The 227550-nt window shown below is 42.2% G+C and overlaps 2 protein-coding genes across 2 annotated transcripts; both read left to right on the forward strand.

The window, feature by feature from the left end:
- Positions 1-30095: 30095 nt before the first annotated feature.
- Positions 30096-194694, forward strand: GRIK4 (glutamate ionotropic receptor kainate type subunit 4; the record flags this gene model as incomplete). Its single annotated transcript, XM_081333607.1, has 19 exons — positions 30096-30210; positions 100712-100876; positions 109588-109685; positions 110586-110751; positions 120048-120226; positions 128039-128092; positions 136122-136283; positions 146764-146916; positions 149530-149634; positions 159366-159473; positions 160702-160905; positions 179358-179471; positions 183967-184076; positions 185731-185904; positions 187355-187520; positions 187672-187897; positions 189097-189225; positions 193463-193581; positions 194323-194694. Exons 1-19 carry the CDS (start codon positions 30138-30140, stop codon positions 194692-194694), a joined length of 2877 nt encoding a protein of 958 aa, XP_081189733.1. The 5' UTR covers positions 30096-30137.
- Positions 194695-202565: 7871 nt separating this feature from the next.
- TBCEL (tubulin folding cofactor E like) lies at positions 202566-225148 on the forward strand. Its single transcript, XM_081333826.1, has 10 exons — positions 202566-202673; positions 206735-206870; positions 207963-208151; positions 209327-209466; positions 210889-211070; positions 212546-212802; positions 213519-213645; positions 215417-215533; positions 219474-220159; positions 225055-225148. The coding sequence occupies exons 3-9, from the start codon at positions 208019-208021 to the stop codon at positions 219790-219792; spliced, it is 1275 nt and encodes a 424-aa protein (XP_081189952.1). The 5' UTR covers positions 202566-202673; positions 206735-206870; positions 207963-208018; the 3' UTR covers positions 219793-220159; positions 225055-225148.
- Positions 225149-227550: the final 2402 nt, after the last annotated feature.

Here is a 227550-nt window from a genome sequence, read left to right on the forward strand (position 1 = left end):
AGAGAGGTGATTAATATATTGTATGCTGTATCTTCGCACCTTATTTTTATTTATTTATTTTTGCTCTTTTGTGGCATCGTGGAGGCAAAATGTATGCTGTGTAATTGGGTTGTTTACCTTCCCTCTCTGGGGCCCTGTTGCCTCATTTTTCCTCCTTTTATTTAGAAAATATGGGATGGGTATACAAGCCTTTCCAATGGGTAGTAGAACACTGTCTCCTGCAGATGGGGGAGAGGTGTCAATGAAGTCAAAATGGCGGCACCAACCCTAACATTGAAGCTCCCCCCTTTTTTAGGATTGTGATCTCCATCCTAATGTCCTTGACCCCCTCCGTGGACACCCCTGTTTGCCCATAGCTAGGAAATTCGGGGGGGGGGCATAGAACATCTGTAAAGATGCATCTCTTTTCCCAGCTTTCAGCTGATAATTAATTTTAGTTATTTTACACTGGATATAGAGATAATCCTTGACTAATGGGCACTTATTTAGTGACCATTTGACATTCCAATGGTGCTGGGGGGAAAATGGACCTGCATCCAGTCTTTTCATTTATGACCATCTCAGCATCTCCACGGTTACATGATGGAAATCAAGGCTCTGCAACCTTTCTAGCCATTTTTTGACAAGCAAAGACTGTGGGGGAAGCTGGATTCGCTTCATGACCACTGGATCCATTTAACAACTGCAACGATTTCACGATTTGCTCAACAACGGTGGCAAAAAAGCTTGCAAAAGTGGGCATGTCTCACTTAACAATCAACTGGCTTAGCAACAGAAATTCTGGTCCCAGTTATGGTTATAAGTCAAAGGAGTCAAAGAAGAGCAACAAAGATGATCAGAGGGCTGGAAGCTAAAACATATAAAGAACGGTTGCAGGAACTGGGTATGTCTAGTTTAATGAAAAGACGGACCAGGGGTGACATGATAGCAGTGTTCCAATATCTCAGGGGTTGACAGAAAGAAGAGGGAGTCAAGCTATTCTCCAAAGCGCCTGAAGGCAGGACAAGAAGCAATGGATGGAAACTAATCAAGGAGAGAAGCAACCTGGAATTAAGGAGGAACTTCCTAACAATGAGGACAATTAACCAGTGGAACGACTTGCCATAAGAAGTTCTGGGTGCTCCAACATTGGAAGATTTTAAGAAGAGATTGGACAGCCATTTGTCTGAAATGGTGTAGAGTCTCCTGCTTGGGTTGGACTAGAAGACCTCCAAGGCCCCTTCCAACTCTCTTATTCTGTTATAGTTCCTTCTGAAATTTCCGCACCCAAACTATCTTGGAGAGCGGGAGATGCCAGGTTGAGGAAAGCTGGTTTACAACCAATCACTGGCCAAAAATATTGCCTCAAATAGTTAGGAGCGAGGTGAATCACACCTTTGTCAAAACATTGAAAGATTCTTTTATAGGTTGTCTCCATGGAAATGCTCAGCCAGACCGCTGAATGGCATCCTGGCCATCTTTCAACAGGATATGTGGCTCCATTGATTTGGTCGGCTTCGTGGAAGCTTGGCTTCTGTGTTTGGTTAGTTGATGAATTTGTGTGTTGTGCAAATATCTATGCACAAGTGGAGATAATTCTTTGGACCCCACAAGGTTGATCATTTCAACAATCCTGTTTCACACTCAGCTTCCCCCCCCCTTGTGCACAAAGTTTTTCTCTGATCTGAAAAAATATTAATGTCTGCCACTGCAAGCAGGTTACTTCTGGGGGAAAAACAAGCTGTTTTATTAGCATTTTTATCTGCTTTTTTATTATGCTGCTCCATCCTTAAGGTGGGTTGTATTTATAATCTCTGTTTATGAACCCACCTTGTTTAGTTGCTTTTCTTTGGCTTTAATCCCTGATCTTTTGGATTCTGCGTAAAACCTTTTCCAGATTGGCAACCAGGTCCGTCCACTGCCAGCATTCCTTTGATATACATCAATACACATAAATTGTATTTACACGACAGGAAAATCCTGAATTTAAGTTCATCTCCCCCCAAGAAAGAGTAGAGAAAGAGAAATTATGTGCAATGCCCGGCGTCTCCAGCCTTCCTTGCCAAAGTTGCTAGCTGAAATTATCCTGAATATCCCCCTCACGAACAAATGTCCCTGAGGCACACATGGAAATATATTTATGCATTGGGAATATATATATATATTTCTTTCAAACTCGCAAGATTCTGTTAACATAACCTTACAAGAAAGTCTCGCTTACTTTGCCCATGTCATGCGGGGGAATTCATTGGAGAAAGCAATTATATTTAGAAGAGTGAGCAGTAAAAGGAAACCAAGGAGAGCGAGATCAGAAGAAGTGGAGAGACCTTGCCCGTAGAATCGCCAAGTGTCTGGCTCAATTGAATGAATAACATCATCATTGTCATTGTCATCATCATAGTTCCGACAGATGAAACTCTCCAAAGAACTTTGAGACATTGTTTACCTTAAAGAATCTTTATTTGAGTAGCATAGCATCGGCACTTACATAGTCAAAGCCAAAATCTGAATTCCCCTCCCCTGAGCACATAGTGTCAAAGGACAATTCCCTCCTCTAATTAACAGTCATAAATTACATTCTCCAATTAGTTTGAAATGCAGGCTTTCCCTCCAGTTCTCCAACCCGCCATTTCTTATCATATCTTATTTCAATAACCTTGGTTCTCACACTAGGTACAGTATTGTTATGTCTAGCTAAACCCTCATACACATCTCTCCTCCTCCCTTCAGCAACATCTAACTCTAACTCTAATTCTAAGAGTAAAACATAAGAAGAAAAATGGTTGCATCTCCAAATGTTGTCAAAGCAAAAACATCCGCTGTTAGCAGTGTTGACAGCAGAGCCAGTTCTTCTGTTGTACTTCTTCTCTGGTCTACCTTGCAAGGCCAACATCCATTTTATATGTCTGAAAGCCCATGTCTTCCCCATCGCCTTTTGCAACCCAAGAAATTAGGGAGGGTCTCAGCTGAGATATTTGCCATGCCCATATTCTTGCTATGGGTCCAGCTGTCTGTTATCCATCCGTTGTCTTTGGCCACAGCTCTTCTTCCTATCTCCCAAGGTCATTCTTACATAACATTGTAGTGTTTCACTCAAGCTCAGTCTTCCTAACCTGGATCCCCTCTGGAGAAGTGGATTTCAATTCCCACAATTCCCCTAAAGCATGAAGAGAAGTCTACAAATTCCAATTCCTCCACATTCCTCCATCTTTCTGTCTCCCAGGGTCATTCTCACACACCACTGTAACATTTCACTCTGGTGGGCCAACTTTAGTCTTCCCAACCTGGATCCCCTCTGGAGAAATGGACTTCAGTTCCCACAATTCCCCTAAAGCATGAAGAGAAGTCTGGAAGTTCACATTCCTCCATCTGAGGACGAGAGGCCCACAGCTTTAAACATCCTCAGTGTTTGCAACAATTATGCTTCGGGAGCACTTTCTGACCCATTCTACCTTCGCAGCAAGAGCTTCCTAATCAACGGCGCCTACTGATTCCAATCAAAATGTGCTCTGCAACCATTCTTTTTCTAGTGAGGAAAAAGGGGGGGTGCGAAACAGTGAGAAAATGCAGGAGAGATGCACTCTAGCCTCCGGACGTCTGTAAAATGATAATAAAAGTAGGAGGACAGCATGATTAAAAATATACTCATCTAGTAGCCACCAGCCCTATTAAATTTTATCTCTGCAACACTTGGAAATCTTTTCTCCATGCAGAAGCATGCAACTTTGCCAGCCTCAGCTCTCTGAGGATGGGATTTATTTCTCCATTAGCCCAAATATACCAACAGTGCAAAGGTTTTTATACCCTTCCTGCTCAACGGAGACGTACTACCTGTGTTTTTAAACTTGGCAACTTTAAGATGTGTGGACTTCGACTCTCAGGATTCCCCACCATTGAGAAATGCTGCACGGCATAAAGAATAGATATTTTGGTGTAAAAGTGTGTGGATATTATATCCAGCACTGAAGATCTTCCAGACACTTAAAATATGTTGAGAGACAACTAGCGCTCTCATTCAGAAGGCCTCTGACCAGCTTTTTCCCAATCTGGTCTCCTAAGCAAATTCAGGAAGGTTTTTCAAAAATTTTATCACCTTTTGTTGGGAAACTGCCAGCTTGGCCGGAAGGAGGGGTCAAGTGAGGGCCTAGCTTGGAGTCCTTATGCAAGTGACATAAGCTTGACCTCCCCCAAGATCCATGAAGCCTTGGTTGTTCCTAGGTAAGACAAGCAGTCTGGGGAGATTCTTGTAACATAGGTGGTAGAAAATAAGTTACGTTTGTTATTCATGAGTGACTCTGCTTGCTTGCGTCTGATACTTTTCTTGGGATCTTGGGATGCTCTTATAAAAATAAATCTTGAAAGGGGTTCTGGGTACTGGATATATGCTCCGTTTTCCCCCACAAGGTTCACTAATTCTGTTGACGGACTGCTAGTCCTCTTTGAGAACTGCAGCGGAGGTGTCATCATCATCATGACCACAAGAGGGCGTCAAAACAGTCAAATATTCTCAGGTGAGGAAGTAGAATCATGTGAAGTTTTTTTTAGCAAACAGTCACGTCGATTGTCACTTTGTGCTTTTTCATTTCTTTTCTCTGAGCTTGATTGCGTTCCTGATTCCCTAATGTATTTCATTATGCTCAACACAATTTCACTTTATTCCACTTTGTTTCTGTCGGGAACCAAATCACCGAGTGGACGTGATCTTTAAATTTGCTGCCACTCCTGGAAAAGATGTGCTAAAGTGAAGTTATATTACCTGCATTCACAGAAGATAAGTACATAAGTTTAGCCGAACAATCTGAGCCCGGTCAGTGTACTAATTGTGGAGCTTTTGATGCTCTCTGAGCTTGGTTGTTTGCATGCAGATGTTTCATTACCCAACTAGGTAATGTCATCAGTATGAGAGAGTATGGAATTTGCTCTCTGTCTATATGCATGGGACTTGCCCTGGCACTTTTGGTGAGGGCATGAGGGTTTTTTTTCCTCCTTGATAGTTCCTTGATGAGGTTATTGTTTTCTGCCTGATTGTTTGTCTGGGGTTAATCCTTGCTTCTTTGGGGGTTGGCTGTTGGAAAGGATGTGTTCTGGGATTTTTTGTTTCCTCCTTAGTTTTTTTATTGTGTCCTTTGAATGGTGTGTAAATATAGTTTGTCTCTATGTGTCTGTTGATTGCATCTTAACTCTGTTAAGGATGCCGGAGAAAAAGAATAAGAGTAAAGGGAAAAGTCCAACTCTGTGACCCACCTGGGTTGTTAGTGTTCCAACAGAAAAAAATATTTGTAGCTCAGGGCTGAAACGTGGGGTCCTTGGTGCTCTCTGGCCTTGGCTGTTGTCTTGTAGATGATTCATTATGGAATGTTATCCATTCAGTCTTGTCCCATGTGAGGATTTTATGGGCCAGGTGTCTCCACATCTTCTGATCTTATACTACTTCTTTGAGTTGTTCTCTGGCTGGTGTCAGCTTTGATGGTGTGGCTATTGGTAAAGGGAGAGAATGCTCGTGCCATTGGCAGGCAAAGCGTGGGAGTGAACTGGGCAATGGGAGGGGAGGGGATGTTGTCAAAGGTGCTGGGTGGCAATACACACACACAAACACACATACTGTGGGAGGAGAACAGCTTTTAGGAGCAATGTGTTTGGGCATCAGGAAGGCTTGTTTGGAGAGACAGGCAGGGGGAGACAATGGAAGAGGAGCTAGAGAAATAGCAGGTGAAGTATGTTTGTGATGTTTGTGCACAACAGCTTACTAGAAACCAAGGAGAAGATGTAATCCAAGTCAAATATTTCTCAACTCTAACAGCTTTTAAGTTGCGTGGACTTCAACTCCCCAAATGCTGGCTGGGGAATTCTGCAAGATGACATCCACACATCTTAAAGTTGCTGAGGCTGACAAACATTGCTGCAATCCAATACCACACGATAGATTGCAAAGCACCGAGGGATAAGTCAGAGTCTTGGTCAGGAATACACCGAGGTCAAAACAAAGCAGAAGTCAAAAGCAGCAGTGCACAAAGCCTGAAGCCAGATGCCAAAGTCGCTTCTAGCAATGGAAGGCAGCCCCTGGGTAGTTTAAGTCCTCTTGGGCACAGCTGAGGCTGCCTCCCCTTTGCAGCTGCTAATCACGAGGCAACGGCTTTCTTGCGTGCAGAATCAGCTTCTGGGCGCTTGCCCTGTGAGGTGCTTACTTGGATGGGTTCTCCAGCTGGGTGCTTCATCCTGCTTCCTGGGGCAAAGGTGTTGGCTAAAGAAGGATCAGTGATGGCTGAAGAGGACCTGAGGAGGTATTTTTGTCTGTCTGCCCATTCATTTCCTGCCTGTATTGTTTTTACAAATAACTCAAGGCGGCAAACATATCCAATGTATCTTCCTCCTCCTATTTCCCCCAAACAACCCTGTGAGGTGGATTGGGCTGAAAGAGAGTGACTGGCCCAAAGTCACCCAGTTGGATTTTATGATTAAGGCAGAACTAGAATTCACTGTCTCGCGCTGATTGTCCCAAAGTCACCCAGCCGGCTCCCATGCCTAAGGCAGGACTAGAACTCCCAGCCTCCTTCTGATTGTCCCAACCAGCTGGCTTTATGCCTAAGGCGGGACTAGAATTCACCGTCTCCTCCTGATTGTCCAAAAGTCACCCAGCCTGCTTTCGTGCCTAAAGCGGGACTAGAACTCACAATCTCCCACTTTCTAGCCTGGATCTGGTTTGACTGAACTAAGCCTAAGCCTGTTGTCCATTTTTCATTCAGCATTTCTGTCTAAAATTCAGCACACTGCCCATTTTCCTTTTGAACTGTTTCTTTTCAGGGAAAAATAAAAGGAAAGGACTCTTTTCCCCCCCGCCCCCCAGGGGTAACTTTTTATCTGATGCTCCTGCCAGCCGGCTCAAATGAGTAGAAAACGGGGTGTGTGTGGTTTGAATCTGAATTCCATTGTTGTGGGTTCCGTTTGTTGTGAAGTCTGTTCGCCACAAATTTCTCATCAGCGCATTCCACTCCACCCCCAGGTTTTGTGTAAGTAGCCTATTTTTCATCCAGCACTTAAAAAACAGGGTGTGGGTGATGGAGGTAAAAGCTAATGTGCGCCAGTCAATAGATTTTAGCATTTATTGAACATTTTAAATGCTGATGAATAGAGGGGCACTTTTTATTAAAAGACCTCCAATCTCTCCCAGTTAGAACAATGATGCATTTTATTCCAGCTTGGTGAGGAGGATCGGTTCTTTCCACCCTGGGCGAGTGGGTTTTGCCTGCAGCCCAGGCACACTCAATTCTCCCTCTCTATTCCTCTTTTGCCTACAGTGCTTCCAAATTAAATCTCCAGAGGAGCTTCAGCAATCAGGCACATGCTATCGGATTTCTGCTCAGTGGCTGCTGGGTTGATTTGAGGAAACGGAGCTGAGAGTTATCTGAAGCAGGGGGTTGGGGGGGCGGTGTGAGGAGTCTACCAGCTGTATATCCATCCCCTGCCCCTCCCTTTGTATGGGTCTGTGTCCTCCCCCAACTAGATTAACATGACAGAATAACAGAGTTGAAAGGGACCTTGGAGGCCTTCTAGTCCAACCCCCTGCTGAAGGAGGAAGCCCTGTGGCATTTCAGACAAATAATTGTCCAGTCTCTTCTTAAAAACCTCCAAGAAGGAAGGAAGGAAGGAAGGAAGGAAGGAAGGAAGGAAGGAAGGAAGGAAGGAAGGAAGGAAGGAAGGAAGGAAGGCAGAATAACAGAGTTTGAAGGTACCTTGTGAAGGTCTTCTACTCCAACCCCCTGATCAGGTGGGAAACCCTATGCCATTTCAGACAAACGGTTGTCCAGTCTCTTCTTAAAAGCCTCCAATGTTGGAGGACCCACAACTTCTGGAGGCAAGCCATTCCACCAATTAATTTTTCCCACTGTCAGGAAATTTCTAGGTTGCTTCTCTCCTTGATTAGTTTCCACGTGTTGCTTCTTGTCCTGTCTTCTGGTCATTTGGAGAATACATTTGCACACAAACACATACACACACACACACCTCTTCTTCATGGCAGCCCCAGCCATGCAGAATCTTGCCACTGAAACTCGGTGGCAACCATCAAATAACAGCCAGGCCTGCCTCTGCCTGCCAATTTTTAGCTGTGGAATGCCATAAAAATAGGTATATTAAGGCTCCTCTCAGTTCAACGTGCTCATAAAACATTTAATGACCTCTCACCAGAAGAGAAAATCAAGACTGAAAACTCCGTCTCCTTCCATGAGTCGGTTCTCAGCGGGCAAAAGTAAGCCAAGCAATAGTTGTTGTCTTGCTAGCATTTTAAGCCAAGTGGAGAAATCTTGTGGGTTTCAGACACAGAAACGGAAGCTTCTGCATGGAAACCAAAACCCTGGGAGAGAAGGGAAGGTTGCATTTTGGCAAAATATTATTTGGAAAGAAGTTATTTTCAGCAGAAGGCAAGCATAAGTAATCCTTGACTGACAAGCGTTTGTTTAGTGGGGTTCAAAGTTGCCACGGCACTGAAAAAAGTGACTTATGATCGTTTTTCACACTTACGACCGTTGCAGCCTCCCCAGGGTCCCATGATCAAAATTCAGGTGCTTGGCAACTGGTTCACATTGATGACTGTTGTAGTGTCAGTTGCGGTGTCCCAGGATCACGTGATCACTTTTTTTTTTTGCAACCTTCTTGCCAGCATCAAATTCCTGGGTGTGCAGCTAACGAGTAGGCTGGCTTGGTCGCTCAACGACGAGACACTGGTGAAGCGGGCACAGGAGCGCCTGCATTTTCTGCATTGCATGAGAAAAGCACATCTTCCTTCCTCTGTCCTGACCACTTTCTACAGGGGGACGATCGAGAGCATCCTGTCATACGGCATCACAGTCTGGTTTGGAAGCGTCACTGCTTCAGACAGGAAGGCGGGGCAGAGAGTGGTGAGGATGGCCGAAAAGATCATTGGCAGTTTCCTCCCTTCCATCCAGGACGTAGTACATAAGTGTTGCTTGAGCAGGGTCCGCAAGATTGTCTGGGATGCTACACATCCTCTTCACGACCTGTTTTCCTTGTTACCTTCTGGAAGGAGGCTTTGTGGTACCCGTAGCAGAACATCCAGAGTCAGCCATAGTTCCATTCCACACAGCATTAACCTTGTGAACTCTGAAGCTTCCTCCTTCCGTTATGTGCTCAAGATGGACAGTGTTTAGTATTTATTTGTTATGTATATGTAGGGGTGTGGGTCTATACATATGTTGTACATAGTATGGTTAGGTGTGTGTCATGTATGTGTTTCACTTTGAGAGCGGGCAACTAAATTTCATTTTTTGGATGTGTGCCGTTGTGCCCACAGTAAAAAACTGACAATAAAGGTTTATCTTATCTTATCTTATCTTATCTTATCTTATCTTATCTTATCTTATCTTATCTTATCTTATCTTATCTTATCTTATCTTATCTTATCTATCTTATCTTATCTTATCTTATCTTATCTTATCTTATCTTATCCTATCCTATCCTATCCTATCCTATCCTATCCTATCTTATCTTATCTTATCTTATGTTATCTTATCTTGTCCTGTCCTGTCCTATCCTATCCTATCCTATCCTATCCTATCCTATCCTATCCTATCCTATCCTATCCTATCCTATCCTATCCTATCCTATCCTATCCTATCCTATCTTATCTTATCTTATCTTATCTTATCTTATCCTATCTTATCTTATCTTATCTTATCTTATCCTATCTTACCTTACCTTACCTTACCTTACCTTCTGACCAGCCAAGACAATGGGGAAGCCAGTTAGTAATGTTCATGTTACTAACTTAACAAATGCAGTGATTCACTTAGTGAGTGTGGCAAGAAAAAACGTAAAATGGGGCAAAAGTCAGTTAGCAATAACAATAGCACTTAAGAGTTATATACTGTCCCATAGTGCTTTACAGCACATTCTGGGTGGTTTACAAAGTCAGCATTATTTGCCTCCCAACAATCTGAGTCCTCATTTTACCAACCCCGGAAGGATGGAAGGCTGAGGCAACCTGGAGCTGGTCAGAATTGAACTCCAGGCTATGCACAGAGTTTGCCTGCAATAGTGCCTTCTAACCACCACGCCACCAGAACTATAAATACTGCCTCACTTAGCCCAAAAGATATTTGGGGTTTAACAATGGTCGTAAGTCAAGGACTACCCATAGGGAGCTCTTTCTTTGCAGAATGAAAGCTGAAAGGTTTTCTCCTTCAACTCTTACGTTTTCAACCTCCGGTTGAGTCACTTTGAGGTCTTCCACTTTCCTTCCCTGAGCTATCACTGGAGGATCATCTCCTTCCCAATCGCACGTTCATCTTAGGCATAAATCAAACATCTTATCTGGAACGTCTTCTGTCAGATCACTTGTCTCTTGCCCTTGTTCACCAGCAAGGGCACCTAACTGGACTTTGTGGGACAAAATGATTCCAATATTTCTTCCTCTGACAGATGTGGAATGAGGACCTTGTTTCCTCATCCGAAGAACAGGGCAGCCTGGTTTTGAAGCATCCCCTTCAAGTTTGGTTTGGAAGAAGGTAATTAACTGGCTAATAACTTACCTGAGTGACTGTCCACTGTGACAGCTATACGATGGTTTCTCCAAGGGCAAAAAAAAAAGAAAAAGCCTGAACATGTCCACAATAGTAGTAAATAACACCTTACACTAGCCACACACCGTTAGCAATGAAAGTATCAGTTTGTGGGATGTTGAAGCATGCATAAGTGAAAAACCAGCAGTAAATTTTGGGGTACCAGTCTTGGGTTCAGCCATTCACTTTTGAATCTTTGGGGTAAGTAGTAAAGGCAGTCTCCCAGTTGTTCCTCCTGAGCTCTCTGCTCATTCTGCTCTCTTGGAAGAGATATGGTAAGTTGCACAACCTTAGACGTTAAAGTAATAGAGTTGGAAGGGACTTTGGAGACCTTCTAGTCCAACCCTCTTCTTGAGTAGGAGATCCTATACCATTCTGGACAAATGGTCGTCCAACTTCTTCTTGAAAACCACCAGTGATGGAGTGCCCACAACTTCTGGAGGAAGTTGTTCGTTCTGTTGAGTAATTGTTCTCACTGTCAGTAAATAGGCTGGATCTCTCTCTGATAGGCTTCCATTGTTACTTCTTGTCCTGCCTTTTGGTGCTTTGGAGAACAGATCGACCCTCTCTTTTCTGTGACAGCCCTTCAAATATTGGAAGATGCTATGTTATCTCTAGTCCTTATCTTCATTAGAGAAAGCATTCCTAGTTCTCTTAGCTGTTCATTGTATGGTTTAGCCTCCAGTCCCCTAATCTTCTTTGTTGCTCTTCTCTGTGCTCTTTCTAGAGTCTTGTGTCTTGCCTTCATCAATTGCTCCTCACCAATGGCAGACTGTCCTATTGTTTCGCTTAGTGAAGTAAGGTTCAGGTTACGGCTTATGGGTTGAATGGAAGAATGCCGTTTTGACTAGAAGGTCAAGGTCAGCCATCATGGTTTAGGAAAGCCAATGCTACAAGGCTGTCTTCTGTGTTCCTATATGAACTGGCTTGAAACATTTATACAATTCTATAAATGTATTCATGAATCCTTCCAGAACTCAGTACTCCATAAAGCCTTTGTTGTGCATATGGCACACTCGTGATAGAGGCTTAATTGTTTTTGAACTAGTATCTGTGGCCGAACATAATTCTTCTCCAGCTTGGATGAAGGTTCACTGGCTCTCCATGCCCAGGAGAGACTGGTCATTGGGTTTCTTCTCTGAAGAAGAGGGCTCCTCCTTTATCTTCAGCATCATTAGAGATGCCCTTTGGGGAAGTGTGCTTAATATGTGCATCACAACTAGACACAGATGGTCTGAGCAGGTTGGGGAGCGGACTTGCTCTCCATTTGTGTGATGCAAAATTGTCTTTTAAGTGACTACGGTGCAGTTGCAATAATGACAAAAGACATCCAGATGTCTTTTTGAAGCATCAAATTGGGGGTGGTAGTGGGGGACAGAGGAGGAAATGGAAACACCAGCTTTTGTTGCATTGCTAAGCAGGGGTAGCACTGGGTAGGTGCGAGGGAATGCAGTGAATGTTTCCCCCTTTCCCCATTGTCCACCAACCTTCCTCTCAAGTTTAAATTTGTGTTACTCTTGGAGGAACCTGATGTTTCTTTCTTTTCCCACAGTCTAATGGATTTCGCTATTCGTGGTAGCATTAAGCTAGCCACCAAAGGGAATCCCCAGTTGTATCTCACTTTTTTGGACTCATCAAGCAGAGAGCCACCTTTGAGGAGAAGGATTTAAGGGGTGGGAAAGGTGGAAAGGAAGAGAGGAGGACCACCTGAGACAAGAAGGACAAGCTCAGTTACGGTGATGCACTGTTGGAAAGCCTGAAGGAGCAGGCGAGGGATGGTTCCTTCTGGAGGAAATCTACCTGTGTGCCCTCTCAAAGGTGCTATTCAAAAGGCAACTGGACTTTCTTGGGTTGAAAACATTTCACTTCTCATCCAAGAAGCTTCTTCAGTTCTGAACTTCTGGACGAGAAGTGAAACATTTCAAGGAAAAAACAAACGAGAGAGTCCAGTTGCCTTTTGGATGACTGAGAAGCTTCATAGACACCTGTGCAGTCGTGATGACATGACGGCACTTCATCCATCCATCTTTTTCCAATTGGCCTTGATTCCCGTTCAGCTCATGGAGTTCTCTTGTCGATAGCGTGAAAGTGCTTGCCATTTCCTTCTGTCAGTATCACTATTAACTTCTCAGATTTGCTCAGTGGGTTAGGACGCTGAGCTTGTTGATGATCAGAAGGGCGGCAGTTTGGCAGGTCGAATCCCGAGTGCCGTGTAGCAGAGTGAGCGCCTGTTACTCGTCCCAGCTTCTGCCAACCTAGCAGTTTGAAAGCACATAAAAAAATGCAAGTAGAAAAATAGGGACCACTACGGTGGGAAGGTAACAGTGTTCCATGCGCCTTTGGCATCCAGTCATGCTGGCCACATGACCACGGAGACATCCTTGGACAAGCGCTGGCTCTTCGGCTTTGAAATAGAGATGAGCTCTGGCCCCTAGAGTTGGAAACGACTAGCACGCATGTGTGGGGGAACCTTTACCTTTACCACATAAAAGGTTGCAAATTCTAGTTGAGTTTGAAGACCAAGGTAGCCAGTTATCAGCCAGGTGAATGAGATAATGCTAGGCTCCATGGACAATTGTCTGGCCCAACTATCAGGCATCTCCCAGTCCTTTTGCAGGTCAGAATTAATAAGTCTTTCCATCTCACTTCCTTCAAGAGCAATCTTTCTGCCAAAGTTACAAGTTCTGAGGTTCACTCAAGTAGGCAGCAATATATTGCAATCACTTAAACGCCCGGCTAAAAGGAGTTACATTTTCCAGCGGGTGAAAATGGGGGTTTCATCCAGCTGCCTCTTGGGCTTTCTGAACATTTTGTTGAGGCTATCAAGCTGTCAGGAACCTGTCAACCAAGATGGACAAATTGGCAAATGATGGCCGGCTCCCCTTTGTCTCATATTCTGATTGAATGTTGTGGTTTGCATACAAACAGGTTGTGAAGTGAAAACTTTCTGGTATGTTCAGTCCAGGATCTCCCCCTTTGTAGGCCAAGCAGCTTGGCCTTCTTAAATATTCATCTCCATCCTTCTTAAACAGTCCCCAGTGTGTAGAGAATCAGCTCTGCAAATTCATCGGTGATGTGGTGGTTTTTTTTTCCTTTTAATATTGTGTAGAAGTTCCCCAAGTCTTAAAGTTGCCAAGTTTGGAGATCCCTGGCATAAACGGTACACAACACAATGCAATTTGCCCTGATATATAATTCGGGTCATTTGTGCAATGACATCATGAAGCCCAAGGCATCCTTTGCCACCCCATGCCATCCCACAAGTGCCCACACTTAGCTACAGCCGTGCCCCATTTTCTCCATGTTTGTGAATTTTGCAGTTTCTTTGAAGCTCAGCATCGGTATATGACACTTCCCAAAGGCCCTTACCTCCTTCAGAGCTTAATTATAAGTTTTTGTAATTTTAATCACAGCAATCCAATTTACCATTTTGTTCCAAAGTGTGGCAGTGGAATGCCTGAGGGCTTGAGTGGAAGAAAAAAAAAGAGGGGGGGGGGGGTAATATTGCCACCAGCTCTGAATTGCCCACCCCGGAGTTATTGTATCATATAATTGTACATGACTATTCTGCATACATTTAAGCTCTCTTGTCAACTGAGATGGTCCTTAAGCTCTGTAATCTCCACCCCTCCTTTAATAGTTATGATGATCTTGTTGCATTCTCTTTGCTTTCAAAATGGGTGTCCTGAGTCCACTGCCGATCCAAAGGAGCATGCAAGCAGAATTTCACTTTGAGGCTTTTTTGGGGGAAAAAAGAAGAAGAAAAAAAGAAAAGAAAAATCTTCAGTACTTCTAATGCTCTTTTTATTTTTACTTTTTTCCCCCCAGGCACTTTGAGTTAATTAAAGTCTTCCATCAATTTATACTGAAGCTTCTTCTCTCCCCCCTCTCCGTTCCCAAAAAAAAATCCCTTAATTTCCATCCGTTTAGCATAACTTTACCCCAAGGATGATCTTTGGAGGCTGTCGTTTTCTAAAAATATTGCACCATTGAGCTGTAATTTGGTGCATCTGGATTTTATTTATTTATTTATTTATGCACGCACGCACGCATGTATGCATGCATGGCTTGTCAGACGTCTAGGTTCCACCAGCAGGCTGCAGATATACGAGCCATTGCAAACCCTCAGTCTGCTGCCCTAAATTCCGTGGGAATGGTACTTCAGGAATGAGGCAGAAAGATCTGAGTCCACCTCAGACATCTCCCTCTTAGTTTCTTAGTAAAGCAAACAACAGGGTCTCCCCACCCCCAAATCTCTTCCTCTCTAAACTAAGATGGGGTGGTGGGATCCATGTTATCTGCAAGTGTCAGAAAGTAGTGATAGACGTGTTATAGGTGACAGGAAGGATGATCTTTCCGCTATGTATTCAAAATGGGCAGTGATCAGGGCTTTTTTTCTCATAGAACGCTCAGAGCGGAGTTCCGGCAACTTTTTTGGATGGAACCTTGTAGGGTAGGCAAGGCATGTGAGTTCCGGCACCTTTTTCTTTTACAAAAAAAGCACTGGCAGTGATTAATATTTCCATGTATATGTATGTACGAGGTAGGTATATATGGGTATGGGTAGATATATACTTTCTTTTGAGATAATAAAGGTTATCTTATTTTACTTCACCTCCTCGCCTCGCCTCACCTCACCTCACCTCACCTCACCTCACCTCATCTCATCTCATCTCATCTTATCTGATACTCACCAAAGCCTGAACTTCAACTGTGTCTTCTACTGCCACAGTTCAATATTTCTACTATTGTTGACTTCAACTTCAAGCTTAGGGGGATCATAAATCAAATCTACGGTAGAGAGATGTTCCCTGAGAATGGGCTTCAACATGAATCCAAAAGCTTGGAAGACTAAATCTCTGGTCCCGGTGACCGACCCAGATTGGATCCTGCAAATCTTTCTACTCATACAGTGCCAACATCTGCTAGAAGTTCCTCAGAAGTTCTTTCTTTCAATTCCCCTCCCCCTTCCTCTCTCTCTCTCTCACACACACACACACACTTTTGTTCTCAACATTTTCCCTCTCCAAGGGTTGATACATGTTGTGAGCAGAATCTGAGATATGCTGGTAAAATCCAGGTATTCTTAAAAAAAAACAACTAGGGAGAAAAATTGGGACGATCATGAGGGAAAAGCACAAAATCTTTAATGAATGCTTTTCTGTTCCAGGATGAGGCTTCAAAATCCCAAACGCTTATAAAACGTGGTCTTTGCTTTGATTTATTTGGAAAGCAGGCTAAACCTGAACAACTTGTCTGGGTTTACGAAAGGCACAGTTTAGAAATTAACCCTTCCCAGACTGTGTAATTGACTCTTCCCATGAAGGATGTGACCCTCTGAATTTTCTTTTAAAAATGTCTCTTTATTTTGCTTTAATGATTGTGTAATGAGTGGTTTTATCATGGCTATGACACCTCATCAATATAGTGCTGTTGTTAATGGCTAAGAATATAGATGTTGCTAATTTGGTGAATATGTTTGATGTTAGGATCGGATGGCAAACATGCTTTTTTTCTGTGTTGTTTTTTTTTGCAACAAGGAGTATCAGTCAGAATAGAGCTGGAAGGGACTTCAAGGTCTTCTAGTCCAGCAGGAGACCCTATACCATTTCACACAAGTTGCTATCCAGTCTTTTCTTGAAAACCTCCAGTGATGGAGCACCCACAAATTCTGGAGGCAAGCCGTCCCACTGGTTAATTGTCCTCACTATCAGGAAGTTTCTCCTTAATTCCAGGTTGCTTCTCTGCTTGATTAATTTCCATCCATTGTTTCTTCTCATGCCCTCTAGTGCTTTGGGGAATAATTTGACCTTCTCTTCTTGGTGGCAGCCCCTCAAATACTGGAAGACAGCTATCATTTCCCCCCCCCTCCCGCCCGTCAGTCCTTTTTGTCTCTAGATTAGCCATTACCCAAATCCTGCAACCATTCTTCATATCTTTTAGTCTCCAGGCCTTTAATCATCTTAGTTGCTCTTTCCGGCACTCTTTGTGCAGAGAAGGTTGTTGGTGGCAGTTGGGTTTTGAGCTCTCTGCCTTGTTGCTGCTGCTACTTTTTTGTGCGGGCCTGTTTCCCTCTAGAGAAGTTGCGTTGTGCAGTTCACCTCATGATCGTCCCAATTTTTCTTTCTAGTTGTTTTTTTTTAAGAATACCTGGATTTTACCAGCATATCTCAGATTCTGCTCACAACATGTATCAACCCTTGGAGAGGGAAAATGTTGAGAACGACTTGCCTTCAGAAGTTGTTGGTGCTCCATCAACTGGAGGCTTTCAAGAAGAGATTGGACAGCAATTTGTCTGGAATGGTATAGGGTTTCCTGCCTGAGCAGGGGGTTGGGCTAGATGACCCCCAAACACCCTTCTAATTCTGATGTTCTATGTTCTAAATTTTTTCTGGAGAATTTTTTTTTTAAAATGGCATATTCTGAAAGAAAGATTGTGTAAGATAAATTCATGATAAAGTATTTTTCCCATTCTTGCGGAACTTGAATACACAATAATAAGCTGGTATATTCAGAATTCAGTGGATCAGCTCAGCTTTCTTTCCCATTCAGCCAACGCCTCAATATTTTCGGAAGCAGTCAAAAGAGTACACGGGATGGTTTATTCTACCCTACCCATTTCCTGCTGGGGGTTTTTTTCCTTTCTTTTCTTGTCAAGCCTATGGTTTATTAACCAGGTGCCACCTGGAGTTAACATGTTAATCACGTGTATGAGTTTTGAAATCTTTTCCTCTCAGCTCAAAACCTCCCGCAGCACAAATCATGCTTTCCAACTGACATAGCCAGAAGGGATGGAAGTATTTCTATTTAGGAAAAAAAAATCTCCCTATCCCAGGAGATCTATTACTATTACCCGTAATTATGATGATGGTTATAAATCACTGCTAATAGATTCCTTTTTGAGTTGATGCAGATGCATGCATGCAACCGTAAGCTTGCATATTGAGTCCTAAAAAAAAATAAACCTTGCCCTCGAGAGCGTTCATGGACACATCTGTGCCATATTTTATTTCTTCGTATTTGCACATCGCCCCAATTCGCACTGATTCTAGGCAACAGTATGGAAGATCAGAGTCACCGGGGAATCGAGAATCCTCTAAATTCGTTAAATAAATGAATACATTTTGCCATTTTTTTCCTATGGGAAGTTTTCAACTTCTTATTTTAATCTACACCTCTCAAAGTTCCTGGATGTGTCCCATTCATATAATTTTGCTTATGGTTTCCAATTTTAGTACTGAATTCTGAATATACCAGCCTATTCCTGTGTATTCAAGTTCCGCAAGAATGGGAAAAATACTTTATCATGAATTTATCTTACACAATCTTTCTTTCAGAATATGCCATTTTTTTAAAAAAAATTCTCCAGAAAAAATTTAGAACATAGAACATCAGAATTAGAAGGGTGTTTGGGGGTCTTCTAGTCCAAACCCCTGCACAAGCAGGAAACCCTATACCATTCCACACAAATTGCTGTCCAATCTCTTCTTGAAAGCCTCCAGTTGATGGAGCATCAACAACTTCTGAAGGCAAGTCGTTCCACCGATTAATTGTCCTCACTGTCAGGAAGTTTCTCCTTAGTTCTGGGTTGCTTCTCTCCTTGATGAGTGTCCATCCCTTGCTTCTTGTCCTGCCCTCAGGCGCTTTGGAGAATAGCTTGACTCCCTCTTCTTTGGGGCAGCCCCTGAGATATTGGAATGCTGCTATCAAGTCATCCCTGGTCCTTCTTTTCTCTAGACTAGACATAGCCACTTGAGCCTGTGCAGCACCATATGTCTGTCTGAATGTAATTAATTAATCAACCATACCTGAAGATTGGTTAAATACAGCTTTTCTTTTGTTGGTGAGTTTCAAAGGAGGTAACCACCGCACACAAACAAACAATCCAAAATGTTCTCAAGGCCAAAAATAAATAAATAAATCCATCTGTTTGTTTTACTTATTTCTTTTTGGCAGGCTGAAACAAAACCCTTTTGGCTATAAATCATCTTTCTTTGATCTGCCTCCCCCCCAAAAAAATTTTTACCCATCATTTCTTCTTCCCATCTTTTTCAGAGATGCAAGGGAAATGAATAGATTCATTTTTCCTCTCTCTTGACTGTACGATGGCCAGAGAATATTTATGATGCCATTCAAGCCCATCTGTACCCGTGCTCACATGAAGATCCCTTTGTCCTTTCTCACGGAAACCTTTTAATATGAAGTGATGTTCCGAGGTCCAAAGATTTCTAAAACTTTTATTGAGGGAAGAACATTTTTTTTGCAAGGACTGTATGCCAAGCCTAAGGAGACATACAAAGGAAAATGGGCTGGATGGACTGAATTATTGCTCTCCTGATATGATGTTTATTTTCTCAGCTATATTTAGTTCCTAGAAATGTTGCCTCAAAGGCTTGGTTTGCGGTCATTAGCCCAATAGAAACAGATTGCATGAAGCTATTGTGGAATTCTTGGTGCTCCCTGCGGTCGGTTGTTTGCTTGTAGATGTTATTCAACTAGATAAAATCATTGGTGTGACCTTTCCTACATTGTCTCAATGCATCTCCTGAGGGAATGATCACTTGTCCTGGTTCTTACTTGTTAAAGACTCAGAGAGGACTTGATTTATATGCAGGACTTCCATATTTGATTTCTGGGATCTCCTCTCAATTCTGGGAAAGATTTCTGTCTGAAGTCCAAAAGAGCCACTGTTGGTCATGTCAACCTTGTTCAGGGAATTATGTGGGAAGAGTGGAGGACGTCTTCCATGTTTCTTCCACCATCTTTTCTTCTCACCCTCCTCACAAGTAACAGTTCCTCAGGGAGGAAAAGGCCCAAATGGCAGCATGATGTCATTAGATCACCAGTTGCTACACGTCAGTCAACTGGAAGTCTCTTAGATGCCTTCAAAAGATAGTCAAGAAGCTGGATGTTGAGCACAGTTTTCAGCGCCAGCTGATTCTACCTGTTCAGTGTTGCTATGATCGTTCAGCCTGGAAGTATCTGCCTGTTTTGTGTTGGAACTCTATTTGGATTTTGTGATGTATTTGATTTGTTGTTTTTCTTCATAATATAAGGTCACCTTAAAGGGCAACAGAACTTGCTTTATATAAGTAAAACAATAGTTTAACAACATGGCTGCAGTTTTTCAAAAACGATGGAGACAAAGTGTTTTGGACCTTATGAGGCCACAACACCTTTCTGTTAATCATTTAAAATAGATCTCATTTTTCCCCCTCCAAACATGAGTATGGAAAAATATGTCGCTGCTTTAAGAAAACCACACATTAATATAAACAGAACTCCTAAAGCAGTGGCACATACAGTGGTACCTTGGCACTCAACTACTCTGGAACGCATCAAATTACTCAACGCATTTTGACACGAAAATTTTGTCCCAGTACTCATCGTTTGTTTGGTACTCAACACACAAGCTAGAACTTGTCGGTGGCGACTGCTTTGTGACTCACCACATTATTCCTTATGAGGGAAATTTGTTTTTGGTTTTCATTGTGCCTTTCCAGAACCAATTAACAATGAGTACTGAAATATAAAGCAAATTCTGTTTCCCTTGAAAATGATCTGAGATGATGAATAAAAGCAACTGTATTTTTTTTCAAGTTTGTACAGAAGCAATTGAGATGTCTTTATAAATACCAGAGAAGTACTATGTTGTTACCGGCCATATCTGCACAGGTCTGAAACATTCCTTTTGATAGATCATAGGTTGTCCCACATTCATAAGAGATAAAGATACCCAGGTTCACCCCTGTACATAAAAAGGAGATGCGGTACAAAATAATTGGAAAACTATCCTGCAAAGAGAAGCATTTTATTTGGTGCAAAAGTTCTGTTCTCCATTCAGAGAAGTCTGGAACAATAAGCAAGAGAATAGTATTTGTCTGGGGGGGGTTCTCTTGTTTGAGCAGGGTCCCTCCCATCGCTGTTATTCTGTGATTCTAAAGGCCAAATGCTTTGACGTCAGAGACAAACCCCTTGGATTTAGATGGGGTTTTTTAGAACCAAGGTTTTGATTCTACAGTAGGTCTGTGGTATCTCATGATGAGCTAACCGACTAGAATCTTGTTTTATTCCTGTATTTTTACTTCTCTATATATATAATTACATTTTGCCCCCTGTGGATGGTCTTGGTGGCTTCAAACAGGAATGGAATTGATCGCTGAGTCGCCTTTTTGATTGCATCTCTGCAGTTTTGGGGGTGGGGGGGTGAGTCAGCAGCACTGTCTCATCATTTCCGCCACGGGGGCTTCCTTGAAGCCAGGGCCAGCACAGTGTCACAAGGCTCTCTATTAGCAGAAAGTGCCAAAGGTCTTATTAAGAGGCCAACAGGAGACTTGATCTGCTGGAGCAACCTGGAGTAATGTATGTGGAAGTCTCTTTGTTTGGCCTTGGGGAGGGGGGGATTTTTAAAAAAAAAAATGGAAAGAAAGCAGAGGAAGATAAGTTTAGGGGACTAGTAGAGGGGGCATGCAATATATAATGAAGGGCAGCTTTTTAAAATAGCATCAGACAAGATTTATTTATGGGGCCCTACCATCATTCTGGCAATTATCATTACCGGCATATTTATAGCAGTTAAATATTCAGCACAGGGTTGAGCTTTCTTAGCTCTGTTAAGAGAGGAGCACACAGAAAGCATTGCCTCCTGATCTGGTTTAGTCTTTGGATGCTTCCTTACATCCTTGGAAACCAGTAATCAATCAATCAGAATAGAGCTGGAGAGGACCTCGGAGGTCTTCTAGTCCAACCCCCTGGTCAAGCAGGAGACCCTATCCCGTGTGTGTGTGTGTGTGTGTGTGTGTGTGTGTATGCATGTATATATATATATACCTTCAATTCTACGTGGGGAAAAACCCGAATGACCAAAGATATACATATACATACATACATACATATATATATATACATATATGTATATATATGTATGTATGTATGTATATGTATATATATATATATATGTATATGTATATATATATGTGTGTGTGTGTGTGTGTGTGTGTGTAATGGGAACAAGAGAAATCAATGGATGACATTCATATTATTGTAACTTTCCCCACCACATTTTGAGTGTGGCCTCTGATTTACCATTTCCAAATGCACAGAGTTAAGTGTATCCTCCTCAAGTCCAACGTGATACTTCCAGCAGTGGTTTTTGGGAAAAAGAAAATGGCCCTTGAAAGTCCCAGACAAAGAGAGGCAGCTGTGAGAAGCTCTGAAGACCAACGGAGGCCACGGTGATGTTTGCCTTCCTCCCTCACATTCAGCAGCTTTCTTCCTCAAACCCTGTAAGATTCCAAGAGTCAGGGGTGAGAAGACAATCAGCAGCGCAAGGGGGATCAGAAGAAATAATCTCGTTCAAGCCAAGAAATTTTATCACTCTTCTCACCTGTTTTGAGAGTGCTAAGCAAATCACCCTGTGTTGCTCTTGTGGCTTTTCCGTTCTCTGATGAAATAGCGACAGTAAAGAAGTGTTTTCATTCCTAGGAACTCCTGGAGAAATGAGGTGGTGAAAACTTTGCTCTCACCTCAGGTGAGTTCATTTCGGGCAAAGGATGATTGGAAAGAAAGAAAGAGCCAAAGTTTATTATTTTCCCCCCACTATGCCAGTTAGCAGCAATGCCCAAGTTAGATTTAACCTAGGAATGTCTACATTTTATCTAGTGACTCTTTGAAGTCACAACGGCACAGGGAAAAGGGACTTCTGACCACTTTTCATGCTTACAACAGTTGCAGCATCCCCACGGTCAAAATTCAGACGCTTGGGAAGTGGTTCCCATTTATGACGGTCACAGCGTCCTGAGGTCCCGTGATCCCCCTTTTGCGACCTTCTGACAAGCAAAGTCAATGGGGGGGAGCCAGATTCACTTAACAACCGTGGGACTAACTTAAGAACTATTTTCCAAAACAACTGAGGGCAGGACAAGACACAACAGACGGAAGCTTATCAGAAATCCAGAAGAGATTGGATAACCATTGGTTTGAAATGGTATAGGGCAGAGGTAGGCAACCTTGGCTCTTTTGTGACTCGTGGACTTCAACTCCCAGAATTCCTGAGCCAGCCATGCTGAGGGGAAAGGGAGAGGTTTCCAAGCTGAGTCATGCTGGCTCAGGAATTCTGGGAGTTGAAGTCCACGAGTCATCAAAGAGCCAAGGTTGCCTACCCCTGGTCTAGGGTCTCCTGCCTGAACAGAGGGTTGGGCTAGAAGACCTCCAAGGTCCCTTCCAACTCTGTTATTCTGTTAAATAACAGTGGTCTTCCAGGAGAGCCTGGTTGATTGTGGTCCTCTCTTTGAGATGACGTCATTTGCTTTTAGCTCTTTCTTCAAGGCAAGGTTGGGAAGCTGTTTTTCCAGCCTGGAACAGGATGTGTTTAGCTTCTCCTACACTCCACGTTGCACGCTCCACACATTGCGCTTAATCATTAGCCTGAAGTTTCTCCGCATGAGGTTGATGCTCCATCATGTTTTGCATTACCCTCAAATTGATTTGGCAGCTCTTCGGGATTAGCATTTCTCTCTCTCCCCCCCCCCTCCTCTTACATTCCCAAACATCTCTGTATCCTCCCCCTTAATCCCCACTGCTGATGCCTTCTAAGTAGCATCAAGGCCTCTCTGCAAAATCAGTGGCTCTAATTCTGACTGAAATAGCTCTTCTTCTTGCTGATTCAATCAGCCTTGTATGTAATAACCCACCCCTGTCAGATTATACTCTGCAGAATGAGATCAAACGGTTTTGCATTTTTCCTGCCTGAAGAGACGATCTTTCTTGTAAGGCCAAGTGGCTTCTGCTGGTGAGATTTCTCCAAAAATTAACAGAAGGTTTCCCATCACGGTATTTTATTTCATTTATTTATTTATTTTGCTTTGACATCCAGGCAGCAACCTTTGGAATTAGGGGCCAAGTTGTGGATGCTCCAACTCTGGAAGTTTTTAAGAAGAGACTGGACAGCCCCTTATTTGAAATAGCATAGCTTCTCCTGCTTGAGCAGTGGGCTGGGCTAGAAGACCTCCAAGGTCCCGTCCGATTTTGTTATTCTGTTATTTGCTAAAGCCCACTCTAATAACCCAAAGTTTCCTGCACTTTGGTTCCCCCTATGTTGACTTACTGTTTTGCGTGTCACGGTTCCAACAGATCCGGAGGGTAGGAAATCTTTAATTTATGTTTGTATTTTTACCCCACTTTTATTAGTTTTATAAATAACTCAAGGCGGTGAACCTACCTAACACTCCTCCTCCTCCTATGAAAATCTTCCCTTGTTAAACCAGGCTTGGGGATCACCAAATTCAATTTCCTTTCCTGTTCTTCCACAGCTAGATGTCGTGTGTCTTGTATACGCTACAGGACATGTAGAAGAGAAAAAACAGCGGCAACCTTTCCGTTAGATAAGATCCGTGGATGCGAGTCAGAAGCAAAATCCCTGAAATGGTACTAGGTTCTTGTTTTTCCTGCAGCTATGAACTGTTCTGAAGTAATGCCTTTTTTCTTCTTCTTCCCCCCCCCCCACTTTTGCAGAAGCCTGCAAAATGTCTCCGGCTAACAAAATCAAAGCAACACAATTTATTCTCATTTTCACCTCCTCTTGCGCTTCAACTCGTTGGCCCTAATATCCAGGCCTGAAGATTTATTGAATGTTGGAAAGTTCCCCTTATGAATCAGCCCCCCAAAAGGCATACATTTACATCTCTTCTTTGCAGCACGGGCCCCAAAGTTAACTCCATATCCCACTCACCCCTTTTTCCGTCACCAAGAAGGCTTAATTAAGGGGTGGACAAATTCTTAAATACAGAGTGGAATATGCTGTGTTTTAGGAGAGACCGTTCTGTTAATTTGCATGCCTTAATTACATGTAATTAATGTAATATGCATCTCGTTTTCAGGATCCTGGTGAATGCCAAGCCACACAGCTGGTTATCTTTCAAAATTTATTCTTAAAGCGATGAATCTTAAAGCGCAGCTTCTTTGTAATTTCACCAGGGGATTGACCCCGACGTATTTGAACTCTTGCCAAATTATAGACAGGTAAAAAGACCGTGGACTAAATGAGATTTTGTGCTTGTGAGAGAGGGGCATGTTCCTCGTATGCCACCATATCATAAAAACACTCCTATATTTCCAAAGCATTCCGATGTTTTGTTTCCATGCGCAGATAACCTGCGCCCTTTGCATTTATGTTTTATCAGCTGATACACTTTGACTTCATCGATCCGCAATTTTACCCTCCTGGTCAATGGATTCATTCTTCCCAAACCGATAACACACACCCTTTAGTCCTCTCGTTTACAACTGGTCCCCGACTCAGCGACCTTTCAAAGTTACATGTTATGGAGACAGAGAGGGGAACGTCTTCATTTTTTTCTTCTTCCTTTTCTCTCCTTCATTTCTATTATTATTATTATTATTATTATTATTATTATTATTATTATTATTATTATTATTATTATTATTATTATTATTATTATTATTATTATTATTATTATTATTATTATTCTGCATAAGTAGTCCTCTACTTACCACCGCAGCTGAGCCCAAAATTCCTGTTGCTAAAGGAGACGGTGGTTAAGTGAATTTCGCTCCATTTCATGACCTCTCCTGCCAGTGTTGTTAAGTGAGTCACTGCGGTTGTTAAACTAGTCTATTCTGCTATTCTGCTATTTTTTCCCTTCTTTCCTTCCTTCCTCCCTCCCTCCCTCTCTGGCTTCTCCATTACTGGAAGTTTTTAAGAAGAGGCTGGACAGTCCCTTGTCTGAGATGGTCTAGGATCTCCTGCTTGAGCCGGGGGCTGGACTAGAAGACCTCCGAGGTCCCTTCCAGCTCTATTCTAATCCTCAAGCCTCTAGTGAACGTTGCAAGAAAACTATGTACCAGGCATATCATCCCGTAATATTCTTAGTATGATCTTGTTAATGACCACTTGAATATTCAGGGGTGTAATTTTTACATTATACAGAGAGTCCTCGACTACACATCAGCCTGTTTAGCGATGGTTCAAAGTTACAACGGCATCAAAAAAAGTAACGGTCGTTTTTCACCCTTACCACCGTCGCAGCATCCCCCCAGTCACATGATCAAAATTCCGCCGCTGGGCAACTGACTCAGACTTAGGACGGTCGAAGTGTCCCGGAGGGTCACGTGATCCCCTTTTGCGACCTTCTGACCAGTATAAATCCAAAGGGGAAGCCGGATTTGCTTAACAGCCATGTCGCTAACTTTTAACAACTGCGCTTCGCAACGCTGGCAGGAAAAACAATCAAGCAATGGAGCAAAATTCACATGGCCACCGTCTCCTTTAGCGACAGAAATTTTGGGCTCACTTATGGTCGTAAGTTGAGGACTACGAATTTCCAAATGATTAAAGTTCAACTTTTGGGACAGCCTTTGCCTTCAGGTTGGCCTAAACGGGCCCTTATCCGCTTTCCCGTGGAAAAAGGTACCGTGTTACTTCAAAGAACCAGCTGTGCTCATTAAAGAAGCTCCTGGTTCCTGAGAATATCACCCAGAGGCATTCCCTTCTCCTGCTCCCATCACTGCATCCCCGCACCCTGCAGTTGCCCAGTGGTACTCTGGTGGCTTGGCTGTAATTACTGACACTTTCCAGGATGGTGTGTGGTGTTTTTCCCCTCCTTTCCCTCTGCCTCATTTATCAACCGTTGCCTCAGGACTGCGTGAGGCCGATTGGAAAGTTTTGTAGCTAAAGGGAACAGCTCAGGTTTTTTCGACTGTCAGCTCGCTCCCTGTTTTTCCTAGGCAGAGACACTCCTTCCTTCTCCTCCGAGCCATCCATCATGGTCTTCTCCAGCCTTAATTCAGTCTCCCATCCGGCTCTCTCTGACCGTTGTGCGTTTCGCCTCCATTTGTAAAACTCGGAAAGAATTGCAACTGGAGGCACTTTTTAGAGAATCCCATTTGTCTTCCAGACGTCAGCGATGAAATGCCTGTTTGGTTAGCGCAAATTATTACATGAAGTGCAGGGGGCTAAAGTTAGAAAATGCAGGTACTTCCAGCCTTTGAAAACTCCAAGCCATGCAAGGAGGCCTTTAAAAGAAAAAGAATATTCAACGCAATGTAGAATATTTGAATTAGCCGTTAGATGTTTTCTGTGAGTTAAGGGAGTAGAGAAGAGATGGTAAATTTGTGAACCATGCAGGGCAGGTTTGGAAGGGAGGATAATATAGGAACATAACTAATCATGGTGTTCTTTGAGCTTGGTTGTTTGCATGCAGGTGTTTTGTTACCCAAGTAGGAAACATCATCCGTACACGCAAGTGTGTGGTTTGCTCTGTGTTTGTAGAGTAACTTGCCCTGCCCGTGTTGCTGGAGGTGTTGTTTTCTCCTTGGAAGTTCCTTGATGAGGATATTGTTTTCTGCTTAATTGTTAGTCTGGTTTTAATCCCTGCTTCTCTGGGTTTTGCCTGTTGGAGAGGATGCGTGGAATCCTTGGTGGCCCTTGTGACTTGCAGATGTTTCACTATCCAATTAGGTAACATAACCAGGGTGTGTGAGCTATGGAATTTGCTCCCTGTTTGTATAGATGATGATGATGATGATGATGATGATGATGATGATGGTGGTGGTGATGATGATGATGATGATGATGATGATAATAATAATAATAATAATAATAATAATAATAATAATAATAGTAATAGTAATAATAATAGAGTTGGAAGTGACCTTGGAGATCTTCTAGTCCAACCCCCTGCTCAAGCAGGAGAACCTATTACCATTTCAGACAAACGGCTGTCCAGTCTCTCCTTAAAAACTTCCAGTGTTGGAGCATTCACCACTTCTGGAGACAGGTTGTTCCACTGGTTAATTGTTCTAACTGTCAGGAAGTTTCTCCTTAGTTCTAGGTTGCTTCTCTGACTAGTTTCCATCCGTTGCTTCTTGTCCTGCTTTCAGGTGCTTTGGAGAATAGCTTGGCTCCCTCTTCTTTGTGGCAGCCCCTGAGATATTGGAAGACTGCTATCATGTCCCCCTAGTCTGTCTCTTCATTGAACTAGACATACTCAATTCCAGCAACCATTCCTTATATGTTTTCGCCTCCAGTCCTCTAATCATCTTTGTTGCTCTTCTCTGTACTCTTTCTAGAGTCTCAACATCTTTTTTACATTGTGGTGACCAGATATGACTCGTCCTAGCAGTTTTGGTCAACGTTTCCTTTGGTAGTTATTTAACTGGAGGTATTGCAGATGACACCACTCTAATGGCAGAAAGTGAAGAAGAACTAAAGAGGCTCTTGTTGCGGGTGAAGAAGGAGAGTGCAAAAGTTGGGTTGAAACTTAACATTAAGAAAACCAAGATCATGGCATCCGGCCCTCTCAATTAGATAAGGGAAATAGATGGGGAAGAAATGGAGGTAGTGACAGATTTTATTTTCCTGGGCTCCAAGACCACTGCAGACGGGGACTGCAGCCAAGAAATTAAAAGACGCTTGCTCCTGGGGAGGAAAGCCATGGCAAATCTAGACAGCACACTAAAAAGCAGAGACATCACCCTGTCAACAAAAGTGCGTATAATCAAGGCTATGGTCTTCCCAATTGCAATGTATGGCAATGAAAGTTGGACCATAAGAAAGGCTGAGCACCAAAGAATTTAGGCCTTTGAACTCTGGTGCTGGAGAAGACTCCTGCGAGTCCCTTGGACTGCAAGGTGATCAAACCGGTCAGTCCTAGAGGAGATCAATCCTGACTGCTCTTTAGAAGGCCAGATCCTGAAGCTAAAACTCAAATACTTTGGCCACCTAATGAGAAGGAAGGACTCACTGGAGAAGAGCCTAATGCTGGGAAAGATTGAGGGCAATAGAAGAAGGGGACGACAGAGAATGAGGTGGCTGGATGGAGTCACTGAAGCAGTAGGCATGAGCTTAAAGGGACTCCAGAAGATGGTAGAGGACAGGAAGGCCTGTAGGAACATTGTCCATGGGGTCACGATGGGTCGGACACGACTTTGCAGCTAACAACAACATTGTTTTCTGCTTGATTGTTTGTCTGGTGTTAATCCCTGCTTATCTGGATGTTGGCTTCTGGAGCAGACGTTCTGATCTGATCGTCTCTTCTCATCTCTTCTGTTGGGAGATATCTCACTTTTATCATTTGCTGCCATGTTTTGAATATTTTTTCTCCCTCCTCCCTGGATTTTCACCCATTCTCTTTCACTCTATTTGCCAATCAGCTGTAAAGAAATGGAAGGAAATCACTTTGAAGTAATTATATAAGCAGCAATCCTTGTTCTTATTAGCCTGACATAGCTGATACCCTGGGAAAGATAATGAGGGCATCGCCCGCTTTTCCTCTTCATAAACAGGGTGGGTTGACTTGACTGAATTTTTGCTCTTTGGCAAAAGTTGGCAGTTCAGGTTTTCAAAGGACGTTTTCAAGAGAGCAGGTTGATGATCATCAACGATCAAATGCATGCACGAATATGCCCCGTACAAACAGGTGATCTTTGAACTATTCCTTTGTGATGGATCTTTACGGGGGCGGGACGGGGGGGGGCAGAGATGCTAATGATTGTGCAGACATTGTAAAGGATTGATCTTCTCCCAGCAGGCCAAGATTCAAAGGTGGTCCTGTAGGGAGAGGTGAATGGGGGCAGACTTCAAAAGGGTCAGGCTACACAAAACCACAAAACCAATTGCTAAGCACATTGATTTGTGCTTAGATTGTAAGCCGCCCTGAGTCTTCGGAGAAGGGTGGGATATAAATGGGATTAAAATAAATAATAAATAAATAAAGCTGTGGATCGATTAGAGAGAGGAGCTGATCAAACTGTGGCACAGTTTGGAATAGACAAGTGGAAAAGACCGTGGAGATATCATTATATTGAAACACACAGACACACGTAGGGGATTGGAGTCTAAAACATTTGAAGAATGTTTGTAGGAATTGGGTATGTTTAGTTTAATGAAAAGAGGGACTGGGGTGACATGATAGCAGTGTCCCAATATTTGAGGGGCTGCCACAAAGAAGAGGGGGTTAACCTCTTCTCCAAAGCACCTAAAGGCAGGACAAGAAGCAACGGATGGAAACTAATCAAGGAGAGAAGCAACCTGGGACTAAGGAGAAATCTAACACTGAGAACAATCAACTAGTGGAGTGACATGCCTTCAGAAGTTGTGGGTGCTCCATCACTGGAGGTTTTTAAAAAGAGATTGGACAATCATTTGTCTGAAATGGTATATGGTTTCCTGCTTGAGCAGGGGGTTGAATTAGAAGATTCCCACAGGGCCCTTCCAACTCTGTTATTCTGTTACATTCTATTTATTCCTCTAAGCCGCTCCATCTTTGCTTGGCCACAAGAGTTTTCAATGTTTGATGGAAGCCTATTGCCCTGTGGGGGATTAGCTGACTGTATCCAGGTGAGAACTGCAACCTAGAGGGCGTTCTTGGTCACCTGAGCTTATCCACTGAACTCCCTAGACCTGGAAGAATCCAAAGATGGATTCGCCCACTTTGTGTCATAAGCTGGGCCTCTTCAATTTTGTCCTAGCTTGAAGCCATGTTCATCATTTGGGGGTTTTTCTCTCTCTTTCCAGAGTTATGTCATGCCCAGACCACTGCAGGGCTCCATGAGGATTTATAGAAGATGTCCTGGATCTTGGTGCCTTTGGTGGTATGGTTAATGAAGATAGCTGCCAGCCCCCATTCGCTGAGGATTGGTAAGTAAGGAGGATAAGTAACCTTGCTGTGAATCCCGTGTTTCATCTTAGCTATTTCAATGCCTGGGAAAGCAATGGTGCGGATCAAAATTGCAATAATTGGAACAGGTTTGGATCAAAAGAGCCTTGGTGGAGCAGTGGGCTAATGCCTCCTTAAGTAACACCAGCTGCCTGTAATTAGTGCAGGTTCGCATCCCACCAGGCTCAAGGTTGACTCAGCCTTCCATCCTTCCGAGGTAGGTAAAATGAGGACCCAGATTGTTGGGGGCAATAAGCTGACTTTGTAATAATGCCGCTTGGGGGGGCCCAAAAGCCCTAATAAGCAGGCATATACATAGAATGAAGGCTATTGCTAAGCACATTGATTGTGCTTAGATTGTAAGCCGCCCTGAGTCTTTGGAGAAGGGCGAGATATAAATGGGATAAAAAAAATGTCTATAATTGGAACCACACTTAAGTTGAGCTGCCCATCCAGCTGGTCTCCCAGATTCGAAGAACGCAATGTGGTAACTTCTCTTTATGAAAAACCATCCTTCTGGGCTGGCATTGCGTGACCCAGGTGGTTTGGATGCAGTATATAAAATCTTATTGCTCTTGAATGAAATTAATGAGAATTTAATGGAAGACAAAGTATATTTTTCATTGACAGGATTGTCCCAAGAATATGGAATTTGTTCGGTTAGATGTGTGTTGATTATAAGCAATAATGGATGAGTGGTGTCACAATTAATTAGAGGCCGGCTTCAAATGTGCATTTATTTTAACAAGCAAATGGGGAAGTAAACAAACAACCCCTATTTGCTTATTCTGGGTTACAGGCATTAATTAATAGGAATTTGAATGTTCATGCACCGGTTCACGTTGTTTTTTAACTGCTTTGTAGCAAAGTGTTGCTTGGTCTTAAAGATTTTACACCAAACCACGCTGATATTCACGGAAAAGTTGTTGGGGGGAAAAGGAAAAAAGACAGTAGAGGCAGTTTCATTTAGCTAGCCGGGCCCAATTTTATTGTATTTTATTTTTCTTGTAACCTTGCCTGGTAAATGCAAGCTCTTTATCCTTTCTGGAATTCAGCAGGTCAAAGTAGCAGGATGCATCTGAATGTTAGCCAATTTTCTTCCAAGTTTGCAAGCAGCAAGAGGTTTTCCGAGTGTCTGTTTAAAATAAAAGGGAGAATATAATGAGTACATTTTCATGAAGAGAATGTAGCATTCTTTATTCTGTGAGGAGGTAGCCCAGAAGTATATGTAAAGGTCTCGTTTTCATTGTATAATCTTCTCTCCATGCTTTTGTGGTTTCTGCTGTCATTTAGGTAAGGAAATCATGTCTTGTATTTTAGTAGTTCTTTATTACTATTATCACTATTCCCACTCAAGGAGAATTCAGTCCTTGAGAAACTCAGAAGAATTATTCCCTCAGGTACCTCTGCCCCTTCCCCCTACTTTGGAAGGAGAATTTGAAAAAGATGATGGTGCCTAACATTAAAGGCTTCATTGGTGTGGTGGAATGTAGCCTGAATTCCCAGGAGGGAGGGGTTGCATTCCAGAGGACCAAGAGACAGCAAAGTTTAGATACTTTGGTTGGGAGGAAGAGAGTTAAGACGGCTCTTCCCTAGAAGTTCTCGGAGTATCTCTTTAACTATGCAAGTAGTTGCTTTAGTTTGGCAAGCATCTGTCCGTAAGTGAGAGACAATAAAGGAAATTGCTTGGGAGAAACTCAGCATGATTTTTTGGGTTTTGGGGGCCTGACAGTTGAGTTCCAATCAGCAAAAATGAAAGACATTTAAAACTACAGAAACAAACAACCCATCCTGAAAGCAAAGAACGTAACAAGAACAGACACTTTTACATGGTAGTGACTTAGGAGAGCTGAATATTCAAATATTCTTCACACAAAGGCCCCATTCCATTCCTTTGTAATCAGGAAAAGGCAGATATCCACCCAGTGCTTCTGTTTCTCCATAGAATGTACTCTTGCATGAAGCGATGGTGGGGATCTCCCCTCCACAATTTTCTGCATCCCTGCTAAGATTCTTTTTATGAAGGCCATGGTGCTATTTCAAAGAGAGACACCCCGGCCCGCTGCCGAGAGAAGCAATTATAACCCTGCAAAATATTCTCGCTTGCGGCAGGCACATCTTTCATTTCTAAAGTGTAAATCAAAAGTGAGTGGCTGCTTTTTGTTAAATCCACATCAGGATTATGCTTCCGTGGGCAGGCTATGCTTAGTCACAAAGTCAGCCAGAAGTTCAGACTAGACTGGGCACTTTTATGTACCTCTCCAGTCCTTCCCAAGAACCTGGCATGCGCAGAGGTTCATATTTGATGGTGCGAAAGGCCTCGTGGCAGGGGGGATGGAAGCTGTTCCCAGGAAAACTTGCTTTTTGCAATTGACCGGTGGTGATTTTGTCGGTGGTGGCCGATGGCGTTCAAGGGGTGCTCCAGTCGTTTGGGGATTGCGCTATTATTATTGTTCATTGCACAATCAGCCAATAAGATTTGGCATTTTTGTCCATCAAAGACTGCTTGACAAGAACCTGGGATGGACAAATACAGAGAGTCTCGAGTTACAATTGAGCCTTCTTTAAGGTGGTGAAGACTAAAGTTTAAAAGTTTGGTTTGAAGGTGCAAGATATCACCTCCCCCCCCCCCCGTTTCATGGCATGGGAGTTTTGCTTCTGTCGAGGGGCGCCATTGTTGAGCTGTGCTTAAGGCATTGGTTGGCCTTAATCCAGTGCTGTTAAATTTGACAGGCTGAGTTGTTTTGTGGCTGTTGCTGCTGTCGCTGAGGTCTTCTTCCTTCCGCGTTTTCGCTGCTCCAGAACAAAGAGAAGTATATTAGCCGTCCAAATTTTCCCCATCACTTCCTATCTGCTATAACTTTGGAGAGTATGCAGCTGTCATCAAGCAATTAAAGATGTAAAGCCCTACTTAGAAGAACACGGGCAAGCTTAATTGGATTAAACAATGAAATAAATGTTTGAAAAGTATCCATGCTGATCAGCTAGGATGAAAAAAATAAATGTATAGACAGCTCAGGAATAATTGCTGCCTTTTGTATTTTCAAAGGGAAAGTCAAACTGCATCGCATCGTTCTCTAGTCATGACTCTTAAGCAAGCTGAACAATGGACTTAATTAGTCCATCAGCAAGGGTTTCTTCCCTTCTCACTGGAAAAAACCCGAGCTGTCTGATGCTTCATCTGGATTCATTTAGCAGAGTTTGGGAATGATATTGGGTTCATAACTTAAGATGAATCAAACTCCATGCTTCTCAAAATTATTCCTTCCTTCCTTCCTTTTCTCCTTCCTTCCTTCCTCCCTTCCCTCTCTCCCTGCCTACCTGCTTCCCTCCCTTCCTTTCTGTTCCCCTTCCTTCCTCATGGTTTTCCTTCCTTCCTTCCTTCCTTCCTTCCTTCCTTCCTTCCTTCCTTCCTTCCTTCCTTCCTTCCTTCCTTCCTTCCCTCTCTCCCTGCTTACCTGCTTCCCTCTCTTCCTTTCTGTTCTCCTTCCTTCCTCATGGTTTTCCTTCCTTCCTTCCTTCCTTCCTTCCTTCCTTCCTTCCTTCCTTCCTTCCTTCCTTCCTTCCTTCCTTCCTCCCTCCCTCCCTCCCTCCCTCCCTCCCTCCCTCCCTCCCCCCCTCCCTCCAAGTTTACAGCACATTCCATTGTCAAGAAAATGTAGGCTTTGTGTAAAGTTGCATCCATAATCGATGCATTAGCAAATGGATGGAAATGGATGCAATTCCTGTAAATCCATTTATGAAGGAAAAAATTGTTCCAACATAACTTCATGCGAAAGGTCATGCATTGTTTTAGCAAGATTTCCTTGGGGGGGGGGGAATGCAAATCTGAAGTAAAGTGCACAAGCTTCTCCCTGCTTCCACTGAGTTCCCTGTTTTCTACTCTGATTGACCCTACCTATCTAGCACTTCTCTGTGACCTATGTTCCTTGAATTCAACCAGACTTTATTTCAGGGCTTTCCAAACTTGGCAAGTTTGACTTGTAGACTTCAACTCCCAGAATTCCCCAGCCAGGTGGGGGAGGGGGAGGGGGAGGAGGACTGTGGGGTCCTTGGTGTTCTCTGAGCTTGGTTGTTTTCTTGTAGACGTTTCATGACCCCACTAGGTAACATCATCAGTGTTAGGGGAGGTTGTGGTGTGGAAGAGGAAGAGGACTGTGGATCCTTGGTGCTCTCTGAGCTTGGTTGTGTTCTTGCAGACATTTCGTTACCTGACAAGGTGACATCATCAGAGTGCTCTTATGCTGTGACATCTGAAGGGAGATGAAGAGCAGACCGGGGTGTTTCTGTTAGGAGTGAAGGGCTGGGGGTCTGTTTCCAGGTGCCTTCAAAGAAAAAGAAGAAAGAAGTCCAGGAACAAAACACAAGAAGAGTTTTTCCCTGCTGCTTCCAAGGGTCCTACTAATTAATACATTCCTTGTGGGTTTGCTTTCCTTCTCCCCAGAGCTGCCGGTTGTGTGTGTGTGTGTGTGTGTGGTTTTTTTTTACAAAGCTAAAATGAACTTTATACAGAAATGAGGGCTGAATGTCAGTTCCCTTATCAGGGCCAATTTGCGAAGCAGAAAGTGGTGAAAGAATTAAGACAGTTAAATAGGGAAAAAAATCTACTTGGTGGTGATGAAACAGTGTTTAAATGACTGAAATTATCTCTGGATTACCCTTGTTAGACACTGCTTTATTTAATCAACTCAAGGCTTTATCTGCTGCAAGCATTCCTACTGAAAAGGGACTCCAAGGGAGAAAATTATTGGGGTGTCTTTTTCCTTATATGGAAGCCCTGGGCGTTGTGGTCCAGATTTCTTTGCAATTTCCAGAAAGTTGCTCGCCTCTATCAAGGCCACGGGGAGGAGGGGAAATGTTTTTGAGAGTCAGAAGGGCAAATCTTATTTGCATAATTGGAACACCATGAACATAATTTACACAAAGTAGACCCTCGTGTTGGTTGCTGAGTTCTGCCTTCCTAGCTTCAAAGAACAGCAGCATATGGTGAGGGCGGTGTAGTAAATAGCCGAAATTCAGACAATCAAAGCAATACATCCAGAGATGGGGTAAGCAGAAAGAAAAGTGATCAGCATCTGGGAAAAAAGAAAACATATTAATTCAAGATAGAAGGGGTTGCCCTCCAGAGTTGATGGGCGTTTCTTTATAGACGGTTAAATTTGGTCAAAATGCAGAAGCAGCTTTAGCTGCAGTTATTTATAAATCAGTATGTGACTGTCATGGTCAGCCGAACAAAAGCACAGAATGCAGCAGCGACTATAATTATAATAATTTCAGAGAACACAGCAACACAAAAAAACATCTTTAAATTTAAAAAGAAAACAATGGTTCCCTGATTCAAAACCAAATGTAATTTGTTAAGAGAATAACAGAGCTGGGAGAGACCTTGGAGGTCTTCTAGTCCAACCCCCTGCTCAGACAGGAAACCCGATACCGTTTTAGACAAATGATTATCCAGTCTCTTCTTAAGAGATTTCCAGTGTTGGAGCATTCACAGCTTCTGGAGGCAGGTGGTTCCACTAGTTAATTGTTCTCACTGTCAGGAAGTTTCTCCTTAGTTCCAGGTTGCTTTTCTCCTTGGTTAGTTTCCATAGGTTGCTTCTTCTTCTGCCTTCAGGTTGAGCCCCTCTTCTTTGTGGCAGCCCCTTAAATATTGGAACACTCATAACTTCCTTCTTTTCGTTAAACTAGACTTACCCAATTCCAGCAACCCTTTATATGTTTTAGCCTTCAGTCCCCTGATCGTCTTTGTTGCTCTTCTCTGTACTTTTTCTAGAGCCTCAACATCTTTTTTATAGTGTATCGACCAAAACTGGATGCAGTATTCCAAGTGGTCTTACCAAGGCATCATAAAGTGATACCCTTCTCCTTCTCCATCATCATCATCATCATCATCATCATCATCATCATCACCTCTGCAAACCCCATTCCCTTCTAGCACTGAGGATGTTACCTAGTTGAGTCATGAAAGGTCTGTAAGAAGACAGCCAAGCTCAGGGGACACCACAGTTCAATCCTGAGCTAAGCTACCCATCTTTTCTTCTGTAGCTCTTCCTGTCTTGTGAAGGACACACATATGCAGACATAAAATTAAATGCAAGCATCTAGTCCTAATTTCCAGAGAAGGGAATCATCAAATGTGTCATATAACCTTCATCGCAACATTAGTCCTTGCAATATCCTGTCCCGGTTTTCTGTGACCCCCTTGTTAGACAGGAGGTTGCTACCTTTTGCAAGCCTAATTCCCCAAATAATTCATTAAGTGAAGGAAAGAGAAACACCATCCCGCAAATGGGACATATGCAAATTGATGTGCCTCTTTTTTAGTTTTTTCACTGCATGTAATTTCTCCCCCACCATCTCCTGGGGAAGCGCTCAGAAAGTACATTAAAAGAAAAAAAAAACACCTTCCCAGTCACCTAACAGAGGGATGAAGAAGGACATGCCTGTTCCCCACTTACAAAGTGGAAAATAGTTTGGTTATCACAAGTTGAAACAGGGAAGGAAACACAGCCTCTGATTAAATTTTACCCAAGGAATTTCTCCTGGTTTACTCTGTCTATGCAGTACAGCTCCTTCTTTTTAAGGTGGGGGGGGGGAAAGAAACATGCATTAAGACAAGACATCCGTCAAAGTTAGCCAATGCAACAGCTCCTTTCTATGTCTGCCGAAACAGAGAAAGGACCCCCCTTACAAGAAGATTTGATTTACTGATTTACTCTTTGAAGTTTTTTTTCCACCAACAAGTCAAAGCGACTGACCAATATTGAAATATTGAATAGATAAATAAAACATTTGTGACTTTCCCTGTCCCCTTAGTTATGATTTTGAGAGGCAAAGTCTCCTTCATGCCTCCCTCTGTTTCTGGGGCCTGTCTGCTCAAGGTGCCAGGTTTATGGTCCATCTCTTGAAGAGGATGAGCTGAAGTCGGTAAACGTTCTCCTTTCTCCCTGGTTTGGTCTTAAAAGCATAGCCGCCACCCTTCTGCAGTCTTCTGACAAGCCTTTGCAGACTAATTGATGGCCAGGGCGTGCGGTTGCAAAAACTACACCAAGCAAAAGTTTGCAAAAAATATAGAGAGATATTTCCTTCCTCCCTCCCTCCCAGCTCGCCTTTCCCATCATCTCTGAGGCTCTACAAGAGACAAAAGATGGATTGGACTTAAATCACCATGATTTAAATCAGCTGCTCAAATCATGATGTCCAATCAGCCATCAAAGAAGGCTGGATTTAAATTGTTGATTTTCATCAACGTCTCCCAATTTGGACCTGAGTTATTTTAGGGAAAATAGGACTGCATTCTCACTGAAGGGAGTTGACAGCAATCCGCTGAATTTATCCAGGACTTGGTTCCTGTGGATTGCTTGCATCCTAGGTAACTACGGTTTTGCATCATAGACAGGTGTGTCTACAACAAGCCCCTGCTATCAAATGTTGGGGGGGGAGCCCCACGAGGTAGACCAGACCAAGGAATCAACTCCACAGGAAGGCTGAAACTAGTTGAAATGGGTTAAATTAACAAAATCTTGCAAATTTGATTGTGCTGAACCACCTCCTCCTTGTAGTTCAATGGATCGAGGTGGTCTCTGTCTTCTGTGATACCTTAAGCGAGGTTTGACTTGGTTAGTTCTGGGATGGGAGACCACCTGGAGATACAACCTTGTCTGGGAAAGTGAAGAACCAGCTACAAAGAAAGGAGTAACCAGATACTTTTACATGGTGGCCAAGAAAAAAGACAGGTGAATGTAGTCCTTAGGAGCTGAGCTGGACTTGAGGAGGTCTTGTCTTTGCCTACACCTTTGATCTACACCTTGGAAGAGCTTTAATTAGTTCCATATCGGTACATTTTGCTGATGTTTCTCTGCAGCTGGTTGCTCCCTTTTTTCTGAGCTTTTTCTGTCAAGGTGAGACACTCGCATCATGCTAAATGGCTTATTGTGCGTTTTTAATTATTCACTGGAGAGGGAGAGGAGGGTTTTTATTTTTTATTTTTTTACAGAGAAGAAAATGTAGAGAGAAACATCACGGATGCTGTGGCTGAGTTTTTGCCCTGAGTTGCAAGACAGCAAAAGGGTATCTGTAAAAGCATATTACCTTGCTATCTTTCCTGTCCTGGTGGCCTGTCTACCTCGCCTCGTATGTGGCAGTTCCACCCCAAGGGAATCGATTCAGACTGCTTCAGACCAGGAAACAAGGGGACACCGCGGGAGAGAAATCAATGGAAAGAGAAAACAACACCTGGATGGTGTGTTTGTTTGCCATATGCCAGAACGGGCAAGTGGAATGGATGGCATGCAAGTAAAATGAAAATCAGACTTTTGAACTGCCACCGCTAGACATGTGATCACTACAACGCCAGAAGAACCACAGTCTGACTGAATGCAAGCCACTTTTTGTAGAGAGAGGGGGGGAGGGAGGGAGAGAAAGGGGGGAGGGAGGGAGAGAGAGAGAGAGAGAGAGAGAGAGAGAGAGAGAGAGAGAGAGAGAGAGAGAGAGAGAGAGAGAGAGAGAGAGAGAGAAGGGTTTGAATTCTGCTTCCCTTCCAGAACCTTTATTCTAAAATCTAAACAGGGTGGGACGTTGCATGACTTTTTGCTGCAGATTCTGGTGCCTGGAGGGGTTGATTGGAGAATGAGGAGGGGCTACAGCTGTTCTTCTCTCCTGGCCAGCTTTGGTTGCCATCCAATCTGGAGATGAGCTTCGGGGGAGAAACGTAAATAGCCTCAAAGATTACCTGCCTTCTCACTTTGGTCACCTCCTGGGAGACGGATTTATGCAAAGCGGCTTCTGCAAATTGTCATGGCTGCTTTCCCTTTCATTTTTTTATTTTGCCCTGGGAGAGTCATTGGAAGTTTATTTTATTTTATTCCTGAAACTTTAAAACCACCCCTCTCCCTCACAGGGGGACCTGCGTGTTGTACAAATAAAATATCGAAACATAAAAAGAGCACAGAGCATGTAAACGTTGAAGACGCTATCCCGATTTTTCTCATCCAGAGGTGCCCTCCTCTTTGCAGCTGGCTCTCCTTCTGAAGCTTTGCACCTGAGGCTCCTCCAAAGATTTAAACAGATCAAACAACAACAACCCACAACTTCAACTCCAAACCTCTTTCCCAGTTTTGTTCCTTTTGGATGTGAATTTACTTTGACTTCTGCTGCAGGAACAGAGGCCTGATTCTAAGCAGCTAAGATTTCTGGATTGCCCCCTATTTGAGGAAAGCTTTCTCCAAGTTTCTAGACCTTCCTATTAAGACTCTTCTCTAGATTATGTTCCATTCTTCTCCTGTTCTATCTTGAAGTGTCCCATTTTTTCAGACCGTATTCTCTCGTTCCAGTTTCCGTGACCCATATTTCAGCTTTGCCCCAAATCATAGTTCAGCTATTTTCTCTCCTCTGACAAACCCTTAAGATCTTCTCTTCTGTTTTTCTTCCATATGTCCTTGCACAGAAAAACAACAACAACACAACAACAACCCTCTGCCTTTTTTTAGCTATTCCACTGACACAATGCCCTGAGTTTTCATACAAGGACTTACCCATCTGCCCGATGAACAGGCTGTGCTCTGGCTTCCTTCTCTCTTTTGCCATTCAGATTTGCAAATTTAATAGTGTCTTTCTGGCTACGTTCAAATAACAGATTGTGTCGAGTCACTAAATTAATCGCTTGCAGGATGCACAAAGCCATAAATTAGCTGGTTTCCCCGCAATGCATTGAGTCACGAAAGGCTAACCCTGACCCAGGATACCATGTGGTGTGAATGTATTAGTCGACCTACATCTGAGTAGAAAAAACGACAACAACAAATGAACAAAATAATTATTAAGGGAGGATAGATTTATCATGCATCTTTTCTTTGCGCATCCTGTTTTGTTGGTACCCTGGAATTGGAATATTTGCTTTTGTTGTGGATAAAGTATGCTTTTGACCGTCTTTGCTAGCTAAAGTCCACAGGATATTAAATCGCCAACTTAAATGAAATTAAGCCCTTTTATTTCTCTCTGCCTCTTGCTTCATTTTTATTCCGAGAAAGACTGCCACATCTGGATGGTAAATTTAGCTTATCTCCCACCCTCCCTGACACCCCCCCCCATCTGCCCTGGCTTTTCTGAATGTCTGAATTACCATATGGTTGTCATATTGACCCCATTTATTTTCCTCCTGGGAAATCTTGGCATACAGGACCATTTAGGTGGCTGACAAACTTCCCTGAATCTTGGTGAATTTGCAGAAGGAATGCAGGTTGTGTTTTTTTATGGAAAAGCACACTTTTTTTGCAGTCTTCTCTCTCTGCTTTGCTGAATCTACATTCTCTCCATCCCAGCCAAATTCTGGCTAGCTCAGAAAATATTTAGCTCAGATCACTGCAGTGGGGGTTGCCTCTTTAGAAAAGAGTGTACATCTCTTCCCTTGCCCCAGAAAAAAAAAGAGTTTTTGTCTGATAGTACTGCAGTGATTATGCGAAGATCTACACAAACTCTTTGCTTCCGTTCCTTTCTTCCCTTTGCAACTTATTTTGATTCTAATTTAGCACTGTGGTTTGGTATAGAGCAGGGGTCAGCAACCTGAAACAGTGAAAGAGCCACTCAGAACCGGTTCCCTCACAAAAGGAAAAACTGGGAGCCGCAAAAAAATGTGTGTGCATGTGCGTACATGCGTGCATGCGCAGAACAGGGTTTGACTGAAGAGTGGAGCCAAGGCGAGATATGCACCTACCTCGCATATTTGAATTGATTGGTTGAACTTTTTTAGTCCCACTTTTTTTGGGGGGGACTGTACATGGCAGAGGACTGGGAGCCGCAGGAGACGGCTGAAAGAGCCGCATGTGGCTCCGGAGCCGCGGGTTGCAGACCTGTGGTATAGAGGTATAGTACTCCACTTATGAGCATTCCTTTAATGACCAAGTTATGATGGCTCTGAGGAAAGTGATTTATGGACCGGTCCTCGTGCTTCTGACTGTTGCAAGTTAATAACCCCCTTCTTAAAAAATTCCAGTGATGAAGCATCCACAACGTCTGGAGGCAAATCGTTCCACTGGTTAATTGTTCTGGCTGTCATGAAAATTCTCTTTGGTTCTAGGTTGATTCTCTCCTTGGTTTCCCTCCGTTCCTTCTCATTTTGCCTTCAGGGGATTTGGAGAATAGGTTGACTCCCTCTTCTTTGTGGCAGCTCCTTAGATATTGGAAATCTTAACTATTGTCCTCTCAAAGGAGAGGACAAGAAAACGGGTAGAACTTTCTCCTTGATGTTCTCACCACCTGAGCAGTGATAAGCCAGGTGGACCCCCATAGGATGTGAAAAGAATCAGCCCAGCCAAGAAGCTGTTCTTGCTAGTAGGGTTTGGACAATTGCCTAGAGATGTCCTTCTATGCATACGGATGTGAAAAAATGCAGAAGCTGCTACATCTTGGGCTGGATCAAAGCTTTGCCCACCTCCTTTGCAGAGCAGGAATGGGCCATATTCTCTTCTGTCCAATGTCCCACTTCTCCAACAGGGAATACTAGCTTCAGTTCAGGGATTGAAGTGTGGGGAGGTGCCCAGCTAAAAATGGACACAGTTTAGCAATAAACTCTCCTATTGTTGATCTAAGTTCTCGATGACATGTTTACAGGAAGCAAGCTAAATTATAGTCAAAGGAGTCTAGAGTCACTGACACCAAGGAAGCCATATAGCCCAATTTATCAAGTCAGACAGGAATAAAGCAAGGGAATATCAGAGACGTCGCAGGCAGGCAGCTCCGGGTCAGGAAGGGAATTTGCAAGAATCCACCTTGCCAAGTCCACAAGGAAGCTGGCTCCCCCCTCGTTTGAAGGAGTGAATGGCTGGGAGGCAAAAGGGCTTTTATAGTCAGCTACGAGGTACAGGCTCCCCCCTCCCCCCCTACTGTCAAATTGCCAGTAATCAAAAAAATCTCTGGTTGAAGCAGAGATTTATAACTCTTACCAGTGTTTTCTCTCTAAAGCTCAAGGGAGGCTTTCACAGCTGTTGCCCTTTTGCAGCCACACTTTGGCTTTCTTTGCAGAGCTATAAACCTGCAGAAGGATGGACCCCTCCTCCTCCTCTTCCATCTATCTCCATCTATCTATCTCCTCCTCCTCCTCCTCCTCCTCATGCCATCTTCTCTATCTTCTCCCATTTATCTCCTCCTCCTCCTCCTCCTCCTCCTCCTGCTGTCTTCTCTATCTTCTCCAATTTATCTACTACTCCTCCATCTGTTTCCTCCTCCTCCTCCTCTTCCTCCTCCTCCTCTCCCAGTTAAAGCCCCTGAGTATAATAAGTTGCTATTCTTAAAATCTTCAACAGTGTCTTTGTAAACTTGGAATCCTAGACAAGTCTAGCTTAACCTTCCCATCATGATGTTTCCCAGATAGGAAGGAAGTGACTGGATGTTTGATTGTTTGGTATGATGCTGCGCCACATTGGGAGCTGGTGGCCAGGACTCCTACAGGGGCCTCAGCAAGATGGCCAGTGTCAGCCTGGTGACATAGTCCAGAGAAGAAGCACACCCAACTGCAGTAGCTGTAACTTTGTTGTAAGGTTACATGAACAGAGTCTTACAAGTCCGAAAGTACATCTCTCTCCCACTCCTCACCTTTAGAGTCCCAGAAACTAGGGAGGGTCCATTCTGTTTAACCTACCTCCATTCCTTCTGCAAACTCAGATTCTGTTGATCAGACCATTGTCTCATCTGCAGCTCTTCCTCCTGTCTCCCAAGGCCTTTCCCACACACCATTATACCAGTGAATTTTTTTTAAAAAAAAAAGTTCAGACAGAGGACACACACACACACACACACACACACACACACACACAGAGAGACAACCCCAAATAGCAGTAGCATGTGCTGCAGTTGATCTGTTATCTATCTCTAAATGTTGGTTACTGGCCAAAAATAAACCAGCTTTGCCAGCTGGCTTGTTTTTTTGCAGCCAAACATTAGCACGATGTACTCTTTATGGCATCTGAGCCTATGCTATGGCATTACTGTATAAATTCTGCCTTGCAACAGCATCACAGGCACGTCGCAAAGTGTGTAGGGAGGGCCTTGCCCTATCTTGCCCATTTTGTTGCCTGGGGATTCTCAGAGCTGAATTCCCACACATCTAGGTTTAAGAAGGATTTTTACAGATTAGGGCAGACAACCTCGGAACAGCCATAGTTGCTCACAGTTTTTCAGGATGCGCGCATTGCCGGCAGTTGACAATGCCAGCACTCAGTGTACCGCAGTAGCTGTGACAACGATCCAGCTGTTCTCTGCAAAGCACAATAGGCCTTTCCAGTTCTCAGGTACTTTTCCTGAGTGTGAGACTGTTAGGAAGAAACAGAGGGAGAGGGGAGAACGTGATCAGAATCCCTTTCACAACATGTTCAATTATGCAATGCTGGGAAGGAAAGTCAAGAGAAAAATATCCAGCCTTCAAAAAGGTCAAACATTTCAGCCTGGGTTTTGTTACATCAGGAAAGGCCAGACTCTCACCTTTTGATATCATCCCTGGGGGAGGGAAGTGGAAAAGGCATGGGGGGGAGCAGTATCTCTGCCTTCAGACAAGATCTTTAATCATCTTGGGGTCTTTCTTCCCCAAGACACACACAGGTGCTCTCTTACCTTCCACTTCCTTGCCAGTAGCAACAACAAGGAACTTTTGGCTCACAACTCAAAGAAAGTGGCACCTCAGCAGCTGTGCTTGGCTTGACCATCCATTAATTTAGCTTGACCATCCATTAATTCAGCTGTCCCTAAGAGCTCCTGATGTCCCTCCCTGCTGCCTTTTTCGGCTGCCCTCCTCCCCCTGTGGCTGCTTACTTCCCAGTGGGTCTACATCTTTTTTCTGATTGTGTCATTTGGCTGTTGTTCTATTTGCTTGTCTGTGTTTTATAGACTTTTCCATCCAGGAAGAGAAAGAGGGAGAGCGAGAGAGAGAGGGAGAGAGCAGGGGAGGGTTTCAGAGAGACAGAAGGCACTCTTCACTGGAATGAATTTTAATCAACTTTCCAGGTATGGTCTATCCATCCTAGAGATTGGCAATAGTGGATCAATCCCTTAATCTGCAGTGTGTGTGGTGGAGGGGGTATAGAAACTAATATTTAGTTAGTTGGAATGCTCCACATCCCCTCCATGACTGGTCTTCTTTGCTACCTTCTGGGAGGAGGCTATGCAGTATCCCTGGCTTCAATCATTTCCCTGGCTATTTTTCTCCCTGCTCGGCCAACAATCTCAGTAGCTGCGAAATTGAATGTGTGCCCTTGTTCATCGCAATGTGAGGCTAGCAATGAGCTTGAGTCTCCTTAACTGATCTCTCGCTTGCGTTCTTGCTATTTGGTGGTTAGCTGCCTCCCCTTCTGCCCTTCCTCCTCTAGTCCTAGAACCAAGGGTCACCCAATGATAGGAGATTCAGGAAACTCGTATTTCAATGTATGATATGCCCTAATATTAGATGTGATGATTCTGACAGATGGAGAGGTGATTTCCCAATGCCTAAGAAATGTTTATTTGCAGCTCAATATGTTTGGAGCCCTGTTCCTTCACTGGGAGGATTGCATGCTCTGCTTTTCTTCAGTGTCCTTGATCAAGGACCTGGGGTCCAGAATGTTGAACTATCCAATAAATGCTGCTCAGATTCTTTGAGGATCATCGCTCCATCTGCTTTTGGTTATTTGTCCATCTGTCTTTGATTATTCCTGCCTAGCTTCTCACACTTGGTTGGAATAACTGCCAACTTGTCTAGCGTTAGAAGGCACATGGATGAATTTATGATAAATAAAGCTATCAATAACATTCCACGCTTGTGAAGGCAAAATGCTCACCGTTGGATTATCAGGGAAGCCAAATGAGAGAGGGGTGTTGCATTTCTGTCTGCATGCTACCAGAAGCATCTGGCTAGCCATAGTGAGAAAAGAACTCCGGAGAAGGGTATGATGGCATTGTTGCATGTGGATTCCTTGATGCTTTCGGATCTTGCTTGTTTTGGTACCTGACTAGGTAACATTATCAGTGTTAGAAGGGTGTGAGGTTTCTATACAGTAGCTTTTTCCTGCCAGTTTTGGTGGGAGTGTTGTTTTCTCCTTGGTAGCTCCTTAATTAGACTGTTGTTTACAGCTTGGTTGTCTGTTGGTAGTTCCTTGATTAGGATATTGACTGTTTCATTGTCTGGTGTTAATCCCTGCTTATCTGAATCCTTATTGCTAGGCAGGAGGTGTTCTGATCTATTTGTTTCCTTTTTAGCTTACCAAAACATGGACAGGCTCAACCATAATTTCAGTTGGGAAACTGTTAGCATCCTAGACCCCGGGTGTCAAACTCGCCGCGTCATATGACGTGTCGCGATGTATCATGATTTATTTCGCATTGCTGGAGCTGGGGTGGGCGTGGCCTCCGCATGATGCAACAGGCCCATGGTCTGGCAGTTTGACACCCATGTCCTAGACCAAGTAAAATCCAAAACCAACGGGAATTCTTGGAAACTTAGTATTCAGACGAGCTAACCATCAACAAGCACATAGAGATCAACAACATTTGCACACCATTCCAGGAGACAATCAAAAACGCTAAAAGGGAAACAGACTGAGTATGCCAACTACTTTCAAAACATTTATATTTGTCCATATATCTGGTCTGCTGATTTCTTTTAGGTTTTCTTCCCCAGGCAAGAATGGAAGTACATTCAGCGTAATTCAGGTGCTTGTAAGAAAGGATCCACAGCAGAGCAGACTTCAGTGTTCTCATATTCATACTTGCATTCCACCTGATTGGCAAATGTGTGGCTGTGTCCTTTGAATTGTATTTGACAACCTTCTTAATGAGCAGCGACAGCCAGTCCAGTTGCTTCACATACCCATCTTGGACACCTGTGTCCACATTCTTGACCTGCTTGAAGCTGCACGAGGATGTTTCTTCGCTTGGTGCCAAAAACCCCATGTGAAAGGTATAATTTGCCATTTGGCAACTGCTAATTAATCACAGCTGATGAGATAATTTATAAAAATTAGCAGCAATTTCCTCCATTGTAATGACAACACTGCTTGATGATAAAGTTGCATTTTGCGCCGAGTGACTTGCCACGATGGGTGCCGTGGAAATAAAGAAGCGGTAGTGGCTCTATAAAAATTGCACGGAGATAGTTAACCAAATGCAGACATCCGCGGGCTCCCCCTGGGAAAATGTATCTGAGGTTATTTAATAGTAAAATTAATAATGGGGAAGAGAGCTGAAAGACAGCTGGTGCAAAGCAAGGCCTGCGGTCTGCAATAGAGCCAGTTCAGTGGATTCGAACTCATGGGTGAAGGCAATAAATCAGAACCAAGGGGAATGAAGAACGGGAGAGTTTGATCCTCAGAGTAGGAAGTTTTATTCCTTCCTTACAAAATGATCTAATTATCAGCTGGAATAATTGGAGGTCATTTGGGTCCTGAAAATATGAAACTGCCCACAAATTTCATCAATTTTGGACATTAATGTGCTTAATAGCTAGCTTCTTCCAACATTATGTAACCTACAGCATTGGGAATATTAGTGGTTTTATTTGTTTAAAAATCCCTTTTTAAAAAAATATAGGCTGACCTGTGTGTATATTCCTGGTATATTGCTGATTTCGCAGCAATATCCCTGGAGTTTCAAACCCATGTGACTAATTGCAGCTGTTCTATTCTGATGTTACACATAACTTTAGATGAAGAGTCAGATTTTATGCCTGTAATATTGATATCCCTAACTTCAATTAATACTGATAGAATATTTCACTTTGTTCTTTTTATCTGCTGTCCTCTAAGCTCTCTAAATAATAGAGTGTCTGTAATTTTTAATTGTATTGCATAAATGCAAAGAAATATGTACGGAAGTGACACAGGTGAGAATATCACTGGGAGTTTGAGGTTGGGACATCCATCACATGTGAATGAGCACATCTTCAGGTTATTAATCCCACCGAAGTGCATCATTCAGTGTTTTTGGAATGGTGAACAAGCCGATAGCACCTGGTATCTTAAAAGATTTCTTTGCTCATTTTTCAACAGTTGGTAAGCACCCAGCTTTTTCTCTCAACTGTTGAGCTAAAAGCCAGCTAAAAAGGTTGGAGAAGCCTGCAGAAAGAGATGGCATTAATTAAAAGTTGGCTGCTAGGAAACCTACTGTGTTTTCTCTCTCTCTCTCTCTCTCTCTCTCTCTCTCTCTCTCTCTCTCTCTCTCTCTCTGTTTTTCTCTCTCCCTCCTTCTCTTTCTCTCTCTCCCTCTCTCTCTCTATCACTCCTTCTCTCCCTCTCATCTATCTATCTATCTATCTATCTATCTATCTATCTATCTATCTATCTATCTATCTATCTATCTATCTATCTATCTATCTATCTATCTATCTTATCTGCCTACCTGCCTGCCTGTCTGTCTGACATATTAAATAAATAAGTATACAAATACACAAATAAAATGGATGGGTGCTGTGACAAGTCTATTCTTGGCCTGGCTGAGATCCTTCTTGATCCAAAGGACTGTGGTGGCCATCCTTTGAGGCTCTGCTTGCAAACAACAATGCAACTAACCCAATCAAATTGGCTGTTAAGCAAAGGTGGTGTCTCTGGAGATGCCTACGTCCAATTAACCTCAACAGCCGGTCTGAACTCTCACTTCCTAGGGAGAGTAAGAGTGTAGTGAGGACTTCCACATATGAAAGTTGAAAGAAGTAATGAGAGCCCTAGCGAGATACAGACGATTTTAGAGTAGCAACAAATTAAGCAATTGTTTGTTTCTCTCTCTCTTTTTCCTTCTTATACACCAGGATGATGACAGGATTAATCAGCTCCTAAGTAAAGTCTGGGCAGATTCAGTTTAGCAAGACTGTTTGGTGTCTTCAAGTTTGAAGGTCTTCCCCTCGCTTGCTCTGCATCGCCGTGAAAGTGTTGTGAGCTAGTTGAGTGCCTCTTGCTGAAATGAGGGGAGGGAAGGGAAGAACAAATGTGTGAAAATCACAGCTTTGTCGCCCTCTGTTTTGTAGACCAGAGAAGGGCTACACCAATTTGGCTGGGATGAAAATTAGTAATCTTCCTAGCATTGATGTAGCTCTCGGTCCATTGATTGAGATGTCTTTGATCATTTGGCCAATATTCCTGTTCCTTTGACATTGACTGTGTTGGGTTTAAAACATCTGGAGAACATCGGGTTGAATCCTCTTGCTCTGTTCAAAGGATCTAAAACAAGGATATGCCACTTTTCAAGTCTGGGGACATACTTTCACGTCATCTTTGGGACACTTCATGTCTGTGCGTCAAAAAGTGGATGATTCAAGAAGAAAATTGGGTCAGGCCAGAGCAAAAAAAAAATACTTACCATGTAAGTGAAAACAATTAAAATGATCTTATACTCCACCTGAAATCTCTCTCCTCCTCACGTTGCAGTTTTTAAAAGATCTTCTAGAGCTGAACAAAAGACCTTTGAGGCCAATTTAACTCCTGAGCCTCAGGCTATGTACCCTTCAAGTAAAACTCTAAATATGCTACGTAATTCTTTTGAAAATAAATAATGGGTTAAAATGATTTAATTCTTCCTCTGTGTCCCCATGTAAATAAATAAAATAAAATATTTTCCCCCATTCTCCCATTAACTTGATGAGAAGTTAATGTTTGCTTTCTGGGGCTCTCCGATGCAGCTTTTGTTCTGAACATTGTCTGTTCTCTATCTCTGCAAATCCTTTTCAGGTATACTGTCTCTGCATGTTGTATGATATGTAATGTCAAGGACCATATAATATTCAGTGTCAATATTTGATATTCCACTTCTCTGTTTGATTTCAGCAGACAGTCCTGGGAGAAACGAGATAGCTTAGATATTAATAGTATTTAACGTTGACCATTTATGAGATTTTGTATTTTTACACATACTAGGATAATGATTAAATGCCAGCAGGGCTCAAATTTTGAACTTAAAGGGTTGCATTGTGGAATACAGAAATTTCATACTCCAAATCTAAATAGTCATCATTTCTCTTCTGGTAGATTTCCTAAGAAAAGACCAAATCTGGTGGCCTTCCTCAAATCCACAAGCAGGTTTACCAGTGAGATTGGGCAGTTTTGAAATAGGGTGGGGCTCTTGTCCCTTTAATTGTAGCATGCAGGAAGAAAGCAGCTATTAAAGGTGCAAGAGACCCACCCACTTTCACTTCCCTTGTTGAAATTCTCCTTATCAACTGATCAATGTGCAGATATTTTTTTGATTCCCTTGTGGTATCTTTCAGCCCCCTTGCTGCCTGTTCTAGATGTTCTCCTAGGAGACACTTTGAACGTGTGTTTTGTGTTTTACTGTGAGAAAGGGGAGGTCGGTATAGTTCGCAGCTCTTAAGCCAGATCTGCCCCCAAGGCTCTTCCTCTTTCCAATCAAGAAAGGAGAGAAGGCAGTGGAGCAAATTGTGTCTATAGTGACAACACAACTGGGAAGGATCGATGTCGTTTTAGGCCCTGGCCTGACACACTACATGTCCATTTGCCATAGCTCAGTGGCTGAGTCTTTTCAAGCATGTGAGGAGATTAAAACCATTTAGGTCTCAAGTGTGGTAAAGCTGTTGTGCTATCTTTGGCTTGCTTGGAGTCTTTGCAAGGAGGGAAAATGTTTTATTGTGTGGCTTTTGTTTGCTGGGGTGTCTCTTGCCTTATCAAAGGAAGGAGGGCTCAATATTGCAAAGGAAGCTGATTTCTTAATCTTTTGCTGGAACAATATCGCAACCTGGAGGGGTTTGAATGTCTTGGCGTGACATTAGAATCTGGAGAAAAAGGACTTCTCCGGAGGGCTGAATCCACCTTTGGGTAATTTTATGGCCACGCAGCCACTCATAATTCATTTCTATTATCTCCTTTCAGGATTAAAATTGGTAATGGGGAGAGCAAGAGACTGAGTCATAAATATTCACTGTATGCTCTGGAAGAGGTATGGCCAGGGCAGTTAGTCTGTCCCTACTTCCCTATATTTATTTTATTTTATTTATTTTATTATATTTTTATTATTTTAATTTTATTAACAGAATAACAGAGTTGGAAAGGACCTTGGAAGTCTGCTAGTCCAATATCAATCGGGAGACCCCATACCATTTCAGACAAATGGTGGTTAGGATGCATAAACATACTGAGCTGTTGCCGTCTCGTGCCTCGCTTGGATGGGTGTTTCCTCATGCGGAATGGGCTTTGTTCCCGTGTTGACTGCCAAGTGTTAAAATCTCATCTGAAAAGTTTTAGCCAGCTGTGGAGGTAATCGATTGGTGCATTATCCTTGTTCTGATTACAGTAGGGGGGACATAAATTTGTAGAGTTAACTGTCTAACATTGATCAATAATTCTAACCCTAACCCATTGGCTGAGAGAAAAAGGAGGAGACAACCAAAATATGTTGATATATCCTAGCATCCTAGACCAAGCATCCAAACCAAGTCCAAAAATGCTAGGAAATCCCTGGAAATATGACACTCAGACAAATCAGCCATCAACAGGCCCATAGAGATAAACAACATCTACACACAATTCAAACTAAACAATTGAAAAGCCAAAAAGGAAGCAGAAATGTTTCCACTGGACCACAGAGGTAGGTCACTTTGATGATTTCTGTCCCATCTTCTTTTTCCCAAAGAATTTAAGATGCTGTAAAGACTTCTCCCAGTCCTTTTTATGCTCCCAACACCAGGGGGTGGATTAAGTAAGAGATGCTGATGGAAACAAGGCTCCCAAATAGTATTGGTGAGAAATAAGATGCTACTCTAAAAAGACCGAGGATTGATGGACTGTTTATTTCTTAGCACTATTGCGTTTGTCTTTCTTTTCAGCTTTGCAACATCTCCTATTGATTTTTACATTGGGATTTTCTATGCCATGTGCAGAGCCTTTTGACTGAAAGTCATTCTAAATAAAAGACAGCCAGAAGCCCACACAAATTGATACAACCAAAGAGTTTTCCCCAGTCTGGCCCCTGCCACAGATGTGTTGGGATTGCAACTCCAGAATAACAGAGTTGGAAGGGACCTTCTAGTCCAACCCCCTGTTCCAGCAGGAAGCCATATACCATTTCAGACTAATGGTTGTCCAATCTCTTCTTAAAAGTCTCCAGTGATGGACCATCCAAAACCTCTAAAGGCAAGGCGTTCCACTGGTTAATTGTTCTCACCGTCAGGAAATTTCTCCTTAGTTCTAGGTTGCTTCTCTGCTTGATTAGTTTCCATCCATTCTATTTTGTCCTGCCTCCTGGTGCTTTGGAGAATAGGTTGACACCCCCCTCTTCTTTGTGGCAGCCCCTCAAATATGGGAACAATGCTCTCATGTCACCCTAGTTCTTCTTTTCATTCAACTAGGCATACTCAATTCCTGCAATCATTCTTTTTATGTTTTAGTCTTGAGCCCCCTAATCATCTTCGTGGTTCTTCTCTGCATTCTTTCTAGAGTCTCAACATCTTTTTTACATTGTGGTGACCAAAACTGAATACAATATTCCAAGTGTGGCCTTACCAAGGCTTTATAAAGTGGTACTAACACTTCACATGATCTTGATTCTATTCCTCTATTAATGCAGCTTAGGACTGCGTTGGGTTTTTTTTTGGCAGCTGAAGAACAGTGTTGGACTTTTTCTTAGAATTCTTAGCCAACGTTGATCATTATATTGGGGAATGGACCATTAGCTAGTGAAGCGGTACTAACAAAGTGATCCAAGACTTCCTAAAACAGGTCAGGTCAGTCATGCTGATTGTGGCATGCTGGAGTGGCTGAAATAGTTGGCTGTCATATCAAGGCATCCTTGTAGGAGGCAACAAAGCCATCCATCTCCTTGGCCAGACTTGAGATATGCACAGCTGGCACACTAGCCATAACTGTGAAAATGTGTTTTTGATCAACCCCGCCCCCACATCTGACTCAGGTGATTCAAACTTGAGTCTGCAAGGGAAGTGCAAAATCTAACATGAGTTGAATTCCTGCCACTCCTTCTGCTCTTCTACAATGCAAGAACATTTTGTGGGTTTGGCCAAATTCCAACTGTTTCTTCTTCCAATCCATTATCAGAACCAGACTCTTCTTTATCATTTCTCTGATTTTGTCTTGGGTTTTGGGGGTTGCAGACTGTGATGTATGGCTGGGCATGTCTGAATATAGGCATTTATTCAATAAACCATGGTTAAACACGTCACACCTTGGTGTGATCTATGAGTGTTGTTTTATAATTGGAACAGCTGGAGAGACAGCTTGATTTGCTAAAAAGCAGTTTTCCATGGAGATCAGAATATCAATAGCCTAATTTGATATAAAATCACTTCCTTTGACCTGTGGAAGGTGGTTTATAATTTATGAGCTAAGGTATAGCTGGAGCTCAGTGGCAGAGCATATGTTGGTATCCAGAATGTTCCTAATTCAATTCTCGCTTTTTTTCCTCCCTCTTTTGGCTTATTTATACATCACATTTTAAAGTTGCATATCAGCAGTAACCCTCTGGCTGTTTACCTACCTTTTCAAATGCAATAAAATACAACTAATAACAATGCCTACAATTTTGTATTGGGATCCTGTTATTCTAATGCAGCAAAAGCAACAAACCATCGGCAAGATCACATTCTGCAGTCATACAACCCAGTAAATGGGTGTCCCCTGGGGAGGAGGCAAAAAAGTCAAGATGGTGGCCATAACCATGCGATCAAACCTTTTTTTACCTTTGTTATCAAGGTGATTTGTGTAAAAAGGGTGAGGTGTCAATCACAAACTTGGAGCCACCATCTTGACTTCCTTGAACCACTTCTGATAGGCAAGACATCGACAATATGTAAAAATTCCTGTGACATGCAGAGGTTTTTTTTAAAAATCCCATAAGCCACTGCTGTTGCCCATTTGCTTGGAGTTAAAGTCTTAAATATCTGGAAGGTACTGATTTGCCTATGCAGCTCTAAACCCACCCACCCACCCGTCCACCAGATTCATCTCCTGTATTCAAATGGGCCTGCATGAATATAAAAGTGAGATTACAGAAATATTTTTGTGTCCAGAAGTAAATTAATAAGTCAAAGAAGAAGGAAGTCTCATTTACAGAAATGTAGAAAATAAGAAAGGTGCCCTTGATGGAGACAGGTGAAATCCATGCCCAAAGCAACAAAGGGAAAACCTATCTTAAGTCCAAAAGAAGCAGAAAATGTGTGGAAAGACACCTCCCTAATTCACATGAATGTAAGAAGGGGATACTGTATGGGTACAGCACCCTGAGACTTGCAAGATTCTATCCTTACAGTCACTCTCCTTAAAAGTAGTTTTAGCCTCCTGTAGAGTCGATTCCTACTCTGGGCTACCTGGTGGGGCCGACAGGAAAAGAATGGCATAAGGAGAGGGGGGGATTAAACCCAGAAGATGTTGAAAAATGCATTGAGTAATCATGCAAACGCAGCTCTTCTTTCCATTTTTCTGTTTCTGGGCACTGCGGTCTGCTGTGTGGGGCAAGAGCTTCTGAATGATTAACGTTGTAATTAATAATAGACTTGGGTCTGAGCCATCCGATTCACATTCATCTCCGATACAGTGGAAATCCCAATGCAACAAATTCCGACGGCCCGTTTTCCTTCCCTCTTAGAAGCGCTCTTACTCTCTGCTGAAGCATCACGCCTAGTTCTGGATTATAACCAAGGTGCTCTTCTTCGCTAGTAGACCTCAGTTATGTCCTCGTACAATAACAGCATATCTACTGCTATGCGTGCTGCTTGTGGCTTTGTTGTGTGTCATTACGTGCTGCTGATTGTAAAGCTACAGTTGTTGTAGATGAAGAAGGAGACAGCCTTTTCTGTTCAGTTGTCCATCAGCTGAGGAGACCACCCTGACATATAGCTTATACCCAAGGTGGGAAGAGTTGTAATTGGGGCCATTTTGAGCAAAGAAGAGCTGGGAAGAAAAGCGATTCGTTCTCTGTTAATCCTCAGCTCAGTCTAAATGCATTAGTGGCTAATTTACATATTTTTCTTTTTTAAAAAAACAACAACAACAAAAACCCTAACGGACTCCTCACCTCAAAATCACCTGCATGAACCCTAAGGAATTGTGGGACTCTCAGATCAAATCACAGCTAAGACTGGAATTCCTAACCAGGTATGGAAATAGGCTGGAATTTCAGGACCTTGGAGAGCTCCCTGCAAGCAACTCGTGGTTTTGATATGCATTTTTATGGCTGATATTTTTTTCATAGCCCCTCACCCCGAATACAGGCACACTTACAGTGTTTCATTTAGTGGCCGTCCCAAGTTACAACGGCATTGGAAAAAGTGACTTACGACCATTTTTCACACTGATGACCGTTGCAGCATCCCCCAGGGTCACGTGATTTACATTTGGATGCTTGACAGCTGACTCACATTTATGATGGTTGCAGGGTCCCGGAGTCACATGATCCCCTTTTCCGACCTTCTGACGAGCAAAGTCAATGGGGGAAAACCAGATTCACTTAATGACCGGGTTACTAATTTAACAACTGCATTGATTCGCTTAACCACTGTGGCGAGAAAAGTTGTAAAATAGGGCAAAAGTCACTTAACCAATGTCTCTCTTAGCAACATAAATTTTGGGCTCAATTGTGCTCGTAAATTGAGGACTACCTGTGGTTTTAGTGTCGTTGACTTTGTGCTCCCCTGTTTGGAATATTCATTTTGAGCAGAGGGAGCATCGTTAAGCAGATTTCCTTAATTAGATTAGATTAGTTAACCTTTATTGTCATTTTTTTTTACTGTGGGCCCAATGGCACCCATTAAACATGAAATTTAGTTGCTTGCTCTCAAAGTGTACACATACATAACACACATTTAAACATACTATATACACCACATGTATAGACCTACACCCTTACATACGAGTAGCATATAAATATTAATCACTGTCCATCTTGAATACATAACGGAAGAAGGAAGGTTAATACCGTATGGAACCAAATGACCCTGTGATTCATTTAACAACTGCAGTGATTTGCTTAACAACCATGGGAGACAGATAATAAAATTAGGCATGACTCATTAACAACTGCCTTGATTAGCAATGGAAATTTTGGCTCCAATTGTGGTTGTAAATCAAGGACTATCTTGTACTGCAGTCTTGGAATAAATGGAACCCCTGTAGGATGGTGAAGAGGTTGGGGTGGGTGTCTTCTCCATTCATGCAAAATACTCTGGTTTTTATCAAGATGGGGACTGCTGCAAAATCCTATCTAGGTTAGGCTGAACTTCCTGAAAGAAAGGAAGGCAAAACTGAATAACTGTATAATAAAATAAAGCATCCCCTTGCAGTTTTTACCTTCCCATTTTTGAAAATGCCAAAGAAAAGGAATTTTTTTCTCTCCTTTGGATTCTTATCCAGTTAATGACTAGTTGAGCTTCCTCCCCCGTTTTAGATATGAAAGCTGCCCTTTCAAATCATTTAAAATCTCCAAAAAGTCCATCACCTGCCTGGGCAAAAGCTGGCTAATCTGTCACTCAGGTGTCCCTTCTGCCCTGTCACCTACCCTACTCGAAAGAGGTAAAATCGGCAGATAACAAATTTGAAACTGTTACAAGAAGGAACGGCCATTTCCAGATAAATAAGCGCTTGGGAAGTAATTGCTCCATTGCACCATTTATAGCTATAATTACATCTCTTCTTCCCTCTCCTATCAGCGGAGTTGAACAGCTTCAGCTTAATCCAGAAATGGGGGGAATGTCTACTGCCAAATCACTTTGTTGCAGCAAGGATGATTGGAGGGTGGAGGATCTACTTACAGATCCAGACACCATATTCCTCTGTCAACCAAAGGCTGCTGGGGATGGTCAGTCTCCTCCATTCCTCTGGTTTCTCTTTAGAGGGTGCTTCTCAACCTTAGCAACTTGAAGATGTGTCGGCTTCAACTCCCAGAATTCTGGGTGTTGATTCTGGGTGTTGAAGCCCACACACCTACAAGTTGCCAAGGTTGCTTTAGTTAGAGCTTATAAATCTTTCACTCTTGTGCTCCTTAACTTTTCCCTGTTTTTGATGCTGCTGCTGTATGATATCCAGTTGATAATTAAAAGGATTAGAGGGGCAGAATTTTTAAGCAGGTGGGTGTGGATGTGTTGGTGGCTGGGTGCATCTTTGTGTGCAGTCTAATGAACGAATGAACCTTTATTGTCAAAGTACAACCATGTATACATTGAGATTGGCTGAGCCTCCCTTCGTGCCCCCCCCCCACAACTCACAGTGACAACAAACCCTCCATCTTATTACACCATGTGAGCTAATTGCACAACACACCGGCCTCGCAAGTCAATCTTACATAAAGTTTATAAAATTATTTCCCGTTCAAGAGCCTAACAGCCCATGGATAAAAGCTGTTCTTCAGCCTGTTGGTATGGCTGGCTATACTCCTATATCTCCTACCCGATGGTAGGAGAGTAAAGAGGTACCGACTAGGGTGTGAGTCCTCCCTGAGAATGTAAACAGAATTTGTGGAGCTGGTGGTTAAGGTGTTCATTTGGGAAGCTAGAAATCCAGCTTCAATCCACCCTCTGCCAGTAAAAAAAAAGAAAAACAAAACACTTTCTCAGTCCAACCTACCTCTTAAGACTTTGGTGAGGAAGAAATAGCAATAAAATAAAATAAAATGCTATGGCAGGTATTGTAGCAGAAGGGCGGGCAGAGCTGGAGAGCAGAGTTAAGTGTGCCATGAGTTTAGAGTCGTCATGTTGCCACAACTGATTTGGATTAATGTTAGGTGCAAAGGATCAGGACAATACGTTAAGTAGCAGTTCAAAAGATTTATTGCTCAAGCCTATACACAAGAATCTAAAGTTCAGTACTAAATTGGCACCAGGTAAGGGTCCACGGAATTCAAGAGGGGTTGGGCTTGGAACATTTCTGGCAACATAACAATTCTACACTGATGACACATTTAACTCCACCCCCAGCTTTGCCTGCTCTTCTCTTATAGATATTTCAAGCTCCTGAATGACAAGTATATTGTAAGGCTAATTAATTAATGCACCTGCTTGAAGTTTATTTGGTCAAAGAGCTTCCCGGGACAGGAGTCTCTGGAGGCAGGAAACAGATGTTGTAAGCCATCCTTGTAGTTTGTCAGGGCTGATTAATTTGACAAGTTAAAACAATGCACCCAGCGACTGTGTGCTTTTTCCTGGCATGAATCAAGGGTCAAAACTCACAGTGTTCACTGCAATAATTCCACTGCAGTACCTCTGAGCTGCAGGCATCTCTGCAGTTGCTCTAATACCAGTCTTAAACATCAGCACAAGATATACAGTCTGGATCTCCCAAATAGGATGTCCCTAATCAAGGTTGACCTATATGTGAAGTGAAGTTCTGGGTTAATACTTTCCTCCTGCTGAGCAGCAATTGTGCTCTGCTATCAACACCTGTCCCAGTGAAGATGATCACCAACCTTAGCAATCACGGCTTAGCAAAGCAATGGTCAATTGCATGCAGTGTCCTAAAAGGTTTTCCCTAGCATTGAAAGAAGTAAAGAATCTTGATGGTCCTATCCATCGTATTCCAGATCTCTACGGTCACCTTCAAGTCTCCAAAACAAAAGCTGTCCTGAAAAGGGGAGTAATATATCCTGTATTTCAGATAAAAGAAGAAGCCAGGAAGAAAAGCTATTTAACCCATGAAGGTGTTCAGTTGCAGCATAGTTACTGCCAAAACATCTCACTATGCTGGATGGGTCTTCTGTTTCCTTGATCTCCTTTCTCTAACCCATCAGTGATGTTGCAGGATCCAATCTGGGTTGGTCTCTGGGACCAGAGATTTAGCCTTCCAAGCTTTGGGACTTGACTTGACTCCCATCCTCAGGAAACCTCTCTCTCGCCAGAAGGTGTGTTTTGGGCTATTCTGTTCCTGGTATTTATATGGTGCCTGTTGTGTGTATGGCTTTTTAGATGTTGATTGGGGTGTTGATGGCTGGCTATTAAGTCAAGGAAAAAGCACATACTCTGCTAGAGAAGCTCCCTAGGATGGGCTCCAGCACAAATCTGAAAGCTTGGAAAACTAAAGTTCTGGACCTGGTGACCTACCCAGATTGGATCCTTCAACATTATCCTGGGACACGTAGATTCGCCTTCATTCCATCAAAGAGGTGCTGATAGAAGTAGCCACAAGAAAAATAAAATAAAAATCTCTCCTCCAAGTCATTTGCCTCAAAATTGCAGGTAGTCCTTGACTTACGACCGCAATTGAGCCCAAAATTTCTGTTGTTAAGTGAGTCATTTGTTAAGTGAGTTTTGCCCCATTTTTATCACCTTTCCTCCCACGGTTGTTAAGTGAATCACTGCAGTTGATAAGTTGGCAAACACGGTTGTTAAGTGAAGCTGCTTGATTTTGCTTGTCGGAAGGTCTCAAAAAAGGGATCATGTGATCTTGGGACGCGGCAACAGTCATAAGTATGAACCAACTGCCAAGCATCTGAATTTTGATCACGTGACCCTGGATGCTGCAAAGGTCGTCAGTGTGAAAAAGGGTCCTAAGTCACTTTTTCCAGTGCCGTTGTAACTTGGAATGGTCAGTAAATGAACTGTCGAGGACCAGCATGTTCCAAGAAACAGAATCCTATTTCTTCTTCTGGGAAGAAATATTTGAAAACCAAATGTATTCAGAAAATTTATTCGGTCGCCCGGTTCACTCCTGGTGACTCCGGAAGGCTTGCGGAAATTCAAGCCCAAATACAAACTCGGATAAACCCTCACCCCCTTTTGCAACCAGGCTCCGGAGGTAAAACAAAACTTCAACCCTCTTCTCCTATTGCTGCAAACCCAATAATTTAACCATTGGGATTCCTCTGCCTCTTTGGGGTTTTTTTCTGCTTTTTTAAAAAGAAAAATCAACATCCTTTGGCACCTGCAAAGCTAGATTTAGCATAGAGCCTGGCTTTCTGTGAGATTGTGCTGCATTTGCTGGATAAACCATGGAGAGGGGGAAAGGTTATGCCCCCCCCAAAATCCCCCACCTTCTCCTATGAATAAACACCCCCAGTGTAAACTCTAACAGAGCCGGCAGTTTAGAGTTCATCGGAGAATTCAGGTGTTCAAACAGAGGCAGCTGGACAATGCGCTAATGGCAGATTTTCTTTACATTTTAAAGTGAGGGAGGGGGGGGGAAAGGACAGTTTAAAATTTGGGCCGGGTCATCCATTGCAGGATATGCGCTGGCGCTTTTAGGAAAATCTCTGAAGGAAGTCAGAATTCACTGGTGGCTGCTGAAAGCAATGGGATCACCAAAGGTTAATTGCATCTGGTTGCTGTTTGGCTGCAAGCTAGCATTAGAGGCCGAAGGGAAGGGAATCTTCTCCTGGTAATCAAATCCCATCTTCTGAACATGGACATAGGGTGGGGGTGGGGGCAGCGCTTCCTTTGCTACCCAGATTCTTGTGCATTGAATGTTAAGCTTGAGGCGCATTGGGTGCCTTCTTTGGACTAGAATTGGTTCCAGCTGGCAGCCAGCAAAATGTTGCTTTCCAACATCTGTCTGTCTGTGGACTGCAAAGACGGTGTCAGTGGAAGCTTGATGGAGATAAATCACCCTCTTCTTGAAAGCTGTAGCACCTGTGTGTTAATGCAGTCTGTGGGCTGGCTGCATTCTAGTGTGGTCTGATGTCACTTTTCATATATATACTTCAATATATACAATAGATATATATGATTTCAGTACATATTCTTTTATCTCTCCATGTGTATCTTTGTATCTGTCTTGTATCTGTCTTGTATCTCTATCAATCTATCCGTCCATCTCTCTCTCTCTCTCTCTCTCTCTCTCTCTCTCTCTCTCTCTCTCTCTCTCTCTCTCTCTCTCTCTCTCTCTCTCTCTCTCTCTCTCTCTCTCTCTCTCTCTCTCTCTCTAAAAAGCAGAGACATCACCCTGTCAACAAAAGTGCGTATAGTCAAGGCTATGGTCTTCCCAGTTGCAATGTATGGCACTGAAAGTTGGACCATAAAAAAGGCTGAGTGCCAAAGAATTGAGGCCTTTGAACTATGGTGCTGGAGAAGACTCCTGCGAGTCCCTTGGACTGCAAGGTGATCAAACCGGTCAGTCCTAGAGGAGATCAACCCTGACTGCTCTTTAGAAGGCCATATCTTGAAGCTAAAACTCAAATACTTTGGCCACTTAATGAGAAGGAAGGACTCACTGGAGAAGAGCCTCATGCTGGGAAAGATGGAGGGCAAGAGAAGAAGGGGACGACAGAGAATGAGGTGGCTGGATGGAGTCACTGAAGCAGGAGGCGTGAGCTTAAATGGACTCCAGAAGATGGTAGAGGACAGTAAGGCCTGGAGGAACGTTGTCCATAGGGTTGCGATGGGTCGGACACGACTTCGCAGCTAACAACAACAACATTCTATCTATCTATCTATCTATCTATCTATCTATCTATCTATCTATCTATCTATCTATCTATCTATCCATCCATCCTAATTTCTCTCTCTGTCTTTGTATCTATCATGTATCTCTATATCCATACCATTCCTCCATATCTATCTATCTATCTATCTATCTATCTATCTATCTATCTATCTATCTATCCATCCATCCATCCTAATTTCTCTCTCTGTCTTTGTATCTATCATGTATCTCTATATCCATACCATTCCTCCATATCTACAGTATCTATCTATCTATCTATCTATCTATCTATCTATCTATCTATCTATCTATCTATCTATCTATCTATCCATCCATCCATCCATCCATCCATCCATCCATCCATCCATCCTAATTTCTCTCTCTGTCTTTGTATCTATCATGTATCTCTATATCCATACCATTCCTCCATATCTATCTATCTATCTATCTATCTATCTATCTATCTATCTATCTATCTAAATCAAAAGGGGTGGGCAGCGAGTCAATAACCTTTTCAAGGGTTTCTAGCACCCAATTGTTTCCCAATCTCCATGGATGGTCAAAGAAAATCTGTCACTTGAAGCCAGGGGAAGGCCTGGTGCTTCTCCCAGGCATTTTTGCCTTTTATGCCATTTTTTAGCAGGGCACCACTTATTGACTGGGGTTCCTCTGTGATGCCTTAGAAAGATGCATAGCATGGCCAGAGGAATTACAAGGTCTTCTGGAGAACTACTTCGCAATGAAATGGATATTCCTGGTCAAGGGACCAGCAGGTGGTGGCTTATTTAAGTAGCCCTCCCTGCTCAAAGCGAATGATAAGGTCACTTATTAGCACCAATTACATGTCTTCTGCTCCAGGAGTTGCACTGCCCAAATGAGGCAAATTTGGGATGTCTTGTACCTGCCAAACATCTCTGAGATGCCTTCAGTACTCATACATGACAAAGTGTTTTTCTCCAAAGGTTACGTCTTTTGTACTAGTAAAAAATTGCAGCCTAACAGCAAAGAATTGCGTGGGAACATAAAGATGGCAATTATTAACTCTTCTGTCTCCCAAACGGCAACAGAGTTAGGTAGCTGAATTCTTCTTGTTGCATCGTTTAAAAATAATGCCCTGGTACATGAATTTCCACTTCTTGCCTCGCCCTTTTGATTTTCTTTTACATTCTCTTTTCCTTCCAGTTCACTCTGGTCTCTTTTGCAGCTAAATCAGAGTTTTTCTTGATGCAGTAGAAACAGGAGAGAGAGGGGGGGGAGGGAGGGAAGGAGGGAGGGAGGGAGGGAGAGAGAGAGAGAGAGAGAGAGAGAGAGAGAGAGAGAGAGAGAGAGAGAGAGAGAGAGAGAGAGAGAGAGAGAGAGAGAGAGAGAGAGAGAGAGATCTTGTTTTTCTTCTCGAATGAAAACATTGGACTTTCCCTGGGATTTAATTCATCAGTCAGCCACAAGTCATTTGGCTCAAACTCTTAATGATGTCATTGCAGAAAATTGAGCGCTAGAATGGAATATGACCTTATTTAACTCATAGCTTGATTGTTTCATGTGGGTCTTTTCAAAGAGGAGAAAAAACTGACCATCAATGCCTTGGTTGACAGGCAGTTACCTATTAGATGTCCCTTATCTCCAGCGGGTGGGCTCATGTCACTGAGTCCTAGGAAGAATTAATCCCTAATGTCATGCACAAGCAAGCAGAACCACTCCTAAACAGCTGGAGTAAAAGTAAGCAGCTTTATTGACTTCTACCTATGTTCCAAGAATCTCCCCAGACTTGCTTGCGTTCCCCTGGGAATGACTAGATAAGGCGTAATGGATTTAATAATCCATAAACTAGCACAATCCTTGGTCGTATAAACAGAGGCATAGAATCAAAATCACATGAAGTATTAGTACCGCTTTATAAATCCTTAGTAAGGCCACACCTGGAATACTGCATCCAGTTTTGGTCACCACATTACAAAAAAGATGTTGAGATTTTGAAAAAAAAAAGTGCAAAGAAGAGCAACTAAGATGATTAAAGGTCTGGAGACAAAACATATGAAGAACGGTTACAGGAATTGGGTATGGCCAGTCTAGAGAAAAGAAGGACCAGGGGTGACATGATAGCAGTGTTCCAATACCTCAGGGGTTTCCACAAAGAAGAGGGAGTCAAGCTATTCTCCAAAGCACCTGAAGGCAGGACAAGAAGCAACAGATGGAAACTAAACAAGGAAAGAAGCAACCTAGAACCAAGGAGAAACTTCCTGATAGAACAATTAATTAATCAGCGGAACAACCTGCCTCCAGAAGCGGTGAATGCTCCAACACTGTAAGTTTTTAAGAAGAGACTGGACAGCCATTTGTCTGAAATGGTATATAGGGTTACCTGCCTGAGGAGGGGGTTGGACTAGGTCCCTTCCAACTCTATTAGTCTATGTTCTATGTTTTGTCTGGAAGCTGGACTCCAGAAAGACTCGCTATGAAATTCCTTTGGGTTCTCAGCTTCTGGTAGGGCACCTGATCAAGACCATCTCGGTAGCCTTGTGGCTGATCCACCATGTCAGCAGGGGAAATAAACCCAGCTTTAGTCTCGAAAAGGTGTTGCACTCAATCTCCTAAGCAGGATTAAGGCTTGTCATTGGCGGATTGTGTTTGTTCCTTGTTTGTACCCCTAGATATGCACAACCTGCTCAGGAGCTGAACTAATAGCCCAGCTGCCAGATCTGTTTGTGCAGCCACCATCAGAGTCCTTTTGAAATCCAAGCTGACAGTCCCGGCTTTGATCTTGACCAATCTGAACAGGCGTCAGGAAACCGAGCTTATAACTCCTGCAGTTGGTCAAACAAACTTAAGGCTCCAAGTTCTGCTGCTCAACATTCGATGGCGGGTTGCTTTGCCACCCAACCTGTCAAGTCGCTGAAGGTATAAATTGGCACAGGGGGATAAGCTGCCTCATTTTATGAACCACAGCAGCCCTGGTTTTTTTTGCTAGAGACCAAGTTTGAATCTTCCAGTGCTGTGAAAGTGTAACTTTGGTGCAGCCTCTCTTTGTCCCAAATATGCTTTCCTTGCAAGTAGGTGTTTCATGTTCCTGATTTACCGATAGGCTGTAAACTCTGCTTTCCTCCGAGGGACGCAAAAAAAAATCCCTGCTCGCACAACGAGCTTAACTGGATTACTGAATTAATTTATGTTCTGGGTTTTCACTGCACAGTGAACCATGAAGGAACCAAACAGGTTGTGTTTGTACAAAAGGCTAAGCCTCACGTACTCACAAAAGTAAACTAAGTGAGGTTCAAACCAATCAGTTTTAACGTGTGTGAATGCCACTTCTGGGCTTTTAATCCACCTAGTGAAACACACTCTGGAAATACAGCCAACGTGATTGTCACCTGATATTTTATCTCAACAATATTTTTCGTAGCCCTTTTGTGAAGAAGAAGTGATGGATAGTCCTCAACTCACAACCGGGAGCAAAATTTCCATTGCTAAGCAAGACAGTGCTCAAGTGAGTTACACCCAATTTTACGACCTTTTTCACCTTTTTCATGTTAAGTGAATCATGTGATCGTTAAGTAAATCCAACTTCCCCCGTTGACTTTGCTTTTTGGAAACTGGTTGGGAAGGTTGCAAATGGCTCTCGCCTTGACCCCGGGACACTGCAACTATCCTCGGTATATATCAGCTGCCAAGCCCCCAAAATTTGATCATGAGACCATGGGGATGCTGCAACAGTCATAAGTGAGAGGACAGGTTAGTAGTCTTTTTTTCCAGTGCCATTGTAACTTTGAATGGCTGCTAAACAAACAGTTGTAAGTTGAGGACTCCCTGTACAGAGACCAGAGAACTCCCTCTTCCTAAATAGTTGAAGGTCTCAGTTAGAAGAAACTTGCAGAGTCCTCCTCAATGTTCTTCTGAAAGCCTTGAAATGTCTACTCTTCGTGGCCAATCTGAGTGGATGAGGTCAGATGACTTTCCAGTCCAGAATCCTTCATCCTAAAAGTGACCGTCAGATACCTCCAGAAATGGCTTTTTCATGATGTTTGTCCCCATCAAACAGAAGGCTTCGCTTCATCTAAACCTGGAGATTCAACGTTCATAGGAAAATGTCCCTCGACCGAATAATCCAAGCTGGTTGCTGTCAAAGCACATTGTGTGTTGTGCAAAAAAAAAAAAAGGTAGCTTCTTGGTTTCTCCTGTATCTACTTTTCCTTCAGTTTGATTGAAGAGGCTAGAAACACACACACACACACACAAACACACACACACACACACACACACACACACACCTTTGCAGTGGCAATGTCCAAAGCCACTTTATTCAGGCCCGGAGGTGGTTCTGTTGCCTGCCAGCTCCTCAAAGATAAATTGTGTTTTTAAATACCATGGATTATTTTGGAATATGGTTTTTTTTAAATTATTTTTTACATCTTAGGAGAAGGACAAGCTGCAACTGCAGTCGCATTCCTGAATTTTCCGATAGCATCAGTCTGCTGGAAACTTCAAATCTTTTCCATCTCCAAACAGGAAGGCTACCTAACAAGACAGAGCAAATTTTTAAAAACACAGTATCCAACAGTTGTTCAGGGAAAGCAGTCTTCAGACAAATATTACTTTGCAAACTCAGGGCCAATCAGAGCAGACTTTTATATTTCTTTCTCCATAAATGATTCTCCAGCAGGGAGGTCCCAGCTATAAATCCAAAGATTTAATGTGTTAATAGAAACAATGCTAATCTTTTTAAGAATAAATCTGTATTCTTACAAGGGAAGTTAAATTAAATGGAGCTTAAAATGGTAAGTTAATATGAAGCCACAGTTAAAATATCATAAAACTGAACCAGCAAGGAGGGGAGTGGAACAGAGCAACACACTTAAAAAAAAAGAGAGAGAGATCAAATGCTCCAATAAAACAGTATCGCATAAAATCAGCAAACATAAAAAAAAAATGCAGGCCATATGAAAACAAAACCTACCTGGACTGGAATTTGTTAGAGGTTTTCAACATGTCACCTTATCAAGCACTGAATCTTTAGAAGCTAGAGGGTTATTTGAAGCAAGTTAACTCTTGTTCATCTTTCGTTCGAATGTTTGTAAACCAATCACAATACAGTCAAGATTAGAAGCTGATCTAAACTGATCGTTGGCTTAGCTATCTCCCGTTTTCTTAGGACACACTTGCTATTTCAGGTATCTCTTAGGATATTTCAGAAATGTCCTACTTCCTTAGAAAGTTCTTCAGCAGTTCCACGGTAACCAGAGCTCTGGAGATGTTGGCCAAGGAACCATATGGTCACCCTAAATTTTACTTAGTCCTTGGCAACTTTGGTGCGTTTCCTAAGACGGATGGCTTTGACGATTTAGGAAGGTTAATGAAATGGTTGCGGCAGAACGATCAAATCTTAGTAAGGGATTTGAGAAATTATGAGGCCGAGGAATAGAAAGAGATCTCAGCTGGAACAAGATGACCCATTTCTTTCATTTGTGGTTCCAGGAGGAATGATCAGAAACCAACATTCATAATATTCAGTCCCTGTTTCCCATAAGATATGGATATTCTCTGCCTACCAGTCAAGATGATGCATGGTTCCATCTGCCCCCAAAGTGAAGTCAGAAACTGTAACAGGCTGGAAAATCCAGTGGGAATAAAAACTAAATCACCTTTCAAAGTTTATACACTTGGACTTTCTGCTCTTTTAGGAGATCTAGGCAATCTTCACGCTGTTCCAGACTTCATAATTCATACTTGGTGTAAGTCCTTCTGATGACACTCTGCTTCAAGCAACGTTTAAGCTTCTAATTAATGTTTAAGGGCAAGTGGCTGAATAAAGTACTAGAGACAGATGTTCTTTTGCTTGCTCCCTGTTTTCACTAAAAGCCAGTCAAGCGGCAGAAGACTTTGTGTTGGTCCAGGTTAATCTTCTTTCTTACGTTCCACACAAGTGGGGAAGATGTCAAAATATTCCTTCTGCTGAGTCTTATCTGTTCGCACATCGCTGGGGAAAAATTGAGATGTGCACTTTTTTTTACAGGCTTATTCCTTCCCTCTATTTTAATGACCGTGCCAGCCAGGATGATTGAATTTTATTTTGTCAGACCAACCTGCAGATATTTCCACCTGAGTTGTGCCTGTTCTACAAGACAGCAGTTGATTAAATTGGGCTTGCTTTGAGATAAGTCAATGTTAGTGCAATCTTAAAGATAAAGCTAGGGTGTTAAGGCATTTGTGTATAAACCAGGCATTTTAGGAACTGGTGGGTGGCTTACAACACCATAAAAACCAGAATCAATAAAACATTGAAACTTCAATAAGGTTAAAAACATTAGCAGGAAATTAGCTAAACTAGGAATGTCCCTAAAGGTGCTTTGTCCAAAAGACAACTGCCTTCTTCTTGTTCTTTTTTTTCCCTTTGAAAATGTTTTGCTTTTCATCCAAGAAGCTTCTTCAGTTCAATTCCTTCAGTTTGAACTGAAGAAGTTTCTTGGATGAGAAGTGAAATGTTTTCAAAGGAAAAAAAAGTTTTATTGTCTTTTGGAAAAGCATCTTTAGGACAAATGAGGGGTCCTTGGTACTCTCTGAGCTTGGTTGGTTTCTTGCAATGATGATGCCACCTAGTTTGGGTCATGAAACATCTGCAAGAAAACAACCAAGCTCAGAGAGCACCAAGGTCCCCTCATGTCAACCCCAAGCTACAAATATTCTCCTTTATTGGTTCCTTTGGGACAATCATAACCTGAATGATTGACAATCTCCATAGACATCTAAACTAGGAACCAGAACATGATGTGAGATGTTCTTCTTAAACCACTAACCAGCTCCAGCATGGAAGACTCTGTCAGGATCTCACACCTATCAGCATAGCCAGGTTTTGAGTTAAACAACAGAAGAAAGGGGTTTATTTTGCCAAACCCAGAAGCTGTTTGGCTTTGTTCCACAGGGCAACTTGGCAGGGGAAGTAGCTTCTTGACTTATTTATGGTCCTTCTGCAATCCACTCAAGGGGTTTCATAACTATACTCTGCAATCCCTGGAGGAAAGAGCATGAAAGCAGACAAAAATGGTGATAGGAAACTCCATAATGTTCCAAGTGGAATGTTTAAAGCCTGGTTGGCACATGGGGAGCATGGAAAGGGGTGGGGAGGAGATCTGAAGGTGGGAGGGGGTGTATGTATGCACCTGAAGGGACAAGAAATTGTAGGTGTGAATGAGTACATTTATGAGCACGAATGAAGCATGTGGTGCTGGAAAATAGATGAAATAGAATAGAATATAGATGATGAACAAGGCATTATATTGTTCCATTCGTCCATCCATCCATCCACTCCCTCTATCCCTGTCTGTCTTGTCTCTCTGTCTTTCTATCTTTCTATCTATCTATTGCTATCATCTCTCTCTCTGTCTCTCTCTCTCTATCTCTGTTTCTCTCTCTCTCTGAACAGCTGGTTGGAGGCATATTTCCATTTTTTAAATTGAATTAATTTATTTTTTAAAACTTATTTTTTAAAATGTTTTTATATGTAGGGGAAGAGATGGCAGAGCTTTTTGGAAGAGTGAAAAGGGGGATCAGCCTAGAATCTTTATGTAGCCACAAACAAAGTCCACCCTCCCTTGAATGCTGTCGACCCTTATCTAACTAGGTGCCAACCTAGTTGAGTGCCCAGTCCTTTAGCAATAAAACAGTTTATTTAAATCTTCATGTTTTCTGGCTTTTGAACTGCAAAATGTGTTTGAAGCCCAACAGGACCTTTGTAGAAATTTATTGACCTGTATTTATGTCATCAATGTTGGTGCAGAATTATCTGTACAGACTTTCCCATGCTGCTCCGAGCAGGTCGGTTATTTTTAGAATTTAGAAAAAGTAGAAGAATTATATCTAGCTTCTTTTATCTAGTAAAATCTACCCACACACAAACACACCCACACACCCACACACAAATGCCCTCAGGACTGTTTCTGAGAGCAAATGATCCATATTCATTGCTAGCAGAATACATTACAAAATTCGTAATGTTGGCTGGAGACCAATTTTGGCTGTGGACTGTTTGGAAAATCGGTGTTCACACAAATGGGATTGCTTAGTAGACAAATTAAGACAGGAAGAATGTGACCTTGCAGCTCACAGTGGCCTGTGGTACTGTTTTATCAGAAATTCCGCACAGCAACCCCGAACCTCAAGATGAAAAAAGTTTCTTGAACTAAGACCATTGTTCTTTGTACACCAGAGTTTCCCAACCTTTCTGGCTTTGTGGACTGGCGAAGGGGGGAGGAAAGAGGGGATGGTTCCGTGCAAACATGCATGTGCAGCTCAATTTGCACACGCGGCCACCCCTCGTGCAAATGGAGCACACCCACTCACCTGCTGCTCATGCAAGCGGGGATGTGTGTGCACATTCTCACCCTCCACTTTTGCAGCCCGGTTCCGAATGGCTCACAGTCCTGTATTGGGCTGCGGTCAGTGGTGGGATTCAGCCAGTTTGCACCAGTTCGGCAGAACCGGTAGCTAATTTTTTGTTGCCCAGGCACAGAATGGAGTTCCGGAAGCGGTATCCATGCAGAGAACCAGTTGTTCACATATTTGAATCCCACCACTGGCTGCAGCCCAGCGGTTGGGAACCCCCGTTGTAGACAAGAGAAGGGTGGGAAATAACTTGAGACCTATTATATTATTACTTATGAATATGCACGTGCGCATCATTTTCTCTTTTCTGAAATATGTAAAGCATCTCTTTGTCCTGCACTTTTCTCTTGCAGGGGACCCTCTCCAAGATGTACTGTCTAATAAACCACTGCAGTGAGCTTTGATTAGTTGCTTTGGGTCCAGCTTTTCGACTCTACATGACAGCGTCATATTAGATCTAACAGAGTCACAAGAATACTTGTCTAGAGTCTCTTTGGCCCTTGGGTTTCTGCTTTAAAGTTTGCACCAAGTAAATCTGCACGTGATAAAGTTCTGGAAACTCACAGATCACTTTAAAAAACATAGTGCTGAATAGCATCTTCTTGCCCACTTTATGCAGACCTTCTAGAAATAGGCTTTTTTATTAGTTGCATCTGATGGTGGGGGAAGAAGCAACAAAATAAGCAAACAAAATAGTGAAATAAAGTAATATATAATTTAAAGTGCTGTTCTGTTGCCCAGAGGTTGGGAAAATGCAACCTGCTTGGAAAGCAGCTGTGAGACACAAGGCAGAAAACGAACAATTTAGAGAAACTTGTATTTGTAGTTTTGTTGAAAATCGTCTATACATTCAGAGTTGCACTTCGTGAACAATTCTGCCTTTTGTATCATCCTCTTTTTTTGACGTCCTCTTTATTTTTTCTTTTCTGATTTTCGCATGCTCCTCAGGGCAGCAAATGGGAGGACTCAATCAGGCGACAAAGCAACTTTTCAAAAATGTTGTCTGGTTGTCCCATTTTCATTATAAGCCATTATAAGCTCATTAGCAGGTGCTGGGCTTGGATTGAAAAGTGCTACATTATTGTTTGTCTTGTTTATCGTAAAATATACAACCTGGCACAGTCTGAAAGGATCATAAGGGTGATAAAGGAGAAAAGAAATTGGAGTGAGCTTTTAAAGCGTTCCAAAAATCCTAATCGACACTTATGATGTACTGTATGAATGATAGCACTTAAGTTTCTGAAATGCAATGCAATGTCATCGTTGGCTCAAACTACTTTAAGTTTTGTGCTATACAAGTTTCCCTTTTTCAGTCCGCATTGTAGAGTTAAACATAAGCAACTATTTGAAGACCATGTAACACAGGGGTGTCCAACCCCGGCAAATTTAAGGCTTCAGGGCTTCAGCTCCCAGAATTCCCCAACCAATATGGAAAATTTAAGAGCCGTGGACTTCAACTCCCAGAATTCCTCAGTCAGCATGGGGCATTTAAGACCCGTGGACTTCAACTCCCAGAATTCCCCAGCCAGCATCTGAGAGATGTTCCTCCACCATTTGTGAAGATGACTCAACAGGTGGCTGAATATTTTTCAACATTCAGAATAGGGACAGGCTAGTTTTGAAGGCTTTAGGACAGGCTGCTGGAAACCATGGGACCCATCCAAGAGGTCATCTCTCTCCCCACAAGTAGAAAAGATGGGGAAAGCAGTCACAGTGTTGAGTGAACAAGAGGAAGGATAGGATCTCACAATAGATACAATCTGACCAATGACTGTATTCTTGGTTAACTGCACAAGAAAATCTCTGGGTCTTCCTTCCTTCTCTAAAGAATAACTTTAGAGTGGGCAAAATTAGTGGTCATTCCACCTCCCCAGATTTCTGCCATCCAGATGTGCTGAGTCAGGGTGCCTGGGATCTATCTGCTGATTGTTGCCCTAGTACATCTGGAATTCAACTCATGGGGAAAACCCATGGAAATCCTCTAAGCCCCATGGGATGTGTTGCTGATCTTTGGGGCAGAGGTTCCATGGGGCAGGTTGGCTTTGGATGCTCAAACATCTTGGAGACAAAAAGCAACTTGTCCACAGAAGTCTGACTGTGGTAAGGAGAATGCTTCAAACTGCCACAGATTGCATGAGATGGACAGTGTCCAGAAGTCAGGAACAAAGAACAAACAGCTAGGAGCACAAAGAAATGCAAGGGATTTGCAAAACCACTTTACAATTGTCCAGAAGTAAACGGAGACTCAAATTGTATGGCTCAGAATCAGCAAAGCAATATTTGCGGTATGGCCAGCAGCCACATTCTGTAATTTAATTTTTGCTTTTAGTTCTTGCAGCAAGACTTTGCAGCTTTAGTGGTGTGTGTGTGTGTGTGTGTGTGTGTACAACAAATAGGTTTGAAGGAGACTGCATGTGCATTACAGCCATATATAAATTAAGCATCTCTCTCTCTCTGCTGCAAATCTATTTATTCACACACACACACACACACACACACACACACACACACACACACACCCCTCTCCCTACATTTGCTTTTTGATTGCACTAATATTTCATCCGGGTTCAAATTTTCTCCTGCGCTTCAGAGAAGCAGGGAAATCTCTAAGACGGCCACGTTATTTGCAGTAAGCAGAACAAGCCACTTTGGAAAATGACTCTGCTTCTGATTAATTAGAGGTCCAGGCTTAATCAATCAAGAGGTTTTAGGGATTGCGAACAGCCAGCTCGGTTTCACGCCTTTAGTCTGGTGATCCAGTGGAAGCTTGTTTTGTACCGAGCATAATGCAGTTGTTTCCAGTTGTTATTTGGGTTCACCCACTATACTAAGCTGGGAACATCCCTTTTAAACATTTGGCTTACAGTGGTGTGTGAATCCAGCCATGGCAGTTGTTAATTAAAGATGATGGCTTAACACTTCATGCAAATTTAACCACTTGGGTTTTATTTATTGAACCCTAGTGAAGTAAAGTGTAATTTTGTGCAAAGCATAAATCAGGTCCTACCCTCCTTGAATAACATTCAAGGTGGATATTTGATAAAGCCAGTTGTCAACTCTACAATGAACGTGGCTGCAGCCTTTTTTCTCTTCTCATTCTGGGTTGCCACATCGAATGGAGGGGGGGGGAACTTGCCCAGGTGCTTCACTAGTCAAGATAATCTTCTGTCCCATGGGAACCAAGGTCATCTATTGGGGCTAGTCTGCTTCATCTTCATTTCTATCACCTTTTCGTCAAAAGTCCCTTTCCCAGCTGCTTTTCTAGGTGCAAATGTTCCTCCGAAATGCACAGCTTCCAACTTCCACCCACCCAAACAAGCAAACCAACAAAGAAAAAAAAAACTAGCTTGAGGGGAAAGACTGGAAAAGAAACAAAAGCCAAGGAATCAAGCCAGCTCTCACGGCATGCTTTTTTGTTTGTGCTGCTGTGACAAAGCCACAGGCTGCTTTTAGGTGGTTTTGTTTCGTTTCAGTGCAAAAGCAGAGTATTACAGCCCTCCCTGTTGATTTGATCCGTCTGATGCAGTCATTAGCAAGAATACCAGCAATCATAATGTGCTACCAACATTAGCCGGTATGTATGTATGTGTGTATGTATGTATGTATGTAAATACACACACACACACACACACACACACACACATATATATCTCATGATCATCTCAGCCTCCCAAAAAATTCTTTATTAGCAATTTGAATAATTTGCACAAATAATGAGCTGTCATAGTTGACTATATCCTGTGGATAAGCCTTGAGACAGGCCAAAGCAGGAATGAAAGAGTTAATTAGCAAGTTGCTTTCAAAAAGCCTTGACAAATACTTAACATATATATATATATGTTTGAGGGGCTGCCACAAAGAAGAGGAAGTCAACTTATTTTCCAAAGCACCAGAAGGTAAGGCAAGAAACAACGGGTGGAAACTAATCAAGTCGAGGAGCAAATTGGAACTAAGGAGAAATTTCCTAATGGTGAGGACAATTAACCAGTGGAATGACTTGGGCGCTCCATCACTGGAGGCTTCTAAAAAGAGATGGGACAGCCACTTGTCTGAAAATAGTATAGGGTCTCCTACTTGAACAGGGGGTTGGACTAGAAGACCTCCAAGATCCCTTCCAACTCTGTTATTCTGTTTGCAGAAAGTTATTCTTTTCTTCATTGGACAGTCTAGAAGGCTTTGCCCTGACATCAGCAGCCTGTGGATTTGTTTACTTATTTATCTGTTGGATTTAGAGACAGCCCATCTCCCTCACAGAGCAACTCTGGGCAGTTTGCAATTAAAAACACACAAACCTAAAAACCTCAGAAAAAGTTATATCTCAGGAAAAGTAGCCAATTCAAACAAGGAGAAAGGGCTGCTCCAGGTCTTGAGCACTAGGGGGGGTCATGGTTGTGTTGCTTGGGAATTCTGGAAATTGAACTCCAATACACTGGGAAGGCATCAGATGGAGTGAGGCAGCCGAACCACTTATCTGCATTAATTTTATGTGATTAAAAAAAATGAAAGTATGGCCTAGAGGTGAAGATGCTCGCCTCACACTCAGGAGGATGAGAGTTCGATTCTAGACAGCGACGGATGTTTTTCTATTTGGGCACAAAGAGAAAAATTCTGCTGTGAACTCCACGTAGGTGTCAGGAAGGGCAGCCAGCCAGTAAACGCTCAGCTCCATTCAGTTGTACCGACTCCACCCTGATAAAAGGGATTGTTGTGGTGGTGGTTGTTAGTTGCGAAGTCATGTCTGACCCCTCGTGACCCCATGGACAACGTTCCTCCAGGCCTTCCTGTCCTCTACCATCTTCTGAAGTCCATTTAAGCTCACACCTACTGCTTCAGTGACTCCATCCAACCACCTCATTCTCTGTCGTCCCCTTCTTCTCTTGCCCTCAATCTTTCCCAGCATTAGGCTCTTCTCCAGTGAGTCCTTCCTTCTCATTAGGTGGCCAAAGTATTTGAGTTTCAGCTTCAAAGGGATTACAGGGTTGTAAAAACATTTAAAAAATGAAAGTATACATTTCTCTCATCCAGTTATCTTCAATATATGTCTTTTATACACGTCATCATGTAGCCTAGGCATTTTTCGTAGAATCTTTTCCCCTAATTCCTTCCTGCAACGTGTATACCTATTCGTATGCAATCTTTGAGCCAAGCATTAAGCTTTGCAAAAATTTGGAGAAACGGGCAACACGAAGGATATCTGTGTTCAGATCTGTCTATTATCCTACAAATTGTAAATTGGATTGGTTTTTCAGACAGGAATCGGAGGAGAGGAACATTGGCCTCATCTTTCATCTATTAGAAGGATACTGTCACTCAGCAAAAGGTTGAGTGAAAAGACTTAACAAGAATCTCAATATAAAAGACAACATCTCGTGGACATTCTCCCCCCCCCCCCACCCAGAAACCTCATTTATAAAACCAGGCTTAGACTGAAATCATGTTATCTGCCTTTGGAGCAGCATGTGATGAAATTCTGAATGAACCTCAAGGCAATATTTTTCTATATTTTTATAGTTTACATATCTGTCTAGACATAGCAATTGCAGCCAGCAGTGAAGAACAGATGCTATTTGTTTTGTTTTTATTTTTTAAATGAGATAATAAAAGACCCTTCAGTTGCTGTTATTCACGCCATAGATTCAACTCCTTTATTGCTAGTGGACCAGGGTACATCACAAATAATGATTTTTGCTTGTGTGTTTGGAATCAACAAGTCTCGGCAACTTCGGCACAGAGTATCAGTTGTGAGGTGTTTTTCCTCTTTGTCTGTTGTCTGCAACTTGTTTGCCAAGTAATTAGGAAAACAAAAACCTTCCAAGCTGGCTGGTTCAGACATAATTGTCAGCTTCCATTTACTTAACTGTGGTTTGTTGAAAAAGTCAACATTGGCTGGGTTCACTCATTAAATCATAAACTGTGACTTAGAAACCACAATGGCTGAGTTCTTGCTAAGAGCCAGTTTGGTCTAGTAGTGGTTAAGGCACCAGGCTAGAAACCAGGACCGTGAATTCAGCTGGGTGACTTTGGGCCAATCATCAGGAGATGGTGAGTTCTAGTCCCACCTTAGCCACAAAAGCTGGTTGGGCAACTTTTGGCCAAATCAGGAGACGGTGAGTTCTAGCCCTGCCCTAACTATGAAACCTGGTTGGGTGACTTTGGGCCAATCACCAGGAGATGGTGAATTCTAGTCCCACTTCAGGCATGAAAGCCGGCTGGGGGACTTTGAGCCAATCACCAGGAAACAGCTCAAGAGACTTGGTCCTTGGAAACTCTGATTTAATTCAAGATGGTTGAAGTTACTTGCCAATGATTCTGGTTTTGTCAGATTTTTGCCAGGCAAGGAAGGCGACTAGGAGTGGATTTGGAATATTTGAAGCCATTATTAGGCCTAAGGGTGCATGCCAGGGTAACTCAGCTCCAAGGGAGAAGAGTAGCAAAATGCAAGCTTAGCTTTCAAGCAGTTGGGTGCTTATCTTTGTAGACCCAATCAAAGCCACTTTCTCCTTAGATGCAAGGCACAAGGGTTTCTCTATAATGGGCCAGGACGCCTTTAAAAGAAGATGGAGGGAGGGGTGTCCATCTACTCTTACAAACCACTGGGATCAAGATCTTTTCAAATAAGCAATATATATTCAGGGCTGTAATTAAATACATGCAGGAAATAAAATTGCCAGCATTATACTTGCCTGGGAGCAGATTATTTCTCTGCAAACAGCCAGAGGCACATGGATCAGTCAGATAACAGCCCTGGCCTTGGGGAATGAATTGCCAGGGGCATCAATATGCAAAATAAAGGTGAACAAGTTAAACAGTTATCACAAATGGGCATCTCCCCATATGGCAGTTCCATTTCCAAAGCATGCAATTGGAATCTTTGCATGAGACTAAAAGCTTTTCCAAGGTACAGGAAAGCCCTCAGTCTGCTTTTAACTACATGTCTTACTGTCTGTCTGTCTGTCTCTCTCTCTCTCTCTCTCTCTCATTCTGTGTGTGTGTTTATTTTCCCTTGAGAGGTGGGCTGGGCTGTGAGAGAATGACTGGCCTAAAGTCACCCAGCTGGCTTTCATTCCTACCGTGGAACTAGAACTCAGAGTTCTACTGGTGAGTGGCCCAGGGTCACCCAACTTGCTTTCATGCCTAAGACAGTGGGAGACTCACAGTCTCCCACTGATTGGTCCAAAGACTCCCAGCCAACTTTCATGCCTAAAGTGGGATTAGAATTCCTAGTCTCCTGATAATTGGCCCAAAGTCACCCAGCTTGCAAAGCTTTCCCCTCCCCCACACACACACTCCATTCATTGCATATATAATCCTACCTTTCTTCTGAGACCTCAAGTCATTTCATGGGGAGGGGGGGAACCTGTTGTCCTGCTACTTTTGTCTCCCTAGGAGGTAAATTGGACTGACAGAGAAAGAGAAGGCAAGACTCACCTGAGAATTCCAGAATCAAGCAGAGATGTCTCCTGTGGTCTCCTCTCTCTCATACCTTCCTCAAAACAGGACTTTCAATATCAGAATGCCTAAACTGGCTTGCTTCTGGTTCATTTCTGTCTCCTTTCCTGCAACTACCTCCCCCCCCACCCCCTTCTCTACTTCTATTTTTTTTCCCAGGAGATCCTGGCTCAACTGAGATAAATCAGTTCTTTATAAGTATCGCTCACTAATTCCTTGTTGGATTTTAATCTTGCTTTTTCTCACGGAGGGATGTACAAACCTGAACACTTCCTGATCAGATTTCAGAAGCTTCTGATCCATGGGGTCAGCTACCTGGTTGGACGTGGGGGGGAGAAGAAGCAGGGCTCCCCAAATCCCCAAAGCTCTGAGCCAGATTTTACCAACCCAGGTTCCTTGGTTTATCTAGTTCAGCAGGGTGATTTTCTATGTGGCAGAACAGATGTTTTAACCCCCGGTTCCTCCCAAGTTATGCAAATCATCGTGCATTGCAAGGAGCGGAGTTAAGTGGTTAATGCTTGTATATTATGCCCTATCATAATAGGTTTTCCTTGGGGTTCCATCAACTTAATGATTGTGGTCTGTCAACTGTGTTTTATGGCACAGATTTGTATGGGAATCCAGCCATCGTGTTTTATTCAACAAACTGCACTGGGAACAAACCATCATGTCATAGATAAATCCTCTCTTGTCATCCAAGGATGAGAAAGCAGTGGTTTGCATGCATGACAGAAAAAAAATGAGATATTTCTGGCTGCCAACCAAAAATGTCTAAATATCAGATGATCTTAAGCAGGGGTTTCCAACCTTGGCAACTTTAAGACTTGTGGACTTCAACTCCCAGAATTCCTCAGCTGGCTGGCTGAGGAATTCTGGGAGTTGAAGTTCACAAGCCTTAAAGTTGCCAAGGTTGGGGACCTCTGATCTTAAGGACAGCTGTAGTGATAGTCCAGGAAGGGTGTTGCAGATAGTCCCCTAGTTCATTTAGTGACCATTCAAAGTTATAACGGCACTGAACAAAGTGAGTTATGACCATTTTTCACACTTACGACCGTTGTAGCATTCCCCAGGATCACATGATCAAAATTCAGATGCTTGGCAACTGACACATATTTGCGACGGTCGCTGTGTGTCCTCGGTTCATGTGATTCCCCCTTTGGCCACCTTCTGACAAGCAAAGTCAATGGGGAAACCAGATTCACTTAACAACTGTGTTACTAACGTAACAACTGCAGCGATCCACAAAAACAGCGGGAAGAAAGTTTGTGAAATGGGGCAAAACCCACTTAGCCACTGTCGCTTCGCATTACCATTGGCTATCTGGATCCTCAAAGCGAGATGCTACTTAGGGAATTTAAGCCGTGATAAATACATTTACCAATTGATTTTAGGCTGCAACAAATTGGGGGAAATTAGAGATTTGATTGAATTTTTACCATGAAGTTTGTTTGTCCTTACAACATGAGCAGCATGAAAAGACAAGTCCTGGGCGAGTCGTTTGACGGGGATTGTTCAACTTAATGTTTTAAAGTTGCCAAAGATCTGGTTTTTCCCTAATGAGTTGTAAACATTCAGTTTCAAGTTCAGAGTTTGGATCTGCACACTGAGTTGGAAGTGTTCAGTTTGAAAGGAAACAATTTTAAACTTGCCAGCTTTTCTGAACTGTTACGATTTTGGCAGATAATCAGATTTGCAAGCTTCTGAAATTGCTGAACACTGTCAAATATTGATATAGTTGCTAGCTGGCTCTCTGTTTATTTATTAACTGCGTTTTCCTCCTAACATTTGGCTCATTGGTACCTTCTGGGAATTTAGAAGCTTACAATGATTTGTTTTAGTAGATTATCAAATAGTTTTGCACGATACTGTAGGGAACCAAAAGTATCCTGAAATTCATTTTTTGAATACAATGCCTTCTTCTGAACTAAACATGTTTTTTGATTCTGGTCAAGCTATGCCAAAGAAAGCCGAGGAAGACACATTTTTTAATCAGTCTGGCCCGATGTTCTTGCAGCAATTCAGTTCCTTCATTAAATAATTTGTCAGCAACACCTGACAGTGTGGCTAAACATTTTGCATGCACGGGTGTCCTTGAGAGAGTGGCTCTTAGCAGAAACACTTTTGAAAGACTAAATCCTTGCCCTAGCAGAGTGGAATTATTCCCACCCATTTTCCCACCCTCTTTTCTGGTCGAGCAGTAGCAGAACAAGGGAATAAGCAGAAGGCAATATTCCAGAGCTGAAATCCAGAAGTTAGACGTACAGTTTATAGAAGATGAAGTTGGAACAAAGAGGTTGGTGAAGTCTTGGCAGACTGTGGCTTCTGTCATTGATTCAGCCCTTTTTAAGCAGCAGGAGAAAAGGAATGGATTGTAAATTGGTGATTAATTCATCTACTAACACCTAAGGTTGTAGAGAGTCCAGCTCCCTGGGGCCATCTATTCTAGAAATAGCGAGTGAGTGGAAGCCAACTTACACTTGGAATAGTTTTGCTCGGAAAAAGGAGAATATTTGTAGCTGAGGGTTGAAACGAGAGGGTCCTTGGTGCTCTCTAGGCTTGGCTGTTCTCTGGCAGAGGTTTCATTACCCAAACTAGGTAACATCATCAGTGCTAGCGTCAATCTAGTTTGAGTAATGAAACATCTGCAAGACGTCAACTAAGCTCAGAAAGCACCAAGGACCCCTCAGTTTTGCTCAGAGCATGGGAAGCTTAGCATCCTGATACGGCTGCAGAAATCGTGATGGGGAAGGGTGTCTTTTGTGGTTTCCAAATCTAACAGAAGCACAAAGGTGCTGATCCCACAGTAAGTTGGGATTAATCGTGATGACTTTAATGGGTTCTTCCAACGCAGCACTTGCATTTGCACAACATATGAGACTAAGCTAAAATAGAGTTGAATATATTTGTGGGTGGAGGGTTTTCAGTGTATTGAGGTAACCTGGTCATTATTTTAGTATGATGTGTGTTTCAGGCCGTATCCGATTAAGCCATAATCCAGTTTATTGGTTCCGCATTCCAGGAGGTATCTTGTAGAAAGGTCTTCAAGAATGATTGGGCAGCAAGGTGGGGGAGTTAAAGACCTGCAGTGACAGACTGAGAGAGTTTGATATCTTTAGTCTTGCAAAGAGAGAACCGAGGTTGGTCTAATAAGCCCCCTCTTCAGATAGCTAAAGAGGAGGAGGCCAGGACCTTCTCTGTCTCATCTTAGAGCGTAAAATATGAAATAATGGTCTTAGTTGCAGCAAGGCAGATTTTAATTGGATCTTCTGAACATTTCATAATGGCAAGAATAACATAACAGTTAGCCAGTTACCCAAGGAGATGGTGAGTTAGCCTTCTCGAGATGTGTTAGAGCAAGAAAGCTGAATAGTTACGGTACCTGGAAGGAATGGTTTAATTTGGACGCCAGCCCTGAGCAGGGAGTTGAACTGAATGGGGAAGGCAGAACCTTGCTAGCTCTTTGATTCCACATTTTTCAATTGCTAAATGCAAATCCTCAAAGACAGGCCCCGTAATCAGCGCAATCAGATCTCAGGGAAGGCATTTCACAAATGCAGGTGGGTTACAGGTCTGCATATAGGAATTAGCTTACATTAGCTTATATGATTAATTCAGTTCTTTCCCTACAAAAAGCAAGACGGGGGAAGACCCACTCAATTCATCTTTTTTTTTAAAAAAAGGGTCTCTCCCCCCCCCCTTCCGCAGCTTGTTAAATGCAGCACATATGAATTTGTTTCACTGTGTGCAGCTGCGTTCTGTTCTCTCTGTGTCTCTACAAGTCAGCAGCTTCAGATTTGGTCTTCTTCCAAAGAGTCATTGATGTGGACCTTATTTGAATCCGTTCAAACTGATTCTGTTTAGTACAGGATGTCAGTGAATCTGAAATGTACCAAAAGTATTATATAGTTTAATGTCCAGAATCTCCTACTGAGAAGTAACCACCTTCCTGACATCTAAGATGCTCAAGCAATTTCCTTCCTTCCTTTCTCCCTCCCACCCTCCCTCCCTCCCTCATTTCCATCTCCTTCCTCTCTTCCTTCTTTCCTTCCTTCCTTCCTTCCTTCCTTCCTTCCATTGCATTTGTCAGAAATGATACAGATGCAATCCATCTACCAAAAAAATCCACTTTATTTTACCTGATTTATTAAAGAAATGCCAAGCCTCTTGTAATTAATTACTTTCCTAGTAATTATTGGCTGTTCCCCCAAAGAGCCATTAATTAGAGTTTTCAAGGATGGCCTTTTATCCATGATGCACAATGTCAGGCTTGATGCCCATGAGCAAAATGTTGAAGGTCTGTATCAAATTTTTCTTGAAAGCCTTACTTTTCAGTCAAATATGGTTTCAAAAGTGGAAGAAGCACAGTTGCTTCCTAGGCTCCACACCTGATATTATAAGAAATTGGCAAATTTGTAGGACAATTATTTACTAAAACGCTTTGTAGCAATCAAGGATGTTGAAGGATACATGTCAGGATTGAATCACTGTATTGCCTTCTAGCCTCCATTGCTAATCAATTTGCCAACAAAAAGGGGGAGGGGTGGAAAGCGAAGGGAGGAAACGGGATGCTAAGAAGTCATTCATGAACCAGGAGAGCCTGCAAAACATCAAGGTCAATACTGCAGGTGCTCGATGAAGAAGTAGACTGTTCCCGTAACAAAAAGAAGTTTTACCTTTAAGAAGTGACTGGACAGTCACTTATCTGAGATGGTATAGGTTCTCCTGCTTGAGCGGGGGGCTGGACTAGAAGACCTCCAAGGTACCTTCCATCTTCTCTTCTCTTCTCTTCTCTTCTCTTCTCTTCTCTTCTCTTCTCTTCTCTTCTCTTCTCTTCTCTTCTCTTCTCTTCTATTCTATTCTATTCTATTCTATTCTATTCTATTCTATTCTATTCTATTCTATTCTATTCTATTCTATTCTATTCTATTCTATTCTATTCTTCTACCATTGGACAGTGTGAACACCTGAAGGGTAGGGACAAGGAAATCTATTGTTTAACTAAGCAAGCTTTTCCACTGGAAAAAACAAAGCTGGTTTAGCTTCTTCAGTTCCGAGATGGCATATCCAATAAAGTTTTACCTTTTGGGACTTAAATTGTCCTGAGCTTTCCTTTTTTGAGATTTGCCAGTTGGACCATTGACAATGCCATCCCTATAAGGCAGGGATGAAAATAGAGGGTGGTAGCTCATGGAAAGAAGCCTAATTTCATCAGATATGAGACTCATAAAGCTTCATATTCATCTGTGCCATCAAAGAAGCTCTTGAGTTCTATGGAATATCATTGTTCCAGCGATCTTGATCACAGGGAAGCAAGCAGCAAGAATAGACTCATCATTTGAATATTACAGTAGAAGGTATTGTTTCCAGACTACGACTCTTTTGCAAAATAGGAAGCCCTAAGGTGTTTCCTCTTGATCTCAAGACCTTCAACCAGAGACCTGAGTTCTGCATCAGGGGCCAGTTTGCCAACCGCATGAAAGAATTTTCACATTTGTAAATGATGGGTGAATAGGAATCAAGACGACCAATGTCACAATAGTGTAATTTTTCAGCGAGGGAGCTCTTTATCTCTCTGCTGTTCTCTAGAAATAAGTGGATCAAAAGGAGTGACATCCTCTCTCGTGTGAGGGGCCTTTCAGCCACAATGCTGCTTAATTTTGCTATCTTTGTTCTGGTTGCAGTGAAACAACTCAAGAAAAAGAGAAAGTGAATAGAATTGAGAAGTGTTTCCAGATATTATCCAGATAAGAACTTAAGTAATGGGTGTATGCAATAATTGCGACTCCTTCATAATTTAATGAAAAGCTTTGAACTCCAAGCCTTGGTAAGCCGCTTGTTGTCCACTTAATTACGATGTTCCCAATTAGTTATACATTCATAACTAAACAACCGGGAGATGCTATTTTTGGATCATATTTATATAGATTGTGCTGCAGGATACTTCAAAGATATTAGAGGGTATTGTTTGTTGTTGTTCTAACCAAATAAATATTCCATCTTCCAGTCATTGTTTCATTGCAAAGGAGCCCGTGTGACATTGAATCAGGTGTCTGCACCTTAAGATCCCAGGATAGCATAGGTGCCCCAAAGGAATTTAAGAAATTGCATCTGACTTTTAATACGACGGAGGGGGAAATTGTACAAGCAATATTCTTGCTAAGTCAATAGAATTAATTTTAATTAGATATAAATGTCAATTCAATTGCATCCCTATTAATTAAATTGGCTTGGACCCCCTCGTATCTTTGTCTTGAGTCAACCTAATTTGGGCAGGTTTCTTCCTGGCATGCCATGTGAAGGGCAAGTGAAGCTCTCGGCTTGAGAAAAGATTTGCCTTTGAGCATTCAAGACTGAGGTCGGAACTGAGGAAGCCACTATGGCATCGTGTCTATGGAGATTCTCAGTCATCCAGGTCCTGGTTAAACCAAAGGTGCCTTTTTTTTCCAGGAGGCAACTGGACTTTCTTGTTTTCCCTTTGAAGACGTTTCGCTTCTCATCCAAGAAGCTTCTTCAGCTCTGACTGGATGGTGGGGAATGGGAGGATTTATACTCCTTGCTGACAGCTGGTCATTTGCCTTCTTTTAGAGAGTCATCATCTTTTTGAATCCTTGGTGTTTTCTGAACTTGGTTGTTTGCTTCCAGACATTTCATTGCCCAACTAGGTAACATTATCAGTGCTAGTGAGCACGGAACAGTAAACTCTGCACTCCTTTGCACTGAGGATGTAACCTAGTTTAGAGAAGCAACTAGAACTAAGGAGAAATTTCCTGACAGTTAGAACAACTAACCAGTGGAACAACCTGCCTCCAGAAGCTGTGAATGCTCCAACACTGGAAGTTTTTAAGAAGAGACTGGACAATCATTTGTCTGAAATGGCATAGGTCAGGATTTCCTTTCTGAACAGGAGGTTGGACTAGAAGACCTCCAAGGTCCCTTCCAACTCTTTTATTCTGTTAGTTTGGTGCTGTATCATCTTCAGGCAGACATGAAACTCAAAAAGCACCAAGGACTTCACAGTTGAACCCTGAGCTACAGATAAATTCTCTTCTAGAGGAGGGTCCTTATCAAGTGTAGGGAGAGATTTAATGGTCCTGGCTGCCTCTTTATTCTGCTAATAAGTGCCAAAGTGGATACACTGACCTTATGGATATTGTTTAATTAAGCTTATCACTACAGTCCCAATCTGGCTCCCCAATGGATAATTGTAACTAATTCAATATCCTCTCTTAAGGATCCTCACAATAAATGCCAGAGGCTGTAATTCACTGCCAAGAATCTCCCCTCCATCTCTGCTATATGAAACAAGGATGTCCTGGAAGGCAGAAGAAGGACCATTGGACTCTCTTCTATTCTGACCATCAGAGTTTCCATACTTTCTTGAATGTAACCAGGTTACATCTGCCTCTCTGCTCTTTACCGGCCCACATTTAATTGGCACACTTCCCTTTCGACTTGTTTTCTGAGACTTTGAATTCTGCTGCTCTTATTATCTGAAGGAGAAGACGAGGCAACGCCTGGGGACAGAGTCTAACAGAAAGCAGAGTTGGAAGGGACCTTGGAGGTCTTCTAGTCCAACCCCGTGCTGAGGCAGGAAGCCCTATACCATTTCAGACAAATGGTTGTCCATTCTGTTCTTAAAAACCTCCACTGTTGGAGCATCCACAACTTCTGGAGGCAGGTTGTTCCACTGGTTAATTGTTTTAACAGTCAGGAAATTTCTCCTTAGTTCTAGGTTGCTTCTCTCCTTGATGGGTTTCCATCCGTTGCTTCTTGTCCTGCCTTCGGGCGCTTTGGAGAATAGCTTGGTTCTTCTTTTGGGCAACCCCTGAGATACTGGGAGACTGCTATCATGACAGCGCTAGTCCTTTTTGTTGTTGTTGTTGTTAGTTGCGAAATTGTGTCTGACCCATCGCGACCCCATGGACAATGTTCCTCCAGTCCTTCCTGTCTTCTACCATCTTCTGGAGTCCATTTAAGCTCATTTGCTGGACTAGACATACCCAATCCCTGCAACCATTATTTGCACGTTTTAGCCTCCAGTCCCCTGATCATCTTTGTTGCTCTTTTCTGCACTCCTTCCAGAATATCAACATCTTTTTTATATCAGGGCGACCAAAACAGGATGCAGTATTCCAAGTGTATCCTTACCAAGGCATAATAAAGTGGTATTAACACTTCGTGTGATCTTGATTCTATCCCTCTGTTACTGCAGCAAATGAAAATATTCATCAATCAATCAATCAATCAGTCTAGGACTTCATGCATTAGATGTTTGGGGTGGAGGTTTAAATAAATCTTAAGAGCCTTTAAAATATTTTTCTGTCAGATTTCTAGGGTTTGCATGCTAAGAAATCTGAGGTGTGCCTGACTCCTATGACTTGGTTTTGTTATTTAAAGTCATTGCATGTGTTGACATAATTTGGGAGGAAAAAATAGAGCAGTCAAAGATGTACATTTGATATTGAATGACACTCTCAAATTGCTGTAAGAAATTTGATGTTTGATGAAAAACAATCAGTTTCTATTGAGCCCGGGGGTCCAGGAAAGAAAGTTATTTTACATAGATAAAAGAAAAGTTAAACAGTTAATTCAAGAAATGTGTTCCCATTGATTTTTGAAATGTCACTATGCTGTAAAAATGAGAAATTGGAGCAAGATATTTTTATATGGATTAGATGTGATAATAAATTGAAGACTCAGTTAGATCTTTATTAATATTCTATAGATCTTTTTTTTCATTCATGCAGCTTTAGTTCACTTCAGCTATTCTGGTTAATTTCCTTTCTGACTGTATAATCACTGCATTATTATTATTATCCTCTACTGTTTATGTTGGAGAAAGAAAAAATGTACAGGTTTGTGCCTTTGACAAACAAAATGAAATCAATTAGCTGTTAAACATCTTCTATCTGGCACCTGTTAATGCTTTCTGACTCATTCCAGACTCTGCTTCCTTTTAACATTTGATAAACTTGGCATTGCTATCCTGAAAATCCAGCCGTCTCAGGCTCCGGCATAGCCATTAATTAATTAATTAATTAATTAATTATGCCACCCATCTCCCCATCAAGCAGCTGCGTTTTGCATGCATACAATAATCTACTAGTTGATTCTGAAAAAAGAAAGAAGTTACATCTATATCTGCACGGAGAAAATAGAAGGGTTCCTCTCCCTCTTGTGCCCCGCAATAACAGTCTTCAACTGTGTGTTTGTGTGTGTGTGTGTGTGTGTGTGTGCTTGCTTAAACTTGCACCAGATTCAAAAAATGCAAGGAGAAAAAGAATCCTTCTCTTTGCCTGTTCTGGTCTTCTCCATCTTCCTTTTTTCTCTTTAATTTGGGAAAGGAATGGGGAAAGAGGAGAGGAGAGGGAGAGGAGAGGTGAGGAAAAATAGAAGGAAGGGTAAGGGAGAGGGAGAGGAAAAATTGAAGAGAAGAGAAAGGGAGAGAAGAAGAGAAATAGAAGGGAGGAGAGGAAAAATGGAAAGGGAAAGGGAAAGGGAAAGGAAAGAGGATGAAAGGAAAGGAAAAGAAAGGAAAGAGGATGAAAGGAAAGGAAAAGAAAGGAAAGGAAAGGAAAGAGGATGAAAGGAAAGGAAAGGAAAGGAAAGGAAAGGAAAGGAAAGGAAAGGAAAGGAAAGGAAAGAGGATGAAAGGAAAGGAAAAGAAAGGAAAGAGGATGAAAGGAAAGGAAAAGAAAGGAAAGAGGATGAAAGGAAAGGAAAAGAAAGGAAAGGAAAGGAAAGAGGATGAAAGGAAAGGAAAGGAAAGGAAAGGAAAGAGGATGAAAGGAAAGGAAAAGAAAGGAAAGAGGATGAAAGGAAAGGAAAGGAAAGGAAAGGAAAGGAAAGGAAAGGAAAGGAAAGGAAAGGAAAGGAAAGGAAATAACCCACGGGCTTTTCAGGGATCTAATACTGGGGGAAAGACTCAGAATTCCTCCTTGAAGAAGTGGGGGGGGGGAGACTTCTGCTTATTTGGCATGGGTGATTTTTCTATTACCCTCCAAATCTCCCTGAAAATAATAACCAATAATAAATAATCAGGGGCAAATTGCTTTGCCCACTTTTGAAGCATGATGCTCAACCCCCAGCAAGTCAATTATACATTCTCAATAAAGACGAAAGAATATGTTCCATCTTTTAGCTTGCTTATCACGCTAGTTGATACAAATGGCTTGATGTTTTTCTTTTATCTGCTAGCAGTTTACTGCAAAAAAATAAAAATAAAATCCGACGACATTCAAAGTACTTTTGTTATGGAGACGGTGCAAGGAAGTTCTCCATTTCAGGACGATGGGATGGGGGGTGGGGGGGTGGGGAAAAGGCTGGTGTCATAGGATGCTCTAACATTCAAGGGCATAGGAAAAAGCAGGCATGTAATTATGTGATTTAATTAAATGATTAAGATTGAAGTGAAATCATTCTTAAGAAGCAAGACTGAGGTTGTTTACTTTGGGAAGAAGGCAGAAGAGAAATGGAAAGGAGGAAGAGAGGGAGATGGTGTTTTTTTTTAAAGGACATTGAAAAAGCTGATCTTGGCTACCTTAGACAAGAAATGAAAGACATCAGTAAAATTGAAAGCTAAGGGAGTTATTTGCTTGCAATTATAGAATTATCAACATTATAACAGCTGAATTCGCACAAGGTATGATCACCTGGTTACTGATTTAAATGGGGAGGGGGAGGGGTGTCCCACAAGCCTTTGAATGATAAACAAGACAAGCAGATTAATGCATTAAAGTACCACAAACTGACCAACGTTAACACTAACTGTGGGATCCCTGACACTCTCTGAGCTTGGCTGTTTTCTTGCAGACGTTTCATTACCAAACTAGGAAATATCATTAGTGCTACAGGGAAGTGGAGTTTGGGAGGAGGAGGAGGAGGAGGAGGAGGAGGAGGAGGAGGAGGAGGAGGAGGAGGAGGAGGAGGAGGAGGCATGGCTTGGTCTCTTTCTCTCTACTTTTCAAATCATGCTCATTTTTTGCTCTCTCAAATTTGGAAGCCCTCCACTTAAAACCTGATTATCTTTTCCCTTTTCCACCCAGGCACTTACTCAGTTTGTCAAGCCTGAATAGATGGGTCCCTCTAAATTCCATGTGTGTTAGGCACGGATGCTTCTGCAAATAAATGCTCCTTGGTTGTCCTGCTCATGGCCATTTCAACATGCCTCTCCCTGTCCGTCAAATCTCTGAATCCAACTCTCTTCCCCCTTCATTGCTACTCCTGAAATCGCAACAGGTGTTCTGTCACCCAGCCTCTCTGAAAGCCACATTTCTACCTATTTCTTACTTCCTTAGCTTTGGTTGACTGGATGTTTCTATTACTTTTCCTCCCCCACTTCATCAGTACTAAAAAAAAAAATCTTCCAGTGAGTCACATGCTAAATGGCTTCTCTTATAAGGTTATTTCTCTCTTAATGGGAGCGTAGGAGATCTGTGCATTTAAAGCAGAATCTGCCAGAGCCAGCTGGGAAAATGGCAGTATGGTTTTGATGAGCAAAATAGCCATGTGGAGAAGAGACACTTGGACAAAGTGTTTGTACAGATTAGGCGAAACCTGGCTCAAAAAAACAGTACCTGCGAGAAGGACTTTGGAGTCCTAGTGGACAATCACTTGAACATGAGCCAGCAGTGTGTGGCAGCAGCCAAAAAAGCTAATACAATCCTTGGTTGTATAAACAGAGGCATAGAATCAAGATCATGCAAAGTATTAGTACCGCTTTATAAACCCTTAGTAAGACCACACCAGGAGGGACGCGGTGGCTCAGTGGGTTAGGACGCTGAACTTGTTGATCAGAAGGTCAGCAGTTTGGCGGGTCGAATCCCGAGTGCCGCGTAACAGAGTGAGTGCCTGTTACTCGTCCCAGCTTCTGCCCACCTAGCAGTTCGAAAGCATGTAAAAATGCAAGTAGAAAAATAGGGACCATGACGGTAGGAAGGTAACAGCATTCCGTGCGCCTTTGGTGTCTAGTCATGCCGGCCACATGACCACGGAGACGTCCTCGGACAAGCGCTGGCTCTTCAGCTTTGAAACGGAGATGAGCACCAGCCCCTAGAGTTGGAAACGACTAGCACGCACGTGCGGGGGAACCTTTACCTTTACCTTTTTAAGACCACACCTGGAATACTGCATCCAGTTTTGGTCATCACATTACAAAAAAGATGTTGAGACTTTGGAAAAAGTGCAGAGAAGAGCAACTAAGATGGTTAAAGGAGACTAGAACAAATGAACGGTTGCAGGAACTGGGTATGGTTAGTCTAGAGAAAAGAAGGACTCGGGGGACATGATAGCAGTATTCCAGCATTTGAGGGGCGGCCACAAAGAAGAGGGGGTCAATGTATTTTCCAAAGCGCCAGAAGGCAAGACATGGAGCAATGGATGGAAACTCATCAAGGAGAGAAGCAGTCTAGAACTAAGGAGAAATATGGAACAGACGTTGCCTTCAGAAGTTGTAGGTGCTTCATCACTGGAGGTTTTTAAGAAAAGATTGGACAGCCAGCTGTCTGAAATGGTATAGGGTCTCCTGCTTGAGCAGGGAATTGGACTAGAAGACCTCCAAGGTCCCTTCCAGCTCTCTTCTGATTGATTGATTGATTGATTGACAATCTGGCTTTTCTTTGTAATCATCAACCAGGCTGATATGGAAGCCAAGCGAAGACAAAACACCTTGTTTGGAAGGCAGTTGGGAGGCCCTCCGAGGATAAATAAAGGCTTACGGAGGCCTCACCCACTCACTTCTCCTCTTGACTGGAGCCAACCCTTCACCAGGTGTTCCTGTGGCAGATTGGAGTCTAAACACTCAGATCTGTTGACACTGTATCTTGTCAGGCCCTGGAACATCCATAATTTTTTGCTGCTTTTGATCAGAGGAAGCCTTGTGACAGGACTGAACTCGCACAATTTCAAGGCTAGCGTGACAAAGATAAAAAGAAAGGGGAAGCTTTCAAAGCTTGTGGACTTGTTGCAACAGATGCACATTACTAGTCATGGATCAAAGCCCGCCGGATGTTAGAAAGACTTCACAGGCCTGGCTTTTGAGCGCCCAAAGCAAGCAAGATACAAGTCGGTTTACTGAAATCCTGGTGGACCATTGCATATGGCTGATGGGTCTCTGTTAAGCCTGATCATGGGTTGTGCAATTCTTCTTTTTTTTACATTGCTTATTTAATTTATTTTGGGGGTCCCTATATCTTGAAATTGCCCAATCAGAAGAAGGGGAACATCTCTTTGGACGTAAGATTTTATACTTGTATAGCAGAAATCTATCTACAAATCTAGCTGATGACTGGCATTAAACTTTTATATCAGAATGTGCTGAAACAAGAAGTTTTGCTCCAGGAAAGAAGGGATGAGTCACTTAATGAACAATGAATAACTTGTACGTGTGAACGCATAATAAGGAACCTAAATCAATAGGTAACCATATTCATTTCATTCTTACCTCTAATCAGAATATTTCTGGAATGGAACTCATTCAATTACAAATCAAGCGGCATGCATGCCATTTGTAATAAATGGGATGGCCATTTTACAATTGTTACCGTTTTGTAGTGCAATTGACTACTGAGTGAGAGTCTCAGAGTAGCATATAATATTCTTGCATTTATTGAGCAATGAGAGGTGTATGGATGTCCTTCCTTTCCTTTCCTAATCCCAACTCCAAACTTTGGTTTCCTTCACTTCCATTGAATCGGAAAGATTTTGTCATGGAACTTTATCACTTAACAATATATTTTTTTTAGTAGTGGTGATGTTGTTTCCCCTTTAAGAGGATGTCCTCCACCTCAGAAACACTTGATGAATTCATCCTGTCCTTGGGAAAATGCACCAAGGTTCTAACATTCCTATTCTTATGACCACAGATTTAGCAGACAATTTGGTAAGGTCATTTGTGCTGAGCCTTAATATTTCCCGTACATCAAGGATGAAGAAGCAATCTTCAGATGGTTATTTTCCCTCTTAATAATTTGTTTTAGATACAATGGTGGAACATTGCTCCAGCTGAAGACCCCTGATGGCTTATGAGGATAAAGTCATGTCTTACTGCTCTACCAGCCTTCAATCTTCCACGGCATCTTTTTGATAATTAGCGGCTGCCAAATTCATATATATATCCTTTATATATATATAAAGTCTGGTGGGCTATTTTATTCTTCCAAAAGAACAGGTCAAGAATCTCTACTTGATGAAGTTTCCATCAGACTCAGGAGAAACAGATGGAGGACACAGTCCTTTTTCTGCTCTTCTATCTGACATAGCTTCAGGACCAGCCACTAAGAACAGAAACGCAGTTCTTCAACCCAGATTAAAATTGGCTTGCAAAAGTAATCGTCTTAATATATGGATATTATAAGCATCCAGAGCTCGTATTGCTGAATCTGAAAGTTACAAGTCACAGTGACCTCACTACTTCTAGTCAACTCAGTCTCACATTTCTTTGTCTGCTCATTGATCACTCCGACCCCCTGCCTTCTCTTGTAGTTTTTAAATATCATTTGTGGGTAACAAACTGTGTATAAATGCCATTTGTTGACTCTTTGCAACATCCTTGCTGTTGCTAAGGGGAGGTTGGGAGGTATTCTGTCTTCTGCCATTTCTTTTTTAACTCTGTCTTTGATTGAAAAGATCAAACTTCCTACTATCCTCATCCCCAACAAAGCCAGCCGGCCACAGAGATTTTATTATAAAGGCATTAACTGCTACCTTATGAGAGATTTGTCATTTTGAGTGACAAACAAATGAATTCAGATGGAAAAGAATTTGGGGGATATGGTGTAAAGAGATCCTACAGGTATCATCATGACAGCCGAAGCGGCCTTCTCTTTCTTTGCAACATCAAAGTCCATTTTTTAAAAAATTGCTTGCTTTGTTCAGTCAATCAGCTGAGGCCAGCTACAACTCACCGGTCCCGTGGCCGCTCTTCTTTGGACTGGCTTCCAGAACTACCATCCTCTATGTGCAAAGTTTAATTGTCCACTTCAAGATGAAGTGACCCCTGAAAGTCATATGGCCATGGCAGGTACTTCTAGGTTGCTGGGAGAAAAAGAGACGCACCTTTACAATCCAGGCCAAAAGAGACTCACAACAGTTGAGAACACAAAAAGCCCAGAAAGGCCGGCTAAGTAAGAACCTAACAACATCATCCTTTGGGCAGAGCAGATGGACCATTTTTACCTGGACCGAAAGATTAGCTTTTGGCAAGCAAATGATATTTTGAGTAGCAACAAGCCCTCACTATAATGCACCAGGTTTTTTTTCTCCCCACTGTATTTCTGGGCATCAATAGGAAGCAGGTCCCCATTGTCTTTCTTCCGAGGCAATTTGAAATGTGTGCGTGTGTGCATGGGTGTATATATGCGTAGCACACAAAACAGTGATTAAGAGAAGGAAATGAATTCTATTATTTACAGAGAACAGAATTGCAAAGCTCCGAACTGTTTATCCCTTTCTCTTTGCACTCCCATCTCATCTGTCTCACCTAATTTCATTCTCTCTTCAGATTTTTATTTTTTAAGAGAGGGGACAGAGAACCCAGATCTGTTTAAATGCTTTTGTCAGGTCCTGTCCTAAAAAAACCCCAATAGACCAAAACACTCAGCCCAACATTATTGAGTCTGTTTGGGCAAGAAAGAAGCTACAATGTTCATAACTGTTTTGCTTTGTTTTTTGTCACCATGATATAAAAAAAATGCTGAGACTCTAGAACAGGGGTCTTCAAACTTGGCCCTTTTATGACTTGTGGACTTCAACTCACAGAATTCCTCAGCCAGCATGCCTGGTGGAGGAATTCTGGGAGTTGAAGTCCACAAGTCATAAAAGGGCCAAGTTTGAAGACCCTTGCTCTAGAAAGAGATCAGAGAAGAGCAACAAAAATGATTAGGGGACTGGAGGTTAAAACATACAAAGAAAGTTTGCAGGTATTGGGTATGTCTAATGAAAAAAAGGACTAAGGGTGACATGAGAGTAGTGTTCCAGTATCTCAGGGGCTGCCACAAAGAAGAGGGGGTCAAGCTGTTCTCCAAAGCACCTGAAGGCAGGACAAGAAGCAGCGGATGGAGACTAATCAAGGAGAGAAGCAACCTAGAACTGGAACTCCTGAGATTTCCTGACAGTGAGAACAATTAATTAGTGGAACGACCTGCCTCCAGAAGTTGTGGGTGCTCCATCACTGGAGGTTTTTAAGAAAAGATTGGACAAGCATTTGTCTGACAAGCATTTGTCTCCTGCTTGAGCGGAGGGTCAGATTAGAAGACCTCCAAGGTCCCATCCAACTCTGTTATTCTGTTCTTCTAAAAAAAGTGTCTCCAGTGCAACTTCCCCTGTTGCGTTGACCATTTCTTGGAGGATTTGTATTTTTAAATCAACAGGCAGCAAGCTCAATTGCATTCCAGAAACAGAAGAAACCTCCTGCTCCTCCACTGGAGTTCCACTTGACAGCCTCATAATGAGGGACTTTTGCAAATTTCTCACCGTTTACTGAATTGACAGCCTGAAGGGCTGAGGCTTTTTTCCGGCGGAGGGGAATTGAACAAAAATAAGCAAACGTGTTAAAAAAACTTATTTAACTCAGCCCGAGTAAAATAGAAATGCATTTCTGTTGGAGAGAGAAAGCCACAAGCATTAAATGCATTTTATGCATTCAAGGTTGAACAGATTTCATCTGGTGGAGTCATCTAGAATTGGGAAGAGAAGCGTAACTGACAATCAAGAGCCAGTTTACTTGAGTGGTTAAGGTGCTGTGCTAGAAACTGGGAGACAGTGAGTTCTAGTCCTGCCTTAGGCACAAAAGCTGGCTGGGTGAAGTTCTGTAGAATACAATCACTATGGAGGAGAGCGTTGCCTGAAAGGTGACAGGATAATCCATTTTTGATGGCCGTAATGTATGTGCCAGCCTTTCTATTCTAAGTGGATGTATGCTCTAATCTAGCTTTTATGCATTTAAGAATATCTATGATTTATCCTTGCATAGAGTAAAACAGACCCAGAGATAGCACAAGCCCAATAAAGCTTATAGGCCAGTACAAGCTTAAACAAAAGACCTAACTCAACAGAGGCAAAAACAGCTGATATAAATAATAATAATGGCTCTGCCAGTGAAAATCCTAAAGAGGCAGCTACTGTAGGAAAGCTAGTCTGATTTTCGGTGGAATTAGCAAGATGGCTAAAGACGGTGCTTCTTAATTTGCAGACAATCACAGAGAGAGTCTCAATTTTTTTCTCTGATCACCCTGGACCTTAATTATCAGGATGCAGAGAAGCAGCTCCACATCCAATTTTAGGATAGAAAAGGGAGGGGATGATTAGATTCCAGGCTTTTGAACAGCCTTACCAAAGCAGTCGCCCTGAATAAATGGCATAAAATGTATCATCTCTGCATAGGTGTGCAGCCAGGATGGAGGGAATTTCAATCTAACAATTTGATCTAATAATTCAGAAGGCCAGAAAATTAAGAAAGTGGGTTTTTGTTGTTGCTGTTGTTTAAATAACTAGGATGAACAGGACTGTGAAGCCATTTTGTGCCTAATGAATTTTAAAGGCATTCTAATAAATCTGAATTGATATAGGTAGGTAACTAAGTAACATCATCAGTGCTAAAAGGGAGGAGGAGGAGGAGGAGGAGGAGGAGGAGGAGGAGGAGGAGGAGGAGGAGGAGGAAGACTATGGGGTCCTTGGTGCCCTCTGAGTTTGGTTGTTTTCTTGAAGACGTTTCATTAACAAACTAGGTTACATCATCTGTGCTAGAAGGGAGTAGGGTTTGCAGAGAGGAGGAGGAGGAGGACTATGGGGTCCTTGGTACCCTCTGAGTTTGGTTGTTTTCTTGCAGATGTTTAGTTACCCAAACTTGGTAACCTCATCAGTGCTGGTCTTGAGTAGCACTGATGATGTTACCTAGTTTGGGTAACTAAACATCTGCAAGAAAACAACCAAGCTCAGAGAGCACCAAGGACCCCACAGTCCACCCCCAAGCTACAAATATTCTTTTATTAAAACCTGAATGGTTTCAAGACTGAAAAAATTCCTTGCATTTTCCTGACAAAACTGAGGGGGGGAGAAAGTGAATTTGAATACTTTAGTTACTTTCTAACTATGCTGCTATTATGCTAGCTTTGACAAAGTATTCCGCAGATGTAAAATATGAAAAAAACAGCTTTTCAAAACATTCCATTACCCTTTTAGTCTGCTGGGGATAAGGATAAATACAGCACAGTTCAATCTCATTAGCCATGCTGATTCTTAGGTTGGGTTAATATAGGGGGAAAGCTTAATACCTCTGCTATGGCGAAGAATCAGCTTGCATTTTGGGGAGGGGGACCAGTAGTATCTGTGGGAGGGTGGGGTTCAGAGGCCAACCCCAGTGAGAAGGTGGATGCAGCATTTTGATGCAAACCTCACCCCTTTAGATGTTCGTTTTGTGCCTATGGAATAAGAAACAAGGAATTTGTAACCAACCCAAAGGCAACAGGACTTTCTTGGGGGTTTTTTCCTTTGAAAATTTTCGCTTCTCATCCAAGAAGCTTCTTCAGTTCTAACTGACTGATGGGGAATGGAAGGAATTGCATTCTTTGCAGTCATCTGGCCGTTAGCTCTCTGAGAGTCCTTGAGGCCACTTGGGTGTCTATCTGTATCCTCAAAGTCACCTGAATCAGAGTGCAAATGGGTGTGGGACCTTTTGGGGACTGTTGAAAGGACCATGTTGTAAACAGGAATCCTTCCATTCCCCACCAGTTAGTTAGAAGTGAAGAAGCTTCTTGGATGAGAAACAAAATGTTTTCAAATGGACACCCCCCCACAAGAAAATCCAGTCGCCTTTTGAAAAAAAGCACCTTTGGGACAACCATGAAGTGGATGATTGAGAATCTCCATAGACAAGGAACTTGTGACCTGTGTTCCTCTCACCCCTGCCTTCCCAGGGAAGATCTAAAAGAGCTTTGTCATATGTTATGGATCCTCAGTTCAAAGGACCTTGCTTGCTGAGTTATTCACCCAAGAACCTTTGGACATCCGATACCATATCATTACAAATCTTTCTGGGCTGTGTTGATGGTATATCTTAGCTGACAGAAGCTAGTCTTCTGTTGGAATCTCATGTAAATTGGGTGGCCTTGACTAAGCTTACTTCATGAAGTTCTTCTGTATAGTACTTGGAGGGAGAGCAGAAGAAGCTTTGAAATTCTCCAAAGCAGATGCCTATGGAGATGAATTACTCCCCTGAAGTCTATGTTGAAGGAAACTCTACTGTTATAAATGGAAGTCCTACGTCTTTAACAAGAAGGAACCAGCAGGCAACTTAGCTTTCCTTTAATTCATCTCTGTGATGAGGAAACAGCACTGATTTACAGTTACAAAGAGTAGCAGGATCCTATTTGGCCTTTGCCTTTTTGCTGTCTCGTCTTTTAAAGCAGAGTAACAAATGTGGTGTGCTAGAAATGGTTGTGTTGTTCAACACCCCATCTTCTGCTGTTGCTTGGGAGAGAAAAGAGCTGCAGGTTTTGCTCCAGGAGAAGCTTCAGCTGTGGGCCTGCCACCCATGCTATCTTCCTGGTGAAATTCTCCAGGCTTTCTCTCCTCTAAAGGGCTATCATTCATTCTACCTCTTCACATCTCTTCCATCTCCTTCCCTGATTTACAAGCCAGTCTCTAAATATAGTGTTATTCAGGGGGTTAGTCTCTTGCCAATTGAAACCACAAGCTTTTCTTGCCCAGGGTTTAATCAAATAATTGATTTACTAGCAAAAGGACATTGTCAATGTCCTCTCTTTGCTTTGGTCATCCCAGGTCCAAATTGCAGCCAGCCCCCCCCCAAAAAAAAAACACTTTCAGAAAGACCTTTAAAGTTGGGGGGAGGTGTGGGGAGCATTGATTGGAAACCTTTCCATCTTAGGCGTTTAGACTCTATCCCTCTCTCTTTGAATGTCAGCTTGCTAAATGCCTGACAAGCTTGTGGCAGCTATTCAAGCTTTTCCCCATCCTTAAATCTGGATAGAAATTGCATTGCACTCATGTCAGAAGCACTGAGGTACTTCCAGGTTGAAAGGATTAGCTGGTGACATCACCATTCCCCATTCCGGGGGTGAGGGATGCCCAGGTGGAAGTTCCTCACATACCCCTGGCAGGAGCTGGAACAAAGGATGGGAACTCAGCCCCGCCCCAGGGCAGCTCTCAAATCTCAAATGCTGGCTTGCTACTTCCACCCCAGCATCCTAACCAGGTGAGCCACTGTGCTCCTTTGTAGATAGAAATGCAAAGAATTGGCCTAAGTCAAGATGAAGCTCTCTAGTGGTTGGAAATTCTAGGTGCCTCAATGCATCCTGGGATCTGCCGTAGGGTGGATGGTGATAAGTGTTGTGATTCAGCATCAGCCTGTGATACTGGCAGCTGAGTCTGATGATTCTGAAGAGGAGGAGGAGGAGGAGGGGTTTGGAGAGCCTTTGGTGTCAAAGGGAGGCTCTGATGCACTGCAGGACTCTCAGCCTGTCCCCTCCCATCATGTTCCTCATCAGACTCAGCCGTGTGAGCGCGAAGTATTGGACATAGATGATTCACAGCTGGATCTATTCAGGGACGCTAGGAGCAGGAGGCAATCCAGCAGAGTAGAACAGAGAAAGACAATGAGGCAATTCCGTGAGAGGAGGAGAAGGCAATGAGAAGCCACGCCTTGGGACTGCTGATAAAAGGGGAAGGTGTGGGAGGTGCTGGTTGCTGAAGGCAACAGTTTGAAGATCTTCTGCTACAATCCTGGTCTGTTATTCCTGTTTAACTCTTGTTAGAACTTTTGGTTTAACTCTTGTTTGAACTTTTGATTTCTTTGTAAATAAATTTGGTTGGGTTTTTTCTAGCCTGTTGACTATAAAAAGGGGTTGTCCCTGACATTCAAACAGGGACGTTCGTAGGCTGTAACAGAACAATAACAAAAGTTCTGGGTGGATGTTGGGAGGTTATATTGGTAGTCTTGTCCATGACACATACTGGCTTATCCAGCTTTTTGGAACGCTAGGAATATCTTTAAAACCTGTCTGAACCAATTAAGTGCAGACATGGCCCTAAACTGCAGTCTAAGTAAGATTCATGGAAACATCTATAATTGGATGAGTTTCCTATCTCAATGAATGTCAGCTTTTCGAGGCAGACCAGACTAGGAAACCAGAGTTATGAATGCTAATAACTACTTTTATTTTACATTCACAGTAGCAGAATCTTGCAGTTCTGAATATGCCTCCCTCTCCCTCCCTTTATCTTTGTGAGAATGGGGGAGGGTCAAGCCTGAGATGCTTTTTCAAATTATATGTGTGCCTTGAACTCAAATTTCTCTCCTCTGACTGTTATCTTAGTTGTGGCTTTTCGGTACAGATTATTAATATTATTTTTTTAAAAAGTCTACATTATCACTAAACTCTTGTGCCTCTTTAATTGTTTGTAACCGTCAATTGGGTGAAATTGTGCATTGTAGGGCAATAATTTTTGAACTATGTACCTCAAATGAGCTAACTTAAAGAATGCATCCCAAAACTGGGACCTATGACTCTCCTGGGATTGACATCCGGCAGAATTATGGCCACTGCAGTGCTGCCCTGCCACCACACTGTGGCAGTCAGCCACAATCATGTGACCATTGTTTCCAGTGCTCCCTGCCAGCTTTCTAGCAGGAAAGTCAGTGGGGAAGCCAGCAGGAAGTTGGAAGTCTCTCCCTCTGTGTTTTTTGTCCCCCTGTCATCATTCTATTTCTCTGTGTAGGCAAGGAAATATCTCTGAAATGATGACTCAACCGATCACAGGCTGCCTAGTACACAATATAAATCCATATTACAATGACATAATAAGCAAGGTAAGATTTCCTAATAATAATACAAGCAATTCAAACCACTAGCTTTCATAAAACTCTACCGAGAATAATAAAAGAGAAGGCTTTGTAAGAAGCATTTGAAGTACCTTCTTAAACATCTAGAAATCAGACTCTGGAGGTAATCCAAGAGAGGTCAGTTTGTAAAGAGTTGGAGCTAAATGGGATGAAGCTTTAAAACATGAGGTGGCAATTTTAGCTTGAAGAAAAACTAATCAAACTTGATCGTACTATCAAACTGAGCACGCACGAGCATGATTTGGCATCGGTGTTTTCAAATAAAGAGGTTATTGGAAGCATTGCCTGGAAATCAGCACCAACAATGTAGACTGATGATGTTCTCAAAGATCTAACACTATAGGAATCGACAAAAAGAGGAAAGGGAATATATGGGAAAGATTTGAGACCAGCTAGATAGATCAATAAATCCTGAGTGGTTTCTTCCTAATCTAACCAAACTGAACCCACAACTTCAGGAAGGCCCAATCATAACCCTAGTTTGAGCTACTTGAGACCACCACTCATTCCTTCAACATGGATTCCATCTCTTCATCCTTCATCTACTCCACTTAAGTGTCCTACCTGTCACTGAGGGAACAAACCTTTTCTCCATTCCATCCTATAATTGGGTCTTCAGCAAACATCTGGAAGAGACCGAAATGACATCTCCAGTTGTTCATTACTGTTCTGACTGTTCTAATAAAAGTTTGGAAAGTCAATTAGCCATGAAATGGAGCTTTTAAGCAACAGTGCTGACATTGTGTGTTGCGGTCCACTGTAAATCTCCACAGCTTGGCTCATGGGGTGTGTGCACATCGTTTAATTTGCCAGCAAGCTGCCAAGGTGTGGACCCTTGGTTTTACTCCACCATTACTCGTATCAAGTCAAGTAACACATTATATGGTTTTTTTTCATTGAATACTGTGGTGTAGAAGGTGACCAGATTTGGCTTGCCAAATTGTGACATTGTGTCACTGTCCCGACCTTTGCAACCAAGATTTGTTATCCTCAATGAAGTAGAAAAGGTGTTTGAAAGAAGAGATTGGAGTTCATTTTCCCCCCTGCTCTTCTGAGCAGGTGCTTCCTCATAATGGTAAACCATAAACTCAAATACTTAAATATAGGTAGTTTCTCAACTCAAGGCTACAATCGGAACCAGAATTTCCATTGCTAAGCAAGGTGGCGGTTGAGTGGATCTTGCCTGATTTTATGACCTTTTTCACCCTGGTTGTTAAGTGAGTCACTGCAGTCATTTTTATCAGTACCACTGTAACTTCAGATGGTCACTAAATGAACGATTAGATGTCGAGAACTACCTGTATGGTGTCTGTGTCTATAAAGTATACGATGTTCAAAAACTCATATTCCCACAACATGCTGAATCTCAAACTACCCAACCTTTTTTTTTATGGTGAGAACAGCCAGTGTGTGGAAAAAAAAGGGAATTAATGGATACGTGGCTGGCTGGCTGGATGAATAAGTTCAAGGGAAACTGTCCTTCAGAATCTGCCTCCTGGTAATAGAGAAGAAATAACCTGGAAAGGGAGAGAGGATGGTTAGCATTGTGATCCTGTGAACCGGTCCCACATTCTTCAGAGATATGCAGTGTGAGGTTTGGAAAAGCCAGCCATACCATTGCTTTTGGAGGAATTCCTAGAGACTTAGAGAAAAATGTGAGTTTTTATCTTAGCCTGCAGAAGAAGTCTTGCTCTCTGGAGCTTGAAGTACCTGCTTTGTAAGCAGATGGTACCAATCTCAGTTCACTGCATTTTAAGGCAGGGTCAGGAAAGAAATTTGTCTTGGACCTAGATTGTTCATGAAGTTTGTGATGCACCATCAAATTTCAGGAGCAGTGTACGATTTCAGACAAACACTATCTTTTTAAAAGAGCACCCATCCACCCCAAAACAAAAATCAAACGCAGAAATGGCAGTCAGTGGCTGGTGCAAAATTATTTCCTTTTGCACACCAGTGGCAGCTGCTAAAGCTTTTGTTTGCCCTATGTCTTCAGGAAAGAAGGGTGGATCAACCGTCATCATGGCTACTAGAATGAAAGGGGAGGAGAAAAGGTCCTGAGTAAACATGGAATATAAAAAGAATAATTCATGTACGGATGATTCATGTACCTTTTCTGACCATCTTCTCTAGTTAAACCTGAATAGACAGGCAAGAACCACATATTTTATTCACAAGGCTTGGGTAATGATACTGCAGAAGTTTCTAACTCACTGCTGAATAGTGAGATTAATGTTAAATTTCATTCTGACAAACATTCTAAAACCCAGCAAAAATATGCCGTATTTCTTCCTAGTTTGCTGCAATGAGAATGTAGAACATAATTCTTCGGTGCCACCTGTCTCTAAAATGGTCTTTTAGATTGTGCAATGAAAATGACTAACTTTCCTCTACTGGAGTCTTGAGTTATATGATTTGACACTGTGTGCCTCAGTTTTGAATCTGCATGAGCACCATTCTTTGACCGGCTAAATGTTCTGTCTGGTTTTGCAGCTGCCATTTTGGACGACCCCATGGAATGCAGCAGAGGGGAGCGACTCTCCATCACGCTGGCCAAGAACCGGATCAATCGAGCCCCTGAAAGGGCAGGGAAAGCCAAAGTGGAAGTGGACATTTTTGAGTTGCTGAGAGATAGTGAATATGAAACAGCCGAGACTAGTACGTACGTCTCCAGGGTTGGGGTTTGCTTGCTTGCTTAATTGATTGGTGATATTGATGTTGAATCTTACTGAGCATATATCTTCTTGATCATCTGTCCCTTACAAACCTTTAGGTCTTCCTTTTTTAAAAAAAATTCTATCCATGTGGGCTTCATGGTTACAATACAAGGGTTTCTCATTGCGTTCTCTTGCACAGTGTGAATGGATGACTTTGCCATTGTCACAAAAATGATCATCCATCTCTAGTATATTCCTATATCACTGCTGCCCAGTAGAATTTGCAGTTGGCTTTAACATCTTGGGTGAGCCTGTTGTGAATGTACACTCTTGGCATACACTGAGTTCTTTGCTTATCCCTCCCAAGAACGTCCCAACAATGAGACAACTTAACAAACCTGGGGGAGCCTTGTGATTGTGGGCAGTGCTTAATTTCTAATGCTGTTTATGAGTGGATAGAGCTTGTGATTAGTAAACATGGCATTTCCTGAACTAAATGCCCTTTCTGTTATCTCTTATGTATTAATATTCTCTAGTTCTGCAGGAATGTCCTATTATTCTTATTCTTTCTATTATTTCATAATTTTGGCCTGCGGTTCCACCAGGAAGCACAAGGTATTATCCATAATTCTGCTGTTCTTTTATTTTTATCCTTGCAACCTTACAAGACTTATAATCTTAGATGTAAGGCTAGGCCCATTTAGGGACTTCATTGTGGATGTCTATTGGAAGAGAAACAGGAGCAGATTACATCAACTATGCTATGATGTCATCATGCAAAGACATTAGGTAATGATGCCATGAAAAATATAATGTTGTTATGACTTGTAACAGATGTCTATGGTTTTGGTCTAGACACTTCTTCGATTACCAAATTAATCTCTTTTCTGGGTCCAAACAGAACATGGATTGATGCCCTATAAAAAAACAAAACAAAGAAGTATAGTGTCAATGTAATTGTTTAAATTAAATCCATTGTATGATTCTAACGAGTGAGTTCCTGAGCCCTTGGAGGCTTAGTGTTGCATAAGTTATGCACCATCCTGGTTTTCTGTTTTTAAACTAAGTCAATGCTTAGAGAAGGAATCAAATTTGGAACACCCAACTCAGCTTATGTTGGACAGAATGACCATGCCAGCCAAGAATTTGAGGTGTTGTAGTCTAGCCTCCTGCAGCCTCATTTCTCACCATCCTTAGGCAAAGACTTGATCTTTCTACTAGATCTTTTCTTGTTATGAATTTCATCGAGGTCTATTTTAATTAATTTTTTTCTATCTGTTGTTACTATTAGCTACCCTTATCTTCCCCTAGAGTGACAGAGTATATAAATTAAATATCCAAGTTACTCTATCTGCAAGTGCATCTGAAGGGTATCAGGATGAAAAATTACACAGGGAATGGAGAACCGTGTTGCCCACCAACTTTAACCTGTTTGGTTCTTGAAATGATAGTTTGGGGATATCTTTGCTGGACATAGACATACTGCTCCTGAAGCTTGAGGGACAAAGAGGCAATGAGAAATATGGGGGGAAAGAGCACCCCTGTTTTCTCCTGCCTTTGGAAATCAGTCGTTCAGTGCCTAGATTGCTCAAACAGGAACAAAAGATGAAAAATCTGTGTGTAAACAAGATTGAACATGGCCCCTCTGCTGTGGAAATGTGGATTATGTATCTCTTGAGAGTGCACATTCAAAAAGCAGGATTGTTTTTCTTGTGTTGGGAGGTCAGTTTGATTTTTTTTAAAAAAAATGTTTCTCTTGTGCATTCAGGAAGAGCTTTATTTAGTCACGTTAGATGGTTGCCTGCTCAACAGAACATCTCAATGGGTTAAAAACATCTAATAGAAAGGAAAATGATAAAACAATAGCATAAAACATACTGCATGAAAAGACAGATACACAATTTTTTTGTTTGTAAACAAGCTTATGTACTATCCTGAAGCAGCACTAAGAGGAAACTTTAGTCTTTAGAGCAGTATTTCTCTACCTTAAGAGCCTGAAGATGTGTGGACTTCAACTCCCAATGTTCCCCAGCCAGCCATGATGTGTGGGCATGGAGCTGAAGTCCACACATCTTCAAGCTTTCAAGATTGAGAAGGAAAAAGGTGGACCCTGAAAGGTGACAATTGATGGGATCAAGGTCTTATAAGCCAGATAACTGGAGGCAGATGGTTCTACAAATATCCAGGACTTGGGTGATGAAGGGCTTTTTAGACACAAACACATCTTGGCTTTCATTCAGAAGTCCACTAGTAATCAACAAAAGTTATGGACTAGTAGTATTGTGCCCATAATTTCTTGAACTGCTTCATACTGGACCAACTTATGAGTGGCTTTCAAGGACACTCATAAGTTATGGACTAGTAGTAAGTTATGGACTAGTAGTATTGTGCCCATAATTTCTTGAACTGCTTCATACTGGACCAACTTATGAGTGGCCTTCAAGGACAGCCCCAGATAGAGCACATCACAGTAGTCCAACAAACGTAGACTCAGTCTTAGCAAGACTGAGGGTTTGGAGGGCATCCAGAGATCTTTCATTATTAGATGGGGTTGTACTAGGGATGCATAATTTGGAGTTTTTCCTAGACTCGTAAACTTCTACTTGGAAAGTAGGTGACAACAATGATTAGGAGGCAATATGCTGACTCTATAAACCGCTTAGAGAGGGCTGTAAAGCACTATGAAGCAGTATATAAGTCTAAGTGCTTTTCATCCATGCCTACATCTTCTTATCAATAGCAATTCAACTAGAACCAATAGGATAACACACAACAATAAGTATTAGTACCGCTTTATAAAACCCTAGTAAGACCACGCCTGGAATACTGCAGCCAATTTTGGTCACCATATCACAAAAAAGATGTTGAGAGTTTGGAAAAAAAAAATTCAGAGAAGAGCAACTAAGATGATCAAAGGCCTGGAGACCAAAACATATGAAGAATGGCTGTGGGACGTGGGTTTGGCTAGTCTAAAGAAAAGAAGAAATAGGGGAGACATGATAGCCGTGTTCCAGTATCTGAGGGGCTGCCACAAGGCAGAGGGGATCAGGTTGTTCACCAAAGCACCAGATGGAAGGACGAGAAACAATGGGTGGAAACTGACCAAAGAGAAAAGCAACCTGGAATTAAGGAGAAACCTCTGGACAGTGAGGACAATCAACCAGTGGAACATCTTACCCCCAGAAATCGTGGGTGCTCCATCACTGGAGGTTTTTAAGAAGAGACTAGACATTCACCTGTCTGAGATGGTATAGGTTCTCCTGCTTGAGCAGGGGGCTGGACTAGAAGACCTCCAAGGTCCCTTCCAGCTCCTATTCTATTCTATTCTATTCTATTCTATTCTATTCTATTCTATTCTATTCTATTCTATTCTATTCTATTCTATTCTATTCTATTCTATTCTATTCTATTCTATTCTATTCTATTCTATTCTATTCTACAGTATTCTATTCTATTCTATTCTATTCTATTTATTCTATTCTATTCTATTCTAACTTCAGCCTTGATTGTATGCGTTAAGAAGAGCAGAACCCACTATAGTAACATTAAATACTTCTGCAGTTGTGACAGGACTCTGTGGTGGTTGCCAAACAATGTAATACAGTCTGATCGTGGGCCTGCATGCCATTCTGCTACTAAAATTGGATTCTCCTTCTAATTTATGTTGCGTATCCTAGTGAAGATCTTACGATTTCCATCATATTGTGATTGCACACTGCATACCATCACAACATCAATTGTATGGGGAGAATGGCGATAAGAAGCATTTCTCAATTAACATGCCATAAACACAACATGCCACCTGTTAAGACAGCAACTTTTTTTCCTTTCAGGAATAACTGGCTTTCTTTCTTTTCATTCCCTCCCCCCACCCCCCGTAGCATTTAAAAGCTCTTAATGCACAAAAACCCTAACAATTTCAGCATTCCTATTGCTTTTGAAATGATACCTTCAGGATTGGGAGGGGTGGAGGGGAAATACATTAGCTGGTATACAGCCAAAATGCCAGGAATTAAGCAGATCCGCAGGAGAAAGATCTGTCAAGAGCAATCACCTTTAACAGCTAAATGCTACAGAGCCATGTGAAACATTTCTGAAAATAGAATAGAATAGAATAGAATAGAATAGAATAGAATAGAATAGAATAGAATAGAATAGAATAGAATAGAATAGAATAGAATAGAATAGAATAGAATAGAATAGAATAGAATAACAATTCAAGAGACAATTCACTTGAATTCTCTTCATCACTCCCCACTCATTGAAGAAATAAGCTTCAGGACTTTAACAATTTACTAGTTGTCTGGATTCTTACCATGACTGCTTGTTTATGATGTACGATAAAGCCATGTTGTGTTTTAACTAATGGCCATCAGGCTTTCAGATCTCTTATTTAACGCCACGGTCACATTTTAGTAAGGATGATGGAGGTCCTCACTGGCCCACTCTCTCCTGTTTTTCTTCACCCATTTTCTTTGTCCTCTCTTCTTCTCCCTCCCCCCCATCATTTTAAATTGTGAAAGATGATTCAAAGAGAGAGAGAGAGAGAGAGAGAGAGAGAGAGAATGCTCAAAAGCCCTCTTTGATTGAAAGATGGGGAGAGAGAGAAGCATGAAATTATCTATTCCAAAATGCTGGGGATGTCATACTTAGTCAAAGCACAGTTTTCAAAGTCTTTGAAAGCCACATGTTCATCCTGCCTTTGCCACAAGATTCCAGACTCCCTTTTTGAACCCTTTTCTGGGTTGAAATACTGATGAGCTCACAATCCAGGTAACGTAGGTGTTTTGTGCAGTGGAGAAGGCACGGGGCTAGAAACCTGGAGACTGTGGATTCTAGTCCCACCTTAGGCGTGAAAACTGACTGAGTGACTTTGAGCCAATCAGCTAGAGATGAATTCTAGTTCTACCACAGGTATGAAAGCTGGCTGGGAGAGCTTGAACCAGTCACTGGGAGACAGTGAGTTCTAGTTCCCTCATAGTCATGAAAGCTGTCTAGGAGGCATTGAACCAATCACCAGGAGACCGTAAATTCTAGTCCCACCTTAGGCGTGAAAGCCAGCTGGGTGACATTGGGCCCAACCTTTCTCTCTCAGTCCTAGGAAGGAAGCAATAGCAAACCGCTGGTGGAAAAACTTTGCCAAGAAAACTATGCAGCTTTGTCCTGGCAGTGTCAAAAACTGACCCAAAGGGACCAAAATCTATGTCAAATAACTATGAATGTAGGTCACCTCAGAGTCATTGATCCAAGGATTCACAGGCTGCACTAAGTGTTGATGTGGTTTAAGTACAATTCCCTGAGTTAGGTAAATAAGAAAGAACACTAAACCATAAACCAGTATCCTGGCTGGGATACCACATCTTAGTGTCTCCAAGCAACCTTTGCACATAGCACGTTAGTGTGAAAGTGTGACTTTGGAGGAAAAGCTTGTTTTGAAGAGTGATACAACCCACTGTAAATCCTCTGCAAGGGAAGAAGGTTTGGAAATCTTTCTGGAAGACCTCAGAATCTTAACATTTTTGCAATTAACATAAATCTTTTTCTTGCCTCTTTGTGATTGCACTAATAAATGAATGCTTAAAGAGTTGGAATTGTGTTTGACGGGCTAATTGGACAGTTTTAGAAAAACACACACATACAACTAAATGCCTATAAAATCAGAAGAGCAAATGCAGCTGCTGCAAATTTCCAATTTGGAATTATAATTGACTTGGCTATAAATATATAGTGCCCAAGCTTTTATTTATTTTTTTATTTTATTCTTCTGCAATAAAAGCAAGCTTTCATTAATATGTATTTTTAAGAGAGTTTGGACTCTGCTTGTCTTCCTAAATTGGCTCAACGTCTTATTTCCAAACCTAAAAAAGGCAATTATATTTCTTTCTTTTTTTTAAAGCATTTGAAAATTAATCTGAAAAAAATCCAACAAATATTTTTTTTTGAGAAATAAAATACCAAAGGGGATGGCCTGAGCAAATATAGGCAAAGCTTGCCTTCTTGGTAGGCCCGACTTCCTAAATCCCTTTATGGAAGATACTCTTGACTATGTAGTTGCAGCCTTCTCTAACAGCCCCGTTTCCTCATGAGGTCCAGAGTTATTGAGCCCTCCCACTCGTCATTAAACTGTCTCCTGTGGATTCCGCCATCATGAATCTTTTTCAACCGAGTTTCTCTCTGTTCTAAGAAACTGGAGGCATTTCATTTGACAAAATGAATGGGAAGATCTCTGGCACTCGTTGGCAAGGACCACCAAACATTTCAAGAGTTAGCGAGACTTCCCAGGTTATTGAGACCTAACAGGATGGGCAGGATGGTGGCTATATTGGTGCTCTGAGATCTCACCATGCTCAGGAAGGACAGTGTTGGCCTCCGTTTGCTTCTTGGGAGAGTCCCGGGAACAAAATTAGGTGTGCAAGTTAATATCCTGTCCATGACTGAGAATCGCACAGAAGAAGGGAAAGCTCATTTGATCTCAAAACCTCTTTAATCCCTGAGGAAAGAAGAAAGTAGGGAAGGAATTCCACACAAATGAATTAATTTCTACCTCCAATTCTCTCAAGACTCAGAGGTGTAGCAAGAGGAGAGGAAAAGGGAAGAAGGAATAACCTTGAGGAACAAGGGAAAGAGCCAAAATTAAAATAATAGATAAAAGGAATCTAAGCCCCGATCAGAACTGTAATCTGAGAAAGCGTGTCAGACAGGATCGTCTCCAGTTCTCGTGAAGGAGGGAGAGAGGAAACATATTCAGATGTGCAAGATTCTGTAGTTATAACTGTATAATAAAAGCATTAGTAGCATGTATGACTTTGATTTCCCAGGATGGTCTACCTTGGAGGTCTGAGAAGAGTTTGTTGTAAGTTTTGTTCTGGGCGCTTTGCTGAAAGATGAATCCAAAGCAAACATAGCTGAGTTAATAGAAGAAATTGGAACCTCCTCGGCTTCCATCAGGATTAAATGTGATACAAATAAACCATCTCTCCACTTTTGTTGTGTCCAAAAGATCTGGGGACATCTGACTAGGGTGAGAATGTGGATTTCCAGAAAGGTTGGATTTGAGGAGATCATTGTTATTAGCACTTGTGTCCAGCACAAACAGGAGATGAGTCCAAGAATCCTACCATTAGGATAAGTGGGGAATGTCCCTCTGATCCTAAACGCAGAGACGAGCTTCTCTCTGAGTCCGTATGTGGAGAATTCAAGCAAAAATGAAACCATTAGTGATGAATCGGAATTCGAAGGTTCAACCCCAAGACTTGATAACGTCATCCATTTTTATTTCATCTTGGCATGCCCCGCAATTGGCTTTGTGCTTCACTGCCTATTTTGTAAGACAGTTCTCTTGACCCTTGGGAAACCTCTCTTTAAATCTGCAAGCAGATAGGAGGAAGAAAACAAGGGTGGGGGGGAAACATAGGCATGATTTCCTAAAGAATCATCGCCTCACAGGTTGAATATCTTTGTTTTTCCTAATAGGAGAGATGTGGCAGATGTTGCTGTAGTTCCCATCATCCCTCCATTCGACCGAGGTTATTCTCCCCGTTACAGGCAGGATGACTTAACAGGCAGAGCGAAGAGCAAAGAGATAGTCTCTGTATCCTCACAGTGTTCGTTACATTATACATTCAGGGTTCAAGGAGGAGAAGGGAGCGGAAAGTTACCATTATGTTAAGTCCTAACCTCTTGACAGCACGGACACCACTTTTTCTTCTGTGGCTTTTCCATAATGGATGTCAGAGTTGCAGCAACTTTTCAAAGGAGAATGGAATCACAGGGAGACCTGCAATTCTGAAGAAAGTTTTGCCAGCCTGGATTTCTTCTTTTTCTTTACTGATTAGTTGTTCCTAAGGTTGGCATGCTAAGCACGCTACGGTTTCCTTCAACTCAAGGCGGGCTAGCTGTTCTGTGCAACCATAAATAACACGGAGGGAGAAAGCAAGTTAGACTTGATTTGCCACAGGTGTATTCTCTGTATTCACTTACCAATTGTCCCAAAGGTGCTGTCTTTCAAAAGGCAACTGGACTTTCTTGTTTGGCTTGAAGACGTTTTTCTTCTCATCCAAGGAGCTTCTTCAGTCCTGGCTGAGTGGTGGAGAACGGAAGGATTGATACGGAAGGATTGATATGCCTTGCAGCCATCTGGTCATTAGTTCTCTTTCTGAGAGTCATTGAGGCCACTTGGAGGTTGATCTGTGCTCTCAGGGTCACCTCCAAGTGGCCTCAATGACTCTCAGAAAGAGTCTAGTGACCAGAACTGAAGAAGCTCCTTGGATGAGAAGAAAAACTATTTTTTTTATTGAAAAGTTTTACAATATATTTTTTAAAAAGACAAAACCCCTCCCAACCCCCTCCCCTCTCCCCAACCCTCCCCAACACCTCCCTCCCCTCCCCCTCCCCCCTCCCTGACTTCCCAGAGCTCAATACAGGGTATAAATATACAAACAATCATAGTCTACTTTATGCAAACAACAATAAAATACTAAATCTATCGCACTTTAACTCTTATAAACTAACTACAAGCAATTTAAATATCACATCAATACTTATTCAAATGCTAAATGAAACTTTTTAGTCCCATAAAAAGAAAAACTATTGAGTCATAATTTCAGTCCTGCAAGGCGGTGTTGATATTCTTGCTTATAAGTTCATGAGAATACCAGTCATCTTTTTTTCCTCTTCTGCTTGCTGGCTGACTCTCTCCATGGGGATCACCAGTGTGTCAGATCCTTCCCAAAGGCGTGGTTGGTGTCCTGGGTCCATCATCAAGTCCCGCTTCCAGCTCTATCATCAGCAACATCTGTGGGGAAAAAGAGGTGAGTGGCATAAATTTGGCTCCCAGTGGAAAATTGGAGCTTGTGCTATTAAAATGCTGAGCGGTAAAAACAGGACTTGCTTTCTACTTAAAAACTCTCAGGACTGATATCTTTTTTTCCCTAGATGTTCCCAACATCATCCATCCATCCATCCATGTTATCCATCCATCCATCCACCCACCCACCCATCTCTTCATCCATCCATCTATTCCTCCATCCGTCCATCCATCCATGTATTCTTCCACCCACCCACACATACATCTATTCCTCCACCCACCCATCCATGTTATCCATCCACCCACCCATCTCTTCACCCACCCACCCACCCACCCATCCATTCATCCATCAATCCATCCTGTCTATATCACAATGGGCAGGACTGTAGCCCCTTTCTTCTTTACATTTTAAAATACTTTTTATGTATTTAAACATAAACCCATACACAAACCCATCTCCCTTTTAGCACTGATGTTATGTAGTTGGGTAATGAAATGTCTGCAAGAAAACAACTAAGCTCAGAGAGCATCAAGGACCCCACAGTCCTCCTCCTCCTCCTCTCTTCAAATCCCACTCCCTTCTAGCACTGACGAAGTTATCTAGTTGGGTAATGAGATGTCTGCAAGAAAACAACTAAACTCAGAGAGCATCAAGGACCCCACAGTCCTCCTCCTCCTCCTCCTAGATGTTATCTAGTTGGGTAATGAGATGCCTGCAAGAAAACAACTAATCCCAGAGAGCATCAAGGACCCCACAGTCCTCCTCCTCCTCCTCCTAGATGTTATCTAGTTGGGTAATGAGATGTCTGCAAGAAAACAACTAATCCCAGAGAGCATCAAGAACCCCCAGCATTTCTTGTCTGTTCTGAGAAACCAATAACCTGTTTCTCTCTTTCCCTTTCAGGTTCCTCATTTCAAGGTTGCTCCAGAAGAGTTCCTCAAGCTCCAGTTCCAGAGATTCACAACTTTGAACCTCCATCCTAGCAACACTGACATCAGTGTCGCTGTAGCTGGGATCTTGAATTTCTTCAACTGCACCACTGCTTGCCTCATCTGTGCCAAAGCTGAATGTAAGAACCATCATCTAAGCTACCCATCACAAAACATTTAGCTTTTGATTTCCTGAGTATTTGGGGTCCCTTCTCATGAGAATACACACTGCATCTTCCCTGATGGAAGGCCAAGTGGTTGCAGAACAAGGGAGACAACCAATTGACCGTCCATTCTGACCACGGACACGCGCAACTTGTGTTCACACAACAAGCCAATTAAAGGTCTAGGGGCTTCATTCCCATGGCAAGCTAAGCTAAGCTAAACCGTCTTCTTTGCTTGTAATGCATTGGTGTGTTATGTGAACCCAACTGTTGACGTTTCAAGATAGATCATATTAAAAAAAAACAGGCTGGGCGTGTGTTGTTATTACTGTCTGTTCAAACTTTCTCCAAGGTGATTCTTTGACTCTTTACACCAGGGGTCTTCAAACTTGGCCCTTTTGTGACTTGTGGACTTCAACTCCCAGAATTCCTCAGCCAGGCATGCTGCCTGAGGAATTCTGGGAGTTGGAGTCCACAAGTCATAAAAGGGCCAAGTTTGAAGACCCCTGCTTTACACCATCCCGCTTTTCCCTCGTATGATTCAGTGAATTTCACACACGAGGCCATAAAAATGGATTAAGTCAGTGACCAAGTATATTATATGAACTCGGACAACCTGTGACTGGCCCAGACTTGCCTAGTGGATGTAAAACTGGGTTTCTAACTTTTGCTACCGTCTGGATCTTTTTATTATAACCCTGGATGGCTACGATTGTGTATTTTTATCCCAGATTTATCTAATGGGAAGCAGCCTGGTTTTCTTCTCAAACTCTACCTCTTTTTCCTTGACCTCCAGTTCACCACTCATCTTGTGAGCTTTGAGAACCATCTGGCTATTTCTTCATTACTAATGGCAGAACAGAATCGATGACATTTAACAGGACAATTGGAAGGAAGGGATCAAGTCTCTTCCTTGTTTCATTGACCTTGTGTTAAGGTTCCTGCTACCCAGTAGCCTTTAACAAGAAGGAAAACACACTCTTCCTTGTTCTTGATCTATATTCTCTCTGCCCGAAAGCCCTCATGGCAATTCGGCATCAATAACATGCTTTCTTACACTTTGTCTTAAACATGGAGTAGCGAGGAACAAAATCAGGAAGGCCAAGTCATCCGTATCGATGGAGATTGTCAGTCATCCAGCTGACAGTCGTCCCAAAGCTGCTTCTTCAAAAGGCAACTGGACTTCCTTTATTTTTGCTTGAAGATGTTTCGCTTCTCACCCCAGAAGCTTTCTTTTGTTTTGACTTCAGAACTTCAGAACTGTCAGAAGTGAAGAAGCTTCTTGAATGAGAAGCGAAACATCTTTGAGCAAAAACAAAGGAAGTCCACAAGCAATTCCATCAAGCGACCCATTGACCCATAACCAGCCTATGAACCCCTCAAAATCCAAATCAACTGCACAGCCAATCAGAGACAGTGCCGACCCTCAACCAACCCACGCAAGCCCTCTCTCCCACCAGCAGTTCACCTCCCAATGACGCTGATCTGAATAACCTTCCCATCACAAGACTCTCACTGATGATTCACACCTGACCCACCACAAGACCCTCACTCGACACACCCACACCTGAAGCCCTTATAAACAGAAGAACACTGACAGTGACGTCCCCTAAACCCAGCTGAAGACGTTACCTAGTAACGAAACATCTGGAAACCAACCCAGAAGCTCGGAGAAACTCAAAGTCCAGTTGCCTTTTGGAAAAGCACCTTTGGGCCAAGTCATCAAGCAATTGGTGAGTGTGTCAACCTCCCCTATGCCTCAACAGCCGTGAAGCCTTCAGTCAGCGTCCCTACATGTACCATACGCACATACCTTAACCCACTTGTGTTATCCTTGTGTAAATCCAAGAGACACTAGAGCAGTGGAACATACTCGCTGGGGAGCAATATAGGTGCTTTGTGTTTAATTTCTTCTCTGCTTCATTTGTTCTTTCGTTTAACTGGATAGAACAGCTCAGAAACCAGATTGTTTTTAAAATAGCATGGCACCCACTATTAATTGCGTCAGGTTGATTGCTTTTAATCACGTGTGACTGAATGAGCTGGCTGCCAGCTGAGTGCAGCGGGGAAGAGGACTTGAGGATAAACTGTGACATTAAACTACAAGCCTGAATTATGGGACAGCCTTGGTGATATCCCAGTTTATCACAGGACAAGGAAGGGGGAGGAACTTCTTCCCATTCCTTTTCATGTCTTATCCCCTTGAATTCTTTCTCGAATCAAGATGCATCTCTGTAGAATGAGCACTGTGAATATTTTTTCTTTTTCCCTTGTGGTTTAAATCCTCTGTGTCTAACCTGGATAAGATTGAACAGATAGAAAACCCGTTGTGCTATTGTTTAAAAGGCTGGCACTGAAAAGTGCCTTTTTATATATAAAAAAAACTTTTGCTTTTTTATCTTTTTACTTAAAACAAAACTACTTCCGTATTGATTGAGATTACTTAGGAGGGGAAAGAAAAACACTTTTCCACATGCATTTGTCTTACGAATCTTCCTAGTCCTTAATGAAGTTCGGCAGCTGCTTTGCTATTTTCCAAAACAGTGCAACTAGATTTTAGGGATGGCAGCGAGACTGACTGAGTAACCTTTGCTAGAGATCTTGAGTGGGTCAGTACAATTCAAGAATCCACCATCACTTTTACTGATAATTGACTAAAGGGCCAATCGGTATTATGAGAAAATCTCAATGGAAAACAATCCACCCCAAATCAGTCCATGAAGTGACATCCACACATCTTAAAGGACTGAGAAAAAGTGAAAGGGGCACTTACAATGCTTCCCCATCTCCCTAGTACTATGTATTTATTCATTTTTTATTTATTTTAACTCCATTTATATCCCGCCCTTCAGGGCGGCTTACAAGCTTAGCAGTAGCCTTCATTCTATGTATAGGCCTGCTTGTTAGGGCTTTCACACACACCCCAAGCGGCATTATTACAAAGTCAGCTTATTGCCCCCAACAATCTGGGTCCTCATTTTACCTACCTCGGAAGGATGGAAGGCTGAGTCAACCTTGAGCCTGGTGGGACTCGAACCTGCACTAATTGCAGGCAGCTGGTGTTACTTAAGGAGGCATTAGCCCACTGCTCCACCAAGGCTCTATGTATGCAAAGAATAGGGTCTAATTTCATTTGGAGTGGGAGTGGGATGGAAAATAGAAATCAAATTAGCAAAAGGCCAAAGGGGGGACTTTCCAACCTTCCATTGCTGCCCATCGCCATAAAAACCGTGGTCTCTCCCCCTCCATTTACTCCTGCATGCGCGAACATGCCGCTGATCCAGCAAGCTGCTAATTACTGCCAACTAAACTAAGGGCCATGAACAAGGTCAGGAGACAAATCTGAATAGAGGCGATGGAAAAGAAACAGGTTTGAGTAGCCGGAGTCTGAGAAAAAAGGAGAGAAGCTTTCCTCCCTCTCAAAATTGAGCAGTTTTCAGTCTTTTAGGAAGGAGAGGACTTCGGCTAATTTATCGGGGAAGTCAGAGTTTTGTTTTGTTTCATTTTTCAAACCTCCGTTTGGCCCTTTGAAAGAGAGAAAATCAAAGCCAAATGGCATCTCACGCAGCTCCTCTTAATCGTCTTTCCGGCAATACATGCCTCGCACCTCCAACAGTGGGGATCACAAAAGGTATCCCTAAAATAAACATTACTTTATATCAGAGGCTAAAAGGGGAGCGATGGGAACAGTGGTGGTGGGGCCTTTAAACCTACCCAGTGGAACAGGGCTGAGCACCGTTTTGACAGCTTAAGTGATGCTTAAGTGACAATGGGGGGCCTCTTGTGTGCTGCTAAATCCCACCTCTAGTGAAATAAATGCTGTATTTTTGCTATTGCCCTGTGATTAATCCTCAAATGGATTCACATCTACAATGGAGAGAGAAGGAACAATATATCAATACGGCATGAAGAGACTTGGATAGAGAGGCTGGTAAACACCCAAGTTATGCTTTTCCTTTTCTTTTACATTCCTTCGCTTTAGGGCACTCTACGTTTCGTGACTTAAATTGTTGCGCAGCCAGGGGAAATCTGAACTTTTGATTATATTTTGTCGGGCAACTGAGTATTGGTTCTGTACAGTTACAGGCTAGCTGGCCAGCCCAGAGATTCGTCTCAGGTCATGTCAGAAATGTAAGAATTAGGAAGAGAAAAATTATTAATTTAAATTTAAAAAACTTGAAAACTGTAATAAAAACATAGATGTATATAGTTCCAGCACAATGCTGGGCCACATTGTTGGCAGGGATATTTCCAACCAGCAAATCATTCACGTGAAGTGACTTAATACCCCTTTTAATCCCTTGGTAAGAGCGCACATGGAATAGAGCATCCAGTTTTGGTTGCCACGATGTAAAAAAAAAAAGATGTTGAGACTCTGGAAAGAGTGCAGAGAAGAGCAAAAGATGATTAAGGGACTGGAGGCTAAAACATATAAACAACGGTTGCTGGAATTGGGTATGGAAACTTTAATGAAAAGAAGGACTAGGAGAGACATGATAGCATGTTCCAATATTGGAGGGGCTGCCCCAAAGAAGAGGGAGTCAAGCTATTCTTCAAAGCACCTGAAGGCAGGACAAGAAACAATGGATGGAAACTAATCAAGGAGAGAACCAACCTGGAACTAAAGAGAAATTTCCTGACAGTGAAAACAATTAACCAGTGAGTTATGGATGCTCCATCACTGGAGGAGATTGGACAGCCATTTGTCTGAAATGGAATAGGGTCTCCTGCTTGAGTGGGTTGGACTAGAAGATCTCCAAGGTCCCTTCCAACTCTCTTATTTTATTAGTCTAACAAAGAGAAGGACTAGGGGTGATAGGATCACAGTGTTCCATTATTTGAGGGGCTGCCACAAAGAAGAGGGAGTTGAGCTATTCTCCAAAGCACCTGAAGGCAGGACAAGAAGCAATGGATGGAAACTAATCAAGGAGAGAAGCAACCTAGAGCTAAGGAGAAACTTCCCAACAGTGAGAACAATAAAACGATGGAATGGCTTGCCTTCAGAAGTTGTGGGTGCTCCATCACTGGAGACTTTTAAGAAAAGTCCGGGCAGCCACTTGTCTGGAATGGTATAAGGTCTCCTGCTTGAGCAGGGGGCTGGACTAGATGACCTCCAATGTACCTTCCAACTCTGTTATTCTGTGTGCATGTCCAGTCCTGGGGGCACTGTAAAAGATGCAGAGTGCTTTGAATAGTGCCTCATTTGCAGTACATATTCTTGTCCTCTGGGAGAGTCCCCCATTTTTCCATCTGGTGTTTAATTCTAGCCAAATCAGTGCACAGTCTGTTTAAACATCTCCAACAATCCACTCCTCCTCCAAACCTCCAGGCAACTCCTTCACGGGGTTTTATTTAATTATGAAGTTGTTTAACTTGGAGGTTTCCATCTTTTTTAATCATTCTGCTCGAGGGTGTAGTGGCAATCTCCTCAGCGCAATCTCAAAAGCTCCTTCTTGATTTCAATCTTTTTGAAGGGAGTACTTGGCCAAATAATGGGTGTGCCAGATCATGTAACAGAATGATATTTAAGATAACATTGATGTATAACTAGACAGGTCCTACACTGGATGACAAAAGGGCAAGTCAGAGACGGTGGGTCACTGGCTCTACGCAACAGTCTAGTAACTGGAAGGGGCCATCTTGTCCTTTCCATCAGACAGCAGAATGACTGGAAAAGCTGGATGCATCTCTGTGACTTTATATAATATATTACACAGATCCTGGCTTCATCTGGAGACATATGGTAGGAAAGAAACAAGGGAAGGGAAAGATAAATGGAGGCCAGACTCAGTAGGAGGAACAGCATGTGTTTATCGCAGTTAAAATCTGTTAATTATTTTGTCTTAAGGTAGCATTGCTGTTTCTAGGCCCAGATCACCACTCCCAAATTTTTGTTATGTATTAAAAGATTCTCACAGTCCAATAAAAGCGGCTTTTCTTGATCTTGACATGCTTTGACTGTCTAGATTTCAGCTCTAGAATTTTTAGCAGCGGCCGTGCTGGCTAGGGACAAGTTATCCATGCTGGGGAAGGATTGTAGCTTTTTAAGCAGCAGGACTATCTGGAAGGTGCTGCCCATATGAGGATTTCAACCCGATACTTCTAATTATGAATGTTCAGAAAGGATCATGTTGGAAAGGGCAAACCAATCAAACAAGGCAAGGTAGAGGGGAATAGGTTGAATGCAATAAAAGTAGCAAGACATAATAAACTTCAGAAAGATAGTTTATGGGTGAGGGAACTGTCATGGATAGGTCAGTGTCTGGATGATACACTTTCTCAAGCACATGAAGGGATGAAAATGTAAACGGTCCAATCCTGAAGATATAACATTCCAAGCGGTTTCTTAATATCTCTCGGGGGTTCTCTCAGACATGGCTGATGGTCCAAACAGTAATCAACTCTAGTTTTCTGCAAGGTCAGAGGTCCCAGCCTGACCTATTTGCTTTGTATTTTGAAGATAAAGCTGTCCGTATTTCTTTGGGTCAATGGGATATGGCCAAGGGGACTGAGTGAACGATGGATCAGCCCAGAACATACAGTATATAATCAAAATAAAACGAATAGCTGAGGATCAGATATTCTTTGGAATTTTCAGGACCACAACTTGTCTTCTAGATCTTTCTGTGCTTATGAAGTCTAGCTTTTAGTGAATGACTGGTTCCCATGTTGGGCAGTTGTTGTGAATTTCACCATTGTGGTTTGTCAACCATGTGGTGTGGATCCTAACTATTCTTTTGTGTTTTTGATGATCTAGTGCAGGGGTGTCAAACTGCCGGCCTGTGCGCCGGACGTGTCACGAGGAAACCGCGCCCACCCCATTGCTGGCAATGGGGAAAAAGTTCCAATACGTCACGTGACATCATGTGACGTCGCGAGTTTGACATGTCTGATCTAGTGCTTAGTTTTTAATTAAAGAAATCCCATTTTTGGAGTGGAGAATGATCATTTTCCCCTTCTAGAGATTTTACAAGTGACAACAACATAAATTAAAAAGGTTTTCCCCAAAGCTGCAAAATTTTATTTCATGGCTGAAAGCTTTATCTCTATTGATTAATATGATTGATTATAGACTCATTTATTACAGAATAAAACCTGTAGGCTTTAATCAATTATCATCAATTCCAATTACAGTTGAACTACATGAAAGTTAGAGAGAGGGAGGGGAAGAAATAGAAGATCATGTTTTTTAAACAATTCTTTGTAAGTTATTCATTGGAGAGAAAATATTACCTTCATTAAATATTCGTGGAACGTCACCTGTAGCAAATTGTTGTGATTTCAACTCTAATCAGTTAAACGCAAGGCCGGTCATCAGCAAAACACATAGTTTTCAGAGCAATCAATTCAAAGAAAATCTGCCTGTCTATGAAAGAGATTTTTCTCTTTGGTTTTTAGGGATGTAAAGACTTTAGGCTCAATTCTGCATGGATTTTACGCTGTGACAATTTTATACTGTCAATTTTATTGGAAAACAATCTCTCACACAATATAAGACATCCTTCTCTTACACCAGATACCAGGTTTCTTTAATTAGAAACTAAGATCATGAAAACAGAAAGAATAGTTAGGATCCACACAACATGGTTCAGAGGTATCCAACCTTGGCACCTGGAAGACCAGTGGACTTGAACACCCAGAATTCCCCAGACAGCCATGAATTCTGGGAGTTGGAGTCCATGGGTCTTCAGGTTATCCCATTCACACACAATCCCTTTCCCCAAAAATACAGATTCTATTGGTGTACATAAGTAACTCAGCAGTGGCGGTCCCAAACCTGACCCTCAATTCACAGAGAAGCAATTACACATTGTTACCCCAAGGACACATCCAAATTGCCTCCTTGGCAGTAATTCCACACACACCAGTTTAAGAAACACTCTTAGGAGGATTGCTTAAGTTGGATTGTACAACAGTCAAAAGTTTGGTTTGTTATTTTTTTTAAAAAAACAACAACAACAACCCCTGAAATGATTTGTTGCAATTGTCTCAACACTGGCATGGAGAATGTACTTAGTAGTTTGGGGGCAATTTCAGAAAAAAGACCAATAAAATACCAGAGAAACACGAATTCCAAGATTATCTTTCTTGGTTCGTACTGAGATTAACAGTCGAAAAGAGGAAACAGTAGGCACAACAGCAACCTAACAGTATGACCCATTTTAATCTCTGATCGATTTTCCAATATGATACTTTGTAGATAAGTAAGGGCAGCAGTTCCCAGAGGTCCCCATACATCTGGAGAGTGCAGATACAGGTTGGGAAAGGTTATTCTGTGGGATTAATTCTTGAAATGAAGATATAAATAAAATCTGCTGTGTTTGGCTAGCTAACTAGGTAGGCAAACTTAAGATTTTTGAGCCAGACCCTAGCTAAACCAGTTGATAATAAAAAAAAAGCTAAGTACGGTTAGGGTTGGTTAATAACTGGATGGGCAGCCAACAAGAGAACTCCAGTCTGCAGGCAAGGCTAAGAAGCAGTGGAATCAATGTCCTGGAGCAGAGTACAACAGTAGCATTTTTATAATGTTGCAGAGAAAGAAGGTAGATGTGTCTGTACAATACAGCCCATAGTTATCAAGATCTGCCTGAAGGAGTAACTCAGGAAAAAACAAGGTTGGTGTGTGGTTCTTACAAAATCCTGCAGCCCCAAAGATAGTTCTCTGTGGATATCAAAAATAGTGATGATCTATTCAAGAAAACACACAAACAGGTAAGTGAACCAATCAACCCAAAGATGCCCCCAAGGCATAAATAATCAGCCTCAAATTATCCTATTTTGGACACATGAGCTCTCTGGAGAAGGCTCTCATGCTGAGGAAGATGGGAGAAAAGAGAAAAGAGGGTGACAGGAATGTAGGTGGACACAATTAGAGCAGTGATGTGTGCGTAGCTGCAAGACCTGAAGGACTGGGTTAAGAACAGATCTTCATGGAGAAAGTCTATGTGTTTGCTAACACTGATTTGATGGCTCATAATAAGCCAATCAGGCCTCTGCCATAGCGTTGTAGTACTTGTTAAATCTCTTCACATTGAACTAACAAGTGAAGAGTAGGGGGAACATCCTTCAACCAAGAAAGGACCCACTAAGGTGAATGGCCTTTCTGATTACTTTCATTTAACTAGGAGAAAGATGGGGTAAACGTACAGAAACAAATCCCACACCACATTTCCCAGATTTCATTTTAACTGATTTGACCTAACCTAATCATGTGTGGAAAGGTTGCTGATGGATGAAGCTCAATATTGAATTTGTGTTCCTCTTCCTTGCAGGCCTTCTAAACCTTGAGAAATTGCTCCGGCAGTTTCTTATTTCTAAGGAGACTCTCTCCGTTCGGATGCTGGATGAAAGCTGGGATCCTACACCATTGTTAAAAGAGATCAGGGATGACAAAACAGGCACCATCATCGTACACGCCAATGCTTCCATGTCCCACGTGATCCTTAAGAAGGTAAGAACAGGGGATGCTTAGTAGCTAATCTTCAAGGTTGGGATAGGAATTGCAGGTTAGGGTTTGGAACGGGGTTTTAGGAAATTAAGGAATGGGCAGAAGATATATGTTGGGATAGTTCTCACGTGAAATGGATTTTCTGAAACCATCAAATTCAGGGAAGGAGAATCCAAACACCACGGCATGAACTTCCAGCTGCACAAAAATTGTTTAGCTTTCTAGTCTTTGAGGATGTTCTGTTCTACATCAGCAGTCATTTTGTCTCCTTGACCTTCTATTTTCTCCAAGCGTTCTGAAAAAAAATATTGTTTTCTTGCCTTTCCAAAGATTTGTTATGAGTCAGAACAGCGGGCCCTTCGGGCTTTGAAGTATTTGGCAGTGTTCCTGAACAGTCCATCCAAATGGAAACAAAATAAACAATGTATAAACAAGAGTTGAGATCCACTTCTTCCATCGACACACATTGGCCTATTGTTGGGCAGGGCTGATTGAGGGGGCGATAGTCACTTCACAAGCTTGGGCCTTGAGTGAAGGCATCGTTGATGCTGCCTAACTTATTTGGTGCAGAAGGTGGAGGTATTTCAGAACTGAAGATCTGAAGCACAGACTGTAAAGCATTGCAGAGGGCCTGAAACTGTGTGTGATGAGACTTCAGAGGGCTTCCTGTGTTAGCATAAGGGTGAAGAATCTATTGTCCTGCAGATTCTGCTAAAACTTCAGCTTGAAATGGCTTCCAATGCCCCTTCTACCTGATTGTAAAGAAAGGGCAGAACTAGGGTGTTCCTCAGGTAGCCAGTCCTGTGCCATGAAGGTCTTCTTAGAGATGGTCACCAGTACCTTCAATTGCACCCAGAAAGCAAGCTTCCAGAATATTCTACTGAGAGCTGCTTTGACCCATGGTCAATCGTATTTAAAAGTGCTGCCCTCATGTAATTAAGGCACATGTATTTACAGTAAGCGCACAATCCAACAGGAAAAGCTTTTTGGGTAGACTTGAGAACTCACTTCAAGCTGAACTCATTTCAGGCTACAGGCTTCTATTATTCATTTCCATTATTCTCTAATGCATGGCATCCATGCTGCACTGAAACATCACATAAAGATCACATCAGCTTAGGAGAGAAAGGGAAGTTTACCCCTGGAGCACAAAAGATGGATGGGCCACTTCTTTTAGGTAGATTTTATGTTCTCCACAGAGTTCCGAGATAAGGAGTGTGGCTTCAGAGAGGTAGAGGAAGATGTAACGATATGGTTACATGCTCAGGATCCAAACAAGAATCAATGGGCAGAAACTAGTTGAGGAGAGAATTAACTTCAAACTAGGGAGAAATTTCCTGAAAGTGAGAACAATTAACCGGTGGAAGGGCTTGCCTTCAGAGATTGTGGGTGCTCCAACACTGGAGGTTTTTAAGAATAAATTGGACAACCATTTGTCTAGAACAGTATAGGGTCTCCTGCCTGAGCAGGGGGTTGGACTAGATGACCTCCAAGGTCCCTTCCAACTCTGTTATTCTGTTATTCTGTCTGCAAAGTTGCTCTCCTGATCAATCGACACAGGTACAGAGGCCTGGTTGTCGTGCGTCCACGGCATCAAGTCAAACGCCAATAATATTTGCCTGGTTCTTTGTCGAGATCCTGGACAAGGAACGGCATCCCTTAAGCACAGCACAGCACTGTTTTAGTCACCCAGCTCACGGGGCAAGTGTCAGAGCTGCGCATGTGTGTAGACTGAAATCAAAGGCGAGTTTTGTTTGCAATCCCTTGATGGCTTGTGTTCAGTGTGGGAAACCAGAGCCAAGATATGGGGTTTCTCGGCTGTTCTGTCTCCCTGCCTCTCTCTGCTAAGTTAATAAAGGATTTGAATGAATCCTCTCAGTATTGAGGGCTATTCCTTTATCCTGTTGCCATAGTAATATCGCACAATGCACAGCTACAGAACCAATGGGATTTGTTGAGGCCTGTGCCTCTTCTTCCTTCTTTCTTGGAGATATTTCTCCTCTCGGGCCCAACGTAAAACCATTCAGGATTGAAAGGGTTACATGGATTTTTCTTAAAACCAAGGTTCTTAATTTGGTTCATTTAAGCTGGAGATACTTATAGGAGATGGTCTGGGAAAGAATACAATCAGCCAATAAGAGTTGTGGCAGTCACATGTCTGAACTGATCTTTTTTTTATTGAAAAGTTTTACAATACAATTTTAAATACAAAAAACCCCCTCCTCTGCCTCTCCCCTCCCCACCCCCCCTACCCTCCCCTCCCCCCTCCCCGACTTCCCAGAGCTGAATACAGGGTATAATAATACAAACAAGCATAATCTAAAATATGCTAACAACAATAATAAAACATTAAATTCTATCACACTTTAACTCTCCATAATCAAAATATTAATAAAATAACTATTAACTAATTATACGTCATAAAAAATCCGCTACTTATTCAAATGCTAAATGATACTTTTTAGTCCCATATTTATTCTGAATATATTCAATCCATTGAAAGGGTTACATGGATTTTTCTTAAAACCAAGGTTCTTAATTTGGTTCATTTAAGCTGGAGATACTTATAGGAGATGGTCTGGGAAAGAATACAATCAGCCAATAAGAGTTGTGGCAGTCACATGTCTGAACTGATCTTCTTGAAAGGATAGCTGAACCAATTGTTCTTTTGAGAACCCCACTCTGAGGAGGGCAAACATGGTCAAGATAGGTGGCAAGGATCACCAGGCAGGATTTGCCAGCAGGCAGAATACAGGCATTTAAACCCAGGCCAGAGCTTGGCACCACAAGGCAGAATTCACCTCATCCGATCAGGATAAGCCAATCTTCTCCTCTTCCTCCTTTCTAAAGTTAAATCCTTATTTTAGCCCTTCCCTTTCAGCAGCAGCTCTTCTGATTCGTTCTTCTTCCAGTCTATTTTTTTCCAGCGTGGCACCTTCTTGCGATAACTTTGGGGTGCAGTTGCAGAACACACTTTTCTTGGTCGATGAAATCGCTCCGTTCCGGGAGAGGTGGAATCACAAAGCAACCAAATGGGCTGCAGTAGGTTCACCCAATCCTTCAACTCACAAAAATGTAAGTGAAGTTAGCATTAACTAAGTTTCGCATATTGCACAAGCCGTTAGGTCTTTGACTGGCCTTTATCAATGAGTTGGAGAAAAAGAGACCACAAGAATTTGGGAATCTTCTACTGGTCCAGATTGTTTCTCAACATCTTACCTCTTGACTAGCAATTGTCTTGGGCCCCCAGAACATGGTCTTCCCAGTGTTTTGTTTTTTTTATAATAGTTATAAATAAGAGAACCATTAACAGCTCTACCCCTTTGCCGCCAGCTGTTTTCAAGATCTTATTTTACTTCACTCCTGACAAAATTCTAGTGTCTCGCAATAAGTTAACCATGTGTGTTTGCCTATTATTTCTCATCTATAAAATATTTCTTGTGCTGAGTTCCACCCAAGTGTTTCCAGACACAATTTAGATTTGTATCTAGCCCGTGTTCTCAATAAGGCCTCCTCTAACATAAAGTAAGGAAGTAAGGAGTCCCTGTGGATTTTACTCCACTAGTTGTTGCTGACTCTCCATCGGACTCATCTCCGTTTCCTAGCCAAGACGCTTCCATGGTCACGTGGCCAGCATTGCACCACGGAGCACTTTTTTCCTTCTCACCGAGGTGGTACCTATTTATCTACTTGCATTTGCCTGCTTTCACACTGCTAAGTGAGCAGGAGGGGGGACAAGGATGGGAGCTGACCCATTGCACAGCCCTTGGGTCTTGAATGTGGACTCCTGGCTTTCCAGTCAACAAGCCTAGCAACCACTGAATCATCATGTTTTTCCTCCTCTAACATTAGGATTTTTAAATTCCACATGAAATTTGACTTTGTTGTATCACAAACCTCCATGCCACCCAAAACTCAGGACATGTCCTTCTAGCTTCAAAATCCTTCTTATTTCTCAGAAGGCCCCACTCTCATCCATCCAGCCCAAATAGCAAGCTGCCAGATACAATTTCAAATTGGGTAAACCCAACCATCTTCTTTCCTTTGTATCTTGCAACACCTTATATTTAACTTGTGGTTATTTCCCCTGCCAGACAACTTTAGATATATCCTTCTGCCTCTGTTTAAATGGTGCATCAGTTGTCAAAACAGGTATTGTCTGAAAGAAAAACATCCTTCCAGACAAGACACTCATTTTTATCACACAGATTCTTCCCAGCAATGACAGAAGTAATTTCTCCCATCTTAACATATCCTTTTTATCTTCATTCCACGTCTTGATATAGTTATTTAGAAACAACATACAATTCATATTTGTCTTTGGGTTTTTCCCCCCCTTGTTGGCATTTTTCTGCAAGTGCAGGGCCCATTTTTAATTGATCAATCAAGTACTGATCCATTTGTTGCAATTGGAATTGATCGATTGTCTTGTCACCTGAGCCTTACATAATGGGCCGAGAGAGAATGACAAGTCCAAAGTCATCCAGCCTGGGGCTAGAATTCACCATGTCCTGGTGATTTTTAAGGTGGGATTAGAACTCACCATCTCCTGGTGATTGGCCCAAAGTCACCCAGCCAGTTTTTATGCCTAAGGCAGGACTAGAACTCATAATCTCCTGCTGATTTTTCCTCAAAAATCACCCAGTCGACTTCATGCCTAAGGTGGGACTAGAACTCACTGTCTCCTGGTGATTGACCCAGTCACCCAGCCAGCTTTCATGACTAAGGCGGGACTAGAACTCACCATCTCCTGGCTTCTAGCCCAGTGCCTTAATCACTAGATCAAACTTGCTCTCTCATGTTCATTATAGTGCTACCTAGATATTTTACTTACACATTAAATTTTTATGCCGCCCATCTCACTACTCTGGGTGGCTTACCTTCTTACCTTACCCTACCCTTTACTTTCTTCTCAAACTTAAAACTTGGTTTATTCATCCACTCTGTTTGACCCACTTCTTCTCAATCCATACCCTCTCCCGTAGGATTCTGAGAGGCCCAAATGACTCTTTGTTTGACATAGACATCTTGGCTTCCACCTACAAGTATCCTTGTTTCAAGCAAGCCAAGGAAAACAATTGCTGACATTTCTTTGATTATCTGTCCCTGGAATCAAAATCAGGACCTGATTTCAAAGCTAGAAGCCCCCCCCCCAAGTGCCAAAAAGAGGCACAGAAGGGTGTGCAGTGGAGAGGACAGACAGGAGAACACGTTGGCCATCTGGGAATCTGTCTTAGTGTCCCCTTTTTATTGTCCCTTTTATTTGGGCTCGAATGGCAGTTGCGGCCCTGTGCAAAGAGTGTGTGACTCTTAGACAAAACGCGCCGGGAATCGAGTCTGTTTTCTCAGCAAGTCTCTGGATTACTCAAAGTCAACAGGAATAAGGCAAGCCTGGAAAAATAAGGCAAGCGAGCTCCTTGGTAACAGGCAGGCTCACGATGCTGCGTGGTCTGTATGTAACTTGCCTAAAAACAGGTGAAGAGCTGCTGATTCCCCCCCCCACACACACACACACACCCCGAAGCTTTTTCTTCCAGCCCAGAAATGCACGGCAAGAACTGAAAGACAATTTCACTTAGGAGGAAGCAACAAAGATGTAGCAGCCCATTTTACAGCAGAAGAGTTAAAAACAAAACCCCAAACAAAACAACATTATATCTGCAATCCCAGGAACCAAGGGAAGCAGCCTCGACCTCGTGTTCATAATCTAGCCGTGGGCTATTTAGAGGGTCAGGTAAAGAGCAGCCGTTGGAGCTGAGCCTGGGAGGATATCAGAAATCTGGGCGGTTAGTGCTCGATCCATGTTTTAATCCGGGCTCCTTTTACGAAAGCCAAGCAGCTACCAGAGAAAAAGCTTCGTGGTTTCAGAGGGAGGCCCCATCCGTAGGTTATTACAAGGTACACCTCGACTCACGACAATTCAGCCCAAAATTTCTGTTGCTAAGTGAGACGGTTGTTAAGTGAGCTTTGTCCCATTTTTCTGACCTTTCTTGCCACGCTTGTTAAAAGAGCCTTGGTGGAGCAGTGGGCTAATGCCTCCTTAAGTAACACCAGCTGCCTGCAATTAGTGCAGGTTCGCATCCCACCAGGCTCAAGGTTGACTCAGCCTTCCATCCTTCCGAGGTAGGTAAAATGAGGACCCAGATTGTTGGGGGCAATTAAGCTGACTTTGTAATAATGCCGCTTGGGGTGTGTGTGAAAGCCCTAATAAGCAGGCATGTACATAGAATGAAGGCTACTGCTAAGCTTGTAAGCCGCCCTGAGTCTTCGGAGAAGGGTGGGATATAAATGGAATTAAAATAAAATAAAAATAAAATAAAGTGAACCACTGCAGTTGTTCCGTCAGTCACACAGTTGTTAAGTGAAACCTGCCTTCCTTGTTGACTTGGCCTGTCAGAAGGTCGCAAAAGGGGATCACGTGACCCCGGGACCCTGCGACCGTCATAAGTACATGCCAGTTGCCAAGTATCCGTATTTTGATCGTGTGACCACAGGGATGCTGCAACCACCATAAATATGAGTCAGTTGCCAAGCATCTGAATTTTGATCAAGTGACTGTGGGGATGTTGCAATGGTTGTGAAAAAAGCAGTCATCGGTCACATTTTTGAGTGCCGTTGTAAATTTGAACGGTCACTAAATGAAATGTCGTAATTTGAGGGCTGCCTGTATTCCTGGCTAGCCTGGAGATCTGCTCATGTTCTTCCTGAGAACCAGAGAAGAGAGACCTGATGAGAACAGGCAAGGTGGGTAAAAAGAAGTCAAATCTAGCAGTGTGAACAAAACACAGGCAATATACGTAAAAATCAAGGTGCGCTTCTACGGCACCCTCTTTTTGATCTTTTTTCTTTTAACCCCACCTTGCAGGCATCCCTGGGGGTGTTTCCATCCCATTTGCTCCTAGTAAGCAGTTATTCTCCTGATTTCTCTTGGCCTTCCCCTCGTCCGCCAGACGCACATGCAACAGGCTACAATGGTTTACAAATTATATTCAGAATTTGCCACTTCATTCCCAATGCCTGTGTGTGTGTGTGTGTGTGTGTGTGAAGGTAGTCTTCATTTGCATTTGCAAATATGTTTTTAAGTGCAGCCCATTTGAAACCATTGCTTGCGGTGGTGCAGAAATGTTTTTTTTTAAAGCCATCCAGGTGAGAAATGGCTAAAGAGAGAAACAAACGTACTCAATTAGAAGCCTTTGCTTCGGGACAGTTTCTATGGCTTTTCAGACTTCAAAAACTGTAGTCTTGCTCAAATCCCAGGAGAAGCCAACGGTTGCAAACTTGGAAAGTGGTGTTTGAAGGGCTTGGGGAGGGGGTCCTAACATTTGTTATAACTTCCTAGAATTCCCCCCCACCTCCCAACAGAGAGCTTAGGGAAAAAAGGATGTGTGCTCTGTAGACAAAGAACAAGAGACTCTTTCTACCCACAGAGAGGGGGGGTGGAAATACTAATTAAATACCGACAGCTCTCTCCCCAGTCCCCTTCAAATATCCTCTAAGCAAGTAGAGATGTTCTTGGTTCCAAAATTGTTTGAAGAAATTCACCCGGCATGGAAGGACCATCATCAGAAACAGAAGCCAATGGTAGAGTTGGTCATTAATCCATATTCTAGTATCCTGGGGAAACCTTTCTGAGCAGGAAATCTCATTTCAAAGAGCGGAATTCAAAGGCAAAACTCCAGCTCTGCATTCTGGACTTCCCAAATCTTTCAGAGCAATCTGAGTTAGCTTCAAATTAGAAGGTATCGACCAGTACAAGAGCAATCTGGCAGCCTATGACTTACCGTGCTTTGATTTCTCTTCTGCTCTGTGTTACAGGCAGCTGAACTGGGAATGGTGTCAGCCTATTATACATACATCTTCACTAATCTGGTAAGCATTTCCTTTCCTTCCCCCCCCCTCTAAAGCATTTGATTGATGAAAACTGGCCTGTTCCCATTGGGAGGATATTGAGTCTGGCTCTCCCAGTGATAGGGGGTGGGGGAAAGAGAGAGAGAGAGAGGACAAAATAGGAAGGTGGCCTGCAGAGTTTGGATTTACCCCCTTGAAAATGGAGCGGTCATAAAATACAGGGAGTTCTTGACTTACAGCAGAGGTCATTGAGTGGCTGTGTGACTCCTTGACTTGCTCGTTGACATGGCTAGCTCAGGAATTCTGGGAGTTGAAGTCCACGAGTTATAAAGGACCCAAGGTTGCCTACCCCTGATTGGTAGACAAACCGAGAGAGTTGGAAGGGTAGGAGAAAGCGGAGAACTGTCGTCTCCTGAAATCATCCGTATGAGATAGGGCACCGTTTCCACTAATGAGGGTTGAGAGATAATGAAATCTCGGTTGCTTTGCATGCAAGGGGACCGATGAGGTGATTAATAGGAATTGCCTCCTAACCTTGATGGTGATCAGTTTCTATAATTTCAATGAATATTTATGTTGTGTGTGTGTCTGTGTGTTTGAGCGAGGGTGTGCATGCTTGTCAAGAGGAACAGGGACTATGCTGTTTATTTGGGTGGAAGAGACAGATGGAAACAAGTGAGATGCTACATGATCTGAATTTAGGAGGCAGGACTGGATCAGCAAGAACTGAATGGGGAGGTGCCATTTCCTTTCTGTAACTTTACAACTAGGAGGGCGTGGCAGGCCATACTGTGAGTACCAGCCAGTGATTTCCTTTTGTTGACTACACAAGCTGGGCCACCGAAGAAGAATTAGATAAGTCTAGTTTAATGAAAAGAAGGACTAGGGGTGACACGATAGCAGTCTTCCAATATCTAAGGCTGCCACAAGGAAGAGGGGGACAGCCTATTCACCAAAGCACCTGAAGGCAGGACAAGAAGCAACGGATGGAAGCTAATTGAAGAGCGAAGCAATCTAGAACTAAGGAGAAACTTCCTGACATGGAGAACAATAAACCAGTGGAACGGCTTGGCTTCAAAAGTTGTGGATGCTCCAACACTGGAAGTTTTCAAGAAGAGATTGGACAACCATTTGTCTGAAATGGCATAAGGTGTCCTCCTTGAGCAAGGGGTTGGACTAGAAGACCTCCAAGGTCCCTTCCAACTCTGTTATTCTAATTCTAATTCTAATTATTCTAATTCTTATTCTTATTAGTCTTTATTCTATTCCATTCCATTCCATTCCATTCCATTCCATTCCATTCCATTCCATTCCATTCCATTCCATTCTATTCTATTCTATTCTATTCTATTCTATTCTATTCTATTCTATTCTATTCTATTCTATTCTATTCTATTCTATTCATGGCTGGTACTTAGTTCGTATACATTTCCCCTGCAAATCAAATTGCCATTCTTGGCTTTAAGCAAATTGTTTCTAATTTTTATTGTGTTGCTGGTGGTCCAAGGCAGAAGATTGTCACAGTGATTCCAAGGCTGTTCTCCTCCAGGACATGGCTTATAAGCTGTGCTTCTCGATGATCAACAGCAGCACATAGCTTGATGCAAACTAATGGTTTGGGGGGGGCTTGGGGGGGAGTCAATTTGATAATGGCCACTATTAACTTCATTGAGCCAACTGTAGACCCTCGGTTAGAAGTCTAATGTTATTTCAAGGACAGTTCTAAAGTAGAGGCTGGTCATAGACCAAGCAGCGTTATTCTTCTTCCTCTGCTGAATTGATTAGTTTATCGAAATAATCTAATTCTCACCTCAGTGCAGTCTTGATGGGGTTAATTAGGAAAGAAAGAGTAGCTGGATGAAAACTTGGACAGATGGAAGAGAAAGTGAAGGAAATTAAGTAGTATTTAAATAGGATAGGAGATGGGAGTGGAGCTATTTAAGCTAATAAATCTAGAGGGATTATCAAGTCACTAATGATCCCAATCAAGGTCTAACCACGGCTGGGGGGAATAAGACATAAAATCAAGTTGACAGGTTCTTTGGGACAGCAAACTGAAGGCCCATCTCAGTCCAAGAGTTGGGAGGAGAAAGGTGCTCAAAGGGGGGGGAGAGAGAAGCTGGCCATCCAAAGGAGAGGCATTGTTCTAAATTTCAATTTACGAATATTAAGATTGACATGGGAAGGTCACAGTCGTAAAAGGGGTCAGGGGGCCAGCACTGTACTTGCCATCCTGGGAAATGTTTTGAAGATCAGTGCTTTGCATTTGAAAAAGAAAAGTCAGAGGCAGAAGTTTCCCCTGATTCCCAACTCTGTCCCCCACCCCACCTCGCACTTGATGGCAATTAAGCTTTATGGCTGCCTTGTTCCGGGTTTTTAGGGAAGATGCCAGGCTAGCTGGCTGGCTGGCTTCCATCAAGATTGTGATTCATCCTGACTTTAAATCCTCCTAATTAGACAGTTCAATGGAGAGAGGGGAAAAAACTCAAGGCAAACGAAAACAAGCCTTGCTGGTGGAGAACAGGAGACAAACCACAGCACCACTGGAAGAGGGGAGCTTCCACGGATCACAGATAAATATTTATTTGATTGATTTCCATCCTGCTTTTTTCCTGGAGCTCAGGAACTCCAAGGTGACCATTGTGAGCTTCCGTGGCTGTGGATAGAATTGAAGAATTGGAACTGAGAGAGAATCTCTGGTAGCAAGAGAAAATTTGTGGCTCAGCGTTGAACAGTGGGGTCCTTTGGTCCTCTCGGAGCTTGGCTGTTTTTCTGCAGATGTTTCATTACCCAACCAGATAATCTCATTGGTGCTAGAAGGAAGTAGGGTTTGTGGGGAGGAGGAGGAGGAGGAGGACCGTGGAGTCATTGGTTCTCTCTAAGCTTGGCTGTTTTCCTGCAGATGTTTCCCTACCTGACGGTGATAACATCAATGCTAGAAGAAAGAAGGGTTTGCTCTCTGTGTATATTTGAAGCAATGAGAGAAATGCAAGCAAAAGTAAACTCTAGAGATCTGCCTGATCCCAGTTGCTCTTCATACAGTGGTTCCACTTCTACTTTCCCCAGGAATAATCTAGTGCTGAATTTCTTGAAAGTGGAGAAAAGCACCGAGAAAAGTCAGAAGGAAATGAGCATAAGTGGATTTGATTTTCATAGGCAGTAATGAAGATTAATAGTCACTCAGGCCTCCAAAACTCTGCCCTTCCACCTCCGGGATAACTATATCCACTTTATCTCTGTAATTTACTTTCTCCATATATCTGAAAGGGAGAATACATTTCCTCCTCCCTTTTAAATATACATATAATCGATTAATCTTCAAACAATTCTCCCTTTGTCTTATGCCATTTCCACCTGTTGTTATAGGGCTTTTGTTTTGTTTTGTAGTTCTTGCGTTGTATTGTGTTCCCGTATTGAAGCTTGAAAGCAACATCCAACAAATCCATGTTTGTACTCTTAACAACATGGTGAAGTTTGCTAACCTGGCTGTCTGTGGGCATCCTGATCAGATTCCGCTATTACGGATAGTCCTCGACTTATACCCATTCGTTTAGTGACCGTTCAGAGTTACGACTTCATTGAAAAAAGTGACTTTTCACCCAACCGTTGCAGCATCCTGAGGTTTCATGGGATCAAAATTGGGATGCTTGTGTAACCTGGCTCATATTTATTTATTTTTTAATATATTTTATTGGGGTTTTTTTTAACATAGTCACCTTAATATTTGGTATATGGTGTGTTGTCTGGGTTTACATTTAAAAATAATCCATAACAATTAATTTCTATAATTCCATAATTAACCTGGCTCGTATTTAAGATGGTGGCTGTGTCCTGGAGTCATGTGATCATATTTTGTGGCGTTTTGACAAGCAAAGTCAATGGGGAAGCCAGATTCAATTTATAACTGGGTTACTAACTTAACCCCTGCAGTGATTCACTTAGCAACTGAGGCAAGGTTGTTGTAAAATGGGACACAATTCACTTAACAACTGTGCTGCTTAGAAACGGGAATCTGGGGCTCCCTTGTGGTCATAATTCAAGGATCACCTGTAGAGGGGATACCCAATGCGAGATTTAGCTAAAGTTTAGAAAAAGACTTAACGAAGCTGATTTAATCAAATTTGTAATACTTCTGCAAGGCAAAGCTGGACAAAAGATCCAAATGTTTGCATTTCTGGAACTTTTGCGATGAACATTATCCGGGCCAGGAACAATTGAAAAAAAATGTGTGTGTGTCTGTGTGTACGCTAAGGCATAAACTTCCAAAAATCCCCCCGAAAAAACCATCTATATCAAGGCAACTTCCTTTTTGGAAGGGGGAATTGATTTTTGAGTGCAGTTTATTCTGCAGTTATTGACATGGTTAATATGTTACAAGTGGGCCAAACTTTTTTCCCTGTTTTGTGAAGTCATAAAGCACTTAGTGTAATCTAGTACAATTTAGGGAATAAATGGCAATGTTTTCCAGACGGTGTGAGAATGATAAATTGACTTAGCAGCTTAGCATTTATAGTGAGAGAAGGCCTTTGCAGTCTGGAAAGAGAAGAATATGTAATTTTTTTTTTTAAAAAAAGACTATTTTCTATGAGGGTTGATGGGAATGGTGCCGATGAGAAGAGTCCCAATGCATATTTGAAAGTAGATCCTTTGTCACAAACTTGGATGGTGAGGTAGTCCTCAACTTACACAGTTCATTTAGCGACCGTTCAAAGTTACAACATCCCTGAAAACAGTGACTTAAGAACGTTTTTCGCACTTAAGACCATTGCAGCATCTCCATGGTCATGTGATCAAAATTTGGCAACTGACTCATACTTATGACGGTTGCAGTGTCCCGGGTCATGTGATCTCCCTTTGAGTCCTTCTGACAAGCAAAGTCAAGGGGGAAGCCAGATTCACTTAACAACCTGTGTTACTGACTTAACAACTGCAGTGACTCACTTAACGAGAAAGGTCGCAAAATGGGACAAAATTCACTTGGCAAACGTCTTGCTTAGCAACAGAAATTTTGAGCTCAGTTGTGGTTGTGAGTTGAGGACTAGAGTACCTATACTGACAATATTGTCTACTCTCCACTGCCTGGATCAGTAGTTCTCACACTTGACAATTTTAAGATATTTGGCCTTCAACTCCCAGAATTCCACAGTCAGCTGGCTGGGCAATTCTGGGAGTTGAAGTCCACATATTTTAAAGTTGCAAAGGATGAGGGACTCTGGCAAAATCTACCACTCCAATGTGGATGGAGAAAGGAGGATTCCGTGATTTTGTTTGGAATTCTTTTTTTTCTAATTGAGGTTAAGAAGCATTAATGTTTGCTGTACGAGGAAACAGAAAATTTGCGGGGGGAGAGAAAAACCGGGTGGTTTGCCATTCAAGAGTTGCGCTACTATTAATCCACTTTGCTTCTCAAAATCTGCTGCAAACGATAAAAGAAACCAGAGCAAAAAGGAGAGAGAAAATCTTTGAGGAGGCCACCGTTTTTTGAGGGTATTATGACAGCAGCATCTGAATTCTCTCCACCAGCCTCCCATTTTGGATCTGCCCCCTTGTCAGATCATAAAATCCTCATAAACGACCACTTAAGGAATGATTAGAAGGCTATTAATCAGCAGCAGAACTCCCCGCCCAATGAAGCTCTTGCCGTAAGTGATAAAAGGAGTTGCACATGTGGCCAGGAAGATGGCAAAAGAGATTTTGATCTCGGAAGAAATCAAGCAGGGCCAAAGCGTATGATCTTCCATCTTACTTCTGCTCCTCCGAGGAAGAGGAAGCATTTTTATGGTCTCTTGGCTAGATAAGTGAAACTGGTTTAATAAAACTGTGGAAAATGTAAGGAAGATGATTCCAATTTAACTTCTGTAGACCACTTCCCATATTTAAGAGGGTCCTAAGGGGGGGGGGGCGTGCGCAAGGCCACTAACGTGCCTATCGTCCCTGTCATATTTTAGGGTTGTTTTTTTCATTTTGTTTGTTCGAATTTGTAATTTTCGTTTGATAAATAAATAAATAAATAAATAAATAAATAAATAAATAAATAGAATAAATAGAATAAATAAACAAGTGAGACTGCTGCAGCCAGGACATGAGGCTGGTCAATTGAAAAGAGGGTGGTTTAAGCCATGGTGTAAGTAACTCAAGAAAAGCAAATTGTTCCTGTGTTTTTCAAGATATGTTCTTGAGATTTAGGAAGCAGATTACTAAAGTCCATGGCTACCTCCTCTTGATAACAAAGATTGTATCCTTTCAAGGAATAATAGAATAACAGAGTTGGAAGGGGCCTTGGAGGTCTTCTAGTCCAACCTCCTCCTCAAGCAGAAACCTTACACCATTTCATACAAATGGTTGTCCAATCTCTTCTTAAAAACCTCCAGTGTTGAGCATCCACCCACAAGGAAAGTTCTTGAATTCAACATTTCTGTTCTGGGATGTTAGGAGGGCCTACAACTTTTTCATCCTGGTTTTTCCCAACCATTCCATGGAAAGTGAATCTTCATTCCCTCTATGCACTTATGTATTCAGGAGGACTTGGTAGTAGATGAATGCTGGATTATCTCCCCAAAGACGACAAGCCAGCCTCTGGATTCCCTATTTCCTTCCTCTCCAGACCTAGGAAGGAGTTATCAGAGATGGTAAGCAGGCTGAGAAAGAAACTCTTGAGGAACGCTAAACATACAGCCAACAGATGGAAGGAGAATTGCTAGTAGCTAATCTCATAAATAACAGTTGTTCTGAGCTGTGATAAAAATGAAGAAGAAGATATTCAAAGCATTAAAAGAAACTCAGTTTAGTGAACTCACTAAATGACAGAGGCTGGATGCTCCCTGTCACCATTTCAACCCTGACTTACAAATATTCTCCTTTACTGATTCCTATCGCTATTTCCAAACATTCCTTACCTTAACCCCTAATTCTGGCTTTAAAGCTTCTGACTGAAGTCTCCACAACATACAATTTACAAGGCCATTGAATCTGTTTGGTTTTCACAATTTTGTTTTCCTGTATGTACAGATGATTCCTCAGGATGCCAGCTATTCAAATTCATTGTCACTTTTGTTTCTTGGCTGATATTTTTTTTTTTTGGCATGTGAGGTTGTTACTCGGAGTTGTGTTTTTCTGCAACAGGGCTCCTCAGATTCCTGGCTAGGGATGAGAGAGCATTGTTTTCTCTCAGATTTGATTTTTCTTTTTCTTCTTGGTCCTCCAGCGTCTGTCTAGGGAGAAAGACAGATCGTGCTGGTTTGGCACAATTGTTGTCACATTCTTTGCATACGAAATTCCTTCAGGCCCCGGCTCTCATTAGCCATCTGCCCTCATGCCACAAGTTGACAACGTGCGATGCGGAAATAAATAACCTGCCTGAGGAACCGAAGAACCGCATCATTCAAACCACATCACTAATGCGCCCCTAATTTTTGTGCTGCTTAATGAAAACGCGACTCGGTCCCAAAAAAAACCCTGCTCAGGCCCCTGATTTAAGTTTGTCCATCGCAGATAAGCTGTTGTCATAGCATTTGTCTTCCCCATCTGGCTCCAAAGCGAGAACAATAGCAAACCGTAGCAAAACAAACAAAACAGAAAACCTGCATTACATTTCTGATTTAGGAGGGTAAAATTTCTGTCTTGACCCGGATCATAATTTATTTCATGGTTATAACTGCTCATAGACATTGAAGTTTTAATGTCTCCTTTGATCCGTGAAGGTCAGTCCCTGTGCTGGTTATGAAGTTAAGATGAGCCTTCTTTTCTTTTATTTTTTTATGGAGATAGAGCTCGGATTCTCCTCTGAGATTTATAAAGACAGAGGCTAAGGCCTCCTCAGTTTTGATGTTACACATGGCTTCCTCCTGGTCATGTTTGTAACAGATGAGGATTTTGATTTTGATTTTCAGAAGAAATTTATAAATAAATAGCTTTTGAAGCTTCTTGACATTCCCTAGCTTTTTACCAGTCCTCGCAGTTCATTAAATGCCTTCCCTTCCCTTTTTTTCCCTTGTTGAATGACTGTTGAAGAACATACTAATTCTGCTCTTTGTGTTTTGGCTTCCCGTAGGAATTTTCTCTCCAGCAACTAGACAGCCTTATGGATGATCGAGTGAACATCATCGGGTTTTCTATCTTCAGCCAGTCCCACCCTTTCTTCCAGGAATTTGCAGAGAGTCTCAACCAGTCCTGGCTAGAGAATTGTGACCATATTCCTTTTACTGGACCAGCAGTAAGTAAACCTTTCCCCGTCTCACTCCTTGCCAGGCAATGATCTCCTGTGTAGGAGAACGAAAGGAGCAGGGGATTCAATGATGAAAAATGTGAAGGTCTAAAAATGTTATGGACCTTTCAGCTCTCTTTGCCTACATTGCTCAATTTAGGTAAAATGATGGAAGCTAAAATGAGATCTGTGCTTCCTCATTCTTTTCAGATTTCAAGTTGGAGATTTGAAGAGCAGGACTTTTTCTATAATAGCTATTCTCTTGTTCTCTTCTCTTGGTCTTGTTCCAAGCCTAAAGCAATCTAGTGTCCCATAAACGATTGGTGATTGAGTGTTGATAGGCCAATCAAATAACTGCATATGTTCTTCTAATTCTGCTGTTGGGACTTCTTTTGAGATTTTCTGATTTTTCTCTCTGGATTGTCAAAACTCTAACTTACGATATGTCTCCATGTCATACCTACAGTAGGTGTTTCCTACAGGTGTCTGACTGGCCTCTTGAAGAAGAGGACCGTAGCCAAATGGATCTTTAGAAACGGAAACATCAGAATTCTTCTGTTCCATTATCTTATAAAAAGATGTGATTGGTGGAAAGCCAATACATAAACTTTCTTCCTTTTCAGACTTGTTTTCATGGAAACATCAAAATTGTCTAGTACGGAACCAGAGTCTTGTTTAATTGGCTATCTAAATTTACCAGCATTAGCTCTCCAAGTTTGAAACAGGAGGTTCTAGACTGAACCCAAGGTCTTCTGCATGCAATGTTCTACTTCTCAGTTCATGCTACCTTCATCAGCTTTCAACTTGGATGTTCTTCAGATGTGTGAACTTCAACCCCAAGATTCCATAATTATCTTAGCCATTAAGAGTCCCACTTACCAGAAGTATGTCTATGCTCAAAAGTGATGACCATGTTACAGTTGCATGGCCTTCTCACCGCGGCAGCGTGTTATGATATGGTCCTCCAGCTACTGTGTTTTTTCATCTGCAACATGGTGTCGTCCCTCTTAGCCATATGCCCTCTCTGCAGAACGTATCTCTTCCTACCTCCTAAATGATTTGTGTCTTTCCTAGAAAGCAGAAGGAAAGGGAAATTTGGGGATTCTGCTCCCGCATGGCTTCCATATCAGGGGGCTCTTAAGAGGGTATATAACCTGATTTCCACTACGGTGTTCTCTGCCCTAAAATATCAGTAGCAGCTGGCACCAGATATATTCTGCTGTTTGCTGACACATTTTCCAACCTGCTGTAGTTTCAACCGAGTTCAGATCCTCCTCTGTCTCTCTTCATCGCTGTCCTCCCACTGTCCTCCCTCAATCCAGAGAAACACGGCAGCTAATGCGTTGCCCAGTTTCCCCGCATACCTAGCACAATCTCTCCATTGCTTAAATACCTCCGATGGTTTAGTAGAAATTCGTGGTAAATAAAGTTTGTTCATAAAGCCAGAGATTTGTGACAAGCTGCAGTGGAAAAAGGATTTCATTCTCTCTTGCTCCGGCTTTTCCCAAGATTTTACTGGTGGCAATTTCGCAGGCTTTGTTCTGCTTTTTTTTTCTTTTTCTGTTTTTCCACAACTGTTATCCCATTTTAATGGGGCTCAAACTTTACCTTTGCAAAATGTTGGTTTTACTACGTGGTCCTTTTTCTTATGTTTGCTAACATTCCCTGGATTTTTCCAGGCATTACACAGAAATATGTGCAATGTGAGGGTTTTTTGTTTTTAACAAACAAACTTCCAAAAAACCAAAGTTGTGAATTTGCAGACCTGATAGCATTAAGGAGGTGGGAAAGCTACACATTCCTTTCTCCAAAAATCAGTTTCCTCTCAAATTTATCCCTTTGTGGTTCCATTCCTGGGGGGGGGGGTCCATATTTAGTATTAGGCACAAATTTAGGGAAAATTAGCTCCGGGGTGGGGAAATGAACAGCTTAGAAATAAAAAAATTGAGCCTCCTGTCTTAACTTCAACGCCAACTTCCAAATTGCGGTGCAGCATGATTGTTACATCTTTTGTGGTATAATGTACATTTCACTGCATGGAAACCGTTGATCTGTTTCAAAAACAGTTTAAATTATCTCAGTGGGTCCCCAAGGGATTGTTAAAATTCAAATTTTGAGCAAGGCACCTGGGAGCGGAGAGCTTTGTCCCATTTCCTCCCCTTTTCTCTGATTGATCACTGTCCCCCACCTTTGTTAGCAGCAAAAATGTAATGTTCTTTTCCCTTGCATAATATTTTTGGGCAGTAGCAGATACCAGCAGGTAAGACTGAGTTCCAGAACCTCTCCACATCCCAGAAGTGTAGCTGCTGGCCATAGATAGTTCACTGTAAGGTCAGAATAACAGAGTTGGAAGGGACCTTGGAGGTCTTCTAGTCCAACCCCCTGCTCAAGCAGGAAGCCCTGTACCATTTCAGACAAACAGTTGTCCATTTTTTAAAAAACCTTCAGTGTTGGAGCACCCACAACTTCTGGAGGCAAGTCATTCCACTGGTTAATTGTTCTCACTGTCAGGAAGTTTCTCCTTAGTTTTAGGTCATCCATTGCTTCTTTTTCTGCTTTCAGAATGCTGGTCAGATCTGATGATTGGGTTCCCAGGGAGCTTTGTGACAGCTACGGAAATCTGGCTGAGAGATTATGGAACTTTTTCTGCAGAAAATGTTAGGGTGTTTTTTGTTCCAAGCAGAAAATGTTAGGGTGTTCTTTAAATCACACAGCAAGGAATGGAAACTCAAGGAAAGTGCTGAAAATTACAGATGGCTAGATTAGGTAATTAAAATGTGGGCTAAAAACAGATGTTGGTAATTAATTGTTTCTTCTAGTGTCAGAAATCCTGATTGCACCATTGGAACGGTACAACTTGTAATTCTCCAAATTAAATTGGGGGCCAAGTGTGTCATTCTTTTATACACCAAGAGACAATAAAGTAGGAGTTTTTAAAAAAACAAGATTGAGAGCTCTTCAAGGGTGGTTTCCTAGGAGAGAGAGAGAGAGAGAAAAAAGGGCTAAAAGACTTGGTCATCTGAAGAACTGAGTGGATGAACATTTTATGTTTAAAATGTCTTTGCTTTCAAATTAGTGTTTCAGCAGCACAATTGTGCTTTGTCAAAAGAGAAGGGTTTTTCTGTGTGGATCTTTCCTTTTTGCAAAGTGTAGGATGAACACTGAATGTGTAATTGTTGAGAAGGCTTCACTTTATTATGTAAGTGCGACTATGATGGGATCAGTGCAATGAGATCTTTCATTCATACCTCCAATCTTCACTGTACAGGAAGTCCCTGACTTAACATATCATTAAAGGTAAAGGTAAAGGTTCCCCCGCACATGCGTGCTAGTTGTTTCTGACTCTAGGGGTTTCAAAGCCGAAGAGCCAGCACTTGTCCGAGGACGTCTCCGTGGTCATGTGGCCGGCATGACTAGATGCCAAAGGTGCACGGAACGCTGTTACCTTCCCACCGTGGTGGTCCCTATTTTTCTACTTGCATTTTTACATGCTTTCAAACTGCTAGGTTGGCAGAAGCTGGGATGAGTAACAGGCGCTCACTCTGTTACGCGGCACTCGGGATTCGACCCACCAAACTGCCGACCATCTGATCGACAAGCTCAGCGTCCTAACCCACTGAGCCACTGCGTCCCTTTAACAAATCATTAGTGACCATTTTAAGTTACAACAGCACTGAAAAAAGGTGGCTTATGACCATTTTTCACCCTTCCAACCATTGCAGCATCCCCATGTGATCATGTGATCAAAATTCAGATGAACAACCGCAGTGATTCACTTAAGAACTGGGGCAGGGAAGGTTGCAAAAGGAGGCGAAAGTCCCTTGACAATTGTCTAGCTTAGGCAACATAAATGTTAAGCTCTGTTCTGGTCATAAGTCAAGGACTACCTACGTCGTAGTCTGTGAATGTGAACATGGAATGGGTAAGCAGCTTTCTGACCTCCCGATATGGAATCCATATTACATCTTGCATATGGATTCCATGCATAAGGTTTAGAGAACCGACGAACACAGACAAGACCATCAAGAGAGACAAAGAATGGAAATGGAGACGGGCTGGTCACGTAGCAAGGAGAAACTGAGGGCAGTCATAGAATGGATACCACTTGATCAAAAGCATCCACGAAAGAGAAGTAAAACAAGGTGGATCAACAACATCAGCAGGTATGGCTGGCCCCATTGGCAAAAGGAAGCTCAGGGCCGTCTAGGTTGGAAACATACGGAAGAGGCCTTCATCCTGCAGAGGATAAACCATGGCTAAAATGATGGTTGATTACATGTTTACTCATCAAGGAAGGGACTGTAAAATCCTTAGGTTACTAAGAACCTCATGTCTGAGTTGACAGAAGAAATTGATTGATTATGTGCCGCCAAGTTAGTGTCGTTTCTTAGCAACCACTTGGATAGATATTTAGGGCTTCCCGTGGTGCACCTGGCACCACTGCAACAAAGTTCATCCCCCTTTCTCCTGATTGTCGTCTTCTTCTCTTCCACCTTTCCCAACATTAGAGGCTTCTCCAGGGAACTGGGTCTTTGCATCATGTGTCCATAGTAGGATAATTTGAACCTGGTCCTTTGTCCTTCGAGTGAGAGTTGCTTCAGCGATTGGTTTATTTGTTTCCTTGACTGTCTGTGGCATTCTCGGGAGCCTTCTCCAAAACCAAAGTTCAAAAGTGTCAGTACTCTTCTTAATCTCCTTCTTCAGTGAAATTGCTTGACCTACAATAGGTTTCTTGACTTCTTAACACTGTTACCAGTTCAGCCAAATTCGTTCTTTAGCTAGAAGACCTCCGCAGTCGATTTCTGTAGCTACGGATTACATTCCTTGTTGGTTCTATTTCTACCATTTTCTCCTAACAGTTCCTGAGAACTCCAAAAAGGTGCTGGCTGAATCTAAGGTTGGGTGGGGGCAAGTAAGGGAGGACAATATTTCACACCCACTGGATGGCTGGAAGAGCCTGGGTGTGTGTGGGGGGAATCTAGACAACAGCCTCCTTTATGGAGAAATACAACTTAATTGGCTGCACTGTCTGCCATAGTAGCTGAATTCCAAACTGCTTTATTGCTTTAAATAAGAGCAACAGATAAATAGTGGCAGAGGGGGCTAGCAATTAAACCATCTGGACCAAGGAGGAAATGGTTATTTTTCAAGCAAGATTCAGATGACAACCTGACAGGACAGCAAGAAGTCAAGGAGGTTCTTTCAGATCATGGCACTCACCAATAAGTTAGGCAAGGCCTGCCAGACCAGGTACGGCCTTAGTTGACACCATCCGATCAACAGAAGTTGACCAATCTGTTAAATCTGCGTTTCGGCACTGGGGACAGAAGAGTGTGCAGGGCAAATTGTGAACTACAGGTAATATTCGACTTACAACAGTTGGCTTAGTGACTGTTCGAAGTTACAACGGCCCTGAAAAACGGGACTTATGACTGTTTTTCACACTTACGACCATTGCAGCATCCCCAGGGTCACATGATCAAAATTCACTTGGCAACTGACTCATATTTATACTGGTTGCAGCATCCCGGGGTCATGTGATCCCCTTCTGTGACCTTCTGACAAGCAAAGTCAATGGGGGCGGGGGGAAGACAGATTCACTAAACCACCGTGGAACCGACTTAACAGCTGCCATGATTCACTTAACAAAATGTGGCAAGAAAAGTCATAAACGGAGCAAAACTCACTTAACGAATTTCTCACTTAGCAACATAAGTTTTGGGCTCAATTCTGGGCGTACATTGAGGACTCCCTGTACACATGTCCTTCCTTGGCGCAGAACATAGAGCAGGTGAGCGCCCAAAGTCCCCCACCTTGCCACATGGTCTGACCATGGTATGGTACGGTATGGTGAAGTCAGCTGCAACTAAGTAAGAATTAGATGGTGATTTGACATCATGAAAAGTGGATGACAACAGAGTGAGATGGAAACTTTTGGCATTGTAAGTGGTGGCCACCCTGTTCCAGAATGTAGGATATGAGCTTGATTTGGAAATTTGGAGGTGACATTTATGACTGAATCAAGTTCTGGGAGATAACCTGGGCAGAAGCATACGAGAATGAATCGATGGAAATGGTTGACTTATGAAACAAACAGAATTGACAGTGTTCAAGCCACGGTTGTTTTGGGTTGAATTTGCTACTGAATATTGAATAGAGTTGGGACTTGCCACAAAATGTTGCAGTGGGAAATGGCTGTCTAGGGGTGCCAGCCAGCCAGCCATTTCCATTTTAAGGCAGTTCCATTGAATCCATTCCTTTGCAAATTCATTGTTTTCTAACCTTTTGAGACTCAGCTGTTATTAGTTTGAAACCACACTGCATTCCCAGACTACTTTTTCTGGAAACTCAATAATTCTCCTCTACCAACCTTGAACTCTCAGTGTGCCTTCGCGAGCAACCACACAAATGGAACCAAGTGTGTTATTAGCATTTGTGCTTTAGATACTGGGGTGAGTTTCTGTTCCATGCACTGAAATCCTTCGCCCTCTTCCTCCAATTAATTTGGTGTGGCTAGAAGGAGGTGATGGATAGAAAATTGTTTGGATTAGTTAATGGGGCCTCCATTGCTACAGAACATTTTCTCTAAATCCTAAGGTCCTATAATTCTGCTTTTCTGGAAACTGCCCTTGATCATCTTGTCTAAATATTTTTTTTTTTAAAAAGCGAGACAGTGGACAGAAGATTTTTCTTCCAAAAATCCAAGAACTGATGCAAATGTTTGTATGCTGGAAAGTTGAAAACCCCAATTAATATTGTCATATTCTTCATTAAGATCTACAAGCATCATTTGTGGTCGCTAATAAGAGATTGTTACTCTGCAGAAAAGAGGAGAAGAAGGGAAACATCGACTAAAAGAACTATGATCATAAGTCAGGCAATGGACAGTATGACAGGGAATGGAGGCCCACCAAGATAAACTGAGTTTTAATCTGCCGCTGGTTGGTTTGACCTTGGGATTATTATTATTTTTTATATAGCATTCAGACAGATCTCTGGAAATCTGATCAACCTGGAAAAACGCAGAGGAATTTGTACAGAGTATATTTCTTATTATTATGTTGGAGAACACATCGGTGCAAAGGACAAAGAAATCGTCATTTGGGCAGCGAGAGCAAAGTCCTGCCAATGATCTTGAAGAAGAATCAGAGTGGTTTACTCTAGATAAGCTCAAGGGAAACTCTGAAGCTTTTTGAACATTACAGTCATGCAGTTGTGTTTTTTTTCCCAGGAGAGTCCTGACACAATCAGTAGATATTCTCTGGGGTAATGGTGTTCACATGGCAGAGGGGAGATAATGTGAGGGATTTTGAAGAGAAGACAGATCCCATAACCCCCAGGAGAATTGTTGGAGAAAGATCTGAGATGGAGAGTGGTTCATTTATTTAAGAAAAGGAACTTTAATCATAATAAGAGACTGACAACAACAATGAGCAGGAAGTGACATTAATTAAAGGTGAACTCTTAGTCATAGCATAGGGAGGAAAGGAAAAATGGCCGGTTAATATCTTGATTAGGATAATAATAATTAAAAAAATGCCCAAGGTGTTGAAGTTGGTGACATTAAAAACATAGTCTACGAGACAGGAAGAATAAATAGAATTAATGAGGAGTCATTGAATCTACGTTGAGTTATCCGCATGGAAATTGTGAACTATTCTGTAGAAATAATCCTACCAGGGGAGGCTTTTCATGTAGGAAGTTCCTGGAGGGTTTAATGCAACGATTCTCAAACTTGGCAACTTTAAGATGGGTGGACTTCAATTCCCAGAATTCCCCCTTTATGATCCAGAAAAATAAGCCCTCATGCCCTAGTCATAAGGAGCCCTGGTGGCGCAAAAGTTAGAATGTAGTATTGCAGGTGTGATCCTGATGGGGCTCAAGGTGGACTCAGCTTTCCATCCTTCCGAGGTTGATAAAATGAGGACCCAGATTGTTGGTGTGGGGGTGGAATGCTGACTCTTTGAGAGGCGTGTAAAGCACTGTGAAGCGGTATGTAAGTCTAAATGCTATTCTGCCATTGCTAGTCACCTCCAGATTGGACTCTGGTAATGCACTGTACATAAAGTTGCCCATGAGGAGCATCTGGAAGCTTCAATTCATGCCGAGTGCAGTGGGGCAGGCAATTACGTGTCCTCCCAGAAGAGCAGATGTCACACCTGTGCTCCACAAGTGGCATTCATTGCCACTTTGATTCTGGGTCCAATTCAAGGTGTTGGTTTCAACTTTGAAAGGCTTTCACAGCATGAGCTGAATTTATCTAAGTAACTGCCCCTCCTGAATTACATCAGCTCATTATAACTAGCAGAGAGGATATCTATGGACACGGACTTATACAGGTAGTCTCGACTTATTACAATTTGCTTAGTGACTGTTCAAAGTTACAACAGCACTGAGAAAATGATTTATGACCATTTTTCACACTTACGGCCACTGCACCAGCCCCACGATCACGTGACCAGTATTCAGACGCTTGACATCTGGAGGACTAAAAGGCTACAAAGGAGAGTGGGAAGAAGAATCAAATATAGCAATCTAAATTTCTTGGAAGAGAAGTAGAAGACAACCCATCTTGAATGTGTGGGTGTTTATTGGGATAAAGCTGGCTTTATCAAAAGCAGGCATCAGCCGAGCAATGCCAAAGGACGACTGATTTGCAGTTAAGTTGGCAATTAATCCCACTTATATTGTCCTACGAAGCTTTGTTTCAGCTCAGCTCATTCTGATGTCTTTATTTCTTTTGTTATCATGGGAAGCTTTCATATAGAGGGTGTTTTTAGCACATGGAGTGGATTAAATATTCAACTTTATCAATAGGCAGCCTCCGCATGGATGCTCAGGTAGCTAAACTGTTTACCCAGAATGTAGGGAATAGCCTTGAAATCTGAATTTCCAATGACTGCAGAGAAAGCATGGGGATGTTCTCAGTCTGAGCATAAAGTCAGAAACAGAGAAGAATTGAAGGGTTGCCAGTATTCACTTCTTACGGAGATAAAGGTTACGGATGTGGGAAAGTGGGTATGGCCAAAACTGAAACACACATGTGAGTAGACTTGCAAAGTGAAGAGGCATTTCTATCCATCCACTGGAATGTTTTAACTTGGATCGATAAATATAAGTGTTAAAGATTATTTGGACAGAGGTTAATGCCATTTGGGTGATTGGAATCATGAGATAAAGACAGAATTAAATGAAGCTTTGGGGAAATCGTAATTTAGAAGTCATTTGGCGAAGCTCTCTTTCCTCAATTTTTCATAATGTTGTTACACTGAAGGAATTAGCAGCTGAGACATATAAATATTGATTCATTCATCCTGTCCCAGAATAGATACATTCTTTTGATCTGAGACTCTTAAATCCTATATTTAAAAGTAAATATTTGTGGCTAGGAGAGAAACGTATGACAGGATGAAAAAAAATATTGATCAAAAGGGACAAACTAATAGCAACTCTTGCACTGTATCAAAATAATGCCGGGATTTGAGGTTAAAGTAATTTAATTGGGAAACAGCAAAGAGTCTAGTATTAATTAAGCCACATTCTCCGGAAGTGTGACTCAGAGCAAATTAATGCACTGATGGAATATAACTGCACAAGGTTAAATAATATCCTTAGAACAGTTTTGATCTAGGACATATCATCAGAATTGATTTATCGTGTCGGCTGCAGTTGTTCTTGTGTTCCGCTTGCTTGAATAACATTGCAGAACATGTTTTCTTAATAAAATCTGATACATCAAGATCATTTGCAAGACGCTCTAAAATAGTGTTGCAAAATATTTTAATTGTTTCTGGGTAAACATGATCGTTATTGTACCTTATCAACCTTCTCCCTGGCTTTTCTTGAGATACAAAGCAGAGCAGCTTGCAACATAGATTAAAATCAATTAAGAACAATAACATCAAATTACAGATAATAGAAACAGGAGAACTCCATTTGACAGCCCTCCAGTAAAAACAACTCTGTAACAAATTATAATAGAAAAAAAATTTCTCGGAGCAATACCAGACTGGTAAAAATAACAAACGGGATTCATTCCATGCAAAATCTTCCTTAAAAGGTTAATTCTTGACTTGACTTTGATATTTACAGTAAATCACAGGTAAGGTTTCCTAAGGAGAAGGTTTCACAAAGATGGTGCCACAACTAAAAAACCCCTGTTTCTTTTTTCTTTTTTTTAAATTCACATAATGCTGCGTTTTAGTCAGAACAGTCTGGCTTATACCTCTGACTATCCTTGTGCAAATACAAAACAAATTTAATGCTGGTTAGCATTTTAGAAATCAGCCATGATTAGCGAGGTAGTGCCACCTGCCACAATTCATTCAGGATCTTCTCCATCAAACGTATGAACTTTATTCCCCATTCACTTGAACCAAGAATTTCCTTCTTTAATTGTCTTTTATTCTGTCCCAGATTATTGTTTTTGAAACGGCCTGGCGTTTAGGTCCCAATAACACTTTTTTTCCTTGTTCCCTGTTTTTTTCAGCTGTCTTCTGCCTTGTTGTTCGATGCGGTCTATGCTGTGGTCAACGCGGTACAAGAGCTGAACCGGAGCCAGGAAATTGGCGTGAAACCCTTGTCTTGTGGATCTGCCCAAATCTGGCAACATGGCACAAGTTTGATGAACTACCTCAGAATGGTGAGAATGGATTGAGCGTGGAGGATTTGAGAATGTGGGTTCACCCTTGTTGTTGGAATGAGATAGACCAAAGTCCGGCTTAGAGGTTAACCATAAAACAAGGTTGTAGGACTGTAGGAAGTTTCATCAGAACAGGCCCTAAGAGTCTGTACAAATATCTCCATTGAAGGAAACCATGTCATCCCATGACAGTTTGTTCTATATCGTTCTAGAACAGGGGTCTTCAAACTTGTGGACTTCAACTCCCAGAATTCCTCAGCCAGGCACACTGGCTGAGGAATTCTGGGAGTTGAAGTCCACAAGTCATAAAAGGTCCAAGTTTGAAGACCCCTACTCTAGAACAACATTTCTCAACCTTAACAACTTTAAGATATGTGGATCTCAGCTCCCAGAAACTCCTCGCCAGCATATTGAAATACACACATCTTAAACTTGTCAAGAAACAATGTTCTAGAAGATGTGTCCTAATATTTGGCCCAAGACAGTCATATCCATGAAACCCCCTCTCCGTCTTCTGATCACCTTCTCCTTGCTCACTCACTTGAAGTAAGTCTCTCTTTGTCCATTGCTGGCATTACTGGTGCTTCTTTTGCATCTTGGCTTCCTTGACAAAAACATGGGCAGTGTCTCTGTGTGATTAAAATAGGCAGAACTGGAGGGGCAGAACATGTGCCAAGGAACCATAACATAGTTAATGATTTCAGTGGAAGAATCAGAATAAAGAATCAAGAAGACAAGATCCATCAGTTGGCCATAGGCCCTAGAGTAGAGCTATCCAACTTTGGCCACTCTAGGACCTGTGGACTTCAACTCTCAGAATTCCTTAGCTAGCATGGTTGGCTGGGGAATTCTGGGAGTTGAAGTCCACCAATCTTAAAAGTTGCCAAGGTTGGACACCCCTGTTCTAGTGTTTATTGCAGATGTTGGCCAACTTCAGCCCAGAAGGTAAGACTTTAAATCACTGGCAAGTTTGCCTTTTTTAAAATGATAGGTTGTCAGGATCCGCTCAGCTATTTGGCAGTCCTTCTCCAAATCTCAACTAGGCAAACAAAATAAAATGTTTTCAAGTTCCTAGAGGGCTTGAATCTATGGTTGCTCAGTTGGGGGATAATGTCCTTTTATTAAGAAGATTTGTCAGTATCTTGCAAGTTCTGTGCTGGCTTTGTTGGGTTTTGGTTGGGTTTCGCCCTGCTGTGTATGGATATGACTCATATCCATCTGCACAAAGGAAACCCTTTATTATTTTGGTTTTTGATGATGGATAAGTCACTTGACATGTCCATCACAAGCTCAGTTGGGACTTTGCATTCTGCCGAAAAAAATGAATCCCTAACAGGAATTACTGCAGTTCTATTTTCTCCTATGTGGGATCTGTATTACTGGAAAATCAGTAATCTAATTCTTTGTCAACAATTAGCAGAGTGTGGTTATCTGTATTTACCAGACCTTTACTCCATCATGCTTCATGTTCACATAACCCAATGTGATGCCTGATGCTACCCAGCCATGTAATGGCTTCCCGTCAACTCCCAGGCAATGTGTTTGAATTAAGCACTCACTTTTGACAGTGCAAATTCACAGCTATGGTGATGGCAACACAGATCTCTGCAGAAGGTAGAGAAAGAGGCAGACTAGCTGTTGAGGTAGAAAGAAAGTTGGCTTGGTCCCCACCTTTTCACAATCCACCTGGACTTCCTCCCCTCTCACCTGATCACATTGGTAGCCTGTCCAAAATCTTCCCATCTTCCTGCCTGATCTGAAATCTCTCATGACTGTGAGGAGCAAGAAACATTTCCAGTAGTTTTCATAGAATCGTAGAAACATGGAATTGTAGAATCATGAAAACATAGAATTGTAGAAGCACAAAATTGTAGTCTCATAGAATCATCTTTGGAGATTCTCATTCATCCAGGTATGGTTGTCCCAAAGATGCTTTTTTCAGGAAGCAACTGGACTGGTGTTTCTTTTGAAGACATTTCACTTCTCATCCAAGAAACTTCTTCAGCTCTGACTACTGTAGATGGTGAGGAGTGGAAGGATTTATACTCCTTGCAGGCAGAGGGTCATTTGCATTCCTTTAGAGAGTCCTCAAAACCATTTTGGAGCTTTACCTGTGTCCTCAGGGTCACCTGAAAAGTGCAAATGTGTGTGGAGCCTTCTTGGCTGCAGGATGCTTTCTGTCCTGTGCCCAGTGGTGGGATTCAGCCAGTTTGCACCAGTTCAGCAGAACCAGTAGCTAATTGCCTGTGTCCCTTCACTGTTGGGTTTCAATGACTTTCTAAAGGAATGCAAATGCCTGCAAGCAATATAAATCCTTCCACTCCCCACCATCTAGTCAGAGCTGAAGGAGCTTCTTGGATGAGAAGCGAGAAACATCTTCAAAAGAAACACAAGAAAATCCAGTAGCCACCTGAAAATAGCACCTTTGGGACAATCATAGAATCATCGTAGACGCGTAGGGCTGGAAGGACTTTGGAGGTCTTCGAGTCCAAGGTCCAAGATGTTACCTGCAAGACTATGTTTCCCCTTCTGGCTTGACATAAGAAGCGTAGGGCTTTGTCCTTCAGACTCAGAGTCTCCGTGTGGCGCTGCAACTCACCCTCTCTTGGACAGGTAGAATTGGAAGGTCTCACTGGCCACATAGAATTCAACAGCAAAGGTCAACGATCAAACTATGCTCTGAAAATCCTGCAGTATACCAGGAATGGCTTCAGACAGGTAAATAAAGGTATTTTCTTTAACTGCCATTTGTACTCTGGTTCAGCACCATCCGTTTCTTTATGTTGTGACTTTTGTTCTTGGAGTGGAGTGGAGTGGAGTGGAGTGGAGTGGAGTGGAATGGAATGGAATGGAATGGAATGGAATAGAATAGAATAGAATAGAATAGAATAGAATAGAATAGAATAGAATAGAATAGAATAGAATAGAATAGAATAGAATAGAATAGAATAGAATAGAATAGAATAGAATAGAATAGAATATAGAATAGAGCTGGAAGGGACCTTGGAGGCCTTCTAGTCCAGCCCCCTGCTCAAGCAGGAGAGCCTATATCGTCTCAGACAGGTGTTCTTGTTGACATGTTTCTGCTAAAAATGTCCTTTGTCTTGTTGGCTGTTGGTTTATGCTGATTATAAGTTTGGAACCTCCTTCCTACATCTAATTTATTGGGGGGGACCCCATTTGATCCTTTTGTTGCTAAAATGAGATATTCAAAGTAACTTTTTCGGGGGCTGAATTTTATCCTGGGGGAAAGAGGGCCAGACGCAGAAATTGTCTTTGCAAATAACGTGTAAACTCACCCAGCATCCCCGATAGGGGATGGGAGGCCCAAAGGGCGCAGAATAAGTAATCAGCTTTAGCCCAGCACCTTGAAGGGCAGCTTCAGATGTGACAGGGAGCTAGACATGGGAGAAGAAGCAGAATCAGGCCTCTTCTGTATAGGCCACTTTAGAGCAATTTCCGTTTGAAGTGATTGTGGCATCTCTGCCGCCTTAGAATGACTTTCTTTCAAAAGTCTCTCGGGCGACTTCAGTGAGCCATTCCAGCTTAAATCAAATAAAGATTGAGTTCTGCTGCTTGGGGAGATGCTCGCTCAGCTGACCCACGGCCAGACTGAGCCGAATTTTAACAGTTTCTTTCAACTCTGCTGAACAGGGAGGAAGAGCTCAGCTGTGGTCTGATATGGCTTCCGTCCTTCAGGCAAAGCTGAACAATGCAAAGGGTCAGAATACAGAACCACAGAGTTGGGAGGGACCTTGGAGGTCATCTAGTCCAACCCTTGCTGAAACAGGAGAACCTATTCCAGAGGTCCTCAACCTTTTGGGCACCAGGGACCACCGGTTCTGTGGAGAAAGGTTTTTCCGCAGACCGGTGTGGTTTTGTGTGCTGCCTGCATCCCATGGATGGGGCTTTGCTTGTGTGTGTGGACTGGTTGGTGGCATGCCATGGCCCAGTACTGGTCCACGGACCAGGGGTTGGGGACCCTTGCCTTATTCCGTTCAGGACAAGTGGCTGTCCAGTCTCTTCTTAAAAACCTCCAGTGATGGAATACCCTGAGCTTCCTGAGGCGAGTTGTTCCACTGGCTCATTGTTCTAACTCTCAAGCAATTTCTCTTTAGTTCTAGGTTGCTTCTCTCCTAGATAATGTTCCATCCGTTACTTTTTGTCTTGGTCAATTTTCAGTGTGATCAAGATTTTTTTTTTAAAAAAAATCACTGTGCAGGCCATGTCTCCAAGCTGGCTCCCCATTGGTTTGGCTCCTGTTCCACAGTGGCAGGTTGGACCGCAAAACCCCAACAGCCGATTTCGGTCCAAGCTGCAGCCCTTTGAGCCTCTCAAATTATTAATGACAACATTATAATGCTTTACATACTCAAAGCGCTGAATAAACACGAGCTGTGGGCCGTGCAGTAATGTGCTAAGGTTGGCTTAAATAATGCAGTTGGCTGATAAATAATAGAGGAGGCAAATACTTTGGTGCTTGGAACAGAAGCAGTTTTAGGCTCCGATCTAAACTTACAGATCTCCCACGATGAGGGAGCTTTGTGCCGGCTTGCTCTCTTTTAAGCCGGATTATTTTGCAGATTCCAGGATCTGAATTTTGCAAGAGACAGCCAAAAGATCGAGGACCTTTAGTGACGACTCATCGGCGAGGAACTGCATGGAAAAAGGCAGTTTTGAGGATTCTTGGAGGATTCACCCCGGCCTTCAGGACTCAAAATGTTTTTAATGGAATGATTAAAGATGAATGAATGATTAATGATTAAGCTGGGGGGGAAAAGTGACTTCAGACCGGTCCTCGGACTTGCAACCGTTGCAGCATCCTCATGGTCATGTGATCAAAATTCAGGTTTTGGGCAACTGGCATGTATTTGTGACGGTTGCCCTGTCCTGGGATCACGTGATCCCTATTTGCAACCTTCCCAGCTGGCTTCTGGCCAGCAAAGTCAATGGAGGAAGCCAGATTCACTTAACCACCGCATAATTCGCTTAATGACGGTGACAAAAAAGGGTCGTAACGTGGGGCACAACTCACTTAGCAGCTGTCTTGCTTAGCAACAGAAATTTTGGGCTCCCTCGTGGCTGTAACCTGAGGACTGTGTAGTTGAAATTCAGTACATGTTGGTTTGTTTTTCCCCCCCATTTTCTTGTGTCTTATATATCAAGCCTGGTTATTTTGGAGGGATGTGCGAATGTGAAAAAGGTGACATTAGGGAAAGTTCTGTCTCCAGAAAAGGCGTCACAGACCTTTAAAAAGGTTCAAAAGAGCAGCTACTTTGCAGACCAATTAGCTATCTGTCTAGGTGGGAATATTCCCACAATGCTTACACTTGCAGGAATGTTTAAATATGCCATCCACATCTTCAGTCAGACGGGAGCTAGTTTGGGAAGAAACCTTCATATAACATTTGATTCTTGGGCTGGAGAAGCTTTGGGTTGTTGTTGTTGTTTTTTACTATTCTTGCTTTTTATTTCCTCCTCTCTCTTTTGCCTGGACTCCCTGTTCCTCAGGTCTGCTAGAAAATTCACTGAATTTTGAAGTTGCTGCCGATTCCTAGCAGCCGGCAAATTAGCTATGCTTAAGGCTTTCTCATCCTTCCTCTTTCCCGTTGATGGCCAGCAGCATTTAGTGATTGAATATTTAATATATTTATATAGCAGACCTCAACATGGTGTTGTGTTTAGTCAAAGCTGGCTAAGTGTATTTGAGGAGGAATTCTCCAGCCCCAGCCCCACCCCGAGTAGCGGTTTCACCTTGCAGAAAAATGCCAACTCATTGCCTTGACTGCTTCCTGGAAAAGAATGAGCCTATCAAATCTTCTTTTGAATTTTGGAGTGGACATTCACGGTCTGGTAGAATCAGAACTGAGTTCAAGTTGTGTGGCTTGGCTCCCATTTTAGCTCAGGAGGTCCTAATATTAATTTGAGCATCAGAGCAGCTGCTTTGCACCCCCAAACTCCAGGTACCTTCCAGTAGGGCTAGAAATACTTTTAGAAACCCAAAACAGTGCCTGGGCTCAACCATGGCAGCTAACCCTGATTTAGTAAATAAGTTAAAATTGGCTATTGTTTGTGCAATATGCTAAACCAGGAGTCATGGCTTAGAAATTACGGTGGCTAGATTCATGCAGCGGAACAAGGCACACCCAAAGCAGGAAAAGCACATTGTCATTGCTAACAATATTATTGCCCTGTGGTAAGATAGGCCACCAATAAATTGGATAAATAAATGGAAAGAAAGAAAGAAAGAAAGAAAGAAAGAAAGAAAGAAAGAAAGAAAGAAAGAAAGAAAGAAAGAAAGAAAGAAAGAAAAAGAAAGAAAGGAAGGAAGGAAGGAAGGAAGGAAGGAAGGAAGGAAGGAAGGAAGGAAGGAAGGAAGGAAGGAAGGAAGGAAGGAACAGAGGGAGAGGGAGAGGGATGGAGAGAGAAAGAAAGAGAGAGAGAGAGAGAGAGAGTGAGAGAGAGAAAGAGAAAGAGAGAGAGAGAAAGAAAGAAAGAAAGAAGAAAGAAAGAAAGAAGAAAGAAAAGAAAGAAAGAGAGAAAGAAAGAAAGAAAGAAAGAAAGAAAGAAAGAAAGAAAGAAAGAAAGAAAGAAAGAAAGAAAGAGAGAAAGAAAGAAAGAACCAGATGGCTCAAAGTTCTGAGTTAGGAGAAGGCAGATAATTATGTTCCTCCATGCCGGGGGAATCCTTTCCAACCTGAAGAAACATTTCATCAGCCGAATGAACCAAATAATCTGAAATGCAACCTTGTACTCATACGTTTTATAGGAAAGAGCAGCTGCTGCTACTAGTAACCAGAAGCTCCAGGAGGAATTCTTGAGTCTATTGCCTGCCTCTTTCAAGCAGGCTCAAATGAGATGACTCTTACATTATTCCAAAACTCCGAATTTCCACTGTCCTTCTTTCTTAAGCCAATCAACTTCCAAGGCCCCTACACAATTTCCCAAACTGAATTTTTGCAGCTTGTTATCTGTACTGTATTAGTATTTGGGGGGGGGGGAGAGATGTGAAACCCTTTAGATTGCCAAGGGGTTCCTGGTCTAATTATCCCATCAATTCTTGTGCAGGTCCTTTTCTTCAGTTTGTGTCCCATAAGCCAAGACAAGGAGCTTCGGAAACAAATGATCATTATTTTTCCCCCCCTTTGGGGAAGGAGGAGCCACCTTGACAAATATAGCCAGGAGAACAAAGCGAGCTTATTTTTATTTCAGGTCGCAGAGCCTCATTCAAGGCTGCCGGTTCAGGGCTGCTTACAGCCTTAAGAAATGGAAAGTCACATTTTGATCTCTGGAGAGCCCAGAGAATGCAGCCGGGTCATGTTCTCGTGGGATCCATTATACTTGGGGTTGCAGGCCCCGTTGGCAGTTTCCCAATTACTGGAAATACATATGGTCTTTTTAGGCTCTGCTTGAAAGGGACCAGGAGTGGCGTACAAGAGGAAGGTGAGCGTGAGTTCATAGGGGAGGCCTCTTTAGATATCGGTTTACTCGGAGGAGATTCAAAGCTTGAATCTTGATTTCCCCTTCAGAAAGTTCTCCAGCTGACAGCTGCCTTGAGATGACTGAAATAGGATAAAAAGCCCTCGCTGTATCTCGGAGAAATAAGTCTAGATGAGTCTCTTTTCGGAAAGTTAGGAACAGCCTTTCTACGTTGGGCGTTTCTAGGTTGGCATCTCCATGCCCAAAGTAGCCAGCTAGATCTGGGGTAGGCAACCTTGGCTCTTTTATGACTTGTGGACTTCAACTCCCAGAATTCCTGAGCCAGCATGGCTCAGCTTGGAAACCTCTCCCTTTCCCCTCAGCATGGCTGGTTGAAGAATTCTGGGAGTTGAAGTCCACGAGTCAAAAAAGAGCCAAGGTTGCGTACCCCTGACTGCTAGATGAAGGCCATCAACCAGGCGGGGAATATTGTTGGCCAACTGATCTGGTTGGTCTCACAACTGCCTTCTCTTCTGTACAGGTAGTCCTCGGACTTAACAACCACAGCTGAGCCCAGACTTTCAGTTGCTAAGCAAGGCCGTTGTTAAGGGAGCTGTGCCTCATTTTATGACCTTTCTTGCCACAGTTGTTAAGTGAATCGCTGTGGTTGCTAAGGGAGTCACACGGTTGTTAAGTGCATCTGGCTTCCCCAGCTTTGCTGGTCAGAAGGTTGCGAAAGGGGATGACGTGACATTGGGACATTGCAACCGTCATAAATTCACGGCCATTGAAGTCCGCAGGTCTCAAAGGCTGGACACCCCTGATGTAGCTCCATGGAACTGGGGAAAGGAACATCTAATTCCTTCCTGCACATCATTGTGAACCTCACAGTTGTTATTTCCCTTTGGATCAAAACATGCATTCCTGGCAGGCCTGGCAGATTCAACCAGCAGGAAGTTAACAGTTTTACCCTGTGCTGTGGTTCCAGCTGTACCAGATGGTACGCTTCCTTCTCTGGACTTACGATTCTTCCCTGGGGAGGGGAGGGGCGGAAAGAGTGATGTGGGCAGTGAGCATAATTCTTCACCATCAGGAAGGCAGAGAGAGAGAGACAAAGAGAGAGAAAGAGAGGGGGAGAGATGGAGAGAGAGAGGGAGGGAGGGAGAAAGGAGAGAGGGAAACAGGGAGAGAGAGAAAGGGAAAGAGAAGGGGAGAGAGGGAGGGAGAGAGAAAGAGAGGGGGAGAGAGGGAGAGAGGGAGGGAGGGAGAAAGGAGAGAGAGAGAAAGAGAAAGAGAAGGGGAGAGAGGGAGGGAGAGAGAAAGAGAGAGGGAGGGAGGGAGAAATGAGAGATGGAGAGATGGAGGGAGGGGAGGGAGAAATGAGAGGGAGGAAAAGATGGAGGGGAACAGAGGGAGGGAGAAAGAAAGAGAGAGGGAAAGAGGGAGAAAAAGAGGGAGGAAGGAGAAGGAGAGATGGAGGGAGGGAGAAAGAGAGAGAAAGAGGGAAGGAGAGAGAGGGAAAGAGGGAGCAAGAGATAGGGAAAGAGAGGGAGGGATAGAGAGAGAGAGAGAGAGAGAAGTTCTATGCTTGAATGTTCTTGGATGTCTTCACCTTCAGCAACAGACAGAAGCATCTGGGAGGGAGATCTATTAGCAATATTAGCCTGCCATTGAGAGTCAGCTTCAGGTCAGAGTCAGCACAGGACTTTATGGGATAACCTTGAGGCACAGATGTATTTAGCTGACCGTTGTACAAGCAAGGGGTCATACGGCTTGGTTGTCGGAGTAGGCAGCAGCAGTAGTCAATTAATTTGGGCAGGCCAGCAGGGAAAATACAAAGTATGGACTTAGAGGGCTGTCAAAATTAAAGTTAATCTGTTTCTAAATGGCTGGGGAGAGGGGCAGGGGCCAGAAATAAATGCTCTGTTACCAAGGGGCAGTATTGCCACAGTGAAGAATATTACATTGTAGTTAAGAATGTAATCTAGGAAGAGATGGTAGACTTTTGACTTTAACGTTGATCCGCCATGCAGAACTTGTAAAAATTACCAAGAAGACATTGTGGGACATCTGAGTAAAATTGTGTAGGTCAGGTGTGTCCAACCTTGGCAACCTGAAGACCTGTAGACGTCAACTCCCAGAACTTAGCAACCTAAATTTTGGGCTCAGTTGTTGGTCGAGGACAGGGGTAGGCAACCTTGGCTCTTTTATGACTCATGGACTTCAACTCCCGGAATTCCTGAGCTAGCACAGTTTTGGGAGTTGAAGTCCACGAGTCCTAAAAGAACCAAGGTTGCCTACCCCTGGTCTAGGACTACCTGTACTTGGTACAGTGTTGGGCTGAGACCAAGCAGGTCTGATTGCTAACCCAGGAAAAACTGAGCAGGTTATTCTGCAAAGAGAGACATTCTCGATGCTGGGATTTCGGTAAGTTTTCCTATGTTTCACTGAGCGCATTTATCCTCTGATGATCCTGGCAAGACCAGCCAGGTTGAGAGACGGTAATTAACCCTTCAAGAAGCCTTAATTGAACACGCTGTGATTTCAATTCTGGATCACCTTTCTCATTTTTTTCAAGAAATGAAAATGTGGTCCAGAGTGCAGCTGGAGAGAAATCTCTTTGGTTATCCGAAAACTTGGTTCCTATGTAGGTAACACTAATCTAATCGCACCAGACCACCCTCTTAATATCCTCATTACCTCTACACTTAATCGAGTTTGAAATCTATTTAAACTGATTATTGCATTAGCTGAAGTGGGATTTCAAGTTATTAAAGAGTTTGGTTTGGTTGAGACATTTGCACCAGCCAAATGAAGCGGATCCCGTGTGGTCGTCAAGCCCCGTACTTCTTCACTGTCTTCCTATAGGTCTTTAAGTAATTGTGATCCTGGCATGCTTCTCTATCTGTCTTTTATCTCACAATGAAAGATACACAACTTGATAAACTGAGGTGCTTAAAGTGAAGGGTCGATATCGAGAATGAACTGTGGGTCACGTTTCCCCCATAAGATCCTTAGCACTTGGAGAGATAATAAGGATGTGAGATATTGAATGAATGGAAAAATTGGGTATCTCTGTGTTGCTGTGGTGGGCTGACAGCTATAAGGCAAAAAAAAATATATTAAAATAAAATACAGTCCTTTCATTCATCAGGGTAGAAGCTGCAGCAAATGTTATTAGCAATCCTGGGGTTCTTCAAAGAATGCCTTTGCAAAAACTCTTCTGCTTGCAAAATGATCTAAGGTCACCTGTTTGTTGCATCTTAACAGGTCCATCTGGGTCACCCGTAGAGCAATAAGGGTCAGTCTTAAAAACAAGTCTCCAAAATTGGCAGCATTTGAAACTCAGGACTCCTCAATCTTGTCTGCTTAAAAACAACAACAAACACACAAACTGTGTGTCTGAAAGGATTTATGGCTCTGTTCCATTGCCACTGGAGAGTGTAAATTACTTTGAAGAACAGTAAAATAGAAGCCTAGATGGAATAGCTTAGAGTGGCTATCAGATTGTTGGGGTTGATTAGCTTGAATGATATCATTAACAAAGGGTTAATTAATCTTTTGGAAGCAATTATAGAGGAAAGGAGGCTACGGTCATTAGTAACCAAAGCAGAACCATGGAAAATGTGCCTTTTATTAAAGCATCTTACTAGAATACACCTTGGCAGTTGAGGAACTGAAAATCTAGTTTTGCTAAGGTACATTCATTTATTTATTTTACTGTATGTATAAAATTTATTGGCCCCTCTTGCCATAGGGTAACTCTGGGGAGCTTACGCTCATAAAAATATCTCTATACATATACAATCAAAACATAAATAAAATTGAACATTAAAACCTAAGGAGACATGGGGAGGGTTAGGGCGGAGTGGGGGGGAGGTGGGATCTCTTGTTACTCAATCAACCACCTCCGTTGCGCTGTTCCCACACTGGGGCGCCAAGCCAACTGGCAGAACCAGGTCTTTAGAACCTTATGAAAGGATAGGAGGGTTGGAGGCCAACCTCACGTGGTGGGGGGGGGGACCCAAGATGTTCCAGCGGGCAGGAGCAACAGCAATGTTGCAGGAACAATGCTTTCTACACTGATCTCAATGCTTGTGCTGAAAAAAAGATGTTGAGACCCTAGAAAGAGTGCAGAGACGAGCAACAATGATGATTAGAGGCTAAAACATGTGAAGAATGGCTGCTGGAATTGTGTATGTCTAGTTTAATGAAGAAAAGGACTAGGGGGACATGATAGCCGTGTTCCAATATCTCAGGGGCTGCCCCAAAGAAGAGGGAGTCAAGCTATTCTCCAAGGCACCTGAAGGCAGGACAAGAAGCAACGGATGGAAACTAATCAAGGAGAGAAGCAACCTAGAACTAAGGAGAAACTTCCTGACAGTGAGGACAATTAATCAGTGGAATGGTTTACCTCTAGACCAGAGGTCCCCAAACTTTTGGGCACCAGGGACCGGTTCTGTGGAGAGTGTGTGGTGTGGTGTGCTGCCTGCATCCCAAGGATGGGGCTTTGGTTGTTTGTGCGGACTGGTTGTTGGCATGCTGTGGCCCAGTATTGGTCCACAGCCCAGGGGTTTGGGACCCCTGCTCTAGACATTGTGTGTGCTCCATCACTGGAGGTTTTCAAAAAGAGTTTGGATGGCCATTTGTCTTAATGGAATAGGTTCTCCTGCTTGAGCAGGGGGTTGGACTAGAAGACCTCCACGGTGCCTTCCAACTCTGTTATTCTATTAAGTTCCCTGCCTCCACAATGCTTCCTGTTATCTTGTGTATAAGGGTTTCTCTATGGTGGGACACTTGGAACAATCCCCACAAGTTTTTCTCTTTTTAAAATTGTGGTTATGACAAACCCTGTCAAGGCCAGGTCATAGCTGAGTTCTGTAACATAATGCTGGTGGGATATATTGTAAAGCTAATGAAGCATTGACCACTCCATGTTGCAGAATTGGCGGTATTGTCCTGCCAGAGTGGCCATGTGGCAGAAGCAGGCCTATTCTGGTAAGTCACAACTCTTCCCATTCTCTTTGCAGATCGGTCACTGGCATGTTACAAAAGGCCTTTCAATGGATAACCAGATCTTCTCTACCAATGTGTCGGAGAGCCTCTTCAACACCACACTTCTGGTCACCACCATCCTGGTAAGCATGGAGGGTCAGAATGACCCCTTTTCTTCTCAAGTAATGGAGACAAGGCCTCTTATTGTCCTCTACACCAGAGGTCCCCAACTTTTTGGGCACCAGGGACCGGTTCCGTGGAGAGAGGTTTTTCCGAGGCCTGGAGACTGAGTGGTTTTGTGTGCTGCCTGCATCTCGCAGATGGGGCTTTGTTGTTTGTGCGGCCTGGTTGCCGGCATGCCGTGGCCCAGTACCAGTCCACTGACCGGGGGTTGGGGACCCTAGCTTATCTCCAACTTGGTGTCTCGTAGACTTATTAAGATTACAAGAGCCAGAATATTAGCTGGGAACACTGACAATTGTAATCCCAGCACATCTGAAGGAAAAGTGTTCAATGTGCTATCATTTCATGCATAGGTCTATTTATGAAACTCTCAAAGGAACATACAATCCCATTGTGAATTTGCAGAAGTTATTAAATTTTTCATGGCGTCGTTGTGCAGAAATCTATTTTTGATACATTCAGTACCAGCAAAGATGAAGCTTGAAATGGGATCCATATTCATCCCACTTTTCCATTCTTCTCCAATGGGATTTGGATTAGATCCAGTTTAGTGATAAAGATGGAGAAGTCATCTAGGACGTCTTGTTGTAGTAAGGATTATACAATCTGAGTGACCTCAGATGATCTATTCTAGGGAAATGTTTTCGTAACATCAAAAGTATCTGGTCCTCAAGTATTACTCTATTGCCACCCCAGGCCACTGTCACATTGGTCCACTTTGCTGGACTGGACATATCCTTTCCCATCCTTAGTGCTAGGCCACTACAGAGCAGTAGTCAAACATCCTTCTCTCCATATTGAAGGCTGCTAGGAATTGTACCCCCTGCTTGCTGTACCCCTAGTTCCTATTGCACCCTTCCATATTGTCCCACATATGCCAGGGGCCATTTATTGCTCACAAGAATCCCACTTTTCTGACAAAACTGTCACTTGCATAGAATGAGATGGTTGTCTGTCTGCCAAACCTGGGGGAAACATCTGCTCGTGTGGATCTAGCCAGCTCTTATACTGCATCCCCCAGATAACGTGAAAGCCTGATGTATCTATTCCAGAGATTTGTTCCCCTTCCCAGAAATTCCCAGTGAGTCCCTCGTATCACCCGCCCCTGCTTTCCGATTTGTGCTGAATCTAGTGCTGTTGCAACTCCGTGGCTAAGATGAGAATGACAGCTGCCCAGTTTCGATGCAGGAAAACCCTTATTTAATGCTCAAGGGCAACCATCAAGAGCTGGATGGGAATGACCGCTACGAAGGCTTCTGCGTGGACATGCTCAAGGAGCTTGCGGATATTTTGCGCTTCAACTACAAGATCCACCTGGTGGGAGATGGAGTGTATGGAGTTCCTGAGCCTAACGGAACGTGGACTGGCATGGTTGGAGAACTGATTGCTCGGGTGAGTAAACCAGCCAACGCTAAAGACTTATGGGTGCTCTTAGGTGTCTCCCAGAATTGCATGTTGCCTTCTTTTATGAAGTAGTTTCATTCTCCTATTTAAAAGCGTCCCTTGAGATGTGATGTTCACCAAATTGTTGTGGTAGGGACAGAAGTCTCTAAATTAGTCTCCTCCTATATCCATCTTTCTCCACCTAGCGCTCTCTAAATATGTCAGGCCAGTGCTTCTCAAATTCAGCAACTCAATGAGGTGTGATCTTCAAACTTCCAGAAATCCTCAACTTCCCAAACTTCTCCCAATAACTCTAGGAGTTGAAGTCCACGTAGCTTCAAGCTTCTGAGATTGAGAAACATTGTGTTAGACTATAACTCCCATATCTGCCTGGTCATTTTAGACTGACATGTCTTGAGAATACTGGGGTTGGGGAAGACCTGTTTGGACGGTCCTGTGTTTGGTTTGTATGGAGATACTTTTGATATGGGAAGCATTCAAATGTGAACTCTCCCATCTACACAGGAAGAATCAGTTGGTTAAGCAGATTGTGGGATTGTTTTTGTTGCTTTGGATTGTGACTTTGGACTGGATAAATATCCACGGAGGGTCTCAATCCTCAGGTCATGCTTGTCCCAAAGGTGTGTCAGCTGCCACCTCACACTTGCTTCTGCTTCGTTTGGAGGTTTAAAAGTGGTGCCAGGTCTGACAAGGGTGCTTTTTCCAAAAGGCAACTGGACGTTTTGAGTTTTTTTCCCTTTAAAATGTTTTTTCTCAGTTTGGACTGGATGTGGTACAGTATAGCTAGAAAGATGTGTTGTTGATTAGGATGGTAAGACCTGAGGGCAATTGTTCCTGTTTCGAGGGAGGAATTAAATGCAAGGGAGGACCAACCTCGACTGCTCAAGCTCCTGAGCTGAAATCGGGCTTCCGTCTTCCTCCAGGGATCCTGTGCCAGCCAAGGAGATCACTTCAATCCTCTGAAAGGCAAACTAGCGAATTATGAAGGCTCTTAACTGGTCATTTTCAAATGTGATAATCTAACTAGGGTTGGGGGGGGGAAGTTGAGGATGGAACTCTTCAGCTTCTGAAAAATCCCCATAGATTATTTAGTGCCCCTTGTCCAAAGGGAGGCAGAGTGCCATGCACACCGAGGGAGATCAAAAATGCAGGATTTCTAGGAAGGATTTGAACACAGCAATCCAAAGACACGGTAACCATCTCACGTGAGATGGAAGAGACGCATAGGGTGGATTCGGCACTTTGGCTCTCCAAGGTGAGAGAACAATACTTTGTTAAATGGAGCTGATTGCACATATTCTTCCTCAGCCCTGAGAGAGGAGTTCCCAAAAAGCTACATGAGAAATTATGGGACAGCATTTGTTCAAACTAATAATAGTTTCCGTGCATCTGACTTCATTGTTCGGTGAATCCTTCCTTTAGCTCTTTAGTAAATGAGTTCCTTTCCTAACTGGGCCTTTAACTCAAATTGGTATGTAAGTTGGAACTCACACTTACAAATGGACTGCTTGTGCTAAAAATGGCAGATGGTGTCATCCTTCCTTGAGCCACGCAATGCCTTCGGGAAAGGCTGAAAACTGCTGAAAACAGGCTGTGTACTAAAATGACTCATTGACTTTAAACATCGAGTAGAGTAGAGTAGAGTAGAGTAGAGTAGAGTAGAGTAGAATAGAGTATATATTAGAATAGAATAGAATAGAATAGAATAGAATAGAATAGAATAGAATAGAATAGAATAGAATAGAATAGAATAGAATAGAATAGAATAGAATAGAATAGAATAGAATAGAATAGAATAGAATAGAATTGGAAGGGACCTTGGAGGTCTTCTAGTCCAACCCCCTGCTCAGACAGGAAACCCTATACCATTTCAGACAAATGGCTGTCCAGTCTCTTCTTAAAAACTTCCACTGTTCCAGTAATAAGCAACTCAAGGCTAGATAGATGGACCTTGGACCATCAAGGTGTTTCTTAGCCTCTGGATTGTGTTGGATGATGTCGGGTCTTGTCCACATCCTGAATGACCTTTCTCAGAGTCCCTTCTAGGATTCTGGGAGGCCATTACTTTCCTCCCTACTTCTGTTGAGGTTCAGGGAAGCTACAATGATGCAATAGCACTGAGATGATAAGGGCTAGGAAAAGAGAGATGAGTTCCTAGAGGTGCCCATTTTTACAGGGCTCTTGGAGATTTCACCTCAATCTCAGACGTGAGAAGTAATTGACTCTTTGCTAGGTAGGTTCATATAACACAGAGGGCATTGGTTGACTAGGAGGGCTATTTTAGCCACAAGCAAACCTAAGGTTTTTGCTGGCTAACCCTAACATGTTGGAGAGTTCACGTAACATCTCCACTGCTCTCTCTCTCCATGTCAAGTTATGCAACTCCTGCTAATTAGGCCACTGAGTGTAGTTCTTCCCTGTGTGCTCTCAAGCAACATCAAACATGAACCTAACTTTTTTTTTCTTTTGGAAACGTCTCTCATAAAAAGCTATAAACAACCAGCTGGTTCTTTAGTGTTTTGTTACTGCTATTTGTTGTTGGGTTGTTTGCTGGTGCCTTGGGCTGTCAGCTTAAATGTGTATAAAAGGGAACAGGGTTTAAACCATTCTTCAAGGCTGTAAAGAGGAAGAACTGCGATAGGAAGGGAAGGGAAAGGAATCTGGCTCTTTTAAGCAAGTGTTAAAATATTCTGTCAAGTGGTTGATAGAAGGCTGTTTGTTTGCTCGCCTGCTTTGGAAAGATAAGAATTTCTAGATTACCTAGAATTAATTATTGAGCTACTTGTTGCTTTGTAACAATAGAAAGAAAGGACGGGGGGGGGAGGAAAGGCACATTTTGCCTGGGAATTTGGCTCAATAAGCTTGCCATCACCATTGCATCCATTGCAATTACTTCTGTGCAAAATTAGTTCAAAGATTCTGTATGTCGGAAATATGGCCCGAAGGTTTAATAAGAACGATTGAAGAACCCAGATCATAACGGCTACCAGCCCTCCAGCAGACTTCAGAAGCAGATATGCGGACTGTGATTGCCCAAATATTCTCAAGGTGGCAGTCAACAGAAAAGCAGCCAGGCTGGATCAAACCCAAGCCGTATCTCAGCCAACTTTCTCTTTTCTAAACCAAAGTCTACTGGGAGCTTGAAGGCAGAGCTTGAATGCTGTGCTGATCACTCAATTGCATTTCCCGCAGTGGATATTTAAACAAAAGTCTGCCGTAGTCTCACTATTGTATTGTTATGAATTTGTGTATGCATACCTTCGAGTTGGTTTTTTACTCTTGGCAATTCCTTGGACGGGTCCTTGCAGTTTTATTGGCAAGGTTTGCGAAGGTGGTTTGCCATTGCTTTCCACTTAGGGCGGAGAGAGGATGACTGGCCCAAAGTCATCCAGCCAGCTTTCAAGCCTAAGGCAGGACTAGAACTCACCGTCTCCTGGTGATTGGCCCCAAAACACCCAGCTGGCTTTCATGCCTAAGGCGGGACTAGAACTCACCGTCTCCTGGTGATTGGCCCAAAGTCACCCAGCCAGCTTTCAAGCCTAAGGCAAGACTAGAACTCACTGTCTCCTGGTGATTGGCCCCAAAACACCCAGCTGGCTTTCATGCCTAAGGCAGGACTAGAACTCACCATCTCCTGGTGATTGGCCCAAAGTCACCCAGCCAGCTTTCAAGCCTAAGGCAAGACTAGAACTCACCATCTCCTGGTGATTGGCCCCAAAACACCGAGCTGGTTTTCATGCCTAAGGCGGGACTAGAACTCACCGTCTCCTGATTTCTAGAGTGATGCCTTCACAACTATACCAAACTGGTTCTGGTATGTTGTTATACTGTACATTTTATGTGAAAAAGATGCGTTGGTGTTTCTTTGGAAAGCCTATGAAATGTCTCTTTGTAATCCAGCACGTCCAATTCTCATACAGATGATTAATGCAAAAGATAGAGAGCCCTAAAAGGTCTATCTTAGACTTGTCCCAATCAGTGAGAGGGTGGAAAAAGGAGATGAAAACCCAAAACTATGAGGGTTGTTGTTTTTTCTTGAAAGAAAACCATCAAACAAATGAAAATTAGAAGGATGCAATTAATGCCAGCTGCCACAGTGCCAGGTTAATTACAAACATTTCTGTACTTCATAGCGTTTTTGTCAAAGTAAGTATATGGGGGGGGGGGGAAAGAGCCAATCACACAGTGTGCTAATTAGAATGAAATAAAAGACTTCAAGTGGAACACATAGAGTTAGCCTTCAGTTTGGTGACAATGAAATGTTCTTTTTTACCTGGTTGGCTGGACAATAAAGTTCAGTGGCATAATATTTTGAATGTCCCTTTAGATTTCTTTTGGTTTGGGCCACCATTTAAGCATGAAAATGTGAACCACCAAAGGAACTAATTTATTTTGCAATAAGTAATGGTGGGGTCTCGGGGTGACCCTGCATGGAGCATGATTCAACATGAAACATCTGAATAACTTTACCAGCCTGCTGTAGCCTAATCAACATTTTATCAGGCCAAAACTAGGAAGAAAAATTCTAGGGAGAAGAGCACAAACAGACTGGAAAATATCAAATAAAAGAGGTTTCTCAGACGTAAGAGCACAGGTCTAAAAAAAAACAACTGGGCACATTTGGAAAGAATATCTGTTTGGTTGGTGGATGACCTTGGGATAGGACCTAAATCAATCATGTATTTGGTTAAATGTCTATGGAGATTCTCAATCATCCAGGTCATGGTTGTCCCAAAGGCGTTTTTCCCCCCAAAAGCAAATTGGACTTTCTTGGCTCCTTCTTGGTCTCCTGGTTGAGCAGAGGGTTGGACTAGAACAGTGTGACAGCACTGTTCTTTCAGGGCGATGTATGAGAAATACTCTAGCTGTGTTTGCCATGGAGCTTCTGGCTGTGCTCAGCAATGTTTATTTCACAAGTCATGTTGGGAAGGTATTTCAGCAGCCGATCCAGCTCTCTGTTCCATCCCTTAAGGTAGGGGTCTCCAACTGTGGCAACTTTATGACTTGTGGACTTCAATTCCCAGAATTCTGGCAGTTGAAGTTCACAAGTTGGAGACCCCTGCCTTAAGGAGTCAGGCAATCTTGGGGGGAAATTCTCCACCCAGCAGCTGCCCAGGAAGCCCATAACCCTCGACTTATGAGCAGAATTGAGCCCAAAAGGTCTGTTGTTAAGCAAGACATTGGTTAAGTGCATCACAGCAGTTGATAAGCTAGTAACCTGGTTGTTAAGTGAATCCGGCTTCCCCATTCTTGGCTTGTCAGAAGGTTGCAAGAGGTGATCACGTGACCCCGGGACACTGCGACCGTCTGGATTTTGATCACGTGACCTTGGGGGTTGCAACTTGCAAAGGTTGTAACTGTGGTAAATGATCATCAGTCGCTTTTTCCAGTGCTGTTGTAACTTTGAATGGTCACTAAATGAGCTGCTGTAAGCCGAGGGCTATCTGTAAACTCGTGACGCATTATTTGTCTTTTGAAGGAGATGCCACGCATGGAAACCACCCTTTGCCAAGTGCTCTGCAACTTAATTAGCTGGAGGCCAAGCTGTCACATCCCTAAAGAACATCCCTCAAATGTAACCCAGTTGTTATTTATGGCTTGTTTTGGCAAGGAGGCGTACCAGTCTAAGGGAAGTCCCCCCAGGGGTTGCTAAGGCATAAAAATAGAGTTCTGAGTGCTTTTTTATGCAAGAGAACACATAATCTAGATTAATAAAAGGGTTCCAAGAGGACAAAAGAATAAGGCAAGGATGCAAAAAAGGAAAAGGCACTCAGTATTTGAGGGGCTCCCACAAAGAAGAAGGGGTCACGTTATCCACCAAAGCACCAGAGGGAAGGACGAGAAACAATGGTTGGAAACTGATCAAAGAGAAAAGCAACCTGGAATTAAGGAGAAACTTCCTAACAGTGAGGACAATTAACCAGTGGAACAGCTTGCCACCAGAAGTCATGGACACTCCATCACTTTTAAGAAGAGACTGGACAGTCACTTGTCTGAGATGGTATAGATTCTCCTCCTTGAGCAGGGGGCTGGACTAGAAGACCTCCAAGGTCCCTTCCAGCTCTATTCTATTCTATTCTATTCTATTCTATTCTATTCTATTCTATTCTATTCTATTCTATTCTATTCTATTCCATATTTTCTATTCTATTCTATTCTATTCTATTCTATTCTATTCTATTCTATTCTATTCTATTCTATTCTATTCTATTCTATTCTATTCTATTCTATTCTATTCTGGATGACAATAGTGTGTGTAACCTTTGTATTAGATTGTTCTGCTCCCTTCTTTTTTCTCTATCTGTTCCTCTTTTAATCCTATAATAATAATAATAATAATAATAATAATAATAATAATAATAATAATAATAATAATAATAATAATAATAATAATAATAATAATAATAATTGTTGTTGTTGTTGTTGTTAAAAACAACTGAGTAAGGTGCTAAGTAAATATTGTCAATTACACTCAAAACTATTCCAGGTAGAATTTTATTATTTCAACCTATAGTTCTGCATTTTATCAACACATTTCTATTACCGGAGTGTTTTAATATAATAGCATTTTAGTAGTCTATTAGACCGCCAAACAGCTATATAGCTTTGTGCTTAACAGTTAAGCATTTCCTGGAATTCTTGCTGCCTTACATATTTAAAATAAGGTCTGGGACTGCAATTCTTACCTGCTACTTTTATTTTTTTAGCCTTTTTTTGTCACTTCCTTTATCTACTTCCCTTTCCCCCAGGTAATATTGCTTCTGAATTATACCTACATCTGGCCATTCGCCGCAACAAAGCGTTTGATTTCATTTCTTTTGGCTCTAATAATTATCAATGCAGTACTGCCAGGTAGGTTTCCATGCTGTCAGCCTGCCGATCTGCTTAAAATTTATAGCAAAACGGAAAATAGATGCAACATGCATTTTTATGAATGCAGGGATAAGGAGGACAACGAGTTGGGATTGCTGGAGGCATTTCAGTGCCCTGAGCAAAGTTTTAGGCTCCTTCAAGCTCAGCTTCTGCTTGGGTTGCAGGTTGTTGTAGCTATAGAGAGCGGTGGAGGTGGCCTTGAGGGAAATACGCAGAAGCTGTTAGGAAAACAAAAGAGGCAGAAGCATTCCTTAAGCCTGGTGTAAGGGGGTGATGCTAGGAAGAAGCTCAGGATGGCTTCATTCTGGGGTGAGAAGGAGGGGAAGGTCCCACCGTCGGCTTCCGGCTTCCGATCTGCCACAAAGAAGAGTTCAACCTATTCTCCAAAGCAGCAGAAGGCAGGACAAGAAGCAACGGATGGAAACTCATCAAGGAAAGAAGCAACCTGGAACTAAGGAGAAATTTCCTGACAGGGAGAACTATTAATCAGTGGAACGGCTTGCCTTCAGAAGTTGTGGGTGCTCCATCACTGGAAGTCTTTAAGAAGAGACTGGACAACCATTTGTTTCCTATTTGAGCAGGGGGTTGGACTAGAAGACCTCAAGGTCCCTTCCAACTCTGTTATCCAGTTATTCTGTTATTCTGGTCTCAAGAAAGCTTAGTTCTAGTTTCATCTGGTAGAATCTTTATTGATGTAGTCATTTGACTCTATCAAAATTATAAAACTAATGCAATTATACAAAACGCAGTTATAGAAAGAAAGCAATAAGATATGATCGTAGTAAGTTGCCACCCCTGAACAAGAAAGGAGAAAATGTTCTTAAGGCCACATCTGAGTGTGTTCTCAAGATAGTAGCAGAAAAGAAAATGACTGCAGTCTGAAACAAATTTGACTACACTTCATTGTTGCAATTATTTTATACAACCTCCTGGCTCTACACGATGCGTTGCAAAATTGAAGGCAATTATACATATATATATGATAATGATTAAAATATGTGCTGCAAGGAGCTTCAACTCTATTGTTATTCATTACAATCTAAATTTAATTTCTTAATAGGACCTAGCAGAGATGAATGAGAAAGCTGGACCAAACAAGTCATAAATAAAATAATCTGAAGGCTGTTATTTTTATTTTGTTTTGTTTTGTTTTGCCATAAAATGTCATTTATGTTAGTCATTTTAAAAAAATATAGACACCCCCCTGCGGAGCGAAATGTCCCTTTTCAATATTTCTTGCAGAAAAATAAACATTTTTCATCCAAATTGACAGCCTTTAGAAATGATATTTTCAAATGGCCTGCAATTTGTAGTAAGTGGGAAAATGAAAAATTGCAATAGATCTCAGTTTCTTAATAAGGCTGGGATATAGAGAGTCCTCGGCTTACGACCACGGGACCAGAATTTTAGTTATTAAGCAAGGCTAAGGGAGTCGTGCCCAATTTTACAACTTTTTTTTTTTTGGCTACAATTGTTAAGTGAAACACTGTAGTTGTTACGTGAATCATACGATTGTTAAGCAAATGCGGCTTCCCCCGTTGAGTTTGCTTGTCAGAAGCTGGCTGGGAAAGTCTCAGATGGTGACCACATGACCTTGGGATACTGCAATTGGGGTAAATAGATGCCGGTTGAGGACCTATCATAAGTATCTTTTCCCAGTGTCATTATAAGTTTGAATGGTCACTAAACAAATGGCTGAAAGTTGAGGACATTTCTTCTTCCTCCTCCTCCTCCTCCTTCTTCCTCCACCTCCTTCTCCTCCTCCTCCTCCTCCTCTTCTTCTTCCTCCTCCTCCCTCCTCCTCTCTCCTCTTCCTTCTTCTTCCTCCTCTTCCTCCTCCTCCTCCTTCCTCCCTCCTTCCCTTCCTCCTCCTCCTCCTCCTTTCCCTCCTTCCAGCTGCTCTATCTTGCCCACACTTCTGCCAAGGCCAGATTCATTTCAGAGTCTGCTCCTGCGGGTAAATTTGCCCATTTGGAAGACAGTTTTCCATCCTTGGGAAACGTCTTCTTATGAGGACTCTGACCCTCATTCACAGTAATCAAGCCAACCAAATTCACGAAAATAGGGTAAAACAAGATAAATCACAGCTGGCAGGACAGCCTATAAAACAAGGAAGCCAGACAGTGCCCTCTTGGGGAATTATAATGCGCTATGCATTGTAATGCGCTATGCATAAAAGAATGCCGTAATGGACTGTAAGTTATGGCACTTTGAGATAGTCAGATAAACTGCTTACAGTTTGCTTGGAGACTAATGTTATTTCTACAATTTGTTAGTCACCGTACTGCCCAGCCTCTCCTCCAACTCGTAATGTAGCGATGCTTGTTCAGCATAAAGGAGAATTAAGAACTCAGCCGTTAGGATGGGTGACCTCTTCTGCAAGTCAGCGCACAAACTAAGGAACATTGACACAGCAGCCACCGCTTTATAAGAGTGAATAGTCTGACTGCGATTGCTCTTGTATTGATTTCTCTGGGATTGCTGTTTCCTGCTCACTTTGTGTGATACAATGAAAAGATGTCATTGCCCACAGCTGCAATCTTCTTCGCTTTCCGGCATGTTTTAGACCCGATGTTTGGGGTTTGGAGTTTCCGCCCCCCCTTTACTCGTGATTTAATGTCCAGTGGGCTATTGTGCTTTTAGTTGAAGGCTTCCCATTTTGTTTCTTTCAGTTCAATTTAGCTGAAGGAATAGAGATGAATCGTCTTTAATTAATCAGCTTACTGAGGAAAGGAAAGGAGGGAAAATGTGAAATGAAAAGATGGCAGTAATAATTTTGTTTATCGTTTGGAAACAAACAAATTAATTAACGAGGAATTCATCACCCATTTCCTAGATGGGTTGGACAGGAAGCCATAAAGCAAGACAAATCAGGAAGGATAATATTTTTATTTTTATACTCCAGAGGCCCGGCTAAATGGGACTTCTGAATAAACATTGTAAATGGATCAAAAACATAAGGAGGAACACTGCTGGATAATAATGAATCCACTTCTCTCTCACTGGAGAAATGCAATCACTCAGCAACAAAAAAATTGACTGACCCAACGTATCTTTGATACAGATTTTAGGTCCATCCAGTTTAGAGTCGCCTTCCTTGCACCATAGAGGCGCCTCAAGAAAGCTTGGGCGAACTTTTGGAGCTGTCACCTGTCACGATAGCTGTAAATTCTGTCCTTATTTGCTTGTTTGTCAAATGTGAGGCAGCCCACACAAAATGTCTTCTTGAGGGGGCCTTTTTGTAATTTCCACCAGTGAGACTAGGTCAGGGGTAGGCAACCTTGGCTCTTTTATGACTCGTGGACTTCAACTCCCAGAATTCCTGAGCCAGCATGGCTCAGTTTGGAAACTTCTCCCTTTCCCCTCAGTGTGGCTGGCTCAGGCATTCTGGGAGTTGAAGTCCACGAGTCATAAAAGAGCCAAGGTTGCCTACCCCTGGACTAGGTGGCCTGAAGAAACTGTTCCAACTTGGGGGGGGGGAATCATCTTTTGTGCAAGGAAAGAGAAAGAGAGAGGAGGAGAGGAGAGGAGACGCCAAAATATTTGGGGAAATTGGAAGACATTTTCCTGGTGTGTTTGCATATATTTGGGCAGAGATTTTACTTCAGTTATCCAACAAATTTATACAGCTGCCCAACTCGTGGACAGGAAGGGAACAGCCATTAATGGGTAATTGTTGTACGTGCTCCATCGCAGGAGGTTTTTAAAGAAGAGATTGGACAACTATTTGACCAGGATGGGATAAAGTTTCCTGCTCAAGCAGGGGGTTGGACTAGATGACCTCCAAGATCCCTTCCAGCCCTAGGATTCTGTGTTCTGCACTGGAGGATGCTAGCACAGTTTGGACCCGGATTCTAATGCAGGGATATGCCTGGGACATTTCTCATCAAAATTCAATCTTACGCTGTGGACTTCTTATTTCCCTGATTTTATTTCTAAGAGGGAATAAATGCATTAAGAATCCTCTGTGGTTTCATGCTTCCCCCTCCCCCACCCCAGAATGTGCAGAGGTTTCCAAATGCACCACTTGCTACGGGATCCTAACACGTGCTATTATACATATTACATTATTGGTAGACACGTGAGTATTCGCAGGTAGCCCTTGACTTACGGCCACATTTGGGACCAGGGTTTCCATTGCTAAACCAGGTGGTTATTAAACGGGGCACATCTGATTTTATATCCTTTTCTTCTTTTTTTGCCATGGATGTTAGGCAAATCAGTGCAGTCATTAAGTGAATCACACGGTCGTTCTGGAGCCAAGAATTTGTTTAAACTCCCTTCTTGCGTGAGTTGAATTAGGAACCAACTCCATATTTTGGAAGCATTGCATCAAGCTCTTCCTGTGTCTTTGGGGAGATGGGGTACGGGGATGTATCATTACTATAAAAAAAACAATTTTGGGGGTACAAGTGTAAAATACAGGCTTACATGTTAGTCTTCCTTAAGGGATGATATGGCAGAGTGTCTCTGTCATGTGCTTCTCTCCCATTCTCTTAGGCCAGGGGTAGGCAACCTTGGCTCTTTTATGACTCGTGGACTTCAACTCCCAGAATTCCTGAGCCAGGTTGCCTACCCCTGTCTTAGGCAGAAGTAGAGCCCAAGAATCAACCTCCCTCCAGCCTTAGAACGAAAGAATGAAACAGAATCTGTTGGTTCTGATCACCTCTAGTCTCTGGCAAAATTCTCTGTCCAACTCCCACAGATGTTTCGGACAACCTTTCTTCTTGTCATTGGGCAGGTGTTACCTAAACAGCTGCAGGAGGCAACCTAGGCGTGGTGCTGACTGTGGATAAATTTCCACAGGACTTTAGCAAATCTTCTCTTACTAAACTGTGCCCGCCGTCTTCAATACTATCAAACAGCATTTTTCACCAGTAGAGCCAAAACTAACTCGGTTAGTTACTCTGCCAGATTAATTTACTATAAAAGGTTGGACTCCCTTGAATTTTAACTGAAAGAGGGCTTAGCTGCCAAGGCAATGGAATTCAGCATTGGAGGTTAGTAAGAATTCTGTTGGGACCCAGGGCTTTATTGAGCAGGCTTCCCAAACCAGAGACAACATCAACTTTTAATGAAAAACCGAGCGGGATCATGCACATGAGATCTTTCGATGCAGGCAGGCTTTTGTTCTGACTGAAGTAAGCTTCTGACTGAGAAGCATCTGGAGATACTGATGCCACCAGAATATTTATATATTTATTATTGTTCTGAAGCACAATTTTGGATGGCACACAACAATGCTAAAATCACAAGCAAGAAAGTCAAAGCAACAACAATTCCAGCTGCCTAATTCATCATCTATGCAATGACAAAGACAAAATATGTTCTGTCTCCCATGATGTTTCCACTTTTTGAAATTGATCGGAATAACAGAATGTCAGTGTTGGAAGGGACCTTGGAGGTCATCTAGTCCAACCCCCTGCTCAGGCAGGAAACCCTCTACCATTCCAGACAAATGGCTGTCCAGTCTCTTCTTAAAAGCCTCCAGTGATGGAGCATTTACAACTTCTGGAAGCAAGCCGTTTCATTGATTAATTGTTCTCCTTGTCAGGAAATTTCCTCCTTAGTTCTAGGTTGCTTCTCTCTTTGATTCATTTCCATCCGTTGTTTCTTGTCCTGCCTTCAGGCGCTTTGGAGAATGTTGATTATTGGAGAATAATCAATCTTTAAGTCAAAAAACTATGAGCTTAGGAAAAGAAAAGATAATGAGTAACAGCTTATCATTGCAAAAAGACAAGCTTTAACTTGCTGATTTGGGTACAGCCAACTCTCTTATCAACGTTCAGATCCCACTGCATAGAAGTAGCCCTGAAACTATGTCTGTGCTCTCAATCAGGACTGACTTGCCCTGAGATCCAAGAGTACTAACCATCACTCTAAGAAGACCGGAAGAAAGTCTGTGTGGCAGGAGAGGGCAAAGTCCCAGAATAGCCAACGAAAAACAGAGAGCAAAAAAAGAACCAAGAGAAAAATGAAATAGCTCTGTCTTATCCCACTTAGTGCTGTGGGACCCTTGGTGCTCTCTGAGCTTGGTTGTTTTCTTGCAGACATTTCATTACCAAACTAGGTAGCATCATCAGTACCCTACACACAGTGGAAAACAACCAAGCTCATAGAACGCCAAGAATCCCACAGGTCAACCCTGAGCTGCAAATATTCTCTCGTATCTCTAACTCAGTGCTTCCGAATATGAATACAAGTCCTATCATTCTTAGTCAGCACAGCATCATTTCAGATCCAGATCCTAAGACCCAAACTTCACAGATCTTGCTAGCATCGATCTGTTTGCAAAGATTACTCCCTGGAGACTCAGTTGAATAGACAGGCAGGTTGGCTGAGACATCAATCTTTGGTGCCCTTGGAGCCCTGATCAGACTCAAAATTCAAGCGGATCATTGAGAGCAGAGTGAAGAATCCATGGACTTTTATTGCTAGAAACCTTAGATAGATGAGAGAGAGAGAGAGAGAGAGAGAGAGAGAGAGAGAGAGAGGGAGGGAGGGAGGGAGGGAGGGAGGGAGGGAGGGAGAGAGAGAGAGAGAGAGAGAGAGAGAGAGAGAGAGAGAGAGAGAGAGAGAGAGAGAGAGAGAGAGAGCCTTTATTGTCATTTTTTATTGTGGGCACAATAGCACACATTAAAAATGAAATTTAGTTGCTTGCTCTCAAAGTGTACACATACATAACACACATTTAAACATACTATATACAGTATATGTATAGACCTACAACCTTACATATAAGTAACATATAAATCTTATTCACTGTCCATCTTGTATACATAACAGAAGGAGGAAGCTTTAGAGTTCACAAGGTTAATACCGTATGGAACAAAGCTGTGGCTGAATCTGGAGCTGTCTCTAGTGGTTTATGCTTTGACAATGGCCTTTTCTTGAGAATGTTAATTTTAATATCGATCTCTGGTTTTACAAGGGCGTTCTTTGCCATCTAAATCCATAACGACACCTAACCCCCAGTGCCCCAGAGAACTCACATTAATATAAAGGTCCTTTGTGAATCATTTGTGGTATTAAACATAATAGCAAAACCATTATCTTCTGCAAGTGTGATTGATGTGTCAACTTCCATTTGCTGAAAATAGTCTACTGGCCTTTAAATGTCTAATAAAGGAAGCAAGAGAGCTGCTACATGCTTTCCTGTAAATAGTTGCTGGGGATGGAATAAGGTCTATGCCTTTCACCAAGGGTAGAACAGAGTCTCTCTGTGGTTTGCATCAAATGGAGCTTTCCTTGAACTGAGGAGAACTTAAAAGGGGTCTAAATTTGGTGGGTTTCATTAGGAGCAGGACTTTAATCCATCAGAGCACTTTAATCTATGTTGTATTTTCCAAACAACATACTGAGTCAGATGTTCAGATGCTGCGATAGACCATGATTTCAGGGATCTTAATCAAACACAAAGATTGAGGTGGTGACCTTCTGTCTTTTAGTTCACAGACAAATATTCTGACTCTGTGGAAGAATCTCTTTTTTTCTGTAGCAGAAGAAAAACCTGCTTCTTTTGCCTTATGTGCTAAAGTGCTGAAGGATAAAGGGATGTATGAAATGTCTTTGTGTAGAGTCTCGATGCACCAATATAGCCGCTATTTGTTCTTGATGGAGATACCGAAAAATAATAGTTTATTTTATCTGCGCAGTCACAGGTAGAGGCTGAATTCTGAAATAATATAAGCCACTTCAATAAGACTTAATAAGGACCAAGGTTTCTCTGCAGAGGGGAGAAGGTTGAACAAACTTTTCAGGATTACAAGGAGTGGTGTTGCTGCTGTTCCATTGTTTTCACCTTCTAAATGCAAGTTTAAATATAGCTCTTTTCTCTCTCCAATGGCTTACCGAAAGGAACAATCAAGTTATTCGTATTTCAAGTCCACAAACTAAAAGGTTACATTTCTCCAGCTGGGTCAGTTGACATATTTAGACAGATAATTTGTTATTTTTAATAGGATGTTAGTTGTCCAGAATCACGTGGGGAGAGAGTGACCATAAAAACTGATGGGTGGAAGACCATATAAATTGAGGAGAGAGAGACAAACAGATGATATGACGGATGCATTATGTTGTTGTTGTTAGTTGCGAAGTCGTGTCCGACCCATCGCGACCCTATGGACAATGTTCCTCCAGGCCTTCCTGTCCTCTACCATCTTCTGGAGTCCATTTAAGCTCATGCCTACTGCTTCAGTGACTCCATCCAGCCACCTCATTCTCTGTCGTCCCCTTCTTCTCTTGCCCTCAATCTTTCCCAGCATTAGGCTCTTCTCCAGTGAGTCCTTCCTTCTCATTAGGTGGCCAAAGTATTTGAGTTTCCGCTTCAGGATCTGGCATTCTAAAGAGCAGTCAGGGTTGATCTCCTCTAGGACTGACCGGTTTGATCGCCTTGCAGTTCAAGGGACTCGCAGGAGTCTTCCCCAGCACCGTAGTTCAAAGGCCTCAATTCTTTGGCGTGCATTATGTTACAGCAGAACTTAATACCCCAGATTACAAGATACCCCAGCCTTTGATATACTTGTCAGAGGTTTTCAACTTTGGTTATGAATCATGAGTGATAAATCCCTGTTTATTGTTTCTACGAGTTCCTCTACAACGAGGAACCTACCAGCCTGGAGATGTAAAGGACAAGGGTAGGATATGTACAGTTAATTTGCAGAAGCATTGCAACGGCTTCCTACCTTGGGATTAATACCAGTGTGTGAGGCTGGAGCTTGCTACTGTTTGGGTTCCTTGAAACAAATACACACCCTCAAAGAGCAGTTTCATGACATTAAATAAGACCAGAGGTGATAAAAGTCACATTTAAAATGAACATCCTTATCCAAGTTATATAAATGAGTTAAAAATATGTTGTAAGGCATAGCTCGTTCTGATTTCTTATCAAGGTTGCCGCATCGCCACCTCCATTTAAATATGAAGAAAGGAAGAAGTCCTGTTATTTGTTTATGGCTGTTTCTGCAGCCGTGTTCTTTTAACTAAAGGTGTTGCAGCCCAGCTTCCATTTGCAAAATGCCAGCTGTGATAGATTGTGGCTGCATTCCGGGAAAGATATGATCTTCCAAGAATGGAGCCCTGAATCAGGACCATGGAGAGCTCCATACATTACACTCTTCTGGTTTATTAGTTAGTTTTTATTGGACTTCCATCCTGCTTTTCCTTTGGTAAGTCAAAATGATCTACATACCACTTTTTCCTGGGGTTTTTTTGCATAAAAGAACAACCCTACAAAGTAGAATGGCTGAGAAGGCTCAAAAATCATCCAGGGAGTTTCTATGGCTGAGGTTGGTGTAGTAGTTAGAAGGCAGCATCGCAGGCTAATTCTGCCCACAGCCTGAAGTTCGATCCTGACCGGCTCAAGGTTGACTCAGCCTTCCATCCTTCTGAGGTTGGTAAAATGAGGACCCAGATGGTTGGGGGCAATAAGCTGACTCTGTAAACTGCCCAGAGAGGGCTATAAAGCGCTATGGGACAGTATATAAATCTAACTGCTATTGCTAATGCTACTATTTATTTATTTATTTATTTTATTACATTTATATACCGCCCTTTCCCGGAGGACTCAGGGCGGTTTACAGGGAATTAAAAACCAAAAATACAAAAATTAAAACCAGTTTAAAAAAGATTAAATTTGTCCCTGTACAATTAAAACCCCAATTAAAATAAATTAATCCTCAGCCTGGGCCAGAGAGCTCGAAGAGCCAGGTCTTCAGGCCCCGGCGGAATGAACGGAGGTCGGGGGCAGTCCTCAGCTCCACTGGCAGCTGGTTCCAGAGGGCAGGCGCCCCCACTGAGAAGGCCCTATCCCTGGGTGTTACCCGCCGGCAATCTCTTACCGGTGGGACCCTGAGAAGACCCTCCCTGTGGGAGCGCACTGGACGAAGGGCACTTGATGCTGGCAGCAGGTGTTCCCTCAAGTACCCCGGACCCAAGCCATGTAGGGCTTTATAGGTAATGACCAGCACCTTGAATTTCACCCGGAGGGCAACCGGAAGCCAATGCAGCTCGCGGAGTAGAGGTGTTACATGGGAGTATCGGGAGACCCCATTACAACTCGCGCGGCCACATTCTGCACCAGTTGAAGCCTCCGAGTGGTCCTCAAGGGCAGCCCCATGTAGAGAGCGTTGCAGTAGTCCAAACGGGAGGTCACGAGCGCATGAGTAACTGTGCGTAGGGCATCTCGGTCCAGATAGGGACGCAACTGGCGCACCAGGCGAACCTGGGCAAAAGCCCCCCTGGTCACGGCTCCTATATGGTCTTCAAAATTGAGTCGTGAATCCAGGAGGACGCCCAAGTTGCGAGCCCTATCAACGGGGGGTAACACCTCACCCCCCATCATTAGAGATGGAATAGTCTGGTTGACCCGAGATGCCGATATGCACAGCATGCCGATATGCACAGCCACTATGCCAGCCTCTTAACCAATATGTTGCATTGACTCTCAGTATGATACCAGCTTCCTTTAGGCCCAATGCACACATGGAGCAGAAGATTTCTGAGACCTCTGGAAATTCCATCACCGCTAAAGGACACCTAATTGGAGATTGTTGCCATTGGTGATAGAGTATACCTTTTCAGACTCCAGGTGGCAAGGGGGAAAGATGTTTAAGGTTCTGCTTAGCTTCCTAGTACAAAGCAAGTGCTGTTGAAACAGGAACAGTCCACACACAGAAAGAGGAGGTGTCTCCAATCCATTCTTGCTCTGTTGGCTTTATGACCTGGGAAAGGTTTGATCCTCTTTAAAAGAGAAGCATTACCATATATTATTCTCCCCCACTGGCATGAAATGATACACTTCACATTATTAGTTCCAAGATTATTCCAAGATCTCTTCAGGCATCTGTGTGGTAGGATGCAGAACAGGGATTTGGGATTTTTGTTCCAATGACCGGTGGCTTCCATAGCCATGCAAGAGAGAGGCAGAAGTTTAAACTCATTTCCCTGGGGGAAATTACTTGTAAGTTGCATGTTTGTGATTGGTTGGAATGTCTGCTTTTGGCCGATGGAACAGAAGCCTAACTTGATTGTCTGTTCCCAATAAAGCAGAGAAGGGGTCCCCAAGGTCCCAAAAGAAAAGATTGAGCTACATCCTCCAGAATCAGCAACGGGGGTTCTGATTGTTGGTGGAAATCTCTTCTCCACTGTGGTTTTTACTAAAATAGTTGCTTTGAAGAATGACCAATAGAAAAACTTAGGGACCAAATTGCCTTCAACTCAGACCTCTTTAAGAATCCTGGGCTATGACCTTGAGTCGGCTGCTTCTTTCAATTTCATTTTGCTGAAGGCATTTATCAGATGTGCCTAACTTTGCATTATCTCTCTCTCTCTCTCTCTCTCTCTCTCTCTCTCTCTCTCTCTCTCTCTCTCTCTCTCTCTCTCTCTCTCCACACACACACACAAACACAGACAGCCAAAACCATAAAAAATATCTTTCCCTCAAGCCTTCTTCCTTAGGGAAAACCTCCAGGAGAAGAATCCTTTAGAAATCAGCCACCTCAGATTTCTTCACTACCCCAAACCCCGTTTGGGCAACAGGTATCAATCTCTCTGTGCTTCCTTTTCAGAAAGCTGATTTGGCCGTCGCCGGCCTGACCATTACAGCAGAGCGAGAGAAGGTCATAGATTTCTCAAAGCCGTTCATGACGCTGGGGATCAGCGTCCTCTATCGCGTTCACCTGGTAAGATACATCACTTAAAAGCGTTTGCACGTTGAAGGATACCTGCATACAAACGTTGAACAAAGCAATAGCTGTGAGGGTGTATCTACCAAAAAGGGGGGGGACCTCTTTTTGTTTTCTTACTGTTTAGAGCAGGGGTAGGCAACCTTGGCTCTTTTATGACTCATGGACTTCAACTCCCAGAATTCCTGAGCCAGCCGGCTCAGGAATTCTGGGAGTTGAAGTCCATGAGTCATAAAAGAGCCAAGGTTGCCTACCCCTGGTTTAAAGGCATTATGTTGGTATTATTTAAAACCTCAAAATTAGCTTGTTGAGGATTTTATTAGGGCAATAATTGCTCAAGAGACTTGTGATGCTGCGCCAGATATTGTCCGCTTTTTTTTTAATTAACATTGTGGGGAAATTAGAAATTGCACTAATTATAAAACTCACAATCAGAAATTAGATTCTGCAGTGGAATATCAAAGCTGGTAGGGCAGGAGCTAATTCATTTGGGCTGATTGAGAGGAAAAGCTAATCAGGGTCATCCTTGATTAGCACTTGAATGGGTTACCACCTGGGCAAACCAGGCTGCAGGCTGAAATGAAAATCAAACTAATCTCCTGACGGGTTTCCAAGATCCTAGCTCGACTCAATGGAACCTTTAACCTTTTGGGGTTAAAGTCACCTTTCATGGTACCTTTTGTAAACATGATAATAATAATAATAATAATAATAATAATAATAATAATAATAATAATAATTATTATTATTATTATTATTATTATTATTATTATTATTATTATTATTATTATTATTATTATTATTATTATTATTATTATTATTATTAAATAATAATAATAATAATAATAATAATAATAATAATAATAATAATAATAATAATAATAATAATAATAATAATAATAATAATAATAATAAAAACACCTATCCTGTGACCTATGAATTCTGCCCTTTGCAAAGTGGTATGGATAATTCCCTCCTAGGAGTTATCTGTTCTCCTTCCAGAAGTTCACGGAGCATAGAAGAAGGAAGAGAGTGCTTGTGGCTACCTTCAGGAGACCCTGATTCACGGATAGAAGGGCTTCCTAATTCCTACAAATCTCCGTTCTTGGACGATGCTCCTTGACAAACGTGCAAGCCTATTTCGGAACCTCAGCTTTGAACGTCCATGTTCCTATTGCCATTTGGTTTGGGCTTCTAATCTGCAGGCCTTTGTGTCAGCATCTCCAACAAGACGCCTTCCGGTTTTATGGGACTAGAACTCCCACATTTCTCCATTAGGGAGACAAGCGGGAGAAACTCCTTTAGACAAATGGGCCCACCACTCAGATGGCAGCCTCTTCACCTATTGAACAACAACTCTATTTTATCCCAGACTGGCTGACTTGCTCTCTCTAATCCCTGTGCAAAAATCAGCTGGCCATTATATTGACAGATGCAAGCCTAAGGTAAAGGTAAAGGTTCCCCCGCACATGCGTGCTAGTCGTTTCCAACTCTAGGGGCCGGTGCTCATCTCCGTTTCCAAGCCGAAGAGCCAGCATTTGTCTGAGGATGTCTCCATGGTCATGTGGCCGGCATGACTAGACGCCAAAGGCGCACGGAACGCTGTTACCTTCCCACCGTAGTGGTCCCTATTTTTCTACTTGCATTTTTACGTGCTTTCAAACTGCTAGGTTGGCAGAAGCTGGGATGAGTAACAGGCGCTCACTCTGTTACGCGGCACTTGGGATTTGACCCACCAAACTGCCGACCATCTGATCGACAAGCTCAGCGTCCTAACCCACTGAGCCACCGCGTCCCTACGATGCAAGCCTAGATGGATGCTAATTCTGCCTTTGCCCTTGGATTGAGCTGCAGCTGGAGGTGTGAAAAAAACAAAAGAAAACAAAACCACCCAGTAATGTCCTCACTGAAAGAAAAAAAATGTTCTGAAAAAATAGGCTTAACAGGAGAGAGGGAAGAGGAGGCAGATTTTTTTTTGGGGGGAAGGCAGAAAAAGAAAAGGAAGCTTATCAATTCAGTTCTCCTTAGATAGGATTTTCCTTGCCCCATCCTACTGTGCCATTTTATTAGTTGGTCTCAGCCCTGAGAGCAGAAACACAACAGATACTCCAAGAACCAGAAGAAGTAGGCAGAAGGTTCTACCTATTCGCGCAATTCATCGCCATGATTTGGCCTATTTCCTTCTCAGGATTTCCAGAATTGGGAAAGGCATGCCTGTTGGCTAACTGCCTCTCCGGTATCTGCTAGTAGGAAATGCTTTTTCCCCAGAAAGGAAGGGCACCTCCATATCCTCCCTCCAGTATGCCATCAGCCCAATGGCAGAAAAGCATTTGCCAAATGGGCCAAACATAGGATTCTGCCTGTTGTCGTTTTCCACTATCGTGATGGAAACTTCGCTGACACATTTAGCGTATGATCTAAACCAGGGGTAGGCAATCTCGGCTCTTTTATGACTCATGGACTTCAACTCCCAGAATTCCTGAGCCAGCCAAGCTGGCTCAGGAATTCTGGGAGTTGAAGTCCATGAGTCATAAAAGAGCCGAGGTTGCCTACCCCTGATCTAAACCGTATGATCTAAACCATATGATCTACCTGTTCTGGTGGCCTATCTGCCATGGAATTCTGTCCCTTCAAACTGCGGTTGGCAACAGAATGCTATGTCCATGGTTTCTATTTTCTTGTCTTTTTTTTTTAAAGCCAGTCTCGAAAGAAAGCAAAGAATTGCTAAATCAAGTCTTTTAAGTAGTTTAGGACAAGAGTTCTCCTTGTGTCCTTCAAAGCAGGTAGGAGGCAGGCTTTGTGCCGTGGGACTTTCCAGGGTCAACCTTTTTAAAAAAAAAAATCTGACACGTTACAGAAAGGAACCAATAGGTATTGTTGGATCCCCTTAGAGCTCAAATGTAGAATTTAGTAGAGCATTTTGCTTTCCTTTTCTGTTCTTCACATTACCTCTCCAAATGTCAGCTCTTGTGCCTTAGAGTTCCTCTGTAACTTCTCTATGGGTTTTTTTGGGAGGGGGGGAACTCTATTGCTTAGTATACACTGTATAAAAGCAGTGCAGCAATTAAGTAATTAAAAGAGTAAATATTAATTTCACACTAGAAGGCTTGAAAACTCATCACACTAGTCTTCCTGTGAAGATCTGATGAAAACGGTGCTCAAAGCCCATCTGTGCCTCTTCCCTTCATATTCCGGCACGGAAAACTGCAGCTGACGTTGTGTTCATCTATGGTTTCCATCAGATGTTTCCCAACAAATAACTGCAGAACCATTGCCAGCCTGTTCAAGTGGCATTGCCTCATCTCTTTCTCCTCTCCGTTGAGATGACATTTTGCTTCTGTCTTCTATCATTTCTTTTCTCAGTCCTCAGACCCGGCTTGCCCGTACCCCGTTCTACACACACAAACACACACACGCGCACAAGCTTCATCAGAAATAACTACAAATGGCAAGCTCAAATGGGCCTGTCATTTGTCTCAATTTCATGTGTTGCAATTTAATCAAGTGTGGCTTTCTGACACGGGGACTCTAATAGGAGCACGAGCTGTTGACCTGCTGTTAAAAACACAGCTTTCTTCCTCTCCCCCCCCCATTCAAACTAATGGAATATTGTGGAGTGGGGGTCATTAAATCAGGCCTTGGGACTCAGGGGTTCGGTGCATATTGTCAGCAGGGAGATGATACTGCTGTATTTTCCAACAGTGAAACTTGCCACGGCCTTTCTGTGTGTTCACCTGAATGGATATCTCCGTTTAACAAACGCGTGAGTTCCTTTTAGAGCAGTCTAAATGGGCAACTCATCAAAGTGGGAGAAATCTGCATCACGTTTGCTCAAGGTCCCTTATGCCAAAAGCTCCTGGCAGTAGAAAAATACAGTAACAGAAATTAGAGGTCTGGGCTTGATAGGACAAGATATGCTACTTATACATTAAAGGAAAAAGTACAGGTAGAACAGCTCATTTAGTGACTGTTCAAAGCTACAACGGCACTGGGGAAAGGAAAAAAGACCTTTCCAGCATCCCCGTGATCACGTGATCAGAATTCAGAGGCTTGGCAACTGACTCATATTTATGACTGTGCAATGTCCCAAGGTCTGGCGATCCCCTTTTTGAGACCTTCTGACAAGCAGAGTCAATGGGGAAGCCAGATTCACTTAACAACCGTGTTGCTAACTTATCGACTGCAGTGTTTCACTTAAGAACAAAGGCAAGAAAGCTCATAAAATGGGGCAAAATTTACTTAATAAATGCCTGACTTAACAAGAAATTTTTGGCTCAATTGTGGTCATAAGTCAAGGACTACCTGTATTTCTAATGTGGGACCACGTGCACCAGGGCAACTGTGCAATTACCGGTTTCACAACCACATGCTATGCATGTGTAGTGTCTCTGTCTTGTAATTTGCAATTATTCTGTTCAACAAAGGTTTGCTTTTAAATTTGTATGAAAGTCATAGAAGTGAACTGTGGCTATTATTATTATCTCTGCCTTAGGGGCGCAAGCCTGGCTATTTCTCTTTTCTGGATCCGTTTTCTCCGGGGGTTTGGCTCTTCATGTTACTTGCCTACCTTGCAGTCAGCTGTGTCCTCTTCTTGGTGGCCAGGTAGGTTAACTTTTCATTCTATTGAAATGAAAACATACTGACGTTGTGTCCCTCCCCCCAACTCCGAATGGAAACGAAATGTTTGCAGCCAAATCACCAAGCTTGGAGATCTGAGCTACTAATACTCAAACACTTTTCATTCTATGCCTATTCCTTGTCCTCACAGTGACACTTACTGGCAGCTTCTAAGAAATACATGGAGAAATCTAATGTGGTTGCTTTGTCCATGGCTGATGAGGGAGGGAAGAAGGATGGAGGGGATGTTTATGTCTATTGACTTTCCAGTCATCTCCAGGAAACACCACAGTTCTTGCAGGACGTCACCAATCAATAGATCAACACAAATGACATGGGGTTCATCTAAGGCTTAGGTCACCAATGATTTCTTATTTCAAATATAAGAGATCACGTTATTTCTAAAAACAGTACAACTACGATCTTAACCTTGGATCGGTTTAAACAGAAGACAGTATGTGCCATGTTTTCTTTAAAATGAATTATATCTATTAGTAAATGTATAGCCACATTCTAAAAGTGAGCCCAGATCACTGTAGTATAATTTTCATTTGATAAATGTCCAGAATTTCTCTAAATTAGAACAAACCGAAATTAAAAAAAATCTAAGAAGGTTAAAATCTAAGTTTTCGGAAATGTAGATCATAGCTGTACATTGCTATATATGTGATAGTGCTGGATTATTGCTCTTCCCTGCAATAATTGTTTTTAGTAGAAACAGAATTTTCTGACCCCTAGCATTGCAATTCTTTCCAATCCAAACATGACTGCATCTCTTTCGTTTCCACAAGAGACACCACAGATTTTCGCTCTTTGTAGATGCCTATGAATGCTACAAAGCTGTAATACTGACCACCTTTTTTTGGGGGGGAGGGGTTTCTTAGTGCAACTGAAACTGTCAGATTCATGAGCTCATAAAGATTTTCAGCAACACACAGGATTTGAAACCACTTATAACAGTTGGAGGTTGCCTGCACAAAGATTACAGCTGCTCTGGATCCATTTTCTAAATATGTCTCCCCCAATGACATGGGGAGTCAGATAACAGACACCTAGTGTCAGGTGACTGACCAAAGAGGGGGAAAAAATCTTCTGCCAAACAAATAACCCTGAGTAATAACTAGTCTTCTAGAGTGAGAAAGACGAGGGCTGTGTAAAATAACATGCTTTTAAATCAGAGTTTCTCAGCACCAGGCCAAACAAGCAAAGCCCCATCCATGGGATGGAGGCAGCACGCAAAACCATGGTCACAGAAAACCTCTCTCCACAGAACCGATCTGTGGTGCCCAAAAGGCTGGGGGCCGCCATTTTAAATAATCCCTGCCAGCCTCTGAACTGTTGTCAAGGAGAATTAATCAGAGAGTTGCTAATCTGAGCCTTTCTCTCTCTCTTTTTTTTAAAAAAATTAGCTTTATTAAGAGTAAACAATTCCCCCTAAGTTCCACTTGGCTAAACAATTATGAAGATGCAGGCAAAGGTGATATATTCTGTCCTGGTTTCAAATTGATCATAATTGTACGATGTGCAAGACCTCACCTTGAGAAATTACACACCCGGGGAAATTCTATCACTCTTGCTTCTGTGGCACCCTGTGTTTGTGTGCCAGTGTAACAGGATGTGTTGTGTTTTGATGCTGCAGATTGACACCCTATGAGTGGTACAGCCCCCATCCCTGTTCTCAAGGACGGTGCAATCTACTGGTAAATCAGTATTCTCTGGGCAATAGCCTGTGGTTTCCTGTCGGTGGATTCATGCAACAGGGATCCACAATCGCCCCACGAGCTTTGTCCACCCGCTGTGTCAGTGGAGTCTGGTAAGAAAATAAAAACAAAAACAATCATGTTTCTTCTTGGGGTGGTTCCATATAATGTTATCAACATAGGTTATTTGGGGTGAGATCTTTGCTTACGTCAATCAATCAATCAGTCAGAATAGAGTTGGAAGGGACCTTGGAGGTCTTCTAGTCCAACCCCTTGCTCAAGCAGGAGACCCCATACCATTTCAGACAGGTGGCTGTCCAGTCTCTTCCTAAAAACCTCCAGTGATGAAGCACTTACAACTTCTGAAGGAAAGCTGTCCCACTGGTTAATTGTTCTCACTGTTAGGAAGTTTCTCCTTAATTCCAGGTTGTTTCTCTCATTGATTAGTTTCCATCCATTGTTTCTTATCTTGCCTTTTGGTGCTTTGGAAAATAAGTTGACACCCTCCTCTTTGTGGCAGCCTCTCAATTATTGGAATCCTGCTATCATGTCCCGCCAAGTCCTTCTTTTCTCTAGACTAGCCAAACCCAAATAACTGAGAAGACATCCAATGCAATAGCAACTGAGACACTAATGGCACTCTGGGTCTAGATATTCCCGTGTTAATACATTTGGAGAAGCTTTATATACTCATATCTCCCAATGATTAAGTGAACAAATTTTCCATAATCCTTCAAGGTTTTTTTAAATTAAATTCTAAACAAAGCTATTAGTTCACCATGCTAGCATGAAATCTGATGATAAATTTGGTATCCCCCAGAGTTTGTTGGCATTAATGTTTTTGCTCTTAGTTGCAGATTGAATCTCGGAAATCTATGAGCAGCAGAGGGTAAAAAAAGGAGATAGATAAAAACAGGCTTTCCTTCTAAGCAAAGACACGACATTTCTCTATTACATGGTTTTCTGGCTCTTAGCTAGTATACTGTATAATATCTCTCAATTCCAGTAGCTATGTAAACGCTAATCTCCATAACCTTTTTTTCTGTAATGCCCTTGGGTTTTGTCGGGGGGAAAAAAGTCAGAAACATCCTGAAACTTTAATAACCAAATAGCTTATACACAATAATAATTTGGCATCCAATGATCCCACTTGGAAGAAATAAGTCTTGCAATGCTTTCTTCTGTATCCAACCCTACCCTCACCAGGTTCTGATATGCAGAGGAAGTAGCATTACACGAACAAAATTAATTCACCTTCCAGACGTTTGAGAATTGCATCTCAATTCCCTTTGCCTTCGGGTTGCTCTTTCTACACATCTGGAGGGAACCAAATTCCGAAAGGCTGCTTTATAAGATGTCCATTGATTCTAGAACACGTGCCCTTATTTTTCACAGATTGAACAGAACAAAACTTTTTTTCTCTTAACCCAGCGGGTTCTTAATACATTGCTTTCTTAGGTAGTCATGGATGCTTAGCACACTTCGGAAGGGAAGGGATCCCCCTAAGATGCAAAGCCCAGATCATTTCCGTTGTGTCTTTTGCTTCCCTTTCTTTCACTCAAGGTGGGCTTTTACCTTGATCATCATCTCCTCCTACACAGCTAACCTGGCAGCCTTTCTCACCGTGCAACGCATGGACGTGCCCATTGAATCCGTTGACGATCTGGCTGACCAGACAGCTATTGAGTACGGCACAATCCACGGAGGCTCCAGCATGACATTTTTCCAAGTAAGCCCTTTGCCGACGGAGGTCGTGAGGCCAGAATTCATTGTGCCAAAGAGATAAATAGATCATCAAGCCCATAGCTGGCTCTGTAGGATGTTCTGTCCAAGATGTTGCATGGTTAGGCTTAAACCTTTGCTTCTTTTGTTTCGTTAAGAACTCGCGTTACCAGACATATCAGAGAATGTGGAATTACATGTACTCTAAGCAGCCGAGCGTCTTTGTTAAAAGCACGGAAGAAGGGATCACACGGGTGCTCAACTCGAACTATGCATTCCTGCTGGAGTCCACCATGAACGAGTATTACCGCCAGCGCAATTGCAACCTCACCCAGGTCGGGGGCCTTCTGGACACCAAGGGCTACGGGATTGGCATGCCAGTCGGTAGGCAGCGAAGTGAAATTCTAGCTAAATGTCTGTGGAGAATCTCAGTCACACAGGTCTGGTTGTCCCAAAGGTGCTTTTTTTTTCAGGAGGCAACTGGACTTTCTTGTTTTTCTTTGAAAACATTTCACTTCTCATCCAAGAAGCTTCTTCAGCTCTGACTAGATGGTGGGGAATGGAAAGGTTTCTACTCCTTGCAGACAGCTGGTCATTTGCCTTCTTTTAGAGAGTCGTTGAGACCATGAAGGATGTTTTCTGCCCTGCAGCCAAGAAGGCTCCCCACCCATTTGCACCACTCAGGTGACCCTGAGGACACAGATAAGCCTCCAAGTGGCCTCAACGACTTTCTAAAAGAAGGCAGATGACCAGCGGTCTGCAAGAAATATAAATCCTTCCATTCCCCACCATCCAGCCAGAGCCGAATAAGCTTCTTGGATGAGAAGCGAAACGTCTTCAAAGAAAAAAAAAAAGGGAAGTCCAGCTGCCTCTTGAAAAAGCACCTTTGGGATGACATTCTAGCTATTCTGAGCTGTTTGCAGAGGTTCAGGGCATTAATAGACCATACAGATTAATAAAACAACAGAAGCCCTTTTACGCATGACCTCAGCCCTCAAAAAGAACATGGTGAAGTTATTCCTAACCCACACTGAATTGTCTAACGGCTTTGCTTGCTGAAGAACTCTCTTTGAACTCTGAGATAAGAAATAAACCATATTCCTTGTGGGGATTGGGGAAGGAAATGAATCCATCTCCCTAGTGACCAGCTGAACCTACCTAGCTTTATATGCACTGGTTTTATTGTAGGAAGAGGGAGAAATAGGAACACATTCAGACCAATATCACTATGAGAAAGATTTTCCATAACACAAAAGACTTCTCTAGGCTTTAGCAATAAACATATTAAAACTCTCAAGAGATTGCAGAAGATGTCTTCGTTCTCCTTGTGTGCGTCACAGCCTCAGAGACGACATCAGGAGAGTTTTAGCACAGCTTCTCCCTTTGTACCTTTAAAAGACTCAGGGCAAGAATACATTTTAAAATACTTTTTTTTTAACCTGACGTTCAGGGTTTCCTGCAGTGTTTTGCAAAAAGAAATGGACATAAACGGGAAACGGAAATTCCCCCGAGACAGAACCCATATAAGAGTTGCTTATTCTTTCGGTCTCTGATTTGTCCCTACCCCTTCCTGGGCATTACAGGTTCTGCTTTCCGCGATGAGTTTGACTTGGCCATTCTCCAGCTGCAGGAGACCAACCGTCTGGAAATCCTGAAGCGAAAATGGTGGGAGGGCGGACAGTGTCCGAAAGAAGAGGACCATCGAGCTAAGGGTAATAACCGGCACTTTCTCTAGCCAGTGGTTGCCTGGTAATAAAAGATGCACTGCAATAGAATCATTCCTGAGCAAAAATTGGAGGGATACGTCCTTTTTCAGACTCAAGGGTGGTAAAGCGTTTCTAATGCAAGGGTTCTTCTTTCTAATACGCGGAGAACATCAAGGTTGTTCTCGCCCAGGTAAACAACACAGGTGGCCCTCCACAACCATGACTGAGCCCCAGATTTTGGTTGCAAAGTGAGACCTTTGTTCAGGGAGTTTTGCCTCATTTTACGACTTTTCTTGCCAGGGTTGTGAAGCGAATCACTGCAGTTGTTAAGCAAGTGACATAGTTGTTTAAAGTGAATCTGGCTTCCCCCATTGATTTTACTTGTCAGAAGGTCACAAAAGGGGATCAAGTGACCCCCCCCGGGACATTGCAACCGTCATAGGTGTGAGTCAGTGGCCAAGCGGTCTCAATTTGGGTCACGTGATCACGGGGACCCTGCAAGGAACGCAAGCGTGAAAAACGGTCATAAGTCACCTTTTTTTTACTTCTGTTGTAATTTCGAACGGTCGCTAAACGAACTGTTGTAAATTGAGAACTACCTGTACTGTGGCAGGTGAAAGAACAAAGGTATTTGTACTGAATGTCCATTGCATCACAGCAGAAAGTCAATCACTCCAGGGATGCTATCCAAATCTTGAAGGCCTTTAAAAGGCACTGGAAGTTCATCAGAAGAGACCAATGGTCAATCAACAGAATCTACAGAACTGTTAAGAATGAGGATAAGGTGAAGCAGTTGCTCATAATAATATATTTCTGGAGCTGGAGGAAATTATGCAAATTGCCAGAAAAAAACCATGGCTTTGTCCTGACTTCATGGTATCCCAAAGCAATTGCTGGTTATAGCACTCTTTTTTCCCCTTTTTTTGGAATGACATCCTTTCTATCCTAAAGCTGAAAGGTTCCCTCTGTTTTTTTGGTTTTTGAGACTGAAAGAATTTTGGCCAGAGGAAACAATTTGGCCCTTAGAACCAAAGGAAGCCATAAAGGCCGTTAGACTCTTAGAAGCCAAAACATTCAGGCTTGCATAGCATTCATTTATGCTCCTTTTTTGGGGGGGGGAACACACATGAAGCAAAAGCAAAAAGGATAACAGTCTGTATCTTTCATCTGGCAAATAATTAGTGTTCTGTATGTTGGACAGTTCATAAAGGAAAGTAGACATTTGGAAACCGTCTTTGCTTCAAATCTATGTTTTACCATAAAGATGAAAAAATTGGGAAGCAGGGGAGGCATCCTAGAAGCAATTTTGAAAGGAAAATGGTTCTTTACATCACTGATTTATAATCTCTTCCTCCCTCCCTCTGTCCATGATGTGTGTGTGTGTATGAACCTCAGATTGCTTTCTTTAGATTGATCTGATTTTTATTCAAATATATGTTATTTCTTGTATTGCTTTTACAATTCTGCTCTCGGTGGAAATCCCACGCCAATTCTGCAGACAGGTTTATGTTACAAGAGCACTTTTACCTGCCTCCTGCTTAGCCTCCGACATCCCGAGACCAGGGAAAGCACTAATTGCTTCATCTTGACATCTGAAACACATAACTAAGCTTCAAAGAAACAAAAATAAACCGATAAATTATGAAATAGACTCCGGTGAGGGAGGAGAGGAGAAGGGGAGCACATAGGGACCCATCAATAAACAGGAGCCCCCCCCCCCCCCGCAGAAGAGAACAAGCTCTGGCAGATATCTATCAGCCAAAGTAGTTAGGGACTCATTCTCGTGTGAGCAAGGGGTCTCCGGGCAATTGGGGCTTTGGTGTAGTATGGTACAAGTGGGGTGTTATCACACACACCCCCAGCCTGGAATAGAGAAATTCTGGCAGGAGACAAACAACCTTGCTATTAACCCATGGGAGAATTAGAAACCAGGTCCTTTGCTTTTAAGTGCAAAAACTGTTAAAACTGCATTGTTTAGAATGAAAATGGAAAATGGAAAAGAGAGCAGCCTTTTCAATTTTGGTGGCGATGTTTCAAATATCCGCTTAAGAGGCATCTGGTGGAAGATGCTACATAAATTGTCAGGCGTTTGTAATGACTTATTCTGCGGGTGGCAACTTCCCTTCTTTGAGGGCCCAGACCAGGGGTCGGCAACCTCGGCTCTTTTATGACTCGTGGACTTCAACTCCCAGAATTCCTGAGCTGCTGGCTCAGGAATTCTGGGAGTTGAAGTCCACGAGTCATAAAACAGCCGAGGTTGCCGACCCCTGGCCCAGACCTTTAATTGGCACCTTTGTGGAAGAATCGCTGCTTCTGCCACTCTGATTTGCTACATGGTTGGAACAAATTTTGATTCGAACACCTGAAAGCTCATTGGGCAGACACAAAGAGATGTGACCCTCAACTTGCACAAATAAAACAACTGGACAATGATTTACAAGGAGGAGTGGCGAGGCTTCCTTCTAAAAAGCCTGTGGGACTGTCAATAAATCTTTGATTCTCACAGTTTGATTTACTGCCCAGGAGGAGAGAGGCAACTTTTATAGGTGTCTGAATTGATTAAGAATTGTACTCAGCAGTTCTGATACAAGCTACCACATCATTTGTGAGTCAGTCTGCTGCTCAGTCAAGTGAAGTCTATCCAAGTCCCAGTAAAAAAAAACACCGCAGCCAAAGGTGCATTGCCTCCGGCAAGAATTATAGATACAGATATATGCTGCTTTGGTCTCAGCAAGATTAATCTAGACTTTGTTTTTAAACCAGAGCTGCTAATAAAGGACTTGAGATACGAGTTACATATTCAATGCATTTTATTAGAGAAAGGAAATCAATATTTCACAGGCTGAACTCAAGAATGACTTGGAAGTCACGCAAAGCACACAGAAAATCTCCAATTCTTTGTGTGGGCTTGACCCTGGTAAATGTAATGGCATTTATTTATTTTACATATTTATATGGATGTCCATTTACCAAAGGAATCCTTGGCAGAAAATTACACTGATTAACTATAGCAAAAGTCTTTGTTGCCTAAAATCTCAAAAGTTATTTCTGATTTCATCGAGAGGGACAAAATATACATGAATCCATATATCCATATATATATAACCATATGAAGCCTCACTCAAAAGTGTAACAGAAATTCCAAGGTTTATGTCTTCACTCTCCCATTGATTCAAGCCTTTGCTTTATTTTTTCTTTGTGTCTTCTTGTATCAAGCAGAATTACAGAATTTTTCCATTATTATTCTTGCCAATTGTTCTGGTTTTGTCATTTTATTTAATCTGTAATCTTCATGTTGAGATATTTGCTCTCCCATTTGCTAAATTTCTAATGATGCCCCAGGAAGATATTTGTCTTAATCACTTATTTTACTATCATTTGTTTGTCTCTATTCCATCTGTTATTTCTTTAGGTACATCTGTAGAGAAAAAAAATATTTGCCAGATGATTTAAATGTAGATAGCTTTATCTACATAGCTTAAACATTAAGGGCATCCACCCCACCTGGAGAGGGATCCATTTACACCAGGGGTCCTCAAACATGACCACGTTAAGACTTGTGGACTTCTATTCCCAGGATTCGCCAGCCACCATGACTCGATTTCTTCTCCGTCAGCAAGGAGGAGGAAATAATGTTTCTCAACCTTGGCAACTCTAAGATATGTGGGCTTCAACTCCCAGAAATGTTCCATAGCTGGCTGCAGAATTCTGGAAGCTGAAGTCCATACAGTTTAGAGTTGCCAAGGATGAGAAATGTTGCTTTAGAGATAGCCATCTTCATTGTTTGTTTGAACTCTTCTGACAGCAGGAACTACTCCAAAAAGACTCCAAGATACATATATTTCTATGTATTTTAGCAGACTATTCTATTTTCATGAATTTAGTTTGAATTCTTAAGGAATTATTAACTCATCAGTACTGAAAATTAGTATGTTGTAGTACGTTATTGCTGGGCATCCATATTACCAAACTACTTTCTGTTCTTTAATTTAATGTGCTGGGTTATTAAGGGCAAATGCTTTTATACGAACTTAGCATGCAAGGAAAGCTAGCTATGATCCTCTTCTGCCATTACATCATGTTGCTTATTTGCATAATATGCCAAGGTTAATTTAATGTTAATCATGGGTGGGAGACTTGATCACACAAATCACTGCTTGCAAATTCTAGCAGCAATTTATGGCTTCTCAGAAGTTAATCCATTGTGCTAATGCTGTTTCTATGTGTGTCTGTTTTATGATAGGTCTAGGAATGGAGAATATAGGTGGAATCTTTGTGGTTCTGATATGTGGTTTAATCGTAGCGATTTTTATGGCAATGCTGGAGTTCTTATGGAGTCTCCGACACTCTGAACATTCTGAAGTAAGTTTTTGTTATAGATGCATGCTCTAACATTTGATTAAGTGTGTTGAATCAAAAGATCATCTAATGTCTGTATAATAAAGAAAATATTAGGTAACCTTGGTAATGTGTAAGTTAAATACCTGGTAGACCTGTTACGTAGGCTTTGACAGCCACGCATCTCTTAAGCTTCTTCATAACTCATGGAAAGTTGAGACTATTCTCTGATTTGAAATAGACTTCCGTAGCAAGAACAAATATGTCAGTATATTCAGAGGCTGACTGAACACTCAGAATAACATGAAGTAAAATGAAAAGCAGAGTTTCTAAATATATTGAAAGTTGGGGAAATGGAATGTTATTCACAAAGGAATGTATAGTTTTTCATACTATAGTACAAAACAATATACTTTACATTAAAGTATAACTATAACAATTTTTAGTTATAATTTATGAACTATTTTCAAAATGGCTTAGTGTCAATTTTTTTTCTATTACACCATTAGATAAAAATGCTCTCGGGTCAGGCTTAACTACTAGTAACTGCATCCATACAGTTTTTCTGGTAGCGTTATGGACATGGCTTGCAATGCCTTGTTGAGAGTTGTTTTTGTTTTAGGAACTCCCAATCTAACCAAAAGCACCACAGACAGTTCTTAGGTGGTTCCCCACTGACATTGAACCAGTTTTTTTTTTAAAAAAAACCACTAGTATTCTAATATTTGGGTTTTTGGTTGTTGTTGTTTTTTAACCCCATCTTAGATATCAGCCTGCCAGGAGATGGTGTCAGAATTGCGTAGCATCATTCTCTGCAAGGACAGCTTTCACCCCCGTCAAAGGCGAGGGGCTATTCTTCGGACTCGCCCCATTATACAAGAAGACCGAAGAGCCCGCGCTACTACCATGACCACCCTCAGTAATGGCAAACTCTGTGGTGGGGGGGACCCTGACCAGCTGGCACAGAGACTTGCACAAGAAGCTGCCCTGGTTGCTCGAGGCTGCACACACATCCGGGTGTGTCCCGAATGCCGGAGGTTCCAAGGTCTTCGTGTCCGGCCTGGACCTGATTCCCTTGTGCAAAGTGATGAGAGTCTGGAATGGGAGAAAGTGACGAACAGCAGTGAGCCTGAATAAAGCAGGGGAGTTGTCAAAACAGAAGCTAATGTTCCATTTTACAGAACATGAGACTTGTACACAGTGTTGAACTATTTTTAAATTAATAAAGTGGCATCCCAGCTTCTCGAGAGCACACCAAAGCTTTAGGCTGGGAGTGAGCCCGACGGCAACATTGTCACTTGTCGTATCTGAGAGTCTCTAACGTTCCTCCTTCTACGTGTCCTGGGTGAAAGCCCTCCTGGCTAAACCGGGAGAATGCTTTCTCAGAATGTTGCTTCTATGGAATTTGAGGTATGGGAGGTGAAAAAGGCAAAACATTATTGAAAGAAAGCTCATTAAACCCACACATATTACAGGGGTGGGGGGTGGGGAGGGGGGTGGAATTGTACCACCCTATGTACATTGTTAAACTGATGAGAGAGCTACTTTCTATTTGAAAAGAAGAATAATCCACTTTAGTTTTGGGACGTCAAAATTATATCAACACATCTGAGCGGAGAAAGTCCTAGCTTTGTAGCAGGTAAGTAAGAAAAGGAGGATCGTGGAAAACAGATGTCTTAGCTACGCATTCACGAAAGGGAGATCTAGTCAAAGAATTACAAATAGGAAAAAGCATCCAGCAAACTAAACTCAGAGATTTTAAGGGGACTTTGTTTTTCTTTCTTCATTCTTTCTTAAAAGCTACACTTAATAGCATTTTTTAGAAAGCAAACCACTGCAGCACAGGGCTAAACGGGGCAGGGAAGGGGATTTTTATCCCCTCTCACACGTAGAGTGATAGAATAACCATCCCAGATGGTGAGTTTCTGAAAGTCAAGTCTTAGCACTATTTGTTTTTTTTAAAAAGACACATATTCACAAAATACTTTATGAACGGTAATGAGATTGCCTGGAAAAAAACCCCAAACCTTTGTATCATAACTTTACACTTACAGAATATCTCAAAAGTTCAGTGTTACAAACTGGTTCAGAGTGAAGATCAAAAGGAATCCACCTCTGGAGAAGGATCCTTGGTCAGCAATCAGGAAATCCTTGGCTGATGTGGGTTTTCAAACCTGACTTCTATTTTCGAAATGGCAATTCTATGCAAATTCTTACTGTGAAAAAAATGATAGAAGAAAAAAAAATCAAGGGGACCACAACTTGAAATCAAATATTATCCTGTCTGTGATTGTTGGAGGGATTTTTTTTATTGTGTTAAATAAAATATGTCCTTCCCTGATAGAGCTTTCCCCTTTATATCCCTGCTATTCAGAGGAGCAGGAATTTGAATACACAAGGTCATTAGCTGCCTATAGCTAGAGTAATTTATGGCATTCTTGCTATTGACATTTCAGTCCTTTGTCTGCCAGCCACTTAAGCTAAGGTTATATTGTCCTTGGTCCCAATCTTAACTCCTTCCAGTCTTCACTCCTTGAGTTCAAGAAACTGAAATTAATCTAGCTCTGTGTTAAACTGCTACAATACTGCTTATGTACATTATTAATGATTTCCCCTGAGAATTGAGGAGGAAAAGAATCAGCTAAGTTCTCCTAAATAATTTATGATATATCTATCTTCAATGGACGTTATCAGTTTTCAACTCTAGAAATAGGATCACAAGAATTATAGCAAATGCTGAAATAATTTCTTCTGGCATATAAGTGGGAAATACAAAAAAATGTGCCTTCTGTTCTTGTATTTTAATAAGGGAAATATCAAACCCTTGACACACTGGTGAGTAACGTGGGAATGAATAGTCAGAAACTTTTAGGATGAGAATAGAGACAGGTTTTTGTGATTGTGCAACTGTACAGTATATACAGAGGGAAAATTCTGTTTTAACCCCAGAGAGTAGGCAGCAAAATCATAATGAAAATAAGAGATCATGATTAGTTTAATATGTGGATTTTTGTTATCCTGCTTGGTATAACTCTATTTATTACATTTATATCCCAACTTTCAACCAAGGAGCTCAAAGCAATTAACTACTATTCTTCTTTCCTTTATTTATGTCATCATGAAAACTCCACTAAAGTAGCTAGTGGAGAAAGAAAGTATACTAGTGAGCTCCTTAGCTGTATTTTGACCCTATCACTAGTCCAATAATTGCCATTTTAGTATTAATTTGCTAAGCTTGCTTATATAACCATGTTAGAAACATTTGCTATAGTCACTACATGGTTGGAAAAAATATGGATAGAATTTTAAATAACTTTTTTCCAAATAAGAGATGAGCTAATTTTTTTTTACCAATGTAAGAAAAGCACCGTTGGATTAGATCCAACATCTAATCATTCAGGCTCCTGTTTTGCGTAATTCCCAATAAGTAGCTCTGAGAAATCCATACACAGAAAAATGAAAGCTACAACCTTCTATCATTGTTATTCCCCTCACAAATTCCATTGGTTGTTCTAGTCCAGGAATGGATAGCAGTCCTGACCATGCTGTTGGGCTTCCACCATTAATTATCCACTGGGAATGCTGGTTAGAGATACTATTTAAATTCACTTCTCTATGTTTGTGGCAATTGTCAATTCTTAATCACACCTTACAAATCAACTTACACTAGACATCTTGGGTAGGCAACAAAAGCAAATGGGCGTATTTGGGTAAAAAGGCAGGGAGGAATGACATATGGACACTAAACCAAAAATTCTCTCTTAGAGGTTTCTCAAGTACCAGCAAACACTCACTTGTTCAGTTCTGCAAACAATGACTGCTATCATATCCACTTTCCAGACAGACCAACATGATTGCCCAGACAGAAGGGAATAAGTCATCAAAGGAGCATGGGTCTTTTAACGTTTATTTAGATTTCCCAAAGGGAGGAAAAAGAATATCATGAATAATTGAATCTGAGCTTCCTTTTAAAGAGTTGAACAAAGTGAAAGACTGCATTTTTTTATTTTTTTGAAGCTCCAAAGCACTTACCCATTCTGAGAATGATTATATATGTGGCCACAGTGGGACATGCCTGTTTAAACTGCATCACTGGCACTGAATTTTGCATACCCTAAGGTTTCTTTCCCCCTAAACATAGTGACCTTTTAACAATAGAATCTGAACATAGATTTTATTGACAACTTCGCTGTGACTGTTGTTCCTCTTCTATTCCCATTTGATGCCCTTGAGGCTTAAATTGTAGCCATTCCATTTTGCAAGGAAGTATGGGGTAGAACTAAGATAATGAGCACTAATCCTGTCATTATCTAAATGTAGATTTAGGCCTGGTACAAGCTATTATTTCTGTAATACAAGCAGGTTTGAGGATAAGCACTATCGGTAGAGTTCAGTTTATGAATGTGCAGCTATAGTACTGAAGCAGCCTCTACATTTTATTTAGATATTTATCTTTGTAAATTTATAAACCCTTCCAACTCCACAATGATACTAAATATGCAGTACTGTGGCACTTACAGAACTGAGTCACTGCCCCTGCTCTTACCACACATATACACACTCCAACCCTCATATATATATATATATATACATACACACAAACACACACACACACCCCAAACAGACCCGTTTCCTACAAACCTAAGACAGGTAATAATTTATTGAGCTTCTCTCCATCAGACAGTTGTTAAAGACACAGCAGCAGAGGTTGGAAACAGCTAGCAGCAGTATTCCTATGTAATTAACCTACACACACACACACACACACAGAGGTGATTCAAACTGTTCATAATCTGGACCTATGTTTCTGAATATATCACTGAATTTCCTTTACATGTTCACATTTTGCATCTAATGGTTTCTGTCTGTATCTCACTTTTGTATCTGTGAATCACGAAAGAGTTTTGAGTTTGAAAATTCTGAGAAACTAGTAAAATGTCTAATAAAATGTCTTCTAGCTAAGGGTGACTTCTTTGGTGCTACAAGACAGGTAAGACACAGAGAGCTGTTTTATTCTGCCGCTGGACACTCTTAGCTCAGAGTAAAAGCAGTTTTCAGTGACCTTTTTTCCTACTCACATGTAAATGAATTTCAGGCTTTTGTTAATTTTCCTGGTCTATTGATAAAATGTGGTAATTCTAGAAAGATCTCTCTTTGCATCCCAGTGGGGATAGAAGATTAGATCAATTCAAATATAAAGGCTTTATCCTTTTTCAATTGTTTTACTGACCTGCCACCCATTACAGGCCTTCAGCTTCATAGCCCCAAGAGACATGTAAGTGAGGATTGTAAATTCCTCTTAGGCTGTCTTTCTCTGTTCCATGTTAAAATGGCCACCTTGGGCTTTTGCCAAGTCTGGCTCTTACACAGGTTATATGAGACTCCCCTATGAAGTAAAATCCTAGGAGCTCTTTCTGTAATGAATGTTGGATAAGTTTTGATTTCCAGACGAGTTAATTTACATTCAACCTTAAAGAGATTTATTTTTCCCTTGAAGTCAAGTTTGAGATTTGACTTCTGGATGCATTAATATATTGATGAGAATGATGGGTTATCTCTGATCTCGGTGGATGCAATTACTGAGATTTCAAGTTCAGTTAAATCAAAACTGAATGCTTTTGCAGTTCCCAGCCCATGTGAAGAGATAGTTTGCATTGATAACAAGGGAGGTGGGACCAATCTTTTTATTTAGGTCACCATGTCTAGTAGGAATGACAACTTTATCTTCACTGGTTTCTTAGAAAGAAAACACAATGGCCTTTTCACGCTGTGAAAGAACAGAGAGGGCCTTTTCGTTTTTCTACTCTACCTGATTATCTTCGAGAGGAACATTTCTTTGCGTTTTATACCAATTCTTTTCTAGAGTATTGAGAGCGAACAGTTTGATGCAGATAAATACAGTGTAACTATTTTATTGAATTGATCTTTATTGTTCCAATTCAGGTTCTTCTTCATGTACTCATTTTCAGTACAGGGATAATAACAACCCCTATTTCAGGACTGTTTTCAGTAATACCAGCTAATGTATACGATGCACTTTTGAACCTAAAAATAAGACAAAAGGATTAAGATATGCTTAATTTATTTTAACAATCTGCTAATCTTTCTGGTAGCTGCCAGTTCTCCAGAAGTGTTCTAATTCTCTTTTTATATTACAAAATATAATTCAATCTTCAAAGTACAATGATGCACGACAGTAAATCAAGCTGATCTAAGTAGCGTATTAAAATTACTACTTTTTTTAATGATATGCCTAAATTATTTTTAAAAATATTTTGCTAATATTTAATTGGTTTCTTCAAACTTGAGATTGCTTTACTTTTGAAAGAGAAAACCTGTCAGAATTTGTCTGTGATCACAGGTAACATTGATGAGTTTTGCACTTCAACTTTTCTAGGCTTAGCTCTGAATGAACTAAGGTTGAATGTAATTTATTTCACAGCCAAATGGGAATGCAAATGAATGCAGAACGACCACTCTGATTTCTACTGGAAAGCTACAATGACTGATTTATCTGATCAAAAAACACAGTTGTTCCAGATTCTATACCCATACTGCATTTATGAGTGATCTTAAAAAAGAAATACCTGTTCTCATTTGCAGGAATAAACTGGGATACTAACACTTATGCAAACCCTTCAACTTGATACCTTGCCTATTTATTTGCTCTGACAGGTTTAATTTTTAAGCTGTCCGAACCAGTAAGGCCTTGTAAACTCTAGGATTTGAAACTGATAGTTTTGTAGTTTAAAAAAACTCATTAAAGCAACACTGACTATCAGACCCATCAACAATCTTACCAGAAATATTGGTAAAATTGTTTGCTCACCAACTGTCATCGTCCCATACGCTTGCTCATGTAATTTTTTTCCCTATTTTTTATTCTCTGCTCCAACAGATAATTTGGTTTAGCATTCAAAAATCAGAACTATCCTGCATTCATTATAAATATGGTGGATGCATTTTCGGTTGCAGGAAAAGGCCAAAGAAACTCAAATCTTTCCTGGGTTGCTTAGTCAACATTTACTCTTTTCAAAGAAAAATTGGAAGTGGGGCTCTATTCCTATGCCTTTTAGAAATTGAAAAACCAGGAAGGAAATATGGCTTATCCATCCATAGTTTATAAGTCTGGATCAATTATTGGAAGAAAAGTAAAGAAAGCCCAAGACCAGTTGTAAGACAGGTATAAATAATTTGAAGACTTTTGTGAATTTGAATACATACTGAATATCTTAGCTATTCATGCTTTGAAATTAGCAGAACTCCATCTATGTACTAATAAAACTCTCATTTCTGGTACTGGATGAAATGCTGCATAGTAGGGCAAAACATTTTCAACAAAGTTACTTCAAATGCATTGTAAGAATGCTGTAAGTTAACAAATTCAGAATAGGACTCAAGGGAATGAAATCTGGGGATTGTTTGCTTCGTCAGCACTACCGGGCTGTTGCTGTTCAGTGCCACTGTTGTGTTGTTGTGTGATCCTCATTTCCAACATTCCTGACAATTTCCCACAAGTCAAGGGGGAATCCAGGAGGAACTGAAATGGTTACCAACACTCCTATGCTCCTTCCCATTAACAAAGTCTTTGTTTCTGGGAAGCTTAGAAGGAGAAAGTCAATGGAGAAATGGCCCATTCCTTTGCGGTAGCACCAACACTGGCCATTCACATAGTCCCTTGCTCACTCCTGCAGGGACAGAAAGAGAGAGAGGGAGGGAGGGAGGGAAGGAAGTAAGGAAGATAAAATGGGAGGGAGGGAGGGAGGAAGGGAAAATGGGAGGAAGAAAGGAAGGTACTTGGTGGAGAATTCTGAGTTGAAGTCTACCCAATTTAGTTTCCAATATTGAGAAACACCGGTTTAAGTCACCTCGAATGTAGTGAAAGCATTAATTCATCTCATTCCAGGGTTAGTTAAACAAAAGCCAGTGATCAAAGTGTTGAAAGAAAAATCTTCATCAGGGTCCAGTCCAAGCTGGGAATAAACAAAAACGGAGGTTGTTTGGAAAGAAGGTTCTCTTTATTGAAGAGCAGAACCACAACGGGAGAAGGGTGGTATATAAATAAAATAAATAAATAAAAATAAATAAACAGCATGTGACTCTGGAGCAGCCAATCATAGGGAGCTGGGAGCGGTGGGCTTTTATACCTCCTTTGGGCTTTGTATTTGAGCTATTTCCTGTTCCATATATTTTGACCTGAAGTTGAGTGTGCCCTTTTGGTATTCTAGTTCTGGTGGGTTAATCCTACTTATGTCCCAAAGGTCATGTTTCCTGTCCTTGGACTCTTTTGTTTTTCTAATCCCCTCAGCTCCAGCCTTCCTGCCCCCAAATTTCCTGAATGGATGATCAAATCTGCATTTCTAAGAGCTGGCCTCCTGAGTTTCCACTTGGGGGAAGACTGGGCTGTTTCTGCCTCTTAAGACATCCCTCCCACTCATTCCTTTGGTAAAAGACAATCTTCTGTCCTTTTTTAAATATCCCCCAAAATATTTCCTTCTGGGGGGGGTGGGGGCTGACTTCCAACAAAGGTAACACTACAGAATATTTAGGGGCAGCCAGGGCAAACGTTTTTTGACCTTAACTAGGCCACTCGAGGCCAACCAACTTTGTGGTTTACCACGTCTACTCCAACAAATCATGGTTTAAGCAAGCCAGGAGACTTTCAAGAAAGTCTGAACCGGAACGACGGTTGTTTTCCCGCTTCTCCCCTCCCCTCCCCTCCCCCCCCCCGGCCCGCTCGCTCAGGGCGTGGCGCGGAGAAAAGGCGGGAAAAGCCGTTGGGTCGCGCGCGGCGGCCGTTAGCGAGGGAGGCCCGCGGGCGCATGCGCGCTCCTCCCGCAGCCCTTTCCCGGCGCCGCTGCGTCTCCCGGGCAACCGCGCCTCGCGCCCGCCTCTCACGTGAGCGGCCAGGCGAGGGAAGTCACGTGAGGTTTGTTTTCTATATTTTTTTTTCCTCCCTCCCCTTCCCTTCTCGTTTCTCGCGCTCTCCCTCCTCCTCTCCGGTCGGTCGCGCGCTGCCTCGCTCCTTCCTCCTCATCCCGGGCGAGCCAGCGAGCTGTTTCCGGGTCAAGGCAGGACGCGGCCGCCGGACGGGGAGCGCGAAGCGGCGGGGCCCGGTGAGGAGGGGACTGGGGGAGGAGAGAGAAAGGAGGGTTCCCCCCTCCCGCCAAGGAGGCGACGGCAGGAGACGCCTCCCAGCCTGGTGCTGACAGGGTTAACGATGGCGGGGGGAGCGGGGAAGAAGAAGGAGGAAGAGGAGGAGGAGGAGGGGAGAGAGACGAGAGAAATTGCCGTCCAGGTGGAGCCTCCTTGTGCGGCAGCAGTCTGGTTTGACCTCGGAAGCGCTGGGGACGACCCCCGGAGGAGGGAGGGGAGGGAGGGAGGGCCCAGTAAGGGGCAGTAGTGAAGGAGGAGGCTTTGCCAGGCAGAGGCTTGGGGGGGGAGGGGAGACAAGCCTTGAGGGTGGGGGAGGAGAGAGAGAGAGAGATGCTGGTGGCTTTGGGAAAAAGAGTGGGGGGTCCTGATGGAAGCAGCCAGCAGTTGCAGCCGGGCCTCTTAATAATAATAATAATAATAATAATAATAATAATAATAATAATAATAATAATAATAATAATAATAATAATCATCATCATCATCATCATCATCATCATCATCATCATCATCATCATCATCATCATCATCATCCTTTATTGTCAAAGTACAACATGTGTACATTGAGATTAGCTGAGCCTCCCCCCCCCTGCTCTCTCCCCCCAACACACAGATGTGCTTTAGAAGCACCAGAGGTGGCATTGGGTCCTTCCCAGGCCGGCTTCTGTCTCTTTGGAGGCTGCTGGTGGGAAGAGGAGAGGTCAGCATCCTAATAGTAGCAGTGGGTGAAAAAGAGGACTGGAAGGGGGGGGGAGGGGGAAACAGGGGGGCTCAAAGAGGCCGCGTCAAATGCCAGGGCTGCAGCGGGTGAGAAACAAATGCCTGCTTTCGTTTGCATTTTCACACATAACCACGGCTTCCAATACTTGATTATTGGAGGAAAACAAAACCCTCATAGAGATGTTCTTTTTTCCCCCCAAAAAAACAAACAAACACTGTTGATTGATTTAGGTACCCTGCCATTGATCTTCATTTTTGGTTTATTAACCTCTGAAGGCCTTTATGAGACTATTATTAAATTAATGCTTTTCCATAGGCCTTTCAGATAAAATAATATTGATATATAGATAAAATAATATTTTCTTTGGGGACAGACTGAGGCTGTCACATGTCGGTGACAGAAAATCGGGCTGATGCCTCTGGCCCCTCTAGTCTGAAGCAAGGTCTTCTAGGATTTGCAAAAAACACTATAATACACAATCAAAATAGAGCTGGAAGGGATCTTGGGGGTCTTCTAGTACAGCCCCCTGCTCAAGCAGGAGAACATATACCATTTCAGACAAGTGGCTATCTAGTCTCTTCTTAAAAACCTCAAGTGATGAAGCACTTACAATGTCTGAAGGCAAGCTGTTCCCCTGGTTAATTGTCCTTGCTGTTAGGATGTTTCTCCTTAATCCCAGGTTGCTTCTCTCCTTGATTAGTTTCCATCCATTGTTTCTTGTCTTGCCTTCTGGTGCTTTGGAAAATAAATTGACCCCCTACTCCTTGGGGTAGCCTCTCAAATACTGGAATAATGCTATCATGTCCCCTCTGCCATTCCCAAATCCTGCAACCGTTCTTCATATGTTTACATGCTTCTGTATTTCCTACTGATGAATCACATGGCTGTGGTTTCCTTTCCATCTCTGTTCAAATTGTTAATTTCCTTGAAGAAATAAATATTAAGAGCATAACTGATAGCATGTACTTGAATAATAATAATAATAATAATAATAATAATAATAATAATAATAATAATAATAATAATAATAATAATAATAATAATAGTATGTACCTTCAGCAATGTGAGAGGAGTTGCAGAAGTCTCTGGGGGAAAAAAAGCACAAGTCTCCTATTGTGTCATCCAAGGACCATCTGGTCCATCATTCTGTTTCTGTATGTAGAACATGGCATCTGGTTTTCAGAAGTATACAACCTCTGTTCTCAGGAAAGGCAGTACCTTAATGCTACCAAGCTTTTAGCATTTAAATGAGTCAAGTATAATTTTTTCCATATTGCCATTTATAAAAAGCAAGCTTATTGATGAGCTCTTTGCATTGCATGAAGGATGTCTTATGTTGAATTCTTCCATATGCTGCTTAGAAAAATTAGAGGTAACAGGAAATTCTTTTGTTAAAAATGCTCCTTTTCAGAAGAACAAAGGTTACTCTGTTTCCACATTTTAGAATTATTTTCTGTTGATGTTTTGAAGTATGGTTACTTTGATAAATCCAGTGATCAATACAACACGCCTTTCTAATGCTCAGAAGCTATTGTTAAAGTTCAGTCTATGGAATGCTTCCATGTTAAATGCTACTTTATGGACCTTTTAGAAATTTATGTCTGGAATGGACTGAAATAAACTGTTAGACTGGAATCCTTTTTTGAAAAGGTTTGATTTTAAAAGCATTTTGTTTCAAGCTTATATACTGCAAGCCCGCATACTATACAGCCTAGAGGCTACATGTGACCGGCCAAGCAGCCTTTAAAAAATAACTACTATAATAAAATTAGAGCTGTTACTGCAGCCCACTCTAGTGCTTCCTCTGCCATGGAACAGCTGATTGATATATCTGAAGCACATAAGAATTTTCAATATTACCAATGTAGCCCTTTTTCCATCAATGAGTTGTGTAGGTGTAACCAACATCTTAATATATAACAGTTTATCTTTCTTCAGAAAAGCATCCAAAATCTAGGTTTTAGATCCTACGGAATTATTTCATGAACCTTTAAAGTGGTTATCAAAATCCTTGGGCTATTCAAATTGTGAATTCAGTTTTAAAACTAGGAAAGGATTTCCCTTTAAGTTTATATTCTAGTTCAGGGGAGTCTCAATTAGATCTGCATTCTTTTATGTTGGCTTTCCCATCCAGCTAATATTTTTTTATGTTCTTATTGCACTTTTGATTTTGATTTTAAGGCAGTGGTGGATTGTATTACTATTTTGCAAACTGACATGATTTACCAGAGAAGTTGAATATTGAAATCTTTTTTTCCTTGTTGGCTAATTAGAGGGGAGCATAATGGCACTGTTGTACAGTGAAACTTCATTTATTAAACCTTGATACAACTAACATTGCACACAATGGAGCAAATTTACATGGACAATTTGTGTAATGGCATCACTTAAAAGATGTAATTAGTATAATGGTATCATGTCAAGAATGTAAATCACTACAGTGACTTAATTTCTGTGAGTTCTGTAACAAATCCTCTCCCTGCCATATTAATCCCTTAAAACAAATTTCCTCCATACTTTACCTCTTTCATTATCCCTCTTTTGATCAAATAATTTTCAGTATCATACTGCCGTTCAATCAGCAAAGTAGCAATCCATCATCACCACTTAGTTGTTTTTACAGAGCATATACACCAAGCTGAACAAGTCCACACATTAAAAAAAAATTAAAAATACAGAAATCAATCCCTTCAAGCCCAAACTCTGCAGTAAAAATAAAAATAACATGTTAACCCATCAATAATGTCAACAAAATCCATTCATGTTATGTACCAAATGCCAATTAAGGAATATGGTCTCAAGTGCATTGCAAAGTACTCAGAACACAAGATATAGCTCTGGAGGACATACTGTTCCAAAAAAGGCCCCTGCTGTGATAGATGACCTTGGTGTCCACATAACCTCTGCTGTGAAGCAGGAAGGGAACCCTAAGCCTCCAAATGTTTCCTGGGTAGGCTGGGCAGATTCTGCTTGGAGGATTAAGCTGCTAGCTATTGCAGTTTTACCTGGAATACATTTTCTACTTCCTATTCACAAAACATTGAGATTGTAGGAGAAGAGCCGTGTTGGTCTATAAAACTCTGGAAGAGTCTGTTAGAGCACTCATCCTGACTCACAAATTTTATTCAAAGGCATTAGCTCTCGTGAGTTACAGCTTAAGCTTTTAATAAAGTTTGTTACTTGGAAAAGGTGCTGTCAGATTCCTGGGGGGAAAAATATGCGAGGTTAGACAGCATTGTTTGTTGAATTCACTGATGCTGTTTTAAGTTCTCTCTTTTCTTCCGTCCTCTTACCCCCTTCCAGTGCAGGGAATTACATGGATGTGTGATCTTTTCCCCACCTCCGGAAAAATAAAATGAAGGGCTAAGAAGACCCCCTGGAACTCATACATGTAACTCCCGAGAAAGCTGATGCTGAGACTAAACATTAACCATCTTGTGTAAGTGGGGAACATTCTGCACTATTTATTTTTGCAGGATCAAATAATCCACCAGTCGAAGCTTCTTTACGTAAGATACCCTCCTAAGATTTAAAGAATTTGAACACTTTTTTCCTTCAGTCACCTTGTGAATGTCCAGCAGGGTTTGTTTCACGTTTCCATCACTTCATCTGCTTGAATTCCAGGAACGGAGGGAAATAACTTGGTGGCTGCTATAGTTGAGCAGTTGGGTGATCCAATTGTACATCGCTCACACATTCACCTTCCGCCCACCTCTGGGGTTGATTAATTCTTTGCTGTCTTAATTTGTGTGTTATTTCTATTCCCATCTGTAAAATATTGACATATACAAACAAATTGAAACAACACAGACATATCTTAGAGATTGAATGTTTTATACCCAGCATCTATTCACGGTAGAAAAATGAAAAAGCAAATGGTATATATGTATGTTTATAGGCCCTACAAATCAGAAAATACATTGAGTTTTTTTATTGGTCTAGTTGGTATATTCTGTACTGATTAAGTATTGAATATATTCCACACTAGAGATTTTGTGACTGAATTCAGAAATTCACAAAGCGTTACCCTCCGTTCGTCTTTTTTCCATAAGAGGAAAAACGTTTGAATGGTTTAAGGAGCTAAATTGCACAGGCTTCATTCTGCCCATTTGGATCCCACTTACCTATCCTGACCGGCCCCAATAGGATGCTTTAAAGCCTCATATAACCTCCTCAATAGTATTGTAGACATTTCAAATGCCTTCTTTCAAGCTTGAATATCCAGGTGTTCAATCTTGGCAACTTTAAGACTTGTGAACTTCAATTCCCATAATTCCCTACCCAGCGTGGCTGGCTGGGGAATTCTGGGAGTTGAAGTCCAGAGGTCTTAAAGGTTGGACATACTTGATCTAAGCCTTCATCTCAACAAGAGCTACTCTGAACAGTTCCTTCACATTTGATTTTTGAGTAAACTTTTTAATAACACCCTTACTGTACGAGGCTTTCCAAATGTTTAGTGAATTTAACACATTCCTTTACCCAGATTAAAATGGAAGGTGCTTTGTCTAAAGATATGTTTTACGTTTGCCAGAAGAAGGAAGGCATTTGTTTCCTATCCTTTGAACCGCAGCATTTCTGCAAGGGACAATGGATCAGCCCAGTGGGAGAAGCTTCATGCAAGTTCTTTGTGAAAAATACAGTCCAGAAAACTTCCCATATCGCCGTGGTCCTGGAATGGGCGTGCATGTCCCGGCTACACCTCAGGGTTCACCTATGAAAGGTACAGGTTTTGGCTGTATTTTCCTTTTGACTTCCCTAGAGCAGGGCTTGGATTAAAATTGATTATGTTTACTCTTTGTTTTCCCTCTTCTGTGAGAGGGATGGAAGGGAAATGGAGCTTCTTTCCGGATTGCGAAGAATTTCTGGGTGAACTGACTGCCTTGACTCCTTCCACCTCAGCCCCCACCCCCAATTCTGATTTTGAATTCCTGTCAGGTTGATTTCTATCACAGGCATTCCCAAAGAGGAAATACAAGCAGGTTATTTGGGTGGAATTGACAGTAACTGAATGTGACAGAAAAGAACAAAAATAAGTTGAGTCAGTCGGGGACAAAATGTATTGTATGTCACTCAGAGTTAACCTTTCCAGAGTCACCTTATTCTTCTGATTTCTTCATTCAAGTACCTCAAAAAGATGGAAAAGCTATCTTGGTCCCAAGTCAAGGTTACGTTTTTATTAAAATACTTCTATCTAGCAAAATACCACTACAGTGTATGCCGCAGCCTACTGCTTCCTTATTCAATGTGCATACCCATTGCCTTTTGCTAATTAGCAATTCCCCTGATGAAAAAGGCAAAGTTAGTTTTCCTTTATGCTGACAATCATTGCAATTGTTCCAGAAAACCATACTTTATACGAAGGAATAAGATCTTTCTATATGCTTGCATCTTTCATATTGCTTCCAAAGTTACTATTATTTTGTCAGATTTTTTTTCCAGAGTAATTTGATTGCACTGATTTCTGAAATATTAATACTACTCCTGAGGTACCTATATCCTTAGGGTAGATCATAAGAAATTGTGAAAAGGGCTCAAGGACATTGGTTGGTATTCATCAGTTGCAAATGTTGATCCTAGAGAAAGATGCATAGGAGCAGTTTATCGTGTGATCACTTTTTTGACGTCATCCTGCATCAAATAATCATCTTAATAAGCTCTTAGGACATTCTAATTTACAGTTTTATTTATTTAAGAATCACTTTCGACTTTCATCCAGCAAAGAGTATCATTGACTGCATAATAATAAAACAGTATATTTTAAAAACAGCCTATATATGTGACACACATATACACTTATACATACACACACACACACACACACACACACACAGGTGATACATTGCTCTACAAAAACGAGAGACTCCTAAGGGCGTCCTGTCGGTTCTGCTTTTTCAGACCGTCTCAACCTGCCAAGCGTGCTGGTGTTGAACAGCTGTGGGATCACCTGTGCAGGAGATGAGAAGGAGATAGCTGCCTTCTGTGCTCATGTGTCTGAACTGGATCTTTCTGACAACAAACTAGAAGACTGGCATGAGGTAAAGCTGCTTATGCAAACTTCATTCTGAGTAGTAACAAGAACAGCTGTCTCTGCTGCAAGCTGAGTTGGCTGTTCCGGATAGATTCACATGTGCCTCTGGAATTATTGAAGCAAATGCCCTTGCCTGGGGTAATCCAAGGACTTAATATCTGGAAGGCTTAGTACTTTCTCCTTCCAGTTCTGCTCCCAAACCTCAAGCTTTCCGAAGCAGACCATCTGTTCTTTCTTGCTCGTCTCTCCTCTGAAGATTCTCTTCAGAGCTCCCATCACCCCACTTTTTGCCTTTACCTACGGCTTCCACAGTTTCCTGCTCTCAGCTACCATCCCAAGAGTGGGAGGGAAGAAGATATTCTCTGTTTTGCCGTCATTTTTCTTTCCTTGAGGCCTGTTAAGGCCTGCATTAGAATGAGGTTTGGATGGGGCCAGAGGAGATGTAGTTTCAAGCATATCCCTCATAAAACCTTGTTGGATGGCCCAGACTAATTCTACTCTCTCAGCCCAGCTAACCTTATCCACAGCTTCTTGAGGAGATAAAGTGAAATGAGATCCCTGTCTAACTCACCTTAACCTATTGGAGGGAAGGCGGAATATGATTTTAAAAATGGAAAGTTCTAGTTGTTAATAAAACTTTCTTGATTCTCTTAATTTTTATAACAGACGGTAAAATAGGTTCTAGTATCAGGAAGAATTGCACAGTAAGGCTTTTGCGGCTAAGAATTCTAATAGATCCCACTGACTCTTCGCTATTGTTATCCCTTTGTTAGCCCACGTGTCTTCAAAAAACGGATTCGTGTTTGCCCAAAATTCTGCATTATTTTTTATAAATGTTTTTCAGCAGTTTGTATATGTGTTTTCTTCCACGTTTCCTTGCGGCAAGGCTTTTAATTATAAGGAACCATAAAAAGAAAAGCTGTTTTATTGTCTTTGGGGCATCCATTTTTCATTGCCAAATGATAAAAGAATTAAAAAGTTGTTTGCAGAGGGGGAAACCCAAACATTAATCAATTTCGGGAATCAAAATTCTTTAGTAGAATGGTGTTTGGTGCATACAAGATTGCAGAAAAGATGGGTAACGCTGGATAAAATGGTCCTTTCAAAAATGTTGGCACTTGTAAGTTATTTCTTTTCTATAGTTGCTGTTCTTTTCTTTAGAAGTCTGCCAGGTATCTGCTTTTTCCCCTTATCAAGTCTTTTTAAGGGTGTAATTAACTGAACCATTGAGGAGAACAAGCAATTAACCAATCAATCCAAATCATTAAATGGCTACAGTATGAATTACAGATAACTATCTTGAATGCTGTTAGAATCCTTATCATTCTTTAACTCAGTGAAGTGGACTGGAAAGGTTGCTGGGAGGTTTTAATATTATTTGAGATCTGATTACAGAGTGTTTCTTTTTCCTTCTTCCCTTCTTTCCCAGGTCAGTAAAATTGTGTCCAATGTCCCGCACTTGGAGTTTCTGAATCTGAGTTCCAATCCCCTGAATTTGTCAGTTTTAGAGAGGAGGTGTGCTGGATCTTTCTCTGGTGTTCGCAAACTTGTGCTCAACAACAGCAAAGCTTCCTGGGAAACAGTCCACACTATACTGCAAGAATTACCAGAGTAAGCCTAAAGGAAGTAGGATTTTGAGTTAACTGACGAGATACTAAGGAAGGAGAAGGATCACAACAGTTAATCTCAAAACACAAATTCCAAAAAAATGAAAGTGGGCCTTCTAACTGCTTTCCTCTAGACTACTAGTGGACGGGGCCCTCAGAAATGTATGATCTGCTTGACTTTTTGAATCTTACTGAACGGCTACATTTTGCACCAGCCGACAGATTCAAATTCTCTCCAAAGGAAATCCAACCTAAAACTCTAGGTTTTAGAACTGAACCTAGAATTCATTACAAAATCTGTAGTTCAGATTTCGCTGCCTATATTCTGGTTGACCCTATTTGGCCTCCTGTCTTGATTAGTTTCCATGCATGTCTGGGTATGTTGCTATTTTTAATTTTATACGAGTGGCTATATTTCCATCAATTTATTACTCTACAAATTAATGGAGGAGTTAAGGCACTCTGCAAAAGCTAGTGCAAGGTTTACTAGCCCATTTGGCTACCACAAATGGCTATCCTATCTGATTGCCTGGACGTGATTTTAACAAAAAGCCACAATTTCCAAATCTGTTACAGTTACTATAGCAGCTTCTTGTCATTCTGTAATTGTATTTACATGTTATTGAATGGTGTTCCCAGAGGTTCAATCTCCCTTATTTAGTTGTACTCCTTTATAATGACATTAGTATGAGATGCTGATTTAAGATTATAGCTTCAGTGTGTGTGTATACTGAAACTTTGATATATCTTAAATTCCATATACTGGCATTGCAGTAGATCAGGCAAAGGACTAGGTTCTCTAATACACCATTTTTCTATTTGCATTGCTTTTTTCCCCCATCAAGAAGTATTCAATAGCATATCCATCACAAAGCCACTTGTGGCTTGCGCAGATCTATCCACTTCCAAAGTTTTAGACCACATTTGGACTGTGTTTTTGAACTACTACTAAGCTGCTTGGTGCATTTATCTCTAAATTTATCAAATTAACAGATAGTGCCAGTAAGGCAGTCCATGTTCTGCCTTTCTGTTTTTCAGTTATCAGATCAAATAGCTTGCTAATGGACATGCTGGCTTTTGATTGAGACTAAAAGGGGGTGTAGAGAGAGTGCAGGACAACTTCCAGTTAAACATTCTGTTACATATTTTATAAGGCCTCGATTGTCTGGCAGAGCCTCCGTCCAGCTTGGCAGCTCTGTTTTCCTTCATGTGGGACCAAAGCTTATTTAATTCAACCTTCTGCTCTCAGGCTAACTAACCAAATGCAGATGCCTTCAGAAATCCAGAGATGGGATTACAAGGGCAACAGCTTTTTTCCAGTAGTTTTCCCCAAGTAGGGAATGTTTTGTCTGCTACTGCAAGCAGTAGTGATATAGCCCATCTTCTAAAGCTCATCAGCGTGTCTTTTCCTTAAAACCAACATAACTGGATTGCATAGAAATGTTGCTGCATATTTTAATTGGAATTTTCTCCCTACAGCTTGGAGGAACTTTTCCTGTGCCTTAACGACTATAATACAGTGTCTTGTTCTCCAGTTTGTTGTAATTCTCTCAAATTGCTTCACATAACTGACAATAATCTCAAAGACTGGACTGAGATCCGGAAGCTGGGAATAATGTTTCCATCACTAGATACTTTGGTTCTGGCCAATAACAATCTGTTAACCATTGAAGACTCAGAGGATTCTCTGGCAAGGCTATTCCCAAACTTGCGATCCATCAGTCTGCACAAGTCAGGTGAGTCCTTGGATGAAATATAAGGGAAGGATATAAGAGGCCTGTTGGATCAGAACAGAGGCTTAGCTGATCCAGGCTTCTGTTCCCAAACTGCTCATGTAAATATTCTGGAAAGCCCATCCAGTGATTCCACTGGATGATAAGAACAGGGTTTTACTGATTTATTTAACTTACTACGTTCGTACTGCTGGGAATACGAGAATATGCCATAAATCAAAACCTCCCAGGGGTGAGATGGGAAATCTAATCCAGTATGTATATATAAGGTTTTGTTGCATTTCTACCAAAATATATCAGTCTCTTTCAGTAATTAATCACCAGCTTCGTTGGAGCAGCAGACAAAGGTAGACATGAAATGTCATTTTTCAGAAGACGAAAGTAATTTAACAACTCCAAAAAATAATCTAACTTTTAAAGGCTGACATTTTAAAAAATACCAAAATATAATTCATGTAAGTATAAGATACGCACGGAGAAATCTGTGTTCAGATATGATTCCCCGGTAGCAGTAATTTTCTATTACATTTGAGGGATGTTTGATAGAGATAGGTTTGAAAATGTGTGCCTGCCTGCAGTCTGAGCCATTTGCTTTTCTGTTCTGTTCCTCATCTAGTTTTGGCCTGCAAATAATTTTCACACAAGCACAACTTAGACCTATAATATGTTATACCTCTTGTCTGTTTTCCTCGTCTGAGCCTTTCCTTTCTTTAAAGCAGGTCTGCATTCCTGGGAAGATGTTGACAAACTCAATTCTTTCCCTAAGCTTGAGGAAGTGAGGTTGCTGGGAATCCCTCTCCTTCAGTCGTACACCAATGAGGAGCGGAGGAAGCTGGTAATAGCCAGGTCTGGAGATTTTGTTGTAGATCCAGCCTTAATCCAATTAAAAAAATGTGTGATTTGAGTCTGAGGTGCTCAGTCTGAGAGAGGAAATTGAAAGATATTGGACTCCTGTAACTTCATAGTTTTATGAGTGAATAAAAAAAGATAAAGGGGGGGACCTATGTTGTGAATTAAAATTGATCCATGTAATACAGGTAGTCCTTGACTTAAAACAGTTCATTTAGTGACCATTTGAAGTTACAGCAGAATAAAAAAGTGACTTATGACTATTTTTCACATGACAGTTGCACCATCCCCATGGTCACGTGATTAAAATTCAGATGCTTGTGACTGACTCATATTTATGACAGTTGCACGTTATCCCCATTTGTAACTTTCTGACTAGCAAAGTCAATGGGGTAGCCAGAATCATTTAACAACCGTGTTAGTAACTGAACAACCACAGTGATTCATTTAACAATTGTGGCAAGAAATGTTACACCATGGGACAAAAATCACTTAACAACTGCCTAGCTTAGCAAGATAAACTTTGGACTTAGTTGTGGCCATAAGTCAAGGACTACCTTTATAAGTGGCAGTTGACTGGCAGATCTCCTTAAGTAGCCCTATTTTATAGGACTACAAGTAATAGCCATGGAAAAATCATAGATCTATTGTATTTGGAGACTGTTGAGCCCTTGTGCGAATTTTTGCTTGATTCCCAAGCCTGCCAGTTTGGTATTTTTAATGTTTGCGATACTGCAGATACTGTTTTTATTTATTTAAAACCATTATCTGCCATTTCCTATTTTAAAAAATCTCAGTCGTTTGCACTAAGATTGATCCCTTCCTTCTTCACATCTATCCTGGGGCGTCAGGGAGAACCAACAAGACTTCAGTAAGGCCCTAATCTCAGATGAGTCATTTAACCTGCACTTCAGTGTCTCACTTTACAGCTTTGCCGGCAGGGAGATGGCTCAGCATGTCTAAGGACAGGAACTAAGATAGGTCTCTGTCAGTCAGTGGTCAAGAGAGAGGACCCTGTCAGTGGGCCCACTTGGAAGTCTTCCCCTCCGGTGTACATTTTATGTTTTGCAATGAGAATGTGTCCATTGCATCTATGCTGCTCATCTCAACTGAAATCTCACCGAAGCCACTGATGACAGATGTAAAATTAACTGCTGTGAAATTTCGAGACTGTGGCTTGAACTGTGGTCTGATATGTACTAGCTGTGCCAATTTAAAAGAAAAAAAAACTTCGATCCCATATTCTGCAGGTCCGCATTCGTTATTTTCTTTAGTATTTAAAATGCCTGAATGCTGTCCTTTCAGTCGCTGAGAGTCAGCTATTTTTCTATTCCTTGGAATGATTGAAGTGACAGACTAACCCAGGGATTACAGAAAATCAGGCACACACGCAAACACACACACACACACACACACACACACACACACACACACACACTGCAGAATGGGAAAGCAGTACATGGCAAATTTCGACAACCTTTTCTTAAGTTACCAACATTTCATAAAATGCCTTGGAAAGTCCTCAAGAAGGAAGGTGTTTAGAAAATCGTCAGATATATTTATAATCAAGTTGTCATGCACAATTTTAAATCAATTCCTCTCTGTATGGAGCCCAATAAAAATGCAATTTCCCTGACAGCTATACAGTATTTTTGGGTGTCAGTTTCTGCAGGAATCTACTGAAAAGACAATATTTGCTGCTGACTACTTGGGGATTTCCCCCCCCCCTTGCTCAGCTGTTAACATTTTCTCTTCCTCTCTTTGGCAGGCTACCATCAATCACCAAGCTGAACGGAAGTGTCATAATGGACGGAGAACGAGAAGACTCTGAAAGATTTTTCATTCGTTATTATATCGACTTTCCACAGGAAGAAGCTCCTTCCAGGTGAGGGATTACCCAGAAGTTTGTGGAATGAATTAAAAACTTTGGCTGTTCAGCATAGTTTTGAAGACATGAACTGTAAACTGAGATGCCTCCAGTTCAGAATTTTTGCTCTAAGTCCCTTGCCTCGCTGCATCTCATTTATCTTCACTATGGAGTCTCATATATATTACTGACTTATCTTGCAAGAGTGTTACAGACGCTGCAGCGCAAATGAGTAAATTACCACTTGAACAGCTACAGATATCGGTCAGCACTTCCACGCTGATGGAAGACTGTAAATAACAGGCCGAATGCTTTATTACCGATATTTGTAACCCATTGCTAATGAATAATTAAGAGTACAGTCGAGCTTTGGCTGTCAGGAAGGTTGTAGCCTGAAAGAGAGATCAGGGGAAGCCAAGGGTAGAAAGAGGAAACTGATAGATGATATTATGCACAGGTACAGCTTAATTAACTATTAGAAGGGGCAGCTAAAGCCAATGGGGCAAAGAGTCATAACTGTGGCAGACTTTGCATGCATAGGCATAGGACACAGGCAACGTTGATTGCATTTTCAGCTCTTTGACCCCCACTTGCCCTTCCTAAACCAGATATTGAGACCCTTGAATGAGTTCAACAGTGAACTGTCAGGCAATTCCAGAAAAGAAAAAAAAATAGTAAAATGTTTGGCACAGAGAAATCTTAAAACGTGTGTGGTATCTTGAACACTCAGCACCATTGAGTTTCCTGTGATTTTTGGTTTGGTTTTGCCCCAGCAGTTTTTGGCTATCGGTTCCCGGCAGGTTAATGCAGAAGGCAAAATTGCCTTTCGTCTCCCCATTTCCCCCCACACACCCCATCTAAGTTCATAGCCTTTGAATAACCCTGGGCTTCCCTCCCCCAGCCTGATTGTTCAATGGCCCCTTTGTCTGGATGGCCTCATCTGTGTGGGGTCTTGAAGAGACCTGTGCCCTCCATGGAGTCTGCCTTTCCAGCCCACCAAACCAGCATGCCATTTCAGGTCCCTTTGAGGGCTGTGAATAGCTGAGATGGCGTCCCCAGTGAATCAGGCTTCAGGTTCCACATCCTGCATCTTTAGTTCATGCTTGAGGTTCATTCTCTGACTTTTCCCCCAATAACTCAATTTCTTCTCCCCCCCCCCCTTTTTTTCCTTCTCCAGCCTTGATTACAACCATCTTTCCTTTCCTTTTTTTCTCTTTCCTGCCCTTTCAAGATTGACATTTTAGGAACACATCTTCCAAACAATTATTATACCTGTGACAATCATGATATTAATAATATTATAGCCTAATCATACAAAAAGAAGTTATTTCCTCCCCCCCCTTGTTTTGCAAACTGATGAACTGCCATCCTGGTGTCCAAGGTATTGATTCATCAGAACTTTACAGCTTCTTTAAAATTTCCATACATATTTTAGTTTCGATAGAATGTCACAAGGGTGAGATTACAAATGAAATGATCTTTTGTGTTGCTTCTGACTGGTTAAATGCACTTGTTAGATCCGGAGACAAAAAGATGTGCTTCGCAGACACAACTAGAGTAAAGATGTGCTTAAAAGTCCTGCAATTTGGGAGCTTGGATCCAGTTATAGTTAAGATGCTGAGCCAAGGGACCATAAAATTTATACAGCAGCCTTGGACCAATTACTCATTTTAACCCAACTTTGTTTAACCAAATTGTACCTTTGGGGGTGAAATTAGTGACCTTGTGCATACCAACTTGTGTGTTCCCAGGCAGGACATGAACTTGATAAATGGAAACTTTTTCACTTTGGAATACAAGTTAGCTTTTAAAAACTAAATTCCCGCAGTTTTCAATCCAGTCGAGGAAAATAGTTTTGCTGCCCTCAATAATTCTGCATTTTTCTTATCTTTGTTTGATAAGAAGAGATTGGACAACCATTTGTCTGGGATGGTATAGGTCTCCTGCTTGAGCAGGGGATTGGACTAGAGGACCTCCAGGGTCATCTTCCAACCCTGTATCCTGTTATCTGTTACCATCTGCTGAGAATGCACAGTTTTGGCCTTCGGTGAGAAAAGAGTTGTGGAATCTCCAACGCACTTGGATAGCCTTTTGTTTTGATCACACTGGCATTTCTACCTGTCCGGTAGCAGTGTCTGCAGTCACCTGAACGGAAAAACAGGGCGTTTTCAGAGTTCTGCTGAACAAGCCATGGATCCCACGATACAAGAAGTGATGGAATGAATGGAGGTGTTGAAACCCATCCTGAAAAAGCCGCCTTTCACTTCCCACTGTCGATTTTAACTGCTGTCAGCCATCACGGCGTTCGGAGAATGTGTCTTCCTTATCCCCCAAATCATCCTTAGCCAAAATGGACCCAAGTTTTCTCTCCGTGCTAATTGCAAGGCCAAGCACAGCAACCTCTTCTCCAAACACTCGGCCTCTGTGAAAGCTGGTTTTGTCCAAACCGTAGTGCGCTCCACCAGCCACCTCATATTGCAGACAGACAGAGGCTCTGCTGTTGATGGAATATCCTTACCTTTAACACTAGTCCCCTGAGGGGGCCTCCCTCCCCAGTTGCCAGGCCCCATCATCCCCTGACAGGAGCAATGACACAGCAGCGATCACCGTTTTGGCCTGAGCCAAAAAGGAAACAAAAGGGGCTTTCAGTCCCGGGCATCCCTTAGAGACTCTGAAACGTTACACCACCCCCCTCCATTCTTAACCACTCTTTGTTTTTATCTTTTCAGCTACCTTGGACTTTGGGTTAACTTTTTGCCACTTTCCCAGCCCAGCAGAAGAGATGCTCCTTCCTCTTTATTAATGAGAGATATCTGAAAAATGCTTGTGGGGGGGAGGGGGAGAGCAGAGACAAGGAGCAAAGACAGAAATCTCTAACCAGGAGCATAAACAAGAGGATGTTTATCTCGGAGGGTGAAGAAACTTGTTGAACGGGTTCGTGGTCATCCAGACAATGCTGCCCCACTTATTTTTTTTCTCTCCCATTCAGCCTTGTCCTCCATTTGCAAATGCCAAAACGAACGAAATTCAGACCTACCTGCTGGAAGCAGCAGAAAGGCAGAAGCTGAACCAAAGTTATGTAATTAATAGCTGTAAAAATTTCAGCTTGACTCTATTCCTACAAGCTACAACAGCAGGTTTCACTTGGGTGGTGAATGAATGCTACTAGCAAAAGAGAAATGGGGGGTGTCTTCCCTCCCACCTCCTGAGGTTGGGACATTTATCTCTGCATCATTCAGCAGGACCGTGTTGAAAGAACTACATCTTTATTACAGGGCTACCACAATAGTTCATGTACATTGTGAGAATTTGGAATTGCAACTGCACTGTCCCTAAATGTCTGTGGTTTACACATTCGACTTTCTCTTCATTGGGGGGTTGAGAATACTAGCTGATTGAGCCTGTGATTGGACACCTTTGCCAGGTTTGGGGAAATACAGATGGTGCCATGTCCTGAGTCAAGCCATTATGGGCCAGAATTAGAGATGGTACAGGCCACTGGCTTTCAGTTGATTATGATATCCAGTATTGACTTCTTCAAAAACTCAAAGCAGTGTAGATCCAGGACACTTAAAGTAAACCACCTCTCAGTTCATTCTTTAATCTCCAGTGAGGCCCTTTTTTAGTTTATAATAGCTGACCGTTGCGTTTTCTACATTGTACCTGGGTCCTGAAACTAAGTGGTGCATTCAGCCCCTTCACTGTTAATTTTCTGGCTGCAAGTACATATCATTTGCCTGAAGGAACATTTTAGGTCTTAGCTTGTACAGCCCCCAAGGAGCAGAACTGATCTTCTGGTTGCTAAAAAGTTTTAAAACGGTTGAGGTTTTTTCCAGGTGTATAGGACATTGTTAGTTGGCTTTAAAAGGTTGGCACAAAATGCCAGAAATATATATTTTAATAAAGTATTAGGTCTATTCAGCAGCCTTTGCCTGTTGTCTCCACCCCATTTCCTTAGGTATCATGAACTAGTGACAAAATACGGGAAGCTGGAAAAGCTGGCGGTGGTCGACCTGAAGCCTCAGAGCAGCGTCAAGGTTGAAGTTCACTTCAAAAACCAAGTGAGGGAGATGAACATCCGCTTAGATCAGACGGTGGCGGAATTCAAGAAAGAATTGAAAACGGTGGTCCAGCTGCCCATCAGCAGCATGCTGGTCACCTACTTCGATAACGAAGATCCTTTTGGCCCCGAAGAGCTGAAGTACAACTCCAGGGCCCTGCACTCCTACGGCATCCGGGATGGAGACAAAATCTATGTGGACTCCAAAGCCAAGTAGCCTCTCTGCTCCAAGAAGGCCTGCTCCAGAGTGCACATCTGCCCCACATAACACACTCAAGGGACTTTCTGACGGGGTATTTCATTTGGGTTCATTGGTTGAGATTTGGTGTTTAGAAGTGTGTCAGATCACTTCTCTAGCCCATGTTAGCAGGTCCAGATCTGTGAGATAAGCACCAGGATTCAGCACAGATGACAGGAGGCTCCCAAGAGGCGTGACATCAAGCAGGTGTGCAGTTTCCCTCTGTTATCTCCCAGCTGCTTCAGTATACTTGTGAATGTAGCATGACAGGCCGTCTTCGAAGCCCGGAGGTCATTACAGCCACTCAGCCAGGGAATTCAGGCTTCCAGCCTGCATAAGCAGTAAGGTACGTGTGAAAAAGATTCTGTGCAGGTCTTGTTCCTGTGGCAGTTGGACTCCAATTACAAATGGCTGCACTGCTGTCCTTTCACCTGGGTGGTCTGTCATTTCTTTCTTCCTGGGGGGAGGGGGGGGCTTTTGGAAGGAAAGAGTTCTTCAAGTCACGTTCTACCAGAGATGGGCCTGGAGGATCTCCAGCAGCATTCTGGATTTCAGATAGCTGAAGGAGATACTCAGAGAGGTGCTTAATGTGTGTGCATGCACTGTCTCCTTCCCTCTCCCACACATACATAGAGACAACACACACACCTACAGCTTCCAAAGCACAGTAATGAGGACACACTACAAAACTGCATTCCTTTAGATAACCCTCCTTGTTTGCCAGATCTCCAAGGTGGCATAGATAAACTATTTCTGCACAGGGCACGTTGGAAGTTAAATGGATGGCATTTTGACATGCAGCCAATGAGTCGGGCAGCTAAGCAGAACAAATGATGGATCTGTTTGATAGAAATCATTGCCTGGTTGGTTGCCGAAGCAGACTCCTTTTGTTCAACAGTTTGCGAAAAGATCATGAATCCCTTGCAGTGCTGCTATATGTTTGGTTCGTTATTATTATGAATTGCACTTAAGGTGGCTTAAATGCTTCTCCCTCTCATTCCTGCATCCGTAATTTTATTCTTAGAATAAACCTGTGGTAGGATTAGCTGAGGGATAGACACTAGTTCTTACCAACTAGAAGCCTTTCATAGCCAATTTTAACCTGAATTCCAAATTTTGTATTATAATACCTGGATGGAAACCAAAACCTAAATACAGCTGAGTTCATTTTTAAGTCAATTTTTAAGCCAACAGAAGCATGGAAAACCATCCATGGTCCTCCAAGAAAGTCATCCCATTGGTTGGTCATTTTTATGCATGAGTCATTATTAGTCCCTTTATACGGTCCGTGATTCGTGCAGCTGTATTGGGATGAGCTTCTGTTACCTAACTTCAAAGCAATTCTTCTGTAATCAGAACTTTGAGAGACTGCAGCGAAGACCATATTAAATGTTCCCTCCTGTTTTCATAGACTCTCAAGTCTCTTGTACGGTTCTGCTTGGAAATGTGCATTAAACTTGTTTACTTTGTAAATCGGGCAGGTGCTGCCCGCCCTTCCTCGTGTCGGTTTGACAAGCTGGAAGCAGTTCAATCCATCCATTTTACACATGTACATTTAAATGTCTTATTACCTGTGAACGTTTGACCTGAGTTGGTAGCTTTTATGCTTCGAAAGCAAGATTTTTTTTCTTTCATCCCTTGATTCTGCTATTCCCTCTTGGGGCTTCATTTTTATATAATTTGCAGAGTGTGGGGGTTTCCTCCCCTCCTTTCTGATATCTGTATTGTTGGAAAGCAAAAGAAAGCCCTTTTGTTCTCTCATTGGAAAGGAGACATTACCACCCTCTGCACGTTAAAGAGGGAGAATGGCTTAGACAGAAGAGCCTTCAGATCACCATCCGGTGTGAAGCTACTGTTCTCCATCAAATTATGACTATTGAACGTCACTCCAGAATAATAGTATTCTGGATTTTATAACTATAGCAAGCTGAGGTTCTTTCCTCTCCATTTACTTAGCAAAATGCCCTTATGGTACTTTGTGATGCCATCCCAAATCAGCATTTTATTTATGATCGATGCGTGTGTGTGTGTGTGTGTGTGTGTGTTTACACATGCTGTGATGGGGAATGTTCATGTCAATAAGATATTTTATTATAAAGATATATGGAAAGATAGAACTGTGTAATAATATACTATTATTTTATCGGTGCTCCGACAGTATAAAATACCCTAGTAAGGGTTGACAGACTGGTTGAATGCAAAGGGCCAGCCATTGAAATTCTATTGTATTTCTTCTCTTCCTCCCCACTCCAATATTGATGCCATGGTAGTACTGTTCACTATCCATGTAGTTGGTATCTTAGAAAGAAGCATTAAATGGATCGGGGAGAGAGACAGCAAAGGAATTCCACCGAAGATTCATATTTTTGTGTGTGTTGTTGAAAGAGACCCTTAAATCCTAAACCTACTTCCTTAACCTTTTGTCTCCTGTGTTGCGACTCTTACAGACTTTTGGGTAGCAGTAAGTTAGGAAAAAGCTGTATTTAATTTAGAAATGTGCAGGTTGTGTAACTTAGGCAATTCAAGAGTGCTTAAGTTGTCATTCTGCTAGGTATAATATAAAGAGAAAAGGCTACAGCAAGGCAGAGCCTTTGTGCCTATCCCTTGGATTTTCTTCAACAATTTCCACTTTTGTTTTTGTTTTGAAAAACTGTAAAATGCTTTGGAAGCTGAGGTCTGCCTGTAATACATTCTGTCAGCTTTCTACAATTATATAGAATTGGCACATAACTATGGACAAAAACTGTCAGCATTTGGAGAAGCCAAGCTACATCAAATATTTAATCTTTTAATTAGGTACATTATAGTAGGATAAAAACAGCATGAAAAGAAGAGTAATGTAATGGCATTCTGTACAAATGCCCTCTTTTTGTATTGGATTGAGCTGCTAAATCTGTGGATCATCCTGGTTTGCCAGCAGCATCAAATTCACATTCTCCAACTTTTCTGTGTTGGACTCATAGCACTGATTGGTTTGCTATTTGTGCTTTTTTAAATGCTGTGTACAAAAAGGAGATGCGGTATCACACTCTTTGCCCGTTTTCAACTGCTTTCATCCAATGCTGATGTCACAGTAGATTGGATTTTGACCATTGATGTTTTGCTTAAAAGAAAATGTTAACATTAACATTCAGTTCATTTTTGGCTATTCATATGATGAGAACTGTCATAAGCCAGATGCACAGCTGTTTGCTGTTGAACTTGTGAACTCCCCTTTATGCTGGCGCAGGGGCATCCAACTTTAGCAACTTTTAAAACCTGTGGCCTTCAACTCCCAAAATTCCCCAGCCAGCCATTCTGGCTGGGGAATTCTGGGAGTTGTAGTCCACAGGCCTTAAAGTTCCCAAGGTTGGACACTCCTGGGCTAGAGGTTTTCTCCGCAGATAGTTAAGCTGGGAGACTAAATACTGTAGATATCATTTGCATTGCCCAACCGACTGGGCCATAAATTTATCCACATCCAAAACACTGGATAGAAAGAGCAAGACGATTGACTTCTTCTGTAGTTATATTTTGAACTGCACTATCAAGTTCACAGTAGGGCACTGGACCCCATTTATACGAAACTCCGATTCTCTTCAGGAGTCTGCCTGCCAAAAAAACACTACATTTTTGGGATGGTGGTGGTGATGGGGGCAGTGTTCTGGTCACTGGAAGGAGATTATATTCTCCCCAGTGCTCTTTCCCTAACGACCCCAGTTTATGAAAGGTGACCCTTTTTTAAGTTAAGTGGGGTGATGTCAGAAAGTCTTCTCTTTCTCAGTCAGGTTAATCTGTAGAGTTCACTGCATTAGAAAATAGTGTAATTATCTGCCATTTTTAATGGTCTTATGCTGAAAAACCTGGGGAACTGGGAACTATTAGCTTCGGAACTCGGGGTTGTTATCCCTGGGTAGCAAGCCATAGCAAGTAATTACCAACTCATACCTGGGTCTGGCAGTTGCTTGTAGTATTGGACAAAAAGAAGGATCTTGGTTGGCACTACTGCGGGTGACTAAGTTCTGTGCATGTTAGACCTCAATTTAGCATTCACATTATGCAAAATATGAGATTTATAGCTAATTCTGTTTCCATGATTACGTTGAGTGAGAAACTTGTAATTTCCCCCCCCCTTCCCGACATGGAATGCTGGGGTGAAGAATGGACAGGGTGTGTGTGTGTTGTGGTGAGACCCCAGCATGAATGGAGAAATTAAAAAATAACAAGCAAAATGACATAGTCCTAGACTAGACTCTGAATTCTCTACCCTTGCTTTGGCTTTTGAACTTCGTCGGAATCCACTACAGCTGGAGTTGAAACTGTTTATCAAAGCAGACAGTCTTTGCTGAATTCCATACGCCAGTGTTTCTTAACCTTGGCCACTTTAAGAACTGAGGACTTCCAACTGGCTGGGGAATTCTGGGAGTTGAAGTCCACGGGTCTTTAAGCAGCCAAGGTTGAGAAACACTGCTATAAACTGTTGAGGATGTTTACAGGTAAGGAGTCTAGGTCTGACTAAGATGCTGTTTCTAAGTAGCCCTCATTTGTATTAATGGCTAGCCCAGGGGTAGGCAACCTCGGCTCTTTTATGACTCACGGACTTCAACTCCCAGAATTCCTGAGTCAGCTGACTCAGGAATTCTGGGAGTTGAAGTCCGTGAGTCATAAAAGAGCCGAGGTTGCCTACCCCTGGGCTAGGTAGAGCGTACTTTCTAGAGGGAGTTGCAGCTACTTTCCAGAACACAGATGAGCACCTGGCTGTACCCTGTTTGCCACCCTAGTTATAAAGATTTGGAGTAGGCACAAGGGCTGCAACTTGGAAAAAACTATCATTAAATTCTAGAGCTAGTTTTTGATAGAAATCTCTGTGTGAGGTTACACCAATGGAGCCACTTTGATGGTGTACGCAAGGCAATTGAATGTAAGTGATAGTGTGACTTCTGTGTAGAATTACCATTAGAGAGTGTCTGCTTCTGAGGAATCTCCTACTCCTGTTTTGCTCTCTTGCTGACACAGTGAGGAAGCCCTCATCACTTACTTCACTAACCGATGTAACATCTGGCCAAGATCCTTGGCTTGGCCATTTAAAAGGGCAATACATATCAACCTTGGGAGAGTTAGTAAGGCACAATGACATGCAGCGATCTCTTATTCAAGATACACAGGGCCTGAAGATTTTTCTGCATCTATTTACCTGGAAAAATATCTGACAGGATGATTAAATACAAATCTACTAAAGTTTCACTTTTGTTTATACTCCAGTTCATGTACTTTTGTGGACGAAAGACAATATCCCTTTTCCAAGAAACAAGCATTGTATTTCAGTGTTCAAGAACTTGCTCCAAATATAAGGCAGTCAATTGAATGATATCAATAAACTATAAGTTTTGTAAAAAAAAAAAACACCCGTGTGAAACTACTTTATTTACATATGTTGATTCTAAGCTATAAATTTCGATGCTCATGGATCTTGCTGGATTAAGATTTAGTTTCTCGTCTCTACTTGTTGCTGTGCTCTGGGAAAACTACAGAACTGTCCAGAAAGTCTCGCAACCTCTGGCTGTTGAAATCAGGTGGTCCATTTCTTGAAACGTTCACAGACCTGAAATGATTTTCTTCGAAAAGGAGAATCTGAAGTAAGAAATCTATGAAAACTGTAAATCTACATGAATTCCTTCCTAGACATCAATTTGGGTATTTTATAAGCTTGGAAAAAGTTAGTTTGGCCCCAGAGGTCCTTCTCTCCTCTGTGAGTTTAGTTCTTACGTTCTTTAATGCTAATTTGGTAACACTATATAGACCCGACCCTCAGTAGTACAAAGGAAGGGATGCTTGCTTTTTCTCTACTCCCCCCCCCCCAAGTGAAAAGTGATTCTGATCAAAACAGTCTCATACGTAGTTCTTCCAGCCTTGACATTTCCTTTCTGGATCTCCTGGAAAGTTTTCAGTTTTCAGAAAGGGATTGCTTCAGATTTGCAGCCCATTTCTGACTCGCCTTTTGATCAGCGAACATACTGTCATAGATTTGAGATGCAAAACTGATTGGTTATTAATTGAAAAGCATTTATTTAGCTTTGTCTTCAGTTGGGGGCAAAAAAAAGGATTTTTGGAAGCATCAATCACTGTTAGCAGTTCTTTATTGACATGCATCCTTCGCTGACATAAGTTTTCCCAGAGTTGATCAAAACGTGGTTTCAGATTTCAGGTACAATTTTGCTTCGACTGCAAACCAGGTGGGTGATTTTGTTTTCCACATATTTATATGTCTCTATTTAAAATTTGCATTTTTTTTACAATAGTATTTTTTTAAAAAAATTTGCACTGTAAACTGTCTTTTGGTGATACAAATATGTCTTTGTGATAGCGGTTTGATGTGGGTTGTGTTTTTTTTTGTAGACCAGCCTTCTAATTTGTTTTTATTTTGTTTGATATCTCAGAAGCCACATAAAAAGCAATACATGCTCTGTAGCTCTGAATGTAGCTGATTGCGAATTGGATGTGATAAGTACTAATATCGGCTTCTGTTCCCAATTACATAGAAAAAAAAAAACGCTTTCAGCTCCCTTGTTCACTTATCATCCCACTTAAATGCTTCTGCGAGATGAGATATAAGTCCTTAACATATTAGAATTTCTATATTTTATAATTAATGCATTGCTGTCATGCATTTCAGGAAAATTAAGCTGCATGTCTAATGAGGCAGCTCATCTCTTTGGGCATGCACACACACACACACACACACACACACACACACACACGTACATAGACAGGTTTTATGCAACATGATTGAAGAGTCTGAGCCCAGGTAAGAGATAGTGGTGCATTGCAGGTGAAAAGGTGATTGTGTGAAGCGTCAGATAGACATAAAAATGTGAAGCGTCAGATAGACATAAAAAGGTAGTTTTGGGCACTGACACCAGTTTGATTCCCCTCTCTTGCCAGCCTTCCTGGACAGATATATGATAGAAATGGGCAGCTGCGAGCAGGTCCTACAGTGACAAAGATGGTTACGTGTCCGTGGAGATTCTCGATCATTCAGTCATAGATGTCCCAAAGGTGCTTTTCCAAAAGGCAACTGGACTTGCTTGGGTTTTTTCTTTTTTCCTTGAAAACATTTTGCTTATCCAAGAAGCTTCTTCAGTTCTTCACAACCGAAGAAGTGAAATTTTTTCAAGGAACAAGAAAAGCCAAGGAAAGTCCAGTTGCCTTTTGAAAAAGCACCCTTGGGCTAAAGATGCTGACTTTCACATTCACGATGCCACCACTATTCATGAACGAAATCCCATTTTGTTCAGAGGTCTTTGGGGCAGTGTAAACATATTGGGTACAGATTCCGTGGGAATGAAATTTTCCTAGCTTCCTCAATGGTTATAGAGCTTACTAGCAAGATAACATGTTGACTTGTGTATCAGTAATGTGTTGGTGTGTGCGCGTGTTCTGATTTTCAAATCAGGTAGAAGCAGAACTTGATTTGGGAATTCTGTCGAAAAACAAACATTTTTATTACTGTACATAACCACAATCCCACACTTCTCCTAGTTTGGAACACAAATCGGCTTCCACAATAAAATGTTAGCTCTATTTATGCTTTACTCCCTCGAAACAATTAAGTGGAATCTTGTTAAAGGTTCTACAATAGTTTAGTTCTGCATTTTTCAGTAGAACACACATTTTGCCTCTCCAGTACTGTAACCTTTAGATGGGGAAGGTTGGCAAATAGTGATGAAATGGTGTGTACTTTACTGTCTCTTGATGTAC

The sequence above is a fragment of the Vipera berus genome, assembly GCF_964194415.1.
Source record: "Vipera berus genome assembly, chromosome: 8".
Lineage (NCBI taxonomy): Eukaryota > Metazoa > Chordata > Lepidosauria > Squamata > Viperidae > Vipera > Vipera berus.

What these genes read in the sequence shown, in the direction of transcription:
- TBCEL (XM_081333826.1), top strand. Translation starts at nt 208,019, where the DNA reads ATGGATCAGCCCAGTGGGAGAAGCTTCATGCAAGTTCTTTGTGAAAAA. An exon ending in ATACTGCAAGAATTACCAGA is followed by an intron (nt 211,071 to 212,545) that starts GTAAGCCTAAAG and finishes TTCTCCCTACAG; the next exon opens with CTTGGAGGAACTTTTCCTGT. An exon ending in AGGAAGCTGGTAATAGCCAG is followed by an intron (nt 213,646 to 215,416) that starts GTCTGGAGATTT and finishes TCTCTTTGGCAG; the next exon opens with GCTACCATCAATCACCAAGC.